Genomic DNA, 260164 nt, shown 5'->3' with positions numbered 1-260164 from the left:
GCAGTAAATCATGACCTATAGGCATTGGGAAACATCTCTGAAAATTCCCCTTTTAAAACCACGTCCCCTCTAACACGAAGAAGGGTCAATCTTTGAGTAGACCCTTTCTCCCTCTCTCTGTTCCTGACTTTGTACTTCTTGAGTACACAGAAATAGGAGGGCACATGCAGCCTTGTAACATGGGGAAATGGAAAAATTGACTCTGTTATGCCCTAGACAGCTCTTTGTGTAGGTGGGCACTGGTGTGTGCTGGTATGACTGAAGGGAGCCCTAACTAAGTAGTAATAAACTCTGTCATTTAGTTTCATGAAATATCTTCTAAATAAGAGAATGACCCATGTAGTTAGTCAGAAATCACACTGAAACATCATTAAATTTCATCAAGGGGTTTAAGTGAAGTGAAGAGCGTTAAATGCAAAATTAATTAAGTTGTTAATTAGTTAATTAACTCTTATGCTTTTAAGTGATACCGTTAATGAACTAACATAAATTTCAATTTAATTTCCTAAATGTAGAAAGTGTTTATGAAACTAAAAGCCTGAGGGCTTTAGTCACCCTATAGAATTTTAAAGCAACTGCCAACATGTTCATATATTTATATAGCAAAACTACCGGATTGCCTTGAAAATCCTAATAACGACCTATTATTTGTAGATAGTGCCATTTTATTAATTTTTGCCATGATACTTACTAACAATTCAAATATCTGTAAGGTATCTCAGAGTTTGGTCATAGGTTGTTGCTGATGGTAAGGTGAAGTGTGAGACTAGGGCTGGAGTAATCTGAGTTTGAAATCCCACTCAGTCATGACGCTTACTTGACTGACATTGAACTGATCACTATCCTTTAGTCATGAATCCAACCTACTTTTCAATATTTCTGTTAGGATAAAATATGGTTAGCAGGTGAGATTATGTATACCACTTTGAGTTTTAATGGGGTAGGAACACTATACTATACTATACTATAGGCGATCGTGGCCAAATATGATTGTCTTCCATGGGTAGACTCTTGGTGGTGGGCCCGTAAGTGACTGTAGAGACCTATTCTGGATCCACGTGGTTTGTCAGAATAGGTTTCCAGGTGGAAGATGGTCACAAGAGTTTGCTTCACATGCCTTCCTCTCAGCACATTTCTGTCTTTTGCACTCTATTTGTGCCTCCTCAGAATCCATGGCACCATTGGTAACAGCTGACCTCCAATTAGATTGCTGAAGTGCCAGGGCTTCCCAGTTCTTGGTGTTTATGCCACATTTTAAATCTTATTTTAAGCCCATCTTTAAATCTCTCTTGGCCGGTCTTTAGCACAGCTGGTATATCACCAGCAATGATAAGATCTACCAACCAAAAGGTTGCCTGTTTGAAGCCCCGGGTCAGTGTGAGCTTCCAACTGTCAACCCAGCTTACTGTTTACCTCAGGAGGTCGAAAACAGCTTGAGCTGTAAGTAGAGATATTAGGTACCTCTAAAACAAGTGGGGGAGGTATTTTAGGATACCATAAAGAAAAAGATCAGAAAATGCCCGGTGACCAAAAGGAAGGAGGAAGTCTTGATGGCTCTTCATCATAGAGGATGGAACAACAACACCCCCCTGTGGCTAGATTTGAGCCCAACCTCCAAGGCATCAAAAAAGCTGGATGTCGACAAAGCATACCTGCTTTCTGTTATTTCTGTTCCTGTCCTGTCTATCCAAAATGGCATTGAATGTTTGTTATGTATGTGTACTGTGATCCGCCCTGAGTCCCCTTTTATTTATATTCCCTTGGGTGGAATATAAATAAAATGTTGGTTGTTGTTGTTGTTGTTGTTGTTGTTATAATAATATATTATTGATGCCTTGATGTCTCTTTTCTGTATTTGGAAGGCTTCTCTTTTCTTATTGATGGATCTCATTCTTATATGCTGGATCTCATTCTCATTCTCATCAAGCCAGTCTTGACATTTCTTAGTTTGGTAAACAATGGTTTGTTCTGGGTTGTTGTAGGGTTCCCCCCCGGGCTATATGGCCATGTTCTAGAGGCATTCTCTCCTGATGTTTCACCTGCATTTACCTCAGAGGTAGTGAGGTCTCTTGAATGGTTTGTTCACTGTAATGATAGAGGTCTTTGGTTCATTCCAATGCTTCTCAACATTTCTAGGGGGTTCCCTGGGTAGATGACCCTTAAGTATTGTTTGGAGAATGGCTCATTTAAAGGGCCCTTGAAGGGTTTGGGTGTTTTTTTATGCTTTGTTTTTCTTCCTTGGAGTCTATGTTTGGGAGCAATCTTGATGGCTATAATGGATTGAATCAACCAGTGGTTTGTCTAGAAGTCACCAGCACTTGTCATAGCTCTTGTGAGAAAAACATTGCAGCAGTCTCTGGCATGTATAATTATATAGTATAAGAGATGCCATTGCTTTTTCTGGCAAAAGAGAGTGTTTGTGATGACAAAGTTGTGTTCTCTACATTTGGGCAGAAGCAGGACACTATTTGGATTGCTGTTTCCAACCCCTTCTTTTGCTATAGTCCCTGGCCACAGGTCAGAATCTCACCCAATTCTTGCATTAAAATCACCCTGGAGGATGAGTTTGTCCTTCTTAGGTATCTCAGATAGGATGGTATCCAGCGGACAGTAGAATTTTTCCTTGATATTTTCATCAGTGTTGGTGCGTAAGCACTTATGATAGTTGCCTGCTGGTTTTTGGCAAGATTAATTAGAAGGATTGAGAGTTATTCATTAATGCTGATGGGTGCTTCAGGCAGATGCTTCACCAGGTCATTTTTGATAGCAAAGCAGACTCTGCATTTGTCGTTCTTGTTTAGGCAGTCCCTTCCAAAAGAAAATGTACCTCCTTTTCTTCTTTCAGCTGTCCCTCTCCTGCTCTTGATGTCTCTTGGAGTTCTTCTATATCAATGTTAAAATGCCCCAGCTCCCATGTAATACTAGCAGTCCTGCATTCAGGGCGTTCATTGTCTGTCTTACCCAACAGTGTCCGTATGTTCCACATTCCAAAATCCATTTGTCTTTTTTGACCACAAGGTGGAGGCCTCTCTGGATGTGGCAGCCCAGTCAGGAATACATAAAAGAGGCAGACTATGTTTAGGACACCTTTTCTAGCCCCCCTTCCTGTATGAGGTGAGCAGAGTGGATCTGAAATAGGGCTGTTCAGTCATGGATACAGCTGTTGAACTGGTCAACCACCTCAGACCTTAAGTTAGAATGACTGAATCCATTTGCCTGTCCATAGCTAGGGGCTTCCAGATTTCACAGTCTTTCCCCTGTTGCCATTCACTGATCACTATGGGACTTTTGTTGGTGTTGGTTTGTTTGGAAGATGCCTGTGTGAATTTGTTTTATGTATGAAGATCAATGCACAGCTACCAACACTCAATCTTCACAGAAAGAAGTTCTGATCCAATGGTACAATTACCTTAATGATTGGTGACCTCTTATCTGCTGAAACTTTTGTCCACCTTCACAGCTGTTGTATCATGCACCATGTTATCATCCACCTGCTGTGCTGTTTTCAAATTGCTCTTTATCTGGTTCCTCCCCTGTGACCCCACCATGCTGGGAGTACAATGGAATGCACAAGCCCACTTACCACAACAAGGTGATGATTTGGAAAGGGGTTTGACTAAAATTGCACTGACTGCAATTCTGTGCCTAGTGGTTATCACTATGGCCAGAATGATGGGGAAGATATGTGTCATCCCTTGTCCCCAAGCTGCCCCAGTCTGCGGAAAGTGAGGTGGTGGTGTAGCTGTGGCCACATGTGAATAAAAAGCTCCCCAGCTGTTTTCCTGGGTTCAAAACATGAGTGAGTCATGGAGCATCCTATGACTATTTTTCAACATGAGACAGGGCTATGTTAAGGCAAATGGACTCAATGCATTAAACGGATACTAGGGAGTACATTAATCCCTGCATTGACCCAGTGAGCCCTTCATCATTCTTTATAACCAGGATTTGGATGGAAGGAACAGGTTGAGGGGAAGACAGGGAGGGTGGGAAAGTGTGGCAGCACACAGAAACAGAGGGAGGCCATGATTAATTTCATTCAATCTCAGGGGATGAGATGGTTCATGCTATTACCAGAACCAGACAGAATTTGACAATCCTACCTACACAAGCCACTTGGAAGTTTCTGTAAGGATGCATCTACACTATAGAATTAATGCAGTTTGACACCACTTAAACTGTCATGGCTATTATTGTGGAATCATGGTAACTGCAATTTTACATAGTCTTCTGCTTTCTTTACCAAATAGAACTGGTACCTCACCAAACTACAACTGCCATTATTCCATACCATTGAACTATGGCAGTTAAAGTGCTGTTAAACTGAATTAAACTGACATATACTGTGTTATCCGTTTTTAAGCTATTAAACTATAAAACTATTTTAATTGATCAGTTGTTCTTCAGTTCAATCTTTTATAAGCACAGATAAAATAAAAGGGCCCATTAAAATGTTCACTGAAACCTGTTAAAATTTCCTTTGCTGGGACAAGCTTACACAAACACATTTCAATTTTATAGCATTTTCGATGGATGCACATCCATGGTTTAAGCTGTTTTGTTAAAATAAATCATATTTTACTTTCAACAAATGCTAAATAAATGAAACAATCTTGTGATCTGTAATATGTTCACGAGTGTCCATCATTTAAAAGAAAGTACCGTATATTCCGGCATATAAGGCGACTGGGCATATAAGACGACCCCCAACTTTTCCAGTTAAAATATAGAGTTAAGACGACTCCCATGCATAAGACTACACCCGCATATAAGACGACCCCTGACTTTTGAGAAGATTTTCTTGGGTTAAAAAGTAGTCTTATACGCCAGAATGTACTGTATGTGCTGAACAAAGATGCTGTTCTCAATATAGCCAGCAGAGGAAGTATTAGTTAAATTTGAATTTTATCATTGGTGGACTTGCTAAATATTGTGGCTTATATTTTCTTTTAGAAGATGGGATATACTTCACTGCAATCATTTATTTGCCAATCTTAAAGTGAAAACCACTGGATCAATAATCTTTGTTAGATGAGGACTATTTGCAATTAAGCAATATAGGTACACCTTCCCTAAAAATATAGGAACACTTTTAGAAACTTACACACTGTTTCAAAAAGATAAATGAGAAATATTATTCCTTTCTATATTGCTTGCAGAAAGCAACAAAAGTCTGAATGGAAGCTATACTAATTTGTGAGTTTTGAAATGGCATGAGCAATAAATCTCTTAAAGGATTGCCTAAATCGTTGATGATTCTAAACCCTGCCTAATACTGTATAGCAAGAAGGATGCAAAATATGTGGAATGGAAAGGCACCCGGATTTCAGAAAAGGTAGGGCTATCCCACCAATGAACATTTAGAATTTTAATCTATGCAATCTGGGTCCTATTTGGGAAAAAATGTGTGATGTAAATAAAAAAGAGGGTGATGGATGGCTCTGGTAAAATATGTCTTCCAGGCTGAACCCTGAATTAACTTTTGTGTATATTTAAAGGTCTATTCCCCAGTGGATCTGTGGATGACAAATATATTGATTAACATAGAACAACCTTTGATCTCTGACATATACTGTGTTATCCTTTGATTGTGTGTTCTTGCATGGCAGAGGGTTGAATTGGATGACCCTTGTGGGCTCTTCCAGCTTTAGGAATCTATGATTCTGTATTACTGATACATTGCACAGCTACTGAATGTACAACAGAATATTAATCTGGATTAACCTCAACCAAGAATTTTAATTTTGCTGTGTCTACATTCTCCTGGAAACTGTCACATTTTTTTCCTGATGCCTAAACACTATTTCTAATTTGTTGTCAAAGGCTTTCATGGCTGGAATCACTGGATTGCTGTGAGTTTTCTGGGCTGTATGGTCATTCTTCCAGGAGCATTATCTCCTGACATTTTGCTCATATCTATAGCAGACATCTTCAGAGATTGTGAGGTCTGTTGGAAACTAGGCAAGTTTATATATCTGTGGCATGTCCAGGTGGGAGAAATAACTCTTGTCTGGTGGAGGCAAGTGTGAATGTTGCAGTTGTTACCTTGATTAGCATTAAATAGCCTTGTAGCTTCAAAGTCTGGCTGCTTCCTGCCTAGGGGAAATTCTTTGTTGGGAGGTGTTAGCTGACTTTGATTGTTTCTGAGTGTTGTTCTTTATTTACTATCCTGATTTTAAAGGTTTTTTTTTAGTACTTGTGGATTTCAATGGCATTGTCTGTGTAATCTGACACAAAAGTTGTTAGAGTGGCCCAACATTTCTGTGCTCTCAAATAATATGCTGTGTCCAGGTTGGGACTTCTCAGATTAAATTAGTCTGCAGGCCTTTCACGCACCTTGATTCTTGTTTGGGCGTTGTGTTTGGTGGTCCCTATGTAGACTTGTCCACAGCTGCATGGTATATGGTAGACTCCTGCAGAGGTGAGAGGATCCATACAGTCTTTTACTGAATGTAGCATTTGTTAGATTTTCTTAGTGGGTCTGTAGATAATTTGTAAGTTGTGTTTCTTCATCAGCTTCCCATTGCGGTCAGTGGTTCCTTCCCTTGATGTATGGTAAGAACACTTTTCTTCTGGGTGGATTTCTGTCTTTACTCTTGTGGTTTGTTCTTGATCTTGCAGCTCTTCTGATGTCTGTGCTGGAGTATCCATTGGCATGTAGATCCCAGTTTAGGTGGTTCAGTTCACCTTGGAGGAGTTGGGGTTCTCATACCTGTGGAATGTCCAGGGTGGGAGAAAGAACTATTGTCTGCTTTAGGCCATTCAATGCTAATCAAGGTGGCCAATTGCAGCATTCACACTTGCCTCAAACAAGCAAGAGTTCTTGCCTAGACATTTCACAGATATATAAACCTCACTTTCTTAGTTTCCAACAGACCTCATAACCTCTGAGGATGCCTGCCATAGATGTGGGTGAAATGTCAGGAGAGAATGCTTCTGGAACATGGCCATACAGCCCAGAAAACTCACAGCAATCCACTATTTCTAATTGCTTAACTTAAATTTTCAGTCACTATTATCTTATAAATTTGATAACTGTAGGAAAATTTCATTGGAGAAAATGGCAGAATTCCCATTGAGGAAATGATGGCTCTATTTTATGCCCCTTGATGTAAGCCATGACATTATTCAATGAGAAATAGCATTATGTGTATATATGAATTAACTACAAGAAGGAAGATGCAAAAGCCTGATTCTGAATAATAAAGCCTATTTATCATGACAATTTTTTATCTTTTTGATATGAGATATCAGAATAATGAGTGACTTGCATGTTTAACCATTATCTCAAGGTTTTTGGCTTTGTGCAAAAACAACACTGTATTCTCTATGACTTGGCATCATTATGTAAACATGAAACATTTTGTTTAAATATTAAATTTAAAGTGCTGCATCAATTTATAATGAGCCCATTAACTATTTCAATCTGTTCCCATGCAAATGTAAAGATAATAATGAGGTACTTCAGTGGCTAGGATACTAAATACCAGGAAGAGACAGGCCAGCATTAAAAAACGGAAATTGAGCTTGCCTGAAAACGAAGCATGTAATTGCATCTGAATATATTCTAGGTGGAGTGGAAGCTAGGGACACTTCACAATGCACAAATCTCTTTCCATTTCCAAAACTATGAAAAGAAAAGCTGATGTTGAGAAGCAGGTACCTTTAATCACAACACTTAAGTGGCCTGGTATTAGTGCTTTGCCTTGTGAAGACAAAATTATTCAATAATTGCTTGAATTTTAAGGGTGTAGTTTCCTCAGTGGGATTAAGTGCTCATTACAAGTAAGAAATTATTTGGAAGCACACAACAACAACAACAACAACAACAACAACAACAACAACAACAACAACAACAAATGATAGTTCTTATATCTTCTGCTGTTTGAGCTGCTATTGTACAATATATGAGACAAGACAGTATAAAGGCCAGTGCAATTGCTTGGCACAAAATTCATATCCACATTTCTATGTTCCGTGGAGCTTCACAGATATGAACCATGAAACTGAGTTTGGGTCTACACTGCCATTTAATGCAGTCTTAAACTGCATTATATGATCAGTGCGGATCCAACCTGAGACAAAAGGAAATCATTAGTCAGTTTTGGTTGGTTTATGGACTGAAAGTTTGAATTAGCAGAAAGATAAATTACAACCTGTACTCTTTACCAGCTATTTAGAATACCGAAGAGTTACCTAGATTTATTCACCTGTAACCATTACACATTCTCAATTGCTACTTCACTCTGTTCACTAGATGGAAAGGTTATGGTGATCTTGAGTAGGGTATGTCTAAATGTTTTTTATGTTGATGTTTTAATTTGGTTAGGTTAATTTTATGTTATTGTCTTGCCATTATCTTTTGGTTTTCACATGTATGACATTGAATTTTGCTTTTATAATGTTGGAAACCACTTTGAGTTCCCTTAGTGGGGAGAAAAGTGGTAAATAAATATAGTAAATAAATAAATATTTTGGATCAGCAGTGGAGGTTACACTGTGTGGTTCTGAGCTGGCCCAACAGTTGGGTGGTTGTGTGCAGCTCAGTTCCAACCCTTCCCTTGGCCTAATCGGTCTGATATTTGCAGTGTCCACCAGGCATGAACATGGTGCTGGATGCCGCTTTGTACCTGGAATGAGGTGAAAGAGAAAGAAAGGAGGATTTGCTCCCTCTTTTCCACCTTACTGCTTCAATCAAGCCTCGGAAAACTGGGATGATGATGATATAAAGAGCCATGGTCATTTCTCAGATGGGAAGCAGGTCTGAAGTTGTGGTTTAGTCTAATGGGGAAATTCAGAGTATCCTTTGACTTCTGTTAACACAGTTCTAGACTACATTAATCTGAATAAGATCTGTGCATCATACAACCATCATGGAGCTGATTTTTCTCCCCTTCAAGGTAAAGTGTCCACAAAGATGCACTGTAAGTCACAATTGTTGCACTATTGTCATGATCATAACTCCTTCTTTCTCCCCATGAGGAGAAGGATGTCTATTCCGATGGTAATTGGAACTTGGATGTATGGCATTTCTATCAGATGTATGGGGGGATGGGTGCAGGTGGGATAGTGAGTTTTTCTCTTCTCTTTGTGCATTAAGACTATGGATAGTCCTTGGATACTATGATTGTATCGAGCCATAATACCTCTCTCCCAAATTAATCTGGAACATCAAGAGACCTCAGATAAATTTATATATTTTTTATTTCTTTAAAAAAATCTGCTTTACTTAATTCCTTTATTCCAAATCAGCTATGTTATGTTTTTAACAATTTGTATAACTGAGGCATTGAATTTTTGCCTAAATGTATGATGTACACTGCTCTGAGTCCCCTGTGGGGTGAGAAGAGCTGGATATAAATGAAGTAAATAAATAAATAAATAAATAAATAAATAAAGGCACCCATTCACACAGTCCCCTCTATTAGCATTAATCCCTGGGAACAGAGATTGCTGAGCCATCTCTCCAGTGATCTCCCACTCCTTTTTGTGTGTGAGTCAAAGACAGATAACCCCTTTACCAGTAGGGTTGTGTTTTACAGTGTTTTCCTGGCCAGATGTGTCCAGAGACTTATGATTCCCACAGAAGATAAGATGAAGCAGAAATGAATAAATCAGCCTTTTGAATAGGTAGCCGAGCCAATGGGTTTCCTGCATTATCACCTTTTGTTTTCCATGCTCCTCAATATTTTCTTTTCTCGAACTGGACATTAAGTCAATCAAGAGACCATCTGCAAGAGAACACATCAACATCTTCTCCAGTTTCATGTTTCCCATTGGGGAGTTTCTACAATGGACTGGATCTTTCATCTTTCCAATCATCATCTGTTCTTCCGCAGCCAGCGGAGTTGCCGCAACATGGGAGAAGTTCTCTCCCTGCACGGCTTTCCTGTTAGTAACCTGGCTGCTGATCTTTGTACTAATTGAAGCTTCCAAACTGTCTTCAAAGGCGGTCCCATGTAGAGAGTGTTGTAGTGGTCCAAATGGGATGTGACTAAGATGTGCACTACCATGGCCAAGTCTGGAGTTTCAAGATACGGGCACAGCTGATGCACAAGTTTTTAGTGTGAAAGTGCTCCTGGCCACTGCTGATATCTGGGGTTCCAGGATCAGTGATGAATCCTGGATCACTCCCAAGCTGTGAACCTGCATCTTCAGGGGGAGTGTAACCCTGTCCAACACAGGCTGTAACCCTATATCTTGTTCTGCCTTACGACAGACCAGCAGTACCTCTGTCTTGTCTGGATTCAATTTCAACCTGTTTCCCCTCATCCAGCAATTGGTAGAAGTGCCTCTCCTCGATGGGCTGAGATGAGGAAACAAGTTGAAAGAAAATGAGAAGGATAAGAAGAAAAGGAGGAAATAGAAGAAGTGGTAATAGTAGTGAAGGAGAAAGAGGATGCAGTTGTAGTAGTAGTAGCAGTCCCATCAATGGGGACTATATGCTGTGTAAGAATATAGAACAGGGTCCTCAACTATAACACAATGCTTTTGGAAAGACCTTGCCTTGGGAGGCCCAATTACAACATTCCTACTCCAAATAAAACCATGTTTTTTTTTATTATAGCCTTTGGGGTGTCATTGGTTTCTTCCAAAATGTCAATGTGCATGATTTTAAACCATTTAATATTTTGAAACCTGTTTTAATCTGTTACATTATTTAAAATTTAATCTGGTTATATTATTTTTCTTACTTCAAATTTCAATTTGTTTTAAATGGCTAATATTGTTTTCATCTGTATGCAACCCTAAGTGCCAGTGATATGGGGTGGGATACAAATATCAATATAATAATGATGATTACATTGATTGATGGTATGTAAGAAATATATATGTTAAAAGGACTGTAATGTTTCTACTTTTAGAATGAATGAAACCTATTTCATGGCAGTATTAAATTGATGAAGAGTGAGTACGATAGTTTAATTTGTCAGTCAACATTCATAAAAATGCCTTGAGTGTGTTAATTTCTACACTTAACACATATCTGTGTATATTTACTCAAAAGTAAGTCCTACTGTGTTTAATGGGCCTTATTCTTTCCAGTGCATGTATTTAGATGGCTGCTTTGCTGTCATTAAATAATTATTAGGTGACCTAAGAATGTGACAAAATGGTGGAAATACATTACTGTCCTACTGGGGTCACAATAGAAGGCTTGTTGTAGCCATGAAGTAAAAATAAATATGAAATTATTAGAGGATTGAATTGAAAATATAAGTATTTCATACCATTTTAAAGTTGATCTTTCTTTTTATTGTTCCATTGGATGTGCATTTCTACTTTATTTGTTATTCATAAAATAACTGTTTTTATTTAAAAAACACATAACAAAAAATGGGGGGGGGGGTGTTTGAGGGGCAGGGACAGATTAATAGCATTTCAATGGGAAAGGTTGCTTTGAGATAAGAACGTTTTGAGGAGTTCAGAACTCATCACAGTATGACAAAACTCAAGATGTCACTGTGTGTATGTGTATGTGTATGTGGATATATATATATATATGTGTGTGTGTGTGTGTGGCTGGGGTTACTCTTAAAAATGTACCTGTCCTGACTTATATACAAATTCAACTTAAAGACAAACCTACAGAACCTATCTTATTTGTAACTTGAGGACTGCCTGTATATGTAATGGCACAGATTTGTTGTTGTTGTTGTTGAATATTTTCAATCTGTGGCTAGTTGAATCTGTAGATTAGAATTTAGGAATATGGAAAGCTGACTGTACAGAGAATCAAGTCACATTACTTGTATTGCTTTCCAAAACAATAAAAAAGCTGTTATTATAGCAAGCTGTACATCCTTCATATAAATACTTTATGTGTACAAAACATATAAAACACCTTTTTCCAAAAATATTTCCTGGTTACCCTTCATATATCAAATGATCTATTGTGAGTAGAAAACCTGGACTGCAAGCATGCTGGATTTTAAAATAATGTAAATCAATGAGATTCAGTGGTTATTCTCCATTGATTTACATGCATAATTCCCATTGATGTTAACAGAAGTTATGCAAAACATCAAGGCAAGATGCATCCCTTAAGGTTAGCCTGTGAAAAGACTGCTAATTTGCTTTGTTTACAGGCACCAGAAAGGTGAATAAATTATCACTGTAAATGATAACTAAAGATGTTGTGGATCTACCCTTTTCTCTGTCACAACAGTTCAAAGTAAACACTGGATTTGCAACATTATTTATACTGTAAAGTCACAGGTAAAGGTAAAGGTTAACCTTTGACATTAAGTCTAGTCGAATCCGACTCTGAGGGTGGGGGTGTGTGCTCATCTCCATTTCTAAGCTGAAGAGCTGGCGTTGTCCCTAGATGCCTCCTAGGCCATGTGGCTGGCATGACTGCATGGAGCACTGTTACCTTCCAACTGAAGTGGTACCTACTGATCTAGTTACATTTGCATGTTTTTGAACTGCTAGGTTGGCAGAAGCTGGGGCTAACAACGGGAGCTCATCCTGTCGTATGGATTCGAACCACTGATCTTTTGATCAGCAAGTTCTGCAGTTTAGCAGTTTAACCCACTGCACCATTGTGGCCCTTCAATAAAGTCACAAGAAAGAGGAATCGGAGAAGAGAAGATGAACGAAACCATAAGTTTCACTATAGACTCTTTCATTTTGCTCACAATGTTTTAGGAACAGCAGCTCTTAGGAAAACTAGGAAGGATCCAGGAAGGTTAGGAGGTGATTGGAGAAGATAATTTTATGTCTACTTTTTTCTCCTTGAAGATTTTCTCTGCACTTTGCATCCTTCCTTGCTTCCTTAGTAGTTCCTTGTCTCATCTCAACTGTACCTCCTGACTTGTTTTCTTTTCCTCCCGTTGCTTTCTTTCCTATTGCTTCCTGTTTGACCTCAAAGTACCAATGTGGTTTTAAACAACAGGCAGATAAACTGAAAGATGCATGCATGTTGTAGGGAGAGAGGGAGATGGAGTAAAGTTCAGGGATGGTGGTAGGAGGGACAATGGGCAGAAAAGCAAAGTGAAGTAGAGACTCTAAAGAGCTCCTTGACATTCCTGGATGCCTTTGCCAATGTAAGCAAAAGTTTCCACCAGACTCAGATAGGAGATGGGGACCACCCTCCTTTCCTCCTTCCTTTTGAAGTTATGTGGGTGCCTTTGCTTATAACAGCAAAGACACACAGGGATAATCTTTGGAGCTCTGCAGTCACTACTATGGTGATGGCAACAAGACACAGGTAAGGATGGCTGTCAAGTGAGGCTGAATTGGGTTCGGTCTCATTACAGTGTTCCCTCGCTACTTTGCGGTTCGCTTTTTGGCAGACTTGCTGTTTTGTGGGTTTTTGCCTCCCAGTTTATTAATGTTTGCCATTGCCCAGAGCAGCATTCTAATCCCACTTCCTGGCAACGATGGAATGTAGAAGGGGATTTCACCCTCTCTCTCTGGAGAAAGGCAACCAATCAAGAGAGATTGCAAAGATAGTTAGCAAAAAAAGGTGCCTTTAAATCTCTCCTCACTTCTGCCACACCCTCAGAACTCATATATAGTGTCCCTACATTGTGGATTTTCACTTTTTGCAGGTGGTCCTGGAATGTAACCTCTGTGATAAGTGAGGGAACACTGTATAGAGTCTGGATACCATCCTGCCACTCCAATGGGATAGAAGTGGGCAGAGTAGCCATCCCCAGGGTTTGTTCAAAGTATTATCATTTCGAACAAGCCCCATGGTAACAGGACCTGTGTAGATGGGCCTTATATATTAACACAATGCACAACCGTTTAGACTTTTTCAGTACACTTACAACAAAACCTTATTTCTATTTAAAAGTAAGATTTACCGCCAAGTAAGCATATGTAAGATTGTAGATTTAGATTTTAGTTGAGTTTACATGGAGTTCTCAGTAAAACCATCCACCAAGAGAATAAGGAAATGGACTGTGCTTTGCCACAAAGAGTTCTTCAAAACATGAGCACGTTACCCAGTAGACCAAATTGTTCCTGATAGGCAGCTCGGTAACATGACCTGAAGAATATTAAGAGCTGCTAATCCAAATGGGAGTGGAGCATATTTCCCCGAAAAGGCTTGCTAATAAAGAAACAAATGCTCTGGAATGTTGCTGTAATATCGTCAATGAACTGTAAAATAATACAAGTGAGAAAACAAAATTCCCAAGGCCTTGAAACGCACGAAGTTTATACATGATTATATGCTACTAATTTATACACAGTCACATGTTTATTCATTACATGCTACTTATTTGTACAGGATTTATAAATGGCATACAGCCATTTCCTTTTCTCCAAGTTTGTGATGGCACAGACCAAATCAATATATTCAAATAGAGAATTCATAGATAAGCTCACCTGCCATTTTGGCCACTGTTTTAACCATGAGGAACATGAAAGATTTGTTGGTTTTATACTTCAGTCAGACAGTAGTTAGGAAGTTAAAAAAGATCAAACATGCTTTACTAATGGAAAATCTTTACACAGGACAGGTTTTGTTGTTTATGCCACATTTATTGATTTAATGTTCTTGCCAAAGACAAGTGTTTTTACCTGGCATCATTTCACATCTGTGGATTTTGATGTTTATGTTAGACTTCTGTAAAAAGGGCAACAAAGCATATATATCCCACTAGTGAAATAGCAGCCATTGTAAATCAGTGGGTGTGCTGGATAGAGGGATTTGGTGTATGTATGATGCATTTACTTTTGCTCAAGGTTAGTCCATCAGGTATCAAGAAAGTTCAAGGGTCAGTGTCCTCCAAATGAGTTCCAATGTTTGTCCCTCCTACCAAGCTATGCAGACCATAGGTCCACTCACAGCTGAAGTACTATGATTCCACTTTAATTTACATGGTTGTGTTTTGGGGAATTCTGGAATTTGTGATTTGGTGAGGCACTAGAGCTCCATGGCAGAGAATTCTGAATGCCCCGGTCTACTCTGCAGATTCTAAGGCCCCACCATCTTGTCAGGGTGGTTAAAATACAATGTAGCATAGTAGTTGTGTGCTGGGAAGGGGCCTCAGGGTATTCGAATTCTTTATTCTGCATATCTCCAGTTTGAGTCTTATTTTCTCTCTAATTTAGAGTGTAATAGAATTCTGAAACAGATGTATATATTTGCACCCATTCCCCCAATCCTAGATCAACATGGCAAAGGTTTGAGCGTTGGACTAGAACTGTGGGTGGCCAGAGTTCAAATCCATCCTTTGCCTTTATCTGTCCCAGAAACCCACTGGATCAACTCGCATTCTCTTTGACTAATAGAATGGAGAATAAATAATGCTAAGAAAAAACTAAAGTAGGGTTACCATATGTCAGAATTGACTTGAAGGAACACAACAACAGGAACAACATAGCAGATACTGGGAAATATCATAACCATGCTCTTTTCTTATTACATAAGTATTTTTTCATATATAGTGGGTCTTTGGGATCCTGTGGGGTTTGGTTCCCTTCTACCAAGACATGACCCCCCCCCCCCCACCCCCATGGATAACCAACATACATGAATGCTCAAGTCCCATTATATCCTATGGTGTTGTAAAATGGTAAAATCAAGGATTGCTCTTTGAATTTCGGGAGGGAATGTTTTCAAGTTTTGTTGAATCCATTGATGAGAACTCATTGACACGGAGTTCAGACTGTAGTTGAAATTATAGAGAAGAATTATAGAGAATTATAGAGAAGAATACATATCCAAAGGAAACATATGCTGAAAAGTAATGCTTAATAGATGTGGCACTTTGAATGCTGTATTTTTTGTTTTTATTACATGTTATGCCACCCTTTCACTAAAAAATAGTGCTCAAGTTAGCTAACAAATGTAATTAAAGCATATGTAAACAAATTAGATGATGAAATCTTTGGCATCCTCACAATAATCGAAATCACAATCAGTGAGATTAAAGCTGTTTGAAAATATGTGATTCAATAGCCTTCTCCAAAGTAGTCAAAGTAGGAACTGAGAGAAGGACATCCCTCTGCCTGTGAACAACAGAGAAAGCCTTCTTTCATGTGCTCATCAAGTGTCTCCACAGGCGTTAATATCTGCAAGAGAACCTCTCCTGAAACATCTAGACACGTTCATGATGAAAAAGGTGGTCTTTTAGAGAAGTAGTCTTCAATCTGTTTAAGACTTAAAAAGTAAAAATCCACTCCTTGAACTGGACTCGGAACACACAATCAACCAGTGAATGTCTTTTTGTATCCAGTTCTATGATCTTGATACTACACACCAGTTTGTAGCTTGGTTGCTAACTGTTGTATCAGCTGAAGCTCTGAGTCACTCTTGAAGAGCACATTTAAAGTAGCCAAGCTGGCACATAAACATGGGTGGCTGTGGCTAGGTCAACTCAGAAAAGCGCATAACTTGTTCACTAAATGGAGTTCCTCCCAATTCCTGCTTTTTGAGTATCCAGGAACAGTGAAAAATCCCAAACTGCAAACTTTTGAAAAGTAGGGCAGCTCTTTCCAGAACAGGTTGAAGTTTCATTTCAGGGCCAGATTTTCTACAGACCATCTATACCTCTGTGTCATTGGAAAGGCCTTGTGATAGAATGGCTTGAAGGCAAGTTCTGTAGCTAGACTATGTTGTTTAACTCTAGGTTTTCTTTGACCTCTCTCTAGTTTCTGATATCATTTACTATAGTATTCTCTTAAGTTGCCTTGCTGATTGTTAGAATAGCTCTTATCCCTCCTTGAAAGACCATCCCAGAACACACCGCCCCTTGGTCACTGAAATTTGGAGTCCCACAAGATCATAGCTTGCCACCAATGCTTTTCAACATCTACGTGAATCTGTAGGCAGATGTCATTCCTATGTATCATCAATATGTGAATGACATGCAGGCTATTTTCTTTTTCATCATATATAATCCTAGACAAGCTTTAAAACAAGCATCAGAGGATGAATGCCACAGCACATCAGCTGACAGATAATGGTAGAATCCACATCCTTGAACTGTCTCCATGTCATCTCACTACAACTGGGTTTTTAAAAAAACATTCACGAGCTATTTGTTGCACCCTGCATTTGATACTTAAAGAAAAAAAATCAATGTTCAGTTTGAGAATTGTCATATCTTTTATAATTTTGTAAGACATTTTGGGAGAATAGTGCACCCTGAAATGTAGTTAAAACAATGTTGTGGAATGACCTGCTAGAAGAGTTCTGATACATAAATGAGCTGTCAGAATTTAAGGCACAGCTGAACACCTGTTTTTTGAACTCATCACATGGAGCTTTTTTAATATCCTAGGATGCTTCCATGTCAATTCAGTGATGGGTGGGCATGCTGCCCATCACACTACATTGCTGGACTTCTGGTGGAGTCTCCGCCCACAACCAGAGTGGAAGTGTCGTATGATGCTTGCTTCTCAACACGGGAGGCTTCCCACAGAGCCGTGTGGCTTCAGCGACATTTCCTCCATATGATGGGGGGGGGGCATATTGCCATGAGGAAGTGTTGCGTCGGGCCACAGACTTGCCCTGCTGCCCCTCGGTTCACCCAGTTAATGTGATAAGGTCCTTAGCCTGCAGGCCAGCCCAGTCAACTCTGAAGCATGAGTTTTGGATTTGTATTTTATTACTCCTGTATGTTGATCTTTGTACTCTGTGTTTTGATACATGTATTTTGTTGTATGTCTTTTATGTTGATATGTTTTGCCTGTGTTGTACCCTATCTTGAGCTGTCAGGCAAGCTGGGGACAAATAAAATATATTATTATTATTACAACAACTATTAGTATTATAAAATGAGATACTTATTTAATATTTCTGATTTCTTAGCTCACCCTGATGATTCTATATGTCAAATCCACAACAGATAACCCTGAGATTACAAAGCGGTTTCAAGTTATGGAAACTCAGATTGCTTGCCTGCTTTTATTTTTTATCTGGCAGTGGAAAGCTCACTATCTTGGCAAATGCTTTAAGCTATTTTTAACCATATTTTTTCTTCCCAATTGGTAAAAGTGAGCATCCGTATGAACACCTGGTTGTTTGTTGTGCTGTGACACAAAGGACTACTCCACAGAATTACTCCCACATATGCAATTGAATAACTTCCTGTTTATGGCATTATTTATGATTATTTTTCATGAGGACATGCTTTGTGTAAATAATACACCCAGGTGTCCACATAGATGTTTTGAAACTTTATGTGCAACTATATAAAAAAAGGATGTGCCTAATTTCCTGCACAGAAGTTCAGTTCAGGCATATTGTTTACTAAGTAAAGTGCTTCTACTGATTTCTTGTTTTCTGTTGGAAAAGCATATAAAACCAAACACCATCAAATTAAATATTTCACCACTCAAAAGTATCAATCTTAATTGTACTAACATAATTGTTGCTGTGAAATCAAGAGGATTAACTTCTGGGTATTCATAGCAATTTTTCAGTTGACAGAACTTTGAAAAGTTCCTTTTTATACTACTACTTTCAGAATCTCCTAGTCTGCATGGCCACTGTAGCTACTCCTAAGAGCTTTCAAGAACTCAAGGCCAGGGGTATCAAACTAATTTTCATCGAGGGCCACATCAGCTTTATAGTTGCCTTTGAAGGGCCATTGAATCCATGGATGGAGAATCTGTGGAGACAGAGGGCCAACTATATATATATATATATATATATATATATATATATATGTTACATAGTGGTTGGTGTTCTTTAGTTTTTACCCAATTTGAGTCCCCAGGTGTTATTAAACAACAACTCCCATCACTTTTGATTATCTGCACTGCTGACTGGGGATAATGGGAATTGCCACCCAACAGCACTTGTGACCCTGAGGTTGAGAAAAGGTTAAAGAACATTTAAAAGTCAGACATCATATCCTCAAGCCTTGCATCTAAATTAAAATCCCACTCTCCTGACAAACAGAATAAACCCCAGCCTTGCAGATGTTACTGTACCACAACTCCCTTCAGCTCTTGTCATGATGTCTAATGATGAGCAATGCAGGAGCTATAGTCCAGTATCTGGAGGACCACATAAGATGACATAGCGGGCTGGATTTGACTGGCTGTTAGGAATTGTGGGAATTGAAGTCCAAAACACCTGGAGGGCCCAAGTTTGCTCATGCCTGGTTTACATAGTCAGGAGTTGTAGGTTTTTAAAACCAGATCTTTAGCTTTCTCTGCCAAAGAGTGCTGGTGCCTCACCAACCTACCAATCCCAGGAGCTCATAGCCTTGAGGTAGTGGTGTGGAACTGCACTCAAGGCCCTTTCAGACAGGCTCAGGGTTTCTGTTTGTCTCAGATATATATCCCAGAGTTTCTGTTTATCCCAGATCATCTGGCAATGGTGACTCATTTCATCCAGTTTAATGCAGAAAACCTAGGATCAGATCCTGGGCTAGAGGTCCTGCCTGGAAGGGCCCTCATTCTCCAGTGTGGATGCCCCTAGAGAGAGCCAGGCTTCTTCTGCTGCTGTGCTGCTACTGCTGCTGCTGCTGCTGCTGCTACTGCTGCTGCAGCCCTCTGCGTCCTGCCTGGGTCCTCACTTTTGGGCGCTGTCCATGGTTGCAGCAATTGCCGGCGTGACGTCAGCCCACCCGAGCCCGGCTCCCATTGGCCCTGGGAGCTCGGCCGGCCTGTGGAATCGCGGAAAGTCTTCCTTCGGGTCCGTCCCCCCTCCCTCCCTCCGCTTCTCCCCCTCGCTCTCCCAAGTCCCACTTTGCCTAAATAGGGAGAGTCCCAGGGAGCCGCAGGAAGGCGCCGGGAGGCAGCTGCAGGAGGAGGAGGAGGAGGAGGAGGAGAAGAAGAGAGGAGAGGAAGGCAGGACCCGCCCTGGCTCTCTCGCTCTCTCTCTCTCTGGCGAGGGGACTTTGCCCTGCATGATCGGGACCCGCAAGAAGCAGCAGACACAACAACAACATGGAAGAATTTCTGCAGCGCAGCAAAGCCAAGCTGGTAAGTTCGGAGGCCAAGAGAGAGGGTCGAACTTGTTTGCGAGCTTCTCTCTCTCGGCCTCTTTTTTATAAAAACGGGATAACTTTTGGAAAGCTTCCAAACCATTCCTGTACGAGGTTGTTGTGAGTTTTCCGGACTGTATGGCCATGTTCCAGAAGCATTCTCTCCTGACGTTTCAACCGCATCTATGGCAGGCATCTTCAGAGGTTGTGAGGTTTGTTGGAAACTAGGAAAGTGGGGTTTATATATCTGTGGAATGTCCCTAGGTATGCTTTATATATAAATATATATAAACCATATTAGGCAGGAAGCAGCCAGGTTTTGAAGTGGCAAGGCCATTAAATGCTAATCAAGGTGGCCCACTGAAACATTTACGCCTACCTCAAACAGAGAAGAGTTCTTTCTCCCACCCAGGAAACAGTAAATAAAGAGCAACACTCAGAAAAAGGGGAATTCCAGACAAGAAACAATCAAGGCCAGCTGACACCTCCCAACAAAGGATTCCCCCAGGCAGGAGCAGGCAGGCTTTGAATCTGCAAAGCCATTAAATGCTAATAGAAGTGGCAAATTGTAACATTCACACTTGCCTCAAACAAAACAAGAGTTCTTTCTCCCACCCAGGAAACAGTAAATAAAGAGCAATACTCAGAAAAAGGGGAAATGCAGACAAGAAACAATAAGGGCCAGCTAACACCTCCCAACAAAGGATTCCCCCAGGCAGGGAGCAAGCAGGCTTTGAATCTGCAAAGCCATTAAATGCTAATAGAAGTGACCAATTGTAACATTCACACTTGCCTCAAACAAAACAAGAGTTCTTTCTCCCACCCAGGAAACAGTAAATAAAGAGCAACACTCAGAAAAAGGGGAAATCCAGACAAGAAACAATCAGGGCCAGCTAACACCTCCCAACAAAGGATTCCCCCAGGCAGGAAGCAGACAAGTTTTGAAACTGCAAGGCCATTCAATGCTAATCAAAGTGGCTAAATGAAGCATTCACACTTGCCTCCAACAGACACGAGTTCTTCCCCCCACCCTGGGCATTCCCCAGATATATAATCCTCACTTGCTTAGTTTCCAACAGAACCCTCAACCTCTGAGGATGCCTGCCATAGATGCAGGTGAAACATCAGGAGAGAATGCTTCTGGAACATGGCCATACAGCCTGGAAAACTCACAACAACCCAATGATTTCAGCCATGAAAGCCTTCGACAATACATCCTGTATGAATCAGCACCTTGATCTTGCTATCACAGCAATAACAAGGTCCGTGCTATGTCCCATGTGGCCCATTTGAGAAGTACGGGATCCTATAACAGGAAAGGGTGCTATAACCCTACACTAAAAGGACCCAGATGTGATGGTGGTGATGATGATGAGCACCTTTGGTTGCATCTACAGTGTTGAATTACTGCTGTTTGACACCACTTTCACTGCCATGGATGAATGCTATGGCTCCTGGAAATTGTAGTTTTGTAGGGCACCAGCATAAGAAGAGGGGGTGCTGTGACCATACACCAAAGGACTCAGATGTGATGATGATAGTGGTGAGCATTTATAATTGCATCTACATTGTGGAATTAATGCTGTTTTACTGCCATAGCTCAATGCCATGGCTCCTTGGAGTTGAAGTTTGGTTGGGCACACCAGCACTCTTTGGCAGAGAAGGCTAAGGACCTTATAAAACTATAACCTAGTGGCAGACTGGCTGGGATGTCTGCTTGCCCTATGGCAAGTGGACCCACTTAATATTAGACAATGTTTCAAAAATGTTAATATATTGTTGAAGGTACACTATGGAATTAATGCAGTTTGACACCACTTTCACTTCCATGGCTCAGTGATATGGCTCGTGGGAGTTGTGGATTGGTGAGGCACACAACACTTCTAAACAGAGAAGGCTAAAGACCTTATAAAACTATAACTCAGTGGCAGATATTCCAGGATGCCCACTTGTCTTAAACATTAGACAATATATCAAAATGTTAATAAATTGTCCAAGATTTTCATAGCTGGAATCACTGGGTTGCTGTGACTTTTCCAGGCTGTACGGCCATTCTCTCCTGACGTTTCGCCCACATCTATGGCAGGCATCCTCAGAGATTATGAAGTTTGTAGGAAACTAGGCAAGTGGGGTTTATATATCTGAGGAATGTCCCAGGTGGGAGAAAGAAGTCTTGTCTGTTTAAGGCAAGTGTGAATGTTACAGTTAGCCACTTTGATTAGCACTAAATGGCCTTGCAGATTCAAAGCCTGTCTGCTTCCTGTCTAGAGGTATCCTTTGTTGGGAGGTGTTAGCTGGCCCTGATTGCTTCCTGTCTGGAATTTCCCTATTTTTTGAGTGTTGCTCTTTATTTACTGTTTTTGTAGTTTTTCTTAATACTGGTAGGCAGATTTTGTTCATTTTAATGATTTCATGGTTTCCTCCTTTCTATTGAAAGTGTCAACAGAAAGGAGGGAAAGCATTAGAGTTGTGGGTGGAGCCCCTTTGTCTCCTGGCAACCAATATTTGTAGACCCAGTCCAGCCCTGCTACCACTGAGCCATGGCAGTTAAAGTGGTGGAAAATTGCACGAATTCTACAGTATAGATGCACCAAAAGATACTACTACTACTACTACTACTAATAATAATAATAATATCATTATTGTCATCTTCATATTTGAGTCCTTTTGGTTTCGGGTCACAGTATCCTGTCTTTTGGGCAACCCATTATTTCTTAAGTGGCCACATAAGAAATAACATGAACCCATTTTCCTCCCTCTCACCCCCTTTCTCATGTTGCTTTAGATGTGGCTTTAAAACATCACTAAAGTCTGGCAAGTTTCTGTACAAAGCAAATTAGAAATGTTCTTACAGTGTTCTATGCAGTCTTGTCCAAGCATACTCAGAAATAAAAACTAATTGTCTTCATTCACAGTTCGGGAAATGTGTTGTTGAAGGCTTTCACGGCCAGAATCATTGGGTTGTTTTGGGTTTTCCAAGCTGTGTGGCCATGTTCTAGAAGCATTCTCTCTTGATGTTTCGCCCACATCTATGCCAGGAATCCTCAGAGGTTGTGAGGTCTGTTGGAAACTAGGCAAGTGGGGTTTATATATCCATGGAAGCAGGCCCATAGCCAGGACTTTGATTCAGGGGGTGCTGAGTTTGATTTGGGGGGGGGGCTGAGTTTGATTTGTGGGGGGCTGAGTTTGATTCAAAGGGGGGGGGGCTGAGGATCTACCCTAACAAACCTTTTGTATCGTTATCCCAATACCCTCATGCATATGGGATATATTGAGCATGGTGATCAGATCATGATATGGGTAAACATAACAGTAAGGCCATCTTGCGGACCACCCTGAGAATTTCGGGGGGGGGGGTGCTGAAGCCCCTCATGCCCCCCCCCCTTTGGCTACAAGCTTGCATGGAAGGAAGATATATAAACCATATTAGGCAGGAAGCAGTCAGGTTTAGAAGCTGCAAGGCCATTCAGTGCTTATCTAGATGGCCAATTGCAACATTCACACTTGCCTCCAGCAGACAAGAGCTCTTTCTCCCAGCCTGGACATTCCACGGAGACATAAACCTCACTTGCCTAGTTTCCAACAGAACTCACAACCTCTGAGGATGCTTGCCATAGATGCAGGTGAAGTGTCAGGAGAGAATGCTTCTAGAACATAACCATACAGCCCAGAAAGTGCAAAGCAACCTGATTTGGTAAATCTTTCTAGGTTTTGTACCCATCACATTACACTTTGTTGAATTCAATGGTGCATGGAGCTCTGAAGTTAGAAGGATTCATTGATTTGAAAGAAAATTGAGGTTTGGCTCAACATAGTTCTGTGGATATATTGTTATTATTAGAAACGGTCATAGGATATTACACTAAAAGCTCAGTCTATAATGTGCTAATGGAACGGCACCAGGCCAGATCAGATGAGTGCTATCCTTTTCACTAGTTCAACTGAAACAGAAGCTGATGAGACATTTGAACAAAGATTTCCAAATTATTCCCCTGAAAGTTTCAGTATGAAACGGCTGTTGAAATTAATTCCATAAATCATAAAGTTACTCTTCACGCCAGATATCATTTGTGCTGTATCCTGTGTGTGTACAAAATAGTTAACCAAGAGTGGTGATTATTCATATATTTTATCAGAATACATTAATATGTATTAAGATAGATGTTTTGCTTGAATATATGCTCAAGATAAGATACCATTTTTACCTTTCCTCCTTGACTTTTTGGCTTGTCATTAGCTCTACACATCCTTTAAAAATCTCTCAGTATATAAATACCTTGATTTCTCAATGTCCTCACTTTATTAGGTTCTCAATTCATTGAAAACCTAGTAACTAATGTTACAGCTATGCTAATATTTCTACTTTGGTTCAATTCTTTTTGAAAGCAAAAAATAAAGGAACGTGGTTGTCGCAAATCTGCGATGACAAAGCAGTGAAGGAAATACATAATTTATGAGCCTCTTATCTTTAAACCTTGAGTAGAAGAAGAGAGCTAACGTCTACATAAAACATTATGTCAGGGTCATATGGCAACAAATGAGCAACCCAAAGGTTGAATGATGCTTTTAAAAGATCTGGAAAATCTTGTGCTGCTATTTTTTTCCCCACATGCTCAAGCTGGATAATTTAGGTCCAGTTTAACTACATTGAATGGCATTATATGTTCACTGTCCATATAATGCACTTTGAAATTGCATGATATAGCAGTATAGATGGGGCCACAACTCACATGACAATTTGGAATGAGAGATAGAAGATGCTGTGCCAGACCACCTGAATACTTTAATTCAGGCATGGGCAAACGTTGGTCCACCAGGTGTTTTGGACTTCAACTTCCACAATTCCTAACAGCCTCGGGCCCCTTCCTTTCCCTCCAGCTAAACCAGGCATGGGCAAACTTTGGCTCTCCAGGTGTTTTGGACTTCAACTCCCACAATTCCTAACAGCCTCAGGCAGAGGGGGGAAAGGAAAGGGCCTGAGGCTGTTAGGAATTGTGGGAATTGAAGTCCAAAACACCTGGAGGACCGAAGTTTGCCCATGCCTGGTTTACTTGACTATTATAGCAGAAATAAACTAAATAATGGATCTTAGAAGTTCTTCTCCAATACTTACTGTTATCTGCAGGATCCCTTGCTGTTTTCAGGAGATCAGATGTGTGCATAATGTAAGCAAGGGATGAATAATAGCTTTCAAGCATTGGTGAAATGTCTTATATTCTATGTGTTCTATCACAGTGAGTCCATTGCATAATTTGCTAAACTGAATTGAATAGCAAAATCCAGTGGAATTGCTACATTTGTTTATATCAGCAAGAAGTCAGAATTGCAGTGGAATACTGGCCAATTGTGAGATGAACTCCAAAGGGTGCTCACCAATGCTTTCTCTTCATCCTGGAAAGAAGTGATGAGTGGAGTGCCGCAGATACAGAATGGGGGACACCTGGCTCGACAGCAGTACATGTAAGAAAGATCTTGGAGTCTTGGTGGACAAGAAGTCAAACATGAGCCAACAATGCGATGCAGCAGCTAAACAAAGTCAATGGGATTTTGGCCTGCATCAATAGGAGTATAGTGTCTAGATTCAGGAAAGAAGTGCTACCCCGCTATTTTGCCTTGGTTACACCACACCTGGAATACTGTGTCCAATTCTGAGCACCACAGTTTAAGAGAGTTGTTGACAAGCTGGAATGTGTCCAGAGGAGGGCAACTAAAATTATTAAGGGTCTGGAGAACAAGTCCTATGAGGAGTAGCTTAAAGAGCTCGGCATGTTTAGCCTGAAGAAGAGAAGGCTGAGAGGAGACATGATGGCTATGTATAGCTATGTGAGGGGAAGTCATAGGGAGGAGGGAGCAAGCTTGTGTTCTGCTGCCTTGGAGATTAGGACACAGAACAATGGCTTCTAACTACAGGAAAGGAGATTCCACCTGAACATCAGGAAGAACCTTACTGTGAGAGCTTTTCGGCAGTGGAACTCTGCCCTGGAGTGGGGTGGAGGCTCCTTCTTTGGAGGCTTTTAAGGAGAGGCTGGATGGCCGTCTGTTGGGGGTGCTTTGAATGCAATTTTCCTGCTTCTTGACAGGTTGTTGGACTGGATGGCCCACGAGACCGCTTCCAACTCTATGATTCAATGATTCTATGAATATCGATCACCACCAACTATTACAATCAATGGTTGAGTGATAGATTGTAATCCAAAACTTGTGAAGAGCAAGTTGGGGAAAGTTGTCCTACTTCGTTGAATATAAGCGGATGGGGCTCTCTCTCTCTGTGTATGTGTGTGTGTGTGTGTGGGGGGGGTGGAGGTGTCAAAGGTACATGTACAACTTCAATGGCTTTTTCAATTAAATAATGATGAACCATTCTAGAATACAAAAAGGAGTGTTCTGAAAACAATATATAAGCTGGTATCCTTGAGTCATCCTCAGTATATTATTTATTTATGGAGTTCTCTGCCCTAAATAGCACTTACAAGCTGATGAAATTTTGAATCAATAATACTAATATTTATGAACAGACAGCTGTAAAACAGGAGTCATAGATCAATGAAACAGTAAAAATAGAGATAAAGCAAGTATGAAAGCACTCAGAAGATTTGTTGTAAGCGGGAATTCCACCATAAAGAAAGACGTTTTTCTCTGATAGGTGATCCCACAATTAACTCTGAAGGTAGAATGCTTAGAGAAGAAGGCAGTGGCTTCCCAGTTGCCTTGTTAAATGATGATGATGATGATTTGTATTTTTTCATATCTGACTTTGTTATCAATTTGGAACCCATAGGAGTTTCCAACAGATTAAAAAAAACACACAGTAATTCTCAAGTGATTGAGCTATTTGTTTGTTTTTTACCCACCTCTTCCCATGGCTTGAGGTGAGATACAACACCCAGATAAAACACAATACATTTAAAACACATTCAAATACATAGCGCATAAATTAAAACTTGATTCTGATACAGTTCAGACTTTAACATTGACTGGGTAGGCCTGTCAGAAGAGCAGAACAAGGTAGAATCAGTAGTCCCCCAAACTCTGTTCCTCCAGATGCTTTAGACTTCAGATCTCCAAATTCCTGACACCTGGACAAACCAGTCAGGCCTTCTGAGAGTTGAAGTCCAAATCACCGGGAAGTCCAGAGTCTGGGACATCTTATTCTGCTCCCTTTAAAGCAGACTATGCAATAAAGGCATGCATTACTATGGACAGATCCAAGTTCTCCAGAAGTGGATATACTTGGCATAGTAGCTTTGACTGTGCACATTCACTCTGGTTACCACCAAACGCTGGACCTCCAAGGATTAGAGCTGAATCCAGGAGCACACCAAAGCTGTGAGCCTACATTTTCAGGAGGAATGTAACTCCTTCCAGGCTGAATCCCTATCCCCTGATTTGCCCTTTGACTGATGAAGAGCACTTCTGTCTTGACTGGATTAAGGTCTTCATCCCATGTGGAGGGGGGGGGGGTGTCACATTACTGTCATGTAATGTCTCATAGCTTTAGAAAACCAGCATATTGTTTCTCATTCCCCATCCCACATTGTTGTTCTTGGCTGAGTGTTCCAAAATTATCAGTTTTCAGATTTATCACATGAGCAAGTACAATTCTCACCCACCCTGAAGTAGCACAATTTCTAATGAATACATAAAATAAGGCAAGGCAAGGTTCAAGCAACTGGATTTTGGAAGACACGGGCACAGACAGCAAAACAAATGTTACAGGGCTGTTAACCCTTTCCTATACTATCAAAAACTAAAAAAAAATTGCTGGAGTTACACTTTAAAAATTTATCTGTTCTGACTTACATACAAATTCAACTTAAGAACAAATCTACAGAATCTATCTTGTCAGTTACCCGAGAACTGACAGTACACAGAAAAACATCAGGAGGGGAATCTGATTGAATAAGAAGCATAAATGCTTATTTCATTTATTAACCCAATATAAGGCAAAAATTCACTGGAAAATAGTGAATGCAATGTTTTATATGTTTTAATGCGCATTTAATTTTAATTTTTCCCTTAAGTGTATTCTAATTGTTTGTTGTCCAAAGGCATTGAATAGTTGCCATGTGTAAAGCCGCCTTGAGTCCCTGGGATCCGATCCTGGGATATAGGGCCTGTCTGGAAGGGCCCCAAGAATATGTTTGTAAAAATAATGTTTTAAATATGACATTTTACCATTACAAAAAATAAAAATAAAATAATACCAGACTGAAAATATGTAGTGTGCAAATATTTTTGTCTGAATCTGTAGACAAATTTCTCGCTCCAGAACTGATCCTAACAGTAACAGCTGTGTTTAAACATTGCTGCCACCTGCACAGATCTGATACATTTGAGGGAAAGTGTGTGTGTGTTTATTTGTATTATGATTGATGAGCGGCTTTTAATTAGGCAACTAACCATCATTCTTAAGTCAGAGCCTTCTTTTTTAATAGACAGTTTTATTGTGCAGTGATTTATTACTGAATGTACAAAAACATAGCAGATTACAGCACCCTTGATTTTTATATATTTGGATTAAAGAGATTTTTTCTAGAGCTGTTAGCTTAACTATTTCAACTTTGTATTTACAGTATAAACAAAATGGAAATGTAGAGAGCACTCACTTAAAAAGTACAGCATGTTCACTTGCTGTGTAAATCTAAGGTTGAATTGTAATAGTAAGAGGTCTTATGTTGTGTCCCATATTCTTTTGTACTGAAAGCAGATTTTTAATGTGACTCATTAAGAGAATGGATCAAAATAACCAGAGTACTAATATAATATATAAAAACTGCATGCTCATAAAGCACACACACCTTTTGTATGCACATATTCTTCATCCAAGGGTTCAACTACCCACAACTGAATAGGTACTATTTTACAACATCATTGTATATAATGTGACTTGAGAGTCTATGGTGGATACCGAGGTCCTGCTATATATCATTTGATTTTGAACCTTGTATGCCTATGGCATATCCTTTCAAATGTCCAAATGAGAGCAACCAAAATAATCAGAGTAGTAGTTCTATGATTGTATAACATATAAACAACTATGGAGCACCGAAATAATTGGATTTTGGACCTTGTATGTGTATGATAAATCCTTTCTAAAGTCCAGTGAGAATATACATTGTTGGCATATGTATTTGTTGACCTAATTTTCTTTTAATTACACTTGGCATGGTCGTCATGACTGACAGTCAATTCATTATGTAAAACGCTGTAATATGTTTCCTAATGGGATATTAGCAGCAGGGAGTTGAGGAACCTGGATTTCCAGGTTTTTTTGCAACTGTGAAAAGAATGGAAATTGCTTTAAGTGACAGTCTTGGCCTGTTCTGCTCACATTATATCTTGGCTTGTTGGCCCTGATTCTTCTTGGATGGTGGAAATGAAGAGGGCTCTTCACAGATAGAGAAAGAAGCATACCAGAGGCCATTTGCTGTAAACCTATTCCATGATTTATTACTTTAAGTATAACCCCTTAACAGTTCAATTCATATCACTACACTTTGTGACCTACCCTATAGCCTCTTACATAAGTCTAGAACTTTTAATAAAAAATTAGACCAAAAAACCTGGGTTGATTTATTCATGGGCCAATGTGATTACTTAACTTTAATTCTTCTCAAAAAAGGGGAGTTATCCACATCTCTGTGAAGAGTGGCAAAAAGCAGTAGCTTAATCCATCCTATGATAATCTAAACTCTCTAACATTAGTATCAAAAGGGTTACAAATCCGTTTTTGGTCAACTTTAGATTTGGTTTGGTTATTTGGGGGCGCTGATTCAGAAAATTGCATTGGATAGACCTCATCTCTAGTTTCTCATACAGAACATATGCCATCCAGTAGTCGCCACCTGTTCACCCACAGAAACCATATTTAATAATCTAGAGCTGATGTGGTAGTAGTAATCTTTTGTGGATAGTCATCCTCTCCCCTCCTGACATCCTGGTTGCCTGGGCACTATAAGAAGGATTTGTGAGAGCAGTTGCTCTTGTTGCCACATGGTTTCAAAGCTACAGTATAGTAATGGTGAGGCTGCAGACCATATTTTCATTCTTGTGGACCACTGGTGGTCCACAGACCACAGGTTGGGAACCACTGTCCTATGTGCATGAAGTAGTATGGGTTGACCATCTCTTATCCAGAATTCTGTAATCCATAATACCCCAAAATTGTCCACATGGATGGCCGAGTTTAAAATACTTTCCTTGTGATGGTTCAGTGCATTCAAACTTTGTTTTATGCACAAAATTAAAAGTATTGTATTGTCTATAAAATTCAGGCAACATTTATAAAGTGTGCATGAAATATAAATAAATTTTGTGCTTAGACGTGAGTCCTATCTCCATGTTATCTCAAGATCTATGTGTTTTATAGGCAAATACAGGTATTACAAAATTTAAAAAAATCCAGAATCCAAAATAGTGGCTCAAGCATTTTAGATAAGGAATATTCAACCTGTATTGAAAAACTGGCCAGTTCTGAGAGTCTAAAAATATGCTATCAAGATGTGTTAAATGTCTTCTCGTGAGGATACGAAGTTTCCCTTTTTTCACAAACAGTAGATTTGTTGAAAACAACAAATCTACTGTGTTGATACAAAGCTACAAATCATAGTATAACATTGCTTTGTGTTCTCATCTTGTTTGAAATATGGAATGGCATGATGTTCTGTAATAAAATTATCCAGTAGCTGAATGCCAATAAACGTGCATTGCATAAGAATGGTTGGGAGGTGGCTTTTTTCTAAGAGTCAGACCTGCAGAACCACACAGTAAAATAATGACTCCTCTTTTCAAGGTGTATCACCTCTGCCTACATAAACTAGTTCATTTTAAAAACTATTTCTATGCATGAAAGCCATGCTTTTTTACCCAATAACCTTTAAGGGTATGGGCATGATCATTCTCAGGAGCAAAGTGTTCATTGTAAGGGCAAGCTTTTCCATTTTAACCAAATATTTGGGGGGCAAATGGTCTCAAGAGGATTCTGAAAGCACGCAGAGTTTCCGTTTATGCTTCATTTTAAACTTGCATCCTTACTTCTTGAACTTAGACTATGTGAATCTATGCTTCATAAAGCTTCTACTTGGACCTCTCAGTGGTGCAATAGGTTAAACCCTTGTGCTGGCTGAACTGCTGACCAAAAGGTCAGTGGTTCGAATCTGGGGAGTGGGGTGAGCTCCCATCTATCAACTGCAGCTTTTCATGCAGGGACACGAGAGAAGGCTCCCACAGGATGGTAAAACATCCAGGTATCCCCTGGGCAACATCCTTGCAGACGGCCAATTCCCTCACACCAGAAGAACTTGCAGTTTCTCCAGTCACTCCTGATATGAAAAACGCTTCTACTTTATCAATTAAAACTTCTGTTTACATTCTCAAAAAAAAATTACACACAGTGAACAGTTCCTTGTGGCATTATATATTAAAAGCAGATGAAAGCTTTTAATATATAGCTATTTCTACTTTCTTTAACTGAACGTGATCGTTGACCGTAATTATAAAGATTTGATTTGTTTGATTTGAACTGAATGGTGGAGCCCATATCTGTACACCAATTTACTCATTTTATGGGGGCCAAACAGAAGGTATTTTAAAGTAGGTAGCAACTATATTTCCTCTCTAAAGTACATGTGGGCAACTGGCAGGCATGGGACCCAATTTGCATCTGTGTAGATTCAAAGTGGGCTGCTCAAAAATTCCACGTGGAAGTATTTGGATTCCTAGAGCTTTCCAGTTTTTTTTTTGAGAGAATATTAGAAGACAAAGTCTCTTTTGAGGGCTACTGAATTGACAAATTAGGATTTTGGTCTATTTTTGAAGCTATTTTGGGAGATTTGAAATGTCATTCTATGAAGGATCCCCACAATATGTCAATCCTTATATCGAGCAGCTTCAATGTATTTGGTGCTTTGTTCTCCTGGTGGTGCAATGGGTTAAACCCTTGTGCCAGCAAGACTGAAGACCGACAGGTCAGACGTTCGAATCTAGGGAGAGTGCAAATGAGCTTCCTCTGTCAGCTCCAGCTCCCCATGCGGGGATATAAGGGAAGCCCTCCACAAGGATGGTAAAACATCAAAACATCCAGGCGTCTTCTGGGCAACGTTCTTGCAGATGGCCAATTCTCTCACACCAGAAGCAACTTGCAGTTTCCCAAGTTGTTCCTGACACACACACACACACCCCTTAGCTGTAACTCAGTTAATAATTACCAAAGCAGTACTCACATGAACATGCAAGGACAAAATCTGCCTGAATGTACTTTGATCAGGATTAGTCATAAACCAAAATATTCTATCAGGTGAAATGTAATCTATAAACAACTCCAGTAAAGACAGCAATGCTGTTAAAATCAAGCCAGGCATATTTTAGTTTTAACTATCTATTTTACTAATACAGGTAGCCCCCTAGTTCCAAACAAAATAGGTTGAATTTATATATGTTGGAACAGGTACATTTTAAAAGTGTAACTCCAGATATATATACACACTTGTATATACATATACATACACACACTCACACACACATCTACATATGCATACACACACATACATAGATATACGCGTGTAGACATACAGAGAGAGAAAGAAAGAGAAAGAGAGATAGAGAGAGTTCTGTGGAGAATACAGGAAAGGATTATCATCCCTGTGGTGTTTGTTTTGCTGTCTATGACCCTGTTCATATTTCACCTCACTTTCTGTCCCTGTGATGATTGGATTTTGAAAAAAATGGCTTATTGTTGAAATAAGGATTTGTGATAAAGCTTCAGTTTAGACACCTTTTCTCTATGATATCTTTCAGGAATGAATTTCCCTTTCGAGTGGTAGATTTCTCTTACTTCCTGCTGACTCACAACCGTTCTTAACTATTATTTGTCAGTCAGATGTTTGTGACTTGGGGACTGACTGTACTTAGTTAAACCATGCATATAAACAAAAAGACCCCAAACTGAGCTCCCATCTGTCTATCTATTCATCCCCCCATCATCATCATCTTCATCATTGCCATCATCATCTCTTGGTTAGCCATAACTAGCCGAACTTTTGGATCACCAGTGATTAGGGTTCTTTTGAAGAATCTAGGAAGCAGTTATATATCATTGGATAATGTACCAGATTCTAAGTAGTGTTACTTTTTGTAATTGTGGTATTGAGATCCTATGTATAGCATATTCATTAAGATATTTTGTCAGTTTGCTTGGAGTTGTGCTCAGACCACCTATCTGCATCGAAAATATCATTGTTTCCTTAGAGTCACTGAATCTTAGCTGTCACTATTGTTAATAATAGTATTTATTTACATCCCACCCCCACCCTCAAACTAAGTCCCACGACAACGATCTGTCATATGTTGCCTGGAATCTTATTGGTGCATTAGTCTAGTGGTTGTACGTTTTCCAGAATCATGCAGTGCTGACCAAAGAAGGCATACCAAATCTATTGGCTCTGTACAGCCTATTTATAAGCCCAATTGCCTTATATTTTACATTGCTGATGTGCCTGCTGCAGCCACCACCAATACTGGAATCCAAGATATTCCCACTCATACATTTATATTTCCGCATATTTTACATCTGTAGTTTCCAGAAAGTGTGGATGAGCAAGTAAACATACGGTAGATATTACAGACTGGATGCTAAGCACTAAGAAATATGAAACTATAATGCATTTGCAGTTCTTGCTAGGATGTACTGGGTAAGTGGAGGAAATTAACATTGGCCTTCCCCTTCTTATGGTTGGAGCTATAACTTCAGAAGACAGCACATTTTGCTTGGAGATTTTACAATGCATATTATTGATTATTCTAAGAGCTCTGGACTCCTTTTAAAATGAATACTATTGACTTAAGGGGCTTAATAGCTCCATGATGTACTATAATGGTGACTGCAGTGTATTCTTTTGTGCCTTGGCTAATTCCACAAAACTGATAAGAACTTGACATCTTAGAAGCAGAGAAGATAAACATCATCCTTGTAACTGCTGCATGTACATTTCTGTCATATTCTGTACATGATATTCAATTTGTAGTTTACTGGCCTGAGTAGGCATAGCCATTACTGTTTCTTGAAGTTTCTGAAATGTCTGAAAATGCAAATAATTGAATTTGGAATCAAGAATGCTCTCCACATTTGCTGGTTTCATTTTCATGGTTCTGCATAGATTGGCCAGTCTTTCTGGAAGTCAGAGCTGGGAGAGCGAGGAATTATGCCCCAGAGACCTAACAAAGACAGGAAGTATGGGGAATGTCTCTAAGCCACTCCCACCATTGGGAGTGTCTTCAGATTATTCCAAAGAGCCTCACTCATGGGAGATGACTGGCAGGGGGGCATGGATTCTCCCTCCCCCCCCCCCATGCCACCATCCTGAAGTTGATAGCATTTTTCACATTTGCAGGGGTTCTCTGCCCCTAACCTCCATAAATATGGAGGGCTAACTCTATTATTTAGAACAGTGGTTCTCAACCTGTGGCAATTTTCTTCAGGTCGTATTTGTTGTTAATTAAACATTTCTTTATATAGGCTGTTTATAGATCCAGAAAATATTTTGAGGACAATTTATATAATAACTATTATCTTTAAACTATATGAAGAGGATATTGGCATGAACATATAATTTTAAAGGTGGACAGACTCTGTCTTTGACTGATAGCAGACGGCTATATACAATCCCAAATCCTATTATTAATTCCAGCTAGTGTAGATCCATTGTATCAATGGGATTTGTTTACATATCGACCATTTAATGATTAATTCAAGGAGTTTCCTTTAAATGGGCTAACCAAGTAAAATGCAGCCTGCATAACTTTTGCATAATTTAATACTGAGAAATGCTTCGAGACTTTTTAAAAGAAAACACCAATGATAGTAGTTGAATCTCAGTAGCACAATTGTGAAAAGTGGCACTGTCATGTCATTCAGTGCTACCTCCATGATTCCTAGATACTTCAACAAAATCTGAATCATTAATGGTCCAAGACTGAAGCTGACCTGTATGGTATATCTAGTGGATGAGGCTCTGGAAAGAGAGAAGAGCTTGACCTAAAGCTTGTCCTGGCTAGAAGAGACAGTTTGGTGGACTGGATTCAGTTTGTGAGTGGAATGTTCTGTTCTTCCCTGTAGACTTGTTCATCTGTTTTGCTTACTCAAGCCCATCACTGACAGCTAGTGATGTGGAATATGGGCAGCAAATACATGACATGAAGTGATGACATTATGCCAAACTACCTAAGGTCCAGTCTGTACATGTTCTGTGTCCTAGTATCTACCTCTTCCTTGCTTCCAAGAAAATTCAGCCTTGATGTGATTGCAATTGCAGTTTGGGGAGAAAATGTTATCTAATTACAACCCTACAATATGTTTTTCTGCTTGTGGGTGTGTGAGGGAAGATATGGGAATTGCATTCTTGTATTTTTCTCCTACAGTTCGGAAAGCAGCTTGATGGGATTTTGATGGCAATAATGTCCCATAGGGAACATTTCTCAGCACTGCTGTTGCTATCAAATTTGCAATAGCTAAGCCAACTTGTTCCTCAGAAACAACACAGATATACAACCAAAACCTCCCAAAGGATATTGCTGAGAGACTTGCTGTTATGACCCATACTCCCAAACAGCATAATAGATGCATCTTCGAGTAGTTATACTCTTCACACTTCCATAAAATGTTATTGATTCCTGTTACTTGAATCATAGCAATGCCAACATTTTATTTCTACTTCTGGTCTCCAGCATCTAATGGATGAGAAAGAATCCCACTCTTCCTCTGATAAAAAGGAAATATGGTCTGCTAGAGAAAGAACCAAAAATTGATATGAGGAAAAAATTATGTCATGCAACTGCTAGCTCTCAATTGAAGTAACCTGTTAATATGTTGAAGATAGGCCAGCCTCAGTCCACAAAAGAGCAAAATGAGACTTACAGCTCTAGATGGGGGCTGTACATTGATTTTAAATGCATTTTAATTAAACTAGCAATTAATTGTCCCATAATACAATGTTATCCGTTCCCATATCAGTGTACTGAGCAAGCAGCATAGTGACAAGATAAGTTGCTCCGTCTTGGTCCATATGTTTGTGTTCCAAGTTTTCCATAGTTTTAATTGGTTCCCTGTAGAATAGCATTTACAAGCATATGGTATGGAAAGTGCTGACTGCATTTGTTATCATATATTTTAATACATTGGTGGCACAGCTCACTTAGCTTTTAAAGGTGATTATGAACTTACTTAGAGTAGACTACAGTGTCCTTAAAAACGACAACAGCAGTCTGCAATGTGTCAGTGACATTCAATGAAACACATTGGGTACTTTTTCCATACAGAAAGGTAAAGTAAAACAGTGATTCCTAAAAGGCTTGACATAAACATTTTGCTGAAATCTATTATATTTCCTCAGGAGAATTTGAAAACCATGCCTAGCATTTCTTGCAACTGTAGCAGAGAAGTGTAAACTACTGGGAAAGTATACAGTGCGGAGATCTCAGCTCTAGTATCTGTGGTAGGCACATCATGGTAGCAAATAACAAAGGAGTTAGCAATAGTTACAATTCTTGGCCATCCTTAGAAAAGGTACATTTTTGCATGATGGCTTCCCTATGTGCTATGTACTATGACAGTGGTTCTCCACCTTCGTAATGCTTCAACCCCTTAATACAGTTCCTCATGTTGTGGTCACCCCCAACCATAAAATTATTTTTGTTGCTACTTCACAACTTTAATTTTGCCACTGTTATGAATTGCAATGTAAATATCAGATATGCAGGACCTATTTTCATTCATTGGACCAAATTTGGCAATGGTGGGGTTGGGAGAGGTTGATTTGTCATTGGGGAGTTGTAGTTGCTGAGATTTATAGTTCACCTACAATCAAAGAGCATTCTGAACTCTATTGATGATAGTTTTGGGCCAAAATTGGCACCCATAACTCCCATGACCAACAGAAAATAGTGGAAGGGTTTGGTGGGCGCTGACATTGAGTTTTGGAGTTGTAGGTGCCCTACATCCAGAGAGCACTGTGAACTCAAACAATGATGGATCTGAACCAAACTTGGCACAAATACTCAATATGCCCAAATGTGAACACAGGTGGATTTTAGCAAAAATAGAGCTTGACATTTGGGAGTTGTAGTTGCTGGAATTTATAGTTCACCTACAATCAAAGTGCATTCTGAACCCCACCAATGATAGAATTGGACCAGACTTCCCACACAGAACCCTCATGACCAACATAAAATATTGTGTTTCCTTATGGTCTTTGGCAACCCTTCTGACACCCCCAGGTTGAGAAATGCTGTACTATGAGATCCCTCCCCAGAATGGTCAAAGAAGAAACCAAAATCAATTAATCTCATGACAGAATTATTTCATCTATTTGAACAATGGAATAACAGTAGAAGCATGTAATAAAAGGTAACAATTACATGCTATACTCTTTCTGAAATTATTTTCACCTGTCATTCTGCCACATAGGACTGTTTAACATTAAAGTGGAATCCGTAATCTGTACAAAATGGGCTGCAGGGCTGAATCTAGAGGCATAGGATGTGTTTAGGGTGATATGTGTGCTAAGAGAAACACAGATTTCATAGGATGCAGATGGTCCTATTTGTGTTTTTGTCTCATTCTGCAGTACAGGATATATCTCAAGATTATGTTTCTACTGTGTGTCTGAGGGATTAGATGCAGTCTATGAAAGCTTAAACTATCAAATTAATTTTCTCAGTGAGTCTCTAAAGTGCTGCAAGATCCCTTGGCATACAGATGCTTCTTCCATGATTGAGATGGTCCAAGTAAGCCATATCATATCCAGTTATCTTTGCTTGGCATTCCTCATTAACCTTCTCTTACCCTACTTTGTCATCTGCTTTGAAAATGTCCTGATTTCTCTCATCTCCTGTTTTCCCCCTTTGTCTTCAGTTTACTTCAGTTGCTTGAATTTAGATTCAAAGTACAACAGTAGTTTGCACTCAATTCATTCAGCAGAGAGGAGACAAGTACTGGAGGGAGATTCCCACCCTTCCCAACAGGCTAAGGCAAAAGCAAATTGCTGCAGCTGTTTCTAGTTTGCTGCTCTTCCTTATTAAAAAATGTCATACACTGATATCGGTTCACCACATAGATCCTGATTTGCATCTGTGAAAGCTTGGAAGATATAAACTTCCTACAAAGATATATACTGCTGCAGTCATATTACGTGTAGAATATTTCCTTCTATTTTCTGCATCCCTTATATTACATATATATAAGTAGTATTGTATATTGTTTCTGTAGACCAGTGCCCAAGATCTAGCCAATCTTGTCCATGCATAGCCATACAGAATTGTCACCCATATCACTTGTACTGGTGTAAACATGTGCACCACATGATGTGGCAATCGCAGCTGGGAGTAAGGGAGAGGCTTCCCTAAGCTGTCTCATATACCCCAGATTCCGAACTGAAGCATTGTGTAAACATTTTCTGTACTGAAAATTATTGGCAGTACACGAAGTGACATTACCTGATGGCTAAGTTAAGAGAGCACACGAGGAGTCGTATAGTTCCCCTATTATACTTCAAATTCTTCTTTACTAGTGAGAGTGCTGAACAGCTTGATGGCACTGCTTATTCAGGCTTTCAGTAAAAAGTCATTTTGCTGAAAAACATTTCCTTGTTCAGTTGCATCAAATTGCATTTTCTTCTTGGCAGGGTGGACAGTCTTTATTTGGCTGGAGGTCATTTCAATGAATTTTTCTTAACCATTTCTAAAATTGTATTTCAAAAGAAGCTCCCTCCTAAGCTCAAGCATTTGGAAGGAAGAGCATGAGGATGGAAGCAGTAAGAGGTTGATGGAGCCTCAAAGAAAGCTACCCAACCTTATATGTATATATACTCAAGTGTACTCTAGCTATACAAGAATGAAATGTCATCTCTCACCCCACCCCATGCACCCCGAGAAGTTTGTAACCCCCAACCTCTGAATACTCCCAGACCAATCTTTTTTTTTTGTCTCAGAAACCTTAAAGGGTAACAGTTCACCCTTCAAGTGAGTTTCAGACTCCCTGAACTTTTTGACATTGATCCATAACTTTTAAGTGCTAGGGTGGTGATAAAAGCCAGCATGGTAATAAGAGACATTGTAGTGTAGTGGGTTGAATGTTGGGCTGGAACTTCAAGATAACATAATGAATCCCTATTCAGCCATGAAACCCAGTGAGTGATCTTGGGCAGCATACACTCTCTTAACCTCAGGAGAAGGCAAACCTCATCTGAACAAATCTTGCCAAGAAAGCCCTTAGATACGTCTACTTCATGTTCAAAAATGACTTGAAGGCAGATGATAACAACAACAACAACAACTGCAGCAGCAGCAACAACAACAACAACAATTTTTCAAAAGCAGAAGTGGATTTCTGGGTACTTCTAGTTGTTTGTTTGGGGTTTTTTGTTTGGGTATTTTGGCAATAAGTGAAGCCTCCAAATGGTCTCAATCCAGAAAATTGGTCCCCAAGATTAGTTAGAATTGCTCGCCTCTGATCTAATGCAAATTCATATATTATGAATGCCCACACATTTGTGGCCCATACAAGTTTTATAGAGCTTAGTGAGCTGACTGCAAAGTTTGTTGCAAATGTTATGGATGCTAAGCTTTTTTACACAGGTTGATGGATAGTACTAGAGAGGAGTCAGCAGTCATGGGACATATTGGTACCAGTGATGTGGGGAAATATAAACTGGGAAAACGAATTGACTCGAGTATGCTGAGGGTGGGAAATGCAGCAGCTACTGGTAAAATTCAAAATAAAAATAAATAACAATACAATTACATTAAAGGAGGCACCAGTAGGCTCACGCTGCACCCCGGATTTGAACCTATGACATTTCAGTCAGCATGTTCAGCAGCTCGGCACTTTAACCCACTGTGCAACTGGGGGCTCCCTGGTTTGCTTTTTCTTTGTGGCTCTTTTCTTCCTCCCTTTCCCTCATACACTTTCTCTCTCTTTCTTTTATATTCTTTCCATCATACACCTTCTTCCTTCCTTCTTCTGTGTTCTTTTTCTTTCTTATCTCCCTTTTTGTCTCTTTCCTCCTACCTTTCTCTTTCTTTCTTTCTTTCTTTCCTTCATTCTTTTTCCTCCCTTCCTTTCCCTTCCCTCACACCTCTCCCACTTTCCGTTTTCTTTCTTCATCTGGCCTTTTCTTGGAAGTCACAGTCTCTCAGACTCAGAACAAGGTGCTGGGACACACACACAAGTTCAAAAAAAAAACTTCATTAAATTGCTAGCTTCCTTATGGGGTGGATGTCCAGACTGTGGCCTTCTTGACTATGTGTTAGGCCTCATCGTGTGTCCATTTTTGAAATCCTTTTATCTATATATAGCCATTTTTTTTCTTTTGGGTGCCTTCACTCCAAATGGAGTTGATTTTGTAGTTGAAACTCTACAATTATTTTAAGTTGGATAATGAAGGATATGTGTGCTATGTTTGGTCCAGATCCATCAAGCCTTATAGGTGCCTTTGTGGAACAAACCAACCAACAGACATATATACTTTGACTTTTATATATCTTGACAAATGCTTATATGCTCATGCTACAAACCACTGAATTAAGATGGTGTTAATGGGATTCTTGGTTTTTAAAGCAGAAGGTAGACATGTTGGATATTATGGAAACCTGTGTGAACAGAGAGAACCAATTGGGTATGTTTATCTGGTCATTAATTCTGTGGCAAAGATAAGAAATGAGTGGTCTTCCAGATGATATTGGACTGCTGCTTTGTCAGCATTACCATTGGCAATGCTGGATAGGACAGAGGGCCACAACAGTCTAACAGCATCTTCTTCTGTATAAGAAGAACAGAAAAGGGCATACTGGACTACTATGACTGTATATAAGGAAAGATAGAGAGTCAAACTAAAAGGAACAGAAAGTTCCATAACTTGGCATTATGTCCTGCCTATGGACTTCCCATAGATAAGATATTTGGGTAATCACTCAAATAGGGGACTGGACTAGATAGATATGTTATTTGATCAAGCAGGGCTCTTAGTTTCTTAGATATTTGCAGGAGAGTTTTGCAGCAAATGAGAGCAGCCCTTTATCCTGTTTGTTTATCTTAATGGGTAAAATAATGGAGACAATGTTCTTCTGTGAAGACAGAGCAGGATCGTTAGAGAAAAGAGGGGATGTACTGTTCTATTCTGTCCTGCTCAATATTAGTGTTGGCCAATGACTCATTCAGATTAAATTGTTGATGAAAGAAGATTGGTTGGTAGGCTGGTTAGGGCCAAACAACCAATCCTTCAGGCTTCCTGGACCAAAGGTATTTTATTTTTTCTGGTTTTAGTGTTATTTATTCTTGGTCTTGTAATGAGTTTTGTGTATGTGTTTGTGATAGAAACATTGGTTATGCTACTGAGGCATTTTTGAAACACTGTTCCCAAGACATGATATTACAGTTTGTTGTAGTATGTCATTGGGAAAACGTATACATGCCACAAGCAATTTTATATATGCCACAAGCAATTTTTAAAAGTTGAGCCATATACTCATCTGCTGATGAAATCAACAAAATCGATTATGAAGATTTTGATGTAATTTCCCATGATTGAATTTGATTCCTTACAAAATAGTTTAAAGACAATTATTGTCATAGTAATGTTACGTATCACTGGATTAATTTAATACAAAAGAAGAAAATATGTAGTCTAAGAGAGACCTGCATGTTTTGTATTAACCATAAATTCAGATCCTTATGTGAGTTGTAGTCCATTCAATTTTATAGTAATTTGGGAATTTGTGCAAAGGTGTTTTTTAATCAGTCTGGGAATTTGTGATGGTAACACTAGACAGATTCCTTCTAGGCAAAATAAATTCCTCTGGAAATTTTCTCTGAACTTGAAAAGGTTATTTCAAAGTTTGACCTTGCATTATTTTCCAAGAGTAATTGAATGTCTTCAGGCTAAATGTATGCTTGGGCATTAGTGGAGGTAGGAAGAGAGAAGACAAACAGAAGTTGAAGTGTAGCCACTGTTCTCTAAAGTCCTCATGATACCGGAGGGCCCAAGGAAGAGGGATTTTCACTGACAGAAACACAACTAGTAGGTACACAAGGGAGAGGATATATTTTTCTAGAATGTATACAGTGCTTAAGAAATACTATCTATTTATCTATCATCTATTTTCATGCACATGCCAACAATTTAATCTGAGAAGTATTATAACTACGAGTAACTACGAGTACACTACTTGCGTTTGGAAGTGTTTGCACACACACACATTTACAGAAAAATAAAGGAAGAACATTTTAGCTTTAATTGGAAGACATAAAGGTTGATATAATAACTGGGTGATTCTGCATAACATTGATGTATCACAGCTGAATGTCCACCTCTCTGCATATTTAAGATATCCATCAAATAGCTGGGTTCCTGCTTCCATGGCATTTCAGTGTCCAGAGGAGGCCAGGAGAAAGTTATGGGAGCAACCAGTGAGCAACGTTACTTTTGAAGTTCAGATATTTTTAAAAATGCACTTAAGTTGATAGGATTGCCAGTTCAGGATTGTCTTAAGCCTTGATGTTTTCAGGATAAAATCTGAAATCTAGGAACAACCCTAGATTTCAGTGATTAAATGTTGTTTATTAAGCACCAACCAGTTACTCACAGCTTGACACATATGCACACACAGAATGTGTTTTCTGATGTTCTGTCATAAAATGTTTCTCTAGTGGTTGGAAGGCTTTTGTCTACTTAGAGGTTAGATCTCTCTATGCATCCTCATTGCATGGAGATTTTGGTATATCATGTACACCCCGGGATGCTCTTCTAGAAACCAAAAGATCTTATTATAAGTCCAAAGCCAAATACAGTTGATTCATCTGTTTATGTCTGTGGTTTCTGAGCATATTTTACAATGTATATGTTACCTCTTCTGCCTAAATATTATATTACAGTATTATATTTGGAAAGTGCCTGATGCTTACTACCACAAGTATTTGAGCATCTTTCAAAGTGATTTCAAAGCATTCCAGGGAGTCAGAGATAATTTCTGAATTTGGAAATCTTCATGGAGAGCAAAAACCATGGATGAAACAATGACACAAACTGAATTGGATAGATTGACTTTTCCATTCTTGATCTTCCTTATAAAAGGTTTTTCAAATATTCAAGAATGGCTATGCTTCTTTTCTCTAGACTGATCACAGCTAGTTTCTTCAGCATCTCCTTGTATATCTTGCTCCATTAATCATTCTTCTTAATGTTTTCTTCTGAATCTTTTCAGTTTGCTTAAGGGTATCTTTGCAGTGTCCCTCACTGTTTTACGTTCTCTTTTGACCATATGGTTTCCCCTTTCTTCTTGGTACTATGAGGTTAAATTGTTTGATACAAGGCCTTCTTGTAAAAATAGAAAGTTCTCCTGTGGGTCTTCTATAAAGTTTGCTGCAATGTACAGAAATGCTGGACTAAGAGTCTCCCATGGCTTCTTTCATGATGTTTAATTCCATCTCCCTTCCCCATTTCCCATGTCCTCAATGCTTTCTGTCCACTAAGCTTGCATAGTCCTCACTGCACTGTGATGATGGTCCCTCTTTGCATTTTTCTCTTGAGGAACCCCACCCCCCCACCCCAGTTTGACAAATCTTTGTTGTGCAAAAGAGGAGGAGACATGAAAAGAACGGACAAGCCAGAGGTTGACCATTGTAGAAATTATTGTCCTCTTTTTACACATAAACTGTAGTTCTGTCTTAATTATACTCCTTCCATAAATCCCAAATGGCAGGTCTAAAACAGAGAATGTTTTGGAACAGATGCATTTTCTCAATATTTAGCATGATAAATATGTTTTCATTCCTTGTTTATGATAATTTTAATACTACCTTCTGTTCTAGAGTCGAAGCAAATACTTAGATAAAGTGCATGTAGTCCTGGGAAAGAAGTCCTGTGATTTGGATTCTCTTATTTCTGCTTTGACATATGCCTACTATCTTGAAAAGGTAACTATTTTATATTGATATTCTATAATATTTCTGATGTTAATAATAATAATAATAGCACTGTAATTCCTTACCATCTGCCGACAGGACTGCAAGAAGAGTCACTAATAAATTCTGATTTTATGGCTGGAATTAATGTTAGATAATTGCTTTATATCTTGCATTTTCATAGTCGTGGGGCAACTATTCAATAATTACTTATTTAGGTCTTCCTAAGTCTAGAAATCTACCTTGTTCTCTCTATATCTGTAATCATTTTATTAATTTTCCCATTGAATTAGAATGCACCACTGGCTTGCACAGTGCAATCCTATATATTATGTTACATTATATGTGTACTATTTAAATTAGATATGCTTGAAGCTGCAGCTATTTCAAAATGTAACAGCTTGACTGTTGATTGGAACAGCTTATAGAAATCGTGTAGTCTTAATTCTAAAGGAACTGCACTGGTTGCCAATGTTTCTGGCTTCAATTGAAAGTACTGGTAAGGACATTAAAAGTAGGGATTCAAAATATTCATAAGTGGTAGATATCCAGAAATAACAACAAAATCTTGTTTATGTATGCCAGGAAGCTGAGATGAAAAGAATCCTGGAGTGATGGGAATGTTCACAGTTTGGGATTTGTTCTGTGGTTGTTTATTGCAGAAAGCAACTCTTTTCTCTGTTGGACACAGCATTTTCTACAGAAAATAATATTTCTAGACAGCAGTATTATTTCTGCAGTAAACAACCACTTGTTTTCTGCAGTAAACAACCACTTGTGCATTTTGGGCAGAACAAATTCCAAACTGTGAACATTCTCATCAGTCCAGAATTCTTTTCATCTCAGCTTCTTGGCACACATGTTTTGTTGATATTATTGGATGTCTACTGTTTATGAATATTTTTGAAACCCTACTTTTAATGTGGTTGCAGAAAATAATATTTCTGTGCAGGAAAATGCTGTGATTGTGGATGTATTCTGTGCAAATTTTGCACATAAGTGAGTTGCATGGCTTTTTCTGTGCCGAAAACTATTTTTGTGTGTGTATAAATTCAGAAAATGGGTCCTGTATTGGGCGAAAGATGGAATATAAATTGAATGAATATATTATATACTTATAACAATAAGAAATGCTATATAATGTGGTTTTCTATGCAAAAAGTCACATATGAATTCTATGCAAAATAAGTTTGAAATTGCTAATAGGCTTTGAAAACTGCATGTGGATTACTTCCCTAAAGAAGGAAAGCAGTGAAACATTACATCCATAATTAAAAGTTTTTGGCATGTTGAAATTTATATGCCTTCCAGGGAACATAGGTTTACTGAAGGGGTCCTCTATTGTGTCTCACTACTGGAAGTAATGTACTGTTTGTGGACAAGGCAACCTGATTATGGAATGCCTTTCCTGATTGGTTTTAGCACTGGTCTCATTCCAGTACCATGTTAAAACTTGTTTCTGGGGCCTAGTGATTTCTTCTAAATCTGTAGATATACATGGTTCAAAATCTATTTAAATTTGAATAATTGTGCAGGAGTTTAGTCTGTTTTTAGAATGTTCAATTTCTTTATATTGTGTTACATTTTAAATAGTTTAAACTGATATTTTTATAAGTTGCCACAAAGTTTGATAATATAGCATAGTGTAGTATGAAAAATAAATAATTATCCAGAGGAGATATTCTCCAGTGCCCTGCCATTTTGTTGTTGTACAAGATGGTTTTTTTTTGCTCTTTTCCCACCAGTGTGGAAGGGAAGAAATCTATCATGTTAGAGTTTGCCTATCCTAGGACTAATGTAATGCTATTTATTGGGAATATGCTATCTATTGAGACATAGTAGTTTGGGAGGTTTGCGACCTGGGAGCTATTCTCTTCCCCATATGCTGCTTGAAATGCCTGGATTTCTCCTTTACTGATGGATCCCCAGATGCAAAACATCCACACCAAGAGCTCCAGTACGGTATATTTCAGCCTACCACCAGGCTTTCCTCACTACTGGTGAAGTGCCATACAGCCTGTATCTTTCAGTAACAGGATGACAACCTTAGAAGCATAATGAATTTCCATCTTAAAGATCTGAGGATATGACCATTCATGCTACTGCAATGGTTCCTAATTTTTATGAATGTTCTTGTTACAGGTCAGTCCACCCAACATTCTTTGCTTGCCTGTACTGAACATAACAAGAAAAGAATTCTGCTACCATACAGAAACTAAGTTTATTTTGGAAGAGTTGAATATTCCAGAGTCTCTTCATGTTTTTTGTGATGACATCTATTTGAATCAGCTTAACAATGAAGGGAAGTTGTCTCTTACACTTCTGAACAGTAGTGCACTGACAAGGTATTTTACTAGATACTTAATAACTACTAAACTCAGCTGGAATTTTGAAATCCTAGATTTGTATTTAGCTTTTCCTTAAAATACTTTCTCTGTTCAAGCACAGGAAGAGCACCTGAGGCTCAGGTTTCATTTTCCTTCTTAGATGAAAAAACTTTGGATTATAGTCAGCTCTTTACATTTGTGGGTTTCAGTTTTGTAGATTTGATTATTAATGGATTTGATTAATATGTTAACTCCTGATTTTCTGGGTCCTTCAGCATGACTATATGGTCAACCTCTGTCATAGAGGACCAGACAGGCTCAAACGCCAGGACCTGTCTCGGTTTTACCAGAGGTGTCCAAACAATGCCTCTGGTAAACCTGAATTAATTCAGAACAAAATAGGTTCTCTGGTTTGTTCCAAATTGATTACATACCCCATGTGATCCAAACCTTCCTAAAATCCCCAGCTCTAATAGGGTATTGGGCCTGTGGATACTCCTGGGACTATCTGGGTGTGAGTCCTCATTGCCATCTTGCAATGGATCCTAGAGCCCAAAGGTGTGGGATGGCACCCACTCCTCCCCCCAAGCCCCAAAATTACACCTAAAAATAAAGTAAAATTTACCTGGCTGCCATAACTTTTTTCCTTGCACCAGGAGGGTGCAAGGAAATGATGTGCCAGGAAACGGAAGGGGAGGAAAGATTTTCCTTCTGCCACCCATCTCCTGGTGTGTCGTTTCCTTGCATCCTTCTGGCACGAGGAGGAAAGTTATGGTGGCCAGGTAAATTTTACTTTATTTTTAGGGGTTAATTTGGGGGGCTTTGGGGTAGCTGCATTCCACCCCAATTTTAATCAGGATGGCCCATAACCCCCCCCCCCCAGGAAAGCCCAGGAGTAGGGACAGGAACCCACACCAAAACGGGTTTTTAAAATCTGCTTTGGCACAGATTTTGGGGATGTCTGGAAGTGCCCCTAGAGATTCTTCGAAAGGTGTTCTGTTGGGTTAGACATTACTCTCTCTCTCTCTCTCTCTGTGTGTGTGTGTAGGTTATTTGCAGTTTTCCATATTTGTGGGGGTCCTGTGCCCCTAACCCCAGTGAATGTGGAGAGCTGACTGTAAAGTATTATATGAATGGTACAGTGTTAGAGTGGCAGTAAAGGTTGCTGATTTCAGCCCAAATATATGAACACTTCTGTCTTCATTCTCTTGTTCCCTTTGGGCATTCTAATCAAAGTAAATTCATTAACAATGTCCATGGCTGTGATGTAGAATTGGAAGTCTGATCCTTCAGTATTTTAAAAACATCTTCTGTGGACATCTGCAGAGGGATTTCTTGAGCTGTATATACAGAGATCTCCATTCATCTGAAATGTGGTACCGCAGATTTTTTACTTGAATTGATGGTTCCATACATAGAACAGCTGATTTATAGATTTCCTCTTTGTAGATATTCATATGCTATGTACTGGTATCAGGGTCAGAGGCTAAATTGCAAGTGCCATATTGGAGGTAGAATATGCCATTTGGCCCAGCAACCTGCTTTTCAATGTGTAGGCCAAACTTGTGAATGGGAGTGAGTTATAGATGGATAAGTTACATCATTTGGGTATTTATGACTGAATGCATGGAGAGCCTAGTGCAAACAGGTGGAACTAACCTTAACCACCTAATGGCAATATGAATAATAATTCTCTAGCATTTTCCAGCCGACAGCATTTTATTTATTTATTTATTTACAGTTTTTATATTCTGCCCTTCTCACCCCGCAGGGGACTCAGGGCGGATTACAGTATACACATATATGGCAAACATTCAATGCCAGTTTGACAGACAACGAATACAGACAATACACAGAGGCTATTTAACTTTTTTTTTTCTGGCCGCCAGGGGAGCTGCTGCTTTCATCGTCCATCAGCGACACCGATGAAGTTCTTCCGCATTCCACATCCCGGAGTTTTCTTTATGGCCTCACAAATTAGTTAATTTAGCCTCCCACACAAGGTGGTACCTTATTTTCCTACTTGACAGATGCAACTGTCTTTCCGGTTGCAAAGGTCAACAACAGGCTACACAATGGCTGGACACCCACTCCAGCCCGGGCTGGCTTCGAACTCATGACCTTTGGTCAGAGTGATCTTAATGCAGCTGACACTCAGCCAGCTGCGCCACAATCCAGCCTCACTCTGAAGAAAGCTGCTTCATTGCATATCAACATTTCTTTCACAATGCAGAAACCTTTGGCCAAAAGTTTAGAGTTCCCATACATAAATATATACATAGAATAGGGTCTCTAAACATTTAGTCAAGTTTGTGATGTCTAGATGTTATCAACACATGAGCTATGAAGACTCCCCCTGCATGTTCCTGTTGGTACTTAATGCTTGAATACCACTGTTACTTTCAGAATCTGAAATATTTTTTAAAGTTGCCCAATAATTTCTCTTGGAGCTTAGATAAATAAAAATTGAGATAAATAAACTTTATAAAACCTTGTTTTACAGTGAAGATAAAAGTTTGGAATCAGCTGTTGTCAGAGTCATCTGCCCCGAAGTGCAGTGTGATGGCAATGTGGAGTTAGTCGAATCAACTTCCTCCTTAGTAGCAAAAGAGCTTCTTCAAAAGGCTCCGGAGTTAATCACTCTGCAACTGGCTCATCTTCTCAGAGGTGAGAGATTGCTCTTTATATTAAATACTGAAAGATTTAATGGTGTGTTTCTGAATCCATTCATGCACAGACACTATGATCCATTCTTTGATTAACAGTCCTTTTCAAGACCACAGGAAGCTGCATAAAAGAAGCAGGGTGTAAGGGGTTTGTTGAAGAGTAACATCATGTGGAATGTTGAAAATGCTCATTTAACAATAGGCTTGACTGAAGTGTGTGATGTATCATTAGACAGGAGTGTTAAATACGGATATCTCCACATTGCTTGGACAGTATAATAACTCTTACATTGCTGTCAACATGTTTCTGGACATTTGTGTGGCATTCAGAAAATAACGCCATAGCACACAACTTATATGATCAAACTTAGGGGATTTGTGGTTCCATCAGCATTGTATGCTGAGATCATCTCTCCATTCCCAAAGCAAGATCTGAGCAGAAAAAGGAAATCTAATATTTATCTAGTTTAGGAACTCACCAGAAATCCTTTGGAATGTTACACATAAAGAGACACTCTAATTCTTTGTCACGTGCATCGATCTCATGGGGCTTGAAGAAAGGTAAGCATGTTAATGCACAAATATACAATACATGACACCTGGCTTGACAACAATATATGTGAAAAAGGTCTAGGAGTCTTAGTAAATCACAAGCTGAACGTCAGTCAACAGTATGATATGGCAGCTAAAAAAGGCAATGTAATTCTAGGCTGAATCAATAGGAGTATAGTGTTGAGATATGGGGAAGTCACAGTCTCACTCTATTCTGCTGTAGTCAGATCTCATCTGGAGTACTATGTCTAGTTCTGGGCACCACAATTCAAGAAGAATACAAGAGAAGGGAGACCAAAATGATCAAAGGCTTGCAAGTCAAGCCCTGTGAGGAACTGCTTAGGGAGCTGGGTGTTGGAGAAAAGGAGAGTGAGAGGCAAGTTTGTTTTCTGCTGCTCTGGAGACTAGGGCCAGATCCAGATAGGTTCTTGTTCCAGAAGCATCTACGTTAAAAAATACAGATATTTCTGAGTGCCTGTCCAAAATGCTCACTTTCTGGGGTGGGTTGTCCACACGTTCTCTCAGGACTAGCCTGAGAGAACATGTGGAAGCCCTACCCCTCCTCCCAAGTCCCCAGGCCCCTTAGAAAACTAAGAAAAACTTATGTGTCCTCCATTTGAAGTCCTAGCGGGCTCTCTCGGCACATAGAAATGATGCGCCAGGAGAGCGGGGGAAGCAATTTTCTTCCCTCCTCTCCCCCACCGCTCTCCTGGCACATCATTTCTATGAGAGCCTGCTGGGGCTTCAAATGGAGTTTTCTTAGTTTTCGAAGGGATCTAGGGGCTTGGGGGAAGGGGAATGGGTATTCCCACAATTTACCAGGTTTATTTAGCCTGGTAAACTGTGGGAATGGTGTCTGGACTGCAGGAAATAGTGCATTTATCCTGCACCTTCCAGGAAGGTGCGGAATAAATGCACTATCAAATTAATTTGCTACAAACCAGCGAATTAATTCGGGACTGTCCAGAACATTGTCTGGTTAGCCCCTCCTTTATTGCAGGAGTTCCCACATTAAAGGCTCTGTCTAGACGGACCCTATGTGGCAGTCATCAGCATCCACAATTGGTTAACTGGGTTTTTTTTTAAAAAAAGAGAGAGATAGCCTTTTTGTCTGTGCAGAGAAAATGTTTGCAGGAAAGCAGGGAACTAAACATTGGTGCTGCCAAGATAATAATAGCTTTGTGAGGTCTCACATTTAAGTTTGTTTTAATGCTCTGGTATTCCATAATTTCTCTTCTCTTCATGTTCAGAACAATATAATTCCTTCCAGTGTAGAATTCTGCAAAATCCAAAAGACTCACAGCGTTTTGAGGCAGGCTCTGCTGTCTGTCAAGACCTACCACATTTTTGTTGGGTTTGTGCCAGGAGCAAACAATTAGAAAACCTGCCAGAGACCTGAGCCTGTATTGTTTTATTTCCCATGCGGTATTGACTAGGGGACTGTTGCCAAACTCTGGACCCATTAATTTGCTGAATCATTACATTTTTGGTGGGAGCCAGCTGGCATGGAGATAATTCTGTAAACTGATTGTCAGGTATCTCGGGGTCAGTGTACGCTCAAAAACACCTCCTTCTGTTTATTTGTACAAGGCCATGAAGGATGCCACAAGGAACACAGATTGTAACTTGTAAACACAGGCAAATTTAAATTAGGAGCAGCCTCCCCAATGCCATCACTTGAAACCAATCAGTGAGTGATGTAAGATTCATTTATTACTGTGCTGCTTGCATGTTATTGTCAAAAGTTCCCTTTAAAGCTCTGGGAAGAAAGCCAGTATTAAAAAAAACCCCAACTTTCTTTACAAGATGGATGATTCACAGACCAGATTGTTTGCACTTTTCTTACATGGTCATAAAGGCTAAGTGGATTGCATTGCTGACCTTTGGTTCCAGACAGGAGATATGGATTTCCTTTTATACACCAGGAAAAGAAACCCAAGCATTCAAACACTTTTTGTCCTTCATCCAAGGATACTGTTGTGCTTCCCTCATCAAACAGTTTGCCTGCAGCCATGATCTAGCAAGTGCTAGCTCTTGAGAGTTGCATAGCAATACTGACTTAGTCTTGTTGTGAGATTCCCAATGGCAATGGTACAGGCAACTGTAGGTCTTTCTGTTTGCAGCTTCTAATTTCTGTGTAAATGTTCACATTTGTGTCATTTCATTTTAACAGAAAAAAACACAAATAAAGAAAAAAAACAATACTTATTCATACATAAACATGGATATACTTGAACAAAAATAGATAACTACTAAACAATTTCTCTTACTAACATAATCTCTACTCTAATTGCATGTCACACTAAGTTGCTGTGAGTTTTCTTGGCTGTATGGTCATGTTTCAGAAGCGTTTTCTCCTGACATTTCACCCACATCTATAGCAGGCATCCTCAGAGGTTGTGAGATTTATTGGAAACTAGGCAAGTGAGGTTTATATATCTGTGAAATGTCCAAGGCAGGAGAAAGAACTCTTGTCTGTTGGAGGCAAGTGTGAATGTTGCAGTTGATCACCTTGATTAGAGTTCTGTCCCGCGCTGGGCCTGTAACAGCTGTACTTTTCTATAGGACGTATACTTTAAGCCCAGCGGGAAGCCAGGGGCCTCAAAGAGAGGTTCTCAGGGATTTTTTGAAGTGATGGTCTTTGGAGTCTTTAATGATACAACAAAGTATTTATTATGGAACAAACAACAAATCTTCAAAGGTTCAAACAACACTTCAAGGCTTTCTTAGTCTAGTCCTCAATGGACTGGTATCTGACTTTGATTAACTGTACTTTCTCTGTAAGAAAAAACCCTTTTTAACCTCTCCTAGGCTGTCTATTATCTAGGCCTCATTGATGTGGGTACTACTATGATTCCAAATGCATCTGGGCATCGAGTAGACCTACCAGCCAAGGCTTGTAGATATTTCAGAGCCCAGAACAAGGGGCGGAATTAAAGCTTAATTATGATGGACAGGAGGTCTGTCCTATAACTGCAAACAAATAACAGAAAGAAAATAAAGTTGGAGCTCCTGGTACAGCCGTACCAGCACAATTAGCATTGAAGGTGGGGAGGTGTGGGGCCTCAATCCTGGGAAGAACTGGGATGCTGTTCAAACAGAAGACTGGACCAGATATAATTTTAGTTTGATCCAGAAGGATTCTTCCCATATTCTGATTAGACACCTAGTTTTAAAAGTTTTTGCCAGATGCAGTTTGTTGCTATTAAATTTTCACAACCAATTTCTATATGTAGCAGAAGATTTTTTTTTATCATTCTCTCACATTCCCCTCAGGTTTTTGAAATTTAATAATTCTTTCATATCTGCATTGACAATCTGCAATTAAATTGTAGTTTAGTAGAAGAAGCTTAGGTGTTGGCAGAGTTACAAAAGGGTCTGTGTAACAATTGCTTTTTAAAGGTCATACCTGAGTTTTTTCCACAATGATATTCACAGAGATTGATTTTTAAAAATTCAAAATAAAGGTATGTTTACTTTTTATGCATTACTCTTTTTGTCATTATCACATACAACTATAGAACTAAATCCAGTAGTCATTCTACTTAACATTGGTCCATCAAAATTAATGGTACATCTTGATGATGTCTGACAAGTCCCATTAATTTTACTGGGGCTATAGTAGGTAGGATGAATATTGTCGAAGGCTTTCATGGCCAGAATCACTGGGTTGTTGTAGGTTTTTTCAGGCTATATGGCCATGTTCTAGAGGCATTTTCACCTGACATTTCCGCCATAGATGCAGGTGAAACGTCAGGTGACGATGCCTCTAGAACATGGCCATATAGCCTGAAAAAACCTACAACAACCCAGGATGAATATTGTTTGTTACTACCTTGAGTTCCTGCATTGAGAGAAAGGTGGAATAAAAATAAAGGAAACAACAACAATAAAAGTTAGAAAATATTAATGTAGTCCATGTAGTGCCAATATTTATTGTTCATCTTAATGGATATTGTGAATTTATTTGACAAAAGCCGCTGTGCAATTATTGCTCAATTTGTTATCAATTGTTTAATTACATTGTGATGACAAGTGATAAATTAAAATAAAATTAATCAAATAACTTTACTGTAGCTGTACTGAACCATAGCTTTCTTGATCATCTTATTGTTATTCAATTAGGCTTACAAATCAGCACTGATTTTCTAGTCAGCTTTAATTCTAAACTAATGAGCCTATGTTATTTTACAACTTGATTGCTGTTACCTATTCCTTTACAATGGAAGCCAACTGCTTTAGTTTTATAATTCTACAATCCCTGTTCTACAATCATGCTAACCAAAAGAACACAAAAATGCATGCGACCTCATGGCCAACATCACTAAATTTCCTTCTTGTGATTTTTTAATATGATGTCTATTTTAACTTTTTACTGTTGAAATTATGCATATGCTTGTGGATTTCAATAGTTTCTCTGTGTAGTCTGACATGATGGTTGTTAGAGTGGTCCAGAATTTATGTGTGTTCTCAAATAATATGCTATGTCCAGGTTGGATAATCAGGTGTTCTGCTATGGCTGACTTCTCTGGTTGAATTGGTCTATTGTACCTTTCATGTTCTTTGATTCTTGTTTGAGTGTTGTGTCTGATGGTCCCCATGTAGACTTGTCCACAGCTGCATGGCATATAGTAGACTCCTGCAGAGGTTAGAGGATCCCTCTTATCCTTTGCTGAATGTCACATTTGTTGAATTTTCTTGGTGGGTCTGTAGATTGTTTGTGGGTTGTATTTCTTTATCAGTTTCCCTATGCTGTCAGTAGTTCCTTTGATGTATGGTAAGAACACTTTTCCTCTAGATGGATCTTTGTCTGTAGTTGCTCTCGTGGCTTGTTCTTGGTCTTGCAGATCTTTTAATGTCTGTCATAGAATACCTATTGGCCTATAGCGCCCAGTTTAGGGGGTTAATTTGGTTCACTTTGATGGGGGTAGGGTTTGCAGATTCTGTTTGCATGGTCTGCCAGGGCTTTTGCAAAAGAAGCACAATACAAGCCTCAGCAGACCTTTTATATATAATTTTTTTGTCTTTTTCCTTCAGGAAGCATTCTCTCTAAAGTCATAGCCATGGATCTTGAGAAAATTACAGAAGAACAAGAACAAGTGCTTTCCAGTTTGGAGGAGAAATTCCCAGAGCTGTTACCTCGAGAGGATATTATCACAGTGCTGCAGGGGGCTCAGCTTCAAGCAGATGGTACAGCATTGTCATTCTTTCCTTTTTTCCTTTTTGATCTGTATTTTCCCCAGGTAATTACTTTTAGAGCAAATGGAATATAGCATTTTGCCAGAAACATAATTTTCACCACCATATGTATTGATAATTGAGAGAAAGAATGAGTTGGATAGGGAGGTTCTTTTGTGAGAAAGGCTGTGTTACCTCTGGAAATAAGATGAACATGGGAAGTTTTCTATTTATTTTATTTTATTTTTTCAAAAATATCACCATGTTTATTTTGGGCCTTTAACACTTAATAAAACTAGTGATGATTATGGTGTATTGCTCTTGAGGATGGCCCTTGGGACCTACTGCAGGAAACATTCAGTGCTCCCAAATTAAATTAAAAGTAGTCAAAATGTATCTTCTTTCCTGATCACCTTTTAGTGAGGGCAGAGGCTTGGTCCCAAATAAATAAATAGGAAGGCCTCCATGCTTCTGAAGGCTTCCAGAAAAAGGAGAGAGAAGATTGTAAAATTGCTTTGGCATCTGCATCCAAGATGTAGCCTCTATGATACCCATTTTTTGTTTAGTTTTGGAAATATTTCAGCAAAAGTGAAACATGTCAGTTCATGTTTTTGCACTTGAAGACCAACTTCTTCTTCTTTTGCATAGCACCACTATCAGTTGCTCAGTGATTTCAGCACCAGCTTTTACATCCAGCTGATTTGCTAACCACGTGACCTTTCATGCTACACAATTATTGTACCATGATTAAACTTTAATTGCCTTGGCAACATCCTATGAAATCCTAGTACTTGGGAGTTTAGGGAGGGGCATTTGCGATTCTTAGCCAGAGTCTAGTAGCTCACCAAACCCAAACACCAGGATTTCAAAGGGTGTTACCATGACAATTTAAGTGGAATCATAGTGCTATAATTGTGCCATGTAAAAGTGATTCCAAAGCATCAATTCATTCTTTTAGGCTATTACATAAAGCAGATGATAGCACACCTAAGGAAAACAAATCTAACACCACAGATTTGGCATAGTGATTCATTTGTTCTGAATTCAGTTCAGTTTGAATACTTAACAGAAAAGCTCAGGCCCCACAATCTAGCTGTCTTAAAAAATGAAGATTTATATTGCCGTAATGGAGTTTTCTTTCATAAAAATGCATTAATAAAATAAATATGTACATAGAAATCTAGATGTGAGGAGAAAGGCACATCTCAAGACATTTTATTGGTTAAGGTAAGGATGAGATTTTCCACCACTCTTTGAGGAGTTCACTTGGAAAAGCTTTTAATCTTTCTCCAGGAGTAACTATAAACAGCTTGCTTGTGGGCAATGGGCCAGTTGACTTTCTTATGAGATGGTGGTAGGGATACAGGATGGAGAAAATTTGTACTGTTTGGTTTCATTAGTATGACAAACAAACAGCCAAATACTGAGACATCTGGTATTCTTCCCAGAGCCAATATTATATATTATACTGCCGACTGCCAAACCTAAGCATGTGTCAGTAATTTCCTTGTCTGTCCCGCAGGGCTAAGGATTGAGGAGGCTATGCTCAAGGATCTCAAAGAGGTGTCAGACGGAGAGATAAAAGTAGCAGTTAGTACTGTGTATATGAATCTAGAGGTAAGGAGAAAGAAAACTGGGAGGGGAACTTAATTCTGTTTTAAAATCAAGCATTTTCATGTTATTATTCATTCAGCATATTTTTTTCTCTTGACAATTTTGTAGCTTAATTTATTTAGATACTATTTTATAGCTGCCACATCTCACAGCTGGAAACAGGGGTACGTATAGCCAGGCAAGGGGACAACCGTTATAAATTATGAATAACATATAAGTTAGAAGATACTGCAGCAGTTTATTTTTGTCTGAGCCCACTGGGAAGGCCAAGATTTGCCCCCTTCCTGACTTCCTCCTAAATTGAGTACAAATTACTTTTGCTCTTTGAAATAATCTGAAAACAGAAAAAACTGGGACAAGTAAATGCATTTGGACAAATGGGATTACAGAGGATTATTAAGAGCTGTTATTTCCAAATTGAGACAGATGGAGAGTATAATATTTCATGACATCTCCCTGATGGATTTTGCGCATAGAGGTCGAGCTCCATTTCCCATGACTTTGCTTTTGTTTCCTGTATCTGCTGTCTCTCCACAGACTGGAAGAATAATGGGGACCTGGGGACCAAGTGATATTCTTTTGAGAGAAGACAGAGCGGGGAAATTTGGGAACAACCAGAAACTTTTGTTAATGTCATTCAAAGTCACATTAACATGAATTGGCTCTGTGCGTCATTTAGCTGTCATGGAGCTGAGTTACCTACCCTTCAGGATTAAGTACACATAGAGATGTGCCATAGTGGAGAGTAGTGGGAATGGAGTGAGCGTATAGTAAATAAATTGCTCTAGTTCAAACCCTGCCAGTTTTTGAGGCAGCAAGGTTTTGGGGAAATAAAAGCATTTCCACCTACTGATTAGAAAGTTTCATGATTTTCACATCCTTATATGTTTGTATATAGTTCACCCAGTGCTTTCACTTCCTGGATGTAAACAGGAGTAGAAAACTGCAACAGGGCAGATATCTCAGACATATCCAGCTATTTTCTTTTATCATAACACACCAGGATAGGCATCCTCAGTAACTTTCCCGAAGTCATCATGAGATCCCTGAGGATGATAGTATTGTTTGTAACCAACTTGACACACAGTGACAGACATCCTTTGTGAACTCTTGGGAATCTTTGCAAGGTCCTTGAAGGTGGTTTTATTGTGTGTGTGCAACTAAAAGACAATATTTTGGCATTTCTCAGCTGTTCTTTATCACTCTCCACTAACATAGAAATGGTCATGGAATAGGCTGGTGTACTGAAAATGTGGTTTAGCAGTGATTGATTTCTGCATGATTAGAATTCTGAATTCTGTGGTAATAAAAAAGGTGCATGTTGGACTTTTTTGGTTTATGCTATTGTAACTCACTAACAGCATGACAGCTTGTACCTCTATACTTCTGAAACTACACTTAGGCACATACTGTTCTATTGTCTCCCAAATCCAGAAGTGTGAGCCTTTAAAGAACTTACTATCCAAAATACATGAATTAAACATGTTGAGAGAAGTGTCTCTAGTTTCTTAGATGAGAGTTGGCTTGTGGGCCAGAAGCCCCATGCGGTCCAAACTACATCTATATGTATGTGTGCATATGTGTGTCAACTAACCCATGCAGATTGTTTTCTGCGGAGTGTTTATTCTTGTTTTCATTGAATAAAACACATTTCAATGTTTTTATAGACTCGGTGAAAGAAGAAATTGAAAAGAAAGAAATGCAAGGGGGCTTCTACAGAAATTGAAATATATGGCCAGAATTTTCTGTGTAGCTATTAGGGGTGTGCATTTTTTCGTTACTCGTCCTAAGTCACATAGGTTTGAAAAGGAAATTGATGGTTTGAAAAGGAAATTGGGAGTAGGTTTAAATGTTTATCAAATTAATATAATATTTTCATCTCATCTATTTTTTTCCATTAAAATAAATCTGAAAACTCAAAGATAATTTAATTTGGCAGACATTATTGGTTGCTGCAATATTTGCTCCTCTGCTTTATATATGCTCCAAAGACTATCTGTGGCATTTTTATTTCCCAGGCATTTAACATTATATGCTATTAGAATGGCTATTAAATATTCTGGACAAGGAGACAGGTTCTGCAAATGCCATTCTTCTGGGGTCAGAGGTAATTCTTTTGACTCATCTAAATGTTGCAAATTGGAATTGTATGAAGTATCTACCTAATGTCACTACAATTTGAGTGTTGATGATTTTGAAAGTGGCAGCTGAGAAATGAAATGAACTTTTGGGTTTTATTGAATTTCATGGGAGAGTTCTCTGTGTGATATCAAAATGTTGCTCACCAGCATTTTCCAATTCCTAGTGCATTTTGCCTTTTGGGTTTTTTTTGTTTTTGTTTTGCCCTGCATTATACTGTACCCAAAGAGTATACTTTTCTACTGGGACTCAGTTAGAAGTGACAGCTCTTTTATCAAAATGACTTTAGAGGGGAATTGATTTTTTTTCTTAAAGAGATGAATAATATTTACTCAGTGGATTTAAATTTCTGTTTGTACATCAAAACAAGAATATACCCAGATCTAAATGATATTCTGGTTAGTGGGAGTTTGTATGTATTGGTGAGTGATTTCTCATTTGTTATTCTGTCTCGCTGTAGCATATTTTGGTTATTTTTTTGTAAAGGCCATTTATGATGCTTGATACAACAATCTTCTGAAATTGAGATGACTTCTGTGAAAAAAAAATTATGACATGTTTTATGTCTGATTTATTATGCAGAAAGCATATGATGTAAGCGGTGGTTTTTGTAGAACATGTTGTTCAATACTATATACAGATATTTTTTCAAAAACGTGCCCTAATTAAGTTATTAATGTTTTAATGCTTATTATTGTAACTGGTAGGTATTAGCTTTTTGTAACATTTTGCTCCTATTACAGCCTTAAAGCAAATTCTGATTAATATCTCCTTATCATAGGGTTTTAATGGCAAGATTTATGAAAGGAGCTTTGTAATTGCTCCTTCTAAGACAGAGTTCAATTTTTCCAAAGCCACCCAGTGGAGTTCCATGCCTGGGTTGGGTTTGTACCCTAATCTCCCATATCCAGATGGCTCACAGTATTACACTCACTTTAGGGCCCTTCTACATATGTATTATAACCTGGGTTAAAAGGGGTGGGATTGGGTGGCTAAATGATGTTTAGTCAAAATGCAAGAGGAATCAGGAAGCATTGGATTAAAGGCTGGAAAACACATGTTTAAAAGCAGCCCTTTAAACTCGGTTCCTCCTGAGAAACACACACCTTTCCATGCCTGTGTAAACCTGCAGGAATGGAAGACAAGTGTTTTCCTTCCCTCCCTCCGGACTCCCTCATGTCTCCTCCCCCCCATTTCCCTCTCAACGTACCAGAGGAAGTCTTCCTTCTGCTTTTCCAAGGGAGTGGGATGGGGGGGGGGGAGGTTTCAGGCCTTGTCGGAGTCTTCTCCTAGTAAGTACAGGGGGAAATGGGGGGCAGGGAGGCGGAGGCTGGCAGTGCCCATGCCCACCCTTGCTGATCTTGGATCAGCAGGGGTGAGTATCTGGACACCACCCCTGCAAAAACACAGGATTTAGGCCAGCTGTGTGGCTACATCCCAAGAGGAAATGGGATTTAAAATCCCAATTTCTCTAGGAGTTTTCTTTTGCTTTTCTGGAAGGGTCCTTAAGTACTAAAATATTGCATAATACATAATCTTGAGTAGATCAAAACCTGGATCAGGCATGGGTAAACTTTGGCCCTCTAGGTATTTTGGACTTCAACTCCCAGCCAGCTTACTGACTGTTTGGAATTATGGGATTTGAAGTCCAAAACTCCTGGAGGGCTGAAGTTTGGCCATGCCTGACCTAGACAGACAAGTTACATTGATGGGCTGCCAATGTATGTGGTCTGAATCATATTCACAAAGGGCAGCTAACTGAAAAGTACAGGCAGTCCCAAAGTTACAAACAAGATAGATTCTTTAAGTTTGTTCATAAATGTGTGTGTGTGTGTGTGTGTGTGTGTGTGTGCGCGTGCACTTTAGATAGCATAGAGAAGGATGAAACCCCTGTGGTGTTTGTTTTGCTGTCTTGTCCCAGTTCACCTCAGGGCCCTTTTATACTGCCCTGAAACCCCATCATACATAACCAGTTTACCTGAGGCATCCAAATTCCCTCTGAGCAAATCTTGCCAAGGAAAACCCATAATAGGTCCACCTTAGGGATACAAGCAAGAAACAACCTGGAGACAAACCAAAACATTGGTCCACTACATTTTTGATCACATGACCAGCCTGCTCTTTAAAATGTTCATACTGTTGTACAAACCTTCAGATGACATTTTATAGATGGCAGTCGAGCTGAATTTTATGCTAGCAAACCAAGTAAATATGTTGCTGTTTAATCTTTCAGTGATGATATATGAAAGAAAATTCTGACTAACTTCTGAGATTGTTTTTCCCGCTGATGCTTCTTGTGGGGAGTTAGGGTATGTAAAATAAATGATGTATGTAGCTGTAGGAATGTGACTTCTGCACACTACCTTATGTCTAAGGAACATTAAACATAGGGCTCTCGTTTAGCAAATAAATAACCATTCACTTCAATGGTTGCATAGTCTGGACTTTTGTGCATATTTTTGCAAAGCTAAGGAGAGGCCATTAGGGATTTAATATAAAATAAATCGCCAAGGGGTCTTCTTGTAGTCCTAGTCTTTCTGCCACATGGTGTGTTACTAATGTGCATAAATGGGCTTAAATGAATTTGTTATCTGTACTACATTTGCAGTGTGTATATATTTATATATTATTTTAATTGCATTACTTATAAAAGAATATATATCATATTTTTGGAGATTGAAAACATTGTGACTCAAAAACAAATCCAACTTATTTTTAAGCATCAGATAATCTTTGCCTGTAGGTGACTACATAATGTTTCTATGTTACAGCTGGAAATATACTTTGATTTTGTCATCTCCAATGTATTCCTAGTGAAGCAATCACCTATGAGTGAATGGGGCAGCCAAAATCTCATTATTGGGTATCTGGTGTGCCTAAGTTCTGCTAGTGTTGATGCCTTAGGTCAAATTAAAACACTTATCTGTAATGATAAGTATTAGTACAGCTGTGTAGGTGTGCTAAATTTGGTGATGGTTCTTTCTGAGATGGTTTCTGAGGCTTGACAGTGAAAAGTTCTGAATCAGTTCCGTTCCTTTCATGTAACTACTAAATGATGGGGCCAATTTGAAACAGTTGAATGTTCAAGCCTTTCATATGATGGCCATGGTAACTATTTACAGATACAAGTATGTTAATGAAGATTAGAATATATTACTTTTTATTAAAATAAATAAATTTATGCCCAGATTTCTCAAGGTTGCCCTTTCTAAATTGAGAATATTTCAGTAGGATGCTTGTTAAATGTTTTCTACTTACATAGACTTCAACTGCTATACTGTGGTAAATAGTTTTATTATTCCATATTGGATTTAATGTTTCATATTTTTTTCAGTTGTTGGCACGTGTTCTTTGATGTAGGCCCATGGGAAGATTAGGCCATCCCTTATACCTTGTCAAGCAAAATAAAAACTGCTAAGACATACCACCAGGCACAAAGCACTCGACTATAGATATAAACTTGTGCATTCAAATTTCAAAATTTAACATGTAAATTTGAAGTGTTCATCAGACTCAGTATTGTTTGTGAGTGAGGTATGCCATTATTTATAAGTGTTGAATCAGTAGGTTTTTAGAGACTCATAGAAACATACTGTAATGTTAGAAGTCATCAAATAATAGAGCTGGAAAGTGTCCCTGTAGGCCAGTGGTTCTCAACCTTTTTTGATCAGGGATCACTTGAACAGGGACCACTTTGACCAAGGATCACTCTCCAGCATTAGTACCAAAAGGGTTACAAATCAGTTTTTGGTCAGTTTTAGATTTGGTTTGATTATTTGGGCTGCTGATCCAGAAAATTGCATTGGATAGACCACATCAGTTCTAGCTTCTGATATAGAACATGTGCCTTCCAGTGGTCACCATTTGTTTGCCCACAGAAAACCGTTCTCAGACTCTCCCCTCCTGACATCCCTGTTTCCTTGGCACTAGAAGAGGGTTTTGTGAGACCTGTCACTCTCATTGCCACATGGTTTCAAGGCAACGGTGTAGTAGTGGTGAGGCCATGGACCATATTTTCATTCTTGAAGACCACTGATGGTTTCTATGGACCACAGGTTGGGAACCATTGCTGTAGACTGTTGAGTCCACTGCTCAGTCTTCTCATGAAATTTAGTTAAGATAAAGTACTAAATCCTATTCAATTTCCATTGTATTGTATCTGATCAGTTGGTAGCAAATTGTATTAATTATCCTCAATTTATATCAACTACTTTTGTGATCATGTCCATATAGTAGGCTTTCTTTGGCATCTAATTGGTCACTTTGGGAATATAGTGTAGATTAAATAAACCTTTTGTGTGATCCAATCTGGTTCTTCTTTCATTTATAATATGGTCATGAAATAGGGTTGTCAAGTGTTCCTTTTTAAAAGGAATGTTACCTATTTGGGGGATAGAAAATTTGTTGCCTATGGTACTGGTAGATAATATCCCTGATTATATGGAATGTCTCCTATTTGAGAGTGGAAAACCTTGTCATTTATAGACTGATTCACACAGGTCATCAAATTCTGTAATTTGGGATATGGGCTCTTCATAAAGAAGAAATATGTGCATTGTGTAATTTATGAAAATGAGCAGTGTGTTAGTTTTACGGAGGGTTGCAGTGAGCCGAGGCCCCATCCACACTGCCATATAATGCAGTTTCATAATGCTGTTTATCTGCATTGAACTGAGCCTGAAATCAATTCTATCTTTTCCCATTTAAATAAAATACAAAACTGTTTATAGTTACTTTCTAATTATCAGCCCTACATGTCAAGAATTTTGACTATCACTTATTACTTATTGAAAATCTGGGAATGCTAATAGGAATAACAGTACTTTATTTACACTGCTACCAAATATAATAGGAAATTATGGTTAATTGTAATAATTTGCCGTGGGCTTATAAACATTGCATCTCTCCTTCAGTTATAATTTGTAACAAACTATAATTCCATATCTACTCTGGTATACCTGATTTTTTATTTTGTTCCCACATGTATTTCTAATTCGACCCTGCCTTTTCAGCACTATGATTACAATAAGTAATATAAATACAAAACTCAGGTCATTTTAGCCCATTGGTAGAGCACTGTTTTCTTTTCAAAAAGGAATGACTCACAGTCATTCCTTGTGCTAAATCATTTTAAATTAGCAAGCAAGGGCTTAATGCTGAAACTGAAGTGTATCTTTGGCCTACTATTAGAAATGCAAAGAATAAGGATGTTTTCAAATAGCGCTCTGTGCTGCCAATGATGTATCAACACCCTATGCCATTACTCTTCTCTAAATGTGATAATAATGTGATCCGTTAACATAAAAAAAGTTTGATGCCACAAAGCAGCTGGAAATGGACAACTGAAATATGCATATATCTAACTCATATCATCAAAGGCACAGTTTGATGTATGTTGTTTAAAGCTTTTATATCTTTCTGTTCCTCTCAAGCAAAAATAGATGCTTTTGCATGTAAATTGGGAAGTTTTGGAGTGCTTATTTCTTTGTGATGAATGTGTGGGATACTAGGAATTTAGTAGTTCCAACTATATATTGGGTGGGGAAAGAAAACAATATTGCTTCACCTGAGTTTTGTTTAGGCCGGTATTTTTATGTGTTTTAGGGCTGGTGGGAAGCTGCTCTGGAGTTAATAATAATAATAATAATAATACTTTATTTGCACCCCGCTACCATCTCCCCAAAGGACTTGGTGCAGCTTACATGAGGCCAAGCCCACAGTACATCAATAAATGAAGGCAATAACAAATAATCAATACAAAACAGTTAAAATAAACCTCTAAAACAAAAAAATACACAATAAGAAATAAACAGTAACAATAACAATAACATACAGCATTTAAAAACCCATGCTGGTTTGAATTTTTTCTGAGTATAGAAAATAACTCCATTGTGTCTTTCTCTGCTATATGTTGTTACTGGCTCTGGTTTTAACAATCTGGATTTCTTGGATGTAGCTACATAAGAAAGGGGACAAAATGAGAATGTTGCCCTCCCCTCCATAATAATCACCCCCATTATTTTTCCTTCATTTCCCAATTTTATAATCTTCCAGAGAATAACCGAAAATTATTCATACTTAGACTTCTAATACTTGTGTTTGCATTCTCTTGGTCATTTTGTCTTTCTCTTCCCTTTGGATGCCTAGATTGCATTTCTAAATGCTAAACTGAAAAATTTAAGCTCTTGTAACGCTAGGAATTTGAGGACTTGAAGATTTAATTGGTGATTTAATTGGTGTGGTAAACGTCTCATCAGATGGCAGTGTCCTCATTTCCCCCCTACTTGGAGCTGTTGAAAGAGTATGGCTCAACATTTTAACAGACTTTTCTACTGAGTCTCCTGTTTCCACTGGGCTTTAGCCCATTGCTCAGCATAACTGATCCATAACACCCCTCCTGGTGTAACTCAGAAAAATGCATTTGGACCTTAAGATTGCTGGTCTCCCTTATAAGATAGTATCATCTCCACTGTGGTCTCCACTATGCTGGTAGAACATGACTCAATCGCCTGAATTTTTGTACTCTAGCTCAGCTTTCATACCACAAGCTGTTTCTTTAGCTTCATGAGCAATTTTGTTTGCTAGCATCTACAATTAGGCTATCCAACTGTCAAATCCTCAGAAGAGCATTTCTTATTGTTGTCCAGTGGAAAGCACAGCAATCAATAACTGTATTTCATGTAAATTCTGGTGAAGATGCTAACAAGTATTAAAAATAGTATCCTGTTGCAGACCGAAACAAATTCCCACAAATATCTGATTTTAGGGATTATCATCTGACTGACCAGATCTCCTCTTGGAATCATAGTGTGCTGTGTATGTCATATTGGCAGAAGCTGACCTCAGATGTAATGAAACTGGTACCAGATTCATTCATGTTCATCTGCTAATCTTCCATCATTTTGATCACTATTGTTCTAAGTGGGCAATAGTTCTGAACTGGATTTCTTGGATGTAGCTACATAAGAAAGAGTTGGATTTCCCTTTATTGAAATGCATATATGGAGCAGTTTAACTTAGGCAATTTAAAGTCTATTACTTTAGAAGTATCAGGAAAGGTATGGTGTCTTCTAAAAACATCTTGGAAAGTTCTTGTATTTTTTGTGCAGAACCTATACTATACTGTATATTTGGAATCTAAATTGAGGCCACTTTGGGAGAGATAAAACAAGGTATCAATAATAAGAACAACAACAACAGCAACAACAACAACAATACGAATTATATCAGTATAGTCCACAGTGGCTGAGATCAAATCCCGCACCATATCAGGGACAAATGATTATTTTTCCTGAAATAGCCTGAGTGTATGCTTTACTATTACAAAATAAATTATATAAATAAAGTTTTACTTGCGGATACTTTTGATTGTTTGTTAAATCTATATTTCCAAAGAGGTATAGAGCTTATTCCACAGAGCAATGGATGAGTGTCCTGCTTCCAGACCAGTTTTTAAAATGTTATCTGACTATTAAAAAACATTTTGAAAAACATTTTTTTTTAAAAAAGTTGAGTACTGTTATTGCCAACATTTATTATTACTCCTTTGGTAGAATTGTATGTATGTATGTTCCTCTGCAGCTAGCAGATCTTTTGTTTTGTTTAGTGTGTTTTTTTTAAGACTGGAAAGTTAAATGCAATTATATTGACATATGGTGATACTGTGATAAATCTTAAGGGTTAAAGGTTGAAGGAACCATGGCTTGTCAATTAGCAATGTAAATGAAACATTCATTATCCAGCATGCTGAGAAGTTGATGAACTGTACAATAAATCTGAGCCCAAGTTGCTACTGAGATAAGTCATTTTAGACAATGCAGTATTTATGAAGATCAGGGACAGTGGTTTGAATTCCACTTGATCATGTTGTCTACATTATTTTACAGAAAATAAAGGAGAAATCGCAAGATACAAATTCATTGCAGCACAGAAATCTAAACATTGAGAAAAAGGTATCTAATTCATATCTAGTTGGATCACGATTATAGAATCGTGGTGGTGGAGTCCCAACGGCTTCTTGTGCTGGGGGACTTCAACATCCATGCCGAGGCAACCCTCACAGGAGCGGCTCAGGACTTCATGTCTGCCATGGCAACCATGGGGCTGTCCCAACAAATAACTGGCCCCACCCACTGTGCTGGACACACATTGGACTTGGTCTTCTGCCAGGGATGGGAGCAAGGTGGCGGTGTGGAGGAGCTGTCTATCTCTCCGTTGCCATGGACCGACCACTTCCTGATCAGATTTAGGCTCACTGCGCCCCCTAACCTCCGCAAAGGTGGAGGACCCATTAAGATGGTCCGCCCCAGGAGGCTTATGGATCCGAACGGATTCCTGATGGCTCTTGGGGAGTTCCCCGCTACCTCGGTAGGTGACCATGTCGAGGCCTTGGTCGCTCTCTGGAATGGGGAGATGACCAGGGCAATTGACAGGATCGCTCCGGAACGTCCCCTCTCAAGTAACCGAGCTAAACCAGCTCCTTGGTTCACTGAGGAGCTGGCAGCGATGAAGCGAAGGAAGAGGGAACTAGAGAGCGTGTGGCGCTCGGACCCAAGCGAGCCAAATCGAGCACGGTTTGTGTCCTTTCTAAGGGCATATGCCGCGGCAATAAAAGCCGCAAAGAAAACTTTCTTTGCGGCCACTATTGCGTCTGCAAAAAACCGTCCGGCGGAGTTGTTTCGGATTGTCAGAGGTCTTTTAACTCCACCTACCTCAGGAGGGAGCCCTGACAACTCGGCCACGCGCTGTGAAGCATTTGCTCGGTTCTTCGCAGACAAAGTCGCTTTGATCCGTTCTGGGCTGGACGCCACATTAAATGCAGTCTCGGTGGATGTGACACAAGCACCTGCTTGTCCTATTTTGATGGATTCTTTTCAGTTTGTGAAACCCGAGGATGTGGACAAGATACTTGGAGGAATGAGGCCTACCACGTCCATCCTAGACCCCTGCCCATCCTGGCTTCTGAAAGAGGCCAGAGGGGGATTGGCTGAGTGGGTAACGGTGGTGGTTAATGCCTCCCTTCGGGAAGGCACGATTCCAGCGAGCCTAAAACAGGCTATTATAAAGCCGCTGTTGAAGAAACCATCACTGGACCCCACCAAATTTGACAACTTTCGGCCTGTTTCCAATCTTCCCTTCTTGGGCAAAGTCATGGAAAGTGTGGTGGCCTCACAACTCCAGGTATTCTTGAGAGACACGGATTATCTGGATCCGGCACAGTCTGGCTTCAGACCGGGACATGGTACCGAGACGGTCTTGGTCGCCTTAGTGGATGATCTCCGCCGGGAGCTAGACAGGGGGAGTGTGTCCCTGTTGGTGCTCCTGGACCTCTCAGCGGCCTTCGATACCGTCGACCACGGTATTCTTCTGGGACGCCTTGCAGAGATGGGCCTTGGAGGCACCGCTTTGCGGTGGCTCCAGTCATTTCTGGAGGGTCGTACCCAGAAGGTGTTATTGGGGGACTCCTGTTCAACACCACAGCCGTTGACCTGTGGTGTTCCTCAGGGCTCCATACTGTCCCCCATGCTGTTTAACATCTACATGAAGCCGCTGGGTGAGATCATCCGGAGTTTCGGGGTGCGGTGTCATCTGTACGCAGATGACGTCCAACTCTGTCACTCCTTCCCACCTGCTACTAAGGAGGCTGTCGAAGTCCTGAACCGGTGCCTGGCCGCTGTGACGGTCTGGATGAGGGCGAACAAACTGAAATTAAATCCAGACAAGACAGAGGTACTCCTGGTCAGTCGCAAGGGCGAACAGGGTATAGGGTTACAGCCCGTGCTGGACGGGGTCGCACTCCCCTTGAAGGCACAGGTTCGCAGCTTGGGTGTGACCCTGGACTCATCACTGAGCCTGGATCCCCAGGTTTCGGCGGTGACCAGGGGAGCATTTGCACAGCTTCGGCTCGTGCGCCAGCTGCGCCCGTATCTTGGGAAGTCTGACTTGGCCACGGTGGTACACGCTTTGGTCACATCCCGCCTCGACTACTGCAACGTTCTCTACGTGGGGCTGCCCTTGAAGACGGCCCGGAAGCTCCAGCTAGTCCAGCGTGCGGCAGCCATGTTGTTAACCAGAGCGGGACGCAGGGAGCACACAACGCCCTTGCTGTCCCAGCTCCACTGGCTGCCAATTAGCTACCGGGCCCAATTTAAGGTGCTGGTGTTATCCTACAAAGCCCTAAACGGTTCCGGCCCAAAATACCTTGAGAACCGCATCTCGGCCTACGAGCCCACGAGGACCTTAAGATCATCCGGGGAGGCCCTTCTCTCGGTCCCGCCTGCCTCACAGGCACGCCTGGCGGGGACAAGAGAGTGGGCCTTCTCGGTGGTGGCCCCCCGGCTGTGGAACTCCCTCCCTGCTGAAATCAGACAGGCGCCTTCCCTCATGGCCTTCCGCAAGGGCCTGAAAACCTGGCTCTTTGAGAAGGCCTTCAACTAAGTGCTATGTTTTTGGAATGACCACCGGAATGGACCATGACTACGAGATTGATTATGACCCTAAACAAGACGAAGCGGATTTTTAGTTAAGTAGCTGTGTATTAGTAAGATGTGTGTTGTGGTCCTGATTTATTGTAACCTGTTGTCCTTTGTGTTCTATGTTCTGTACACCGCCACGAGTCGCCTTCGGGCTTGAGAGTGGCGGTTAACAAGTGCAAATAATAAATAAATAAATAAATAATAAATCAACTTGTCCTCATCATTCCAGCGTGAATGCCATATTGTGACTTTATTTAGTTCCATAGTCATTGCAATAAATAGCTAAGGGTGATTGGCACACAGACACAATATCTTCAAGCCTATATGGAATATCGAACTCTGAATCAACCCTAGGATTGTCCTTACTGCTAGACCCCTGGCCAATGTGGTGGAGAGTCCCAACTATACAGCAGTACCAAACCTAGTTCGGTGCTGTTAGACAGCTACCCCTACCTTCCCTCATTTGTCTATCCTGCTGTTGTAATCACCAGCCTTAATATGGCTAGTGGTCTTCTTTTGGTGACAGGGATGATATCAGCCTTTACGCTGAAACAACGAGGAAGGGTGAAATTGGCCCATCCCTTTCCTCCTCCCTTCTCCGCCATTGCTCTAGTGTCTCACTTGACATTTCTTGTCACTGGAGGACAGATGACTGGGGGAGGTAGGTGTCATCCCATGTCCTTGAGACATCTGAGCACTGTGTGTATGATTGTGTTTGATAAACTATACAGCCTGCTCATTATACCATAATATATGTTGAGATTCCAAAACATAAGAATGCATAAGTTGAGTCTTAGTGTTAACTCTGACTATATGTTTTTCACTGTTATTACAAGATGGGTTCCCAGATAATCATAAGGTGAAAATAGGACTCCAGACTGAATCTTGATTGGCTGAGAAAGGACCCTCAATCCCTTAGTCTAAAATGATAGGGATGGGGAACATAGCTGTTTCAAGAGCAATTAAACAGTTGGTTATTGTTGAGTTCAATATGATTGATATATTACCTCATCACACTAGAGAATGAATCCACTTTAAATCCATTTTCTGCCTCCTGCAGAATTTTGAGCTTTGTAGTTTAGTGAGGCTGTTAAAAACTCCTCCCTAAACTACAAACCACAGAATTCTGCAGGAGGCAGCAACTGGATCTTAAGTGGATTCATTATCTAGTGTGATGAGGCAGTCACCAGTCTTGACAGTATAACATGAAATCTTTTGTCTGTTTATCCATCTGTGTGCATTTGTTTTACTGAAATTGAGATTTTGCATTATCCTCCTGCCCCACCCCAGCAACAAGAATTTTGTGACTGCATTGCTCTGCTGCTATAAAGAATGGGGAAATCTTGCCCAATTTATGTGGATGTGAATAGCATAACTATTCTATGGTATGTAAGATGGGATGAACAACCTAGGCAACAACTTGTAATGTAAAATCCAACAGCAGACCTGTCAGCATTGATGGATTGACAGGTGGAAATGTGAAGGGCATTCTCCTCTGCAGCCTCCAAGCCCAGGGTGATATGGGGAACATCTGCTGCAGTTTTCAAGTCAAAGGTCATAGGAACTGGAAGAAAGGCCCATTAAAACATTCAGTCCAATTTTGGATTTTTCCTTTATTTCTAAGTGCTGTATTCAGTTGGACTAATTAGATAATGTTATCTTCATTCTTCTTCCATATTATTTAGAGTGGTGTGTATACTTCCTTCTCTTTATCATCCTGAGAACCCTGTGACTTATATGAAGCTGAGTAGTGTTGGCTGGCCTAGTAAACTTCATTATAGAACATCGTGTTTTCATGCATGACAGGGGGTTGTACTGGATGCCCTCTTGTGGTCTTTTCCAACTCTATGAATTAACAATTGTCCTCCCTAGTTGTAGTCTGTCAAGCTACCCAGTGGTCCCTATTGATTGTTCAAAAATAAAACCAAGTTAAGGGAATTGGCAACTGTTCTCCTATATCCATCTACATTGACGCCATTCATTATCCTCACCTTTTTTGTGTTTGCCATAGCAGTGTGACATCATACATTGTAATATTTTGCACCGGAGCAATATATCTTGCAAACCATTCTTTTAATGTTTTTCACTGGAATTTTTATGTTTTTCACTGGAACACAATGAAGTATTACTACTTTTTTTTTAAAAAAGAAAGAAAATCAAATGAACAAATCCAATAGAATGATTGCCATGTTGTTGAAAGATTCTAAGAAACTGATTTGAAAGTTTTCTTTGGAAAGTTACAGCCATCTAGTGGTTAGCACTTGTGGTTTCAAAGCAAATTCTTATTTTCAAAACATACTAAAACTAACATTAGCGGTCAAATACATTATGGAGTTTATAGTTCAGGTGTGGCCCAAGGACTTTTTAGCTGAGAATCCTAAATGCCCACCCATAAATTGCAAATCCCAGTATTCTATATGATGTTGCCATGGCAGTTAAAGTGTACTAATAGCACTACAACAATGTGGTGTGATAAGGACTCTTTCTATGAAAAGTTTGGTAAGTGACTCCAGTGTGGAGAAAGGCCACCTTAATGCAACCATGACTCATGTTAACCAAAGTCGTGAGTACTCTAAATGTGTGCTAGAATTCAGAGAAACCCCTGACTTTAGGTTCATGTAACTAGTCGGGCTGGTTCTGAGATGGAATTCGCCACAGTTGTTTACACTGCCACCCTATGTTTCCAGGCTCAAGAATGCCAAAGGATATGGGATGGCACATACCACCCCTTTCCATTCTCCATTTTTTGGCAGTCTCTAGGTATGGCAAGGATATCACTGTTCAGCTGTCACCTGCAGTGACATTGGGCAGGGCAGTGTGCTGATTAGGGAAAGGAGAGACAAGAAGAGGAGTGATCCCACTTCTCCCAACTCCTCTCTCCCTTGTCATTCCAGCTGACTTGACTCCAGCTGACTTGACTCCAGGACCACTGTGATGTGGAAAACTGATGGGGATGGTAAGGGTTGCTGCCTGGTGGTGCTAAACCAGGTTCAGCACCACTGAACAGGCTCCTTCTCACCTCTGCAGCCGCCAAGACAGTGGTTGAGTAATCCATCCCAGGACTGATTCAGATAAACCGTGGCGGATTGGCCCTGGGATAATGGATTGGTTTAGATCAGCTTTAGGATCTATCATTATGGAAACTCTGTTGACATGGTCATTTACATCCTATTTATGTCAATGTCCATGTTGACAAAAACCACCCTAAGCAGCCAGCAGTTGCACACCTGCTAAGAATTGAACCCCTGCCTCTGCTGTAGCTACCTGATATTTCCTAAGTTCCTTGCTTGCAGACCTCAGCAAACAAGTACTACTTCTCATTCCACACCAACATTCATGTCTTCTACTCTGTCATGAAACTGAAAGACAAAACAATATTTGGGTTGCCAATCTGGCAAATACACATGGACGATACAGCATTTATTTGTAGGTTGAACCAAATGATTATAAATGATTGAAAGTTGTCTCCTGGGATTGGACAAAAAAGGTCTTGTAAACTGTTTTTTTTTTAAAAAAAAAACAAAACAAATAGCTGTTGGGAAAGCACCATTATGCTATAATAGCTGCTATTAAAATCCATTAGCAATCTTGATGGCCTGTTTGAATTTGATGCATCATTTGCTCTGAAAGTCTCTTCTTCCTGAAGATTTTAGCAAACTGTTATTTAGTTTATAAAATATGTTAGTAATAAGTTAGTACTTAGTATACATTCTGAGATTAGTTCACATATGTTTTGCACGGGACAACCAGTGACTGCTGTAACTTGTACACTTATGTTAACTTTCTTTTCATGTTCTGCATTGGCCACTTTCCTTTTGACTGCTCATCATGGTTTTTTAAAAACACCCCAAAATTCATCATGCTCTGTAAGAATGACATTCCTTGCCTAAAAACAGTGGGTGAGTTCCTCTCTTGCAAATCTTTAATGAAGAGAGATGGAAAGCACACTAAAACTGTTGAAGGTTATCTCAGCTGCATTCTGAAACTTTCCTTATGTCAACATAATGTGAAAGAAGATACAACACTTTATATCAACCTTGAATGTTTGTTCAACTAGTTTGGCAGTGTTTTTTCCTACTTGGCAGCAAATTTTGCAGAGGTCTGTCCCGTTACCTGTTTCCCGTCCATTTTTGTTAGGGATGCCTGGAATTCATTGTAGAACCCATTGTAGGCAAAATTTAATTTTAAGAAGGAAAACAAAGGTGTCCTTCATATAGCTACTGATGCTTCAAGATCGCCATCTGGTGGATGTGATTATCTAAATAAACAGTTTTTCCCCAATTTTTTAAAAGAAAGAGCAAAAGTTCTGAATCTATCATTGGTTTCTATTGAGTTTTCATGCAAGTATTATGTTGATTATTGGATATTTTATTTCTAATTAATATGTGTCCAGTTACTATATTATTTATTTATTACATTCAATATATTTCTTATTTATGCCCAGAATCTTCTATGGTTGTGAATGCACTTGTGTTATTTAGCCTTGACTATTATGCATTCATGATCTATGTAGTGATTGTGAAAGTCCCCCACAGTTCCTACTTATGAGGCAGCAGCCACTGCAATTGATGGAAGTCTGTTCCCCATCTCACTTATATAATTGATCTCTGGCAGGTAAAATTCCAATGAAGGTCTTGCTTCAGCTTATTGTGCCAGAGATTGCTCACAGAAGGGAATGGAAGTGGCAGTTAGTTACTTTTCTTGTCACAAGGGAACAGACCCTTGTTGATTACAGCAGCTGCTGCCTCGTAAGTCAGGATGGGGTTTACTGCATAGCATCACAATTATGGTGATTTTGCATACTTATCTCCCATACAGGATTCTGATGAACACACTTAATTAATTTGGGAAAGTATTATTTTAAAATAAAAGTGAAGTCATGAATTCATTCAAAGAGCAACAAATCAAACACAACAAGAAAATAATAAAATACTTTGCCAGTATCTTCCATACTACCAGTATTTGCCAGTAACAATGGTATCTAATGACATTTTCAGAGATGTAGTAGCTGATATAAATAGATAAGAAGCACAACTGCTACTAAATTATCTGTATATATTTTCAGAATTTTGTTTCAATCAGGAGATAAATCAAATAAATCAATACAATGTGTGTACCAACAGTAATTATATTGTGGAATGCCTTTTATCACATGAACAGTAAGAGGATTAGCAGAATTCTCAAGGATTGTGATCTGTTCTTTTAATTTCTTTTTAGTTACAATTGATAAGGATTAGGTGAGCAATGAGACAGTTAAGTTTCTAAATGACCCAAATTTGTTCAGCCTAAGAAAACTCAAGCCAGACAAAACAATGTTTCCAAATTGATCAAATGGTTCACAGTATGATAGATGTGTAAACTGATGTGTTTCAGGGTAGTAGTACACATGTGGGATCTAATCTTTTAGTGACAACTGGGGCAATCTTGGCAGGGTGTATGTGTCAAACTGGATAATTTAATAAAACATCATCTTTGTGAATAGATTGACTAGAGAGAGTGCATGTTTTTAAAAAGACAGAAAAACAACTTTCTGCAAAAGATTCTCAGAAATGAAAATGAAACTTCTGATATCATTTCCCTTCTATATTATACATATATGAACTTTACTGTTCCTGGTTTTCCAAAATAATACCATAATGTTTTAAAAATAAAAGCCCTATCAGTAGGCAACTGAATTGATCAAGATAATCTCTCCCAGAATGACAGCTCTTAACAAAGTTTTCCCAAAGTAGACTACAAGACACCATTCACATTGTGGTGCTTTCTGCAGTATTATTAAGATCTATGTTATAATGCTACTTATGAATAAGTGCCATTTATTTATGTCCTCTGTGTTTATTTCTTGTACTAATAGTAGCAGTTCCTCCAGAAAAGAGTTTTGCTGAGGTGGGTAGTAACTACTTAGAGTGGAAGACAGAGTATGGAAGATAATTAACTCTTGTTCCAAATCCATTGGACATGATCTAGCCAGATTATGCTGGTTTTTTTTTTTTAAATTTCTATTGGTTTTATTTTCACTTCTAACTTTGGAGTTCTCCACAGCTTGCGTCTGTTTCTCGTTTCCCTGTTTTTCTTCAGCACTTATGAGCAGAGTACTACATTAATACTTTTAGAGTGATTTTGAATGTGATTCTCTCAACAATGGCTCCCTCCACAGAAATGTTGATTACTTCACTCATTACATATTTCTATCTTGTCTGTTTTAGAACAAGGCTAAGTTGTATATGCAGTCACCAAATGTCCATTGAGACCCACTGAGTTCTTGCACAGGATCACCAACTGAAAATCCCCCCCCCCCCCCAAATTACAAGATAATGACTCTTAGCATCTCTTCCAAAGGAACTGACTGTTTAACAAATGAGTTGCTAAGGGCATCTCACAACCCATGCTGCCATGAGTGCTTATTATCTTTGGTAAAATAATAGAATTACAAAGAATGATTAAAACACTTAACTTTTTGTTTTAAATATGAATTTTCGAAACCAAATTCATTTTATACATACACCCACACACACACAAACAGTTAGCCCTCCATATTCATGTATTCTGTATCCATGACTTGATTTTTTTATTAAATAAAACCTTTTAAAAAATCTTATACAAAAGCATAAGGGACACCATTTCGCGACACCATTGCATACAATGGAGCCTGGTCATCCTTGGATTTTGTTATCCACAGGAATTTCTAAAATCAAATCCCAGTGTATGTAAAGATGATATTCTTTTAATACAAACATTTGTGGCAGCCATTTTGTTTTGTTTTTCTGTGTGTGGTAGTAAATGCCCTGACACTCGATAGGACAGTTTGGATACTCTATTGTTCTATGAATAAGTGGAAATTGTTGGGTTGGCTGGGATTAAGGACATCATCAGACAGAGATCCATAAGCCGGGGGACAGTGGAGGAATCTGTAGGGCAGTGGGGTGAATTTGTGGAGCAGTGGGTAAAACTGTTGGGCAGCATGCTGCATCACCCCCTTGCCCTCCCATGGTGTGTCCCATCTGCCCACGGCTTTGTCCCACATTATCCTCAACTTAGTCAATGAGAACATGAGTAGCTCTCAGGGCAGCCTTTGAACACACTGCTGAGATGCTGCCGAGATGGAGCCCTTCAGGAAGTAGCCCTGCATCATTATGATGGGCTATGTCCTGACTGTGTCTTGGCAGTGTTCTAGGATGGGGGAAAAGCCCAGTGTGATTAGGTCATAAATCTTACCAAGGGGATGATAGGGATCAGAAGCTGTGGAAAAAAGTAGGAAGATAATAAAAATGAAGCCCAAAACTGAGGAGTCGATGGAACCACACAAAATGGGCTTTAGTTTAAGACACAACATTATCTGAATGAGAGTATTGGGGAAATAATGTTTGGAAAAAGAGGGAAGAAACGATAAGGTATTCAGCCAAGAAGAGACTAGCTAGAAACATTCATAGTATTTCAGTCTTCTGTGGATTCATTCTTCCTGGAATTCCTTTTGTGGAATATTATAGAATGCACAAAAGACCTTCATGAATAGAAAAGTGTTTAGATGATCCACCCCTAATCCATGGATTGCCATTGGTGCTATGTGAATCCAGATGCACATCAGCAGTATGACTCCATAGGACCATTTTTCAGTGTGCGATATTCCATCCCAGAGCTCATGCTAGATTCTGCCAAACCAGAAATGAAAGAAGACTAATTGTAGAGATATGTTTGCATGCTGAGAAACACCAAGAATAATATAGTAAGGCAAGTACAGAGTATTGCGGAACTTTGATTATGTTGGGTATATATTGCCACCATATATATTGCCTTTGAGAAGAGCATATTTATTTAAAGCATTTTTTTTAAAAAAACTTGCCATTCAATATGAAAAGCATTTACAGTGGTCTATCTAAGATAAGCAAAAATGAGATAGTTCTTTCCCACATTTTAAATATCTAAATTATACAGCAAAGAAAGGAAAAACTAGGATGGACTGGGTAGAAAGAGAGAAGATAAGAGAAGGCACACACAGAAACTACTTCTAAAAGTTGTATGTAAGTTTTTTACTTTGAATGGAAACTGTTCTCATACTTATTTCATGAAGGCATTTCCAGTTTCCCATCTCTCCTTACACTGGTTTCAAGAGAAATTAGTAATACTAAAGGAAGGAGAAAAACCAAAAGAAGCTGACCAATACATTAGCTGACACACATTTCGATGCCTCAAATGTTAAACCTGTTTCTGAGTATATTTGACCTCCTGATTCCAAAAATGGTACAAGTTTCGCCCTATAAGCTCTAGTTTTTGAGACACAGAACATATGCTATATACTAGTCACCATCTTCTTACCTATAGAAAACTATGATAATCATATCTAAGAATCTAGAGCAGATGTGGTCTATCCAATGCGATTTTCTGAATCAGCGCTCCAAATAACCCCAGGAGAAGCCTAAAAACCAAGGCTGTCAGTTGATATGTGAATTCTGAAGACCCGGGCACCCCACTTATCACTGTGAGCAGCCCCAAGTGACCCTGCTTCTTTATGCTTTTAATAGTGACTTGTGCAGGACAATGGTTACTTAAGAAATGAATAATAATAAAAGATCTGGTAAGTTTGATTACCAATAATATGTTATAGGAAGGCTGGAAAGCATTGCCGTTGCCTGTATTTAGCCAAATGATAGCAAGGAACTCATGATTACAGGTTTGAAGGTTCTAATACGGAAAAGATTTAAGCTATTTTTTGTTGCACAGAGGAAAATGCTCTTGTGTTTCCCTTGCTTCTAGACCCAAGCCTATAAATCTGGTACCATTGTGATCTTGTACTTTCTTTTCAGAGCTTCTTTTGTTGCCTTCCATTGTACGATCCTGTTGAGTGCTAAACTCTGAGTTATCTCACATGGATATGTCATGTCCATGCGACTCCTGAGAAGGGGGATGCTTAAAACTTTCCCACATCTCTTCACTTTCACGTACAAATGGAGGAGAGGTCCCTGTTTACCTGGAAACTGTTTAAGAAAATGGGATCCTTAGGGTTCCTTATTTTCCGAAGAATCATTGTATAAACAGAACCTTCTTCAGGTGATATGCTTTCCATATTAGGAAAGTGTCAACAGAGGAGCCAGGAGTGGGTGCTCCCATGTTGACAGATGTGAGGTGAATAGCAATGGAATACAGCTTAGTTTGGTGACGAGACACATATTTGACATCATATGTCTCCTAGAGGAAGCTCAAGACATCAGAATAATCATCAGTGGGTGATTTGGGTGAATAAATAATCTACTTTTACTGGAAAAGTTTGTGTCTGAGGAAAAGTAAGATATTATGAAGCTTTGTTTATATTTTTTAGATCTTTGGTATCTGTTATATTATTCACATTTTCACTTTATCTCATAATTGACTCATACAGATGCTCTGTACAATGGACAGAATACTGCTTTTCCTAAATGGACAACTACAAGCCGAACATGGGAGATTCAAGAACAAACTATTAATAATAAAAAAGTGGAATCATGTAGAACTGAAAATAATTTGCTACCAAATATTCTACTAAAAGTTATTTATTGCAAAATAATCTCTAGAGGGTCATATATTTGGTATATTTTCAATACTTAATTACTCTAATACTAGTAGTACTTGATAGTTGTGATATTTAGCAATGGAGCAGTGTGGATTTGGATGAACAGTAGTGAATAACTAAAAAATTGGAAGTATATAAATATAATGATGTGACTTTTCATTTATATGATTCATGATTATATATAAATATTAATATATTATGAATGTAGTGCAAAGTAGTACAGAAAAAATAAAATAGTCAAGTTACAATTGTCTCTTATTTGTGACTAATATTGTTTAGTTTTGGGGGAAAATCCCACCATTTTGAGCTAATGTCTCTTCTCTTTTAGATCGGCAGTGGTTAAATCAATAGTTAATGATGTTCGTCGTGTAATTTGTGCATCTAGTTTGTTTATGCTAGACCAACTTTATCCATACTCCAAACAAATTATCTCTTATAATCACCAGCCTGAAGATAAATCTGTAAATGTTTTTCTGATGATAGTGCTGTGGTTGGCAGGTGTTAAAAGTGCCTCCCAGGGACAAGGATTGAAGACGGGCTTGTTCCCATGAATCCTTCAGGCGAGGATGTTTAGCTCTCTAGCCTGTCATCTGCGAAGGATCCTTGTATGGTGCCCTGCTAATGAAATCTAATGGGCAAAGGTCATATATCTTTATGAAGAAAATGCAAAGCTGGTGAGTGATGGATGGCTCTGTGAGATTCAGTGGATGCTACTCAGGGATAAAATCCAAATTAAAATAGGGTGGCTGGTTGCTTTGCATTCTGCTGTCTTTTCACCACAAAGGCTTATTGCAAAAATAAGGTATATCAATTAAAGGTTCAAAATCTGTGTACAGATAGTTCCAGGATACCAGAGGGCTGGATGTTCAAATGAAAAAGAAATAGACAGGCAGGCAGGCAGATGTTTAGATATGAATTTACAGAGTTCCTTTTGTAAAGAGTCATACTTTTGTTACATCTGTATCCATCGATTAATATCAAAAGTTGTTAAAATGATAAATACTGATGACACTACTAGTAGGAACAAACTTTGAATAGCTACTCACGTTGAATAGCTGGCTACCTAGACAGTAAAGGTGCCCACAAGTCAGTGAGATTGTATTGTGGAAATGGTTTCGCATGTGAACTTATTTACTAAAGGATAAAGAAACATCCTTTAGTGAAAAAACTATAATCTGAAGTTGGATAGAGTTAAATACACCAGATACTGTTGAATCATTACTGAGGTTTTGTTTTTTTTAAAAAAGATGTTATCAGTTCATTTACTGTGGTTATACTGCTGTGCTAAGAGACAGTTCAATAAATCAACACAGGCTTGATGGATTCTACCATCTATGGCAACGAGTGCATGGAACAGGAAAGAAATCTCTTAGCGTTCCCTCTTTGACAAAAGGGTATGCAAAGAGCCTGAATGGATGAATGGTTGATTAATTTTCCTAGACATTTTCTTGACAGCAAGAAATGTGTTTTTGTATTACCATGTTTGCATGAGAGTTATACTGCAAAGTACAAATTACTGAATATAAATTGACACCTGGGACAATTTTATTATAATAGACAGCTCGTGGTCAGTAACTATGATGGTCATTTTTTCTGCACAGTTTAGTACTCCATTACCTGCAGCAAGACCGATGGCTTTTCTGCCAGGATGTACTTTCTCAGTCTTTTATGCCCTAGATCAAATATTTGACACAGCAGTGGTAATGTTTCAGGAATGCAAGTGGCTGTGGTGAATTGTAAAATATGTTTGGAACAATAAAAAAAGAAAACTACAGTATTCCAAACCCCACGAATAATGAGAAACGGAAAAGAGGGCTGTTTCTATAGTATTATTTATTTATTTATTTACAGTATTTATGCTAAGAATTTATGCAGGGGACTCAGGGTGGATTACAATGCACATATACATGGCAAACATTCAATGCCATTTGGACATGCAACATATATAGACAGACAGATATTATCTATCTATCTATCTATCTATCTATCATCTATCTATCTATCTATCTATCTATCTATCTATCTATCTATCTATCGAGGTAGGTAGGTAACATAAAAAAGACACTGCTTCCTACTGCTACAAATTTTAAAAATCGGCTTTGACTTTTTATATGAACATTACGCTTCCTCCCAGATCTTCTTATATATCCACATTAGATAAGAGAAACATTGAAATAGACTCTCCCTTCACTGCATGTGCTTTTTTAAAAAAACCTAAATACTAGAAATGGGTGGTTGACTGTAATATTCTCTTCTAAGTTCTTTTCTTTCAGTGCCATATGGCTTCTTTCACCATGGTGTGCTTTGCTCTGTTAATGCGTTTTTGCTTTTTCCATGGGTTTCTCAACATGGAGGTCAATCACCCTGCTTTATTTAAACTATGAAGCAAGGCATTAAAACATCATCATCAAAAATCTCCAGCAATAATGATATCAAGGAGCAAGGAGATGATTTCCCCTTGCCTTCTGTAGCCCCTGGCTCAAGTTGCCATGTTATTCCAAAGCACTGGGCCTTCCTTCACTGAATTCCTACTTCCTTTATAAGTGGAAGGAATTCTGCCATTTATACAGGGGTAAATATGAATCTGTCATTGTTGTTGTCTTCCTCACCTAGAATCATAGAATCAAAGAGTTGGAAGAGACCTCATGGGCCATCCAGTCCAACCCCCTGCCAAGAAGCAGGAATATTGCATTCAAATCACCCCTGACAGATGGCCATCCAGCCTCTGTTTAAAAGCTTCCAAAGAAGGAGCCTCCACCACACTCCGGGGCAGAGAGTTCCATTGCTGAACGGCTCTCACAGTCAGGAAGTTCTTCCTCATGTTCATAAAGGCACATGTTAATATCCAGTACTGGATATTGCACCTGAATGCAATCCCCTTCTTTCAGCCAGCCCCCATTTACTACAAAACTTGCTCCTGAGAGCTGGGAAACTCCTCAGACCTGACATCCATTGCAGAGTGAAAGGCTGTAATGCGGAAGAATCCAAATTCCACCACTATCCATGCTGTAGTGTTGGATTCTGGTAACAAGACGTAACCCAGCTTTGCCATGAATTCATTTCCGTTTTAAGTATTAATCATAGGCAGCAGTTGAGTCTTTTTGTACAGTGGTGGTAGGGGAAGGTAGACCAAATATGCCAGCTCTCAGCAGCTGTTGAAGAATGCTTTACTTCTTCAACAGCTGCAAATCCTATAGCCTTTTTCATCCTGCCTCTACCACCCAAACTAGTGTTGTTTACCAATAATGTTCTGGCTGTATGCCAAACTATACAAAGACTATATAATACAGTAAAATACAAGATTCTGTTGGCCACATGTAATTGCCCCATTGTGTAATTTGTTGGACTCTGGAAAATCAGAATTCAAATGTCTGCCTCACCATGGAAAACCATTGGGTTACCTTGGATAACTTATACTCTTTCAGCAAGTTACATTGTCTCGGAGGAAAGCGGTGACAATTCCCTCCGAACAAATCTTGACAAAAAAACTTGATGGGTTCATGTAAAAGTTTCCATAAGTTGGGAATGACATGAAGGCAAACAACAACTACAACAACAACAACAACAACAAAGTTGCCCCATCAGTGCAGGGCTACTTTTGATCTGCTATTAGGGAATAATGGAAAGGAAACCTTCTGTGCATTTTGAACACAGTATCTATGAGTATGTGGTGTAAATGCAGAGTGAAAATGCTTAGGCTGTTCTTCCAGATTGGAAAAGGACAGGTATCCATTTTGAAAATATCCTTTGCCAAAAAACTCTTTACAGGACTATGTCATTGCCATTCTGAAATACCATCATGTTTTATTTACAGAGTGCTTAGAAATCCTAGGTGGTTCTCCAGTACATTATTAAAATGATAATCTCTTGCCTGCAGGCTCAGAATATCAAACTGAATATAATAAGAAGGATAAGAGAAGCAGGGAAAGTGAGGCAGGAACCAAACAGAAGAAAACATGAAAAATTCATTTGAAAAAAAATGATTGGCATTATAAAAATATACTCCCAGAAAGGCTGTCCAGAACAGATAGATCTTAAAAGCTTTCCTAAAGAAAGAAAATATGATTGGTTACGAAGAAGCAGAGAACCCAAACAAGGGACTCTAAAGTGATTATAGGTCGGTCAGCGTAATGCCTGTTCTAGGTAGATTTTATTTATTCCATCACTTACTTAATTTGAATTTATTCTGGACTATAGTAGAAGAAAGAAGAATGTGCATCACTTCAAACATTTTTGAGAAATGTGGATTCATATGTTTCAAAATTCCCATTTCTACCTGTGATGTGCCCCATAATATATGAGATGGATTAATCAAAGAGACATGTTATATTTGTCACATAGCATATTACACATTAAGCTGTAAGGATGAGATTGTTTATGGAACCCTATTTGATACATTTTTTTCAGAAAAATATGATGATATGCCTATGGAATATTGAATGTAATTTTATATGAGAGAGAATGATCATAGTAGTCAATTATATAGACTGAGCTATTGGCCTGCCTGTCTGTCTGTCTGTCTGTCTGTCTATCTGTCTGTCTGTCTGTCTGTCTGTCTGTCTGTCTGTCTGTCTAGTTGCTTCAACTTTGATGACATTACCTGAAAACTTTTATTAAAAAATGACCCATGGCTGTGTTCAGGAGGGGGGCTTGCATTAATTAGCTCAAAATTTTCAACAAATGGCTCACAGGCTGTCTGCACGGCATGTGTGCAACAACATTGGTGTTTACCCTATTATATTGCAATTTAAAGATGTCATAAAGTTTGTCGAGGAGTAAGAAACAAGGAAACAGAAATAGTGACCATGACCGATGCCCAGGCTATTGCTATAAAGATTGCATGGTGAAGTTCAGTGCAGCCCAGCTTGAGTATCACAAAGGTTCATGACATAATTGCCATTGTGAGAGGAAAACACAGTAATGAGGAAAGAAATATATTCCTCATTTGTACTTTGCAATGGTTGGGTATTTTTAGCAAATGAGTTGTCAGCAGAAAGGCTTCATTAGACCCATCAGGATATCTGCCCATGAATAACGAATCCCAAACTGTACTGACAGTTTCCTTGAGCCAACATGATGGAGCACCTCTGACAAAAGCCATATTGCGCTCTCCATGTGAAAAGTGTGAAGAACAAAAGAGGCATCTTATTCTTAATTTGGTCAGGTTAATATTGACACAGCTAGCTCCTCCAAAGAGTCAGATGTATATGCAATGTACATTTACAAGGGGCTCACTTGGGTAATCAACTGTCAGATGCCATCAATCAGAAAGTATAACTATTGAGAAGGACAAAAACAAAAGAAAATCTGTTGTTAGAGTTATGCCCAAAGTGGTACTTTTTAATTCCCATGTATGTATGGTTGCAAATAAAGCTACAGTAAAATAACTTTGTTTTGCAAAATAATGTATAACATATTCTCTATCAATATCATTTTCAATTGGGAACATACTGTTTCTCTGAATTGTGTTAGAGATGCATGTTGGATGAATCCATTGCATTCATAAAGGCTACAACAATATCCAGATTTTTCAAGCATTATAATCAACTTTAAGATGAAAATCCAAATTAAAGGGAATATGTTCCTTTGCAAATAATTGAGATGTAATGGAATTTAGAAAAATGAGTTTAAAAGGCAGTCTATTTTCAATAGCATCCACCATATGACAAATTTCTTATGTGAGTAATAAAGAAAAATAAGATAAATAAATATAAGATACCAATGGTTTTCAGAAATTGTGACAGGAAACAAAAGAATTTTCAAAATATTACTCCCATTTTTTGACAGAAGCTGAAGGAAAAGATGATTTAAAATTTGGATTCAATTACAAACAATTGATCAGTTGACTTAAAATACAATGTCTACAACCGTAAAAGGGCTCAATTTTAAAATACCATGCAACTGTTATTTGACTCACTTAGGTTCAAAAGAATTGCAACTATTAGGAAATGAAAAATGTCAGAAATATGATTCACAATATCTGGCCACATAAGTCAGTTTCTTCCTTGGTTTCTATCCAACCTCCAACTCCTACAATACATCCCAATTTGTTCTGGAGGATTCCTGATTTTAAAAATATCTTTTGGGCAGTGGGAACTGTTAATGGTAGTGGTTCTCAACCTGTGGGTCCTCAGATATTTTGACTTTCAACTCCCAGAAATCCTAACAGCTGGTAAGGATTTCTGGGAGTTGTAGGCCAAAAATATCTGGGGACCCATAGGTTGAGAACCACTGTGTTAATGGAAACAGGAAATCGTGGCTGCAATGGATTTGGGTATAATACAACTAAATGGAATGAATAAAAGATGATCACTATATATAAGTATTTGTGTAGCGTTCTCTATATAGTATTGGCAATATTTTAAAATAGCTCTGACTTCCTTTAGTAGTTTAGTATTTACAATAAGGTAAGAATTTGTCACAAATCATTAGATTGCCTGGTTCCTGAAGTATATAATGTTGGGGATGAATTAATTTAAAAGCTGATTTCCCAGGGGACAATGTAAATCTTTTAAAACTTTTAAAACTTCTTTCTAATTATATCACATAAACATGCATTCTGTATTTTCAAACCATTGCATTTTCATACTCAGTACTGATACATCCACTCTTTGCATATATGTCTTCAATTTATCATTAACAATGGTTGAATAAAAGGGTTTCTCTTCAGTTTGCCAATACAGGATTCTTCTAGTTGGACATGCAGAATACACTATAGTTGACCATTCCAACTCCACCTCTGGATTTACCACTGAACTTCTACAGCAATTCCATAGTTCATATAGTGTGTATGTGCTTGAAAGAATAGCATTTGGCTGTGTTGTGTGTCACAGATGGTGGGATACATGTCTCTTGACATGATTTTGAAAAACACATATGCAAACATATGGAGGGCCTCTGCCTGTGCATGCTACTAAGAGGATGCCAACCATATTATGCTCAACCCAGCAACACAGAACCAATAGTTCTATCAATACTTCTGTTTAAGGAGCTCCATTGGCTGCCATTCATTTTCCGGTCCCAATTCAAGGTGCAAGTTCTAACCTACAAAGCCCTGAATGGTTTGGGACCCACTTACCTGCATGACCCATTTCTGTGTATGAACCCACGCGATCTCTTTGATCATCTGGAGAGGCCCTGCTCTCGCTCCCACCCCCTTCGTAGGCGCGATTGGTGGGGATGAGAGAGAGTGCCTTCTCTGTGGTGGCCCCCTGACTCTGGAACTCACTCCCCAAGGATATGAGACAAGCCCCCACATTGGCAGTCTTTAGGAGGAGTCTGAAAACAAGGCTGTTCCAATGTGCCTTCCCTTAATAAGGAAATAATCCCCAGCAAAATGTCCTCAGAAGCACTTTAACTACTCATTGGGTTGCTCTCCATTTCTTTTAAAATCCTACTACCAGATATATCCTACCTCTGTTCATGCCCAGCATTTATTTTTTAAATTTTAAACTATTACATTTGGCCCGGCCATAGGTTTTTTTAAATCCTTGCGTATTCCTGTTTATATGTGAGTAATATTATTTATATATTTTTTGCTTATTGTTTTTGCTTTATTGATGTGTTGTTGGGCTTGGCCTCATGTAAGCCGCTCTGAGTCCCATTGGGGTATAAACAAAGTTTTATTTATTATAGAAACGTCAACACAAAATGCTCAGGTTAAGTTATAAAGCACAGCAAGCAATAATTTCAAACATGTTAATAATGCAGACAATAATGCACTGTTATTTAATATTTTACAGCAAAGTAAGCAGATAGAAATGGGAAATGTGCTTGGCAACACAGGGAAGTGAAGACATTATATCGGGCAAATCTCCCTTATATGCAAATGCAGAGGGTGGGGCAGATTTTCCCCTTCCATTCCCGACTACTTTGCTAAAAGGATGGAAAGTGTGCTGACATCCAATGTCTAGTCTTTTTGAAGGAAAATTCAGCAGACACAGAATGTGATATGAATCCCCTTTGTACCCTGCCCTTAATTCAAGATATAAATCTGAAAAAAGAAAAAGAAAATGTTTAGTCCCAAGCATTTTGGACCAGGAATACTCAACCTGTATAAATTTCAATAAGCATAGGTATTCCAGACTATAATCTCGTGACTTATGTGTAGCTAAGCTATATATTATTACCAGGATTCACATCTCATGTTTTTAATACTTTGACTGGTAGATAATTATTATCTGCCTATTACTTTTGGGATATTTATTAATTTTTATATATTTATTTAGCATATTTATATCCTGCTGTTTAGCCACAAAGGCTCTCAGAGCAGCTTATGTTTAGTAACTTAACTTTAGTAACAGTAGATGTCCATGCTCTTCCTTCCAACATATGCATTAGATGTTATGATTCTTTATATTTAATTAAGTCAAACCTTGTACTTTTGGCAAAATGTGGTAGTTGCTTCCTCAAAGAGAAAATACTTTAATACCCTTGTAAAAATGTTTACCCGTCTAACATGATATTTACAGACTGAACAGTTTCTTAGCAAAATATATGGACAAGTTACTAGTATATAATATATGAACAGGTGACTCATGATGTTCATTAACTCAATTAAGCTATGTCTGGAAGTAGAAATAATTAATTAATTTATTCAGTCAGGAATAATTTTGTCATATTTCAGGACTGCCTCTTGCACAGAAATATAACTGGAGATTTAAAAGCATTTGTGGACAAATATGGCTTTGATGTCCTTGTCATTTTGGCCAGATACTTATCAGAAGAGGAGCAAGAAAAAAGGCAAATAGCTGTTTATTCAGAAAACATGGAGCTGGGAAATCAGGTATGAATCATGAATGAAGGAATTAAGGAATTGCATCTTGTGTAAAAATAGGGCAGGAGGACAACAGTGAATACCATGATGGGGATGGAAACAGCAATTTTTATAGAGTCTGTGGCCAAAGTACCCATTTGGTCCCATCGTTCCATGCATGGGTCTTCCCAAGTTATCAGGAAATTGCAGTTGGCAGAATGGACAGGAATGCTTAGCTCTCACCGAGAAGGAAAATATTAAACAATTGCTTAGTATTGTTGCTTATTTCTCTGGAAGCATTTCAGAGAAATAAAGGGGTTCCTGCAGAAACACCTGGCACATTTTTTCACAGTGTTGGGATGAGTTATGCAATCCTAAAAATGATTGTTTTAAAAAGGATGAAAAATAGATGTTTTAAAAGAAATTGTTTTAAAAGGAAGGATATGAAACTGGTCCAAAAGAGACAGGCAGCAGGCTGAAAGTGAGTCTCCTAAGTATCAAGTCAGTTGTTTAATTACAGCTGTGCTGCCTCCAAACTTAAAGCCTTAAATAATCCTGTTAGAAGTCTAAGTTTTGCTAAAATATACAGCCAGCCTTCCATATTTTCAGGATTAACTTTTGGGGATTTAATTGATATAATCTCTATAGCAATCTCTAGGTCTTCCAATGCATTTGAAGTTGGCCATAGAGTCACACCAAAGGATCTAAAGATTTGTAGAGATGTTTTTTTTTTCAGGTTAAAAAATATTCCCACATTTGCAAGGGTTCTGTATTTCTAACCTTAGCAAATGGAGAAGGCCAATTGCATTTCCCATTAGGCTTGTAATAGCTATGTTTTAATGGCTTTATACTCAGCCAGAGATGTTAGGTTTGACTTCCTCTGCATGTTAGTTACAGAGCTGGCTGGCTAAAGCAAAGCAAAGAATATAAATGGTCAATTCCTTATCACTGTATTCTTCCCATTCTCCTCTACATCTTCTTCTCCCCTTTTAACACTGCTCTTCTTCAACAGATATGTTGTGAGCTAGAAGAATGTCAGAATCCTTGCCTGGAACTGGATCCTCTGGAATATGGATGTGACCAACTGCTCCTTTATCAGCAAGAAAATTCTACAGCAAATTGCAATGAAATTTTTCTGCTAATGAAAGATGTTATCACCAGAAGACACCCAGAGATGTTAGCAAACAGTAGGACATCTTCCACTGAAGCTGTTGCTGGAAGTGCGCCACTTTCCCAAGGGTCTTCTGGAATCGTTGAATTGTATGGTTCTGATATTGAACCTCAGTCAAATGTTGTCAACTTTATAGATAACCCTCAAGATCATAATGGATCTGCTCAAGTCCATGCTGACATTAATGTGGATCTTGTGAGTCCAGACAGTGGACTTGCTACTATCAGAAGCAGCAGGTCTTCCAAGGAAAGCTCGGTTTTTCTTAGTGATGATAGCCCAGTAGCTGAGGGGGCTGCATCTCATCACAGCTTCCTCTCTGGCTTTGACTCTTATAGCCCTATTCCTGAAGGAGCAGTAGCTGAAGAAAAACCTCAGTCTACAAACAGCAGTGACAATTTTGATTTTTTCAATTTTGATTTACCACCAATGACTGCAGTTCAGACAGAGTCTTCTCATTCTGTGGATTGCTCCCTTGGTGACGATTTCTCGCATGACAGTGGCTCATCAGAAGGACAGCAGCAAGCTGACACAAAAATACATGATGAGACCAATTCATCCGAATATGACATTTCAAATTATTCAGCTGATTTGCCAATGACAAGAAATGAAGACAATGACATAGTAAAATTTAATGAGCATGAAAACCAGCAAGAAAATCCTAGAGATTTTACTGAAACAAAAGCAAGTTTGATTGCCTTGGAAAATGATTCTCCGCCTTCTTCCGAATTGATGAAAACTGCTGAGAGAAGGACTCCACCAACCCCAATGAACAGCCTTGTGGATACATCACCTTTAGATAGTGGGCCACCTTTACTTTATCCACAAGATGTAATTAAAAAAATTAATGAAATTAATTATGTGAATCCTCCATCTCGTGTTAGATATGGCAGTTGGTGGGAAGGCTATGAATTAGATTCAAAAGATGCTGCTACATGGAGGTCAGCTGATACAGAAGCTGTATTTCAGAATCCTGATTCATGGAAAGATCATAAAGCAAGTCTACACTTGGGACAAGAAACTGACAGAAGAGCGTCCGATTCTGTCTATGTGCAAAAACAACGGGAGCATCTGGAATTTTGGGATGATCAACTTAGTCCTATCCAGAATGAGTTTACTTTGGAAAACAATGAAAAAGGCAATGGGCAACAAAGGGAAATTTTTTCTAGCATGTGGAAATCCAATCAACCAATGCCTTCAAGAACTGATAAATGGGATAATACCAACCATCACAGTGGATACGTGGAAACTAATTCACCTAATGTTTGGTCAAAGCCAGATTGTGATGTTTCTGAACTTTCTGAGGATGCCTGGAATGTTCCTCCAGTAGATTTTGATCACATTTCACAAAGGAATTGTGATACATGGTCTGTGTCTAAACATTTGCCAGAACTCTCTGGAGAAGGTGAATATGAAAAGCTAACCAATCAAGTGGATTTACAATCCAAAATTAAAGATAATCAAAGTTCAATAGATAACTGCAGAACATATACAAATACACAATCTCACATTAATAATATGCAGAAGAATGTTAAATTGACCTTGGAATACCAAAACAACACTGTGGAAAAATCCAAACAAGTTGACAGCATCGAAGGATGGGATGTATCTGACTCAAACATGAGAGAAAATATACTTGTCTCCTGGGAAGATCCCTTCCTGTCATACAGAGATCCAGACTTCATCACATCAAATACATGTGATGACTTAGTTGTTTCTCCACCAGATACAAATTATTCAACCTCTGATTCCTACATATCACCATCAGGAACTGGAGATGAAAAAGAAGGTGAAGGAAAGATTTCTCACCAAGAACCCATCTTTGATAAAATGATAAATTCAAACTCAAATGAACATGAAAGATATGATATAACAGAGAAGAAAACATTGCTTCAACCATCTCCTATACCTTCATTTGATACTGGTTGGAAAGACAGAGGTCCCGAGAACCAAACAGAACCTAAACATTCTAAGGTCAACTTTATAACAAACACTATTTCACAGCATTTAGAACAACAAGGTGCCACACATTTTTCAGGTGACTACTGTGTTGATGAAAGCAGTCCTTCTAGCTCTGAAGACTGTGGATTAATTGTGACTTCTGCACACAGAAGTCATTCACTTTTAGGTAATATTAAACACAAGTCCAAAGAAAAAGCTGAAACAACTAGTGGAGACTTTTCTAATGACACCAATGACAGGGAGAGCACCATTTCAGTTAATAGTGGAATAAAAAGAACTGAACAAACAGAGCAGGACAGTGAGCTTCTAGACAAACGTTTAGATCAGTGGAATCAGCAACTTCAATGCAGTCAAGAGTCTGGACTAGAACATATTGATGCTTCTTCTGCCTCAGCACAAAAAGTTGAGGAATGTAAAAGGGGGAATGATGAAAGAAGTGAACATGATATTTTTGACAATATTAAAAATGAATTAACACAGAATGATAGCACACCACCATCATCTTTACTTATTCTGTCATATGTTAGTAATTCAGATGAAAGCAAGACAGTGCCTGATGATCCTAGGTCATCTGAAAAAACAAGAGAGAGTGGAAATCCCAAAGAAGCAGCAAAACCATCAGACATAAGCACACTATTTCCTAATTGGACTTATCCTGTCAATGAGGACAAGAAAGAAACCCCCCCAGATAGCAATATAGATTGCTTTGCTATGTCTTCCAAAGATGGTAGCAAACCTTTGGTTCATCTTGATATCACTGATGATTTAAAATACAGTTTAAATGTGGCATTGACATCAGTCCAGAAATGTTTTGATCAGGATTTGACCCCGCAAAAGACTCCTGAGCTGGAAAGGCCTTCTCTAGGTTCCGTGGAAAAGGTGAACAATCAAGAAAAGCTTTCTGTAATATTTGTTGAGAATGAAGACCAATGGGATAAATTGGGGAAGAGTGTGTCTGAGTCATCAGATCTTTTGCTACACGATGAAACACCACTACCAGAAAGAGGACAACAGGGATATTTATATGAAGAGATAATATCTAATTTGAATGTCAGGTCTTCTTCTTTGGAAGATATAAATCAAGAAAAATCAACCGATATTCCACAAAATCCAGATGTAGAATATACTAAATATGCAACAGGTACACCTACAATAAGTAATTCAGTTTCTTATAAAATGGATTATGTTGAAAGAGATGAAACTTTTGAAAGTCTAGAATCTGAAAATAAAGTGTCAAACAAGACATATATTGACGTTATACCTCATCATGAATTGTCCCAAATTCTGGATGCTTGGAATGTAACAGTGAATGAACAAGCACATTCTGTTGTTGTAAGCCCCAAAATAAAAGAAGTACTTGAAAAATCAGATACCACATACACTCTCCCTGCAGATATTGACGTCAAAGGCAATTTCATTCATGACAATACACATTCATGTGCTACAACTCCAGATTTCAGTGATTCTTCTACAAATATGCATACTTGGAACAGCTTGCAAACAGCTATTACTGAAAAAGGAAATGCAGAGGATTTGGATATTACAAATGGTAAAATAGAAGCATATGAAAAAGAATTGCTTGAGAATAAAAGCCAAGAAGATTCTGAGACAAGCACTGATCACAAAGTTCCAAAAAACTTAGACCTTTGGAATACTCACATAGAGGATGATACAGTTTCTTCTTTATCAAGTCCTGGATTAGATGAATATTCAGAATATTCAAATGTACATGAGTCAGGAAAACTATCAGATGTAAATCCTGATCAACTGGAGGAAGATATGATAACTCAGGAATCTTTGTATTGCTGTGGGACAAACCCAGAAGCTAATTCCGAAAGTTCAGATGCTTGGGCCAGTTTGGAACAAAATCTAGTTGCATTTAATAAATGTTCTGAAGGTGATGGTACCTGTAATACTTCAACGAAGGATTATTTTTATGAACCCTCTGAGCATTTAGCACACTGGGAAACTCAGGATGACATACATGACCAAACCTTGACTATAACTCATGAAAAAGAATATGCATCAAAGACTTCAGATGCATGGGATTTACTACTCCATGGTCATTCTGAAAGTTCATTAGACACACCTCAGAAGTCCACAGTTGAAGATCTTGGGTTTCCAAATGATTCTTCAGAATGGTGGGATTTGCAAAAACAAGGTGACAGTTCAGTGGGTCAAGTATTTAATACCAGTTATGATTTTGAAATGAATGATTCCATAACCACAGGCCATTATGTTTTGGGAGTACTCACAGAAAGAAGTGAAAACCTTGAAGAACTAAATGCTGCAATCGATGAAAATGAATCCACTCCATATCATAGTGAAGGCGAATATGAAAATGGAGAACACTCCTTGGATAAACCACCAGAAGGTTCAGATCATGTTTCTGTAAACTTTGAAGAGTATGATTCACAATCATACAACAATGAAGGGGGTGTTAAGCAAGAACCTTTTGCTTCTGTTGTTAGTGACCAGGAATATCTTAAACAAGTTCATGAAGAAGACTGGAAGTCAAGCCTGTTTAATGCACTTGCTCAGGTAGATCCCAAGCTTGGTCTGTTACAAGATAATTTGAATATAGCTTCTAGTGATCCAAGCGCAATAAACATAGGAGACCCATATACTCAAACTCCATTAGATTCACATGACATATATTTGCCAAATACTACACAACCTCTAACAGTAAGTACACCCAGCCCAAACTTTGATGAAGACAGAGTACCATTTGAAAATGCATTTGTTCCAGATATATTACAAAATAACAATCCTGTAGACTGTCAGGGATTCACTGTTGATCCAGATTTGTGGAATGTTGTAGAACAGCCTTTCAATCTGAGAACAAACAAAGAAAATCCTGATATATTAAGTCACTGTGATCAAGATAGCAGTTCACAGGCCTCAAGCAGTCCTGATGTTTGCCACGAATATGAAAACAAGCAAACATGTGCTCAGTCTTCTGTCCTATCTGAGCCTGACAATGCTACTCATATGTCTCCAATGCTGTCAGATATGTACAGAGATACAGACTTTTATTTTAATCAGAAGCTGGTGATTGACAGAGAAGAGATACATCCTGAAGGAAATGGTTCATGCCTTCCAGATAATTTTGAGGCAAACATTGAGGAGTCTAACCAGCTGTCAACTAGTAGAATGGAAGAACCACTTGAAAATGGAATGGTAAATGTGCAGATTTCTGACACAGAAAACAAAAAATCTTTTGAAGTAGACAATTTGCCAAGTATAGAAAGTATAGAAGCAGTATCTCTAAATCTAGATAATTGTGCATTTGAAAAGAAAAGCATTGAAGAAAAGGAAGTCTCTGCTTTTGTAGATAAATCCATGTGTCCTGCTGTTGCTCCTGTTTTGCCTATAGATGATTCTGTAAGTGATCCCTTTGCTGATGATAATCAGTTTTCAGACTTTGACCATATAACAGGGAATGATGATCAACAAGAAGTATCAGATATCCATGTTAATGATGAAATTGTAATAGAACACAGCATCAGTAAGACAGCAATTGCCAATAGCCCAACTGTCATAGTAAATGCAAGTAATTCTTTGGCAATCATAGATGATGAAAGTACAGAAATACATACAAGATCCACACAGTTGCATTCATTGCAGGCCTCCATAGAAGAAGAGATGGAAGATTTTGTGTATGATACAGGAAGCCAAAATGTTACTGAAATTTTACAAGAACCTGAAAATATACAGGAGAATCACAGCCCGTGGTTTACAGAATCACCTGATAGACATTCACCATATGCATGTACTTCTCCATTTGATGTAGCATTTGGTGCAGAATACACTCATCAAGAAGGTGACACGAACATTTCAGAATGTGACCCTAAGGATATAAAAGATGAAAGTTCTCAAGTTGATCATAGTTGGGGATCCCTGTTAATAGAATCTGATGGGACTCCTGGATCTTCTTGCACTTTGAAAAAATTTGAGTATGAAACAGATTCAAGTAATATTGAATCACCAACAGGTGACAATGACATTAACATTTTGAAATCTAAAGATATTGCTTTCCGAGGTGAAGTTGCAGAATGTGTTCAAGAAGATCAAGGTTGGGATTCACTTTTGCTGGAATCTGATGAACATTCAAACGTATCGAAAGAATTTGCACATGGGACAAATTCAAGTCATATTGATTCCCGAGTTGGTGAAGGTGAAATTAATCTTTCAAAAGCTGTACATAGTCATACCAATCCCAAAGCCAGAGGATATTCTCAAGAAGATCAAGACTGGGCTTCTTTGTTGGAACCTGAAATAACTCCCATGTCATCTGACTCTTTGAAAAAATTCAAGTATGAAGCAGAATCAGTTCATATTAGTTCACCAGCAGATGGAGTTGTATGCCTGGGCAATGGTAAGAAATTAATGTGTGCATTAAAACAAGCAAACTAGTCTTATTTTAAAATTAGACCAGTCAGTTTCTTTCATACAGGCAATAGCTGGGATTGTATTTGAGGGATAAGAAGCTCTGTGCCTAAACCTATCCATTGCAATCCCTGTTTAAAGCTGGCAATATTTATTACACAGGCCTGAGATGAAACCCCTCCTCCAACTTAAACAAAATATTGTAGAAGTTTTTAATGTGTTTTAGAAGGTCTTCATTAAAATTTTTTTTTCATTCAGTTCACATTTAATAGCATAGAAATGTCACCGCAAGTTATGAAAAAAGTGTTTGTAATGGAGAAAACCTGAGATCATTTTTGGATTGAAAATGCCAAGTTTCTATAAAACCAGCATAACTTTTTAAGAAAAGTTTTTGAATCTCGGTTTAGCAGGCCTGTGTTTATTACTATTCCACATACTGGCAAAAATACAGTTAAAGATATATATTGTATATCTTTAAATGTAAGATGCACCCTAATTTAAGGACCACCACCACTACCAAAAATACATAAGATACACCTATGATTGTAAGATGCTCCCCATTTTTAGAGATTTTTATATAGGAAAAAGTATATTTTAGAACTGAAGAAATAAAGTATGCAAGCAGTCGTCAAGTTACAAACAAGATGGGTTCTGTAGGTTTGTTCTTAAGTTGAATTTGTATGTAAGTCGGAGCAGGTACATTTTTTAGTGTAACCAATATATATATATATATATATATATATAGAGAGAGAGAGAGAGAGAGAGAGAGAGAGAGCTTTGAATAGAATAGGGAATGTTTGTTTTTGCTGTTTGTGCTCCTGTTCAGAAGATTTTAGCTCACTTTCTGTCCCTGTGATAATTGGATTTTGAAAAGAATTGCTTGTTGTGTAAACAAGAACTGTTGGGAAAGCTTCAGTTGAGGTCCCTTTCCCCCATGATAACTCTTCCAGTAGTCAATTCCCCTTTCTGGGGATGGATTTCTCTCAGTTCCTCTTTTCTCACCTCCATTCTTAACTATGGGTCATTTGTAAGTAGAATGTTTGTAACCAGGGGCTGTCTATATACTGTATTTCTTCAGTTCTAAAACACACACTTTTACCGTTAAAATGAACCAAAATGCCCTCCCAATATGTGAGATACTAATTTACTAAATCTAATTTAAAATGAGTCCCTTCGGGGAGAGAGGGTGGGTTATAAATAAAGTGTTGTTATTGTTGTTGTTATCATTATTATTATTAAGCAGAAAGCACAATACGAGCCATACACAAAATTGTTTTATTTGTGGGATGAACTTGAGTATTGAATTAACTGCTGTAACTGAAATTGTTGTGTTTAATTTCAGAAGCTGCCTGTGATATACTGAGTAGTGATCTTAAAATGTCTACATCCACAGAGAGGACAAGTGAAGAAAGGAAGGAAGCTACAGTGTTAAACGAAGTGGAAGATCAGTCTTCACTGGAGATGGATTATGTCCTCATTAGTGGTGAAGAAAATGTACCTTTGAGGAAGGATATCTTGGTAACAGGAGAAAGCAATTTCACTTCGCAGGAAGCTACAGCAGTGGCAGAACAAACAGATTCTCTTCAAACCTTTTCACCAGACTCCTCGGATACATTTCAGTCAATCTCCATAATAAATGGAAGTGAAGGGCAGCCTACTTTGGAGACTGAATGGGATTCTTTTCATTTTGAAGAGAAATGTGCTGCTGTTGTACCTCAAAAACTGGGAGATGAAAAGAAAGCATCCAGAAGCCTTGTGCAAGATCAGGAATGGACTATGGTGGGCCAACATGGAGCGGATGATGTATCCCCTGAAGAAAACTATAGCAAGGCAGTCACAATGCAGCCACTGTGTGGAAATCCTGTTAAAGAATTAGAAGATGTTTTAATTCAGGAATTGGTTTCTGAGACACAAATAGAAACACTACTAGACAGAAGCTCTCACAAATTACTGGAGCAAGAGGATGAGATTTCACACAATGGAAAAACAGGTGCTCTTTTATTTCAGAGTGGTGATGGTAATGGTGATTTGGATGACCATTCACAACTTCCTAAAGATGGCATGGTAATAGAGCAAGAATTGGACCAGGAGATTCAACTTGCTGACAGAGAGGAAGAATACAGTCATATAACAGGGTAAGAATAGATCCATATAGTTAATTTGATTTTTATTATTTATTACCAAATTGGCACAGAATCCAGTGCTACCTGGCATACTGTTTGTGCTGAAATGGATGCAAATTTGTATTCGTGGGAAGTACTTCTTTTGCAGGGCACTCAGTATTTAGTCCTCTCTTCTTGTCTACTACAACTTTCTGCAGCCCTGTGGTGGAAAATTTTCCAATCCACAAAAACAGCTTTTCAGGAACATAGAAGGGTGAAATATGGAAAAGGCATTGGCTGAAATCAGATGTGAGCAAAAGTGCTTTCACTAACTAAAGACAAGCATGGACACAATTGATAGATTTCATATATTTCTATACTTTATTTAAGAATAAAGTCCTGTCTTCAGGTCGCACCATTTAAGGTAAATGGAGGGTTCCCCTCCATGTCTTAAATTGGGGTGTGTGAAGCTCAAGCCACTAGCTCACTGGTCCCTCCCCTTCTGCTTCAACTCTTCATCCCAACCTTTCCAATTTCATTCTTTTTAATGATAGTACTGGTTCCTCCTTTTCCTTTGCTCATATGTTCTGTTTTAAAGTGGGTGAGCTTCAGGTATAATATCTAAACCAGAAAAGTTCAAACACAGAATAGCAACAGAGGGTGAATTTTTCTTTAAAAAGCAATGCAACTGAGGCTGGTCAACTTCAGCAGTCACAGAGGCCAGTTTTCTTCCTTAGTGACTTCATAGACAACCTAAATGTCAAAAGGGGTGTGGTGGATACAATATACTAGAATTCCACTTCTGGTTTTTGCAGATGTGTCTTTTAAAATATTAAATAGTGCCAAGGGACCATGAAACCTACAGAAAAGGTGAATCATTGCTCCTCAAGGCCATATGTGAGAGCCCCATGTCTGCCCATTGCCAACCCTACTTAAAGAACAGTCAAGGCAAATTTGGAGTCCTGTCAGGAAGCAGGAAGGGATCACCAGAATTGTGACATTGCCAGCAAGCTTCTGGGGGAGAGTTGTTTACTGGCAGCAGTCAGTCCAACAATGTATTTGGGCTGGATTCTGCCCTATGCAACTTTCCATACACCTGAAACCCATGTTTTGTTGTTGCGAATTAACAACTGGGTGCAGTAATTCTGCTTGGAATACAACTGTACATCATGTGGATTCCTTGTACTATAAATTAACTCTTCCCAAAAAAGAACCTTTCTCTTTGTGAGTAAAGTGGCAAAAGGTGAGAGCTTAGTCCATTCCAGGAGAATCTAAGGATCTCATCATATGCAGGCCAAGAAGCCGGGGGACAGCAAGGAAAACCATGGGGCAGCATACCACTTCATCCCCTTACAGTGGTTGGTCATGGGATCCCTTCCCACTATGTTTTTCCACTGTCCCCGACTTCCTCCCCAGCTCCTCTGGACTCTGTTTCTCTCTGCTGCCAGCACGTTGCCAGTATGGAGCCAAACAGATCCTCATTGGAAGTAGCCCTGCATCATCTGATGGTCTCTGGTGGACTCTGTGCCAGTAGTGTGTCAGTAATGGCAAGAAGTGGCTGAGAAGATGCTTCTTGGCCTCCATGAGATGAAGTTGTATAAGAAGCACCAATCCTCTCTTCTATCTCCACTGTGTTGCTACTTTTAATGTCTGGATGGGGTAATGGTGCCAGTGGACAGAAAGGGCTGACTCCCAAAGGTGGCATTGGTGCTTTCCCCTCTTGACTTATCCACAGGTCATATCAAAATTCATCATTTGGCCCTCAAACCTGCCCTCAGCTTATATATGCAATTGAGTTATATATGCTCATATTTGGTAATTTACATTCATGAGACTGAGGCCACTTTGAGTCTCTGTTCCTGAGATAAAACAGGTCATCATCATTTGCTATATTATAACTGGCATATACCCTTCTCTAGCTGTGAAGTAGATTATCTCCTCTTTGTAAGTTTCAAAATCACATTAGCTTTGACCTTTATTTGGCCATTGAAAAAGAGCAGATAAATGTTTGTGAGCTATTGAGCTCTAGATCTCATCCCACCTTCTCAGATGGGTAGTTTTCCCCATCTTAGCATGCTGCTGGCATGCTGCTGGGCTGGAGTCAGCTGGAGGCCATCAAATGATGCAGGGCTACTTCTGGTGGGGCTCAGTTGGGCTCCATGTTGGCAGCATGCCTGCAGCAGACCAAGAGGGAGCCCTAAGGAGTTAGCTGACTACCTGTCTCCTAATTGAAGAAGTTGGGGACAGCACACAAGGAAGCCGGGGACAGCATAGAAACATCTTGGGATGGCAGCCCATGACCCACAATGATAAGGGGACTAAGCTGGCCCCTGCCCCACGGTTTCCCATGCTGACCCCAGGCTTGTGGACCTCCATGTGATGAGGTCCTTAATCAGGCAAAATTTTTGGAAAGCAAGGGGAGAGAAAGAAAAAATGACCCTGTTGTGTCTTGAGTGTTAACACAGAGAAATTCATTTAGTAGGTATTCAGATATAGTTCAGTCAGGTGGTATGTTATACCTGGGGTTGCTGCTATGCTTGCTGGGAACAAAGAAGTCAAGGAAATGTGATCTTCTTTTATTGTGAACATAAAATCTGGCTATAAGTGTATAACTGTCTCCTTGCAGTGGGAAGTTCCTTTTTGATGGGCCTAACAAAGGGATTATTCTGTCATAGCTTCTGAATACAAACTGTAGTTTAGTGCTGTTTCAGAAGAGTACTTCACTTAGAGCGGGAAGAGAAAATAATTGATTTATAGAACAATTGTTTATAGCATTCTTTTTCTCATTGCCTTAATTTTTATTTACATTTTGCATATCTGTAAAATAAAAAAATGTTGGTGTAACACTCACTTAGAGATGGTAGAGTAGTTAAGCATTTTGTCAGGTTAATTGGGGAGGTTCTGGTTAAAATAGTTTTAATAGTCCATACATTTTGATCTTTTTTATTACTATACGTATATCATGAGAGAAGCCTTCTCGCAGGATTGCAAGACATCCGGGCGTCCCCTGGGCAACGTCTTCGTAGATGGCTGATTCTCTCACTTCAGAAGCGACCAGAAGCGACTTGCAGCATTCAAGCAAAACAACCAACAGACCTTCTCAGGACCAACCGTCACAATAATCTCAATCAATATTGAAGGCATGTCAACTGCCAAAGAACAACTGCTCTATGAACTGTGCCAAGATAAGAAATGGGATGTGCTGTGTGTCCAAGAAACACACAGGGATGAAAAAACAGAAATGACCAAAAGTTCCAGGAATGGTCTTAGTAGCGGAAAGATCACATGCACAGTATTATTTATTTATTTATTTATTTATTTACTTCGCTTGTATACCGCCATTCTCAGCCCTAAGGCGACTCATAGCGGTTTACAACAATCAAGCACGAACAGAGCAACAGTCAAGGCAAGAATTCAATGCGACATCAAGAGATACTTAAAAACAATTAGCACAGAAACAAATTAAACAATTTATCAGTAATAAACATTCAAGTGGCGTCTCATAACTAGAATCATGATCCAAACTTGTCAGTCGTAGTTCCATTCCTGAAGTCATTGCACTGCTTATTCAAACGCCTGTTCGAATAGCCATGTTTTCACCCTTCTCTGGAATACCAACAAGGAGGGAGCCAATCTGATGTCCGTGGGAAGGGCGTTCCACAGCCGAGGGGCCACCACCGAGAAGGCCCTGTCTCTCGTCCCTGCCAGTCGTGCTTGTGTTGCAGGCGGGATCGAGAGCAGGGCCTCCCCGGAATATCTCAAAGTCCTAGTGGGTTCATAGGTGGAGATGCGATCGGATAGGTAACTTGGGCCAGAACCGTTTAGGGCTTTATAGGCCAAAGCCAGCACCTTGAATTGGGCCCGGTAGCAGATTGGTAGCCAATGGAGCTGGCGCAACAGAGGGGTTGTATGCTCCCTGTGTGCTGCCCCTGTTAGTATCATGGCTGCCACACGCTGGACCAATTGAAGCGCTCTCTTTGTAAAACCAGGCCTCCAAGTCAGCAGTGCTCACAATACTGAAGAAAACAATATAGAGGTTATAACAGTAGAGCTTAATAACATCACAATCACCTCTGTGTACAAGCCCTCAAATGAAGAGTTTTGTTTCTCCTCCCCTGAGAACTTTGATAGGCACCAAAGGGCGATAGTAATTGGTGACTTTAACAGCCATAGCCATGTATGGGGCTATGCTCAAGAGGACAAAAATGGAGAGGCTGTCCTCTCCTGGTCTGAACTGCACAAACTATCACTCATTCATGATAGTAAGCTCCCACCATCCTACAACAGCGGGAGAGGGCACCGAGGATATAACCTAGATCTCTTATTTGTGAGCGACAGCATTGTACAGCAATGCACTAAATCAGTGGGACCACCAATTCCGAACACACAGCACCGACCAATAGTATGCCAACTGTTCCCAACCATAAGGCCTCAGGGAGCTTGATTTAAATGAAGATTCAACTTCAGAAAGGCAGATTGGACTAAATTCTCAGACATGTTAGATGACATGATCATATCGGTCGCGCCAATCCCTAAGGAATATGAGCACTTTATTGAAATACCTGTTCACGGGCCTCTATACTGAGAGGCTGCAGAACCAACTACCTTCAGGGCATTACTCCTGAAACAGCTGGCTTGTTGGAAAATAATTACAGGCTCCACAACAAAGACTCTTTTAGTTAGCAAATTCTTCAGGAAGCGCAGAGCACTGTGTCCTCCATCTCTGAAGCCAAGAAAGAACAGTGGATCAAGCTGATCACAAAGGTTGACATGGGCAGGAGCAGCCAGAAGGCGTGGAGGCTGCTAAGACGGTTGAGCAATGACCCCTCACGAACTAATACTCATGCCAACATAAAGGCAGATCAGATAGCACACCAACTCTTGAAGAATGGGAAACCCAACCTTGCCACCAAAGTAGGAAAGAAACCAATAGCCAGACAACCAGGGATTGAGAACAACAACCTTCATGAACCCTTTACATCTACTGAATTGGACATGGCTCTCTATAAATGTAAAAATGGCAAAGCAGCTGGCTTGGATGATCTACGGATGGAACAAATCAAGAACTTTGGTCCAAAACCAAGGTGCTAGCTACTGGAACTGATGAACAAATGCACTGCATCCTGTCAGATCCCCAAAATCTGGAGGAAAGCAAGAGTCATAGCCATCTTGAAGCCAGGCAAAGACCATAATGATCCAAAAAGCTATAGACCTTAACCAATCTCCCTGTTGTGCCACCTTACAAAGTTCTGGAGAGACTTATTTTGCATAGAATTATGGAAAAGATAGACCCATGTCTGATTCCACAGCAAGCTGGCTTCAGGAAAGGCAAAAGCTGCACATCGCAGGTGCTGAACCTGACACAGTGCATAGAAGACGGCTTTGAAAGGCAGCAGATCACAGGAGCTGTCTTCATAGACCTGTCAGCAGCTTATGATACTGTAAACCAACACCTCCTCCAGAGAAAAATGTATAATATCACAAAGGACTACCATCTCACCTACCTCATAGGAAACCTGCTACAAAACAGGAGCTTTTTTGTTGAGTTCCAGGGCCAGAGAAGCAGATGGTGGAAACAGAAGAACAGCCTGCCTCAGGGGAGCGTGCTTGCTCCATCCATCTTCAACATTTACACAAATGACCAGCCACTGCCAGAAGGGACATCTATGCAGATGATCGTGCCATTACTGCTCAAGCAGGGAGCTTTGAGATGGTTGAACAGAGGCTCTTTGAAGCTGTAGGTGCCCTCACTGTCTATTACAGGGAAAACCAGCTGATCCCTAATCCATCTAAAACACAACATGTGCTTTTCACTTAAGAACAGACAAGCATCCCGAGCTCTGAGGATCACCTGGGAAGGAATCCCACTGGAGCATTGCAGCGCACCCAAATACCTGGGAGTCACTCTGGACCATGCTCTTACCTACAAGAAGCACTGCCTGAACATCAATCAAAAAGTGGGTGCTAGAAACAATATCATACGAAAGCTGACTGCCACAACCTGGGGATCACAACCAGATACAGTGAAGACATCTGCCCTTGTGCTATGCTACTCTGCTGCTGAGTATGCATGCCCAGTGTGGAACACATTTCACCACGCTAAAACAGTACATGTGGGTCTTAATGAGACATGCCGCATTATCTTGGGGTGTCTGCACCCTACACCACTGGAGAAATTACATTGTCTAGCCGGTATTGCACCACCTGACATCTGCTGGGAAGTAGCAGCCAATAGTAAAAAGACCAAGGCAGTGACATCTCCAGATCATCTCTTGTTTGGATATCAGCCAGCATGTCAACGACTTAAATCAAGAAATAGTTTTCTAAGATCTACAGAGACTCACTGGAACACTCCAGTAAGCAAGAGTCCAAAAGTGGCAGGCTCAAACCCAGAACCTCAATCAATGGCTGATACCAAATGAGAGACTCCCCCTTGGGCACACATAACACTGGGCGACTTGGAAGGCGCTGAACTGACTGTGTTTTGGCACCATGAGAGCCAATCTTAAGAAATGGGGCTACAAAGTGGAATCCACAACATGCGAGTGTGGAGAAGAGCAAACCACTGACCACCTGCTGCAATGCATCCTGAGCCCTGCTTCATGCACAATGGAGGACCTTCTTGCGGCAACACCAGAGGCACTCCAAGTGACCAGATACTGGTCAAAGGACATTTAATCAACTACCAAGCTTGCAAACTTTGTGTTTTGTCTGTTTGTTTTGTTAAAAATGTAATACAACTGTCTGGTTGCTCCTGTCACGATAAATAAATACAAACTCTCAAGGTAGTGTACAAATAAAATGAACTTGAATGATTTAAAATAGTTTAAAATAATAAATTGAGCGTTGAAGTAAGACTCAAGGAGAACAAATAACTATGGAAACAATGGGTGATTCCATGGTTAATATGACCTTGAGCAAGGTTTAGAGGAAGGAGGAAATGGCAAATCTCCTCCGAATAAATGGTGCCAAGAAAAACCTACAATTGGTTAGAATAAACCTGAACATGTATAACAAAAGTAACAATACAAAAAGGCTTGCAGTTCACAACAAATATAATAGTTTAAAACCATGCATCGGTTTGTTGTTGCTGTTGTTGTTGTTGTTCTTGTTCTTGTTCTTGTTCATGTTGTGTGACTTCAAGTCATTTCTGACTTATGGCAACCCTAAGGCAGACCTATCATGGGGTTTTCTGGCACTACAAGTGTGTGACTTACCCAAGGTCACCCTGTGAGTGTCCATGGCTGAGAGAGAATTGAACCCTGCCCCATGCCAATTAAAACATGCTTACTTGAACACACTACAATTAACTCATATGTTGTACAGCAGGTACTATGGGATTAAAGGCCATTTCCAGCCTTTAATCCATCATGAGAAGTAAAGCAATTTACTTTGGACCTTCCAGGAAACTCCAGAGTGACCCTCAACATTTTTGACATGTGAACAAGTGGATCGGGATGGATCCAGGCAATCCAGTGGGTACATGACAAAAACACCTAATGCTGTTTCGCCTTTCAGAAGTAACCAGAGCCTTGCTGATTGTGGCGCATGTGGTGACCACATGTCTTGGTGTTTGCTGTGACAGCAGTGGAAGTGGAGTGTATAGAGCAGTGTTTCACATTGCATTACTCATTATGTATAGTAGTTGTATTTTGCACATTCCACCATGATACCCAGAAATTCGAAAACATGCAGTTTGAAAACATGCAAATGTTAGTAGATCAATAGGTACCGCTCCGGCAGGAAGGTAACGGAGCTCCATGCAGTCATGCTGGCCACATGACCTTGGAGGTGTCTATGGACAAAGCTGGCTCTTCGGCTTAGAAATGGAGATGAGCACCACACCCCAGAGTCAGACATGACTGGACTTAATGTCAGGGGACAACCTTTACCTTACCTACCCAGAAATTGGGCTAAGCATAAAACATTATTGTAATGGTTTAATGTTTCATGTTTAGGAGTATTATTACAGGGGGAGGAAGAGGGGATAGATATTAAGGATATGAAATAAAGAGATATCTAAACAATTGTGTAATGTCCATGCAATAAAACTGCATTTTAAAAACCTTGAAATTTACCATAATTTCACAATTTATTCTCAGCTTCCACCAATACAGATATTGTCAAAATTTGGCCATACATAAAAATTCTCCTGAACTTCAATAAATCAAACCATTTGTGTTACAATAGTAGGCCTAAATTAAGACATAACATAAAATAATGTATGAACGCTTAATGAGACCCTTGTGGTTGCATGTTTTGCACAATTTTCTTATTTTAGGCTTTGCTTTTGTTTATCCATTCAGTTCCCTCCGACTCTTTGTGACCTCATGAATCAGCCCACCCCAGAGCTCGCTGTCAGCCGTGGCCACCCCCAGCTCCTTCAAGGTCAGGCCAGTTACTTGAAGGATACCATCCATCCACCTTGCCCTTGGTCGGCCCCTCTTCTTCCATTTTCCCCAGCATTTTATCTTCTCCAGGCTTTCTTGCCTTCTCATTATGTGGCCAATGTACTTCCTCTTTGCCTCTAAAGTCCTTTCTTCCCTCCAGTTGGGCTTTATTTCCTGGAATATGGTTTGATCTTCTTGTGGTCCAAGGCACTCTAAGAAAGTTCAAAAGCATCTATCAGTCTTCCTTATTCCTACAGTTTACTGGGTTTGTTTAGCCCGGTAAATTGTGGGAATGGTGTCTGGACTGCAGTATTCAGCAGTCCAGACCCGGAAGTACTGGATTTATCCCGTACCTCCCAAGAAGGTGCGGAATAAAGGCATGTAGCCGGGAGGGTGAGGGGGGGGGGCTTGAGGGGCTTGAGCCCCCCCCCCCAAATTTTCATGGTGGTTCGCGAAAAGGCCTTATTGGTGCATTATTTAAACTGTTACGTTTATTCATATCATGATCTGATCACCATACTCAATATATCCCATATGCATGGGGGTATTGGGATAATGATACAAAAGGTTTGCTAAGCTAGACCCTCTTTCACTCAGACTCAGCCCCCGCAAGACTCAGCCCCCCCCCAAAACTCAGCCCCCCTGAACCCCCCCAAATTTTTTTTACACCCCCCCCCCCCGAAACGAAATCCTGGCTACGGGCCTGGCGGAATAAATCCACTATCAAATTAATTCAGCACAAACCAAGGTTTTCCTGGTTTATTTATTATTTATTTACTTTGCTTATATACCGCTGTTCTCAGCCCAGGGGCGACTCACAGCGGTGTACAACATAGGAACAACAAAATTCAAGACATAGTATAGAGTGGCCATTGGTGCTGGGGGAGGGGCGCTGATGTCACAGGGGACAAGATGGCAATGTCCTCCCGGCTCCCCTTCTTTATTCTGGCCCCAGAGTGGCCGTTGGTGTTGGGGGAGGGGCGCTGATGTCACAGGGGACAAGATGGCAATGTCCTCCCGGCTCCCCTTTTATTCTGGCCCCAGAGTGGCCGTTGGTGTTGGGGGAATTAATTATGCCGAATTAATACAGAACTGCCCAGAATGTTGTCTTGATAACCCCCTTTTTATTGCCGAAGTTTCCGCAATAAAGGGGCTGTCTGGATGGGCCCTAATTTTGCTTTCTCTGTGAGTCCTCAAATCAATGAGGACTTGATGAATTTCCATTCAGAATGTAATTTCTACTTTTTCTATTTTGATTCAACTTTTTGTTTCTTACTCTTTAATTTATTTATTATTTATTTATTTATTTGCTATATTTATATACCGCCGTTTCTCAGCCTAGCCGGCGACTCAACGCGGTTTACAACATAATATAACAATCAACAGTAAAAAAGTTAAAAGCATAAAAAACATAAAAAACATAAAAACACAATTCATACATCAATACCAATCCAGTTCGACTCTTAACTAAAAACGTGATCCAGTTCGTCATCCATGTTGCCAGTCCTTTAGTCAGTTACCATTCGTTGCATTGGGTTAACCAAATGCCTGCTTAAACATCCAGGTCTTCAATCTTCTTCGGAATATCATCAATGAAGGGGCTGATCTTACCTCCAAGGGCAGGGCATTCCATAGCCGCGGGGCCACCACAGAAAAGGCCCTGTCTCTCGTACCCGCCAGCCGCACCTGTGAAGCAGGCGGGATAGAGAGCAGGGCCTCCCCAGAAGATCTTAGGGTCCTGGCGGGCTGATAGGCCGAGATACGTTCGGATAGGTAAGTTGGGCCAGAACCGTTTAGGGCTTTAAAGGCCAACGCCAGCACTTTGAATTGAGCCCGGTAGCAGATCGGCAGCCAGTGGAGCTGGTGCAGCAGAGGAGTTGTATGCTCCCTGCGCTCCGCTCCCGTTAGTATCATTGCTGCCGAACGTTGGACTAGTTGGAGCTTCCGGGCTGTCTTCAAAGGCAACCCCACGTAGAGAGCGTTGCAGTAGTCCAAACGGGATGTAACCAGAGCGTGGACTACCGTGGCCAAGTCAGACTTCCCAAGGTACGGGCGCAGTTGGCGCACGAGTTTTAACTGTGCGAATGCTCCCCTGGTCACCGCCGAAACCTGGGGCTCCAGGCTCAGCGATGAGTCCAGGATCACACCCAAACTGCGAACCTGCGTCTTCAGGGGGAGTGCGACCCCATCCAACACAGGCTGTAACCCTATACCCTGTTCGGCCTTGCGACTGACCAGGAGTACCTCTGTCTTGTCTGGATTCAATTTCAATTTGTTCGCCCCCATCCAGACCGTCACAGCGGCCAAGCACCGGTTCAGGACCTCGACAGCCTCCTTAGTAGCAGGTGGAAAGGAGTGACAGAGTTGGACATCATCCGCGTACAGATGACATCGCACTCCGAAACTCCGGATGATCTCACCCAGCGGCTTCATGTAGATGTTAAACAACATGGGAGACAATATTGAGCCCTGAGGAACCCCACAAGACAAAGGTTGTGGAGTTGAACAGGAGTCTCCCAGTAACACCTTCTGAGACCGACCCTCGAGGAATGAGCGGAGCCACTGTAAAACAGTTCCTCCAAGACCCATTCCCGCGAGGCGTCTCAGAAGGATACCGTGGTCGACAGTATCGAAGGCCGCTGAGAGGTCCAGAAGCACCAACAGGGACACACTCCCCCTGTCGAGCTCCCGGCGCAGATCATCCACTAAGGCGACCAAGGCTGTCTCAGTACCGTGCCCCGGCCTGAAGCCAGACTGTGCCGGATCCAGATAATCCGTGTCTACCAAGAATGCCTGGAGTTGTGAGGCCACCACACGTTCCAGGACTTTGCCCAAAAAGGGGAGATTGGAAACAGGCCGGAAGTTGACGAATTGAGTGGGGTCCAGTGATGGTTTCTTCAACAGCGGTTTTATTACAGCTTGCTTTAAGCTGGCTGGAAAGATGCCTTCCCGGAGGGAGGCATTAACCACCACCTTCACCCACTCGGCCAATCCCCCTCTGGCCTCCTTCAGAAGCCAGGATGGGCAGGGGTCTAGGATGCATGTGGTAGCTCTCATTCCTCCAAGCACCTTGTCCACATCCTCGGATTGAACCAATTGAAATGAATCCATCAAAACCGGACAAGCAGATGCTCGTGTTACATCCTCAGAGACTGCCGTTAATATGGTGTCCAGACCAGAGCGGATCAAAGCGACTTTGTCTGCAAAGAACTGAGCAAAGGCTTCACAGCGAGCTGCCGAGTCATCAGGGCACCCATCCTGAATGGTGGGTTTTAACAGGCCTCTGACAACTCGGAACAATTCGGCCGGACGGTTCTTTGCAGACGCAATAGTGGCCGCAAAGAAGGTCTTCTTTGCGGCTTTTATTGCCGCGGCATATGCCCTTAAGAAGGACATAAACCGTGTTCGATTTGGCTCGCTCGGATTCGAACGCCACACGCTCTCTAGTTCCCTCTTCTTTCGCTTCAACGCTGCCAGCTCCTCAGTGAACCAAGGAGCTGGTTTAGCTCGGCTACTTGAGAGGGGACGTTCTGGAGCGATCGTGTTTATTGCCCTAGTCATCTCCCCATTCCAGAGAGCAACCAGGGCATCAACAGGATCACCAACCGAGGCGGCAGGAAATTCCCCAAGAGCCGTCAGGAATCCATCCGGATCCATAAGCCTCCTGGGGCGGACCAACTTAATGGGTCCTCCACCTCTGCAGAGGTTAGGGGGTGCAGTTAATCTAAAGCTGACCAGGTGGTGGTCGGTCCATGGCAACGGAGAGATGGATAACTCCTCAACACCGCCACCTTCCTCCCATCCCTGGCAGAAAACCAAGTCCAATGTATGTCCAGCACTGTGGGTGGGGCCAGATACCTGTTGGGACAGCCCCATGGTTGCCATGGTAGACATGAAGTCCTGAGCCGCTCCCGATAGGGTGGTCTCGGCGTGGACATTGAAGTCCCCCAGCAGAAGCAGCCGCTGGGACTCCAATGCCAGGTCCGAGATCACCCCCGCTAGCTCAGTCAGGGAGTCTGTAGTGCAGCGAGGTGGACGGTACACTAACAGAATCCCTAATCTGTCCCGGTCACCCACCCTCAGGTGGACGCATTCAAAATTTGTTGACTGCGGGATGGGGGCCCTGGTCAGAAGAATGGAGTCTCTATAGATCACTGCAACCCCGCCTCCCCGCCCCCCGGATCTTGGTTGGTGCTGCACGGAGAAACCTGGCGGGCAAAGCTGGGTCAAATTCACACCTCCAGCTTCGTCCAGCCAGGTCTCCGTGATGCACGCCAGATCTGCCCGTTCATCCAGGATTAAATCCTGGATGAAAGCTGTTTTGCCATTGACAGATCTGGCGTTCAACAGCACCACCTTCAATCCGGGGGGACCGCCGACCTGGTTACACCAATTCACCATATCAGGAGACCGAGTTGGAGTTAATTTAATTCATTTCTTAATTTATTCTATTTTCCTGATGTGGCTGCAGAGTCCCTTGGAAGTGCACATGGAGGTCTTAGGCCTCTGCAGAGCACATGTTGGGAAGCACTGGTCTAGTGGCTTAAGACTTTTTAAACATTTCAATCCAAACATCCTCCCTAGAGAATCTCACAGGTTATGGCTGGATCTACACTAATATGTAGTGCAGTTTGCAATTGCATTATATGGCCAGTGTGTAAGCTCATATAATTCTGTTCAGTGAAGTTAAACTGCATTTAATGGGTCTACACTCATTATACAATGCAGTTCTAAACTTAACTATGTGGCAGTGTAGATGTGACTCAAATTGCCTTCCAGCTCTGTAAGCACAGAAACCTGATTATGCCAACCGGGTTTGTTACTGTCTCCCCATGTTACTGCTTCACCGACTGTCTGGCTTTTACAATATTTCAACTGAAACAAATGATGTCAAAATATTTATTCTGTATACTAAATGGGTTTACGCTGTTGAGTCAATTAGAAGTTTGCTTGTTTTATCTCCTTCTCACTGTAACATTTTACAACATCTCTGGAAAGAAGGAAAAACAGCTGCTTTTCTTAGTAAGTAAGTGTGTGGCAGAAGAACACACATACATTCATAATTTTCAGATAAATGCTAGTGCCTCAGAGAATTGCTGTGCCTTCTGCAATATGCAGCAGTGTGTCCAAAGGCAGGTGCTTGTCCTTATTTAGAAGTACCACTAGTCACGTGAGCATAAAAATGGTGGAGATCTCTGCTCCTAGTAAGCTGCTACATAAGAGAGATGCTGAAATGAAGCAATAGTGCATCTTTGCTCATTTGTTGTCTTGGAAAACAGCCATCAAAGTCCTTAGAAGGTAAGTCCAGGGATTATTATTTTTTCTTTACTGAGAAAGCAATGTGTCTTTTCCCCCCTCAATATCTCTGTGGCTGCAGTTACTATGGAGGAAAGTGCAGGAGAGAGAAAAGAGTATTTGTCAGCAGGATGGAAAGCATCCGCTCCCTCATTACGGATAAATTAGGCAGCTGCGTCTTACTTCTGTCACATCGTTTTATTAACTATGTCCATTCAGTGGGTTTGGTATGTCAGGAAGTGGATGTGGTTTTTGTAATTAAGGAGCAAAACCTTAATTGCATAACATTCTATGCCCTTGTCATTTATTCCTCAACATATCTACAGAATACAGTGATGGAGAAGAGGGAATAAAGACACTTCCCGTGTCTGGCAGGACCAAAAGCTTGTTTAAGATGGAGAACATTTGAGAACATGTCAGCCTTCCGGCAGTTAACAAATAATTGCATTCTTTTGATCCTTCACTGTCAAACCATGCATAAACATTTCTTTCTTGAAGGCATCCTCTTAGATCATTGTAGCGAAATAGGGCTTCTAAACCATTCAAGAGCAAATTGTGTTTCAAGCTGACAACAAACAAGGAATACAAGGCTCATAAAGTTACAAGCACTATTTAAATGATATCTGAATTATTGCTTAGTCCTAAGATGTTTTTAAAGGATCAGTCCAAAACTGTGTTGTAGAAACCCATTGAATATTTTCAAAATTATGCTGCTATGACCACATAGATATGAAGTGTTTTATGTATTGTTACTGTGAAATATGACTAATTAACCAGTATGAATTCCTATGAGGCAGAGATGCAAACGTTGTAATTTTTTCTGGAATAGCATCCCACAGAAAAAGGAACACAGTTCAAATATATGAATCTGAGTTATCCTTAAGACAGCATTTGTCGTTCCACCCCCCCCCCTTTTCCCTCCTGTTTTTATTCTATTTTTTTCAAAAGCAAATTGTGTTGTAGAACCCCCAAAATAGTTTTTCGGTGTCTAAATTCCACCTCTGCCGTCTTATCTCCTAGCATTCAGCTCCAATAGCCTCCTTACAATTTTAGCACTTTTAAATCCCAACTTGACCCACTTATGGTGGCTGAAAATGCTGTTGCTAAGATCATTTCATTGGTTGGTGCAGTCAATTTAGTTGTGGCACCACCTTATGATCTGACTCCCCCTTCTCATGTGCACTGCTTTCCCATGTTAAGCCTCATAATTGTGTGTCTTGAACCTATGTTTTGTATTTGATATACTGCTAGGCAATGCACTCTAGCCTGCTTTAACAGCCTATTAAAATTAAATCACCTCTTAATTTATTTCATACAATATAAGCTATCAGTATTAAGGTTTTTAAATATAAATTTATGCTTTTTCTACTCCTAATGTAAATTCATGAAAGTCAAATATATTATTCCATTCATATTAATTGAAATGAATATAAGAGTATCATATTGCGTTCTGGGGTACATTTACACTGTAATTTAATGCAGTTTGACTTCACTTTAACTGCCATGGTTCAATGCTATGAAATTGTTGTAGTTTGATGAGCCAACAGTGTTGTTTGACAGGAAAGGCTAAATGCATTGTAAAACTTCAGTTCTCATGATTAGCTGAATCATGGCAGTTGAAGTGGTACCAGACTGCATTAGATCTACATTGTAGACCAGTGGTTCTCAACCTGTGGGTCCCCAGATGTTTTGGCATTCAGTTCCCAGAAATCCTAACAGCTGATAAACTGGCTGGGATTTCTGGGAGTTATAGCCCAAAACACTTGGGGACCCACAGGTTGAGAACCACTGGTGTAAACAAACCCTATGTCCAACTGATCACTTCTGTCTAGCTAAGCATACAATTCCATTAAGTGGAAAATTAATATTAACTGAACTATTCATATTACTCTTTATTTAATGATGACATTGTAACAAGATAAAGATGTGTTTAAATACTTCTATTTATACTTTAAAAAAAACCATAAATGAAATGGGCAAAAAAGATATCTGTGAAAGATTTGTACTGTATTACCATTGAACCTAAATATTTTTGAACCTGTAATATTGACATTGTCATCCTAGCTTCCAGAGGGATAAATCGGGTTTTGGCCATCTCATGACAGAAGGTGGGTTGCATTTGTACCAAATTTTGGGAAAGTAAAAAAATACCTGAAATGGACAAATCACAAGGTATTTTTTGTGCTTTTAAAAAATGAGGTTTTGTGGGGGATCGCTGGACCTCATTGAATAATGTTGTTAAGCCATCTCCATTGATGCCAGGCTTTTTAAGTGGTAGATGGCATCCCATCTATGTTGAGCAGTGGTTCCCAACCTTTGATCCTCATGTTGTTTTGAACTTTGACTTCCAAAGATCCCAGCCAGCTCACCAGCTATTGGGAACTGTAGGGGTTGAAGTACAAAATACCCGGAGGACCAAAGATTGGGAACTACTGATATACAGTCTTCTTTGGAGAGGCATTCTTGCATATATCTATTTATCATAACGTAATGATCTGTTTAATTTCCAAGGTGTTTCAGCAACTATTTTAGTGCTTTTAAATCTTTGCATTGTTTTATCTGTCCTCTTCATGAGCTTCCCCTCTATTCCCTTTTACAAGTTATTTCTCAAGATGTTGTAAAACACTGGGAACAGAAAAATCCCACAGGACTTTCCACTTTTTTTCAGTGTTCTGAGGAACCTTCAACGCACAATCTTGGGGCTTGGTGCAGCAACTATATACACATCCACCTATCTGCTGTATCACCTAACTCACACTGCACCAGTTTGTGAAAATAACAGGGGCAGGAGGCTTGTTTAAATACTCACTATGACAAAACTACATTTCATCTCAAGCAGTCCCTCGATCTGCCAAGCTTGAAGCTGCCAGAAAGGACAGATACAATTAATGTGCCATGACTTGGAAACTATTTTACAATATTCCTCTCCAAATCTTCATTTTTCCCTTAGCAAAGATGATCGATTATGTAACTGATATGGTTACATGCCTTGTTCCCCTGCTAAAAATAACAACAGGCCTTCTTGGTTAATGCTGATATTGTTTGATGCTAAATGGAATATATGTCTTAAAGGGCTTTTTATAATCAAGTCAGTTCTTCATAAGCACCAGCTTCAGTGTGTAGATAATAGTTGGAGGAATCAAGTTAAACACCCCTGTGGTTTAAATGTTCTTTGCCTCCTCTGAAGCAACAGGAATAGAAGTGGACACAGCTGGAGGTGGGATGCATTGCACAATTTATATTCTGTTGGATCAATTTCCAAATAGTTTGATCTCATGCTATTCTGGGTAGCATCTGTTAGAAAGAACCATCAAATTCAAGTAAATGGCATGGTTCTTTTCCATTCAAGGAGACTTCCAAGGATAGGTGGGAAAAAAAACAGCATCAATTGCTTAGGCCACAAAATTCTTCTTGTGCTGGCTGGACTGCTGACCTGAAAGTCGGTGGTTCAAATCCACGAGATGGGGTGAGCTCCCATCTGTCAGCCCCAGCTTACCATGCAGGAGAGAAGCATCCCACAGGATGGTAACACATCCGGGTGTATCCTGGGCAACATCTCTGCAGATGGCCCATTCTCTCACACCAGAAGCAACTTGCAGTTTCTCTAGTCGCTTTTGACACGATAAAAAAAACTTGCCCCTTTGGGCTCCAAGAACCCAAAATGTGCAATATGACAATGGAGACTGACCTCCCCACCCCCACCCCACCCCAGTAGTTAAAGGACTACCCAGGGGTCAGTCCTCACAGGCCCAATAACCCATAAGACCTGGACCATTCTGGAATTTAATTAATTTGGAACAGAACAGGGTTTACCTGCTTTGTCCCAAATTAATTTACTTTTACCGCGGGCATCATTTGGATGCCTCCGGTAAAAGCCCGACAAGCCCTGCATTTTGGGGACTGTTTGGAAGCACCCTTACTTGCCGAGATATCATGGAATTAGTTCAACACCTGAATTAGATGTTTCTTGGATTGGATGACATTAAGAGCATATTTCTAGAGCTACTTCTTATGTCTAAAATAATTACTCAACATTATCTGATAATTAGGAGCAAAAGCAAACAGGTGAAAAACCAACAATCTCTTTTGTACAAATATAAGACAAGATTGCACAAAACCCCCAAAATAATCTTTTTAAAAGTCAGACAGAAGTGGGAAATATTATGACATAATAGGAACAAAAGAAAAACAGATAAAAAAAGAAAGAAGTAAAAAGTGGAGGGTGGATAAAAATTAGTAGAAAATTACCTGTTACAGTCAGGTGGCTTAGCAATATTCAGAATAATGCAGTGATTTGGTGGGGGAAGAAATCAGAGTTATCTCTCTTCAGATATAAAAAGAATTAGAAGGTATCTTCTGTAGCACCAAAGTATGACCATACATGCTACATGGCAGATATCAGTATGTTTAAAAATCGAGTTTTCAGGCTAAGGAGTCCTGAGATTTGTAATTTGGTGAGACACCAGCACTTTTAAAACTCTCATGATTCCATAGCATTGAGCCATGGCAGTTAAAGTAGTGCTACTCATATCAGTGCTGAATTCTATACAAATCAGGCTGGATCTACATTATGACTTTTTAAAGGCAGTTTTTCAAGCTGACTTAGGCCAGTAAAATATTACGGAGGCCCCATCTACACAGCCATATAATCCAGTTTCTGAATCCAAATTATCTGCTTTGGATTATATGGCAGTACAGACTCATATACTGCCAGAGGCTCCAGTGGTGCAGTGGGCTGAACTGCTAAGCTGCAGAGCTTGCTGACCAGATGGTAAGTGGTTCGAATCCGCGGGATGAAATGAGCTCCCTTTGTTAGCCCCAGCTTCTGCCAACCTAGCAGTTTGAAAACATTCAAATTTGAGTAGATCAAAAAGTGCCACATCGGCAGGAAGGTAATGGCGCTCCATATAGTCATGCTGGCCACGTGATCTAGGAGGCATCTACGGACAACACCAGCTCTTTGGTTTAGAAATAGAGATGAACACAACCCCCCAGAGTCGGACTCGACTAGACTTAATGTCTTTAACATAGACTCATATAATCCAGTTCAAAGCAGTTCAAAGTCCATTGGATTCAGTAAGATTTACATCTAACTTCATTCTATTAGTGACTTACTTTTTGGCCTTAAGACAAGCCATCTACTGTCAGTCTTCAGCTTATTGTAAGACAGAAATAACCATAATGATTAATTGTGCTTTCAGTTATTCAGCTGTGGTGTGAAACTATCAGTCAATATTTACATACCATTTGGTGCTTTGTGTTATGGGTAACCTATTAAAATGTGCCACCAGACAGCTCTTTGGCTGCTGCTGAGCCTGAAAGCAAAACCATATTTAAAATGTCTATACTAAAAATAAATGCCAGCATGTACAGAATGAGACAGTTTCTACACAGACTATTTTCATTATGATTTGTTAATTAAGATGCAATATATCCAAGGTGTGTCCATCAGCTGCTGCACAATGTGTCTGCTGAAATTTAACTCTTGGGATTTCAAAGAAAATTAATCAGCTTTGCCAAGTCACTTGCATCTGCTGTGATTACATCACAGCAACCTATCAAAAAGCTGTCAGTAGAAATGCTGGCTCCTTCCTTGAATAATCTGGCAAGAATTGCATGTTTACAACAGCCAACATGTTGTAGTAGTTGGAGTAGGACTTTTGGAGACCAGGCTCAGGACCCCCACTGGGCCATGGAAAACTACTGGGTGATCGTGGGCAAGCCATATTCTTTTAGCCTCAGGGGAAGGCAAAGGTCAAATTCCTTTTAACACATTTTGCCAAGAACATCTTGTGATAGACTCACCTTGGGATTGCGATAAGTCAGAAACAACTTGAAGGCACACCACCACCACAACATTGAAATAATCTGCTTCACCCAGATTTTATTCTAGATTGAGGAATAAAAAGCCTAGAACAAGATTCTCATTTATTTCTATCATTTAATAAAATGCAAATTACTAGTTAATATTGTATTATTTTAAACATGTAAATGTTGAAGCCCCCGGTGGTGCAGTGGGTTAAACCCCTGTGCCGGCAGAACTGAAGACCGACAGATCGCAGGTTCGAATCCGGGGAGAGGCGGATGAGCTCCCTCTATCAGCTCCAGCTCCTCTTGCGGGGACATGAGAGAAGCCTCCCACAAGGATGATAAAAACATCAAATCATCCAGGCGTCCCCTGGGCAACGTCCTTGCAGGCGGCCAATTCTCTCACACCACGAGTCACTCCTGACACGACAAAAAAACAAACAAAAAACAAACCATGTAAATCCTCTCTTCTCAGTCAAAGGACTGCAGCATTTTTAAGGACAGAGGCTTGGTGGAAGCTCATTGCATCAATAAATGTGTTGCCTTTTCAGTTGCCTGCTGAAATAAATTGAGTCACACAGGAATGCTAAAAATGGCCTTAAACTGAGACTACTTGTCAGTCTAGCTCTTGCACCCCACCTACACTGACCATTTAATGCAGTTTGAAGCTAGCTTCAAACGGTGGCAGCCAGACAAAAAAAGCACGTGAAAGAAAGCCCTTAATGTAAACCAGTGCTCTTTGGTTTGTGTAATCACTATCTAGGCCTCAAAGTAATTCCAGGATTTCCTGAGTAGTAATCTGCACAGAGAATCCACTTTTTTCATACCTGTTTGAAACTAGATTAAATGGTCAGTGTAGATGGACCATGGCAACATTAATCTGAGAGTTTCAGAATAATTTCCAAACCCTATACTGGCATTGAACCTTCCAGGATTTAAACATGGGATCATTGAAAGCGTCTGTTCTGTTACTGAATGATGAGTGAAGTAGTTTCCCAGGTGCTTTGATGTCAGGTTGCAAAACAGGCTGCTTTGACCGATGTTCTGCTTCAGTGATCAGTTGAAAGCATTATTTTTTTAACTGCCTCAGTACCAATGCACTGATTCTAGAAAACTTGCACATAATAATGCCTCTGCATTGATTTTGGGAAAATATTTTGAGAGTATATTGGAGATTTTTCATAAACTCCCACATGAGAGATGAAAAAGCCAATATGCAAATACTTTGAATAGGAGCAGCTTTGCTTGATAAATATTCATTTTTGCATGGCCTCCTATTGTAAATAATGGTTTTCCCTACTCTCCTTCTTTTTGTAGCCGGAACATCTCCATCATTGTTTCTAACCAAGGACATAGGTGCTTCATTTCCATGTCTTATCCCTTTTGTTGAAGCTCTTCAGCAAACATCTGGATGACACTGCAGAATTTCCTCTCATGCAAATAATTAGTGGGAATTATCATGAGACTATAGTAGATCGATACTTCTCAAATCTGAATTCATGGATAATACTGGACCCAACCAAACTGGCCAGATACGTAGGGATGTGGCAGTTTTCATTCCCAAATTTATTGGGATTGAGGGTGGGATGGGGGGTTTCTATCAAGATTCAAATGACATTTTGACAAATGTGATTTGGGGAGGTGGGGAGGCAGATATTTCTTTTAATTTCTGACTTTTTTGTTTCTAAAAGAAAAAAGATGGCATTGTCTAGATGCTAATGAACATGGCTCACAAATATTGCACAATTCAGAATTATTGTAGGCACATTCCTAGTAGAAATGATAAATTATTCATTATTTATTTATTTATTTATTTTTATCCTGCTTTTCTCCCACAGGTGGAACTCAAGGCAGTGAATAAATATTTAAACAGAAATTTCATAATACAAAGTACAACATATCCCCCCAACCCAAACAAATAAGCAATAAACCAATACATTGCACAAATACATCACATAAACCATATAAAATAAGCGTAATACATAATGTCATTTATCATTATTAAAAATCCCTGGACCTCAGCCCAAGGAGGTTATTCTTAAAACATTGTACTTAAAATCTCAAAGTTCAGGCTTTAAATCTTTGGCCGTGTGAACCTTGCCAGACTGAAATAGACTACTTGTTAAGGGTTATCGGGGAAGACCTGCTTCCATAGAAAGGTTTTAACCTGGGAGCAAAAGGCTAGTAAAACAAGGGGGCTGATCACAACTCTTTGGGGAGGGAGTTCCAGAGTCATGGAGCCACTACCGAAAAGGCCCTCTCTCTCATTCCCACCACATAACTGTACTTGTGACAGTGGTAGGACTGAGAGAAGAGCCTCTCCTGGTGATCTCAGGGTTCATGCAGGCAGATAGGATGAGATGTGGTCCTTTAAGAAGGCTGGACTTGAATCACTTAGGGCTTTATCGGCTAAAACTAGCACCTTGAATTGCATCAGAAAACGAACTGTATCTCAACATAGGCAAAGAGTGGCATAAGAATACCTAGCTTCTTTAGATGAATTTAGAACTCCATGATGAGCTGTATCAAAGAATATAAAGGAAGTTGGAAATGTAGCCTCAAGGTATCTGTCTATAATCTTTGACAATTCTCAGAGAACAAGTTTCAATTCTCAGAGAACAAGTTTCTGGTTTCAAAGAGACCTAGTTAAATATCAGTCCATTGGTTTGAGTTTGATTCCAGGAAAATATGTAGAACCGGTGGTCTGTGACTTTTTAGAAAAGTAAAAGATTTGGAACCAAAACTCTGTAAGGAAAAATTGACAAGCTGCATATCCAGGAGGAGAAGATATTAAAAAGGGCATGGTAAATATTTTCAAATATCTGGAAGGCTGTTATGTGGACCTTGTTTTTTTTTTATAGTTCATCCCAACTGCAAAAAAGTAGATTCCTAGCAAACATTAGATGGTAAGATCTGCTACACAGTGAAGTAGACTGCCTTGTAAAGTGGTGGACTTACAGAGATTGGAAGTCTATGTTTTGGAAATGTTTTCATTGCATTCCTTCATGGTATGGGGTTGGGCTTTGTGGTCCCTTCAATTTCTATGGCTCTATGAAGTTGCTCCTTAGCAGCATAGCATCTAGCTGAATAGTAATGAAGACTTCTATTTCTGTTTTGCTGCTGTTTGTGGATAATTCCCTGAGGCAAATATTACCCTTTTTCTTGATGGCTTACTTATTACTAGCATGCTTGAATCTGAACTGGGATACAGTACCTCCCTCTTTCAAGCTAAGTTCCTGGTTTCAGAAATCAATTATTTTGTGTGTATATATATATCTTTTTCAGCATATAGTTCCATCTCCTCTTTGCAGCCAGATTAGAATTGTAGAGTTTCTAATTATCTTTGTTTTTCTACTCGGTGTTTTCTTTGGGATTCATTGCAGGATTCTTTCATTTCCTTCATTGTCTGAAAAGTCAATGTCTGAGTCGCCTGTTTGGGCTGAAAAATGCGGTATAGAAATAAAGCAAATAAATAAATAAAAGTCATGAAATGGCTTGTGTAAGACAAACCAGGATTTGAATCAAAAATTTAGGGAGAGAGACAGTTGAATGGTCCTTAGAGCTTTAAGCATCTGCTCTCCCCAACTTGAGCTAATTCTCTGACATACCCCAGTTCTCTAAGCAGAAAAAAATTCTGCAACTGTCCAACATTTTTGTTTTCTGAATGTCTTTCTATAGCACACTGTATTTACTCAAGCTTTGTTGTTGTTCGGTTTTTTTTTGCTTGCTTTTGTGCTTCAGATTAGTCCCAGAGGATGAGGGAATGGATATCCCCTTCAATGAGGCTGTGCTAAACTCCAGTGCTGCAGAGATGAGACCTGGTGAGACAACCCTTGTCCTCCTCCCTTTCCTAGGCATTTAATTATTCACTGAGAGGCATGTTTCTGCTTTGACACTATAACACTGTTAGATGAAAGAGGTGTTAACGTTGCTTTATTTAGTTAATTCCATGGTTTTCTTGACAAATGATCATCACTTGCGGCACACCATCCTTTTTCTTCTACAGTCTGGTGTCACCAGGCTACAAATGAACTGAGCTCATGTGATAATTAGCTCTTTCACACTTCCTTGCTAATTTTGTCTACAGCCTGTATCAGGTTGTCTTCCAGAACAAGCTTTTACTGCATACCTAATAGGAACCTGGGGTAGATTTAGATGGCTGCCCAAGATATTAGATACATATGGTTGGAGCTTCATAATGTTAATTGGTAGGCTAAGACATGAAGAAAACACACCAGCATGGTCAGCAAATCCTCTTCAATGCCCCAGGGAGTATTTTGGTTGACCGAACCCACACTGTTTTGATTTAATAAAGTAGCAAATGTGAGTATGCCATACCTTATAGAGTTTTTAAGCTGTTCCACTCCACCATATTTACATCACAGCATCCTTCTTTCCTTCTTCTTTCATCCAATAATACACTCACCTCTTAGTAAGCAGGAAGAGGGAGGTGGAGGGCCTAAGATGTGCAAACAATAAGGAAGAAACTCACATATCATCAATAATGATTGGATTGCAATGTGGGAAGAAACAGAAAAAAGCTGAATGGATGTCTTGCAAGGATCATCAAAAATCAGTCTCTATTCATCAGTCTAATATTGACAACTGCCACCAGCTGAAGTTTCCAAACAGCAGTCATATTACAATCATGGCATTAGATATATAGTATGGCCAGAATCTTTTTAATGTCATAAATATGTGTAAATTTCCTTACACACAAGATTTTGGGCTTTTGGCTGCTTTGCAATGAATGTATTCAATTACTAGTTATATAAATTATACAAATGCAACCATTTAACAGGAATCTAAATTCTTTTGCGAGTTCCAGTTAAGCCTTCCTCTTCACAGAATTTCCAGGATTTTGGTGGGTTGGTGGACTTTTTGGAACAGACTATGAGGAAAGAGAGGTACCCTGGAAGAGAAAAAAGAAGAGAAAAATCCCTTCTTGCAAATGGATACCTGCTTATTCAACAATGGCTATCACCCTTGATACATGAGTAGTTTCTCAAATTATACAAACAGATAAAGTGGCTGATACAACTTGATGGTGTTTGTAATTGTTTTTAATCTATATTTACTCTTATTTAGAACCTCCTAACTCTCTAGATCTTGATGGCTCCAACCCCAGACGGATAAAGCTCACTGCTCCAAATATCAATCTCTCTTTGGACCAGAGTGAAGGCTCTCTCCTTTCAGATGACAACCTGGACACTCCAGATGAAATTGATATCAATGTAGATGATCTTGAAACCCCAGATGAAGCTGATTCTTTTGAATATACTGGACATGGTAATGGATTAATTGTGAAATGTGAAAGAGCACATGTGTGTTTTCAGTATTTTTCCCCCCAGGTAGGCTTGTTCAGTGTTCACTGTTACGGAAGTGAAAGCAGACTCTCAGCATAATGTGTGAATGTGACAGATGACAGTATTTCTATCCAAACAGGAATGGTTATGTTTAAGTTAGATACTCAGGATTGTAATATTTGATTGAAATGAAACTCGAAAGATTCCTCTCCTAATTGAACTGCAGAATCCTTGGGGCAGGAGGGAGGAATCGTCTTGTCAAGTACCATCTTTAAAAGAAGAGTTATTTTCTTGTTCTATATAGAATAGAAGGCACTTAAACAATGGTTCTGGCTGTGATACAGAGACATCATTACTGAAGCATTTTTGATTCAGGTCTATTGTTTAGAAAACATGCCATATAAGCAACAGCTAGAGAACTAAGTGTGTTTAGCCTGGAGAAAAGAAGAGGGGACATGAGAGTCATTAGGTTGCTGTGAGTTTCCAGGCTGTATGGCCACGTTCCAGAAGCATTCTCTCCTGACATTTCACCCACATCTATGACAGGCATCCTCAGAGGAAAACTCAAAGCCACTCAGTGATTCTGGCCATGAAAGCCTTCAACAACACATGATATTCATGTTTAAATATTTTAAATGATGTCATACTGAAAATAGAGCAAGCTTATTTTCTGCTGTTCTAGAGACAAAGACATAAAGCTGTGGATTCGAACTATAGGAAAAGAGATTCCACCTAAATGCATATTCTTTCACAGCGATGGCCCTGATTTTAGTGGCATAAGCTGTTCAAGTAGAAGACACAGAAAAATGGGATTGGGACCCTAGACTTTCTCAGAGTTAGAAATGCCTCTGACAGAATGCGTAGTTTGAAAAGGTGGCAAATTATTAAATTAGTTTTACTGTCAGAAAACAAAATAGGTCCTTGTGAGATTACATACAGAAAAAAGAGATTCTACCCAAACACAAAGGAAAACTGCTGATGGTGAAATCATGTGGAACATGCTGTCTCAAAGTGAGATGGGAGTTCCCATCTTTGGAGGCCTTTAAAGAGAGACTGAATGGCCATCAGTTTGGGTTGCCTTGACTGAATGGGGTTGGGCTGGACAGCTCTTGTGACTTCTTCCATCCCTCTGACTGTGGTTTTTACTGAAAGTTGTGCTAGAGATGCATTCTTATACTGATTTACCTGGCAGTAGGCTAGATTGAAACCAATGGGAGTTATCTCTGAATAGATATGTTTGCCATTACACTGTTGATCAGTGGGAATAACTGAAACTATTTATTGCTAATTGAATTACAACACAGTCTTATACATTTCTACCCAGAAATCCTATTGAGTTGAGTGAGGCTTACTTCACAGTGAGGGGCCATAAGACTTCTTTACTCTGATGGCAATTTCAACTGCTATGTTTTGCAAAACAAATAGCTTCAGGAGTTGACTGATTTATCCCCATTAATTCTTTACATATTTAATTCAAACATTAACTGTAATGAAAAGCATTTTCAGCCATTACCTAGTTCAAACAATTACAGTTGATAGTGTCATAAAACAAGTAAGGCTGTAATAAAATGGTGTGGTGTGGAGGGTCGGCCAGCCATGAACATCTCTGCATCATTCCTTCTCTTGTCAAGTTTTCTCTCACTTTACCTCATAACATCAGTTACCACTAAACATTGTTCACTGAGCTGTTTTAAGTTGCCTTCCTTTCGTCTTTTTTACAAGATTAATTTTTGTATAATTCTGCAAATAGCCTGGTGGTGCCTTCCTCTTGTGTATAGGTTGTATCACTTTGGCCAAATCAGATCTCGGCATCCGAATAAAAAAGTGATTTCTTGCTTTCAAATGCAAAATCAAACTCCATTAATGAAAACAGCACAAGGACACATCACACCCATTCTATCTTTCTGCCTTTTTCAGTTGAATCAGTCCATCAGTTCTTGTTTGTGTCCACAAGGCAACATTTGCAAATGAGGTTTCTAGTGTGAGCAGATGTCCCCATGCTTGCCTTTTGAGAGTTTTGAACTTGGCTTTGCACAAGCTCATAAGGAAATATTTGGTGGATCTGCACATTCCCGTGTATACACTTCTCTAAGCTGGAAGTGTGACTTAATTCTGCTATTGATTACTAAGGCATTGAATTATCTCATATACTTACCAAGATTTATATGACCTCCCATAACTGCAAAATCGATAAGGATATTGACATCGTGCAAGATATAAAACTTGTTTATAATGCAAAATACAACAGATCTACTTGGGGGTGATTGCACTCTTATTTTTTTTCCAGCATGACAATGGAACCCAAATAGAAGCAGAGAATTAGTTTGATATTCCTGTATCCCTTTGTTTTGTGACATTGACCTCTGTGGTCTTGCTTTTTCCTGTTAGGGAACTTACAATAAATGTTTCTATGTCTGAAACAAAGCTGAACACTAAGTGTTTTATTGGATTGTGGCCCACATTTTATATGTTCAGTATTTCTCCAGATTGGGAACAATGTAACCTGAAAGCATATCAGTGCAGGAAAGTATTTACCTTCTCTTTACAACTATATTGTTGGCTGTAACTAGCAAGTGAAAAGTTGTATTGTCGAAGGCTTTCATGGCCGGAATCACTGGGTTGTTATAAGTCTTTGGGGCTGTATGCCATGTTCCAGATGTTTCCACCTGCATCTATGCAGGCATTCTCAGAGGGTGTGAGGTCTGTTGGAAACTAGGAAAATGGGGTTTATATATCTGTGGAATGTCCAGGGTGGGAGAAAAAACTCATGTCTGTTGGAGGTAAGTGGAAATGTTTCAAGTGGCCACCTTGAATAGCATTTAATGGCCTAGCAGTTTTCAAGGTGTGGCTTCTTACTGCCTGGGGGAATCCTTTGGTGAGAGGTGATTAGCTGTCCCTGATTATTTCTTGTCTGGAGTTCCCATGTTTTTGAGTGTTCTTCTTTATGTCCTGTTAAGATTTTAGAGTTTTAAATACTGATAGCCAGATTTTGTTCTTTTTCGTGGTTTCTTCTTTCTGTTTAAATTGTTAACATGCTTGTGGATTTCAATGGCTTCTCTGTGTAGTGGAAGGTGAAAAATTGTTGGTTGTTCAGGGTCTAAAAGTTTTTTTTCATGGAAAGTATCAGTAATATTGATGAAGTAAAGATGACTCAGTGTCATCGTATTAACATTTCTATGTTTGATCATGAAAGCTGACGGGAAGAAAATTGACTCATTTGAGATATAGTTCTGGAGAAGAATTCTGAGGATGCCATGGATTGCTAAAAAGAGCAAATCAGGGCTGAACTTTCCCTAGAAGCCAAGATGAAGTAACCATGAGAAAAGATGACTCACTAGAAAGGCTGAAAATGCTTGATATGATGAAGTGTAGTAGGAAAGGAGAGAGCTTGCATTTCAGATGAAAAGATTTAAAATCAGGAAAGCAATGGCCCTGAGTCTGCAAAACTTGAGAAGATCTGTTAAAGATAAGGCGACTTAGAGGTCTTCCATTCATTGTGTTGCTATACATTGACTTGGAAAGCAGCTAATAACAACAGATTATGGCTTGCATATTTGAAATAGAAATTCCACAAAGCACTATTCAGTTAACGAAGAGTATCTCACTTATGATATTTTGGATAATATTACATAAACTAAGGAGATATAGGAATTACTTCATCAAATTAATAAGAAGATAAGAATTCCCTGATGATGTAGATCAAAGATTTTTCTGCCTCAGCATTCTGTCTATTGACAAATAGCAACAAACAGATACTCCAGAGAGGTATAACCTAGATGCGGAAGAAAGCAGTTGTGACAAAAGCGGGCAGAAGTTTAGATTTTTTAAAAAATCAGCCTACATGCAAAACTGAAACTGACCAATGCATTTCAACTGAAATGACTTTTTTTCTAAGATCTTGTTAAATTTGAAAAATATAGAAGTATGTTGAAGAGGAGCATCAATAATATTAAATGTTAATTTTACATACACACACACACACACATTTTATATGCACATTTATGGAGATCAAAACAAAAAATCTCTTGCGCTCACTCACCCATCCACCTTCCATCATTTTAAAAGCTAAAGTTTCTACCTTTTAACACTAGATAAAACCAGTTTTTAAAGATCTACTGTGGTCCATGTGGAACAGGACACATACAGTATAGAGTTCCCTGCAGCTGGAAAAGGATATGGTGATTTGTTGCAGAATGTTACTGATGTTTTTCTAACATCAGAGACTTCTTAAAGAGGATTGTTTGCATTTGCATGGTCAGGAACTTGCATTCATTTAGCTATCACATAGCATTGGCATTTGTTCAGGTTCATTCATTTTTCCATCAACTGCAATCAGAGCTTGGAAATTCTAAAGATGCACAGAATGGAAAAGTTGGAAAGATTCTCAAATAACATCTAGCCCAGTGGTTTTCAACCTGGGGTCCCCAGATGGTTTTGGCCTACAACTCCCAGAAATCCCAGCTAGTTTACCAGCTGTTAGGATTTCTGGGAGTTGTAGGCCAAAAACATCTGGGGACCCCAGGTTGAGAACCACATTGTTCCTCTTAAAGCTGACATGCTAGCATTAACTTAAAGTAATAGTTGTCTTAATCCTTGCTCAATGTCAAAAATGCTTTGTCATATTATTCACCAATTGTGCATTACGTCAGAGGAGGCATGAGAAGGGTTTTTTGTCCCTTACCATAACCACACAGGCTGGAGATATTTTTGTCTATTTTAAAAATATCTTGAACAAGATTCCTGGGCTACTCAGAGCAGAATAGGACACAGTTGCTTGCTTCCTGTTCCAAATAATCAGCAGAAGAGTCCCACACACAAGATAAAATATAACTGCCAGCCACAGCCCCTAAAATGGCAAAATGATGTGATGAAGATGTTTCCTTCAGAGGTATCCAGCCATAAAGGTCAAGCAGCAAGGTCCTTCACTTGCTAACATATGGCTAGCTGTGCTGGAAGGGCTCAGTACAGCACTCTTAATCTGTCATCCTCCAGATGTTTTGGACTATATGTGTATCCCGATGGATAATGACTATATACTTCCAACTTGTAATTGTATATGCCTTTGAGTCACCTACCAACTTATGGCAACTCCATATATTTGGTAATATTTTCTTAGTCAATAAATACTCAGAGGTGGTTTTGCCAGCTCTTTCCTGTATAGAAATCAATGTTGATGTGTTTTCGGTGAAAAGAATTTGAGATTTTCATTCTCATTCTCACTCCACATTGATCTTATATTGTTTGCCATTTCAACTTTGCAAAACACAGATCTATTTTCATGTTGGGCTATCAGACATTTGTTATTTTCCGATGTACCTTTCTTTCCCTTTGATAGCAGCCCACCCTATTGCAAAAAACAGCTCTGAAGAAAGCCAATTTTGGCATTGTTTGGATGTGTACATGAAGGGGAATGAGTGCCCCTTTCCATGGGGGAAATACTTTCTACAGCAGACATACCTTTTGGGGTTCTGGTCCATATTGGGAAATTACTTTTCAATAAAAACTTAGGTCAGAAACCTACATTGGGAAGCACAGTATTAAAAACAGCCCATCTAGAAAAAGGAGGTCTTGGAAAACCTTCGATGATCCATGTTCTGTTAATATCTTTATTACAACATGAATCCCAATTCTGGGGAGAAACCAGCTATAAATATACAAATAGTAATAAATTTAAAAAATACACCTTAATATGTGCAAGTTTTCTCTTTGCTAAATGGATCTCTTTGCTAGATACAGAAGTCATGGATCATATCAGCCAAAATACTATTGCGCAGTTATGGATGCATAACTAGTTGTGGTGCTATGCAGAAAATCCCAGTAATTGATGGAAGGTCTGTTGTCCTGGTATTCAGAAAGCAGCTGATGTTTCCACCTCTCCTATGAATGATCTCCATTTTGACAAATAGAAATGAAGCCCCTTTCATGCTGGAGATCTCTCATGCCTGTGAATAGGGGATAGGAGGGGATAGGAATGTGGTTCAGCTGCTTCCTGAGCAACATGGAAATGGAGCTGCTTCCTGGTTAGTGGAGATTGGGAGAATTTCATGGGTTTTGCATGTCCCTTAAACTAGGGCTATGTTAGAATAGTGAATACCACACTTACGAAAGTGTAATTCAAGGTAATGCATTCATTACCAAGATCCCAGCCATTATTTTTCTACTGTACAATAAACCACTAGTAAAGATGGTATAATGCTAAAGGATCTATGTAGCAGCAAGTCTCCATTAAAGTTGCATTTGGAACAATCAGGCTTTCCTATTTTTTGGACTAATTCTAGCTAATTTCATTTTAAAATGGAAGTGAAGGGCTCCCATATTTCAGTGATCCCAAAAACAGGTTTTTCTGATATCCTACCTTTTGCTCTAACGTGTTAGCTTACTGATTGTTAGCTAGGTGGGTTCTTATATGAGGAGTCCTTCCAATATGCTATCCCATATCTGCAACATGAAATGACTCCATATATATCCATATGATTCTGCTATATATATTTATGAATATTTATAGTGTTATGTTTCATTGATTGTATAGGCTTATTTTCCAGTCTTGGGAAACATGTTTGTTATTGACTGGCTCTGAAATGCATTTAGGCTTGAATTCTCACAAGAGATAAAAACTACTGCAAACACAGAGAAAATCATTACAAAACTGTGTGAAATTTTAATATATGGTCTCTCTGACATGTAGACCTAACCTCATCTCTCTCATTTTATCTAGCAACACAGTCACTACAACTAGCTTGCCAAATGGCCAGATTATGTAAGGACAGTTTCATTTTCTGCCCTTTGTTCTTTTGGGCAAGAGTGTTGTCCTGAAGCAACTGTCAACATCTGGCAGGTTCAACCACAACCCGGAGCCCCCGGTGGCGCAGTGGGTTAAAGCCCTGTGCCAGCAGGTTCGAATCCGGGGAGAGGCGGATGAGCTCCCTCTATCAGCTCCAGCTCCTCATGCGGGGACATGAGAGAAGCCTCCCACAAGGATGATGAAACATAAAAAATCATCCGGGCGTCCCCTGAGCAACGTCCTTGCAGACGGCCAATTCTCTCACAACAGGATACTCCTGACACGACAAAAAAAAAAACAAAAAAAAAAACACAACCCAAGCAATGTTTTATTTTTAGTCTCAAATTTATTAATGTATCCATCTTTGTTATTTGAAAGGTCTATCAGTAGCATTTAGTTTCAATTGAGCAAGGAACAACTGACATTAAATGTCCAAAAAGATAATTTCCTGACCACTGAAATAATTCTCTATCAAAAGGACACAGGAAGTAAACATTTCAAATTTACCTCCACAACTTTTTTTTGAAATACATGAAGAATATTCATATCTAGACCGCAACAGAGATAGCTTTTGAAAACAGCACCCTAAGCATTCAGAAAGAAGCAGAGTTGGCATTGATCAGATTCTCTTCTGTTCCAGTAAATCTATCATTTCCCTGGTAAATGCAGTTGACATGGTGTTTCCTCATCAGCTTCCCTATGCGGTCAGTGGTTCCCTTGATGTATGACAACATACAAACCACCTATAGACCCACCAAGAAAATCCAACAAATGCTACGTTCAGCAAAGGACAAGAGGGATCGTCTCACCTCTGCAGGAGTCTACCGTATTCCATGCAGCTGTGGACAAGTCTACATAGGGACCACCAAACGCAGCGCCCAAACATGAATCAAGGAACATGAAAGGCACTGCAGGCTACTTCAACCAGAGAAGTCAGCCATAGCAGAGCACCTGATGAACCAACCTGGTCACAGCATATTGTTTGAGAACACAGAAATGCTGGACCACTCTCACAACCACCATGTCAGACTACACAGAGAAGCCATTGAAATCCACAAGCATGTGGAAAATTTCAACAGAAAGGAAGAAACCATGAAAATCAACAAAATCTGGCTACCAGTATTAAAATAAACTCAAAAATTACAACAGCAGAACAACAGAGAGTAAACAATCAGGCACATCAAATCACTCTCAACAAAAGATTCCCCCCACTCACTTCCAAGCCATTAAATGCTAATCAAGGTGTTCAGTTGAAACATTCACACCTAGCTCCAGCAGACAAAAGTCCTTTGTCCCACCCTGGTCTTTCCACAGATATATAAACCCATTTTCCTGCTTCCAACCTCTGAGGATGCTTGCCATAGATGCAGGTGAAATGTCAGGAGAAAATGCCTCTAGAACATGGCCATATAGCCTGAAAAACCTACAACAACCCAGTGATTCCAGCCATGAAAGCCTTCGACTTCCATGAAGTGTTGATCTGTCTGTTAAATCTTGAATGTTACCGGACCATATTCTGGTCTTCCTCAGTGAGGATAGCTTGTGAATCATGCTGTCCGGCTCATGGCAGAAATGATCTCAAAATGATGTACAGTAATTGTAATTTAGAGCAGATCTGAACAATTCTAATTCTCTGGAGAAAGTTGTTGTTTCAGCCTTTTCTTTTTATTTCTTTAGAGGAGCAGCCAGTCTCTAAGGAAATTTCTCAGGAGGCATCTGATTCAATCCCAGAGTATACTGCAGAAGAAGAAAGAGAGGACAACAGGTTGTGGAGAACAGTTGTCATTGGGGACCAGGAACAGAGGATTGATATGAAAGCAATCGAACCATATAAAAAGGTCATTTCTCATGGAGGTAAGAAAGTCTCTAAATTCATTGTTGGATCAATTCCAAAATAGTTGATGTTGGAGCCTAATTCAAATTTTCTTAAATTTCTGTTGAAGAAACAGGGATGGGTGATGATAGTTAGTTTTTTTTACTGTGCAAGACTCTGTATACTGTATCAGTAATACATGTACTATATATAATATATTTTTCTATGACTGCTTTACTATTTTTATTCTGTGTATAAAATGCTCAATTTTTCAGATTCGGCCTTCCTATTGCAAACAACATAGAAGGTTAAAAAACCCTTATGTTGAACCATAGATGTAAGGGCCACATTATAAAGGCCAGGCGAAGTGGAACGCTTCACCTGGCATCTGGGAGGAAAGAGCGGAGCAGCAGGGCAAATTTGTCACCCCACGTGCAGTTCCCTCTCCGCAAAAGTTTCTCCCATCACATGGGGAAAGTGTCGCCCTTCTGGTAAGGCCCCGTGCTGCCTCCATTGGAGCCAGAACAACACAGGAAACCTCCTGCAATGCTTTCAACTTGTTTGGGGGTGGGGCCTCCACCAGAAGTCACACAACAGTTGTGTGATATCCAACTAAATCAGTCCTCTAAATGGGGTGAAAACGTCCTAGGATGCTAAATTTACCCCATCTGATGAGGTCCTTTATCTGATCTTTTCATTACAAACTGTAACAATAATGTTGGACTCAATCAATTTATTCTGGCATAACTGATCTGACTGTAAAATAGCACATGGTGCATGGATTCAGGATGATAATGATGCAGTTCTTCTCTTGGGTGTTGGGTCATAACTTTAATACACAGCATCCACTTTCCAAAGTGCCAGGAGATATTGCATTACAAATGCCCCAACCCCCTGTTTACTTTTTAGCCTCTTTGCTTGGCAGAAGTCAGTGTTCCTGAGATGTCATCCCTGGGAATTATTTTCAAAGCTTAATCTCACACCAGGAACAGGAATACAAAAACAGATTGAATCTCCCCTTATCCAGAAATTTGAAATAACCCCATTTTGGGGAACAAAAATGAGTCACACATCTAGTGTCCAATTATATTTTCTTCAAAAAGCCCACACAGAAAAAGGGAAGGCAGGGAAGTCAGGAAGGACTCCACACATATAAGCTCCCTATGAAAAGCAGACATCCCAGATACTTCCATGCTTGCCTTCCAGCCAAGGAATAGCAGCATGTGTTGAGGTGGGTGCCCTGAAAGCAGACGATGAACCCATTGTCCACCATCTGTATCCACTCCTGAGAGAATAAAAAAGACTTGTTCTGGGAAAGTTTTTCCTCCCTTCCCAATTAATTTTCTAAAATGCCTTTGTATAGGCAGAGTCCTATTCTCATTTCCTATCAAATTAATGATGGTGGCAGAGAGAGGGCTCCTTCAAGAAAAGCTCAGTGGATGCTGGATATGTGACTAGCCCCATTCCCCACTATCCCTCATACGTTTCCCAAAATCTGATAAATTTTAAAAATAAGAAAAACTTCAGGTCTCAACCATTTTGGATAAGGGAGATTCAACCTGTAATAGAATATTCTTAAGCATGTCCAGAGCACTACCAGTTATTGATAGCCAGTTCTGGTATTTCAGAGATTTGCAGGAAAATATTCCAGGCAGGCAAGAACCTGAATTAATTTCCTGAATTATAATACTGCATTAATGAGCATAACAGACAGCATGCAAATATATATTCCAGCAGCTTGTTAGAATTTCTTTCTGTTAATCGTGACTAAAGAAATGCCACATTGCATATAATCATTTGGCTATATGTGAAATTACTGCCTCACAAGATTAAAGAGACCCTGTGTAATTGTAGAGCCACATCTGCCAAAGTGTACAGAGTCTGCCAGGCTCAGAGCCCATTGGAAGGAAGGACCTATGACAGCACCATATGATGGCAATTGCATTGTGGGTCCCTGAGGATTTGCTCATTTATATAAGCAATGATAAATCTCACAGGTTTAAAGGAAATGGAACTTGTGGTTATTTTTAAAGGGATGTTTTATCACGTAGTGTCTCATCTATCTACACATACATTTGATTGTTTAAATGCTATAATTATTTGCGTCTTAATATAATCTCATGTAATCCCCAGTGTTTAATAGACTTTAATTATTGGCTGCAAGGCTGTTGTTCATTGTGTTAGGAACTCTTGCATGTGAGCTCACTAAAATTATAAAGGTAGAGATTTCTTTATCAGTAAGGCACCAAATATTGTCTGATCTTGGAAGCTGCACAGCCTTGGTTGGCTCTTATTACTACCTGGATAGGAGACCACCAACAAATACTAGGCACTGCAGGTTGTATTTTAGAGGAAAGGACTGCCAAAACCACCTCTGAGTATTCTTTGCCTAAGAAAACTAGCAGTTCCCCACAATATGATGGCAAAGAAGGTGATGGATAAAGTTCAGGGTGGATCCAAGAAATTAGATCACTCCACGTCCATCTAATTTGTTCCTACTCATGGCTAGGATATTCTACTTACTGTAGAACAGAAGTATTCCAACCATGGAAGTTTAGATATGTACCAAACCAGTTCTCTTGGTACATTTCAATACATGTTTCCAGATCCTGTATCTTATTTTGTTAGCAAGTGCTTTCACTCAGAGTTTTTGATTTTCAGTTTAGACTTCCTTGGATGACAAATAGCAGTTGAGATTTGTGCTAGAGATGTCTCACAACAGGGCTAATCTCACATGGAGGTGCCAACTGTGTGAAACAATCACTTCTTTTTATATATGCAGTTAGTACAATTCTCAGAATAGAAGTAGCTTAACAAAAATGGCTGTCATTCTCATAAGAGTTGAGACAGCTTTGTGTAATATGGCATTACTGGCTCACAAAAATGCAGTCATTACAGTCTTATAAAGGCTTGGACAATAGCTGAGGGTTTATTTATATCTGAGTTGTTCCATGATGCTGCTCAGGTACTCAGATGGCTGTGACAGAACTGCAGTAAGTCCAAGTCTTCCATATCTAAGACCAGCTCATTGTGTGACTTGTCTTGTTCTAGTTTGCAGTACTAAAACAAGACAGGAGACATTTATCACTTACTTATCTGAGATTGATCACAATGGCAAAGCTGAAGTGGACTTAACAGCAGACACTATGAGACAGTAAACTGCTGGATGTGGAGTCCATCTACACATGGCCCAAAATGCATGAGCTCTCGCACTTTTACTTGAGATGTCCAAACAACACCTCAGGTAAAAACGAGGAAAACATGCTTTGTTCCAAATTAATTAGGTACTGGATTAAACCGGGGTCTTCCTGAAAAACCAGGGTCCAACCCAGTATGGGCCTTGTGTGGACTGCTCCCTCAGAAGTCCTGGGACTTCTGAGGGGGCAGTCTGCACAGCCCTCTCATGTTTCCCAGGTTGAATTAGCCTAGAAAACCCAGAGGGCTGTAACCCCCTCCACAAAACTCCTTTAAACCCCTTTAAAAATAAAATAACTCACCCTGCCACCATTTCTCCTTCTCTGGAGCTCATCTGACACATAGAAAAGATGTGCCAGGAAAAAAGGGGGGGGAATCCCCCCCCCCCGCTCTCCTGGCACATCATTTCTACATGCCAGGAGAGCTCCAGAGAAGGGGGATTGGCGGCTGGGTAAGTTACTTTATTTTTAAAGGGGTTTGGGGGAAGAAATGTGGGTGTCTCCCTGTCTCTCCCCCCCTCCCCCCGAGGGTTCCAGGAGGCATCTAGACACCCAGTGGCAAAAGCGTGGATTTTTCAGGTAGGTATGGGGACAGAAGTCCACCCCAACCCGGGTTTTTTTAACCCATGCCTAAGTGGACTTTTTCCCTGTATAGAACTGGCCTGAGTGCAGACTTTTTAATGGCTAAATGCCAAGTAGGTAAGGAGCTGCAAAATGACTTCTGATGGGCCGTTCACTAACATAAATAGGACTAAAGCATCTTACCAGCAGTGAAAGCACTATCATAATTTTAGTAGTTAGCTTTATTTATTTAGTTACCTGTAATCTGCCATCTGAAATATCCACAAGTGGGTATTTCATGTCAGTCAATTTTAAATGGCTGATTGATTATGACTTGCAGATACCTGTTGTTGTTGCTGACTAAGGCAAGGCAAGGTTGGGATAGGGGGAGGTTAGTTGTTGACCTCAGTCCCAGAGTAGGCTGATTCGAGTCCTGTCTGCACACTCAGAAAGGCAGAACTTTGAATTGTCAGAATTGTATTGCTTTTAAAGAGCTCTGGATTTTTGTGCACTCTTTTCCTGCACTCTGTAACAAGAATATTGTGACAATCAGGCCATTAAAACTTGACAATAGTAATCTGATGTATCGTTTCTTAAGACTTCAGATAAATACAGTTAATCTTTGTGGCCTGCCAGATTGTGTTCTTCACTTTGCCCTTCTAAGCATCTTTTGTGACACACAAATGCATTTTTGTTTCCTCCACAGGATACTATGGTGATGGTGTAAATGCCATCATTGTGTTTGCTGCATGTTTTCTACCGGACAGCAGCCGAACTGATTACCACTATGTCATGGAAAACCTTTTCCTGTGAGTGATGAGAACAATGTGGTCACATCGAGAGAGTTAATACCTGTAACTATGTAGTAATATATAACTGCAGGCCTGTATAACTGAGATAAAGCATATGTTTAAATGTGACACAAAACCTCAGGAATATGCCTTTTTCAGATTTGATTCTCTGTCAGCCTGAGAATATACTTCATTTATACTATATTGGGAGGAACTAAAATTAGAACATGCTAGTCATCTTCATGTCTATTGTGATTATTCATCAAGGTTTTTCATAAGTCTCTACTTCTTGCTTCATATTTAAATAACCCAAGAAAAATTGACCAAGACCAGCTGTAGCTTTTGATTTATTTTGTTTTGTTACACTGCCAGTAATGCAGGAAGTTTCCTCACACTGTCAACATTTGATAAATTTTGGCCCAAGAGAGCACGTATATAAAGCCATCAAATGCCATTTCCCAGTTTTTGGCCATGCCTATCCACTGGATTAGAAGTGGAAAAAGTATGATCTACAGGCAATATGCAATTCCCAAATTCATTTTGGCAGCCCCTGAAGCCCCTTAAAAGCTAACAGAAGCCTCCCAAACAAATTTGAAAAAACTAGCATTTTTTTTGCCTAAAAATGGATCAAACCATTAAAAAGTCCACAAAGTAGGTATCATTCTCCACTCACTAAAACCCACTCACTAAATCCTATTGGTCAGTCCCAATTAGAGTAGACTTACCAAATTTTATTGGTCAGTCCCAACTAGAGTAGACTGATAAAATCCTATTGGTCAGTTGCAAATAGACTCAACTCCAACTACACTAGACTTATTCAATCCTGTTGGTCCCAACTTGATAATGACCTTCATTTTTTCTGTGGATTGGTTGAGAATGGTGGCCAGAAAATGATGTCCAGGTGTGGCCTTTATGGAGAACTTGAGTGCCTGCCCCCACTGAAATTTCCCACCTTGCACTAGATCATTGGTTCCCTACCTTTGGTCCTCCTGGTGTTTTGGACTTCTAGAAATCTCAACTGTTTTACCAGCTGTTAGGAATTATGGGAACTGAAGTCCAAAGCACCTGGAAGATTAAAGGATGGGAACCATCACACTAGATGAAGGTGTCAGACTTCAGTATATCATGAAAGAATGTAAATGTATTTGTAATGGCTTACCAGAAATGTGAGTGAATGCACATGACTGATTTACCACCAACATGCACAGGATTGCCAGGTGCTCCCAATTGTCACAAAGATCTCCCATGATTCTGATAATAACCAAACTTTATACACAGTGAACTCATTATAAATGTTTCACAGTAAATGTTATAGCAAAACATCAAGTTGTCAGGCCCAATTGGAGTAGTCTTGTTGAATCAATTGTAACTTGTGAAATCGATATTTATGTAGGTTTCATGGATTAAATGGACTAAAACTTGTCCATTTAATGTTTTATAAAAAATAATTGAAGATCAACAACATTGGTCTATAATCCTCTATATTGGCATGGAATCTGTTTATCTGTTACATCTTTCTATTTCACTTGGTTAATATAGAAAGGAAGGAACCAAGTGGTTGTGTGAATTCATGGGAGGAAAGCTGGGTGTATGCTGCTGCCAGTGTTGCCTCTGTTATGTGTTAACTGAGCACCATTTGATTTTAAATACTGTCTTCATTGAGTTGCCTCTAGTATCCTAGTGATGAAACAATGAACAATCTTTCCACAATCGTGAAATGTCAGTTTCAAAAGCAGATGAAGGGTGGGGTACTGGTTCAAGTTAATTTTAACTAGTACTGCAGCCATGCATCATGTTCAGCATGCACCTTTTAGCAGCCATTAGTTGCTCTCTCACCAGTGAAATCACAAGACACACCACATTGTGGATTAACCATGGGCAATTTTGTCATATGTTACCGATCAATCTTTGTGTGATCCGCCATCAAATTTCAGGATTTAAATATGAACTTGAATTTGTACATGAATTTGAATTTACACTTGCTCAGCATCTTGAGTGCAAGTGAGGTGAGTGGGGCCCACGATCCAGTTGGCCCTGCCCACAAGAAGTCCCAGTGTGGACTATTTTTCTCTCCCTTCACTGGAAGGAAGCAAAGTGCTTCCCTGCCCCCATGTTGGGGGCAGGAAAGAAATTCATGCTTATTTTGATCTTAAGATATTTAGTTGGAATATTATTGTCCCTTTCTCAACACACATTTCTTTCATTTACTGCTTCTTTTTCCCTGTTCAGATATGTAATAAGTACTTTGGAACTCATGGTAGCTGAAGACTATATGGTTGTTTACTTGAATGGAGCAACACCAAGGAGAAGGATGCCAGGCCTAGGTTGGATGAAAAGATGCTACCAGATGATTGATAGGCGGTGTGTGGACCACTGTTTTCACCTTCTTCCTCTTCTTCTTCCTCTTCTTCTTCCTTGTCGTCATCCTCCTCCTCCTCCTCCTCCTATTTATTTATATCCTGCTTTTTCTCTTCACAAGGAGACTAGATTCTTCTCTTTGTGCAGTACTCGCTCTGTGTTTCATACTACACAATTAAAGCACTATGATTCTACTTTACCTGCCATGCCTGCATCCTATGAAACCCTGGGCTTTGTGTTTTGGTGAGGCAGTAGAGCTCTTCTCAGTACTCCTCCCAAAACTGAAAATCCTGTACCTTGTTTTAAGACCAACCCCAAAAAGCCTTTAAACTATTTTGTATGTAGTTTGGAAGAGTGTGTATTGCCTGCAGCAGGTCCATCATATGTACTAATACACATATTGTGGCTCATGGCTATACAATGGGGAAATGCTTCATTTATTAACTGTTTGTCAGTAGTGCATGTATCTCTGCCTGGCAGTGTATACATATGATCAACACATGACTGACTTTTCTCATGGCCAAATTGCTCAAGTTGAATGAAGGTGTTTAAAATAAGTTTTCTTTTCAAACACAGGTTAAGAAAGAATTTGAAATCTTTCATCATTGTTCATCCTTCTTGGTTTATCAGAACAATTCTAGCAGTAACACGGCCTTTTATAAGGTAAGAGTCCTGAGCCCACAAAAATATTGCACTTGTGCCTAGTCTGATGTTTTGCTTTATAGAACTATTTGTACTGTGTAGAAAAGAAGACAAAGTGTAAGACTGAAAAATATGTCAAGATTGAAAATGTCAACCCATTTTTAAAAGAGTCCCTTTCAGATATACTCTAGTGTAGTGGTGAGCAATCAACAATAAGCTAAGACTTTGTGAAAATCTGTATACTCAGTAGGGTTCTCACTTACACCTTTGATTTTCAGCCTCACTATCCACCTTTGCTCTAAAATAGAAATGCTAATATTTACCAGCATGGTTTAATTAATGTTTTGGATGGTAGGCTTAGGCCCCATCTACACTGCTAAATTATCCAGTTTCTGATCTCAGATTATAGACTCACATAATCCAGTTCAAAGTGGATAATCCAGGCATCAGCATCTAAGGCAGTGTAGATCCAGTCTTAGATGCTAGGAGACTATTTTTGAATCCCTGTTCAGAATGGAACCCCACTTCCAATGCTGGGAGACTAGGTTTTGGATCCCTTTTTAGGATGGAAACCCACTGAGTGGCTTTGGGCAAGTCTCACACTCATTCTCAGAGGAGGGTGAAGACGACCCCTTCTGAACAAATCTTGCAAAGACACCCTTTGATAAGTTTGCCTTAGTGACACCACAAATTGGAGATCACTTGAGGGCAAACAACAACAAGCCTTTACAAGTTTTATGTGAAAACTGCTAAAGTTTACTCTGCACGTTACAAAGCTCTCAAATATATAAATCGTGTTTCTGTGTATTTGTGTGTGTACCATTCTAAAGAAGGCTTATATGTGAAATCTATAGTAAATGGCTGATTTGAACTACAGGCAGTTCCCAAGTTACAAGCAACATAGGCTCTATTGGTTTGTTCTTAAGTTGAATTTGTATGTAAGTTGGAACAGGTACATTTTAAGTGTAATTCTACACACACACACACACATCTTCGGTGATAGCACAGGGAAGGGTTAACACCCTGTGGTGTTTCCTTTGCTGTCTATGCCCCGCTTAGAAGATTTCACCTTACTTTTTGTCCATGTGAAAATTGGATTTGGAACTAAATTGGCTTGTTGTGAAAACAAGGATAAGAAAGAAAGAGTCAATTGAGATACCTTTTCCCCATAATAACTCTTTCAGGAGTGTATTTCCCTTCCATGAGGTAAATTTCCCTCACTTCTTGTTATCTCACCCTGTTCTTAATATGAGTAATTTGTAAGTCAGATGTTTGTAACTTGGAGACTGCCTATATAATCCTATACATGCACACTAATTGCAACTTATTTCTTGCAACTTACTTCTGAATTGATATGTGCACTGATACATTATTAACTACCTGCTATTTAATGCATACTAAATTATAAGTTCCTTTCATGTTTGTACATGCTTGTTGCTTAATTAATGAATGGTTCTTTTATGTTTCAGCTCAAAATTCAGCAGCAAGATACAATATGTGAGCACTTTGGCAGAGCTTAGTGAACTAATTCCAATGGAATATGTAAATATCCCAGAAAGTATTGTCAAGTAAGTGATTAAAGCAATTTTGATATAAATTGCTTTTTGAAATTAAAGGCTTATTATATTTTAGGGAAATTTGCTTGTTCTTTAAAAACCAAATTTCCTTATAGGCAATATTTACACAGTATACAAAAAATGAAAATGAAAAGCTTATATATAGAACATTGAATGTTTAGGATATTATCATCAGAAGTAATTGATGGATTTATTAAGACTGAAGACATTGATTCATATTTCTGTTTTTTGTTGATTCAAGAACCAGGTGCAAAATTTACAGTGATTTCTTTATCAAAACTAAAAATCGGGAATATTTATTCTAATACTCCCATACTAGATTCTGTGGAGGATGGTTTGAGATGCAGTAGATAGATTCAGATTTGAGATGCAGTAGATAGATTGGATCTAGGATTTTCATTCCATGACTAGAGGTTCTCCTCTCATTTACTAGACTATTTACTGTACTATTGGCACAGATGAAACATTTAGAGATTTCCTCTTCTCTTCGGTGATTCCTTCTTCCCCTCAAGACACATCTGCCCCAGAGAATTGGGGCTCCCTCTGAGGTAGAGGAAGAAGCCGCACTGTGGCTGCAGAGGGAGAAGTGAATCAGGAAAAATCAACCAACTCAATTTCTTTGCTTGTGGAATCAATCTGAAAAGATCTGTACTCAAGTTGTGCTCCTGCCTGCAAAGAAAAGGCAGAGGGAGGATGAAAGAGAGGAAAGAAGGTGCCAACCCATTGTTTAGAACATATGGTTTAGATTTCCCCCTCTTTGTCTTAAGATGACTTCACAATGTGGAGAAAAGTTTACTCATATTTGAAATGTTTACTCTGTTCATAATTGAAAATGAGGAAGTTAAAACTTAAGAAAACCATTATTACAAATCAGGGGGCATTCTTGATTCAAGCTTGTTTCACCACTATGCTAATAAATGGATGATTCATTTGGCACATACAAGCTGTGAATTCTGAATAAAGTCTAGAGTAATGGAGCTTACAAAATGTCAAAGTATTATTCTACAAAGGCTCAGATTCCCTGCTGAGGAACAATATAGTGCAAGGCAAATAATGACCTGAGACAGGTGGCATTTGAATGTCACGAATAAAAATAGTATGTTGCTTGGTATTGCAAATGGGGGTGGTCTGTTTTAGATGAAGAATAATTTTATTCGCATGGTAGATTGCTAGTCAGAATGATAAGATTAATATCACAATACAGTACAATCCCTGCATCCATATGTTCACAATCATGCCATGGAAATAGGAAATGATGGATAATTTAAAAAACTTTATTAATGAATAATTTCCATTAAATGTTACTATGGAGTCACCTGGGAGGGCCTAGAAAATTGCTGGAGAGGTATTCCCTCTAGGAATTTTGTAAGTCCTCTAGGAGGACCTAATGGTAACTTCTGGTGTAAATATACCATAGAATCACTTGGAAGGCCTAGAAGATTCCTAGAGGACATAATTTGTTGGATGCAGGTAGGTGAAACCATGGATAACAATTCCATGGGTACAAGGGTTGTACTGTACTTTAGAGGTTTTACAAAAAAACTCAGACATTCTCTTTCTTTTTGGTTCTTTTCTTCACATTTCTCTCTTTGCAAAGTATTTTGCTTTATAATTATGTATGGCGATGTTGTACAACATGGAAGATGTATCTTAGGAATGTTGCAATCTACAGCAGATACACCTGACTCTTGTTTGAGGCTTCTAAGGCCCCTTCTACACTGCCATATAATCCAGATTACGAATATAGATAATTCACATTATCTGCTTTGAACTGGATTATATGAGTCTACACTGCCATATAATCCAGTTCAAGTCAGATAATCTGGATTATATGGCAGTGTACAAGGGGCCTTACTCAGGCTAATGAAACAAGAGGAACCCTCATTGTCAAAAGTTAAAGAGTTAGAGTCCCTTCAAAAATGGCAGAGAAAGATCCAGAATTTTAAAAAAAACATAATTTCAAAAGATTTGGACTCATGCCCAAAATTTATGATCAGAAGAAACAGGTATTTTGCATTATTCTATCTATATAAAAAAGTAGGAACAGCATGAACTGTAATGGAAACAATCAAGACAAGATGAGTTGGATGAGTGTCCTACAACAGTCACTGAGAAAACAAAATTCCTCCTCCGACTATTATTTCCTTGTCTTTTGTCCATTTTCAAAGGTCATTCTTTGATTTGCAAACCTGTTGTGGGAGAAAAGAGCACAAAAGACACTATGGAGGTTCTTTTCTGCTGCAAGTCATCAGCTAAAAAACTGTAGCATTGTCAAAACTGCCCTATTTACTCAAACCTAATGCTCACCTTTTGGGACTAAGTTCTTGTGCCAAAATTAGAGTGTGCATTAGATGCATGGTAATCTTAGTGCTAAGCCAAAGCAAAAGGGGAAGCTGCTGCAGGAGCACCTGGAATTCCTATTTGAGGGATGTCTTCTCTAATTAAATGCCACAGCTCAGTGCTATGCAACCCTGGGATTTGCAGTTTGGTGAGACATTAGCATTTTTTGACAGAGAAGGCTCAAGACTTTGTCAAACTACAGACTTCATAATAATAATAGTCATCATCATCATCATCTTATTTATATCCCACTACTATCTCCCTGAAGGGACTTGGGGTGGCTTACAAGACACTCCAGGGTGCACATATGACATAAAACAGGTAAAAACCATACAAAAGTATAAAACAAGGCACATAAAATTATAGCAACAATCCCTGTCAACTCATGTAGCATAAAATCAAAACAATACAATTTTAAAACAACAGTAGATAAAACTAACTGCCGTCAATGCACAAGGTGCCAAGTGTCAGCTTCATATGGTCCCATTCAGCCTACTCAAGGTAAAAGGCCCATCTGAACATCCATGTTTTCAGGTTGGAACAGAAGGATTGAAAAGTGGGGGCCCATGGTACTGAACCCAAACTAATTAAAGTGGATTCATTCTACAGCATAGATACATTCTAAGGTTTTCTTTTCCACTGTTGGAAGCTTTGGTACTCTAACACTTTTACTTTTAAAGAAGGAATTTTCAGGATGCTGCAGTTGTAATTCACACTTTTTTTGGCCAAATTCCAAACAGTGCACTTTTTGCCGCTGTGCATTACATTTGACAGAAAATCCTTTTGTTGGTTTCAGGGTTTGGAAATGTGGGGCTGAGCATTAGATTTGATGGCACATTAGACCCAAGTAAATATGGTACCTGTTTCCTGAAAACTTTGAGATTCTTGCTAACTTTGGTGTAGAAGTAAACATTTGGGATAAATGTGACAATCATATCTATTTGACCTCATTTGTTTTTGTCCTTCACTCACTTTTATCTTGCAAGGCATGATGAAGACAGGTCTTTTCAGAGAAGAGTAAGGTAATACTCTTGCTCTGCTGCAGCTTTGTGCTGATATTTCTAGCAGGACGAAATGTCCTGTTTTGGGATTCCAGCATCTAACAGTCTCAAATCGAATAGCTCTTTGAATTGAAATGTCACTTCTGGGCTATTGAGATCATTTTATTTACATCTGAAAATGCTTTGGAAGAAAGTGGGGGTGGGGTGTAGTGGGGGAGTCTTATGACACTTTTAAGATGAGCATATTTATCTTAGCTTTAGCTAAAAACGTAGCATGGGCTGAAATCCACTTCCCCCAAGGCATTAATGGAACATACTAATCATGTCTCAATTGGAGTTTGAGAATTCCCTTCTCCATCCTACATAGGAGAACAATAAATGGGCACAGATCTGGCATCAGAAATGGCATCAGCTAGTGGGGTGTGGTGAAGTGTCAGTTTAGGACACTGTAAGGCCAGAATTCACATCCCCACTCAACCACAGAAATCCTTTGTATGATCTTGGGCAAATCACACTCTCTCAGAAATAATCAAGGGCAATCCTCCTCTGAAAAAAAAATCTGCCAAGAAAACCCTGTGATAAGTTCACCTTAGGGCAGTGTTTCTGAACCTTCCTAATGCTGCAACCCCTTGATATAGTTCCTTATGTTGTGGTAACCCCAACCAAAAAATTATTTTCATTGCTACTTCATAACTGTAATTTTGCTACTGTTATGAATCGTAATGTAAATATCTGATATGCAGGATGTATTTTCATTCACTGGACCAAATTTGGCAAAAATACCCGATATACCCAAATTTGAACACTAGTGGGGTTAGCAGGTATTGATTTTGTCACTTGGGAATTGTAGTTGCTGGGATTTATAGCTAACCTACAATCAAAGAGCATTCTAAACTACACCAACGATGGAACTGAGCACACAGAATGCCCGTGACCAACAAAAAATACTGGAAGAGTTTGATGGGCATTCACCTTAAGTTTTGGAGTTGTAGTTCACCTACATCCAGAGAGCGCTGGATCTGGACCAAACTTGGCACAAATACTCAATATGCCCAAATGCGAACACTGGTGGAGTTTGGGAAAAATAGACCTTGACATTTGGAAGTTGTGGTTGCTGGGATTTATAGTTCACCTACAATCAAAGAGCATTCTGAATTCCACCAATTATAGAATTGGGCCAAACTTCCCACACAGAATCCCCATGACCAACAGAAAATAGTGTGTTTTGTTATGGTCTCTGGCAACTCCTCTGACACCCCCTTGCAACCCCCCCCCCCAGGGGTCCCGACCCCCAGGTTGAGAAACGCTGCCTTAGGGTTACCTTGCCATCAGTCAAAAATGACAAAGGCACAAGTTGTGGGACAAGAAATTTTAAGAGGAAATTATGAAGGAAAACAGCTAAATTGGGTACATTAATTATATTTGCCAGTCTGTCAGCAGAACACAATAATAATGACTTCTTGAAACACTACATATATTAATAGGCTGCTTTTCATTACAGTTAAGGCTGTAACCAAGGGATTTTTCTTCAGGAAGAAGTTTGCCTTCAATACAGTGAACTTTCTCCAGAGACCAGTAGCAACCTGTCAGGCCTGTACATTACAGATGCCAATATGTTTTCCCCCTTCCAAAACAGCCCTTTTAAGGTTTATGGCCATTCTTGCAGTTGTCATTTTCTCTGTCTCATTTCACTCTGGTCCCATCCCTGAATATATGTAGCTGTTCATGTAACAGCTTCAGGATTGTACTTCATCAATGCCTCTGAGGAAATGGACTGTATTTCACAACAGTGCTAAAGTGAGTTCTTTAAGTCTTAGGGGTGCCACAGGTCTCCCCCATTCTTTCATTTTGTACTGAAAGAGACTAACACAGCTATATGTTTTAAAAGAGCTAGGAAAACTGACTTTTTTGGAGTATAGCTTCCTCAACCCAGCTAGCTAGCATATGTTGGGGTTTCAGAGAGCTGTAGTCCAAAAACGCTATTTACCCAAGCTCTGTAGCCAAAGTCTGCCAACTGGAAATATTCTTATTATGGTATTATCTAACTTCTGCTTATTTAGTCAAAGCACCCTTGCTAGCTTGTAAAGCACGCATGCAGCAGGCCCTTGCTATAACTTCACATGCCTGTTTCCAGATAAGCCAAATTTGAAGGGCATGGAAATGAAAGTACTACTATATTGTGCCTTGCTTGATCTTTGCTCTGCTTTTCCCTTGCTTCTATCTTATGCCCTGCTTGCTTCTCCTTCCTGACTGTCCCCGAAACATCAATAACTTTTACCCATGCAGACTGGATGAAGAGCTGAGGGAAGCATCAGCAAAGTAAGACGGCATTCTGGTAATCAATGACATTATATTTCTATGCTGGAAGGACAACTGTTCAGAGTCCATTGTATCCTTGTCTGCATTTCATGGTGAGCCAGATAGACTATAGGAAAACATAAAACAATTTTTAAATGAAGCAGTTCTACTTGAGCTTTTCTTTGTGATTGCCTATCCCAACAATATGGCATCTCCTAAACAGTATAAAAATAATGTGATAATAATAATTTTATTTATTATCCACCTCTCCTTGCGGCTCGAGGTAGATCTCATTGATTTATGAGAAAGCTGTCTCCTGGGCATATGTGCTCTACTGATAGCTTCCAATGTTTACTTTAGAGGATCTATTTTGTTGACATTTTACTCAAGCTGGTTTACTTTTTTAAAAGGAGTCATCGTCCACTTTCATGAAAACAAGCATGTTTAGAATTATTTGGAATTATTGACGTAGCTAAGATGGACTCTAATGCATCATCTGGCAAACTGAAAATAGAGTTTTTCTGGGAAACCAGATGATCTTATCAACATATCCCAAACAAATGTCTGGAAACTACTGTGCATTATCCAAAGAATATAATCCAGTTGACTTAATGGATTTACCTTTGCCATAAGTAGAAAAAGATGGATACATATGCTGTCAGGAAGATCATTAAATGTGATGTTGAAAACAAGAACTGAAAATAGTTTTACACTGAAAGAAAGAGTTTTGGCTGTGCTTTGGCTGTCAAAAGAATTGCATGAGCTTTAGCAATCCTGTAATTTAGCCTTTCCTTCCTTGGAGATTCACTGGTGATACTATTATAAAAGCTTTCTGGGTCATCATAGCTATTTCAAACTGCTGAACTATTACCTTCTGGTATAGCATAGAGTTCTAATACTCAGTCATAAAAGTTGTATCAAATTTGAATGGTACCTTGAGTGGCTTGTATCATATTAGCTTCAGTAGCATCCTTGGAAAGCAATTAGAGGAAAACCTAGGCACGACACTCCCAGTACAAAAGATTATGACAACATAGAAAGTTTAATAGGCTTCAACCACCTTTCTGTCTCCATGCTAGGTGGAACTTGATGTGATAGCACAAAGTCAGCTTCCATTTTGTCCCTGATTTCTCCCTTTCAACTTAATATGATATATTCTAGCTGTACGACTTGCTGCTGTATTAGTGCCTAATATGAGTACAGCAGTACTGAACCCAAGAGATGTAGACATCAAGGTGTCTCATTTACAGTGTGCAGGACATTTATATATGAAGCAACTTTTCTGTCCTAAAGGTGTAATTGCATTAACATTCTTGCTTTATAATCTGATCCCATATATACTCCAGAAAAGTAAGTGCTTTTGAGTACAATGAGACTTCCTCCAAGGCAATATTCTTTCAGATTCAGTTGCTTATTTATTTGTCGTGTCAGAACAACCAGTCAAATTATATTACATTTCTAACAGAAACAAAGCAAACAAGCAGATTACAGAATTTGTGAGTATGAGAGTTGATTAAATGTCCTTTGACCAGTATCTGGCCACTTGGAGTGCCTCTGGTGTTGCTGATTCAGTTGCTAATAACTTTTTTTTAAAATATGTATTAGCAACTGTATTAGATTCAGTTGCTAATACATATTTAAAATGGAAAATTGAATCCATAAAATGTATGGCTCTTGTAACTACAAAGAATTGAGTGGACTCTTTACAGCCAATATTTATTTTGGCATCTGCTTTTCTGAGCCATAGGGAAACATTTCTTCTTTGCTCTATAGTCATGGTATGTGAACCCACTTAGATGCATGCATCTAATAAATTGAGTTTGGCCCATGAAAGTGCACCCTACAATACATTTGTGTGTGTGTGTGTGTGTATAAACAAAGTGCATGAGTTATGCCCACAGATACTGAAAAAGACCACACACAGAGGGAGTTTATTGCTTTTCATTTTCTCTTCAGAGCAAGCTGTCTTTCAAATGACCCAGAGATTACTTCAGTACAGCAGGAGTAAGAATTTAAAATTAAATATGCTGTTGCATATGGTTATTGCATGAGCATGCAGTGCAAGAGACATTGACAAACTGTGTAAACTCCAGGTAGCATCTTCCACATCCCACTTTTTATGTGCTCCTTTTTAGGCTGAGGCTCAGGTCTTATGAAACAAAAAGTGATACGTTTTTGGTGTAGCTCTCCACATTGCTGTCTAAATGCAGTGATGCACATTTAAGTAGCATGTGCTAACCATACATAAGGAAAGCTTCCTATGATGTTTCAGATGTGCACTGCTGAATGTCATTGTTATTATATCCTTCTGGAGTGTACTCGGCTCATCTTTTTGTTTGTTCCCGCACCCTTTTTATATCCTCTCCAAAACCTTTTATCTGTGTGGTTTCATTTGCATCTACTTTGTGGTCTGGAGAGTAAATAGAACAAAGTTCCACTAAAAAGCAGATGTTTTGAGTTTCATCTTCTAGATCAAAAAGCATGTGTGTAGAAGAAAAGCATACCAATGTTTAAGCTGTTTTCTGGGGCCCAAAATTGTGCAGTTTTATATTAGACTGTTACTAATGTAATAATGAAACATTTGTGCCAAGCAGGGAAACATCTGGGCCAGAGGTCCTTAAACTTGTTAAGCAGAGGACCAGTTCATGGTCCCTCAAACTGTTGGGGGGCTAGACTATAGTTTGAAAAAAAAATGAACAAATTCCTATGCACACTGTACATATCTTATTTGTAATGCAAAACAAATATGAAAGAACAATACAATATTTAAAATGAAGAACAATTTTAATCAGCGTAAAAAGCAGGCCCACACTTCCCATTGAAATACTGGTAATTTTACACTGGTTAAAATTACCAGTATTTCAATGGGAAGTGTGGGCCTGCTTTTGGCTGATGGGATAGTCAAGTTAATTCGGGTTGTTGTTGTTGTTGTGTGTACCTTCAAGTCATTTCAGACTTAGGGCGATTCTAAGTCAAAAGTTTGGAGGGCTGCATCCAGCTCGCGGACCTTTTTTTGTTTTGTTTTTTTGACGGCCCCTGCTCTAGCTCTTCCATATTTTTTTACTCCAGATTCATCCACAACATTGCCAGTGTTGCTGTCAACTGATGATAGAAGTTAAAATATAATGCTAGAGCTATAAACAATTGCTTTTCTCAAAAATCTTTCCCCCTCTTCCATGTGAGACAGGGAGATATTTCTTCCTCTCATATTTGATCACAACCATTTCAGATAAGGACTACACAGTCTTTGTAAATTTTGTTTTTATATATCTACTATTGTAACAAACATATCATTGAATTCCTGCATAATTCTAGCTATGATATGTAAGATACTGATGAAAGTAGCCATCATAATACCATCTGAGGGCTTTATTTATTTGTCGTGTCAGAACAACCAGTCAAATTATATTACATTTCTAACAGAACAAAGCAAACAAGCAGATTACAAAATTTGTGAGTATGAGAGTTGATTAAATGTCCTTTGACCAGTATCTGGCCACTTGGAGTGCCTCTGGTGTTGCTGCAATCTGAGGGCTAGGATGAGGGGATCAAATGCTGCATGTTTCATTTCTGTTTGATTGCATGCTTATTTGTAGTGAGATACTGAGGAAAAAGGTTGACTCAAAAGACAGAAGTACACTCAACCGTTGCAATGATTGGACTGTATTAAGAAAGAGGACAAGATAAGAAAAGCATGTGAATGGAATACAGAAAATGGCCAGAAAATTTAAAGAGATAACTTGTGTTTTTAAACCTACATAAGAAAATTCAGATAGTCATCAGATGGCAGGGCGTCTATCTGTGCCTGCTGCCCTATGCTCTTTGGAGGAAATTCTGGTTGCACATTTAACAATTAAATACTAAATGTTTTTCTTTTTTTCTTTAAAGTGTCGACATGAAGCTGAACGGAAATTCCTAACTTTCTTGGCAACCTGAAAAAGAGACATTTCCTCTGTTTGATGTGCCTGAGCATTGAGGATGGGGACAATTTTGGCTTCTCAAGTCAAATACAATCCTCCAGAATCTTCTTGTTCACAAGTCTCATCATGACCATGAGACCTATATGTGCAAGAAACTTTCCTGGTTGATTGTACTCTTTGTTTGATCTTTCAGTGCCATTCAGTGCTTTCTAAGGTAAAGGGGGATGGAAGCAGTCTCATTCCTGTTGCTACTAGACAGAGAGCTACAGGTGGATTATGGTTTTATGTAATCTTAACTTCAGAAATGTTGCCTGCAATAATGATTCTGTCTGCTTTTTTCAATTCCATGTTGCTTGACCATTAATGTGCCTCATATATGATTTTATAGATTCAGTTAGTTCCATTTCATCTTCAGCATATTAGCATTTCTGCGCATAGCTGAACTAGAGGTATGATGCTCCCTATAACAAAACTAAGGGATTTTTGACATACGTGTCCCAATCCTTTACAGTGTGCATCAGAGGGACTCTGGGGGCCCTCCCACAGAGGCCCCAAAATGCAGAAGAAACCGGGATAAAAGGAGTGTGTGGCTACATGACATTTGTCAAAAATGTGTACTGGATCACATCAATGGTTGAAAAGCACATGTTAAAAAGGTGTGCTTAAAATTTGATTTCGTCCAAAAATATGCATATTCACATCACTGTATATCCCTGCAATCATCTCAAATTCTTGTGTGGACTGCTCTGGTGCGAAATTCCAAAACAGCTGATGAGGGCTGCAGACAAGTGAACACACAGGTGGCTAAATGGAAGCACAAATGGAAAGCAATTCCCACAAGAACTCTCTGCAACCATTCCTTTGTTCTGATGTTTATGAAATTAAACAGAGATTGGATTTACACAGTGGGCACCAGCACAGCAGGCAAGTGACCCCAAAGGGAAGCGGGATTCAAGGGGGAAAAAGTAAAGGTAGCAGGAGGGTGATGAGATATAATGACAAGAAATCTATTTGTGTGCACATTAGTATATCATCATTAGTGCTTATGAGGTCCAGCACATCGTGGAGAGTCAATAAAACTAAATTAAAAGTAAACTTACAGCAGATGTCATGTGTCTATCTTGTGGATTTCCAAACTCTGCTACAACTCAATCTGTCAGGGCGCCAGGGGAGCATTTACTGGGACTGAGCTCCATGTCTTGACTCTCCTTAAGATACTGAGATTTTTTTGCCCCACTTATTTGTCCCGCATTTTGATACTGTCTAAAAGCAAGAGTCCCACATCTTGTGGAGCACCATTAGTATTTCACAAAACTTGGGTTTTCAATATTAATTGTTTGTTATGTGATTTCATTAAAAGTGTTTAGAATTCATTTCCTATCACAGTGCCTATATTTCAGACACTATGCAGGACCACTTTTGAAATTACTATGCCCTGAATAAGAAGGATATATATTTTTTGTAGTTGTGAGGACGCAGACATAACCAAGAAAAAGATTAATGAAGCTTCTATACAAGCTAATCATTACAAGAGAACCTGAAACCATGTACAGATGGTAATGAGAACATAGACTGAAATATATTAAGTATGGGTCAGATGAACAGCTGATATTTTGAAACATCTTTGGAATGGGGAAATGAAAGGTCTGCTCTAACTGAATTTCTGTACTAATTGTCACCACCAACAATACATCAACACTTCTTGGTAGTTATAGAACAAAATAGTGACAGAAAAACACACATTCCTTTAAGGAGAAAGACATACACATTCTGAAACATACTTGGTTTTCAAATGGTGGTGATCAATGGGTCCATTTGACAGATCTAATATAGATAGCCATGCATTGTATATGCCTCATTTAATCAAAAATGTAAGGTAATAGACTTTACAATTAAGTATAATAAACTTAATAAGTTGCCAGTCATTGCCATTCTACTGTATAAATATAGTTTTAAGTAGATTTAGGTATAAATCAATGGTATCTGGAGCCATTGTTATGATTAACCATAATAAGTCATTAATCATTAATAGTCAGGATGCAGAACCAGAGTGGTAAAGCAAAATCCTGTGGTAGCCATTCTTTCTAGTTACATATTACTTAGATTCATAATGGACCATTCAAATAATAACTATTGGCGATCTGTGCATTATTCTGATTTTTTCCCCATATAGAGGGTAGCAACTATTTTTATCTGGACAATAGTAAAATGTTTTCCAGAGAATGCAAACATCTGTGCTTGCTTTTTGTATTTTTGATTTTTGGTGTGCGTGCACATCAAATTTTATCCACATACATACACACACAAATTGTATTATTGACTATTCATTCATGAAATTGATACATGTATCAGCCCATATCTGCATCATTAATTCCAACATATCTGTGTTAATTTGATTATTTTGATCCTGTACATGAACTTGTGATAGAAACAGAATACTTGGATTTTTCTTTTATGTGTGAGAGGTGGGTTTCCTTTGGTCCTATAGTTGTTTGGGACTTCTTAAAACCACAAGCAACATGTTGGGATTTGTAGTTCTAAACACTTGGAAGGCCAAAGGTGATCATCCCAGATATACTTCAGATTCTTGTTAATTACATTTGGTTTTCCTATAGAAGAAGATATTTCTGGAAGAGATATACATAAGATATAGGTTAACACACACAGACAAACCAGACTGAATGCAGTTTAATGGAAAGAAACAAGTAGATATCCTTGGAGCCAGATCTTATGGGAAGAGTGATGAGGCAAAGCAATTGTGTCTTCTCTTCATCGTTCCTTCCATAATAACTAGTCCTCAAGGCCTTTATAGAGCCAAGACCTTAACAGAAAGACTACTGTACAAGGCCTGAATTGTCATGACTTCTGTAGTGCAGTGGCGGGATGTTCCACTTCTCATTTTGAGTAATGAGAAAGCTATGATTGATCCTGCAAGGTAAAGAATTATTTTTATTGAAATGTTGGGGGATATTTTGCTTTTGTCTTTTTCTGCATATCTGTCAACCATACATTAAAGGAAACCATGGTTTCTGCTCTTTGATTCTTGCTTTCTTCTTGTGATTTACTCGTGTTTCCCCCCCCCCCTTAAATTAGACACACCTTGAATTTAGGGCTTGCTGCTTTCCCCCTTTCATCTATAACCCAGCTTCCCTCTATACGAGTCTTAGCAGCCCATTTGACAAGCACAGCAGCAGATTAAATTCTAATTCATTAATCAGGTTTTTTTTGCTTTCTTGTGCTTAAAATGGATTGTCAAAAATATTTCAAAGCACGACATGAATATTTAGATATGCAAATATTCACATTGTATTTTTTTTAAAAAAAACTACTACCCCAATTTCTTGGATAAGGATGAGTAGGAGGAAGAGGGGGTGATGGTGGTGGCTGGAGAAAGGTAGTGCTGGTGACATTATTTCTCATTCAAATAATGCTATGCATTACTGGTTTATGCTGCAAAGTGGGTGCATTTCTCTCTTGGGTTAGCCCTGAAGAGATGGGTGCATATATGTACAAACTCTGTATATGATTTTTTCCGTTAACTCACCATTCCAATTATGCACTTCTGTATACAGGATAAATATTAACTCTTAGTAGGGAAAAAACATAAACAATAAAATCCATGTGTTACCAGTTTCTGAGAATGGCATCCTGCTTATCTTTATATTCTATATTTGATCTAGCCCTTCTCTAGTTGCCATCTAATCTGTTGATTCTTTATGAGAACAAAAGTTGCCATAGATTATTTTAAATGCAAGATTTCTTGTCACATTTTAACCAATATAGTATCATGTCCTTTTCTTCCTTGTTTTGAGTCAGTTTTTGTTAAACAAGTGAACCTTGGGGCTTGTCCAGAAGGAGAAAATTTCTCTGGAAGTATCAAGAGTTTCCAGTTCTTTGTGAATTAATTTTCCCTATAGATTCCCAGACTGGCATCCAAACCTTTTCTTGAAATATCATGGATTTTTCTCTATCTCCCTTTGATACCTTACATTGAGATTGTGTTTTGCCAGTTTCCGCTGAGCCCAGTTTTAGCGACATTACATAAAGGATACCCATTGGGATAAATTAATTGTGGTGCAAAATTTCTTCTTTCCCTTTGTTTGATGTCTATTGAATCAGCATCCTGGAAGCAATAGCTATGTTTAATGACTGCAATCATTTTACTAGTTTCCAGATAATACACAGAGATGGCAAAGTGAAATGCCATTTTGGAAAATATGGGGTAAATTTAAACTGACTTGGGAAGCCGAAATGAAAAGACTTTTGTAATGCCAGTTCCCAGAAAGTACTCTAGAATGAAGAAAACCTTGTGTGGATATCTAAAATAAATAGATGTATATAGAAAGAAAACTGGGACGTCTAATTATTAAACTGGAGGAGTTTTCAGTTAATGTAAGCATGAAATTTCTTTCCTGTCTTAGAAGGTATCAATCCTGTGAAATACCTCAGTTACTACACAAGGGAGGACCCCAATTAACAGTGGGCATTTAATTCCACCTTAAAGATAGTAAGATTTACACTGTGGGCTAAATGCATTATTTGTTACTTAAATGGAACTTTCTCTTAACTAAATAAATCTACATAGGATTGTAGGCATGCAGCCCAAACCAATGTTAGATCGTGTATGCCTAAACCCTCTGAATGACATCCTAAAATTTATTTTATTTATTTATTTACTTTATTACTACTCTGTTCTTCTCACCCTGAGGGGGACTCAGAGCAGCTTCCTAATTTTGGGAAAATTCAATACCACAGTTATACAGTAAATAACAATAAATCATTAAAATCAATAAATATATAAATTACAATTAAAACCAGTTAAAATATGTAACCAAATCACCAATCCTAAAATCGTCATCTGAATTATTTCTTATCTCGGTTCTGTGGAGGTCTATTGCACTTTAATTTCTACCCGCCAAAGGCCTGCTTCCACAACCAGGATTTAAGTTTTTTGCAAAAGATCAGGAGGGAGGAGGAGAATCTGATGTCATGGGGGAGGGAGTTCCACAGCTGAGGGTTCACCACTGAGAAGGCCCTGTCTCTCATCCCCACCAATCGCATCTGCAGACCTTAATGCTCGAACTGGCTCATAGAGAGAGATACGTTCAGACAGGTAAGCTGGGCTGAAGCCATTTAGGGTTTTATAGGTTAAAGCCAGCACTTTTAATTGTGCTCAGTAGCAGATTGGCATCCAGTGGAGCTGATGTAATGGGGAGGGGGGTTGTATGCTCCCTCCGATGAGCAACTTGGCTGCCGCCCGTTGGACAAAGCTTCCAAACAGTCTTCAAAGGCAACCCCATGTTGAGCACATTGCAGTAGTCTATTCAAGATGTAACGAGAGTATGGATCACCGTGATCAAGTCTGACTTCCCAAGGTATGAGCACAAATGTAATACTAGAAGAAGGCCAATAAATGGTGAAAGAGTTGGGGTCATTTGTTGAGGATATTCAAGCAGTGTTTTCTTTATTAAGAGATTGGATTAGATGGCTTTCATGGCACACTCTTATTTTGGATGTTAGCAGTGTAATATGCTAGCCCCTGGGGAGAGAAAAAGCCGGTTTGCCCTATTTGAGCTCACTAGCAGAACTTAGAGAAATCTATTTTTGTACTGCAATTCCAATAATCCCTCTGTCATCACGCTCAATCATCACAGTAACTGGTGTATCTCTCTAAGGTAAAAATTACCTAAAATCCACCAGATTGTTCCAGAATATGAAGTAGAATATTCCTCAAGTACTTTCCCTTGGGAGTAGAACCAAAAACAAAACAAAACAAAAACAAATAAAAGCACGGTAACTAACAACCTTCCACCCTTTTATGACACCCGAAATCTGCTTCTTGAGGTGTACCTAACAGTAGTAATGATCTTATAGCAAGTTGCCTGTTATTAATAAGACCATTAATGTGATTTGAACTTTCATATAAAATGTGTGTGACTCAATCCAAACCATGAAAAATAGAGATTATATAGCTACTTCTATGCACCAGTGCCATGTAATCTGGATGCAGTTTTAAATTGTGATGGGTGCTTTAAACTAATGCTTTTCCCCAACTTCATGATCCTTTGCTTCTGTTTGCCTTTCTTCATCTGCAACCCATTTTTATTGTTAAAAATAATCACAGATTTTCAGAAGGACTCCTGCAACAGCTAACATAGATTATTTTTACATACGTTTATTTCTCTTCAGTTCTCCAGACAATGGATTCTAATAAAAGTTTTCCTAGATTTTCCACTTCTTCTTTACAAAATTATTATTATTTATTATTTACTACATTTATATACTGCTTTTCTCCCCTAAGGGGACTTAAGGTGGTTTCCAACATGATAAAGGCAAAATTCAATGCCCTACATACATGAGAAAACTAAAAGATAATAACACCCCTCATTTGAAAATGAATTACACCCAAGTTATTTCCTTTGCTTTACTAAGCCTAACTTGGCAAGACTGATAACAGAAGAGTGCAGGAATGTAGTGGGGAGGAAAGGTCACAAGTGGAGAACCTTGTGGGAGGCAGTAAAACAGCTGTTTGCCCACTGGTTCCCAACCTTCATGTACACTCATGACAACAATGATAAAGAAACCTAGTGTATAAACATGTTTCTGTCTCCTATAACCAATATTTATCCCATTCATTCTCAATGCTTGATTATTCACCTCTTTGCTATCTGAGAATTGGAGGCACCTACCAGAAATGAGTGTTTAAAATACTCCTCCAACTTCCCAAGGTTTACATTTCTAACTTGGAATGAGGTCATCAGGGCAAACAGTTTCACAGGAAGACTGGGCTCCTCAACTTTAATTAACTGCTAAGAAAAACAGAATTTTTGCAGGTGCAGCAATAGCTAAAATCTCCACTCCTCCTCATATACAAATATTAATAATGCCGGACTCCTGACCTCCTTAGGATCTGATTCCATCATCAGCTGGAGCACAAAAAAGCTTGTTACACAAGATTATTTTTGGCTAATTGCCTTCAGTTTCATTGGCCAGTGGAGTAGCTGTCAGACAAGGTGGTATTTTATCACCCTGTCTCTTGAATTAATGTGCAAAAGGTATCATATGGACACCAGGCTCAAACTCAGCAGAAGAAGTAATGAAAACTAGGAGGAAGGAACATGGCAAATGAATTGGTCTTAGAGCATCAAGCAAATCAGGCCTGAACTTTTACATTAGAAGTCAAGATAGTTAAACCTAAACTGTCATATTTTGGATGTATCATGAAGCAATATGTCTCATTGGAAAAGAGACATAAAGCAGCATAAAGTAGGAAAAGAGGGTGACTATACTATAGGTGGGTTAAATCAAAATATCCACAGCTCTCAGTCTACAAGACTTTCAAAGAACAACTATAATCTGGGAGCTTGGAGATATCTCGTTCATAGGGTTGTCATAAATCAAAGCTGGCTTGATGGCAAATAATAACCAAGTCTGGGCATAAGACCTACTATTCTGTTCTAGGACCTGTCATGGATATGAAAAAAGCAGGCATAACACCCCGTATCATGAAATCAAGTCATGAACACATATCATGAAATCAAGTCAGTGTGTTTTCATTCATGCCACCATTTACTAATACGGAGTGTGATAATCTGTAATAACTGGAAATTGTGGATTTGGCTCCCACAGATCCGAGGACCCACTGTATTCCTTGAAGCAGGTTCACTAATGGTCAATTTCTGGGCACAATTAAGCATTCTGGTTCTGATTTATAAAGCCCTGGACAACTTAGGTCCAAACTATCTGAAACATGGCCTGTTTCCCTCATGTTGTTTATTTGTTCAGTCGCTTCAGACTCTTCATGAACTCATGGACCAGCCCACGCCAGAGCTCTCTGTCGGCCGGCACCACCCCCAGCTCCTTCAGAGTCAAGCCAGTCACTTCAGGGATACCATCCATTCATCTTGCCCTTGGTTGGCCCCTCTTCCTTTTTCCTTCCATTTTCCCAAGCATCATCGACTTCTCTAAGCTTTCCTGTCTTCTCATGATGTGGCCAAAGTATCTTTGTCCGTAGGCTGCTAGAAGCTCAGGCCCCACCTATACTATTATACAATGCAGTTTAAAATTGCATTATACAGCAGTGTAGATGTGTATTTAGCTGGTCCCCCTCTCCTTTCTCATTTCACCAGCTGACAAAGGCCTCCTCATTTGAATAGTTTTGCAGTCTTTCCTCATTGAGCCTTCAGTCTTCTGTGTTTTAATTATTTTAAATTAATGTCATATAAGTAATGTTTTAATTGGATTTCTGATAAAAGGGGTTATTTTTGTACCACATATTGAACATACCGTATGCTACTTCAAGTTTCATTGGGGGGGGGGGCAGCAGGATAACAATGAAATAAACAAAAATGAAAATTAATTGTCTCTTCATAAAGTCTTCAAGATGAGCAGTTTGCTTTTTGTGGAGTATAGCCTTCTCCCCATTTGATATGTTTTAAAAACTGCAATTTTTGTTTTTTTCCTATTTATTCATTTTCGTTTTTGGCCATCCATGCAGCTATAAAGGGTCCCAGAGGATCCCAGGGATAGAAAATCATATCACCTTAGGCAGCCACTTTCCCATTAAACAGCTTTACAATTTTTCCACCAAATCGCCTTCTGGAACACTGCCATACACAATCAGGCTTTGCACCAGACTGCACTTCTTTGGAATTCTTTTGTACAGCATTACTTTTCCTATTCTGTTTTGCCAATGAAGACCTGCTAGATAACCCACAATTTCCTGAGGAAGTCCTCTTTGTTTTCAGCAAAGAACTATCTTTTGAGGCACTCATTAAAACAAATATTATTCGCTGTAATGGGAAAGTAAAAGTTAACTATCTGCCTCCCAGTTGGCTAAGAACACAGTATTGTCTGCCTCTGTTAAGTGTATGATTTCATTTGATGCTTCCAATTTTATAAATGCAATGAAACCTGATCTTTGTGGTGTTCAAGCTTCCAGCATCTGCTTAATCAAGCAGGAACAGCCATAGTATATTTCTGAAAGTCCTTACCAATGAATAAAGGTAGCACAACATGTACTTTCATGTTGTGCTACCTTTATTCATTGAGTTACTTAAAGTGTACTTTCAGATAAGTACACTTTAAGTAACACAAATAATGATATGAACTAAAGCCCAAGAAGGTTTATTCTATAATTTATATAAAATTGAAAAACTAAAGTTTATTTGTTTTTAATTTAAAGTATTTTGGAGTCTTGGTGTAGAATTCATGGTGGGTTGATTGTATTTGAAAGCCACAGAGGTCTGGAAGCCAAAACTATTTACTATTTTGGCATGTAATTACAGAATAACAACAACAACAATAACAACAACAACTTTATTCTTATATCCTGCCTTCATCTCGAGGGGACTTGAGGCAGCTTATATAGGGACCAAGCTCAATATAAACAAAGGTTACATAGTAACACAATTAAAAACATATAACAATCAACTATATTAAAAACAGTAAAACCAATAAAATATGAAACATCATAAACATGAACCACACAACAAAAAAAACGAATAGCCAAAAAGTGGGCATGTGCAGATTTGAGACTAGTTGGGCAGCACAAGGGCTAGTGCAAACATAAAACTGTAGGGCCGGGCAAGGAATAAAGTGCTGGAGATCCAAACAAAAGATTAGGTCTGGCGGACTCAATCAGTAGCTAACTATTATTCAAAGGCACATTTGAACATCCAAGTCTTCAGGTCTTTCTCAAAGGTGGACAAGGTGGAGGATAATCTAATCTCCTGGGGAGAGAATTCCAGAGCTGGTGGGCCACCACCAAGAAGGCCCTCTATCTTGTCCCCATTAACCATGCTTGTGACAGAGATGGAAGTGAGAGAAAGGTCTCCCTGGCAGTTCTTTGTGCTCGTACCACTTCATAGAGGGAGATATGGCCTCAAAGATAAGCAGGACCCGAACAGTTTAGGGCTTTATAGGTAATAACCTGCACTTTGAATTGGGCCCAGAAATTTATTGGCAGGCAGTGGAGCTGCTTCAGTTGAAGCGTCAGAAGTATGGACATTCGCAGCACTATTTTTTTTGTTAATCTCTTTTTGTTAAACACACCCCAGCTATGTGTCTTTTATAACTAAAACAGGAAGTGCTGGATCAGTTTATTTCTGGCTCATGCCAGTCATACATGCATCCATTCTTTCCTATTTCTGCATTAATGTGCAATTTTCAGTAAGCAACATCTGCCTGCTTCCTGAATATACATCATTCTCTGCCATGGCATTAACCACTGCAGAAAATCATATGACGCAGCTTTTTAGAGCCCACCAATGCCTTACTTGATGGTGCAGCTAGCAACTTTCTGGCTGCCAAATGTTCCCTACAACGATCTATGAGCAGTAGTAGATGTGAAGGACATTGTTTCCCATTGTGTTCTACTTTGTGAGGTGGCGCCTCAGTCTTCCTGACTGTAAGGAGGGGGAAAATAGTATGGCATACTAAGGCAGGTGCAGATAGTCTAAAGAAGAGGGGAAGTGGGTTGGACATCCTGTGGTATTTGGGCTTTTTAGGCTAGAGGATATCTATGTAAACAGTTTCCGGGTAGCATTTCTGTTTTTTCCCTCTGTGACAAGTTTAGCAGACAGTTCCTGAGGCTGTTACATTTCCTTTGCCTGTGAAGCTAGACAGCCAGCTGGCCAAAATAGAAATTACAAGAAATAATAATTACTAAGCATTAATGAGCCATTTACACCAGACAGTTACTTTCTTCTTGATTAACTTCCTTTGCCAGTCCCAGTGCTACTATTAACTTCTGGAAAGACAATACTGTATTTCTCTGAAAAGAAGATCGGGTCTTATATTAAGTTTTGCTCCAAAAGATACATTAAGGCTTATTTTCTGGGCACATCTTATTTTTTCATGCACAACAATCTAAATTTATTCATTCAAATACAGCCATGTTATCTGCATGGAGTCATCATAATATTATGTCAATAATATTATTTATATTTAATATTAATGTTTTTTATATATAATTAAATACATGCCATGTGTTGCAATGGATGCACTACTGGTAAATGTGTCCGTCTGGCTGACTATCTTAATGTGGTCTTATTTTTCGGATAGAGCTAATATTATAAGTATCCTGAAAAATCATGCTAGGGCTTATTTTCTGGTTAAGTCTTATTTTTGGGGAACTGTATATAATATACTTCTTATGCTAGCATACATCCCTGAGCTAATACATGTGGGATACTGACAATGTCAAGCCAATCCAGTCATGTTGTTTTCGAACGTGGTATGTGGTTTCTGCTCAACACACTTAGATACAGCTTTATCTTTAAAATAATTGCAATTTAGCTTACATTATTCTTCAATTGTTTTTAGTTAACATAATTTGTTTACATAGAGTGCATCTACAATGTAGAATTAATGCAGTTTGACGCCACTTTAACTATCTTGGCTCAATGTTATGGAATCATGGAGTTGTAGTCTGGTGAGACACGAACACTATTTGCAAAGAAGGTCAAAAACCTTGTAAAACTACAACTCCCACAATTTCATAGCCTTGAGCCATGGCAGTGAAAGTGGTGTCAGACTGCATTATTTCTACAGTATAGATGCCGCTTTAGTTTTTGTTTGGGAACTCCCAGTGGTGCAATGGGTTAAACCCTTGTACTGGCAGGACTGCTGACCATCAGGTCAGTGGTTTTAATCTGGGGAGAGCAAGTTGAGCTCCCTCTGTCAGCTCCAGCTCCCCATGTAGGGACATGAGAGCAGCCTCCCACAAAGATGGTAAAACATCAAACATCCAGGTGTTCCCTGGGCAACGCCCTTGCAGAGGGCCCATTCTCTCACACCAGAAGTGACTTGCAGTTTCTCAAATCACTCCTGACACAAAAAAAGGCTTTGTATAATTAGACTAATTGTATTTAAAGTGCTGAGACTTCAGTTAGTGCAGAATTCTACAGTGAAACAGCAAAACTATGTGAATTTGTTGTTTCAAGGGCTTCATTGGCCTTATCTTAGCTCAATAAAAAGTGATGATCATATCCTATAAAGGCCTATGTGAGTTTGGAATAGGCCATTTGAAAAATAATGTTCTCTCATTCAAGTTGCCCAGGTATTCCCATGTCCAAGGGATGCCAGCACCTTCAGAGGCATGGCTTCTGGTGAAAGGAGAAAGAAGTTTGTGGTTGGTTACTCCCACACTCTGGAACTATTTGCTAAGGAAGACAAAGCTGGCCGTCTACTTGGTGTCCATCCAGATGAAAACCTACTTATCCAGATGGTCCTTTCATCACTAAGCTGGGCTGTTGTTTGGGAGGCAGTGGGAGTCATTGTCTCATATTATAGTTTCAACTTTTAAAGGGTGTTATCCAACTGGCTGAAACCTAGCAACTTGGAGTTTAGAATAAAATTTGGAACTTGTCACACTGATATTAGGCGTTGACTGATTGAGTAGGAGTATTTCTCTTTAGTGACACATTTTAATTGTGTTTTAAATTTGTTCATATGTTGTATTTTTATTTTTAAGTCTGGTTTTACCAGCATTATTTGTTTGCATCTCTCTCTATTTTTGTACAGAAGCAAGCTATATAGTAAATAAATATTATAGCTCCTTAAACCACTTCTGTTCCATAATAATGTCCCATTCTGCTTCATGATTCTCTTTGTGAATATGCCATAAGTGCTTAAGTAGTGTTACCTCTTTACGTATGAAGGTTATCCCTTCCATGAATGTTCATTCTTCATTCAACTAATGACTACTGGTGAAGACTTTTTGCCATACTGTGAATACAAAAAGCTATTACTGGACAGTTCAAGGGGTGAAGCCACACCAATTGTCACCTACATGCATTTTTTCTCTATTGACTTTTCAATCATCACATCAAAATCAATAATCACTAATAAAATAAGAACACTGCAAGGTGTACACTGCTTAGTAACTGCAACCTAGTCCAATGTATACTGCATTGCAAAAGTCCTATCTTGATATGACTAGTGCATGTTGTTGTTGTTCATTCGTTCAGTTGTTTCCAACTCTTCGTGACCTCATGGGCCAGCCCACGCCAGAGCTCCCTGTCGGCTGTCACCACCCCCAGCTCCTTCAAGGTCAATCCAGTCACTTCAAGGATGCATGCAGAACCATATTTAAGTCCTCAAATTCTAGGAAGCAACTCAGCTGGCATATCAATTAGAGCTTGTAGTAAGCACTCTTAACCATTGCATCTACTTGGGCTGACATTCAGAGAGACAGAAACAGGAGCACTCCCAAGCTTCAAACACAGATCTGATTGACATATATCCAATCCAAGGTTAGAAGCCTTAATGGCAAGTACTTCTGTCTTATCTAGATTCAGTTTCAATTTGTTTTTCTTCCTTCCATTACCTCCTCCAGGCATTCATTCAGAGGAGATATGCTATCCTTAGCTAAAGTTGTTTTTGAAGGCCTGGAGAAATATATTTGGATGTCATCAGTGTACTGATAGCTTTCTGCCCCATACCTATGGATGATCTCTCCCAGTTGTTTCATTTAAATATTAAAAACCATTGGGGATAGAATGACTCTTTGTGGGATACCACATAACGGCTCCTTTTTGGAGGAGCAGCTATCCTCAAGCACTATCATCTGGAACCGGCCTGAGGGGTACAGTCAGAACCACTGCAGCACAGTGCCTCCAATTCCCAATCCCTTCAGACATTACAGGATACCATGGTCAATGGTATTGAAAGCCTAGAAGCACCAACAGGGAATGTGATGGGAATTGTTTTCTTTCTATTTTGTGACATCCTGTAGGCACTTGGCAGTCCTTAGCAGCACCTCAAAGATGCAGTTATTGCCATCACTCTAAAAACAGCAGACAGAGCAGTAAATATTATTATTTATTATTAAATTATTACAAATTATTATTAAATGCATTTTTAAAGCTATTTCTGGGTTCTCACGAGATTGAGTACTTTGGCTGTTGAAAAGTTTTACTTTTTAAAAAGGTGAGGGGAGAGAAAATGGGAAGAGCTTCCACTCTCCTGTGTGATGGCAAAGCAGACAGATGGTTCTTGTAGAAAGGAAAAGGAAAGGAAAACATATGTGATGGGGGTAAAAAATTCTCTGGATGTTTTAGAGATGAAGCAACATGAAATGCAACACTAAGAAAATGATTTCCACACCCCCCCCCCCACCCCCAATGGGATGAAGTCCTTAGGCAACCATAGCAGTCTCAACTTCGTATCTGCTCCGAAGCCAGTTTGAAGTGGGTCAAATAACAACTACTACACATTGCAAATGAAGCCAATAGAATTTTTGTGTTTTTCAATTATGACTCATGATGTCAGATTTTGATTATTTAATTTAAAAAAGATTACATCATGGGGACAAGGTACTTGCAACAAAGTTCATAATGCTATGACTTTTGTGCCAAATTCTGGTGAGTGCCAATAGCCTGATAAAGAACCAAATGTGTCCTGTAAATTTGCTCGCTGATACTGTACTACTTTTGAATGTACAAGGAAGTTTACACACAGGAGTTTATCTCTTCAGTTTCTAAAGAAAGCTCTCTCCTTTCACCATACTTGATAAAGTTTACTTATGCTCACTTCTTGCAAGTCTGAGTTTGTACATTGTGACATTGATAAAAGGGTCATTAGAAACCATTGATATTACAAGTTTACATAGTTTTTGTGAGTTACTCAACAATAAAAACGTATCTTATTGGTTTTATACTAAGTAATTTATATCAAATGGAACATCTGCTTCCAGGAACAAAAATATGCCTGACTACAAAAGGAAAGGAGCTTGTGACAATACAATTGTTGGAACACAGATGCCTTAAAGAGCCAGACTCAGAGTTAGTTCCAAAACAGAGTTTATTAAAGCAAAGTAAAAGACTCAGAGACACTTAACTCAATGCCTTTGATCAAAACTCAAAGGTAAAACCAGTCCTGGTTCAAAAGAGTAAACCAAAGTATAATCCGGATTATTCAGAAAAAAAGAACCGAATCAAACACAGTACTCCGAAGTCACAAAAAAGCACAGCATCCAAATGGTTAACAAAACAGATAAGCCGCAGAGAAGAAAGCATAGTCAAGTGAAGTTCAAGGTAGTAGGAAGCAGAATCCGAAGTAGCAAAGTTCCAAAATCCACAGAAGCAGCATCGTAGTCAAGCCAGTCCAAGGTCAAGGAAGGGGGAAATCCACACTCACAAGAATCCAATCGGAGTCGAAAGCACACACAAACAGGAGCAGCAACCTGCAGATCCCAAACTCAATGCCGAACACAAACAGGCAATGACAAGTCCAGACAGTACCCAATGCACGAACGTATACCAACACCTTGCCTTCTGCAAAGATTCTCCATTTCTGAACCCACTTTTATTACACATAATCATAATCAGAAGATGAACTGACCACTGCCCCATTATCATCCCTTGCAGCTGCTCCCAACTCTTCACGTGAAGTCCTACGCCCATCCCTCCACCATCTCCATCTCCTGTCAAGACTTAGATCCCCCCAAGACTCAGTTGCATTCCCCGATTGCCAGTCTTCACTTCCAGAGAATCCCATAAATGTATCACTAGATGTTGGCTCTGCACAAATAGCTTGCACTTCCTTAACCTTAGTCCAATCCACAATGTCATCTCCGTTCTCCCCACTCTGTGACCCATAATCCCCAGAGAAACCCTCAAATGATTCCTCATCTGTAGGTGCCATAAGTATATCCCGGATCCCTTTGTTGCTCCTCATCCGATTCCTGCTCCCAAGTAACCCTCTTTCTTCCTCTATTCCCATCCATTGCGTCTCCCTCTTCTCCTTCACTCGTTGACCCCTCATCCCCAGAGAATCCCTCAAATGAGTCCTCATCTGTAGGTGCCATAAGTATATCCCGAATCCTTTTCCTCTGTTGTTCCTCATCAGACTCCTGCTCATGAGTAACCCCTTTTTCCCCTTCTGGCACCCATACTACTGCTTGGTGCCAGAGGACTTACAGGCTCTACTACAATAACCACAAAGTTTATAAATTAAGTTTTCAGTTTTATGTTAAGATCCTTTTTTCTGTACACTACCTCTTCAAGCAAATATATTAATGTAAAGGTAAAGGTTTCCCCTGACGTTAAATCTAGCCATGTCCAACTCTGGGGGTTGGTGCTCATCTCCATTTCTAAGTCGAAGAGCTGGCATTGCCCATAGACATCTCTAAGGTCATGTGACCGGCATGACTGCATGGAGTGCCATTACCTTCCTGCCAGAGTGGTACCTATTGATCTACTCACATTTGCATGTTTTTGAACTGCTAGGTTGGCAGAAGCTGAGGCTAACAGCATGAGCTCACCCCACTCCCTGGATTCGAATCACTGACCTTTTGGTCAGCAAGTTCAGCAGCTCAGCGGTTTAACTCACTGCACTACCAGGGGCTCCACTGTTGTGTTAAAGACCACTAATATTCATGCCTACTTAAGGCAAGCATATTTGAATCACTACTTTCTCCACTATCAACCTGAAGTTAGGCTGGATTATCTTCTGAGGCTCTATTTATGTCTTCCACACCAGTGCAAGATTTCCACCAACAAAATTCACATGTTCAGAGTGTATAATTAATTCTTCCAAAGACTGCATATAGGAAATTATTCAATTCTGTTTTAGGAACGATCAAATACCATAATTTTTACAGTTGTACAGTATCAGTTTAGAGCTAAACAGAAATGTTCAATCACATGAAAATCAGAGAAAATCAGAGGACTGGTCTTCCCTTTTGCTGACTAGGGCTCCTTCTATACTGCCATATAAAATCCAGATTATCTGCCTTGAACTGTATTATATGGCAGTGTAGACTCACATAATCCAGTTAAAAGCAGATGTGTATCATCTCCTTTGATAATCTGGATTATATGGCAGTGTAGAAGGGGCCTTAATTGGAGGAAGTTGTTTTGGAATTACATTTCTAATAGAAATACATTGTATGGAAATCAGATGGGGAACTGTAGGAGCTTTTGGATTATATAATACTTATTCTGGTAAAGTTGAGTTGCTGTTTTTTATATTCCGAGGTCTCAATTTCTGTACAATACATCAGAACCTAGAAAATATTCACATGGATCAGTGTCAGACACCAATAGTCATAAGATTACGAAGGGGATTGGGGGAAGAGGGAGGATTGCTCAGTGATTTTTATAATCAGCTGAGCAGTTTGACAGGAGAAGAGGGAAGTTAAAATCACATGTTCATTGCACTTTACCCTGCTGCTCAGAAAAATAAAGTGAGCAGGAAGGAGGTAGGATCACTCCTCCCACACACACATGTGCAAACATCTCCCTTTTCAGCTCAATAAAGCAGAAGTAATAAGGTGATGATGGGGGAGTTATGAGGAAGGGGAGGGACTGCCAGGTGGGAAGGCCATGAAAGCCAAATCCAGTTCGGCTGTAATAAAGGAATAATTACTATGAGCAATAGTGGCTGGTGTGTATTCTATGTTAGTGAGAGGTTCAGTCTGTTCTGAGTTTTACTATGAATTTTAAAAAGAGGTTCCTAGTGTCCTGAACTATATCCTCCAAAGGGTCTCAACATCTTGGACAATTCCCTTTAAAGCTCAACATATAACCCAAAGTCATTTTACCAGCCCCCAAACTACTACTACTACTACTATTAATATTATTACTATACTGACACAGAAACACAGTATGACACAGCAAATGAGATATATATGCTGGATTTCATATCACAAAATCACAAGTTGAACACTTCCCAAGTGTTTAGGACTGTGTGATGTATTTCGAATTATGCGCCCCGATAGGTGCCACCTTGTCGTGGTGGGAAACTTAACTACTCCAAGGATGCTGAGGGCTGTGCTGGCGGTAGTAACTACCAGTAGGTCCAACCAAGTCAGATACGTCTCAGCTGAGGAGTGGAACTAAGAACACCTAACCCATTAGCACTATGGAGAAACAAATAAAAATGAAGTCTATACTAGCTCGGTTGCCGCCCAGGATAAAAAGGACCGTGGTGGATGCTGCTGATTCTGAACATTCATCGACAAGTGGGCTACAGAATCAAAATACAAATGAACAGTCATAGAAGTGACATAAATATACAATGCCAGAAAACTGGCCAATTATTATTATTACAAATATCCTGCTTTGTCTTTTCGTAAAGAGACTCAAAATGGCTAGCAGTGGCCACTGAGCATATATACAAGGCTAGAGAATCTATTTTCTTTTTCTGTTGTTACTTTTAGACCACAAGTTTATATAAAATTTACAAATTCTCTCTTATTACAAGTAGTATGTTTCAATAGAAATTTAAGACTACAGCAATATGCTTAGGAGAGATAAAAATATTCAAAGGGTTGATTGGAATGTGCATACAGTTGAATATATCTATTAATGCATGTGCTCCTCTAAAGATTGTTACCCATTTAATCCCAAAGTCTAAACATGAGTGATTAGTGCTGAATGCTCATGAAAATTTGGCATGTAAGTATGTTCAGAGCTGTTTTTGTAAATCCATTTTCCTTCCCCCTAAATGTCAGACTAAAGGTTTGGATGATAGCTGTCTCAACCTTAATTCTAAAATGTTGTACCTACTTTACGTTTGCATGAATTACCTTTATTGAGTCTCTCTAACATGAGGATTCCTAACTCTGTGCATAATATTGAGAGATATTATTTTCAATTTATGTGCCAAAAATCTGATTAATATGGAGCATTAACTGATGAGCATCAAAATACACAACTAGCTATGTTTTAAAAAACATCAATAATCAAAGAAAGAGTTAACTGAAAACCACCACCCCCTCCCCCCCCCCCCCCCAAAAAAAAAGAACCTAGTTTCATGTTGGCTTTATATTAATCCCAACTGCAATCTGGAGTGGAGAAGAATGCTCTCATTCATTGAACCGCTCCCATTTATTAGCCTCTTAAAAGTTTTCCATGATTCAAAGTCTCAAGTCTTTTCTTTGAAAACAACACATATTCACTGTTTTTCCTTTTCAATTAATTTTATGTATATTACCATTAAGTTTGAAATTCAAGTGTTTTTGTGCTGTTCCATCAGTGTTTCCATTCTCAAATTTCATCTGTAGAAGTAAATGGTAAGTAGCTTTCTTGCCCAGCTGAAGAACACTCCCAAACAGGAGGTGATTTGACAAAACTGACTCACAAGCAAAGGCACCTCCCTTGGTAGATCCTGAGGTGGTTTCCAAATACCAAAGCAACTTGGTATTTAATTTGCCAAGTAAAAGTATAGGGTCTCATGAAGAGCAGCCAAAATACACATACACACAGAGGTCTATGTTACCCACTGTAAACAGTTTCAAAACTACCTTTTCATCCTAGAAGAAATATATACTTTGTGGGCAAAGTTAGCTTGGTATATAGAAGTATTATGGTCTGAAGTGTATTGCATGTTGGTCAAGGTAAACACGTGGACCTGCGTAAGTGTATTTGAGTTTATATAACGGCATGCCTTTCTCCACCCAAGACTGACCAGTGTTAACTGATTTATCCTCCATTCTCTTCCCAAATGTATAAGAGGGTTTAGTGAAACCAGTCACTCTCGTTGCAACGTGGTTTTGAGGCAATGGTGTAACGGTGAGGCTGCAGACCATATTTTCATCCTTGTGTACCACTGGTGGTCCATGGAAACCACTGTTGTACTGTAAATAGAAGTTTCATTAAATTTTTGGAAGCTCTTCTGGATAAGGCTTTTGGTCCTCCTAACTACACCATAAATTCTGATTGTTACCTTTGGATACGTATTAGATATTACTGAGAGGCAGTGAGGACCTTGTTGCATGTTCACTTCTCACATTTTAATGCCATCAGTACATCACATTCATAACATCCAGAGGATGGGATGCAAAGCTTTCAGATTGTGAGATATTTTTGGTTCTGTTATACATCAGCCATGCAATTCATCTGTTAGCAATAAGCAAACTTTCTTGAATATCTAACATGACAGAGTATCATTTGAGAAGTACTGAACATGGACAGAGGAAGAGAACTTTTCTAAATGATCTGGATTTGATTTTCTGTTGGTGTAATTCAAATGGCCACTCTTCGCAGCTGGTTAAAACCAGATTGAGTCTAAATTAAGACATTTCAAGAATCAAGCAGAGGTTGGACAGTTATTTTGGAGATGTAAGAGTATAATGATATGCTAAAGTCATCTATAAGTGGCATATAGCTGGGACCCAAAGCATAATTCAAGCACAACTCATTTATGGCTAACTCCAGCAAGCAATAATACTCATTTTGCTTAGAAGTAACTTTTAAAGTTATAGAATCAAATATGCACATGTGATTGTTTGCTTAGAAAACTGGGTTGAAATTCCTTCTTGTCCATGTTATTCTTATCAGTGTAATTTGGAATAGGGTACAATAGATACAAGTTGAAATGATCCTCAATGTTCTTGAGGCTACTGTCCCCATACAGATCCTCCTGCTGAAAGTGTGTCCATAAATCCACACATACCTATGTCTACCTGTAATTTTTCTGCAATGGAAAGAGAAGTACAGAAAATTAACTCAATAATACTGAGTCTTCTGCCAGCCCCATTTACCTTGCATGCTGCTGGAGGAAAAGGAAGTTGGGGAGATATGAACCTGATTAGTTTTTGAATGCCTGCTGGACCCTAACGATTGTGGGAAGGGAAAGTGTAAAAATCATCTGAGTTATAGCCACCTCCAAACCAGTGTTCCCACCCACACAGAGAATGACTTTGTTCCTGTAAGCATTCAAAATGAGATTCAGCTCACATCTTCCCAGATTCTTCCTCTTTTAACAGATCTGAGAGTTGCCACTGCAAGAAAAGAAGGTGAAATCATTTGTTGGTGTATTCCTCTGCCCTCATCAGATGCAGTCTTCTCTGTGTCTTCTCTCTGTTTTCAGGCACTGGCAGAAGGGAGTCCCACAGAGGCCATCCCATGATACATGACCACTTCTGGTGCCTGCTTGTAGGAATCCATGTTGTCAGCCCCAGAAAATGGAGTGAAGACTCTGTTTTCAAGAGTCAGATGCTACCCAACTCCTAATTGCAGAAAATGGGAAGTGGGGAAGAACGACAAATGACAAAAATTGATGTGGGATAGCCAACCATCCAAGAAGATGGGGAAAAGATAGTAGGGAATGAAGGAGGACAGTTTTCCCCTGCCCATCTGATGAGGACCTGAGAGAGAGAGGCGGATGGCATGTGTTGGCTCTGATTGGCTCCCTACATTCAGAGAAGCATAGATACAAGATTGGCTCCCTACACTCAAAGAAGCAGCAATACAAGCCCACAATGCTTGAAATATATGTTAAAAGTGAATGATGGGACTTTTCTGTGTCCATTCATATAAAGCTCCCCACATTGGTGTCCATAGTTCGTATAGCATACAAAGGTTTTGTGAAAACATTCTATTACTGCCAAAGGAGAAACCATACGAGCTTCTAGATATTGTTGGACATCAAGATCCAGCAGCTCTTAACAATGGTTGAGAATGCTTGGAGTTGTGATCCAAAAACGTCTGGAAGATTGCATGATTCCCAGTCTTGCTTTACACCAAACAACTACATGGTAAGCTCTTTAGAAGAAAAACCTTCCATGAGGGTCTGTCACACTGAATTTGTTTGTTGTGGTGGTTATGAAAAATCACCCTCAATAGTGCTTATCGAAGTTGGGTGTCCGTTATTCGGAATTCCAAAATACTCTAAAATCCAAAATTGTCATAATGGATAATTGAAATTGTGACAAATTTGCTTTTTGGTAGTTCAATATGCAAAAACTTGCTTCATGTACAAAATTATTAAAAAATATTGTGCATAAAATTACTTTTGGGCTATATGCATACGGTGGAACATAAATGAATTTCGTCTTTAGACTTGAGTCCCATTTTCAAAATATCCTGAAAACCCCCAAAACATGGAATACTTCTGGTTTTGGACAAGGGATAATCAGCCTGTATTTATGCATATATCTGTTTACACATGGCTGTAGGACTTGCCCTACTATTAGGCAAAGTTAGATAGTCAGCTCAGGCTGTCCCATTAAGAGTTTGTGTAAGGAATGAATGTGTGAATGCATGGAGAAAAGCAGAAGAAACAAGCCTGAAGAATCAACATGGAGTTCTCACGAAGCATGATATGGATTGGACTTGGCAGACGAAGTGAGAAAGCAGTAAGGCATAGCTGAATAACAATGACATTGAGGTGTACAGCAAAGCATGTAAGGAGTGTGTAGGATGTACCTCATAAGTCATATGGCTTGGAATGTAGATGTCTTGAACCTACAAGAACAGAACAACATGTTCATTAAAAGAAAGACTGTCTTTGGCCTATAAATGCTGGGGACCCCCAAGACTATGCATGCTTCCTGATCCACGGCAACAGGAACGTCCACACCTTCTCGGAAGAAAGCTGATCATCTTCATCTGGAGAAGGCTTGTGTGAATGTTTGGAATATGTGTGAATGTTTGGAATATATGCATGTGAGCTCTCGCTTGATGTGATTCTATCGTGACTGTATTTCAATAAATGTTACATGAATAGTGTTAAAACCAGATTTGGTCTCTAAAGTGTCTCATTGATCTAAACTGCCTTACTATTCCTTGAACACTACATAAAAGAACAGGAATCTTTTGGGGTTTGTAAAAGGAACTGCATCGTTTACTCAAATAAAGATTGATTAATTAATTTAGAGGCTGACGCCAAACTCAAATGACTTTCTGGCAGAGGGGCCTATATTCATCCCACCGCTTTCCAAACAAAAATGTAAAGAGAATGGGAGATTTATTCAAACAATCCCAACACTGTACCACCACTTGTAAAGGATTACTAAATAAATTCAATTAAGTGTTTGGAGGCTGCTGAAACTTTGCCACAAACACACTATTTTCTGAGGTAATGTTCTGTAATCACTGGCTACCACCACACTTAAAAGGAATGTTTAGCTTCTGGTTTGGCAAGAGGTTTTAAGTGAACTGAGTTGTGCTGGATCTGCACTCAGGGCTCAGAACTCTGAGGTAAAATAACACTGAGATTCTTTTAAATAAATGCTGCCACCAATCTTAAAATTCTATCTCTCTAAACTGCTATGGAACTATTTCACATAGAGGCACTCTTGAGACAGTTGTTGTTTAACAAAGAACAAAGTTGTTTATTTATGAGAACTTCAACAATACAGGCACTTAAGCTTAACGGTTGCAATAATGAGTTGGAGCATATGGTTACTTTAAAAGCAGTTCAATGCTTAGTTTCAAAAACAACTCTTCACTCCCTCAGGAAACTAGCAGACTTCCCTCTGACTAGAATTCCTAAAAATACAGACAGTCCTTTCCCATAGATCTGTCTATTCTCTCCACTAGCTATTCTTCCTAAAAGCTAACTATCTTTACTAACTGACCAACTCTTGGCTTCTCTGACTTCTCCTAACACTCCCAAAACCCAACTCTCTTCTTTAACACACAACCCTATCACAACTCTTCAAACACCAGACCCAGACTGAGCTGTCAGATTTTTAAAACACACCCTTAAAGGCATTTTTTTTCTCCACTCTATCTAAGCTCTGCCCACTTTCTCTCAGCCAATTACAAAGCCTCTCCACAATTCCCTCTAGGCTGCTCCTAAGCTCCACCCCCTCTAGGAAATGGGTTCTCTAAGACGGCTGCCTCAATGCACCATCTCATAAAATGGCTGCCGAAATACCTGGGCCCACTTTCTCAGCTTTCCCTGGCCTAAAAGAGTCAAAGAGTTCATAACATTAGTAATTTCAGAGAAGACGCTCTGGGTTTCACCAAAATACTACAAAATATCAGTTAATAATGCATTGTTAGTGCATTTTTTTCACCAGTTCTCAGAATTACTGTGCTGGCATTGAGTATTCTGTACAATGAGTGTGTGCGAGTGGGTGGGAGATGGGACATGAGTAACTTATCTGTCTCAGAGAGTGCTGCACTGAAGTAACTTGACCACTGTGTGGTTGTAACCATGTTAGTTTATGTGTGTAATTTTTTTACAATATGATCCACTGTGATAGAAGTAAATAATAATAATAATAATAATACTTTAATTATCAACCGCCCTCTCTCCCCAAGGGGACTAAGGGCGTTTTACACACACAAAAGGCAAACATTCAATGCCCAACTCAAATATGAACATTTTTAAATAAACAAAATAATACAAAAATAATAACCAGAAACTTATGCCAAAAGAGAAATTAAAACCCAAATGGGGACCAAATATGAATAATTGAATAAACCTAATTATACTAATAACAGAAATTAACCATTTAGACATAAAGCCTAGAAAAGGCAATTAAAATACATTAAAATGACTATCAAGGTTGTTCTTCGCATGTGTCATAATATCTTGTAGTTCTTGACAAATCAGCAATATTAAAAAAAATGCAGACCAAAAGTAAACAAACCGACTCCCCCCCCCCCACCCACCCACCCACCCAACCCAAGTTGAGGACAAATTATTTAAATACAAGTTCAAACATCAACCAAACTGGAGTATCTTGGCTTCTAGCAGTTTATGCGAACCTGTAATTAAACTGAGCAAATATTCCCCCCTCCAAAAAAATATTTGAGCTTGAGTCTGAAAAAATAACATGCTAATAAAAACATCATTGATTGGATCACATCTCTTTTTTCACCTAAATTGTACAGCAGTATGGGCCTATGACAAGCCCTGCTTTTATATGCATTAAACTTGGGCTCTGGCCAAAGAACATAATTTGCTCTCAGATCCAAGTAGCCAGGTAAAATGCAAGGAACCTGAACAGCAACTGTTCTGCTTATGTAGAAATCAATAGTAAGGTTGTGTGCTGGGCATGCTAGGAAATAACTCTACAATGGACACATTTAAGTACAAAGTCATCATTCAGATTGTAAGACTTGGGTGGTTGCAAAGCACTCCTGCTGTCCCAAAGAGCCCAGAACTGCATTGGGATTAACAGTGATCATTATATTTCATATATGTCATATTTATAGCTCTGTTGACTTTGTGATAAGGGATTCAAGAGTTGCTACAGCCACAACTAACTAGAGAAGGCAAAGATTGACAGTGCCACAGAAACAGCAAAAATGGATAGTGCCACAGATAATGAAGTATTCACTGTCAATGCCAAAGAAGAATCCTGTGGCATCCAATAAATAAATACAATGGTGCATCCTTTCAACTCATTAAGGGCAAAAATAGGCCTACTATCTCATCACACTAGAGAATGGATCCACTTTAAATCCAGTTTCTGTCTCCTGCAGAATTCTGGGGTTTGTAGTTTAGTGAGGCTGTTAAAGGCTCCTCCCTAAACTACAAACTCCAGAATTTTGCAGGAAGCAGCAATTGGATTTAAAGTGGATTCATTCTCTACTGTGATGAAGTTTCTAGCCTTTGTAGCACTTAATCCAACAATGAATGTAATTCATTCACAAAAGAGGTAAATACATCACTCTGAATCCCTTCTCTGGCAACGTTCCCAATTACACGGGCTTCCTACTTATTACACACACTCTGGAAGGATTTAATTTTTGTGTTTGTTACAAAATTTACTGAGGATTTCTGAAAACGTGATTGAAAGTATTATATAGAGGAACAATGCAAATATGGGCATTAATCCGACAAAATAACAATGGTTTTGGTCACATTAGTGTCTGTGTAGCAACAAAGCTTTGCCTTAATGAACAACCCAAAGATGCTCGCAGCTGTCTCCTCCATTCTACTTAAAACTGCATTTTGAATTCAGTACTATATTTTTCATGTTAGGTAAAGGTAAAGGTTTTCCCCTGACATTAAGTCCAGTCGTGTCCGACTTGGGTGTGGAGTTCATCTCCATTTCTAAGCCGAAGAGCCGGTGTTTTCCATAGACACCTCCAATGTCATGTGGCCAGCATGACTGCATGGAGCGCTGTTACCATCCCGCCAGGGCGGTACCTATTGATCTACTCACATTTGCATGTTTTTGAACTGGTAGGTTGGCAGAAGCTGGGGCTAACAGCGGAAGCTCACGCCGCTCCCCAGATTTGAACCTGTGACCTTTCGGTCAACAAGCTCAACAGCTCAGCTGTCTAAACCACTGTGCCACCGGGGGCTCCTATTTTTCATGTTATTGTTACATTAATAAGAGCAAGGGGAGTCTATGCACACAGCAGAGTGAAGAGATTGTTATTGGGTGCATGCAACTGATTCAGTGGAATCCCAAGTAACAAAACACACTGACTAGATTAATTTGGACAGTTTAGGACCAGAAGCAGATCAGATTGGTCTGACTTCATTCTTGAGTGAAATGGCAAAATCCAAAGTTCTTTATAACAGTATGAATATCTAGATATTACAAACAGGTAGTAAAACATACCAGACATTGTGTTATCATCTGAGTGGATGTATCTCTTTTTAAAATTCCCTTTTTGCCTTGACATTATCCTAGCTTAATCTAATGTTGTTATTTGTTAACTTGCCTACTTACAAGTTCAGGTAGCACAATTTAGGGTGCACTTACACTGTAGAATTAATTAAATTTGACACCATTTTAACTGCCACAATTCAAAGCTATGGAATCAGGAGCTTTGTGGTGTAGTTAGGTATCAGAACTCTTTGACACAGATGTCTAAAGAGCTCGTAAAACTACAACTCCCATGACTGCATAACCTGATTTCAGTGCTGGTCTTAGTTGGGAATGCAGCCTGGGGAGGTTGAAGGACTCGGGTTGGAATAGTGGGGAGCAGGGATGAATTCTTAAAGGGCATTGGACTATTACTCAGGGGGAGGGGGTTAAAATTTAATATTATATTGACCATCCTTTGCCACAGAGTGAGGTTTTACTCACTACCTGTCCTATGAAGTGATTAAAACATATAAGAGTGATGTCACCCCTTGTTAAGCAACATTCACAAAGTTATGCATGTCTATGTTATTGGAGAAAGGAATCAATTATGCACAGTTCGTTATTTTAAATGATCGAGGAGCTGCAGTGGCACAATGGGTTAAACCTTTTTGCCAGCTGGACTTCTAATCTGAAGGTCAGTGGTTCAAATCCACGAGAATCTGCCAGACAGGGTGAGCTCCTGCCTGTCAGCTATAGCTTCCCATGCGGGGACATGAGAGAAGCCTCCCACAGGATAGTAAAACACCCGGGCGTCCCCTGACCAACATCCTTACAGATGGTCAATTCTCTCATACCAGAAGAGACTTGCAGTTTTTCAAGCCACTTCTTACACGAAAAAAAATTGAATGATTTAATTATAAACTCTGATGTTTCATTTATCTGGATATTTGTCAGCTGGAAATCTAAAACATTGCTAACTTTATTTTACATCTATAACTACTTCAATTGTTATATTTAAAATCACCTTTTCTTTCTTTTCCCATAGCAGATTACAGAGTTACATCACTGACCAAACGCTTTCTTTCAGTGCTAAATTGGTTCATGTCTGTTCAACACCACTGAGATAAGTGTGTGAACAGGGTCAAATAGAAGATGATACAAAGGCCAGTTATCAGACTAACAGCCTGCTTAACTCAGATTGCATTATAGTTTTTTGCAGCTGTATAGGAAGTAGACTTTCAAATGCAAAACATGACTTATGCTTTTTTTAAAAAGTACATTTGAATCCTGTAGTTCAAAAGGAAACGAAAGTTGACCTTTTTGTGATGGCAAGATCTTCTGTTTCCTCACAATCGGTCTGCCTTAGGAAGCATTTGCATCAACAGAAAAATGGTAGTAGTTATTTTCAATGTGCTTATTGAGCAAAGCCAGTGTGTTCAAACAGCACTGATACTTTTCTATTACAGTTAAGGTACTGTAACTCTTCTTTGCTATGTATTCTACATGGCTATCTATCAAATAATTTTAACTATATATTATTATAGACGGTGTGCTTCACCACCACTGTAAACAGAACAGCACTTATCTGAAATATCCTTATATGAATATAAATAACGCAACTCAAACAAATGACCTTTTTATGCTCACAGTTTCCCTAAGTTGCATATAAATTTCTTGGCCATTATCAGTAGATTGGAATGGATTCTGTTCTTCGCACTGTTCTCTTATAATCCTCCCCTTCCCAATTCAAGAATCTATTCTAAGAAAAGTACATGTATTTAGGAAAGCAAAGGGAATAAAAATATCACTTGATTTGAAAAAATGGGTAGGGTTATGAGGCATCCTGTTTTATTTTTGCCACCCTAAAGTACCTCTTTATTACAATATTTCAATTAATATCCATAATGTCTAGTTCCTGCCTAGCAGAGCTAGATGAAAAGGTTTATGGCCAATTAATAGCAATATGAAATTATTTTAAAATTATAATACTGACATTTGAGTTTTACACAGTTTGAGCATCCTTTCTCCAGAATTCCAAAATATTCTGAAATCCAAAGTGGTCCATGTGTGGATGAAATAATGACACTTAATGTTTCTATGTATGCAAACTTTGCTTCATGCACAAACTATACATAAACTGTGTATATAAAATGTTTATGAACCATAAATGAATTCATTTTTCTGCAATTTGCAATATGGTGCAATATTCTTGCATCAATATATGTATGCTATAGTGGTGCGAACCCAGGAAGCCATAGCAGTAGCGAGTTAAATCTCAACACAAAACCATACTGATATTCCAAAGTTTTAGTTTAATGTTAGAAAATAGGGTTACATAACTACAAATTCTCAATTTTCTGTTTAGCCTTACAAACTCCTGCAAATAAAAGGAATTGTCCAGTTTATATTTAAAGGTGCTCAGAAAGATTTCACACTGCTAAGTCAGAATTTCCCTTCAGCTGTCGTAGTAAATATTCCAAAGAGTGTTACTGAACAACATACAAAAGCTGATATATTTCATAAAATAAAGTACTTAACAGAATGAGGCACGTGGATATTTCCCTGAGAAAAAGTTTAGCTGCAACACTTCTGCCACACCAGTCTGGAAACTTAACATAATGTGATTTACGATGCAGTTGATTCCTAAAATTAATACTTAAAAATTGTGGTTTCCTTTTAACATAAATCTACACAGAGTGCTGGAGAGCCTTTTTGGCTAGAAAGACATTATTTGGCTAGAAAGACATCCCAGCAAAATTGCATGTGGATGCTCTGAAGATTTTGTCAACTATGACTAATTTACTCAATTAAATTTTCATCTCTTGCTCTCTTCCTGCTAGACTAAGAAATTTTATCCCAAAAAATGTCAATCCTGATCCTTCCCTTCCTTTCTCTTCAATCAACATTATGAAAAAGAACCTGAGTGGCCACGACAGATGAGGATCCAGGACTGGCTCTCTGATAAGATCTTTTAAAAGGTAAAATAAATGGAGAGGTTAAGAAGTGTTTAACTTTAAAAAAAACTTTAGCAGAGGTGGCTAGTGGACTTCCATGTTACTGGGAAAGAGTAATCTAGATTTTATTCTGAACCTCAAAGGAGATAGGGAATAGCACCTCAGTTAACTCCTTTGTGGTCCAGACCAAAACCCAGAGGATTCCCCATCCCATTGATATGGAAACCACCACTCATAGCTGAATGCCCTTTGTAACAAAATGAATATGATGATAATCCTTTTGGAGGAAAGCTCATCTCCAAATGCACAGAACAACATAATCTTGCAACACCTGTTTTAAATATAAGGCAAGAAGAAAAACAGTGCACTCAGTATCTCTTTGACATCCTTATCAGAAGAGAGCTTGTACCATGCAGAATGTTGCCTGTCAGTGTCTGAGTTGATAGAGAGCTTTGTCTCGCAAATGCTCATCCAAGCAGTGTATCGCAAAGGGGTCGATGTCAGTGTCAAACTTGTTGGCAAAGAAGTGGTGTTTCCGTAACATCCAGTTCAAGTCTCCCACTCCAAAGACACACACTGAGCGGATGTGGATCCCACTGCAAGGCGGGTATGGGGCACCCTTTGACACATCCCCCTCAAAGTAATGCCACTTAACAAACCTGGCCAGAGCGTTCATGTCTGAGACATCATATTTATTACTGGCAGAGACAGCTCCAGGAACTTCAGGAATTCGCTGAAGAGTAGCCCACAAGTATTCATCAGGACTGTACGTGTCTTTAGCCCATTCTATAAAAGCAAGGATGTTGATGTTCTCCAATACATATTCTACAAACTTCCTGCTAACAACAAAGTAGGCACTGCCAGAGAAAATGGGTGTATTGAGAGGCGGGTGCTGCTTGTCTATTCCCATATTCTTTACCTTACCATCAATAACTTCATGATGCTTCTTCCACCGCACCTCCTTGTTTGAAGGCATTTTCTCGGTTTCCAAACTATTTTCACCTTTGAGGGCCTTCAGTTTCTCTATTATTTCCTGGTTAGTCTTGATAGGGAAATCCATACCACAAAGGTTGATCAGGTACTTCCAGTTCGCACTCCTCCTGTAGAGGTCTTTCATGCAGTTGAGGTCCGCTTGCACTCTGCTCCACGAGGCATACACAACACTTTCCAACTGGCTGGCAATGAAAACGTTGTCAAAGCATGAAGCAATCCCTTTAACTGCAGCCAGGAAAGACTCAGGGGACTTCTTATCAACATGAATGCAGTAATAGTTCTGAGGTGCATAGATGGCTCGCAAAAGCCTTTCAAGCATATTAATTTTGTGATGAACTACTATTGAATAAGCAATGGGAAATTCTGCTTCTTCTTTGCTCAGGGGTTCCATAATATATTTCCGTCTCTTAATAAAGGAGGCACAATCTGTTGTCTTGTTAATGTAGTCATTTGCAGTTAGCTTTGGGCGCTTCCTAAATGAAATAGTTAACAATTCCAATTTTACTTTCTGAATTTCCTCTGGATCACCCTCCAATATCTTGGAGCAGTTTATATTAGTACTGGGGTTTTCATCACTCAGCTCCAGGTGTTCATGATGCAGATAGTTTGGTTTCTGGTGAGTTCGGATAAGGGACCAGGTCCCAATGGTAAAAATTAACACCAAGAGAAACTTGAAACGTAGAATATGACACTGACGAAATTTCCTCTTCAGCATTTCAGAGCGTGTTAGGAAATCCCCATGCATCTAGGAGGCTTTTGCTGTATACATGATCAAGTTCTACCTTCCAAGCCTTTTATTTTCACTACTCAGAAGATGATTCCTAGGAATTAAAAGAAAACATGTTAAAGCAAAACTATAATCTAGTCAAGGAATCATGTTTTTGAATGTTATGTCTTTTCACCTAAGCCCTACCACCGTCTCTGACTAGGCATGTGTTATCTCAGACTTCCAGGACTAAGTGTGATAGACATTTGACTGTGCCCTTTTCCCCATGATATTCTGTTGCTAAAATAAGACATTCTTTTACATACAAGCCTTTGAATTGATGAGTTTGTTACTGTTTCACACTCAACTCCCCCCCCCCCACTTTTTTTTTTTTTTGCTGCCTTTTCTCCATGCACAGTTTCAGGTTTTGACTAAGGAGAAAACTGACTGAACTGACTCAGATGGTGTAGCATTCAATGTCACATTACAAAAGCTGTTACAATGAAAAATCACTCAGCTGACACAAGTTATATTGCTCAGGCAAGCAGATGATTTCCATGAGTAGTCCAGTAATGGATGTGAACTGGCACAGAAGCAAAGTGTGTCTAACTCAATGTAAAGGACACTTTACAGAACATTTCTTGGGGAAATGTTAAGAAGAGATCTTTGTAGAGTTGGCCTAATGTTTTCTAAACTTTTATTTCAAGACAATGAGAAGGTGCTGTGATTTTTTATTTGTAATTGGTGACTGGCATTTATCTATGATCAGTGATTTATGTTAAAAGATTGCTCCCAAGAAAAGTCTGCACAGAACATGAAAGTGTGTGTGTATTGGGGGTGGTGGTATTGTTTTCTGATTGACTTTAAACTTATAGATGCCTAAATGCATGTTTCTGGCTTTTTAAAAAAGCTTTTACTTTCAAAAATTTTATTTAATTCTTATTGAGTAGGAAACTAATATTTTTATCACTTATAGACTAAAGTATGTGGGCAATACAGAGAGGTTGTGGCAAAAGACTACAGAGAATGCATTATTTACCTAAGAGAACACCTCTGCAGGAATTTCTGAATCCTCCAGTACAGTTCCATGATAAAACTCCAGCAGAAGCTGACCCCAGAGTCATGCTGAAGAACCTAGATATTCCTATAGAGGTGTCCTCTCAGATAAAAAAGTAGCAATTTCTTTATTTGCAGCTTTTAATTTTTTGCAGGAGTTTTGTGTCCCTAGCCTCAATAAATGTGGATGCCTGACTGTATTTCTGTGAACTGATGATTCTGTTAAAACCAAAAATGAAGTCAAAGAAACCCAATAAAGACATACACCAAATTGACATCTGTTTCATAGAATCATAGAATTAGAGTTGGATAAGACCACATGGGCCATCTAGTCCAACCCCCTGCCATGCAGGAAAAGCACCATTTTGATGTTTCTTTTTTAAGTTGAGTGATACAACTGCATGGTGAGGCCATGTTTAAAACACAAGTCTCAAAATTTCAACAGTCATAGCAACTCAGAATAAATGACGTATGGACACCATAAATAGATAGCTCCTGGGTTGCCAAGGAAAACTCTGAACTTTAGGGCCAGACTAGGCCACTGAATGGAACTGATGGAAAAGGAGTAGCACTGGGACACAAAAGCAGTATGAACACCATGCCATGTGCATACATTTAGTGTGTTTGTTTCAATTCCAAGATAATATTCATGGGAATAGAGAAAGAAACAGAGTGTGGAGTGTCATGGGTTAATCCTTTCTCTCTGCATTGCCGCTCTTGTGTACAGTTATTCACTTTGATTCCACTTTAAAGGCCATGGCAGTGTTGTATATAAACTACATAAATGGTATGTTGCAGTTTGGCTGAAATTAGTAAATACCCCCTGTCTGAACTACAAACTCCAGGCTTCCCTTGGATGCAACCATCACAGAATTGAAGCAGTGTGAAAGAGTAGCTGGTGACATCATGAAGCTGCTATCGGTGATACAGTAGCAAATTGTGCCCTGTTTCTGGTGGCCTTTTGTTAATAACTGAAGAAAAAGAACATTAGATTAAATAAATGTCTAGATCCATGTCCTTTTCTGTTCTTGTGGGACAGCGTTTCTCAACCAGGGGTCAGGACTCCTGGGGGAGTCATGAGGGGGGTGTCAGAGGAGTTGCCAACAACCACCAGAAAACACAATATTTTTTGTTGGTCATGGGGATTCTGTGTGGGAAGTCTTGCCCAATGCTATCATTGCTGAGGTTCAGAATGCTCTTTGATTGTAGGTGAACCATAAATCCCAGCAACTACAACTCCCAAATGACAAAATCAACCCTACCCACAACCCCACCAGTATTCAAATTTGGGCATATCGTGGGTGTTTGTGCCAAATTTTATCCAGTGAATGAAAATACATTCTGCATATCAGATATTTACATTATGATTCATAACAGTAGCAAAATTAGAGTTATGAAGTAGCAATGAACATTATTTTATGGTTGATGGTTACCACAACATGAGGAACTATATCAAGGAGTTGCAGCATCAGGAAGGTTGAGAATCACTGTTGTAGGAAGATGGAACAAGGAAGTTGGTCCTTGAACATTACACTGATTCTCTGTCTAAGATTCACTCCAAAAAATGCCTGATAGGCAAAGCAAAAAGGTGGCTGAGGAATGTGTGTCTGTTCACTTGAGTTTCGATGAAAAATAGCTCTTCAAGAATAATAATTAGAACAATTACTTTCCCTTTAGGATTACAGCAGTTCCCAATATTTTGGCCCTGTGGGATTACAGCAATTCCCAATAGTTTGGCCCTGTTTCAAAGTAAAAATAATAATAATTTAATACATTTCTGTGTTGAAAAGATGGCACAACCATGGATGCTTAAGAGAATAACATGCAACCTAGGTATCTGCATCATAACACATAAAAGCTACACCTTTGAGAGTCTGTCCAATATAAACTGAAGAAAGCTTTGGGTTAGTAAGGATGTATATTGTATCACTTAGGATAATTAAAATAGCTGCATGTAAAAAATAAAGACATTACCTTATTTACTTCCACTGTCATTTGTTTTCTTCTTTTATATAAAAACAAACCAGGAACTGTAGTTGCACAGAAAAGAGGTTCTTCCTTGCTCTTGTATAATAGGATCAATTAACCAAATTAAATATGGGTTACTTAACCCATTTTAATGTTCTTACTATATATTAGAAGGCTCTTTTCAGATTAGCCCTATGCCCAATTAAGGTAGATCCTATACTCTAAAAAGGCATTACTTTAATCTGTTTAAGTGTCTGGGCAAAACAGGTTTTGTGTTATATTAACTAAGGTAGCTTACTGAAAGAAAAAATAACTAATATGAATCTAAAGGAGCATTTTAATTTCATTATTAAATATTCTAAGAACCCATTCCTACGAATGAAATGCTACACAAAGAGTGAGAGAGACAAGAATGGATGATAAATCAACATGTATCTTGGAAGTGCCCCTTCCCTGGTAAGCATAATTAAAATTCAGGATGTTTGGACATTCTCCATGGATACAAAAGGAATACTAAAAGTAAATGGAGTTAAGAATAAAAATATTAGCATCAGTAAATATTGACTAGAGGTTAAAAGGGTAGACATCAGGCTGAAATAATAACATCGAAGTACAAACAGTAAGATCTAATAATGTGTTATGGGGGTCACAGGTTACTTAAACATGTAAAATACAAAGAAATACAGTGGAAAATGCTGACAAAATGATATAGGACCCCCCAGTAATTAGCCCGCATGACAAAAAGGACATTTACATTCTGTTGGCATGAATGCAGGGAAATTGGATCTTTTATCCATATGTGGTAGAATTGTGCCAAAGTACAAGAATTCTTTAGAAAAATAAAGGGGAAATGGAGGCATTATTAGGGCAAAAAATAGAGTTGAACAAGAAACAGTTTTAAACCCTAAAACCAGAAGGGGAAATCAGCAATAAAAATTGGGCCAAGATGACAAAATATGTGTTAGCTGTGGCACAAGTTATGGCCACCTTGGGATGGAAATAGCATAAAAAATAGAATACACAAAATTTAGCAAACTGTATGGTTCAGAATTATATTTTGGACAGGAAAAATAAATATTTCTATGAATTCCCCAGGGGATAATAGGAAGGAAAATGGGAAGAACTGATAGTCAAGGTAAAGAGTAACAGAAAATATATGGAATTGATCCAGACTATCCTTACGATCCAACAAACAGAATGAATGATAAAGGAAATGTACGACTGTTCCCGGAGAAAGGGAGAGAATGGGAAAAGGGATGGATGCAAGTAGGGGCAAGAACGGTACTAATAAGGTGTAAACAATAGGCAACACCGGAAGAGGACAAATATATATGGAAGCTTTTCCCCCTTTCTTTCTTAGCTTAATGGGGGGGGGGGGGGGGTATATGTTGCCTTTGTTATTTAAAAAAAGTTCTCATGAGGAAATGTGGTTATGTTAAACCCTACTTGTACAATCTAAATAAAAAATAATAAAAGTCCCTTTCTTCTACCTTCTTCCCTTCCTTGAGTTTTGACCATTATTTTGGGCTACCTCTCTCTGGAATTTCTCCAACCAACATGGTTCTGAGAACTATAGTGTTTTTCCAAGATCTGCTCCTTCACTCCAAAACTTGCTCCCACTGAATTGGAGGTCCCATGCGATGGAGGAAGTGTAAAGTTTTAAAACTTGGATGGTAATACCTCAAAACAACTGCACCTGACCCAGAATGTCCTTGGAAGCAAAACACCAGCTATATGTCATATAAAGCAAAGAAAACTCACTGGTTTATTTACTTGAAAGCATTTGTCCATGAACTAGTAAAAGAACACAAACACACGATTACTTTACCCATACTTTTATGGGTTAAAGTACCGCCCTGAGTTCCCTTGGGGGGAGAGAGAGGTCCACAAATAAAGTTTTATTACTATATTACTTTTATCAGCTTGTATGCAATTTGAAATTATTACTAAATTTCAAGGTAAGATGGAAAAGAGACATAAACAGACCAACTTCCTTATAACCTTTATAGATAAGGAGCACAGTGATAAAACCACTCCATAACACAGACAAAGGCCAAGGAAGGAAGAATGATCTTTCTTGAAGAATGTCCCTATGAAAGAAGTTACAAATTGAGTATATTTTATCAGAAATGCTTGAGATTTGGGATTCTGGGGGGATTTGGAACTCTTTTATTTACATGTATGTATATAATGAAATATCTTGGAAATGGAACCCACAAATAAAAATAAAGTTCATTTATCTTTCATATACACATAGCCCTAAGCTCATTTTTGTACAATATTTTTTAATAATTTTGTGTACCAGAACAAAATTTGTGCTCACTGAATCATCATACCGGCAATTTTGGAGTATGTTGAATTTTTAGATATGCTGCTCAACCTGTATTTTCTTTTTTAAAAATGCTCATACATTCTCATAGATTTTGAAAGAAGAAAGTGAGCCAGTCTTAAAGCTGTCAGTTAGTATGCAAAGAACCTAAGAGGAACTGAGGTTTGTGTGTGTGTGTGTGTGTCAGGAGCGACTTGAGAAACTGTAAGTCGCTTCTGGTGTGACAGAATTGGCCGTCTGCAAGAATGTTGCCCAGGGGACATCCAGATATTTTAGCCTCCTATGGGAGGCTTTTCTCATGTCCTTGAATGGGAAGCTGGAGCTGACAGATGGAAGCTCACCCCTCTCCCCGGATATGAACCACCGACCTTTCAGTCAGGAGTCCTGCTGGCGCAAGGGTTTAATCCATTGTGCCACTGGGGCTCCTACTACCGGGAGCTCCTATAGAAGTACTAGGGAAAGTCTTTCTTTCAGAACAAAAGAAATGATCATATGTATTTATTAAATCTTATGCCTGGAAACACTCAAACAGCTTTGTGAGTATAAATTGTGAAAAATATAGTGATTGCCAGTTTGATAAATGAAAACAGATGAAGCTATTATGGTTAAAACACTGGTAGGGCAAAGTGAGCAATCCATATGGACTTTTGATGCAGCATCGTAACATTGTTTTTTGGTTGTTGTGTTTTTAAAGAGAGAACTAGATAAAAGGGTGAGCAGCCAGCTGATAGACTGCATATAGGAGGCCTTAGTAATGGGAAGATAGATAGGAAAAATAGCCAGCAGCAACATTCCAGAGATGTGAATACTGGTTAGATCTTTCATTAATTATTGGGACAGAGCATGTGGTAATGACACAACACAGAAATATTAACTCTTTGTAGGATATGCTAAAAACTTGAGATTGAAGAGCTAGCAGATAGCAACTGAAATCAGGAAGTGCAAACGTAAAGCATTATACAAGGAGCTGGGGAACCAGTCAGAGATAAGAGAATTAAATTAGCCAGGACATTTATTCCTGTACAGATGATTGAGAGTAGATTGCTTCAGCACCGAGTTCCTCATGGCTGCAGAGTTTGATCACTGCGATCTGAACAAGGAATATTAAGACGATGCAAGGTATGTATCAAATCCCATTTGATGTTGGAAACTTAACAGGACCAGCTCTAGCTAGCCCTAGGAGACTGCCGATGAATACCAGGTATGTATGCTATATTTCAGAGGAAGCAACTAGCAAAACCACCTCTGACTATCCCTTGGCTAAGACTAACCCATGAAATTAATGGCGTTGCCATGCATCAACAAGTGACTTTCAGGAAAAAATATATTATTCAATACAATGAAGAATAACTGCATACCAGAAGTATCACAGCATGGTACCAACAGCAGGATACAGGGAGCAGGATACAGGGAGTGTACAACTCCCCCCCCCCCCTTAAGCCAGCTCCAATGGCTGCCTATCAGCTTCCAAGCACAATTCAAAGTGCTGGCTTTAGCCTATAAAGCCCTAAACGGCGCCGGCTCAGTTTACCTATCCGAATGTATCTCCCTCTATGAACCTCCAAGGACACTAAGATAATCTGGGGAGGCCCTGCTCTCGGTCCCACCACTATCACAGGCATGACTGGTGGGGACGAGAGACAGGGCCTTCTCCGTGGTGGTTCCTCGGCTGTGGAACTCCCTCCCCAACGACATCAGATCAGCCCCCTCCCTCCTGACCTTTTGTAAAAAAAAAAAAAACATAAAACCTGCCTATGGGGTCAAGCCTTTGAGTAATAAGTTGGAATAATCTGGGAAGAGAATGTTTTAACTACCTTAATGATCTGACCCGGATGATGTTTTAAACCGGCAAATTGTTTTAAATTGACTGTTTTAAAGTGATTGTTTTATAATGGTATTACTGTGTTTAATTGTATTGTGATTCTTAATGTATTGTATCAGCACCGTGGGCTGCCTATTGTAAGCCATCTGAGCCCCTCCCCAGAGGTGAGAAGGATGGGGTATAAATGCCCCCAAATAAATAAATAAATAAATAAATATAAATAAATAAATAAATAAAAGTAAAGTTGCAAGCACAGAAAGTATCTAACTGCAATAACCTTCTGCAAGTTCAGACCTATGGCTATCTTGCCATAGGTCTGTTTGCCTTATCAGTCTGCTGCATCCAGAGTTTAGGGAGGAGAAACTGATGAAGAGGAAGAGAAGGAAAAAAGGGATTTTCCCATTCACTTATGCCTGATCCACCCACCTCTGGCTTTGGTCTTACTCACTGCTGACATGCAGTCTCCTCAACAGATGACTCCTAGGGGACTGCATTCAGACAGAAAAAATAACTTTCTATAGCCATACAAGAGAAGGGAGTCCTCGGTAAATGAGCATTGATGTGTCTGGTAATTAGACGTGCCTGTTAGACAGCTACTTTTTTTCTCAGTTTCCTCTTGTCAAGGAAGGAAGACATACAGGCAGAAAGAACTATTCAGGGTTTTTCCACTTCAGTGAGGCCTCTGGGGTTCTCTACTGCAGTCTGTTTCCGTTCTGTTTTATCTTGCACTGAGAACCATACTTGTATTTGCAGGGGACAGCAGTCCAGTGAGAAAGGTTTCACATATGTGGCCCCAATTCATTTCTGTTGTCTGTGAAAAAAAATAGGACAACCAGCTTTGAAAATGTACATATTTTGTTATCTGTCAGTTTCCTGATTCTTGCATGCATTGCACAATTTGAACGTTCAGCTTTTGAGCCATGCCTATAAAACATATTAGAGTCAGTGTGGGGAAGTTGCTCTATCACTCATTTCCACCTACCACTAAGGAGGCTGTTCAGGTCATGAACCGGTGCTTGGCCGCTGTCTTGGACTGGATGAGGGACAACAGATTGAAACTAAATCCAGACAAGACAGAGGTACTTCTGGTCAGTCGTAAGACCGAACAGGGTACGGGGTTACAGCCTGTGCTGGACGGGGTCACACTCCCCCTGAAAGCTCAGGTACGCAGTCTGGGAGTTCTCCTGGATTCATCGCTGAGCCTGGAACCCCAGGTTTCGGCGGTGGTCAGGGGAGCATTCGCACAATTAAAACTTGTGCGCCAGCTGCGTCCATACCTTGGGAGGGCTGACTTGGCCACGATAGTACATGCTTTGGTTACATCCCACTTAGACTACTGCAACGCTCTCTATGTGGGGTTGCCTTTGAAGACTGCCCGGAAGCTGCAGCAAGTCCAACGCGCGGCAGCCAGATAACTAACGGGGGCTGGGTACAGGGAGCACACCACTCCACTGTTACGCCAGCTCCACTGGCTGCCAATTAGCTTCCGAGCACAATTCAAAGTGCTGGTGTTGACCTATAAAGCCCTAAACGACTCCGGCCCTGTTTACCTCTCCGAACGTATTCTCCCCTACGAACCATCAAGATTATTAAGACCATCTGGAGAGGCCCTGCTCTCAGTCCCACCGGCCTCACAAGCGCGCCTGGTGGGGACGAGGGACAGGGCCTTCTCGGTGGTGGCCCCGCGACTCTGGAACTCTCTCCCTCTGGAGGCCAGAACCGCCCCATCCATCCTAACATTTAGGAAATGGGTGAAGACGTGGCTGTGGAGTCAGGCCTTCAATGAATGAGACAACACCATAGGACCCTGGATGGAAGTTGATGTAGATCCATCTTAATAGGACGACTGACCACTGTAGTTTTATATATAGTGTTTTTAAAGTTGTTTTTGTAATTGTGATATATGATATTTTAATGAGTGTATATGTTTTTTATGGCTGGAAACCAGGCTGAGTCCCTCAATGAGGTTGAGAAGCTCGGTATAGAAAACTGTGAAAAAAATAAATAAATAAGAAATAAATTAAGTGTTGGATTACAACTTTGAGGACTAGGACTTGAATTCCTGCTTGGCCACAGAAACTCACTGAGTGACTTTGAGCATGTCACACTTTCTCAGCCTTAGAACAAGGCAAAGGCAAACTTTCCCCTGAGCCAATCTAGCCCAGAAAATCCAGTGGAAGTTTTGCCATAAATTGGAAACAACTTGAAGGCAAGCAACAACATAAAACATATTACAGAACCACTTGAACACTGACAGACTGTGAAACTGTTATGGTTCAAAAGTACAAGCAGTCCCCAAGTTACAAACACCCAACTTACAAATGGAGAGAGAGGGTAATGGTGGCAGTGTCCATCTGGACAGTGGATTAGGCTAAATTGAACCCAATCTTGTGGTCAGGTTTCCCCAGGATACTGAAGAACTTTATATCTCTGACTTTGCCATCATTTTAGTGTTTAGTATTTAGGAAAACTATAAGAAAACCACCCACACTGTTCAAAATGCTTCAGGTTATCTTTAAAGCATATGATCTGGGATATAACAATGGCACTACAAACAGACTCACAGTTACAAACATTCAACTTACAAATGACTCCTAGCAGGCCTGTAGCCAGGGTTTTGATTCGGGGGGGGGGGGGGGGGGCTAAGTCTGAGTGAGAGAGGATCTACTCTTGCAAACCTTTTGTATCATTATCCCAATACCCCCATGCATATGGGATATATTGAGCATGGTGATCAGATCATGATATGAATAAACATAACAGTTTAAATAACAAATGTTATTTATTTACTTTCATTAACAAAATGTTTAGAATACTTTTTGACTTTACAGCAACAGTCTTCTTTTCTTCTCCCCGGCCATTTTGCCAATTACTTTTTCTGATTTGATAGTGATGTCCCAATGAATAGAAATCATTGCCAGTCCACTAAGTCTCTGGTGTGTCATTACATTTCTAGATACACTTTTCACTCTCTTCATGGTTGAAAACGATCTTTCCACACTGCATGCCGTTACTGGTAGAGTAGCTAACACAGTCAAAAGGAAATTAATTGGCCGATAGTAGTATTGTCACAAAGTATTGTCACAAAGTTCCAACACTTAAGTACCTCAGTATCTTTCTTAATTGATGGTGTAATATTATACCACTTTATGTACTCAGCCTTGACGGAAGCAAGTGCTGTGTCATTTTCAAAGTATTCTGACCGTTGTTCCAGGGGCATCGTAAAGGAAAGATAGTGCACCGAAGGCCCAGGTGAGGACAAGGACGCCACCATGCCATGTACCAGTAAGGCCTTCTCGTGGACCACCCTGAGAATTTGGGGGGGGGGGGACTGAAGCCCCTCAACCCCCCCCCCCCCCCCCCCCGGCTACATGCGTGACTCCTAATTAAGAATGGGGCTGAGACAACAGAAAGTGAGAGAAGTCTACACCTAGGAAGGGATATTCACCCCTGAAAGAGTTATAATAGGGGAAATGTGTCTCCACTGAAGTTTTCTCACCAATCCCTGTTTCAAGAACAAGCCAAATTTTACAAAATCCAATTATCACAGGGACAGAAAGTGAGGTGAAATCTTTTGAACAGGGGCACAGACAGCAAAACAAGCACCACGGTGTGTTAATCCTTCCCAGTGCTATCCAAAGCTAAAATATATACCATATATTTTTTGCTGGGGTTACACTTTAAAATGTACTTGTTCTGACTGATATACAAATTCAACTTTAAAACAAACCTACAGAACCTATCTTGTTCGTAACTTGGGGGCTGCCTGTAAAACTTTCCATACTTCTGGTGATATAATCCAGTGTTAAAACCTGTATGGCACCATAGTAGCTGCTTAGTCTCCAAGTTGGAGGTCTTTAGATTTAAGCAATCATGTAGTCTAAGTAAGTTTTATTGTTTTCATAACTTTGTAACTGGATTAGACAAGAGGTAATTAACACTATGGTAGAGATTACGTGCCCCCCTTCAAACTCTGACATGAATAGAAGATAATTACAGCATTCTTTTAAGCTGGTGATTACTTACATGCAAGATTTTTGTAATTCAAAGCCAGCACAAAACTATATGAAGTGATCGGCATCACTTGAGGCTGTGAGATTGCAAATAATTTTCAAAAGAATGCTGACCACCACGGCAAACATGAAGTGACAGAGTATTAATTTAGATTTTACCTGGCTTCTGTTTGGATCATGTAGCATGAGAACAATTTCTGTAAAATACTCCACCATTGTTCCAAAGAACACAATTCAAAGTATCAAGCAAAAGAGATTACAATGGGAGAAAATCTCTATGTAATGCTTGCAAACATTGTGCTTATGTGAGAGGAGAGATTGTACAGATTTGGAGGGTACATGAACACTGCAAGATCTATGCCATGTTCTTCCTTAAGAACAGACATCCCATAAAAATGGGAAACAATACAGATGGCATATTGAAAAGGGAGTGTTTCAAAAATGGGGATTTGTTCATTGTGAAACGTTGGTTGTGACATGAAAGTAGTCATAAATTATGTTGCACAATGACCGATACAGCCCTTTCATTGTGATTTTTCCACAATGTTTGCCTTCAAATAGCTTTCCCTGTGGGAATAATCCATTAAGGGACACCACTGTGCAAACTCCTTTCTTGCCTGCAGGGCCTCTTTGACACCCTCGCACTAGCCCCATTGTGAAAGAGATGGCAGTGGCTCAGCCAGCCTCAGATGACAATCTAGTCTTCCACTGACACCACTTTATTAAAGAAACCTAAGCTTGCCTTTGCCATCCTGTGATGGCAGGATAATTGCTTCTTACAAATTAAAAAGGAAGAGGGGGGAATTTCAGCAGAAAGGGCAAACCAGCCAAAAGCTGCCCCAAACAGAGACGGCTTTTGTGCCTCCACACAACAGGGCCTATTGTTCTTGGCAAACCTTGAAATCTGTTACCTATAACCTTATTGAGAAGACCTGTTTGGAACAGCAGAGATTCCAAATGGGTAACTCACACCCCCTATCGGCCCCTCCTCTCCCCATTAAACAGATATCCTTTTCAAAACAACTTAGAAAAACAGGCATGCTGCCAGGTAAACCTGGGGCTGCCTGCTCAAACCATCAGTCATCATGCCTTCCTTCAAATTTGCTGGAGCCTAGGTACTGACTCGTCAAGCGCCAAATGACTCACAAGAGGGATGCCATGCAGAAGTGGAGCAGAAAGGGGGATTTCATTAATGGGGGCAAGTAGGGGAGGAGGGAGTTTGGCTAGATCCAAAGGTCTACTCTTTGATACAATCAACTGTTTTGAGTGTATCTGCTGTAATGTTCGCCAAGATTAAATTGTATAGTGTGCTTTAATAACATTTGTTGCATTGTGGCACCAAGTCCCAACATTCTCCCAACACAGGAACCAAAAGGAGGCACAAAAAGGGCTCCAACTGCTGTTAAAAGGAGAGCAGTGAACAGGTCAGCCTTGTTTGCCATAAGAGAGAGAAAAAACCCAGGAGTAACCACTGAAAAGACAATCCCATGTGTCCTCGCTATATAGCAATGGGATGCATCATCAAAAAGCCCTCCTGCATTGATCTTAAGATGTTTGCTGTCACTGTAATCCTTCAAGCTGTTTACAATTTATGACAACACTAAGGTTGACCTATCAAAGTGTTTTTTCTGGAGTGGAGCGTATGTGACTCAGCCAAGGTCATCCAGTGGGTTTCATGGTTGAGAGAGGAATCAAACCCTGAGTCATAGTCCAGCATCCACACCACTATACTACTTAGGCTCAAAAAAGAAAGAAAGAAAGAAAGAAAGAATATATTGTCTTTTAGATGGTTCAGATAGGACTTGAAAGTCATAGCTAGCATTTTGAATAGTGTCTGGAAATGCACTGATAACCACAGAAGTTATTTTAACAAGTAAGCTTTGTGAAACTGGTGCAGAGGTCACAGGAAGGGGCTGCTTGACAAACCAGACTTCCTGTCTATTTCTGAACTCAAAGACTTGTCATCTAGAAGTCTGAAAATATGGCTAGTTACTAATACTAATGCAAAAGATACTAATGCAAAATAAATTTGTATCATGATTTGGTATTCATAGCTACTATGCAGATATGGTTAATTAAAAAAGTAGTTATGTGCATAGAACTAACAGAATATTAAGTATGTAGTCTCAGGACCTATCTGAGACTAATAATAATAATAATAATCATCATCATCATCATCATCATCATCATCATCATCTTTATTTATATTCCGCTCTATCTCCCCAAAGGGACTCGGGGCAGATTCCAAACATAAAAGTCAAACATTCAATGCCTGACTACAATAATACATCCATACTAACAAAATTTATACAACATGCTCATTATATTGTAACACTTAATTCCAACTGTAAACCTTGTTTTGAAGTTGGTCAGAAACACAGATCAATAGCATGGTATAAATACAACTGCTAGCCCCAATAGAGTAGACTCAGTACATCAATTGTTGAATGGTAGGTCAACATCTATTGAAGCCACATTAATTCAATAAATTTACTTGCAACTTGATGTTGACCAAGATTTAAAAGGCAGAAGGAAGTGTGGAAACAAAGAAGCCAGTTCATGGACACCTTGGGTCCATTAAAATTGTGCCCATTTACACAATTCCCTTCAAAGTAGTAGAGACATCTCTTCTAACTGTAGGAGGACTTTGACTTTGGGCATGTTTTCCAACTATGAGCAGATGTGTTCAGCTTTTCAAAAGACATGATGGTATTAAAATGCATGATAATAATGCACCCGGTCTTTTATAAATCTTCATTGTTGTCAAGAAATAATAGTGCTGAGAAAAATGAGAAATGATGTAATCTTAGGTTAAATTCTCACTTAATGCCAGAAATCCTAAGAAGGATATAATTTACTAAACTATTACAAAATATAAGTTACCATTTTAGAATCTACATTTGAAACCATTGTGTAAACATTTAGAGGTCATGTTTAATCTTCTCACAAGAAAAAAACAAGCAAAAATAAGGCAATCTTATAGAAAAAGAAAAGCTTCCTCATTCAGCTATAGTTCAGTGCACAGATGTCAAATGTCATTGTCAGTGTAATTACAACTACAGATAAATTGTGAGGTATAGTATTGCAGTCTTTGTGTTAGCTATTTGTCTAATCCACTGGAGTAGCAGACAGTACCTGTTTCACAGGTTGAGGACATGAAGTACACAACAACCTTGAATGAAGAGGCTGGAGTACAAATTAAATACAAGCATTTAGCTGAGGCACCTTCAGCTTTATGAAGCTCCTCTTAGAACATATAAAGAACTTAAAATAAAATGTCCTCCTGTTGCCTTGATTTGGGCTGTTCAAACCCAAAAGCAGCTCTCTCACTGCTGTCATTGACAACTTCTGTTAGTAAGACCTTTGACTTCTCTTTCCTTTTCCCAAGCCATTGCACAAGCAGAGATTTGCATATGCAATCTTAGATGTTTTGTAACTGTATGCACTCAAATTAAATTACTGCAATGGTCTGAATTCACTTTCAGTAAGTGATGCTGTTGAGTGTACCCTATTTATCTAGTGAAAGGCTTATTCAGAGAAGGCAACAGTAAGCTCCCTCTTCCTTCAAGCTCTGGAAGAACATACATTGGTCTGATTACCTTTTCACTTTATTTACAGTAAATTAAAAGTTGCTGTAAATAATAGCCAAAGATCAAGATTCCCTGACTTACAATTAGCCTGATAGTTGAACCAGTGATGTTTACAACAGTAATAAAAATATAGAGGTTACGATGACTTAAGGTGCATCTACACTATACAGAATTAATGCAGTTTGACCCTGTTTTTAACTGCTATGGAATCATGGGAGCTGTACTTTTTCATGGTCTTTAGCATTCTCTATCTAAGAGTGCTGTTGCCGCACCAAACTACAACTTCAATGATTCTACAGTGTTGAGCCATAGCAGTTAAAGTGGTGACAAACTGCATTAATTCCAAAGTGTAGGAAAAGGTTTTCCCTGACATTGAGACCCGTCATGTCCAACTCTGGAGGTTGGTGCTCATCTGCATTTCTAAGTCGAAGAGCCGGCGTTGTCCATGAACACCTCCAAGGTCATGTGGCCGGCATGACTGCATGGAGCAAAGTGTAGATCCACCTTTATTGTCCAGAATACAGTCGCCTTTAAAATATTCTTGAAATGTTAGGTTTTAAACAGATGTACCTTGCCGAGAGTCTGATGTCTACCTCACTAAGTGTTTTGTAGCATCTCAAAAGATTAAAAACATACATTATAGTGTAGGTTAGAAAACTAGTTTCTACAATGCCAGATACATGAAGTGGCTACAAATTGGCATGCACATACAAATGTATTCAGGCCTTAAAGTCCTCCAGAGGGGGTTGCGGTTCTCATGGTCCCACCACCGTTAGAAGCATGGTTGGTGGGAATGAGGGAAAGGATCTCACTGTAGTGGCCACTTGCTTTGGAATGCTCTCCCTCAAGAAATCAGAGAGGCTCCCTCTCTATCTACAGTACCTTTAGAAAAGAACTAAAAACCTGGATGTAGGAGCAGGCTTTTGAAAATGGATGATTACTACTTAGTATGATGGTGGTCTTTTAGCTCTGTCAAATACTTATGGGGTTTTTTTTACTGGTTTTGCCTCCGGGGTGCAATATGTTTTTAAACCCAGTACACATTTTTAAACTGTGTATTTATTGTGATACTGTATGTTAATTTAACCTGCTTATGATTATTGGTTATATATTATGTCCTGTCTTTTTGCTTTTGCTTACGTATGTGTTATGATTTAATTTTGTTGTAAGCCACCTCGAGTCCTTTTGGAGAGGGGGTTGGATATAAAATTATTATTATTATTATTATTATTATTATTATTATTATTGGGAAAATATGACATTAGAGAGAAATGACTTAGAAAAATTACAGAAATGTTTTGGGGCTAATAGAACTATGACACTTTAATGATGAACAAATATCATTTGACATAAGCTTTTGTGGAATGCACCCGCTTGATCAGGTGTAGAAAGAATAATAGGCAGATCGGTATATTAAGAGTCTCCAGGTTTGAATGGTTTTTAGAGCAATAATTTTAAAAAGAGTGTTGAAGCAACACAAACAGTAACATTCATGTGCTGTCAAAGGCTTTCATGGCCAGAATCACTAGGTTTCTGTGAGTTTTCCGGGCTGTATGGCTATGTTCCAGAAGCATTCTCTCCTGACGTTTCACCCACATCTATGGCAGGCATCCTCAGAGGTTGGGGAATCTGTTGGAAAATCCAACAACTGCTACGTTCAGCAAAGGACAAGAGAGATCCTCTCACATCTGCAGGAGTCTACCATATACCATGCAGCTGTGGATAAGCTGACATAGGGACCACCAAATGCAGCGCCCAAACAAAAATCAAGGAAAAGGAAAGGCACTGTAGTCTAATTCAACCAGAGAAGTCAGCCATAGCAGAGCACCTGATTAACCAACCTGGACATAGCATATTAGAGAACACAGAAATGCTAAACTACTCTAACAACTACCATGTCAGACTACACAGGGAAGCCACTGAAATCCACAAGCATGTGAACAATTTCAACAGAAAGGAAGAAACCATGAAAATGAACAAAAGCTGGCTACCTGTATTTAAAAAACTCTAAAATCAGGAAAGAAAATAAAGAGCATCAGGGCCAGCTAACACCTCCCAACAAAGGATTCCCCCCAGGCAGCAACCAGCTTTGAAGCTGCAAGGCCACTGAATGCTAATCTAGGTGGCCACCTGCCTCAAGCAGATAAGAGTTCTTTCTCCCAACCTGGACATTCCACCAATATATAAACCTCACTTGCCGAGTTTCCAACATGGCTTCTTGCATTATATGTATGACAAATATTCCAGTCTCTATGCAAAACAAGGAAGGATTATAAATGGAGAGAAAGACCAAGATGTGGACCACCGTGGGAGAATGTTCAAATCACCCAAGATACTCCAGTATTTCTTTGAAGGTACTGTTCAAAAGAACTGGGAAATTTGGGGAGTTGCAATTCAAGAAATTATTTTTTCCAAGCTATGCTCTGGGGCTGGCTGAGGACATCCACTAGTTTAGGTATTATGTATGTTAAACAAAGAATAAGAACAACCCAGTTGCAGATACTCCACTTTAAATTATCCAATAATACAATTTACCTACTTAAAGGAAACTTGGCTGGAGTTTCCATACACATCATCTTGGAAGTAAAGCCACTGGAGCTCACATCTAGGTAAAAACCCACAGGAATACATGTGGTGATGAGGAGAGGAAAAGGAAAGAGGAAAGAACAAAGATGCAATCTATGCAAATACAAACCTTTTAGCACACAGCCAGATTCTAATCATTTCCTCACTCACTCATTCATTCATTGCAATATTATAAGCAAATGTGTCAATGGCACATGGTAAGTGAGCAATATGTTTGGCCTGCCAGACACATTGGCAACATACACTGCCGGTGGTGGGGAAGGACCACTTGTAAAGGGACAGTTAGCCACAGATATGTGCTCTAACACAGTCAGTCCTGTTTTTAAAGTCTCCCTTTAAAATACCACAGGAGAGAGAGTAGGAGGGATCAGTGCTTCTTTTAGGTTCTCCCAGAATGGACTAAGCTCTTGCCTTTCACTGCTTTACTCAGGCCCCTTCCACACAGCTGAATAAAATTCCACATTATCTGCTTTGAAATGGGATATATGGCAGTGTGGCCTCAGATATTCCAGTTCAAAGCAGATATTGTGAGTTATTCTGCCTTGATATTCTGGAGGCCCTCCCACACAGCCCTATATCCCAGAATATCAAGGCACTAAATCCCATAATATCTGCTTTGAACTGGGTTATCTGAGTCCACACTCAGATCATGTGGGATTTTCCGCCTTGATGATATAGTGCTGTGCAGAAGAGCCTTGGAGAATGGGGTGGTTTCTTTGTTGATAAAAGTTAAAATATAGTATTCACATTGGTCCATGGATAAGTTGACCCAGGTTTCTTTTTTGGGTGGAGGGTTATTTTTTTGAATAAAACTCCTAGATTTATACATTATTATGTAGAGTACCCGAATTACTTGGAAATTCTTGAAGTTGTCATCCAAAAACAGCGATCTATCCAAGCTCAGCTTTATCAAGAAAAGCTTTAATGACATATGTCAGAGAGAAGGCAGTAGCAGAGTGATGCAAACAGAAACACAACATCACCCTATCTCGGTTCACTTATGGAACACTTCACCCAAGTCATTATCTTCATTCTGCTGGATAGAAACTTTCCAAGCTCAATATGGAATGTAATTGTTCTTCCTCTCCTCATCCAACAATAATACACGTGGAAGATGCAAATAGTTATTTTTGGCTTATTGCTATGTTTCATGATCTTGTGCTCATCTACACCAAGAATCTCCAGAGTCTCCGTCTATGGAGTTTTCTAAGCAGAGGCTGGATGGCCATCTGACAAGAGTGTTTTAATTGTGTGATCCTGCATGATAGGGGGTTAGACCAGAGGGCCTGTGTGGTCTCTCTCAATTCTAGGATTCTATTATGAATCCTTCCTTCATCTAAAACCATATAAACATACAATGGGACTTTCTCCAAAGCAAGTGCAGCCTCTTCGGGCTCTTCCACACAGCCATATAACCCAGATATAATCAAGGCAGATAATCCACAATATCTGCTTTGAACCGAGGGTCCTTCCACACAGCCTGATATCCCAGAATTGCAAGGCAGAAAAACCCACAATATCTGCTTTGAACTGGGCTATCTGAGTACATGCTCAAATACTGTGGAATTTTCTGCCTTAATATTCTGTGATACAGGGTGGCATGGAAGGGCCCTGAGTTATCTGAGTCCACACTGCCTTGTAGCCCAGTTCAAAGAAGGTAATGTGGGATTTTATGCAGCTGCGTGAAAGGGGTGTTTGCCTTAAGGCAGTGGTTCTCAACCTGGGGTCCCCAGATGTTTTTGGCCTACAACTCCCAGAAATACCAACCAGTTTATCAGTGGTTAGGATTTCTGGGAGTTGAAGGCCAAAAACATCTGGGGGCCCCAGGTTGAGAACCACTGCCTTAAGGCCTTCTTTCTCAAGGATAAGGATGGTCTCCCCCAAGATGTTTTTGTCTAATGAAGCATTCCTAGGATCACTGTCATTTAGCCCCTGGGAAATGTAACTCACCATATTCATTGGTCTATTTTCTTGGTATATGAAAGGTGAAACCTACAACCCCACAAGTAGGCATTTATGAATGGCCAAAAGAAAAGTTTCATAATCTGCATTAAGAAATCTGAAAGCTTCTACGCTTCTTGGTGACCTTTCAGTTGCTGTAATCACACACACAAAACAACCACCAAAAAGTCCCATCTTATCCCCACCACAGATTTTACAACTGACCAAGAAGTTCTCTTCCCAGATATGCTTGCACTAAAGGGGTTAACTAGCTTGCTGTTGTCCCAACGTTGTTTGTAAATGGTGATGGTAACTGTGAGACCTTCATTTATGGTAAATCTCAGGTAATTGTCACAGTCTGTGTTCTTTGATTTTTACATTTCTGACAAGCAGCACAATTTCTCCCCCACTCCTCAAATGAACACAACCCTATCTATACTTGCTAAGTGAGGATAATATTTCCCATGGCTAATGAAGCCCCTTCTGAACTGATGGTAAAACACGCCTGAAGAGGTTCCATAAAATCAACTGGTTGTATTTACGTCTAAGGGCCTTTCCACACAGCCATATAACCCAGAACATCAAGGCAGAAAACCCCACAATATCTACTTTGAACTGGTTTATCTGAGTCCACACTGCCCTATATTCCAGTTCAGAGCAGAAAATGAGGAAATTTATACAGCTGTTTTGGTTGCAATCTTTGGTCCTCCTGGGTTTAGGACTTAAATTCACAGAAGACCCAACCATCTTGGCCAACTGCTAGGAATTCTGGGAGCTGAAGTCCCAAACACAAGTAGGATAATGGGTTATCTGTTCATCTGCTCTACCAGATGAACAAAGAAAGAGTACTTCAAAGGGTAGGAGCCCCTGGTGGCACAATGGATTAAACCCTTGTGCCAGCAAGACTCCTGACTGACAGGTCAGTGGTTGGAATCTGGGGAGAGTGGGTTGAGCTTCCTCTGTTAGCTCCAGCTACCCATGCAGAGACATGAGAGAAACCTCCCACAAGGATGGTAAAACATTAAACATCTGGGCATCCCCTGGGCAATGTCCTTGCAGACAGCCAATTCCCTCACACCAGAAGAGACTTGCAGTTTCTCAAGTCACTCCTGACAAAAAAAAAAACTTCAAAGGGTGCATCTACATAGTTGAAATGCCAGAGTTTGGCACTGCTTTCACTGACATGGCTCAATGCTATGGAATCCTGAGAGTTATAGTTCTACAAGGTCATTAGCTTTCTCTGACAAAGAGCTCTGGTGTCGCACCAAACAATTCCCAGGATTCTATAGCATTGAGCCATGCCAGGTGAAGTGATGTCCAACTGCATTAGTTTGGCAGTATAATGCACCTAAAGAAAAGTTTATCTTAATGTTTCTGAAACCCAGGGCCCTTCTACACATCCATATAACCCAGAATATCAAGGCAGACAATCCACAATATCTGCTTTGAACTGGGTTATCTGAGTCCACGCTGCCATATATTTCAGTTCAAAGCAGAAAATGTGGGATTTTATTCAGCTGTGTGGAAGGGGCCTGGGTTTCCACCATTCTCTCCATCCATACCACCCTTTTCTACTCTTTCCTTTCCTTGGGCCCTTCCACACAGCCCTGTATGCCAGAATATCAAGGAAGAAATCCCACAATATCTGCCTTGAACTGGGTTATCTGAGTCCACACTGCCATATATTCCAGTACAAAGCAGAAAATGTGGGATGTTGTTCAGCTGTGTGGAAGGGCCCCAATACACAGCCTTATGTCCCAGACTATCAAGTCAGAAAATCCCACAATAAATGCTTTGAACTGGAGGTCCCTTCCACACAGCCCTATATCCCAGAATATCAAAGCAAAAAAATAAAATCCCACCTTATCTGAGTATGGATTCAGATAATGCAGTTCAAAGCAGATATTGTGGGATTTTCTGCCTTGATATTCCGGGATATGGGGTTGTGTGGTTGTGTTGTCCGGAAAGGGACCCAGAATATCAAGGCAGAAAATCCCACAGTATCTGCTTTAAACTGCGTTATCTGAGTCCACACTGCCATATAATCCAGTTCAATGTGGATTTTACACATCTGTGTAGAAGGGGCCCCCAGCCTCCTCTTCCGACAGAAACGCGAGTCTCGGGATAGTGCGAAGTGTGGAAATCCTTCTTTTAAAACGAGAGCGTCATCCTTTGAGAGTGAAAGAAAGAGGCTAGGGTGAAACCTCGCTTGGGCTGGAGGTGAGGCAAAGGCTGGGAAATGTGTTCTCAGGCCAGAAGAGGAAGAGAATGCATCACAATGTATTTGTGGCAACAACCAACGCAAGTGACGCTGAGCCTGGAGGGAGGCTCTCACCAAACAACAGCGAAACCTGCCCGTTTCAGGGGCGCCTTGACACTGGAGACAGGAATGCAGATTGCTTTTGAATCGTGGCAATTGCGGCTCAATAAGGTGTTGAGCCTTCCCTGCTAAGGAGTGCCCTTGCCTCACCAAAGTACAACTCTCAGGACTCCAGGGAAAAGGGGCTGGGGCGGCATCCATTCCACCGCAGGAGAGGAAGGCGCGCTTCGGAAAGCCTGTCGAGTCCGACAAGCGGAGACATCTAAACCAACCCAACAACTGGCCAACTCCAAGAGCAAAGTCCGTTGAAGGAGCGTCCCCGCTAATCGAGCGAGTTCATAAAAAGGAAAGAAAGAGGGAAGTTCAGCCTGGCTGCCGACAACTCGCAAGCCCTTGTCAAGGAGGAGGGGAAGGAGGATGCCCGCCAAGGAGGAAAGGACCTTACCTGCAGCAAGCCTTGTGGCGAGGAAGAGATGGAGAAGAAGAAGGAGAGTGAGGAGGCGCAGCTGGCCCCTCCTTCCTCCCTTCCTTCTCTCCGCCTCTCCTTCCTCTTCATCCCAGGCAGGGGGACTCAGAGCTTCTCCTTGGAAGGCATCGCTGCTCCGTCCTCCAAGGAGAGAAGGAAGGAAAGAAAGGAGAAGGGAAGAGAGGGGAGTGAAAGGAAAGAAGGGGGAGAGGAAACAGGGGAGGAGTAGGGAGAGGCAAGGAAAGGAGAGGGGAAGGGAAGGTGGGAAGGGAAGGGGAGAGGAGAGGGTAAGGCCCCATCCACAATCCAGATTTGCAAACTTGGCATTCTATGAAATGTCCTTGGAGCATGAGCTGGCCACTTGTAGTGCCCCTGGTGTTGCTCTAAGAACAGTGTTCCTCAACCTGGGGATCGGGACCCCTGGGAGGGGGTCGTGAGGGGGTGTCAGAGGGGTCACTAAAGACCATCAGAAAACACAGTCTTTTCTGTGGGTCATGGGGGTTCTGTGTGGGAAGTTTGGCCCAATTCTATCATTGGAGGGGTTCAGAATGCTCTTTGATTGTAGGTGAACTATAAATCTCAGCAACTACAACTCCCAAATGTTGAGATCTATTTCCCCTAAACTCCACCAGTGTTCACATTTGGGCATATTGAGTATTTGTGCCAAGTTTGGTCCAGATCCGTCATTGTTTGAGTCTACAGTGTTCTCTGGATGCAAGTGAACTACAACTCCAAAACTCAAGATCAATGCCCACCAAATCCTTCCAGTATTTCTCTTGGTCATGGGCAGAGGCGGCCCTAGGTAATTTTCAATGGTAAGCAAACAGTATTTTGGCACACGCACACCCCCAACCAATCACTGATATATATTTTCTGTTAGTCATGGGAGTTCTGTGTGCCATATTTTGTTCAATTCCATTATTCGTGGAGTTCAGAATGCTCTTTGATTGTAGGTGAACTATATATCCCAGTAACTACAAATCGCATATGTCAAGGTCTATTTTCCCCCAAGAGCACCCCTGGGCAAAATCAACTATACTGCAAATGCTTACTTTGCGTAATGGATTGAGCCGCCCCTGGTCATGGGAGTTCTGTGTGTCAGGATTGGTTCAATTCCATCATTGGTGGAGTTCAGAATTCTCTTTGATAATAGATGAACTATAAATCCCAGCAACTACAACTCCCAAATGACAAAATCAATCACTCAAACCCACCCTCCTGTGGTGCAGTGGGTTAAGCCCTTGTGCCGATGGGGGACTGCGCATGCCTGGCTAAGAGGAAGCAGCTTTGTTCCTGTCTCTTCGGAGATACAAAAGAAAATAAAAGTCCAGAGCCTGAGATAAGTGCTAATTTAATAGTCAATTTAAAGATAACTCTACATAAGAGGCCCCCACAGCTGACAAACTTTCTCTTTACAGGGGAGATAAACTTTATCAAGTAAGAATAAAACCGGGAAGCCAGCCAGAAATGGTGTCCAAACGGGAGCTGCAAAAGATTCAACAAATGATTGCAGAACTATCTGAGTCCATGAATCCAAAAGTTGACATGCTATTGAAACAAATGAAGACAATATAACAAGATAATAAAATAATTAAAAAACCCTCAAACAAACTGAGAAATAATCGCAGCAATATCAGGAAAAAAAATTGCAGCTTTAAGGCTTAAAGTGGCTAAGCTATCAGACAGACAAAGAAGAAAGAATGTAAGATTATCAGGCTTCCCAGAGCAGATAATCTAGAAACAGAATTAATATTATGGCTTCAAGGGTTAAGCTTGGAAATAATGCAAACACAAATTGAAAGAGCATACAGAGCCTTTCGCTAAACAAGAGGGGAAGGCGTACGAGATATCATAATGGGTTTCACCACAGAACGTAAAAAAAGATAAAGTGTTTAGACATCTTAAAAGAAACAGACTTATTATACAATGGGAAAAACTAATCCCAAAACACGACTTGTCTCCTGAATCTTTGAAGATGAAAGCTCTTCTAAAAATATATGCAGATAGACTGACTGCTCATGGAATAAAGTTTTCCTGGGTGCTTCCAATTGCTATTCTGGTTTATAAAGACAAGAAAAAATACATTGCAAGAACTCCTGAATGCTGGAAAAAAATGGATATTCTTCTAACACCAGAAACAGAAAACCCTATGGAGAAAGAAGGAGAAGTAAGTGAGCTGGAGGAAGGAGATGAAGATGAAGATTAGACTGATACAGAGGGAGAACTACCAACCAGATTAACAAGATCATCAAAATGAATAAGGACTACAACATCATTTGCCTTGTAATTAAGTATTATCTGAGATTAGTTGGGGGAAAGTAGGGGGAAAGTAGCTGTTTTCTTTCTTCTCCTCCAGGACCCCCAACTGTTGTTGTTTTTGGAGCCTCTTTGGAATATGGCTGTAGGGTTGAAGGGACGATATGATCATGTATAAGGAAACTAGTATGTATGGAGGGAAGGGGCTCGAAGGTGGGGTCATACAAAGGGCAAAAACAATAAAGAAATTGGATGGCCTGGAATAATAAATAAATAAATAGGAGAGGGAACAGGGGGCACAGTGCTGCAAGAAATCTCAAATGAAAGGAAAGATACATTTCCTTAAAAATCATTTGAGAAAGGGGAAGGGGTAACCACAGTAATAAGGGAAGAGAAAATAGCAGATGAAGAACCACAAAAAGACAAAGATAATGGGTGTTTTTTAAATGCAAATGGAATGGCTTCAGATCTCAAGCGGTCAAGAATAGTACAGTTCGTAAAGAAATTGCATTGCAACGTGCTCTGTTTAGGAAACACACAAACACAACAACACACAAACACAAACACACAAACACAAAAAAGATAATAAACAATTAATAAATATACCAGGTTGGAGGGTGATAGCAGAAGCAAAGGATACAAATAAAGATAGAGCAGTAGCGATAGTAATGGAAAACTTATTAAAATTGGAAATACTAGAAACAATAGTAGATAAGGAATTGAGATATATAGTGCTAATACGTAAAATAAATGGCGGGATATATGCAATAGGAAATGTATATGGCCCAAATAAAGGATGGAAGAAATACTTTAGAAAGTGGTTTAGGAGAGTACAATTTATCAAGGGGAGCTAATAGTTGGAAGGGACTTTAATATGGACCTTAGAAAAAATAAAAATCTTTTAAAAGAATGGAGATTGGAGGATGTATTTGAAGCAAACTCTATAAACCAAAAGTCAACATATTTCTCACATAGTCATAAATGTTTTACATGGATAGATTACATATTAATAAAAAAGGCTAACAGGTCTAGAATTCTAAACAGGGAAACATAACCAATCTGGATTTCAGACCATGCACCTATTATAGTGGAGTTAAAGATAGAGGAGCCAGAGGAAACAGACATAATAAAATCCTGGATATATAAATTTTTTATAATTAACACAGAAAAACATAAGAAAGAATTATTAGAGGAGATAAAAATTACTTCAAAGAGAATAGGGGCTCAGAAAATATAGAAACAGTCTGGGATACAGCAAAAGCAGTAACTAGGGGTTATTGCACAGCAAAAGAAATGGCAATAAAGAAACAGCAAGATAAAGAAAGGAAAAGAATGTTTAAAGCAAAAACTATGGGCAAGAGCATGAGACTCCCCAAAAGATTAGCAAATAACTTAGACACAGGGATTAAGGAGAGTAAAAGATATGTGGAAACAAGATGGAGAGATAATTAACTGGCCAGAGTTTTTGGAAAAGGGGGGGGGGGAATTAGTTGAAATTAAGAGGAATTTGGGAAAAGGTAAAAAAGAGGCTGCACAGCCCACTGAAGAATTAAAGGTAGATAAATTGCTAAATGCAAGAGAAAAAACAAGTAAAGGAACAGTGGCGAAAATATACAATTTAATGGTAGAAGATAAGGAGTTTATGATTAGAACAATACGTAACAAATGGAATGGGGTGAAATCATTAAGGACACAAGAAATAGAGGAAATAATTATGAACATGAATAAAATAAAAACAGAAAATATAATGAATTAGAATAAAATGATATTAAGATGGTATAGAACCCCTGAACAACTGGCTTATATGGTAAAAGGGATGAATTCAAAGTGTTGGCACTGTAATAAAGAAAAAGGTACTTATTCACATATGTGGTGGGAGTGTTCTGAAATAAAACAATTCTGGCAAATGATACAAGCAAAAATTCAGGAGATATTGCAGATAAAAATTCAAATTAATAATGATTTGCAACTATGGGGAGTGTTGGATCACCCGAATATAACAATCAATTACCAGGAGTTATTTAAAGTAACAATAAGAGCAGCATATGCGGTGATTGCTAGAGGGTGGAAAGACAAATTGAAATGGACATTAAATAATTGGAATGATTATATGTATGATCAAGTGTTGTTAGATATTATGTCAATTATGACTAAGCAAGCAACAAGAATGGACAAACAAAATGACATTACAAATAGATGGAAGGTCTACTTCAACTGGGTGAAAAATGGGGGAGTCAACGATTACATCAAAGAAAAAATACAAAGACTTTACCAGTGGCTGGATATGCAAGATTAGTAGAATATACTGTGGTTGAGGAGGGAGGGAGAGGAAGGGAGGGAAAATTACAATTTACATCAGTGTAAACTAGCACAATGCCATTAATATTTGTTGAATCACTTGGAATTTATGCTTGTAATACTTGGAATATGGTTTGCCGATTTGTGTTTATACCATATTATATATATATATATATATATATATATATATATATATATATAAAACCCTTCTGCCAGCAGGACTGGTGACCAACAGATCAGCGGTTCGAATTTGGGGAGAGTGGGTTGAGCTCCCTCTGTCAGCTCCAGCTCCCCATACATGGACATGAGGGAAGTCACCCACAAGGATGGTAAAACATCAAAACATCCAGGCATCCCCTGAGCAACGTCCTTGCAGATGACAAATTCTCTCACACCAGAAGCAACTTGCAGTTTCTCAAGTCGCTCCTGACATGAAAAAAAAGAAACCAAAATATCCCTCCCCAGAGACATCAGATTGGCCACCTCCCTCCTGTCCTTCAGAAGGAAACTCAAGACTTGGTTGTGGGACCTTGCATTTGACCATTGAATAACAGCTAGTGAAAAGAAGACATAAGCCATTCCAAGTAACCATTAATTGCCCTGGACTCTGATTTTAACTGGCATGTTTTAACAACTGTTTATTTAATGTCCTGTTTTAATGAATTTGTTGATTGTTTTTATTATTGTGATGGCACCAAATGGTGCTTGCTCTGAAGTCACCCCGAGTCCCCCTTCTGGGGTGAGAAGAGCAGGGTACAAGTATATGAAATAAATAAATAAGTCTGAAATGACTTGAAGGCACACAACAACAACAGTCTGAATTAACTTGACTGTCTCATTGAGCTCAATAATGTGGATGCATGGAAACTGCACTCTGAGGAGGTACCAGCACTATTTTTGCAGAGAAGGTACAGATCTTGTAAAAACAGTGACTCCTATGATTCCATAGAATTGAGCCATGGCAGTTAAAGTGGAGCCAAATGGCATTAATTCTACAGTGTAGATGTTGGCACTTTCCAAACTTTTGCCTGAAGTGGTCAGGTTTAGAGAGCAGTTAATATATGCACTAGTAATGAATGGGTTCAGCTTGAATGATTTGACAAATTGGACCTTATACTTTTAACTTAACTTGTTGTTTTGTGCCTTTGCATCACGTCTAATTTATGGAGACCCTAAGGTGAACCTTGTTGGCAATATTTGGTCAGAAGGGATTTGCCATTGCGATCCTTTGAGAGAGAGAGTGATTGTCTAAGGTCACCCCATGGGTTTTTTGGCCAGGCATGGTTTCAGACCCTTGTCTCCAGCATTGAACTCCAATGCTCAAAGCACCAAACTAGGAAACCTTACTCAGGAATAAATCCAGTGCTCATAGATCTTGGATAGAGAGCCGTGGTGCTCTGTTTCAGAAGAATGAGCTAGAGCTATCTTACAGAGAACTCCCAGAATCCTCACAGCTAAACTGCAGATCCAATCCTGGGAGAAAGGTAGGATATAAAATCAGTAAGTCAATACATAATTTCCAGGATTCCTTAGGATGACATTAAAAGAATTAAAATGGGATCAGGATGTTAACTTCTGCAGTGTATTTATTTTCCAGAACATCAATAATATTTGTGCCTATGTGTTAATATATGTTTTTTATGCAGGTCATGGAAAGAGGAAGAAGAAGTTGGGAAGCTAAAAATGAAGACGAGGAGCTGAAATGGGGGAAATTAAGGAAAGAGAGTTCAGACCTCATGTTAAAGAATGATACAAGCCGGCACATGGAACTGAGACAGTCTTGGTCGCTTTAGTGAATGATCTATGCCGTGAGCTAGAGTGTGTCCCTGTTGGTTCCGCTGGACGTCTCAGTGGCCTTTGATACCGTTGACCACGGTATCCTTCTGGGACACTTCACGGGAATGGGCCTTGGAGGCACTGTCCTACAGTGGGTTGTTCCCAGAAGATGTTGTTGGGGGACACCTGCTCAACCCCACAACCATTGTCTTGTGGGGTCCCACAGGGATCAGTACTGTCCCCCATACTGTTTAACATCTACATGAAGCCACTGGGGGAGATCATCCAGAGTTTCGGGGTGCTGTGTCTCCTGTATGCAACTCTGTCATTCCTTCCCACCTGCTACTAAGGAGGCTGTTCAGGTCTTGAACCAGTGCTTGGCCACTGACTGTCTGGATGAAGGCGAACAAATTGAAATTGAATCCAGACAAGACAGAGGTACTCCTGGTCAGTCAAAAGACTGAACAAGGCATAGGTTTACAGGGGTTACACTCCCCCGAAGATGCAGGTTCGCAGCTTGGGTGTGTTCCTGGACTCATAGCTGAGCCTGGAACCCCAGGTGTCAGGTGTCTCAGTTCCACGCTGTGTGGCTCTGGAGGAATCTCCTATGAAGGATCACGCAGAGAATCACAAGTGGAGTAGACATCAACACGTTTATTGTTCGGAATACAAGAGCTTCAACTACAGGCCTCCTATATAGTACTAACTAGCATACCATAAATCATACACTCAGGTATCCTGGTGCCTTTACCATTTCAAAGCCTTTCCATCTCAAGGCCCATTTCCTCCCTTACCTTTGGCACCTAGTCCCATTACCATATCAAAGCCCTCCCATATCAAAGCCCAGTTCTCCCCTCACCCTTGGCAGCTCAGTTTTATGGCTGCCCCGTTTGTCCTGCATTTCCTTTTGGCCCAATGTCCCATGGCCATGTGGTTTGTGTCACTTGTATGGCATGATCTAGAGATCATGACATCACGCCCCCTCCCAAAGGAGTTCCCCCCCTATTGTTAGAGGGTTTCTGTGGGTATTGTGTGTGAAACCTTTTGATGAGGTCAGGTGCGTGTATGTCAGCTTTCTTTACCCACTCAGATTCACTGGGAGGAAAGTGTTTCCACCGGACGAAATATTGTAGAGTGTTTTTCCAGATCCTGGAATCTAGGATTTCCGCCACTTCGTAGTGTTGGTTGTTCCCTATCATGATGGGTGGGGGAGGAGGATTAACTGGGTGCCATTGGCTGCTCTCTGGAGCTGGCTTGAGCAAGCTGAAGTGAAATACTGGGTGAATCATTCTGTAGCTCTTTGGGAGCTCTAGTTCAGCAGTCACTTCATTGACCAACCTCTTCACCCCAAAGGGTCCAATGAACCTAACTGCCAATTTCTTGCTCGGCTGTCTAGTTTTTAAGTATTTGGTGGAGAGGTACACCTGTTGGCCTGGCTTGAGGTCCCACCCTGGCTTCCTGTGTTTGTCTGCTTGTTTTTTGTAAGCTGCCTTGGCCTCATCGAGTGCCTGAGTGATGACTGGCCATGCCTCTTTGATGCGTGCCATCCACTCTGTAAAGGGGATGGGGTCAGACTGGATGATCTCTGGGGTTGGCAAGGTGCGGAGATTTTGACCGTAAACTATCTCAAAAGGGGAGTGCCCTGTGCTGGAATGCAGAGCGTTGTTATAAGCTACTTCTGCATAAGGCAACATTTTGGACCAATTATCCTGCTGGTAGTTTGTGTAGCATCTCAAGTATTGCTCCAGCACTTGGTTGATCCTCTCTGTTTGCCCATCAGTCTGGGGGTGGTACGCTGTGCTAAGGGCTTGCTTGGCCCCTAACTGGCGGAGGAACGCTTTCCAAAACCTGGAGACAAATACTGGGCCTCGATCTGTTATGACCTTGGAAGGGGCCCCATGGTGCTTGTAGCAATTTTCTATGTACATCTGTGCCAGTTGCTCTGCATTGGGCATGCCTCTGCATGGAATAAAATGAGCTTGTTTAGAGAACAGGTCTACTACTACCCAAATCGTGGTTTTCCCATTACTAGGAGGGAGATCAACAATGAAATCCATGCTGATATGTTCCCAGGGAGCTCTGGGGGTCTCCAATGGGCGCAGGAGACCTGATGGTTTGCCCCCACCACCCTTTGCTGTGGCGCAGACTGGGCATTGGTGGACATATGCTTTCACATCCTTTCGCATAAATGGCCACCAATGCTTCCTCCTCAGCACATGCAAAGTTTTTACAAATCCAAAGTGTCCTGCTGTTTTGTGATCATGGTGATCTTGGAGGGCCTGCTTTCTTTGGTCCTCCGGGACATAAATTTTGTTGCCTTTCAGCCACACCCCATCCTGGTAACTCAATTCGTGATGGTGTTCCCTGAGCCACTGATCCCTAATCTCCCCGTCTGTGAGAGGCATAGCCTCCAGGTCCAGCCTCTCTTTGCCTGCCTGGCTTCTGGTGAGCACCCCCATGCCTAGTTGAGTGCGTGTAAAGATTGTCCCTATAGTGTCTTGTTTGCTTGCATTGTGCTGTGGCAGTCTAGATAAGCTGTCTGCTAAGAAATTCTCTTTCCCTGGAAGGTATTTCAGCTCAAAGTCGAATCTGGAGAAGAATTTGGCCCACCTCAATTGCTTTGGGGTCATTTTGCGTGGCGTTTGGAGTGCCTCCAGGTTCCTGTGGTCAGTGTACACTACAAATTTGTGAGGGGTCCCTTCCAAAAGGTGCCGCCAGGCTTCTAAAGCAAATTTGACGGCTGCTGCCTCCTTTTCCCAGATTGGCCAGTGTGTTTCCGTTGCATTGAATTTCCTTGAGAGATAACTACATGGGCGCAAGACGCCTTTGTCATCTTTCTGTAGTAATACTGCCCCCGTGGCCGCATCACTGGCGTCCACTTGTATAACAAAAGGGTGTTGTGTGTCTGGGTGTTTCAGTATGGGCTCTGAGCTCATGAGGCATTTTAGCATTTCAAAAGCCTCTTGGGCTTCCTTGCTCCAAGGCAATTTGGTGCCTGGCTTGGGTTTACCTTCTGTTTGTTTTCCCCCTCCCTTCCTCTTTGTTTTGAGCATGTCAGTGAGGGGTAAGGCTATTTGGGCAAAGTTGGGAATGAATTGCCTGTAGAAGTTTGCAAATCCCAGGAAGCTTTGTAGCTGTCTCCTGGTTCTGGGGGGTTCCCACCCCACTATTGCCTCTACTTTGCTGGGATCCATCTCAATGCCCTGTGCTGATATCCTGTACCCTAGGTAATCCAGTTTGTCCTGGTGGAAGGCACACTTTGGCAGTTTGACATATAGTTGGTTGGCAAGCAATTTTTTGAGGACTTCCCTGACCAGCTGCACATGCGAGTGCATGTCCTGTGTGTGTATGAGGACGTCATCGAGGTAACAGAGCACACCGTTGCCAAGGTGTTCCCTTAGCACTTCATTGATGAGATTTTGGAACACTGCTGATCCATTTTTTAAACCAAAACTCATTACTTCAAATTCATATTTTCCTAATACAGTGTTTATCGCTGTTTTGTATTGATCCCCCTCTCTAATCCTCACCCTGTGGAAGGCTTCTTTCAAGTCCAATTTGGTGAAGATCTTGCCTGTGCTAAGTTGTGCTAGCATGTCCTTAATCAAGGGGAGGGGGTAGGCCTGAGTGGCACTAACGGCATTCAAATTTTTGTAATCAGTGACCAGCCGTAGTGAATGGTCCTTCTTTTCCCTGAAGAAGACTGGTGCGCCTAAGGGTGACATGGAGGGTCGAATGAAGCCCCTGGCCAAGTTCTTGTCTATGAATTCTTTCAGTGCGGCCCTCTCTTTGGGGGTCATGGGATACGTTCTCTGTTTAGGCATTGGGGCATTGGGCAGGATTTCTATGGCACAGTCTGTGTCTCGGTGAGGAGGCAGTTTGTCACTCTCCTTCTCATCAAAGACCTCTGCTAAGTCTGCATATTCTGGGGGGATTTGCGGGCTTTCTGGCTCCACCCTCTGTTCTGATGCCTGTGGGCTGCTGCCCCCCTCCTCCCCCAGTGCTTGAGGAGTCTGTGCTGCAAGCCCTCCCAGGCCTCCCCCCCCTGCTTGGGCGTGAGGGATTCCTGAGGCTGCAATGATGTCTTCTGTTGCCTGTGTGCCCCCTCCCTCTCCCCCCTGTGGTGAAGGAGTGAGTGTGTAGCATCCCCTGGCAGCACTTCCCTGCTCTCTTGCCTTCAAATTTACCATAGGCTGGCCTTTGTCTCGCCCATGAGCCTCACACGCAGGATCTGTGAAACATATTTTCCCCTCCCTCCATTTCACCATGGGGTTGTGAAGTTTCAGCCAATCTAGCCCCAGAACTAATGAAAATCTGGCCGTGGGAGCAATGATAAAAGAGATGGACTCCTGATGTTCTCCCACCCCCAGCAATACACATTTGGTCTTATATTTGCAAAGTCCCCCCTTCATCTCGCTCCCATCCATCTGCACAAAGGTTATTGGGGAGCGGAGTTTTACCTTGTCCAGTCCCATTCTAGTAGCTGTCTCAGGCTTTATTATGGATTTTGTGCACCCTGAGTCCAAGATAGCATTTACTGTCAAGTCTCTTCCAGTCCCCTCCTTGCACAACCGCACTCTCAGCCAGAAAGGAGAGTCGGTGCCACTCACCACTGTTTTGAAGCGCCGCTTCCTTGCTGGCTGGCTTGGAGAAGAGTCAATGTCAGTCTCTGCTGCTTTGGCGCGCCGCTTTCCCACTGCCTGGAAGTCGACGCGCATTACTCCAGGCAATCTTCGTTTCCCGAAAGCTCTGCGCTGTCTGATGAGTCGTTCTGGGGGGCTGCAAGGGTGGTCCCAGGCTGTTTCTGTTGCTTCGCTGCCAGTGCTGTGGCCTGGTTCTTTCTCCCCTGGTTCAGGTTCCCCTTCTGCTGGTTTTCTCCAGGTTTGTGCCCGGCAGGTTTCCTTCCGCTTCCTGGACAGGAGCCGGCCAAATGCCCCTCACCACCACATCGTAGGCAAAGGCCCAGCTTCCACCTCCGTTCCTTTTCCCCCGGATCGAGCCTGTCTCTGCTCCTGGGAGAGGTGCTGTCCTTCTTCCCTGCGCTTCTGGCGAGCCAGGGTTGCTTTTGGCGGGCTCTTTTTATTTCTTCCTTCACCATCTCTGCCTTGCCGGCCGCATCCACCCATCCCATCAGGGTGTCTGGGCTGCCCCTGGCTAGCACCCACTCCAACAGGTCTGTTCTCAAGCCATCCTTGAACACTTGGATCCTGAAGGCCTCATTCCATTCAGGAAGCTGGGAGGCCAATCTCCTGAATTCCAAGGCAAAGTCCTGAATGGAGCGGGAGCCTTGCTTCAGGCTCATTAGCTTTGCCCTGGCTCTGTCTTTGCGGAGGGGGTCCTCAAAGCGCGACCTCAGGGCCAACATGAAGGCATCCAAGTGGTTCAGCTCCGGGGCGTTGATGTCATACAATGCCAGGAGCCATTCAGACGCTGCCCCTTGCAACTGGTCAGCCACATGTTGGACCTTGTCCGTCTCATCTGCAAAGGAGCCTGCCCACTTAGCCATGAAGGCAGCCACTCTCGTCAAAAAGAAGGGCAACTTCTCTGGGTCCCCATCAAAGGCAGCTCGGAGCTTCATCTCCCCTTTGTGCTGTGGCTGGGCCCGGCCCCCCTCTCCCTCACTCCTCTGCCGATGGGGGGAAGGGGCTGCTGCCGAGGGGCCGGGGGAGGTTACCTGCAGAAGGGAAGGAGCGGCTGCTGGAATGCTGGGGCTTGCATCCTGACCCCTCAGGCCGCTGTCTTGTCTCAGGAGCAAGGAATTGAGCAGTTCCTTTACTTGTGCTAATTCTTGCCTCATCTCCTGCATTCCTGGGCTCTCCGTCGAATGAGGAAGGCCATACTCCCAGCCAGTCCTTGGCCAGGCCCTGTGAAGGATCCCCGGCTGACTCGGAGTCACTCGCCAGCGGCTGGTCATGGTTGGAGCAGCTGCTGCTTGTGGAAGGGTGGGGGACCCTGCCAGCTCCCCTCCATTGGAGCTTGCTTCTTCCCCCGAGACGTCTGCCAGTTGGTTGCCAGCAGTGTCAAGCCCTCTCTCTTCTCCCTCCATGTTTTTGGTAGGTAGAAGCTAGAGAGAGTGAGTGATTCCGAACAAATTGTCAGGTGTCTCAGTTCCACGCTGTGTGGCTCTGGAGGAATCTCCTATGAAGGATCACGCAGAGAATCACAAGTGGAGTAGACATCAACACGTTTATTGTTCGGAATACAAGAGCTTCAACTACAGGCCTCCTATATAGTACTAACTAGCATACCATAAATCATACACTCAGGTATCCTGGTGCCTTTACCATTTCAAAGCCTTTCCATCTCAAGGCCCATTTCCTCCCTTACCTTTGGCACCTAGTCCCATTACCATATCAAAGCCCTCCCATATCAAAGCCCAGTTCTCCCCTCACCCTTGGCAGCTCAGTTTTATGGCTGCCCCGTTTGTCCTGCATTTCCTTTTGGCCCAATGTCCCATGGCCATGTGGTTTGTGTCACTTGTATATTTGGTCAGAAGGGATTTGCCATTGCGATCCTTTGAGAGAGAGAGTGATTGTCTAAGGTCACCCCATGGGTTTTTTGGCCAGGCATGGTTTCAGACCCTTGTCTCCAGCATTGAACTCCAATGCTCAAAGCACCAAACTAGGAAACCTTACTCAGGAATAAATCCAGTGCTCATAGATCTTGGATAGAGAGCCGTGGTGCTCTGTTTCAGAAGAATGAGCTAGAGCTATCTTACAGAGAACTCCCAGAATCCTCACAGCTAAACTGCAGATCCAATCCTGGGAGAAAGGTAGGATATAAAATCAGTAAGTCAATACATAATTTCCAGGATTCCTTAGGATGACATTAAAAGAATTAAAATGGGATCAGGATGTTAACTTCTGCAGTGTATTTATTTTCCAGAACATCAATAATATTTGTGCCTATGTGTTAATATATGTTTTTTATGCAGGTCATGGAAAGAGGAAGAAGAAGTTGGGAAGCTAAAAATGAAGACGAGGAGCTGAAATGGGGGAAATTAAGGAAAGAGAGTTCAGACCTCATGTTAAAGAATGATACAAGCCGGCACATGGAACTGAGACAGTCTTGGTCGCTTTAGTGAATGATCTATGCCGTGAGCTAGAGTGTGTCCCTGTTGGTTCCGCTGGACGTCTCAGTGGCCTTTGATACCGTTGACCACGGTATCCTTCTGGGACACTTCACGGGAATGGGCCTTGGAGGCACTGTCCTACAGTGGGTTGTTCCCAGAAGATGTTGTTGGGGGACACCTGCTCAACCCCACAACCATTGTCTTGTGGGGTCCCACAGGGATCAGTACTGTCCCCCATACTGTTTAACATCTACATGAAGCCACTGGGGGAGATCATCCAGAGTTTCGGGGTGCTGTGTCTCCTGTATGCAACTCTGTCATTCCTTCCCACCTGCTACTAAGGAGGCTGTTCAGGTCTTGAACCAGTGCTTGGCCACTGACTGTCTGGATGAAGGCGAACAAATTGAAATTGAATCCAGACAAGACAGAGGTACTCCTGGTCAGTCAAAAGACTGAACAAGGCATAGGTTTACAGGGGTTACACTCCCCCGAAGATGCAGGTTCGCAGCTTGGGTGTGTTCCTGGACTCATAGCTGAGCCTGGAACCCCAGGTTTCGGCTGTGACCAGGGGAGCATTTGCACAGTTAAAATCTGTGCGCCAGATGCGCCTGTACCTTGGGAAGTCTGATTTGGCCATGGTAGTCTATATCCTGTATAGACTACTGCAACACACTCTACATGTGGTTGCCTTTGAAGACTGTTCGGAAACTCCAAATGGTCCAATGGGCGGCAGCCAGGTTACTAACGGGAGCAGCGCTCAGGGAGCACACAACTCCTCTGTTGCACCAACTCCACTGGCTGCCAGTTTGCTACTGGGCACAATTCAAAGTGATGGCTTTAGCCTATAAAGCCCTAAATGGTTCCAGCCCAGCTTACCTGTCCGAATGTATCTCTCCTTATGAACCATCTAGGAGTTTAAGATCATCTGGAAAGGCCCTGCTCTTGATCCCGCCTTTCTCGCAAGCACGTCTGGCAGAGACGAAAGACAGGGCTTTCTCAGTGGTGGCTCCACAGTGGTGGAACTCCCTCCCCAGGGATATTAGATTGCCCCCCCACCCTCCTGACTTTCCGAAAAAAAGTAAAAACTTGGCTCTTCGAGCAAGCTTTTGAAAATGCAGTGGAATAGATAAACATGACACTATTAAGTATGAACATGGAATGGCTAGACAATGCTGCTGGAAATGATTTTAACAGGACAACACTGGTGATTATATGGTTTTAATGGTTTTTATATGTTTTTATATTGTTATGTGGATTACTTTAATTGTATTTTTTATGAATTTATGGCATCAAATTGTTGCCAACCTGTAACAAGCCTTGAGTCGCCTTAGGGCTGAGAAAGGTGGGCTAGAAATACTGTAAATAAATAAATAAATATTTGGAGGATCGGTACCTGTGGTTCCATTTATCTGCTTCTGGCAAAATATAGCATTTTCTGGAACCACCAGTGTGACTCCATAGTACTCATGAACCAGAAGTTCTTTATTCCAATAATGTTTATTTGTGTATCCATGTAACGCCAGGAACATATCCCCCACAGATATGAGGGTCATACTGTACTCTGTCTTTCATCTGGCAGTATATTAGCTCAGAGGGAAGAACAAAAAACAAAAGTTGTAACTGTGCCCACATTTCGCTTTCGCAATATCCATTGTCCACAGAGTCACCTGTGTGTCCTCCTACACAAGGATATGGTTTGGATCTTTTGCAGCTGCATATAGGTAGAAATTCTCAAATGGTATGCCTTTTCTGTTGCAGACAATGTGGAGAGCTTGGTCTCTTGAATTTCCTTCTCATAATGCATAAAATGAACTGCCTAAATTCCCCAAAGACGTCAAACCTGTGTGATTTAAGGCCTTTTCCACACAGCTGAATGAAATCCCACATTTTCTGCTTTGGACTGGAATATATGGCAGTGGGGACTCAGGGCCCTTCCACACAGTCATATAACCTAGAATCTCAAGGTAGAAAATCCCACAATATCTCCTTTGAACTGGGTTATCTGAGTCCACACTGCCATATATTCTAGTTCAAAGCGGATAATGTGGGATTTTATTCAGCTGCATGGAAGGAGACTCAAATAACCCAGTTCAAAGCAGATATTGTGGAATTTTTTTGCCTTGATATTCAGGGTTATATGGCTGTGTGAAAGGACCCTTAGAAACTAAGCTGGATCAGACCTGGTTAGTACTTGAGTGGTGAAATACCAAGGAATTCCAGGTTCTGTAGGCTATATTTAAGTGGAGGGAGCTGGTAAACCCACCTCTGGGTATTCCTTGCCTGAGAAAACCCTATAAAATGCACAGGGATCTTGACGGCTCATACATACTTGAATTCAGTTCTCCTTATCAGTATTGGAAATCACTAGGTAGCTCTGGGGAAGTCATTATCTCCTCACCACAGCATATTCCGTTAGTCAGAAATTCTTGTAAAATTCAGGGGCAATGTCCTCATGCAAAATGAAACACTGCCATTTTACAGCCTTTTTCATGAATATGACACATCCTTTAAAGTTTCCCCGTAAAAAGTTCTTAAAGGGAAACAGCTATTGCTAAGCAGTCTCAAGTGTATTTTCTTAGGATATTTTTTTTTTTTAAAAAAAAAACAGTCATTGTTTCATTGGATAAAATAATGTAGTGTTCCCAATAAGAAGCAGATGCATAAGATTTCATAAAAAACATCATTTCATCAATAAGTCATGCCTTAAACCTGAAACAATAAGTATTTTTCTCCCTTGTAGTAATAATAACTACAAGGGTGGCACAGCAGGTTAAACCGCTGAGCTGCTGAACTTGCTGACTGAAAGGTTGGTGGTTCGAATCCGAAGAGTGTGGTGAACTCTGACTGTTAGCTCCAGATTCTGCCAACTGAGCAGTTCGAAAACATGCAAATGTGAGTAGATCAATAGGTACTGCTCTGGCAGGAAGGTAACGGTGCTTCATGCAATCATGCTGCCCACATGACCTTGGAGATGTCTACGGACAACAGTGGAGATGAGCACCACCACCCAGAGTCGGACACGACTAGGCTTAATGTCAGGGGAAATCTTTACCTTTACTTTAGTAACAATTAACCGCTAACCTCCTCCTTTCTTATTATGACAGGGGTCCTCTGTACCTAGACATTGACTCCGTGTGCATCTACATTGTAGAATTAATGTAGTTTGATACCACTTCCATTGTGTCTATACTATGGGAGTTGTAGTGTGGTGAGGCACTAGCACTACCTGGTTAAAGACCTTCCATATCCCAGAGCCATAGCAGTTGAGTAGTGTCAAACCACATTAATTCTATGGTGTATATGCACCTTTAGAAGGCACACATTCAGCAAAATGATCTTTTCCTGGAATAAGTAGGTAGTAACGGAAACATATTAATCCATGTAATGTCTGCGTTCCAGTGGCTGGTGTTGCTGTTTTTGTTGTGGTTGTATGCCTTGAAGTCATTTCCGATCTGTAATGACCCTTAAAAGCTCATGCATTGGGGGGGGGGGGGTGTAGAGTTTGTTAGTTTAAGGGAAACTCTTCCTGCTTATAACTATGGGGAGGAAACAGAAACAGCAACAGGCAGTGATAAAGGGAAAATGTCATGGCTTGGTTCTCAAATTACCTAAAGAATATTCCACTTACCGTGCAAAATGGAGCTTTTCTGGCCCCTTTTCTCCTCACTGTCATTTTCTGTGGCCACAGAATCAACCTTTTCACAGCAGTGTGGGAGGAGTAAAGTGGGAGGCAGAAATAAGAAAAAAACAGGCAAAGGCACCTTCCAGGAGCAAAGTCAGATACAAAATGTTCATTTGCAGATGATTAAAGAGAACTCAAAGATACAAGTTCTAGCTATGGCCATCATGCTTTTAGTCTTTGGCATTTACAACTGCACGACAGGCAAAAAGCCAACTTTTTAAGCATTTATAACCAGTAATGGGAAAGTTAAATTAGATTCTTTGTGTGCGTGTGTGCTATTAAAGGCAAAGGAGCACTGCCAAGTAAGGTGTCTGACCTATCTTCTTATGAATATCAATCCTTCTCTCTAGAACTGACACTCAAAGCAACTTGCAAAAATGACACACAGATTTAAAAACACAGGGGTACAGATATATAAAATGTTATTCCTTAGAAGTAAAGTCAGCATTCTACATCCACAGGTTCTACATCCATAGATTCAACAAACTCTAAAATATTTTCAAAATCCAAAGAGCAAAGCTTAAGTGTATAATGTGCCAAACACAATGCTGATATGCAAACATGTCCCGCTCAAGCCTCTCACCAGTTCACAGATCCTCGGGCTTTCATTTGAGTTGTTTGCAACAGTATAGAATGGGACTTGAGCATCTAAACCTTTTTATATCCATGGAAACTAAATCCCAGCAGATACAGAAGGTATATTGTAATTAAACTATAATAATCCAAAACAATACACAGCACGTCTTTTAAAAGGAATGACATAAAAACAGTGCAGCAAACTGTAATAAGTTATTTCCTTACAAACTGCCTGTTCCCTGTCAGAAAAAAAGGCCTTCACTGTCAAAAAGAAGATAACAAGTAGTGAATCAGTCTGTGAGTACTGTGCTTGCATAGACTTCAGCTGCAGACAGTTTTATAAATCATAACCAGCAGTTTTAATTGTGTGTGGAAGCAGAAGAATTAATTCGTTTTAATTCAGTATTTTAACTCATGATCACTTGCTTGTTGAAACATACAGCCTATGTTTCTAATGATTAAACACAGTTGGAAATATTCCGATTTTATGTATCAATAGTGTGAATTGCAGGCATTTTGCAGGACAGTGGCAGGGGAAGCTGAAACATTTGCCTATTCATCCAACCTTAAAATACAGGAACATCAGGATCTGTTGACATTACCTGGCTAGGGAAGAAAACAGTAATCTAGAATTTGTCAGCTCAAAACTTGGAAACCAGAGTTAGGGAAATTAGTCCCTGCTGTTTTTGGAATGGAAGGATAACAAGAATTTTGCTGGGTCCATTTGGTTCACATACCCTAAATTTGGCCAGATTTAATCTGGATTTTTAGGTATGCCAGTTCCTGTTTGGCTCAGGGTCCAAGCTTGTAGGAGCCAAGATATGGGAGAAAATGTGTGAGAACGACTTGGTCAAATTGTTCTGCAAGAAACAAGTCATCCATCTCTTAGATACAAGGGAATGAATTGTGAACTCTGCAGATGATGGAGAGATGCATTGTGAGAGAGGGAAAGAGGTGGTATGAGGAAAGCAATAATAAGAAAAGAAGTGTGAGCAACAGAAGGAAAGAAGGAAGGGAGGGTACATTGCAAGGGTGAAGAAGGGAATAGGAAGGATGAGAGAATGAGCAGTGGAAATTGAGCAAAAGATATGGGGGTGAGGGTACACTGAGAGTGCATAAGGCAAGACAAGACCTGGAGAAGGGCAATAGGACGCCTCTCCCAAACAAATCTTGCCAAGAAAACCCTGTGGTACGATTGATTCAGGATCACAATAAAGTGGAAATGACTTGAAGGAAAACAACAACAAAAACTTCAATCTTTGAACATGGAAAAGAAAGATGTAAACTCTAGCATTTCTTGTCCCTTATCTTAAGGTCCAAGAGCTTGTTAAAGCCCCCCCCCCAAAGCACAGTGGGTTAAAGCGCTGAGCTGCTGAACTTGCTCATAAAAAGGTCACAGGTTCGAATCTGGGAGTGGTTTGAGCTCCTGCTGTGAGTCCCAGATTCTGCCAACCTAGCAGTTCAAAAAAATGCAAATGTAAGTAGATCATTAGGTACTGTTTTGGCAGGAAGGTGAAGGAGCTCCATGCAGTCATGCCAGCCACATGACTTTGGAGGTGTCAATGGAGAACACTGGCTCTTAAGCTTAGAAATGGAGATGAGCACCAACCCCCAGAATCAGACATGACTGGACTTAATTTCGACAAAAAACCTTTACCTTTACCTTTTTAAGCACAGGCTCGGGAATAGCTGATGGATTCTGAAATTGCTGGTGATATTTGTATCTATAAAGTTTCTTTTACAATATTTGGTAATACTCTATCCTGGGGTGAGAACTATGACATCTACCTGATGATGTCCCATTATTCCTAGACAACATAATCAATTTTGATGAATACTAGGAGTTGCAATCTGAAAACAACTGGAATGCTGCATGTTTTCCTTCATTTGCCCTATTTTCTACATGGAATTTCTATATTTTTTTTCTATGCATACATATGTAGCCCATAAGACATTAGTGAGGTTGCAGAGTTTCCCTGTTGCTGTTTATAATTTGTGATGCATCCATTAGCTATCATCTGAGTATGGGCTGCCTTTTGGAGATGTAAATGCAGATGACTGTGTACTCTTGTTGACTGCAGGGTAAAGTCTGATCCCATATCCTTGTGGCAATGTGGGTAGAATGGTAGGAGGAGGCACTAACTTCTCCTCTCATTATTCCTAACTATAGAGCTGTTCAGCAGTGGAACTCTCTACCCTGGAATGTGGTGGAGGCTCCTTCTTTGGCGGGTTTTAAGCAGAGACTGGATTACCATCTGCCAGAGGTGCTTTGAATGCAATTTTCCTGCTTCTTGACAAGGGATTGGACTGGATGGCCCACAAGGTCTCTTCCAACTCAATGATTCAATGATTCTATGAATTAACTATTGAATTTGTTTTGCTCTTGCCCTGCAGTAAACACAAAATTCTGCCATCATTGAACATGGTTGGCATCTTGTGGGCTACAGGACTTGAGATAAGTCTGGTTCCCCTTTGGTACTATCCATACATCTGTCCTTTTTAGCTGCTATGTTGAAGGAGTTGGTGTGGCAATGGAACAAATTAGTGTGATCTAAGAGTACTTGGAATCCATACAATCCCTTCAGTACATCCATAGTAGTGGAAGTATCTCAGATTCCATCAGTGTAGCAGGACTTTTAATGTATCCTATAACTCAGTGGACTTTAACTTTTGCTCATTCATATATTTCGGAGTCAAATAGATTAGGAATGTTTACATAGAAATATATGGGCTTTGTGTAATGCTAAGGGGACAAGCATAATAGTCATAGTGTTACGTAACAAACTCGGTTTATACATTACTAACTTAATAACAGATTATCTCAAATTTTTAGATTCTTTAAGTAATATTTGGATTCAGATAAAGACTTAAAAGAAACAATCTGACAAGAATAACCGAGATGAACTTTTACAGAAGAAATCTGGAAAAGAAGAAACAATATGAGACAATATAAGAAGATATAAGACACAACCATCAGATTTAAAACTGACAGATAAGAGCACTCCTCTCTTTGCTGTAGAGAATATAATGAACTTTTATTTATTTATTTACTTACTTACAGTATTTATACCTTGTCCTTCTCACCCCAAAGGGGATTAGGAGCCGCTTACAGTGTACAGAAATGTGGCAAATATTCAATGCTGATTATACACTTAACAAGAACAGACAAACACAAACAGAGGTAAAGGCAGTTGTTCCATCTTATTTCTGGTATCCTGGATGCTGTGCTTGACAAAGTGTGGTGGGGGGAGGGTGTTGTTGCTCCATTTTCCATGCTGAGGACCTTCCTCTGATCAATCAATATATTTAAGTGTGCATTTATTACCTCCCCACTAAAAGTGGTACCTATTTATCTACTTCAATTTCTGCTTTCGACCTGCTAAGTGGGAAGGTGAGCTGAGGCTAACGGTGGGTGCTCACCCTGACCCAGGTTTGAATTGCTGACCTTTTGATTGGCAGCATTTTTCTGCAACACAGTGGTTTAGCTTGCTGTGCTAAGCCCGGCCCCTTTACTTTAAGTACTTTAAGTAATGAAAATAAGTGTGATGGAAATGAAAAATTAGATGTAATAATCATAACTATGCTCATTGAGAATTCTCCTGTCTCCCCACCTCCCCCATGCAAAATATTAAATATTGGTAAATACTAAACTTTCTAAATAACCCCAATACCCCATCTCCCCATTTTCTTTCTTACCCAGCTTTTATAACTTTTCCCCTTGTATGTGCATGAAAAAATGGGAAATGTCATGTCTATATATATATATGTCAACTCAGGATCAATTATAAAAAAACATCAGCATATAGCAAAGTATCTAAGATTTTTTACATAGACTCTGGGAAGTTTAAAGAACTTACCCCTTAAGCACTGGTATTTCCTGTAATGTATTGCTCTTAATTATGCAGTAGAATTTCAGAAAGGAATGTGAGCTCTAATAGTCACACAGTGTTACATTAACACAAATGTTATCTGTCCTTGCAAGTATTTTACCTGGCTTGAGTTCTACTTGTGTCAATATTGCCAGTCATACAGTATCTTAGCTGTGTGTAACACTTAATTCCTGTAAAATGTAAATGTGGAGAAAAAGAAGGATTGCATTGTTAAGTTCCTTGATATGAAAAAAAAGTGTTTTCCTAGTGATGAACAGGATCAAATGGGGCTAAGGATGATTTTTGCTGATACTCAAGGGACATTTGTTAAATCAAAGGTAGGATATTTTAGACTTGAACGATCTGTTTTTTCAGTAGTCACCAGCCAGAACCTAGTACAAAAGATATGAATCTAAAATGGAAAAACCATTGAGTCTAGGAATTTGTTTTGTGTTTAAGAATGACATGCAGTTTGTCACACTTTCATACAGAAATCTGTCCCAGTTTACCCAACACTTTCTTCACCTTTGCACTCTAAGTAAGGGCAGAGAAGTTAGTTTCTTACTGCTTTCTTAAATGGTAACAAAGTCAGAAGTACTTGACAATTGTTGGCATGCAACCTAGCTCTATCTTCTGTTTCGTTTGGACTTTCTGTCAGTAGTCTCTATGATGATCACATTAACAGCAATGTTGAAGAAGCAATGGCATAGACTTCACTTTTAAAACCTGTAATGCCATTTTAGTGGCACTGTATGGTTGTGAATTGTCACCAGTGAGGGGATATTACCTGTGGAAAAATTTGCCAATTTCACAGTGAGCCAATGTTCTGGTTTAGACATAGGCCTAAAAAGTCAAAGAACACAAATCCTTTAACAGATTCCAGTACAAAATGATAAAATCTGAATGTCTAGTGCAATTCTAATTGTACATCTTAAATGAAGTTTAGGAAAACCTGCTGTGAAATAATTCAGATGAATCTATTAGCAGAGATGGAATGAGTTTTGCTAACAAGCCGTGCTTGGTGTTTCACTGTGTAGCCATCCCACATAAATTGTTGGGTAACAGAACTAAAAATAATCTTCAACTTGCTGTGAAAACATTTTAAAACACAAACTACTTAATGGTGTTTAGAACCCTGACTCTGAAAAATGTATTTGGTTTAAGGATATAGCACATTTGTAACAGATGCTCTGGTGTAAACATATTGATTCTGAGAACAAATGTGGTTAAAATGCCCTATAGATTTTCAGATCTTCATGTATTAAGCTGGCCAAAAGTAAATGTACCGATCAGAGGTGGGTTTTTTTTAGATACATCGAAGGAAATAATTTCCTCTAGTCCTAAGCTTTAGGGTGCAGGAATATGAAATATCTTGTCTTTGTTTACACAAGTATCTGGGATCCAAGAAACAACTTTAGCGTCATGTTAGATGGGACATGTTGTTCTTTACATATACTGCAATAAGCAGGGGCAACAAAATGTCCTGTGCAACACATATTCTTCCACATTTGGGGTTTTGACTTCCACAGATTCGATTATTCACAGATTTTATTAAAATGTTCTCTTTAGGAATCTCTCAGCTGTTCACTGCAATTGTATGGTCAGCTTTCAGGAAAAGTGAGCCATAGAGCCATGCTGGAAGACATATATTCTATTTCTTCCAATTGAAAGTTGCGAAAGGAGGCATGAACACCTCCTGTTTTGTTGTTACTAACTGCTGTCAGATTGACTTAAATTTATGGTGAACCTATGAATAAGAGACCACCAGGTCCCTCAACACCCTGCTCAGATCTTGTGAATTCAGGGTTGTGGTTTCCTGAAATGCACTCTCCCTGTTTTCCTACTGCCTTCAGTTTTATCAGGCACTATTTTTTTTTTGTCTAGTTAGTGATCTTCTCATGATATGGCCAAAATATGACAGCCTCAGCTTAGTCATCTTGGCTTCTGAGCAGAGTTCATGCTTAATTTTCTTTAGGGCCCATTTATTAGTCCTTTTAGTTATCCACAGTATTTTTAGAATTTTCTCTCAAATGAGTTGATTTTCTTCCTATCAGCTTTCTTCACTGTCCAGCTTTCAAACCATAAATAGAAATGGGACATCCCAACTTTAGCATTCAATGTTACATCTTTTCACTTCAAAATTTTGTTTCACTCATTCATAGCTGCTCTTCGAAGTCCTAATTGCCTTCTGCTTTCCTAATTGCAGTCTCTAGAGCTTGTGAGTTATTTTGGAAACTAGGCAAGTGAGGTTTATATATCGGTGGAATGTCCAGGTTGGGAGAAAGAACTCTTGTCTGCTTGAGGCAAATGTGAATGCTGGAAGTGGCCACCTTGATTAGCACTTAATGGCCTTGCAGCTTCAAAGCTGCTTCCTGCCTGTGGGAATCCTTTGTTGGGAGGTGTTAGCTGGCCCTGATTGTTTCATGTCAGGAATTCCCCTGACCATGTAATATTCGCATCCCCCCTTCTTTACAGCCTTGATTAATCACGTTGGTGTACTGCTGGAAGACGATCGATCTACATACAGTTTAGTGCCAGCAATGGAAGACAGCTTCTCTGCTATATTGTCTAGTTAGTGTGGGAAAGACTCCAGGCTTCCCTCTTCAAGTGGCTTGCTGCAATGTACAAACAGCAGCTTCTCTTATGCTCCCACCCCCCTTTCAGTTACAGTGCTTCAGTTGGCTGACTCTGAAAGCCAGCTGGTATTGTCACTGTCTTCAACCCAGTGCTTTTGCATGGGCAAAGCTAGCTAGACTCTTTATAGTGGAGAGGCTGTTTTCCTCCACTGGCTACACTGTATGCGGATCATCTGCCAGCAATACACTGATTATTTTTTTGTCATAATAAAGTTACACCTCCATTTTTGGCCAAAAAAGGCATAAGGATGCTACCATTACACAATGAAATACAGTATTCTGTTTTTCTGTATGCTGTCCCAACATTAGCCTCTTGTCCTGAAAATAAATTACACATCAGAATGATGAAATGTTTTTCAACACATATTTCTTTTAAGAGGAATCCATAGTTTTTCATGATCAATACAATCAAAGACTTTGTTAACTATGTATATAAAAGTCAAAGTATTTTGGTTGGTTAGTTTGTACCACAAAAGCTCTTACATGGTTTGATGGATCTGGAACAAACTGGCACACATACCCTTAATTATCCAACTTAAAATTGGTTTTAACTTCAAAAGCCACTCTGACTGGGGGTGAGAGTCCCTCAAAGTAAAAAAAGGCAGTATATAGATTGAAAGGATTAACTATTGGCTAAGGTTTTTGCAGTCAAAGGTGGTGGACATTCATCCAGTCAGTGAAATTTTGAGCGAAGGAAGATAGATGCTTTTGAACTGTGGTGCTGGAGGAAAGTTCTGAGAATGCCTTGGACTGTGAGAAGATCCAACCAGTCCATACTTCAGGAAATAAAGCCCGACTGCTAATTGGAGGGAAGAATAGTAGAGGCAAAGATGAAGTACTTTAGCCACATCATGAGAAGAAAGGAAAGCTTAGCAAAGACAATGATGCTGGGGAAAATGGAAGGAAAAAGGAAGAGGGGTCGACCAAGGGCAAGATGGATGGATGGATGGGATCCTTGAAGTGACTGGATTGACCTTAAAGGAGCTGGGGGTGGTGACGGCTGACAGGGAGCTCTGGCGTGGCTGGTCCATGAGGTCACGAAGAGTCGGAAACGACTGAATGAATGAACAACAAAAAGGTTTTTGCTAGGAGTTAATGTCCAACAGCCTCAGGAGGGCCACATGTGGCATAGGCCCTTTCTAAACTGCCATATAATCCAGATTATCAAAGCAGATATATCCACATTATCTGTTTTGAACTGGATTATGAGTCTACACTGCCATATAATTCATATATGAACCAGTGCCTGGCCGTTGTAATGGTCTGGATGAGGGCGAACAAATTGAAATTAAATCCAGACAAGACAGAGGTACTCCTGGTCAGTCGCAAGGCAGAACAGGGTATAGGGTTACAGCCTGTGCTGGATGGGGTCGCACTCCCCTTGAAGGCGCAGGTTCGCAGCTTGGGTGTGATCCTGGATTCATCGTTGAGCCTGGAGCCCCAGGTTTCAGCGGTGACCAGGGGAGCATTCGCACAGCTCAGGCTCGTGCGCCAGCTGTGCCCGTACCTTGGGAAGTCTGACTTGGCCATGGTAGTACACGCTCTGGTCACATCCCGCCTTGACTACTGCAACGCTCTCTACGTGGGGCTGCCCTTGAAGACGGCCCGGAAGCTCCAGCTAGTCCAGCGCGCGGCAGCCATGTTACTAACAGAAGCAGGACGCAGGGAGCACACAACGCCCTTGTTGTCCCAGCTCCACTGGCTGCCGATCTGCTACCGGGCCCAATTCAAGGTGCTGGTGTTGGCCTACAAAGCCCTAAACGGTTCCGGCCCAAAATACCTATCTGACCGCATCTCGGCCTATGAGCCCACGAGGACCTTGAGATCGTCTGGGGAGGCCCTTCTCTCAATCCCGCCTGCCTCACAGGCACGCCTGGTGGGGACGAGGGACAGGGCCTTCTCGGTGGTGGCCCCCCGGCTGTGGAACACCCTCCCTGTAGACATCAGACAGGCGCCCTCCCTTATGACATTCCGCAAGAGCCTAAAGACGTGGTTGTTTGAGAAGGCGTTTGACTAAGTGCTACAACAAATTGGCAATGATGAGTGGAACGGAATATGGATAACGAGATTGGATTGTGATTCTATGATGAGACGTCGCGAATGATTTAGTGTAATGGTATTATTAATAGTGATGTTGTTATTGTTGTTTATGATATTGCTTTCATTGTAAATTGTCTTTTTATATGTTGTACACCGCCGTGAGTTGCCCTAGGGCTGAGAACGGCGGTCAACAAATGCAGTAAATAAATAAATAAATAAATATAGTCTGGATTTTTTATGGCAGTGTAGAAGGGGTCTTAGCCCAGCAGAGAAAATACCGTGATCATATGACTTATTGCTTTGTTCACTTATAATATAGGATTGCTTAGCTCAGTCAATTGTTTCCATATTAACATTTAAATACAGTCCCAGTTAAAGTGATGCACCTATGCCATCAACTCCGCTGGACTGGCCACGTTATCCGAATGCCCGATCACCGTCTTCCAAAGCAGTTACTCTACTCCCAACTCAAGAATGGGAAACGCAATGTTGGTGGACATGAAAAGTGATTTAAAGATGGACTTAAAGCCAACCTTAAAAACTGTGGCATAGACATTGAGAACTGGGAAGCCCTGGCCCTTGAGCCTTCTAACTGGACCAGCAGTACCACAGAATTTGAAGAGGCACGAGTGGAGACAAAAGGGAGAAAAGTGCCAAGAGGAAGGTGCGTCAGGTGAAGTGACCCTCTGCCATATGACTGGGAAAGAAATGGGGTGAAATGAATTGGCTGCTGCTAGGTGAAACGGCCCTTTGGCACTGACTAGGAAAGAAGCAGATTGGCTGCTGCTAGGTGAAGTGGCTTTTTGGCATGTGACAGGGAAAGAAGTGGATTGGCTGCTGCCATGTGACATATACTGTATATGAGGGAGGGAGGGAGGAGAGGAAGGAATGAAGGGAAAAAGAAGGGACAGGAGAAAAAGGAAGGAAGAAAAAGGAGGGAAGGAATGAAAAGGGAAAAGGTAGGACAGGAGGGAAAGAAAGAAAGAAAGAAAGAAAGAAAGAAAGAGAAAAAAAGAAGGTAAGGAGTATGAGGGAAAGCAAGGGAAGAAGGAAGGAAGGAAGGAAGGGAGGGAGGGAGGGAGGGAGAGAGAGAGAAAGGGAGGGAGAGAGTATGAAGGAAAGGGAGGAAGGAAAGAAAGCCACAAAGAAAATGCAAATCTGGGCAATGCAGGGTATATATGCTAGTAGGAAATAAAAGTAACTTTCCATGTTCTAAAGACAATCTTGCCCTCATGTAGATCCATGATCAGCAACTAGTTTTACCAGTGGATAAACACTGCAGTCCCACATATCTGTTAAGGTTGCAGCATGAGGAAGGCTGGCAGAAATACAAACTGAAGATTATCATGCAAAAGGAGGCTTCACCTAGTTATTGTTTCCTCATGACTCATTCAGTGGGAATATAGTTCTTTATATATAACATGAATGACCCTTTGAAGGCTTGAAATCAGCAGGCATTAACTCTCACTTAAACGTATGCAAAGGTTTGTGATATTTAAGGTTCTTGTAATCCCCCCCCCCCCCCCCACACACACACTTTTTTCCTGTCAGGGTGCTATTTCTGAATGGCATTCTTTTTTAGACTTGCCACAACATTTAACAATGCACCACAAAGGTGTTGTTTTTCCCCTGCCATTTTCCAGCAACATTTGACTAACTTGTATGGCTCACTTCCACGTAGGTTTGCACTCTGGATGTGCAAGATGCCCATTGTACAGACAGAAATAAGGACCATGGTTTTGCATTTTGGCATTCCGCCAACATACAGTGTGATTTAATCCATTTGCTCACTTATAATACCTTGAGTGGCTTGAAAGACCAGCAGGATCTATCTTCAAACTACAAAAAGGTGGAAACAATTCACTCAGGGTGCATCTGCACTGTAGAATTAATGCGGTTTAAGACAACTTTCACTCTTATAGCTCAATGATATGGAATCCTGGGCTTTGTAGTTTGATGAGACACCAGCACTCTGACAGAGAAAGTTAAAGACCTTGTAAAACTTTAAGTCTCATGATTCCAGTGCATTGAGCAAAGTTGTGCCAAACTGCATTATTTCAATAATATAAGTGCATCTTTAGGCATCTCCTAGGAGTGATGAGGGAAATGGTGTTGAAAAGTTTATGCAAGAAAGGCCCCTCAAGATGCATCTATACTGTAGAATTAATGCAATTTGGCACACTTTGGCTACCATGGCTCAATGCTATGGATTCATGGAAGCTGTAGTTCTATAAAGTCAGCAGCCTTCTCTTGTCAAGTGTTGCGGACTAACCAAACAATAACCTTGGCAATTCTATAGCATTGAACTCCAGCAGTTAAAATGGTGTCAAACTGCTTTAATCTTACAATGTATATCAGGCATGGGCAAACTTTGGCCCTCCAGGTGTTTTGGACTTCAACTCCCACAATTCCTAACAGCCTACTGAGACTGTTAGGAATTGTGTGGAGTTGAACTCTAAAACACTTGGAGGGCCGAAGTTTGCCCATACCTGGTGTAGATACACCCTTGGATAGACTGCAGTCAGGAGGATATAAAGTTTAGGTAGAAATTAGACCTGCTTTGTTCAACGGAGCTTATTCCCAAGTAAGTGTGCATAGAATATCCTTATTTTTAAATGCACTCAAAATGCTATGTGTATATAGCACCTCAATCAGAAGAAAGTGAAGGTAGTGACAAGGATGCCTTAAATTACAACATGGGACTAAAAGTTCATACTCTCAATTTCAGCACTAATAAATCAGTTTGTAAAGCTGGGTGTTCTTCTTCTGTCTCAGAAGGAAGAGCCAAGTCAAGTTTGCAAACAGCTAAGGAGTTTTATCTTTCATAGCAGAGTAAATCACAAAGTAATGAATCTCTTAGCAAAGCTCTAGAACAAGTTGATCTAGACTTCAGATTTTTGGTGACCTGAAGTAACATTATGATTCCCTTTTTTCAAAGCTGTTTCTGTTTCTCAAAGGATAAATTCTGCCATCTAGTGGATGTCTACGGGTGAATCTACACCAGGGGTCCTCAAACTTTTTAAACAGAGGGCCAGGTCACAGTCTTTCAAACTGGAGGGCCGGATTATAATTTGGAAAAAAAAATGAATGAATTCTTATGCACACTGCACATATCTTATTTGTAGTGCAAAAACACTTTAAACAATACAATAATTTAAATGAAGAACACTTTTAACAAATATAAACTTATTAGTATTTCAATAGGAAGTGTGGACTTGCCTTTGCTGATGAGATAGGGTTGTTGTTGTGTGCTTTCAAGTCGTTTCAGACTTAGGTTGACCCTGTGCGAGGGCCGGGTAAATGACCTTGGAGGGCCGCATCCAGCCCCCAGGCCTTAGTTTGAGGACTCCTGATCTACACTGTAGAAGTGATGCTGTTTAGTACAACTGAACTGCTCTTGGGGTGCATCTATACTGTAGAATTAATCCAATTTCACACCACCTTAACTGCCATAGCTCTATGCTACAGAATCCTGGGATTTGTAGGTTAGTGAGGTACCAGCCCTCTTGGCAGAGAAGGTTAAAAACTTTGTAAAACTACAACTCCCATTATTCCATAGCATTGAGCCATGGTAGTTACAGGGATGTCAAACTGCATTCACTCTACAGCATAGTCTATTGCAGCAACTAATCTTTCTGTGTTGTCATTAATATGTAGTTGAATTGTTTATTTTATGCAGATTTTAAATATTTTGCATACATGAATATGTATGTAATCCATTGAGTCACTGTGGCACAATCGGTTAAACCCTTGTGCCACTGAACTGCTGATCTGAAGGTTGGCAGTTCGAATTTGCGAGATGGTCTGTCAGCTCCAGCTCCTGCCAATCTAGCAGTTCGAAAACATGCAAATGTGGATAGATAGGTGCTGCTTCGGCAGGAAAAGGCAAAAGAGATGCTCCAAGAAATCTTGCCAGCCACACAATCAGGAGGTGGCAACCAGGCTACTTGGCTTGAAAACAGAGAAAAGCACCTCCTCAGAGCCAGAGATGAGCACCACTTCCAGAAGCTGGAAATGAAATGAGAAGCCTCAGCTTTTGTTTATGTTTATGTGTCTCATTGTATATGATTGTAAGGGTACTGAATGTTTGCCTATGTAATTTTTTTGTCATGTCAGGAGCAACTTGAGAAGCTGCAAGTCGCTTCTGGTGTGAGAGAATTGGCCGTCTGGAAGGACGTTGCTCAGGGGATGCCCGGATAATGGTTTTTTTATGCCTATTAATGTAAATGTATGTAAATGTATGTATGTAAATCTGTTCTGAGTCCCCTAGAGGGGAAGCTAGAATATAAATAAAGTGTGTTGTTGTTATTGTTGTTGTTGTTACTACTACTACTACTACTACTACTACTACACTATATGCTTCTTTGGTCCTTATCCATTTCCCAATCCCACTTCCACCTACTATAGACTTCCACACCCCTTCTACACTGCCATTTAGAATCTGGATTATCTGCTTTGAACTGAATTATATGGCAATGTAGATTCATATAATCCAGTTCAAAACAGCTGCATTGGTTACCAATTGAGCACTGGATCACTTTCAAAGTGATGGTACTTACCTTTAAGGCCTTGCATGGTCTAAGGCCAATGTACCTGAGGGACTGCCTCACCCCCTATTAACCCCAGAGATCCCTCCGTTCTGAGGACCAAGATCTATTGGAAATTCCCAGTGTCAAGACCTTGCGTCTAACAGCAACCAGACGCAGAGCCTTTACAGCAGTGGCACCATCACTCTGGAATACTCTGCCACCTGAAGTCCGTGCCTTGCGGGACCTATCAGATTTCCGCAGGGCATGTTTCGACAGGCCTTTGATCTCTGATAGTGTTGTTTTTAAATTGTTTTTTAATTGTTTTATATTGTTTTTAAATTGTGTTAGATTTTACCCTGTTCTTGCTCCGAGCCCCAGGGGAGTGGCGGCATATAAGTTTGAATTATAAATAAATAAATAAATAAAAATAAATAATGTGGATTATCTGCTTTGATTATCTGGCATCATAAAAGGGGCCCCAGTTAACCAGGACTCTCAAACAACTGGCAAAAAATAATAAAATTTTAAATAAAAATAAAAATACTATAATACAATAAAACTGGGTAACATTTAGGTAACTTTGTCTTTTATTTGTCTTTGTTTACTGTATTTCAATATTAATATGAAGTCAATACAGAGTTTATGGTATGGTATAGTATCAGGTCTATTTGAAGAGTAACTCTCAAGCAATCAGAAACTACATTTATCCAGCATCTACCAAACCCCATGAGTGCCAGTCAACAAAAAATCTACAGTATAAATACTGTAAAGTCAGTTATAAAATATAATAATCATTATTATAAAAACAGTATTATCAGCTGACATTTGCCGTGACAGAACAAGATAAAGGAAATATAGCAACTGCAGAAAAATGAGTGGGATGGAGCTAAAAGCACAAACACCTGGATGCCTACGTATGTACATGAAAAGTTATCAATCTGGAGAACAACAACTCAGAGAAACCCTTGAGTCATGGCTGGTTAAATCTGCAGCTCTGTGCCAAGCCCTCTTCATCCAAGGGAGCTCTTCAGGCCTCATGACATGGATGGCAGGCAGCCAAGCAAAAGCAAAGACCTCACACGCCCTGCCCGACTGGTCCAAGGTTGTGACCTTGCAAACTTGGAAAGAAAAAAAGAATCTGGCCCTGAGCCAAGCATACTATTTGATTCATTAAGGGTAGAAATATTTAAGAAAGAAAAGAATAGCAGCCTCCTCTTGTGTTCAGTATGTTGTGCTAAGAGGATTGCCCTTAACAGATGCATTCTTGAGGGAATATGATATAGTATATCATTGTTGGGCTCTGAGAACAGGATTCCGCTCTCACTGGGTGGCTCTCAGCTTCAAAAAACCCCATGATAAAGTTTGCCTTAGGATTCCGGTAAGCTGGACATGACTTAAAGGCACACAGTAACAGCAACATAGAATCTTATGAGAGCCAGTGATTCGAAAGTTCGGCTGAAGGGGTGTCTACACCAGGCCTGGGCAAATTTGGGCCCTCCAGGATCCACAGCTGTTTCAATGCATTGAGATGTTTTGGTGCTAAATTCGTAAATACTACATAATGTTAGTGTGTATTGAACTACTTTTTCTGTCAATTTGTTGTAAAACATACCGGCCACATGACTTTGGAGCTGTCTATGGACAATGCCGGCTCTTCGGCTTAGAAATGGAGATGAGCACCACCCTCCAGAGTCGGACACGACTGGGCTTCATGTCAGGGGAAAACCTTTACCTTTACCTTATGATATTTTGGTGCTAAATCTGTAAAATCATAACGTTTAATAGGCTTTTCTTTAATCTTTCCTTATTATCCAACATTTTCACTTTTCACATTTATGATGGATAAGCGAGACTCTACTCGTCAATGACTTAAATCTAAAAATAGTTTTTTAAGATCTACAGAGACACTCGCTGGAACACCTCAGCAAGCGAGAGTCCAAAAGTGGCAGGCTCAAACCCAGCACCTCAACCAATGGCTGATACCAAATGAGAGACTCTCCCCTGGGCACACAGAAGACTGGGCGACTTGGAAGTCACTGAACAGACTGCGCTCTGGCACCACGAGATGCAGAGCCAACCTTCAGAAATGGGGCTACAAAGTGGAAACCTCGACATGCGAGTGTGGAGAAAAGCAAACCACTGACCACCTGCTGCAATGCAACATGAGCCCAGCCACTTGCACAATGGAGGACCTTCTCACAGCAACACCAGAGGCACTCCAAGTGGCCAGATACTGGTCAAAGGACATTTAACCAACTACCAAACTCACAAGTTTTGTATTTGTCTGTTTGTTTGCTTTGTTCTGTTAGAAATGTAATATAATGGAGTGGTTGCTCTGACATGACAAATAAAGCGAGACTCTACTGCAGTGTTTCTCAACCTGGGGGTCGGGACCCCTGGGGGGGGGGTGTCACAAGGCAGTGTCAGAGGGGTCACCAAAGACCATCAGAAAACCCCATATTTTCTGTTGGTCATGGGAGCTCTGTGTGCCAAGTTTGGTTCAATTCAATCTTTGGTGGAGTTCAGAATGCTCTTTGATTTTAGGTGAACTATAAATCCCAACGACTACAATTCCCAAATGTCAAGTCTCTTAGTTCCAAATTCCACCAGTGTTCACATTTGGGCATATTGAGTATCCGTGCCAAGTTTGGTCCCCATCCATCATTGTTTGAGTCCACATCACTCTCTGGATGTAGGTGAACTACAACTCCCAAACTCAAGATCAATGCCCAGCAAACCCTTCCCCTATTTTCTGTTGTTCATGGGAGTTCTGTGTGCCAAGTTTGTTTCAATTCCATCACTGGTGAAGTTCAGAATGCCCTTTGACTGTTGGTGAACTATGAATCCCAGCAACTACAACTCCCAAATGACCAAATCAACTTCCCCAATCCCACCAGCATTCAGATGTGGGCGTATTGGGTATTTATGCCAAATGTGGTCCAGTGAATGATAATACATCCAGCGTATCAGATATTGACGTTACGATTGATAACAGTAGCAAAATTATAGCTAGGAAGTAGCAATGAAAATAATGTTATGGTTGGGGGGGTCACCACAACATGAGGAACTGGATTAAGGGGTCACAGCATTGGGAACGCTGAGAACCACTGCTCTACTGTATTCAAGCAGCGAATATTAAAATCCGCGGATACGGAGGGCCGCCGGTCATCTTCTGCTTCCCAGCCGCGAGAAGGGTTTCCTGGCGCGCGTGCACGCACTCGGCCGCGCGCTCTTGCGCTTTCCTCACCGGCGAGGGGAGGCGAAGCGCCGCCCACCAGATGACGTAAGCGTGACGTCAACGAAAAGGCCGAGCAGGCGCTGGAACGTTCGCTTCCTGCACATCCTCCTGTGACGCGCGACACAGTAGCCCCGCCTCTTCCGTGCCGGTAACTTCGTGGTGCCAGTCTGTCGCTCAAACACGCACGCACACAGCAGCCGGCGCGTGAGGGTCGTGCCGCTTCTCCAGTTGGTTCCTTCCTTCCTGCTTCCTTCCTTCCTTCCTTCTCGGGGGCCATGAAGCACATGCCGTACTTCTGCCGGGGCGAGGTCGTGCGAGGCTTCGGCCGGGGATCCAAGGAGCTGGGCATCCCCACAGGTGAGGGGCCAATGGGGCTGCGGGGGAGGACGGTGGCCTCGCGGGGACAAAGGTTCCCAGAGGACCCACTCTCGTTTCTATATGGGTGGCCATCTTTCTGCCCGTTTTCTTTTCCTCCCCAATGGGACTTCCCTGAATATCTCCCTACGCTTCCTATATCGAAAGAGGATGCCAGGCCCATGCCACACAGCTGAATACAATCCTACATTATTTGCTTTGAACTGCTTTGAGTATATTGTAATGTGGACTCAGATAACCCAGTTCAAACCAGATATTGTGGGATTCTCTGTCTTGATATTCTCAGTTATATGTCTGTGGTGAGTTCTCTCATTGTATCAGAACTGGTTTGCTCTCATTGCTTCAGCGGTGAAGTTTTGAAAATGTTTACCTTCAGTTTTCATAGAATCATAGAGTTGGAAGAGACCTAGCGGGTCATTCAGTCCAAACCCTTCCAAGAAGCAGGAAAATCGCATTCAAAGCACCCCCAGCAGATGGCCATCCAGCCTCTGCTTAAAAACCTCCAAAGAAAGGGCCTCCATCACACTCTGAGGCAGAGAGTTCCACTGTTGAACAGTTTGTATGGTCAGGAAGTTCTTCCTTATGTTGTTCAGGCATGAGGAAAAGGCCTTACTGGTGCATTATTTAAACTGTTATGTTTATTCATATCATGATCTGATCACCATACTCAATATATCCCATATGCATGGGGGTATTGGGGTAACGATACAAAAGGTTTGCTAGCGTAGACCTCTTTCACTCAGACTCAGCCCCCCCCCCCCCCCCAAATCGAAATCCTGGCTACGGGCCTGATGTTGTTTATTTGTTCAGTCGCTTCCAACTCTTAGTGTCCTCATGGACCAGACCACACCAGAGCTTCCTGTCAGCCGTCACCATCCTCAGCTCCTTCAAGGTCAAGCCAGTCACTTCAAGGAGACCATCCATTCATCTTGCCCTTGGTCAGGCTTTTTCCTTCCATTTTCCCCAGTATCATTGTCTTCTCTAAGTTTTCCTCTAAGCTTCCTAATGTTCAAGTGGAATCTCCTTTCCTGTAGTTTGAAGCCATTGTTCTGCATCCTAGACTCCAGGGCAGCAGAAAGCAAGCCTGCTCCTTCCACACTATGACTTTCCCCGACACATTTATACATGGCCCTCATCATGTCTCCTCTCAGCCTTCTCTTCTGCAGGCCCAAGCACCTGGAAAACTAGAGTTTGACAAATTCTGTAGAACCATACTTCTATTTTTAAAAACGTTCCTCCAATTCATCAATCAAACAGTTGAAATTTGCACCCATCATTGCCGTGGAAAGATGATAAACACATCACAATCTTTCTTGAAGTTGATCAGATATTTCTTTTTAATCAGCACTGCCAGTTTGTCCATTGCAGTTACTCCACCTTCATCAGCCAGTCGTCTTGCCTTGGATTAACTGGTTCCTTCCATCTCTGTGCATCGACTATTCTCACTGCAGTAATCTATATTGCAGTAATCTTTCCTTTCTAGAAGTTGTCCAGCATTTAGATTTGAAATGACTTGAAAGCACACAAGAACGAATTTACCCTCACATTGTGAATCCAACTCTTCCCCTCTTTAAAAAAATGTCAAGCAAATAGAGTAGAGCCATTTGTATTAGAGATACTCTTGTGGTTTTCACACCTCTGGTGTTCCCCATGTTTGCATCTCTGAAGAGTCATAACATAACAAAAGTTGGTGCCACAACAAAGCTGGAGCCCTGTGTCAGTGATGTAAATGGAAAAGGCATGCTATCAACAATGTTGCGTAAAAAAACAGCAACAACTTCCCTCGCCTCATGTTTATTAGTCACAAAGGCTACATTGCTCTTGTTGAAACTATACATGTTATCTCTTAAGAAAAACAACACAATCTTAACAAATATGTCTTAACAAAAAGTGAGCTCTTGCAAAGAACTATTGTTGTTAACTGTTAAGTCACTGTCAACTGCCTTGCTCCAATCTTGCCGACTCAAGGCTATGGCTTCCTTGATTGAGAATCTAATCACAAGGAGGCTTCCCCATTTCTAGACACTATAAAACCAGAGTCCATCAAATGATGCAAGACTACTTCTGGAGGTTGCCTATAGGACTCCGTTTTTGAAGTGTCTGTCTAGAAGTTGGTGTTTTTGGAGTTGGGTAGCATTCCTGCCTGACTCCAGACCTCTCAATTTGCTTGGAAGTGGGAAAGACGGATACTTTGACATGTGATGGCAACTGCTGAATGTCTCCATTGTATTAAGGTGGCAAGTGGAGTGGTGATTGCTAATGAAATGGTACATATGATGGGGAGACAGCAGTTCTCCATACATGAAAAGGCACTAAATGCAACAATAGAAGACAGTCCCCCCTACTTTCCCTCCCTCATAGAAGGAAAGCTTTTAACTGTCAAGGCTCAATGCTATGGAATTTGTTATTATTTATGCTCAATGCTATGGAATTTGTAGATTGGTAAGAGACCAGATGTCTTTGATAGAGAAGGCTCAAAACTTTGTAAAACTACAACATAGAATAGAGACATGGTGGTTCAAGTGGTGCCAAACTGCATTAATTCTGCAGTGTAGATGCACTCTTAAACTCAGGCTAATCTGATTTATGAGTTTCAGTAATGGTCTGTTAAAACAGGATGTTATAGCAATGTGAACAGATTGCCAGCTTTTTTTTTTTTTTTTGGCAGTTGATATGAAATATTTTAAAGCACTGTATTAAGTTTCTTTATTTTTCCCCTTACATTTTCAGCTAACTTTTCTGAGGAGGTGGTTGATAGTTTCCCAGCTGACATCTCTACTGGCATTTACTATGGATGGGCTTGTGTTGGAAATGGAGATGTGCATAAAATGGTTCTGAGCATAGGCTGGAATCCTTATTACAAAAACGTTAAGAAATCTGTGGTAAGAATGTTTCTTCATTAAACAGTTTATGAGGCTAAGATCATGAACGGTACCAACATATTTTGAAAGCACAGAAACTGCTTGAGAGTGACATTTTGTAAGCTGACTTAGTCTCACATTAAAGGTTTTTCCTTTTTAAATAATAACATGGGAAAAGCACTAGCTTCTTTCTCCCTTAAACTTTGAAATAAATTTAATTTCCTACAGAATATCCTTGATGACAGCTAAAGTACTGGAAGTTTACACTTTCATTTACATTAGGAAATTGAGATAAAAATTCTAGGGTTCACAGAGGTGTCTGCCATGAAAGCCATGATTGGCATTCTAAATAGGTAAATAATTCCTGCAAATGTGAACACCTTATGCCTTTCATTTATTGTTTTAGGAGTTGGTTTTCTACATTGATTTCATGTCTGTTTGGTTAAACACCAAGAGATTAGATAGGAAAGGAAATAGAGAAGTGTCATCAAATTGGAGGAATTCTCTAAGGGTTCCAAAAGAAGCTTTAACAAAGGCATAGGAAGCCTAAGGCTTTGCAGTTTATAATGTATTCTTTTGTGTTACTATAATACACATTATTTATAATTTTATTAACTAAAACTTTAATTTTTATTTTAGGAAACACATATTATTCACACTTTTGATGAAGACTTTTATGGAGAAATGCTTAGCATAATTATTGTTGGATATATACGACCAGAAAAAAACTTTGAATCTTTAGGTAAGTCTTCCGTATCTTTTGAAAAAGCTTTCACCGGAGGGTCATTTCTTAGCCAGTCCTTAAATATTATTACTCAGTGACATTGGTTCTGAGTCTTGTGTCCTCCAGATGTTTTGAACTTCATTTCACAGGAACCTTGACCATTGGCCATATTGGCTGAAGTCCAAAATAACTGAATGACTAAAAGCGATTAATTGTTCTATGGCTCCTGTTTTTAAAAGCCCAAGTTTATATATGGATTCTGTCTGTTTCCCAAACAAGGGATCTTTCAGAGCAGTCTCCTCTAACCAAGTCTTTCAAGGAGACTGGTGTATTATACTATGTAACAAAATTTGAAAAAGTTATGTTCCCATTTTGATAGTGTTACTTACTGTTTATTGTGTGATACTTACTTTGAAAGTAGTTGTTATACTCCAGAAACTTCATTTTTGTGGCTGCCACAAACTATGTTGAACTGGTAGAGACTCTATTAGATATTCATTGAAAACCTATAGCAAAATGTGCTGCAAGATGTCCCACCAAACTACGTTTTTGCAGTTTATTAAACTTTTCCCATGTTTTTATGATAGAGCCAATTAAAAATGACTTTTATAACCGGGAACAAAAATTGTGTTACATAGTGTGTAATTGTCTGTCTTTCTGTTTACCAAGTAAATGTATGTTGTCACTACATATTAAATTACAAGGTTATAAAGTGTCCATGATCTTTGCTGCTGACCAGGGAACTAGGGCCACTCGAAGGATGAAGTCTCTTGCAATGGGGAGTCCAACCTTCTTTTATTCAAAAACCAGAGAAAAGATTGCTGAAGGAATTTTGTTCTTCCCTCAGTAAAAAAACAAACCCTGCTCCAGTCCTGCTATACAGCTTTGTAGCAAGAGAGCATTCAGGGAGTGTACTTTTGACTTAGGCCCCTTCCACACAACTGTATAAAATCCACATTGAACTGGATTATTTGGCGGTATGGGCTCAGATAATCCAGTTCAAAGCAGATATTGTGGATTTTCCGCCTTCATGTTCTAGGTTAAATGGCTGTGTGGAAGGGCCCTTAGACATTACCCAGAAGACTAAAGACTGCTAGGGTTCTCAAAATGCATATATTTGTGTTGGATTACGTGCCTGACTTTGCATGTTACTTCAAATAAATGCTATATTGTTACATGCTGTCAATTCAACCTTTACTTATGACAATGTTCTAAGTTTTCTTGTCAGTTTTCATATAGAGGAGGTTTGCATTGATATCCTCTTAAGGCTGATTTTTATGCCTGAGCTGAATCCTGGCCTCTACAGAATCTAGATCCAAAATCACAGCACTATGTGGGCTCTCACAAAAAAAATGCTTTGTTTGAATTTTTTGTTTTTGAAAGATTACATTTCTAAGTTAGACTAAACTGAATTTTACTATTATTTTCGGCACAACTATAAAATATATTTGCCAGGAAAACTGATGGCCAAAACCGCTCTTGAAAGCAACTGATCTCTCCCAGGCATCCAGATCCACGTTCATGGAAAATAGTGTCCATCAGGCAAAAAAGCCATCTCTTCCTAGCCTCATGTTTTGGAGAGAAGGACAGACTTCCTGCATGCACGGCTCTCGCTTTATAGAAAAATGAAGTCCCCCCCTTTCTTTGGTGACAAAACCTGTTAAGGTGGAATATATCTCTTCATCTTGTAATATCAATCTCGGGGGTTAAAGGATGCAACAAGGATATTTGTAACAACAGCATTACTGTTCAGCTAGAAGCCTCCCATTGTAGGCCTGCCACATAAACTGATGTCAACTTTAGTAGGATACCTGAATCTTGTCTGTTCAGACTAATTCAATCACTTTGGCTATAATGGCAAACTATTTTTATTGTGATGAGAGTTTGTTTTCTTTATGTGATATCTGAATCAATTTCATGCCTCTCTGTACTTGTGATACTGTTGGAACCAGCCTTTATCAGCATGACATGCTTTTTTCAGAAAAAAATAATACTTATGATATGTTCCTAATTTCTTTTTTCCTCCTTCTGCAGATGCACTCATAGCAGCTATTAAATCTGATATTGAAGTATCTGAGAAAACACTAGAATTCCCAGAACACCAGAAATTAAAACATCACAATTTTTTCCAGAAGGGTGAGGCTAGCACTATGGCTAATGGCCATTGAGTGATGCTAGTATTTTAATTTTTACTGTTACTGTTTAAATTGCACTGATGTTTTAGTGTCTGTACTACTTTAGAACATTTTTAACATTCCTGCTTAGAATTGTTTGTTTGTATTAAATGGTTAGCTCCCTAAAATCTAAATTAAAATGATTTACTTTTTATGAATGTACTCCAACTCAGCAAAATAGAAACGAAATGCTTTGTCACATATGGTGCACTATGGGCAGTTTTTTAGCTCATCAGAATCTAAGCAAAAGTTAGTTCCCTAAACGTAGATAGTACGAGTATTTTTAAAATATTTCTTAGACTATTTACATTATCTGTAATTAAAACTATATTTTGTGAATTTAAATGACAAGTTTATTAAGTGATTTTATACTGAGGGAAATGCATTGGAAAAGTGGATGTAGCATGAATAGTTTCACGGTCAACTTCTGCTTGATTTTTACTTCTTGTTCATTAGACATGGGTTAGAACCAGATACGGCTGGATTCTTTTTAGTCCCATTCAATTGGGAAATCATTTTAATGTAACTAACTGCTGCTGTTGAGTTCATTGCCACTAAAAATAGATAATTTCTTCTTGGTTCAAACCAGTATTTCTACTTATTAGTACAACTTGCCTGTTTAGTGTGCTTTTAAGCAAATGGTATGCATACATCAATATCAAAACAAGCATATGAAATTCTAAGTTAAATCTCTTGGTTTGTGTGCATAAGCCTTGATATGTAGTACATTTATCTTTTCATGATATGTCCACAAGATGAGGTTGCCAGTTTCCATTGAAACAGTGTATAGCTTTAAAAAAAGTTCTGTCACCTTATTCATGATTACCTCTAATGATATATAAAACTTTCTTTTGAAATTACAGTAACACATTATTGTATTCATGCATCAACATTTTGGAAATTTTATTTTAGATATGATCAACAAAAGTAGAATTTTATTACATTCTGTTCAGTCTAAAATAACAGTAATTTAGTGTAGAGCAATAAAAGTAAAGTATCTCTTATCTGATATGCTTGGGGCTGGAAGTCATTTTGATTTCATCTTTCCCAGATTTTGCAATATTTGCGTATACATAATGTAATGGAACCCAAGTCTAAACATGAAATTAGTTTGTTTCATATGTATCTTGTAGAAGAGATTTTCAACATTTTAATTAATTTTGTGCATTTAATAAGGTTTGTGTACAGTGCACTAAACCAACAAAGAGCACTATTATGTGGACAGTTTTGGACTTTGGAACCTTTCAGATTTCTGGATAAGGGATATCTATTTGCACTTTTATTGTTTACATAACCATTCACAAAATTTGACATACAATTTGACACATATACAGTATGTGCATTGAGAGTGGGATTTTTGCTGCTGACATAGATATGAGAGCACAAACTGCACATGCAATTGAGGACCATAAGTTTATAGCTTTAAATGTAAATAAGTGTCCCAGGAGTCCTGTGCAGGAAACCATGTGAATGAATGCATGGAGAGCATGTCGCTGTGATCCACTTTCCCCCATATGCATTAGTTGTATGTGTATCAATTATGGCAAAGGTGCTTCGGTTTTATGTGAGACTTTCCCCTTGTACAAGGAAGTGTAAGGTCCCTTCTTGGTGTTGAATCATGGGCACATTGTTAACATACCAGGGGCTAGATTTAATTTTAATTACAGCTAGATCCATTGAAAGGTACAGGGTGTTTCAAAATGATGAACCCAATTTCAAAGCAAGTTCACAAATGCAATATGTTGCAATTACACAAAAAGTTATGAACGGTTGAATGAGTTTTCAAATTTCGCTAACCATTTTTGAGCCAGAAATAAATCTAAAAGAAATAACTGCAAATGGGTAATATTTCATTAGGCCTTATGTTGCGGGATCACCATTTTGCAAATGACTGAGACCAGTGCCTATTTCTGCACCGAGAAAGGTATCTAGTGGTTATCATTTGAAACTCTATGCCCACCCTTTCAATCGGTAAGAATTTCATTCATGAGAGGTATAGTGATTTCAAATTAGGCTTTTTGAAACTACTGGAATAAGTACCCTTTCATCAACACTGATGTTGGTCCCATTTGTTTTAATAGTTTACTCGTTAGGATTAGAATCAGGCTAAGATCTCACTGTTGTATCTAGTAACACTGCCCACAATCTGGCCCTACTCCGTTCTCCTAAGCAGGGCCTTATCTGTTAATCAACCATAAAGGGTGGGGTGCCCTCACTTTTTCAGCTTCTGTGAACCTGGCAATTTTGTGATTCACACCATACAGGCAACAAGCCATTACTGGCAAGTTTTATATTGCTTCTGTGAGCCTCAGCTCCAGGAAGTGAGAAACCCTTTCTTCCTTTCTCAACTCATAATATACTGACTTTTGCACTAATTGAAGTCTTCTGCTTGCTGCATACAAATACCTTTCTTGACTTAAGAGAGGGGAGCTGATGTCTCATACCATGCTGCTCAAAAACTAGAGCAATTCCCCCACTATAATTTAAAACAATATTAGCCCTTGAGACTCAGCTAGTGCCATGTTATGAAAATGAATGTGTGGGTTTGTATATGTTGTTGCCTATACATGTCGTCTTATTTTAGAAAGTGCCTTCTAATTGTTCTGAAGGGTTGTGAACACTGATCTAAGAATACTTGTGTGTATTTTGGATTATTCATTGAGAACATGCGATAATGGCAGCATACTTAACTGGGGGAAAGAACACTAATGCATGGGCCAGGAATACAGTTTATTAATAGATGCTGATGAATAAATATGTCAATGGGTATGAAATTAAAGAAATATTTATTGAATTCTGTCCTTTTATATGTCTGTACTTAAAAGTGAATGATTCATTTTAAAATTATCATGGCAATTTTATTAAGGGATTTTATTTTTGTATTAATTTTGTATTCATTCCCCACTTCAGGGTATTGTTAGGTGTGGGAATTGGTGTAGAAATTCAATTCATGATGGGAACAATGAATAAAATAAAGAAAATGTGTATATCTCTTGATCAGCTTTGTCTTTTATTTTGCTACAGGGAACTCATACTAACCTTTACAGTTAGTCTATAGCTGGCATGCTGCCATTTTAAAAAAAAATTATATAAGTAATTTTTCCTAAATAGCATCATAAACAGCTCTTTTAATATTTACAGTGGAAAACAGTATGTGCAAGAGAAAAACATTTTTATTGTTTTAATTCAATTCAATTCAACAATGGAAGTGTAGAATTCGATTATGCATGTACAAAGATGATAAAGTGCATGCTAACGACACTCACTTGGCAAGAAGAATCGGGTCCAGATACTAGTTAAGAAAGACATATGTTTTCTTCATACAATGTGGTGCTTGCAAATTTCTAATGACAATTACAGTTAATTGCCTAAGGTAGGAAGTGCTAGTTTCACGGGAAAAAAATGTCTCTAGTCCAACAATTTCTTCCACAAATATTGACATCTGTTGATGAATCTTAAGATAGCAAGTATGTGAACATATTTTCATCTCTTAGAGGCTATCCAGTTGGACAATGAAAGAAAAAGCTCCAATTCTTGAACCTTATATGAAAATCCACTCAGTTCTCTCACTTCTCCAAGTAATAGTTCTTTGGGAATTTTTTGAATTCCCAGCACTGGAGCATAATACATGTCTCAAAACTGAAAATTACACGATAACTAGTGAGTAAAGCATTTTAAACATGGTTATCTGGAGAAGAGGAATCATATGGACAAAGTTATTGCTATTTTTTTAAGCTGCATGCGGTGGTTTTCTGTGGCTTAGGGTGTTAATAGAATTATGCTTGGCTTACACTTGGTAATATAATAACATTGCAACACCTTTTGAAATGTTTGGCTTATATATATACATTCTCTGGATTACTGCAAGAGCCATCCGCACTCATGTGGTTTGCCTTTGTGCCAACTGATCAAGGCAGGAGTCCAAAGTTCCTTTCTGCTGGAAACATTAACTCCACTGTCTCTCACATCAATTTGAAAAATCCTGCCTCACAAGCTGCTGGAGGTCTTCTCTCTATCCTCAAACATTTCCACAGTCCAAGTTTCTACTAGCTTTGAAAATAGTGTTATTGCAGTAAGGTATTGCCATATTTCAATTTGTATAATTAAATAAATAAAAATAAAACAGATTTTACAGACATTGTTTGAGCAGGAATAAACCTGCTGTAACTCATTAACAATGCCCTTCTACACTTTATCATTAAATGATGATAATTCTTGTGGTAATATCAGTGGAAGTCCAACCAATGCCAGAACGCCCAACTCCAATGCACTATTGTGGATCGGTTATCTTAGTGACAGTTTTAGAGGTTAAAACCTTGCAAGTCACCATGCTTTTGTAAAAAAATTATTTATTAATGCAGATATGACAGGTTTAATATATTCACAAATGAATGAACAGATCTACGTTCCACAGAGAATGTGCCAACAGGTGTTATACAAATAGATGGCTCACTTGCTTTCTGTTTTCTAACCCACCAAAGAACGGGGAAATTAAGCACATTTTTCCATTGTGCGTTTGAGTGCAAATCCATATCTGCTCAAAGTCCAAATGCTTCAGGAACTATCAGACATAAATAAAAGTCCAGGCTGGCTTTACCTTTACTTTCTATCTGTTGTGATCTTAGTAAGCATTCCCATGGAATGTTGTTACAATGGTGGCAAGAGAAATATACTTTAGACCGACACTCTTCACATACAGACACAATGCCTGGAAACTAACTGACTATTGGGCCCACAGCAGTGTAACTATGCTGACAGAAGTGAAGAGCAAACCAATAGTAAAAAGAAAAGTGGCTATGATAGAGAATAGTATAATATACCAATAATGGTAGGAAGAGAATGCTGCTGTTCTTGTTTCTCAGATATTTGGCTTTCAAGCTAAGGCTACACATGAGGATGGGTTTGGATAATTCTGCAGTGACCCCGAGAAGATTGTATTACAAATTCCAGCCATGCTGGCTAAATTTTGAGAGTTGTAGTCCAAATAAGTAACTTCTCTAAACACTGCAATTATCTCAGAGTAGACTCCATTGAAAATAAAAAGGCTGGTTCCTAAGTAGAAGTTGTAGATGTAAACCTCTTGAAACTCAGGTAGTTTTACTATGTTGGGTGACAATTCAAGTTGAAAATGCAGTCTTAAAGGGGAAATACACTCTTCACAAAATGAATCACAAACTATAAGCATACAGTCACACAATACATAATTTAGACTCATATCACTTAGATATACTATTTAAGCGTAAAAACACTTCTGTTAAAAGCAGTAGAGTTGGTGGTATTGTGTTTTAAACTGGTTTGCACATTATGTGTGCCTTATTCGTCCAATGGCTGTGTTTACATGTAACGCTAAGCCCATAGAAATACTAAGCCATGTAACACCAAACCATATAAAGACAAGCAGAGTAAGCCTTGGAGTGAGGCACTCCTCTCCTCCGGGACAGTTTTAGAGTACCATCATCTTGACTTGCATGATTTATGATTGGGCCAGTCTCCTATTATATACAAAAAACCTTTGTTTTCACTAGTTATAGATCAAACACTGTTTAGTTTAAGAGTAGTTTTAGCTCTTAATCAAAAATAAAGCAGAAGGATCCAATTTCCTCTTGACTGCTGAACAAGAACCTGAATTTTTAGCATTTATGCAAACTAGGCTTATCAATATTTAGTGACTTCCAAATGAATGTGTTCTGCTTCTCCATCATGAAAAAGCATGAAGTGACTTGAAAGTACTTCCTGGGATCATCTGTGATGCAGATTGGGAATTCCAAACATCAAGTTTCAAATATGCAAGTGTGAAATGACCTTTTGCCAAGTATGTTTACTATAATATTAACCTACTGGAATCAGGTATCTTTTGCCACATGAAAAATTCCATTGTTGCAACAGTATGACACACAACATAGAGAGAATACTGGTTAAACAAACTGAGACATGTCATTAGTAAAAACTACACAGTTTTGTCTAGCTTTCGGTGGTCTTAATTCAAAGCAAATGTAAGTTTTGAATGCAACTCATGTATTTTGTTTAATTTTTTTTGTCGTGTCAGGAGTGACTTGAGAAACTGCAAGTCGCTTCTGATGTGAGAGAATTGGCCGTCTGCAAGGACGTTGCCCAGGGGGACACCCGGATGGTTTTTTAAAATGTTTTTACCATCCTTGTGGGAGGCTTCTCTCATGTCCCCACATGAGGAGATGGAACTGATACAGGGAGCTCATCCGCTCTCTCCCTGGATTCAAACCTGCGACCTGTTGGTCTTCAGTCCTGCCGGCACAAGGGTTTAACCCACTGCACAACCGGGGGCTCCATATTTTGTTTAATGACACTTTATATCATAATTTAATAAATATTGATAGGGTGATTAAACTATCATTGGAATCCTGTTGCTTAGCCCCAACTACAGTAGCTCAATAGGATCAATTCAATGTTCACTCAACAGCTGGAACAACAAGAAGATTTGGTCTAATATTTGAAACATTTTTGAGCTTACATAGATAACCGTTTACTAAGCATACAATGGTTTGCGTATAATTACCAAAGGTACATACAATGGAAAGCCAATTGCCAAGTGGCAAGGGAGAAAAAACCAATGTCAAATGGAAATATATAGTAAATGATATTATTTCTCATTCAGGTGGGTTTCTAAATTTACAAGGAGTTCATCGTTTTCCAGAAATATATTAAACTGGGTAGAAAAGACCAAATGGTATATGAAGTTTATCTAAAAGAATAACTTTCATCATCATATTCCAGTTCATCTACTTCATCGTCCTCTAGAAGTCCATATTTAAATTTGCGGTAGACTGTGCCATCTTGACCCATATAGACTATGTCATCATCGTCATCATCGTCATCATCTGCATCTCGGTCCCTGTATTCAATCACTTGATCTTCTTGATAGCTGGTGCTCTGGAAGTGGTTACTTTTAAAAGAACTGAGTGTCTTTGCATTATCTGACAGCTTCTCATATCCACCTTGGTTGCTTGGCTTGGCTTTGGCTCGTGAACGTCTCCAGATGAAAACAACAGCTCCAGTGGTGATGAACAACAAAATGAGCATGGCCACAACCAGAGCTACAGCTTTGCCTTTTGCTTCTTCTGACAAGTTAGCACTGAGTAATATACACTCATCTGCAAAAAAAAATTAAGAATAATTTTTAAAATAAAAATCATTAATATATTATATATTACAAAAGGAAATGAATAAAGATGAAAAATGTTTAATATACAATTGCATAGTAGACTCTCAGTTAACCAAAACTCCAATAACCAGAATTCTCAAACAACTGGCATAAAATCCCAAAGAAATATTTTAAATAAAATACATGGAGATCAATGTTTAGAAAACATCATGTTAGAAATATAGTTGGCTTTTATCAATGTGTATGCCTAGCATCTCCCCTTATGAACCTGCTAGGACTTTAAGATCATTCGGAGAGGCCCTGCTCTCGTTCCCACTTGCGTCACAAATACGTTTGGCGGGGACAAGAGATAGGACCATCTCAATGGTGGCCCCTTGGCTATGGAATGCTCTTCCTAGGGACATTAGATTGACCCCCCTCCCTCTTAACATTCCGGAAAAGAGTCAAGGTCTAGCTGTTCGAGCAAGCGTTTGAAAATGCAATGTAAAAGACATAAGAACGTGGAACGACTGGACTAGGAGATGGATAATGTTTTTAATTAGAAGATGCAAATATCTTATGTTTTTATTACTTTTGTTTGGTTTTATACTATGTATTAATGTTCTTGGGCATCGAATCATTGCCTCTGTAAACCGGCATGAGTCGCCTGAGGGCTGAGAAGGGCAGTATACAAATATAGTAAGTAATTAAGTAAGTAAGTAAGTAAAATAGCCCTTGTTCACATCCTATGTATAGCTCCTTTACTTTCTTTCTCTCCCACCACATGATGTAGTTATACTTTTGAAATATCACGGAGGAAAAACTGTTAGATGTTGCAAACAGCCCTGATACCTCTTTAAAAAGAGTCATACTGGTTCTGAGGGTTTCCCAGAGAAACAGATGACTATCTGGGTAATTCTCGGAACTGGTATAGGGGGTTACGGGTCACATAAATCGCTTAGCAGGGTGGGGCATTTTGCCCCAGGGACACACTCTGCCCATTTCTGGTTTCTAATTTCCTCTTTGCACTCCATTGCTCAGTCATCTGCAGCACCTCCATCTCCAAAGATATGTCAGCAAGCAGGATTTGTAAGAATATGTAACCCAAGAGGAAATCTCATCTTGATTGGTAAAATAATGAAAAGTTCCATTTACAAAGGCCCCTTCCACACAGCTGAATAAAACCCCACATTATCTGCTTTGAATTGTAATATATGGCAGTGTGGACTCAGATAACCCAGTTCAAAGCAGATATTGTGGAATTTTCTGTCTTGATATTCTGGAATAGTGGGCTGTGTGGAAGGGCCTAAAGACACACAATGGTGATCCCACTTTCACCTCCCTTTCTGCTCATCATTACCATGCATTTCACTGCAATCACAACACTCCTGAGTTTGCACTTCGGAATTCTTGCAGCATGGGACACAGCGATTCTGATCCAGGAGCAGCTTCATGTTAAGGTGACACACAGTGCAGTTCAGGGGACCAGGCCCCTTGCATTCCATGCAAGATCCATGGCAGTTTTCACATTGAAGTGGGTCCTTCATAAGGGAAACACAGACAGGATTTCAGACTTTTAGTTGTGGCAAATCCTACAAATAAATGGCCCTTAAAGATTGTGTGAGATCCATCTGATCAGGTTTTTATTGGGTAGGGAAGAATAATCCAAAGAATTAAAATATTCAAATCATTGAATGTTGTAAATGGAGGGGATGGAGCAGGGCAAAACTTTCTAAACATGTTATGTTGGTGACAAATAATGCAGTTTTACTATCAAACCAGAGGTTAAACAAACCCCTTATAAGAGATACAGACAGATAGATGAACTGTGATTACAAAATGTATGGTACTCCAACATATGCCATGAAGACCTTTCATTTATACTTTTAAAATATATGATTTGTAAGGTAATAACATACATTTCCAATATTTTTGCCATTTCCCATTATGTTCACATGGCACACCTACACATTGGAGCTGACACACTAACATGTTGCAACACACAGTTTGGAAAGCCAAGGGGTAGGGAGCACACAGTAATGTAACTCACCTAATTCACATTTTCTGGCTCAATGTACAGCTTGAAATGTACAATATCTTTTAATGTTTACATTTCTTTGAACTTTGCTTTGCAATTCCCTAATTTAAAATTGTCCTAAACTTGTATTCCCTCTCTTTCCCTTTTAAATAAAAAGGTGGAAAACAAAGCAACTACCCCCCCCCCCTTTCCTGCATAACAAATCAGCTGTCATGATCTCTAAAGAACTGTGTGGGCAACCATGCCATAAAGCAATCAAAGCTTGTTTGCCTTATAATATAAATCTAAGTTTTTCTTTCAATGTGTAATGAGTAAATACCTCTGAGATTTTGTATTTCCCCAGTAAGCATTCTGAGTTGCAGATGCCAGCAACAAGCTGATAACTCCATACACAGGATGTGCAGCTGAGTGGTCCTTTTCCTTAAAAGCAAAATAATTTTAAAAAGATAATATGCAATTCAGTTAATAATGCTATTACGTCAGCCCTGTAATTTTCAGTCTTTGAAGATCAGGAAACCATCTAGTATTTGTAATACATGGTTTTCACATTTGTAACAGCCCAAAAGGATTATGTATTAGAAAAATAAAGATGTTAAATACAGGAAAAAATATTTCCATGGAATCATGGTATTTTGAGAAGAATTAAAACAAAGTGTGACCCTGAAAAGTTTTAACCTCCTATATGGATGCTTTCCATGTTGCTATAACTTCTATTAGTCCACAGCCTTATCTGGGTAGTTTGATCTTAAAATAACATTATATTGTGTAATATTTTCAGTAACAAAGATAATGGAATAAAACATCAAGAAGTATAATGACATCATAACCTCATTTTTCACAGATAAAAACTGAGACACATGTGGCAGGCAACATCAGAGTGTGGTCAATATGGCAAATGTTATTAATCAGGAAACCACACCAGCTAGAGAGGCTACAGAAGTTTGCTTTTTTATGAGCTGACTGGGAAAAGCAACTTTTCATCCAGTCCTCTTTTCTCCCTTTACTAGGGGCATATCTGAGATGATTACTTGGCATGGTCATCTTGCATTCTCTGGGTTTGGGAACCCTGGGGGGGTCAAGGGATGGTACTTAACTGTCCCTCTCCCTATCCTTGTCATAATGGCCAGTGTGAACAGCATGGATAAAGTCAGATATGGTCAATGTCAGTTGCTCATAACCTGGCCAGAGTCACAAGACAATTGGAGAAGGGCGATTCCTCCCCCCTCCCCACTTTCATGTTGCTCTGGCACCCTAGTCAACCTCAGGTGATGACTGAACAAGACTAGCCATGTGATGCCTGCTGGAGACAGTGGCAAGGAGAAGGGTGGGAGACAGGTGCTAAGAATGGCTGTCTGCTGGTGCCAAAACAAGTCAGGTTTCCCTCCCATCTCTGCAGCAACTGGGGTGGGGTAATGGTCTAAAGCATCCCAGGGACATTCCAGTATTTTCCACTCCTTCTGAGCTTTGAACCTACTTTGAAAGAACTGGTGTCAACTGAGGGCAAAAGTGGAAAATAGGAGGAGGAGAAAAAAACTGGAATATTTTTAAAGCAGTTCAAAAAGCAGGATGACAATGGATTAACTGGGACTGTCCCTGCCAAACTGGGGCAGTTAAAGGATATGTGGTATGGTATATGTAGAGTATTAGCCGAATGCGGGCTATGGGAAAGTTTTTAACAAGTAACTAGACACGAGTGCCCCTTCTTAATTCACAAAACCAGAATTTGAATTGGTTTTCTGCGTTGTTGGAGTACAATTCTCCAGACAACAGGATTTCAAGTTCTATATAAACATTAGCCAGAATCATGTTGGGCTTTTACTAATATGTAACCATGATAGTTACAGAGCTATGACACCTCATAGCTCTGTGACTATTATAGTTACACATTAGCAGCTATCTAGCCATCCCCGATTCCCAGTTAATGGTAAACACAGATCAATGGGTATCTGACTCACATTCCCATTCTTCCCATCTAGTGTCTCATCTTACCACTGCAAGTCAGACAAGTTGGATGGCACCTTTCACAGGTATGTTTATCATTGTCCCCATAGTAAGATTCAGGACAGGACACGTGGCATTCATTACTTGAACCCAACAAGAAGAAACCTTCATCACAGGACATACAGTCAGTAGGAGCAGGTCCCAGGCATTCCTTGCAGGTTTTGTGGCATCTCTCGCAAGTGCCAATAACATTATTTGCATAGTACCTAAAGCACAGAACAGTACAGAAACATATTATGTGAGAGAGATTGCTCTGGATTTTGCATGCCAACATTAGATATTGGCCTTTACTTGTGTTTTGTAATAGCAATTTCATTCATTCATAGTTCTTATTCTCAGATTTTCATACAAAACGGAATATTGACTTCCAAATATTAATAATAGAAATAGGTAAAAATCCAATAATATCATAGAAAAACAGGACAAAATAATACTTTTATCCTCTAACTAGCCCAACACCAGGAAGTGGTTTTAACAGAGATGTGGTAACATATTAACACACAAATTGTTGCTTGTGAGCCCAATGGCAGAAAGTTCTTTCAAGACAGATGTGGTAACATATTCCTACACAACCAGTTGCCTACCAGTAGCTGGCCTGCAGCTCTATGGGCTACTTGGCATGCCAAGCACTTTAGAAAAGATGTTTGTGAACTGGTCTGGCTCAACACTTAGCTGTCTGAAAATTGTAATAGTTTCCTATTCCATGTATACAAGCTAACCTGAATGACTACTTAATCTTAAATCAACATTAAATCAATGGGACATTGTCCTCCAACCATAGGTGAAGGTCTTTTATCACTGTTTCTTATCCTACAGCATCTGCTCTTTGAGGCAGCTGCTTTGCTTTGTCTCATAGTAGTGCAAGTCCTGCTTGTGAAAGAACACTGGGTGAAGTGTGTGAGGTATTACTTTCCATACGCTTCTGGGAAAGATGGCTCAAGAATGGAATTTCCACATCTTGGCCAAGTCAGACATGTCTGAGCCAATATCCTAACTCATAAATTCATAAACTAAATGTTATATGTAATTGGATTGCAGGTAGTTATTATCTGGTTCTTTTCCTTTCCTTTTTGATTGTCAGTTTTAGTCCTGGATAGTCTCAGGATGTACTTCTCATGGGAGATGTTGTAGGGAGAGAGAGCACTAACTTCAACCTCTATCCAAATAAGCTTATTATTATTATTTTTATTTTGAGGATCTTACCCATTGGTGCAGATCTGAACACATCCATTTTCTTGCTTGTACCATCTGGGTGGGCAGGAAATGCACTGTGTGCTGTGTTTTCCATAGCAAGTTTCACAGGTCCTGTGGCAAGCATGGCACTTATTTTCATCATGGTCTGCGTAGTATCCATCTGGACATGTTTCAACACAGGTTGCATCTGCAGGATGAAGACCATGAAATAAACTAGTGTTTCCCCACCAAGTGGATGAAACATTAACAGAATCTGACCTGAATTCAGGTGTCCACATGTATAAATGTTTCGTTGTTGTTGTTGTTGTTGTGGCCTTCAGGCTTTTTCTGTCATATGGTAATTCTAAGGCAACCCACTCACAGGGTTTTGTTGGCAAGGTTTGTTTGGAAGAGCTTTCCCTTCCTCTGAAGATGAGAGTGTGTGATTTGCCCAAGATCACCCAGTGGATTTCAGGCTTGAAATGGTATTTGAACCTGGTCTCCAGAGTTGTAATCCAGTGCTCAAACCACAACACCAGACTTTCTCTCTAAGGACTACATCACACCATCCAGTTATTGTGTTGTAATTAAGTTTAAACAAATGGAAACACACCTAATTGGAACAATCACTTTCATTCCTTGGCGCAATTCTGCAATGTTAACATGTTGTTGGTGCGAATTCCTGCAATTAGCCTTCCACACATTACTGCACAAGGAAGAGTTGCAGAACCATAGTAAAATTGGATTCACTGATAGATTTTTCCCATCAATGAAAAGGGATAATTCAATCATGATTCAAACACAGTACAACTATGGGGCTTCTTTGATGTTGCATAGTTAGCATCTTCCAAAGGTGCTTTTTTCTTGCCATAATTGCACTTTATCAACCTTGTGTGATAAAGTCCTAACTGTCCCTTGTATATGCAGATGTAATCTTTCTCCACACAGTGCTCAAAGTAGGTAAAGGTTTTCCCCTGACATGAAGTCCAGTCATGTCCGACTCTGGGTTGTGGTGCTCATCTCCATTTCTAAGCCAAAGAGCCAGAGTTGTCCGTAAACACCTCCAAGGTCATGTGACCAGCATGACTGCATGGAGCGCCATTACTTTCCTGTCCAAGCGGTACCTATTGATCTACTCACATTTGCATGTTTTCAAACTGCTAGGTTGGCAGAAGCTGGGGCTGTCAGCAGAAGCTCACGCCGCTCCCCAGAATCGAACCTGTGACGTTTTGATCAACAAGCTCAGCAGCTCAGGTTTAAACCCACTGCGCCACCAGGGGCCCAAAGTACCTCTCCCAAAAACAAATCTCCCACAGGCATTGTGTGTTTCAAGTTGGGCAGGCAACATTGAAGAATAGTCTGACACCCCCCCCCCCCCCCCCACAAATACACAATGATTACAAAGCTCTGAAACCCCTGGAAACATAGAATGAATGTAGAAATGAGACTGAGATTTACTGTAAGACTCTGTGTTGGGATATGGCTTAGAATAGCACAGATTCACATGCAGCTATTTATGCTTTGTTGAGTGGCTATTGAATTGAGTCCACTGTTTAAGAGGTAATGTAGATGCTTTATGGTTAGAAGACTGATTTAGCTGCATGTATCTGGGTTCCTGGAGGAAGATTTTCCAAACTCATCCCTCTAGCAGTGGTATGGAAAAACTATGGCTCATTGGGCTCCTTCCTCTGGCTCACGAAGGACAATGAGGAAATAAGGAAAAGGAGCTGAACTCCTCAGCAGCAGCAGTGGTTCCTCCAAGACACCCTCTCCCCTCTAGAAGTGAATCCAGCTCCTTCATGCCAGGCCACGAGGCCGAGAGAGGGAAGGAGAAAAGCCCACTGAGAGGACACAGGCAGAGAAGGCACGTCCCAGCTGGGGAAGGGAGCTGGTGGTGTGGCTTTTTGTGAGGCTTGTGTTGTTTGCAAAAGTTTTACAAGTGGGACAAAGTTTACATACTTTTTTTGCACTACAAATGAGATACGTGCAGTTTTTATAGGAATTTGTTCATGTGGGTTTTTTTTTTTTTCAAATTTGTTAACACAAACAGTCTCCATTCATTTGCCAGTGGCCTGGCCTGTTTGTCATATTTCAAGCTTAACTCGTTCTGTGACCATGTTCTTAAGTCCAAACATTCTTATCTCAAAGTGAATTTCCCCATTAAAATGCATTCAAATGCAGTTAATCCGTTCTGCCCCCCCCCAAAAAAACCATCCCATTTTTGTTATGTGTTTTTAAATAAGAAAATGTACAAATAATGTATAAAATATTCAGAGATAGGAAGTGCTTGTTTCCATCCAGCCACAGTGACAAGGAAGCACATTTGAGGCAACAAAATGTGTTGGCAAAATATGTACAGCAAGGCAACACAACATCGTTTTCTTCCTAATGTAACTCCAGCCCCCCTCTCTTACTCCCCCTCTCTCCCTCTCTCTTCTTGAAGGGAAACATACAGTACTAGCTCTTTAGGTTGAGGCTCTGCTGCACCAGGGTGGAGTGCAATCTTTGGAGTAGAATCTCCAGATTGGACTCCTCTCAGAATGTTCAGGGGAAGCAATCACATGGAGCTGGAGTTTCTGCCTTGTAAGAAGAACCAGTGTTACTCTGGCTAGGCATCCAGTTCAGGTTTTGTTTCTCTCTGCCTTGCTGTTAGAACTGGTTTAGGGGGCAAAGAAGCCCCTTTTGCACTGTTCGTAGGTTAAAACAGTGTTCTGATGTCAAACATCACTTTAGGTTAAGTTAAGATGTACTTATGTTCGGACATTCTTATGTAGGGGTTCTACTGTATAGGAGTTTGCAGAACTATGATTTCCTGGTTAGGACTCATCAACAGGTTACAGAAGTGATTAGGCTAAAATGCCATTCACTATTAGGAGAATGTCTCTTTTGTTCTATAATCAATCCTCTACAAAATAATGTTATGGGTAGATTGCCCCGAATGTTTTGGGCTCATGTCCATCCCAGAATACAGTATTCTTTGAATTGATTGCCCAAAGTAATTTTTGTAGATTTAGCAACCACCGGTGGCGCAGAGTTAAACCCTTGTGCTAACAAGATTGAAGACCAACATGTTGGAGGTTTGAATCTGGGAAGAACATGGATGAGCTCCCTCTGTCAGCTTCAGCTCCCCATGCAGGGACATGAGAGAAGCCTCCTACAAGGATCGTAAAACATCAAAACATCGGGAGTCTCCTGGGCAATTCTCTCACACCAGAAGCGAATTGCAGTTTCTCAAGTTGATCCTTGCACAGAATAAAAAGCAGCCATGGAGATTGTTTCCAGACTATTTTTCAGCAGCAGAACTAGGTTGGTCATTACAATATATGTTAAAGATGGAAAAGAAAAGCTAAGCCCAAAGACAGGGAAATGCTTACTGAGTAGATGCCAAGTTTTGGGACAGCTGAGACACTCATTTTCAGCAGGTCCTATACACTCCAAACAACTTCTGTGGCAAGATTTGCACATTTTGCTGTGTTCATCATAGTATTCAGTGTTGGAACAGTAATGTGGCATTGCGCAGAAGCCCGTATCAATCATTGAGAGGCCCTCTTTACAGGTGAGGCAGTACATGGTGGATGAACAAGTTTGACATGTCCTGTCACACTCTGAAATGGGAAAAATCACAAATATTTGATCAGTTTTTAATCTTTCTATGTTTTTAATCTCTCTCCTTTCCTTCTAACAATGTTTCTAAGGCTGTCTGATATTGTCCAAGTACTGGAAAAGATCACTGGTTACCTTTGCCTTCTACTTAATCTTATTATTTCCCTAAAGAAATTTCTAAAGAGATTTATATTTTATTTCACATTCACCTGTTCTGGAATGGAATCACTAATCCAAATCTCATTCAGTCTCTACATTTAAACTGGAAAAAATACCTTGGCATTTTCCACTTTCTTCATCGTAATAGGTGCCATCTGGGCATTCTTCAGAACATCTGCCATTGTATAGAACATAGGAGAAAACAGTGGGGCAGTCGATGCAGTCATCAAATGCTGGCCCATCACATTCTTTGCAGTCTTCATGACAGGCAAAGCAGTGGTTGGAGTCAGGAAAGAAGCCAGATGGGCAGTTCCGTAAACATTTCCCATTGTACAGATGATATGGTGGAATACATGCTTTCAATTAAAAAAGGGAGAATATCTATCAGGTTATGTGGAGAACATCCTTCTTTCTCCTACAAAGTCATTTCCATGCCCTAAGCCAATGGGATTTTGGCCTGCATCAATAAGAGTATAGTGTCTAGATCCAGGGAAGTCGTGCTACCCCTCTATTCTGCCTTGGTTAGCCCACACCTGGAATACTGTGTCCATCTCTGGGCACCACAATTGAAGGGAGATGTTGACAAGCTGGAATGTGTCCAGAGGAGGGCAACTAAAATGATCAAGGGTCTGGAGAACAAGCCCTATGAGGAGCGGCTTAAAGAGCTGGGCATGTTTAGCCTGAAGAAGAAAATGCTGAGAGGAGACATGATAGCCATGTATGTGAGGGGAAGTCATAGGAAGGAGGGAGCAAACTTGTTTTCTGCTGCTCTGGAGACTAGGACGTGGAACAATGGCTTCAAACTACAAGAAAGGTGATTCCACCTGAACATTAGGAAGAATGTTCAGGTGGAATGACTGTGAGAGCTGTTCAGAAGTGGAACTCCCTGCCCTGGAGTGTGGTGGAGGCTCCTCCTTTAGAGGCCTTTAAAGAGAGGCTAGATGGCCATCTGTCGGGGTCGCCTTGAATGTGATTTTAAGGGGGGAAAAACAGCTCAGCTCAAATATAACACAGTTTCAAAATACCATTCCACTCAATGGACTCATCTCCACTGACCACATAGGTTAGTGCAGCTGGATCAGCCTTGTGCTGGGTTAAGCAAAGTCAAGAAAGTTTGAATCCTGATATCAGGTGGCACCAAACCGTGTTCAGCACAGCTGGGCACCTGGGATTCCCTGCCACCTCTGAGGCAACGTGTCTTGCCACATGTGGGGCCGATCCGGTGTCTGGAATGCTGAATCAGCCCCACATTAGTGGTCAGTGTAGAAGGGCCCAATGACTAACATTGATTTTCTTTGGTACCTTTACATGAGCTTCCTTGGATGCATTCCTGACAATTCTCAGGGCAAGGGTGACAGACTCCATCGACAACAAAGTGCTTCTCTGAACATGCCAGTTTACATTTCCCTTGCTCTAGAAGGAAAGGACTCTCACATGAAATGCATCTGGTGGCATTTTCTTCACATGTGCTGCAAGATTTGCTGCACATTTGGCAAATCTCATGTTCAGCAAAATAGCCACTAATGGGGGGAAAAAAGATCAAGCTGTGGAACATGTTGAATCTGTCAGGGAATAATCAACAATAAATTCTCCTCCTCTTTCCCCTTGCTATTCCCAAGTTGCCTATTTTTCTTTTATTTACACTTTACATGTATATTTTCCTCCTTTGTTTTTAAATGCCAGAGTTGCACTAAAAATAAATATAATAATAATTTTTAAAAAGAACAGTAGTAGCGCAAGAGGAGGGATTATGAGTGCATGTGGCAGTATGATTGTGGAACTATGGTTTGACAAATTGGTGCAATTACAACACCAATGAAGAGAGGTATAATATTGAGAGTGCTCATTGTGGTATGCATGGACTATCAACAATAATACCACTATAGGAGAAGAGCTGGTTCATGTGATAAATGATTATTATGTATGCTCAGAAATCAATATATCAAAAGAGCTAATTTTAACACTAGAATGCTTTTGTGGAAAAAGAGACATATCTGGGTAGAATATGCATCAATGAATATAAATAGGAACGTACGTAGGACACGTGTGCACACATTTGCCTCTGAACAAATAGCGGGGCATGTCTGAATCGAACAAACACTTCAGGCAGTAGCTGGGTCTTGAACATTTCTCACAGCCATCTGCACATTTCTCACACTGTTTGGTCTTCACATTGCCAAAGTGTCCTTCTGG

General features: G+C 39.9%; 4 protein-coding genes across 16 annotated transcripts in view; 2 read left to right on the top strand and 2 right to left on the bottom strand.

The window, feature by feature from the left end:
* Positions 1-19720: 19720 nt before the first annotated feature.
* On the top strand, positions 19721-151837 carry PRUNE2 (prune homolog 2 with BCH domain). Of its 8 annotated transcripts, XM_067464436.1 has the most exons (20): positions 19786-19899; positions 43759-43863; positions 45994-46196; positions 48682-48845; positions 54434-54586; positions 56097-56191; positions 86973-87131; positions 88114-94609; positions 95963-96755; positions 119957-120036; positions 121304-121504; positions 129980-130156; positions 134577-134679; positions 136891-137022; positions 137596-137682; positions 139131-139229; positions 142565-142600; positions 144866-144898; positions 146834-146881; positions 148766-151837. In XM_067464436.1, exons 1-20 carry the CDS (start codon positions 19864-19866, stop codon positions 148794-148796), a joined length of 9231 nt encoding a protein of 3076 aa, XP_067320537.1. In that variant the 5' UTR covers positions 19786-19863; the 3' UTR covers positions 148797-151837. The 8 variants fall into 8 exon arrangements, 7 of the variants coding, with proteins under 7 accessions (XP_060618158.2, XP_067320537.1, XP_067320536.1 ...); XR_009630629.2 differs by lacking the exon at positions 142565-142600 and having other exon boundaries at positions 144866-144914; positions 148766-148807; XM_067464435.1 differs by lacking the exon at positions 142565-142600 and having other exon boundaries at positions 96014-96755.
* A 25485-nt stretch (positions 151838-177322) lies between these two features.
* Positions 177323-201949, bottom strand: GCNT1 (glucosaminyl (N-acetyl) transferase 1). Of its 6 annotated transcripts, XM_067464431.1 has the most exons (4): positions 201754-201949; positions 197001-197066; positions 187285-187669; positions 177323-179798 (listed from the first exon to the last, which is right to left on the bottom strand). In XM_067464431.1, exon 4 carries the CDS (start codon positions 179720-179722, stop codon positions 178412-178414), a length of 1311 nt encoding a protein of 436 aa, XP_067320532.1. In that variant the 5' UTR covers positions 179723-179798; positions 187285-187669; positions 197001-197066; positions 201754-201949; the 3' UTR covers positions 177323-178411. The 6 variants fall into 6 exon arrangements, with proteins under 6 accessions (XP_067320532.1, XP_067320534.1, XP_060618161.1 ...); XM_067464433.1 differs by lacking the exon at positions 187285-187669; XM_060762178.2 differs by lacking the exon at positions 197001-197066.
* A 33861-nt stretch (positions 201950-235810) lies between these two features.
* Positions 235811-244877, top strand: RFK (riboflavin kinase). The gene is made up of 4 exons (XM_060762180.2): positions 235811-236103; positions 238852-239003; positions 239622-239724; positions 241741-244877. Exons 1-4 carry the CDS (start codon positions 236022-236024, stop codon positions 241872-241874), a joined length of 471 nt encoding a protein of 156 aa, XP_060618163.1. The 5' UTR covers positions 235811-236021; the 3' UTR covers positions 241875-244877.
* Positions 244878-246960: 2083 nt separating this feature from the next.
* Positions 246961-260164, bottom strand: part of PCSK5 (proprotein convertase subtilisin/kexin type 5) — a 321518-nt gene continuing 308314 nt past the window's right edge. Inside the window, exons 30-38 of the mRNA XM_060762183.2 lie at positions 260007-260164; positions 259274-259491; positions 258088-258327; positions 257584-257814; positions 254240-254417; positions 253025-253242; positions 251355-251455; positions 250358-250538; positions 246961-249007 (exon numbers count right to left, since the gene is read on the bottom strand). The exon at positions 260007-260164 is cut by the window's right edge and continues 38 nt beyond it. Coding sequence (XP_060618166.2) covers positions 248595-249007; positions 250358-250538; positions 251355-251455; positions 253025-253242; positions 254240-254417; positions 257584-257814; positions 258088-258327; positions 259274-259491; positions 260007-260164 — 1938 coding nt within the window. The 3' untranslated portion in view covers positions 246961-248594. The remainder of the gene's footprint in view (positions 249008-250357; positions 250539-251354; positions 251456-253024; positions 253243-254239; positions 254418-257583; positions 257815-258087; positions 258328-259273; positions 259492-260006) is intronic.

Source organism: Anolis sagrei, chromosome 2 (genome assembly GCF_037176765.1).
Source record: "Anolis sagrei isolate rAnoSag1 chromosome 2, rAnoSag1.mat, whole genome shotgun sequence".
NCBI lineage: Eukaryota > Metazoa > Chordata > Lepidosauria > Squamata > Dactyloidae > Anolis > Anolis sagrei.
The sequence above is the reverse complement of the archived record's forward strand: the minus strand, read 5'-3'. Positions and strand labels throughout refer to the sequence as shown.

Excerpts from the sequence above, each read along its gene's own strand:
- PRUNE2 (XM_067464436.1), top strand. The coding sequence starts at position 19,864 with ATGGAAGAATTTCTGCAGCGCAGCAAAGCCAAGCTG. Across the intron at positions 121,505-129,979 it reads TTTTGAATATACTGGACATG|AGGAGCAGCCAGTCTCTAAG; the intron begins GTAATGGATTAA and ends TTATTTCTTTAG. Across the intron at positions 137,023-137,595 it reads TACCAGATGATTGATAGGCG|GTTAAGAAAGAATTTGAAAT; the intron begins GTGTGTGGACCA and ends TTTCAAACACAG.
- GCNT1 (XM_067464431.1), bottom strand. The coding sequence starts at position 179,722 with ATGCATGGGGATTTCCTAACACGCTCTGAAATGCTGAAGAGGAAATTT.
- RFK (XM_060762180.2), top strand. The coding sequence starts at position 236,022 with ATGAAGCACATGCCGTACTTCTGCCGGGGCGAGGTCGTGCGAGGCTTC. Across the intron at positions 239,004-239,621 it reads AAAACGTTAAGAAATCTGTG|GAAACACATATTATTCACAC; the intron begins GTAAGAATGTTT and ends TTTTTATTTTAG. Across the intron at positions 239,725-241,740 it reads AAAAAACTTTGAATCTTTAG|ATGCACTCATAGCAGCTATT; the intron begins GTAAGTCTTCCG and ends CTCCTTCTGCAG.